At 44.4% G+C, this 288,358-nt stretch overlaps 4 protein-coding genes and 1 pseudogene across 6 annotated transcripts in view; all 5 read left to right on the top strand.

The window, feature by feature from the left end:
• Positions 1-6,882, top strand: part of LOC137535250 (oocyte zinc finger protein XlCOF6-like) — a 109,012-nt gene extending 102,130 nt beyond the window's left edge. For all 3 annotated transcript variants that reach the window (XM_068257063.1, XM_068257062.1, XM_068257064.1), the window contains one exon: positions 5,153-6,882. In XM_068257063.1, the coding sequence (XP_068113164.1) occupies positions 5,153-6,768 (1,616 nt within the window). In that variant the 3' untranslated portion in view covers positions 6,769-6,882. The remainder of the gene's footprint in view (positions 1-5,152) is intronic.
• A 26,348-nt stretch (positions 6,883-33,230) lies between these two features.
• Positions 33,231-68,738, top strand: LOC137535264 (gastrula zinc finger protein XlCGF57.1-like). The gene is made up of 2 exons (XM_068257083.1): positions 33,231-33,269; positions 65,410-68,738. The coding sequence occupies exon 2, from the start codon at positions 65,421-65,423 to the stop codon at positions 66,951-66,953; it is 1,533 nt and encodes a 510-aa protein (XP_068113184.1). The 5' UTR covers positions 33,231-33,269; positions 65,410-65,420; the 3' UTR covers positions 66,954-68,738.
• A 25,681-nt stretch (positions 68,739-94,419) lies between these two features.
• On the top strand, positions 94,420-235,715 carry LOC137535249 (zinc finger protein 432-like; annotated as a pseudogene).
• Positions 155,006-175,400, top strand: LOC137535826 (zinc finger protein 614-like). The gene is made up of 6 exons (XM_068257718.1): positions 155,006-155,095; positions 164,883-165,002; positions 165,169-165,289; positions 168,127-168,224; positions 168,351-168,471; positions 169,800-175,400. Exons 1-6 carry the CDS (start codon positions 155,006-155,008, stop codon positions 170,555-170,557), a joined length of 1,308 nt encoding a protein of 435 aa, XP_068113819.1. The 3' UTR covers positions 170,558-175,400.
• A 12,726-nt stretch (positions 235,716-248,441) lies between the features above and the next one.
• LOC137535257 (oocyte zinc finger protein XlCOF6-like) lies at positions 248,442-275,457 on the top strand. The gene is made up of 7 exons (XM_068257074.1): positions 248,442-248,483; positions 257,155-257,274; positions 257,394-257,561; positions 257,647-257,770; positions 261,535-261,632; positions 261,759-261,864; positions 271,825-275,457. The coding sequence occupies exons 2-7, from the start codon at positions 257,179-257,181 to the stop codon at positions 273,255-273,257; spliced, it is 2,025 nt and encodes a 674-aa protein (XP_068113175.1). The 5' UTR covers positions 248,442-248,483; positions 257,155-257,178; the 3' UTR covers positions 273,258-275,457.
• The last annotated feature ends 12,901 nt before the right edge of the window (positions 275,458-288,358 follow it).

Below are 288,358 nucleotides of genomic sequence, written 5' to 3'. Positions count from 1 at the left end.
AGCATGCAGCTAATCTTGTCAGTTCTGACAATAATGTCAGAACACCTGATCTGCTGCATGCTTGTTCAGGGTCTATGGCTGAAAGTATCAGAGGCAGAGGGTCAGCAGGGCTGCCCGACAACTGGTTTTCCTTAAGGGCTCGTTTCCACTATCGCGAATCCGCATGCGTCCAACGCATGCGGATTCATACATGTAATGCAAGTGGATGGGCCTGTTTCCACTGTAGCGTTGTTGAGGTGCGTTTTTTTCAGCGGTGCAAAAACGCACAAAAGAGCATGAAATCAATGGAAAAGCACACCGGCATTGCCATGGTTAAATTCGCATACATCGTCATCCATGCGAATTTTCATGCAAATTCGCACAAAAATCGCATGCACGCGCATGCGAAATTCGCATCCGCATGAGAATTTTGCCACAGCGATTTCGCCACGCAATAGTGGAAACGGGCCCTCAAAGGAAGTAAACATGGCAGCCTCCATATACCTCTCTTTTCAGCTGTCCTTTAAACAATACCAGAAGATCACTAATGAAATACTGGTTTCTGTACAATGGATAAGAGAAACGTGCAATCATACAAATACACACACCACAATACACCTGCAGTCATACAATGCATAACACAGGATGCACCACAAGTACCAGAATTCCTCTAACTAACTTTACGATGGCAAAATATACAGGAGCACCAATCACTCAATGTATGAGCAATGGGAATTTACAGGATCACAGAACACTCAGAATATATACAGGAGGGGATACATCTAATCAGCATACAGGAGGGAAATCAGACAGGCAGAGGTAAGCCAGGAAATCAGATAATACTGATAGGCAAAGAGTAGTCAGGCTAGCAAAGATCAATGGTGGGAAGTCACAGGAACAAGGAACAAGGGACGCAGAACCAATGGCCAGAGCTGCCAGCAACAAGCAGAATGATCTAGCAATGTGCTGCTGGAAGAACCAGTCTTAAAGCGCACCTGAACTCAGAACTTCCTCTCTGCTCTAAAAGATAAACAGCAGTATAATATCCTTTAAAGAAAAAACAATTCTTTGTTACAGCTGGTACCAATCCTGCAATAAATCTGCAGTGTGTCTACTTCCTGCTTTCATGTGAGCAGACATAGGGTTACCATCCTGTGTTTACAAATTAGCTGCTCTGCCAAGGACTGCCAATATTTCAGAGCTGACGCAGATGAGAGATCAAATTACACTCGTGATTAGTCACAGATGAAGGTGAATTACAAGACAAGACAAATAACATTTATATCGCGCTTTTCTCCTGGCGGACTCAAAGCGCCAATTAGTCAGGCTAAACTCTCTAAATACATACAGGATGCATTTGTCTATGTTTTCCTTCTGTCCTGCAAGAGTTCAGGTCCAGAAAGTCCTTAGAGTTCCATCTGCAGGTGAGTCTGGGAACTGCACAGCTCTGAGCAAGAGGAGAGACATCTGCTAGTAGACAGTGGAAGTCCTCACCAAAGTTCCTTAGTGCTGCCACCAGCAGGATTACACATGCACAGGTCATGACAGTTAGACTGCAGTCTATGGGTAGTCAAGCTGCAACAGGCACCCCATGCACCTAAAAAGTCTGCATCACCGTGCAGATCCCCATCATCTGATGAAGACACAGAGACATTGGCCTCAATTCACTAAGCTTATCTCCTGTCTTTAATAACGTTTCTATAGTTATTACCATGGTGATGAGGCATGTAGTATTCAGGAAACATTTTACCTCAGGCAAACCTAAAGTTAACTCTTCTGTCTTTAAGTTAACTCTTCAATCCTTAAAATAACTCCAGAATTCTAAAGTTAAAGACAGGCTGTTAATTAACTACATGTGAAAATAACCACAGAGGAGGTAACTTAACTACAGGGGAGTAACAACATTTTCAGCCTTATTTCTTCTATCCTATAAGTTCCTATACCTGTTCTAATGTGGTCTGGATTAGTGCAGCCTTTCCTAGTTGCACAGTGGCTGTATTATCTCTGTTATATGATCTAATCTTCTCTCCTCTTCTGCTTTGTCGGGCTCAGGCACTCAGGCTGGAATGTGCTGATCTGCTTGTGATAGTATAGAAGCTATACACACCCTCTCCACGCCCCCTGCAGGCTCTGTGTAACAGCCATGTCTATTGTTTGTAAACACTGCCTAAAACTGGCAATTACAAGCCAGGACTGCAGCAGGGAGTGGCAGAAACAGCACAGAGGGGCCCAGGAGAGCATAATGGGCTCAATTCTGGTAGGGGTTTACGTTAAATAGCTAACAGTCGAGAAAATACCGCATTCGTTATTTATTAATTCATTTTTAAATTGCACCACCCTCTGTTCTAACAGCAGCGGCAGGAGAGGGGAATAGAGGAAGCAGCGCCGGCTAAGGTAATAGCAGCGGGGGGGGGGAGGGCTTTGGGGGGGCACTACCTACCCATACTGGGGCGCTATACTGAGCACTTTACTAGCTAAACTGGGGCACTACCTACACATACTGGGCACTATACTAGCTATACTGGGGCACTACCTATTCATACTGGGCACTATACTAGCTATACTGGGGGTGCTGCTTACCCATACTGGGCACTATACTAGCTATACTGGGGTGCTACCTACCCATACTGGGCACTATACTAGCTATACTGGGCACTATACTAGCCATACTGGGCACTATACTAGCCATACTGGGGCACTATACTAGCTATACTGGGCACTATAATAGCTATACTGGGCACTGTACTAGCTATACTAGGGCACTATCTACCCATACTGGGCACTATACTAACTATACTGGGCACTTTACTAGCTATACTGTGGCATTATACTAGCTATACTGGGCACTATACTAGCTATACTGGGCACTTTACTAGCTATACTTGGGCACTACCTACCCATACTTTGCACTATACTAGCTATACTGGGGCACTACCTACCCATACTGGTCACTATACTAGCTATACTGGGGCACTACCTACCCATACTGGGCACTATACTAACTATACTGGGCACTATACTAGCTATACTGGGCACTATACTAGCCATATTGGGCACTATACTAGCTATACTGGGGCACTATACTAGCTATACTGGGCACTATACTAGCTATACTGGGGCACTACCTACCCATACTGGGCACTATACTAGCTATACTGGGCACTTTACTAGCTATACTGGGCACTTTACTAGCTATACTGAGGCACTACCTACCCATACTGGGCACTATACTAGCTATACTGGGACACTATACTAGCTATACTGGGCCACTATGCTAGCTATACTGAAGCACTATACTAGCTATACTGGGGCACTATACTAGCTATACTGGGGTAACTATACTAGCTACATTGGGGCAACTAAACTCCCTATACTGGGGCAACTATGCTAGCTATGCCGCCACACGCCCAGCCCTCCGCCGCCCCCCCCCCCCCCCCCCCAAAACCCGCTGCGCATGACACTGTACACTAGGATGCCATCCATTACCCCTCCCGGTTCCCGGAGAAAAATTTGGTCAGAAAGTGGTCCCCGGGCCGGAAAAGGTTTGGGACCCCTGCTGTACACCATATGAAAGGCACATCTCCATTCCTCATTATAAACATCATAGCACCAACAAATGAGGAGGAGATTCTGTACACCATATGAGATGCCATCTCTATTCCTCAGTATAACATCATAGCACCAACAAATGAGGAGGAGATGCTGTACACCATATGAAAGGCCAATCTCCATTCCTCAGTATAACATCATAGCACCAACAAATGAGGAGGAGATACTGTACACCATATGAAAGGCCCATCTCCATTCCTCAGTATAACATCATAGTACCAACAAATGAGGAGGAGATGCTGTACACCATATGAAAGGCCAATCTCCATTCCTCAGTATAACATCATAGCACCAACAAATGAGGAGGAGATGCTGTACACCATATGAAAGGCCAATCTCCATTCCTCAGTATAACATCATAGCACCAACAAATGAGGAGGAGATACTGTACACCATATGAAAGGTCCATCTCCATTCCTCAGTATAACATCATAGCACCAACAAATGAGGAGGACATACTGTACACCATATGAAAGGTCCATCTCCATTCCTCAGTATAACATCATAGCACCAACAAATGAGGAGGAGATGCTGTACACCATATGAAAGGCCAATCTCCATTCCTCAGTATAACATCATAGTACAACAAATGAGGAGGAGATACTGTACACCATATGAAAGGCCCATATCCATTCTTCGGTATAACATCATAGCACCAACAAATAAGGAGGAGATACTGTACACCATATGAAAGGTCCATCTCCATTCCACAGTATAACATCATAATACCAACAAATGAGGAGAAATGCTGTACACCATATGAAAGGCCCATCTCCATTACTCAGTATAACATAATAGTACCAACACATGAGGAGGAGATACTGTACACCATATGAAAGGCCCATCTCCATTCCTCAGTATAACATCATAGCACCAACAAATGAGGAGGAGATACTGAACATCATATGAAAGGCACATCGCCATTCCTCAGTATAACATCATAGCACCAACAAATGAGGAGGAAATACTACACACCATATGAAAGGCCCATCTCCATTCCTCAGTATAACATCATAGTACCAACAAATGGGGAGGAGATACTGTACACCATATGAAAGCTCATCTCCATTCCTCAGTATAACATCATAGTACCAACAAATGAGGAGGAGATACTGTACACCATATGAAAGGTCCATCTCCATTCCTCAGTATAACATCATAGTGCCAGCAAATGAGGAGGTGATACTGTACACCATATGATAGGTCATATCCATTCCTCAGTATAACATCATAGCACCAACCAATGGGGAGGAGATACTGTAGTGTACACCATATGAAAGGCCCATCTCCATTCCTCAGTATAACATCATAGTACCAACAAATGAGGAGATGTTGTACATCATAGGAAAAGGTCATCTTTATTACTCAGTATAAAATCATGTTCCCAACGAATTAGGAGGAGTCATATCGGTGTACATTACTCGGGACACATTACTGATGTTAGCTGTTTCCATTGCAGAATTCTGAGAAAAAACTGTTATTAGACCAACAATCAGATCTGAACTAAAAAGAAATGTCTTTTTATCAACTATCTTAAATATTCAATTTTTATCATCCCCAACAGATGGCCAGAGTATGGGGAGCCCCTCGGAGGGACATCTTATCTCCCCTCCAGAAGATGCTGCAGAAGATAATGGCGTCACACAATGTTCTCCAGGAGGAAACCACCTTACTGGGAATACACATCACAGGGATCACAGCGCGACCAGAGCAACACATCACTGTAATCCTGGGGAATCTGATAAACCAGACACTATTACTACAAGTGTAAACTCAACAACTCACACCGAGGACAAAGCAAACAGTCACAGCCCTGAGCATTGCCTTTCATTTTCAGAGTGTGGGAAAAGTTTTAGTAGCACAAAAACCCCTCTCAGTCACCAGAATACTGAAACCAGAGAGCATCCCTCTTCATATTCAGAGGGTGGGAAAGAATTAATTGACAAAGGCGTTTTTATCAGACATCAGAAAATTCACACAAGTGAGCAGCCTTTTTTATGTTCAGAGTGTGAGATAGGGTTTGCTCACAAAGTTGATCTTCTTAAGCATCAGACAACTCACACTGGTGAGAGACCATTTACCTGTTCAGAGTGTGGGAAAGGGTTTGCTCGCAAAGCTCACCTTCTACGTCATCAGAAAACTCATACTGGTGAGAGGCCATTTACATGTTCAGAGTGTGGGAAAGGGTTTGGTCAGAAAGGTGACCTTCATAGTCATAAGAAAACTCATACTGGTGAGAGGCCGTTTACATGTTCAGAGTGTGGGAAAGGATTTGCTCACAAATGTAACCTTCTTAGGCATCAGAGATCTCATACTGGTGTGAGGCCGTTTACATGTTCAGAGTGTGGGAAAGGGTTTGCTCAGAAAGGTGACCTTCATAGTCATAAGAAAACTCATACTGGTGAGAGGCCGTTTACATGTTCAGAGTGTGGGAAAGGGTTTGCTGTCAAAGGTAACCTTCTTAGTCATCAGAAAACTCATACTGGTGTGAGGCCATTTACATGTTTAGAGTGTGGGAAAGGGTTTGCTCAGGAAGGTAACCTTCTTAGGCATCAGAGATCTCATACTGGTGTGAGGCCATTTACATGTTCGGAGTGTGGGAAAGGGTTTGCTCTCAAAGGTGACCTTCTTAGGCATCAGAAAACTCATACTGGTGAGAGGTCGTTTACATGTTCAGAGTGTGGGAAAGGGTTTGCTTTCAGAGGTACCCTTCTTTGTCATCAGAAAAGTCATACTGGTGAGAGGCCATTTACCTGTTCAGAGTGTGGGAAAGGATTTGCGCACAAATGTGACCTTCTTAGTCATCAGAGAACTCATACTGGTGAGAGGCCATTTCCATGTTCAGAGTGTGGAAAAGGGTTTGCTCTGAAAGGTGCGCTTCATAGGCATCAGAAAACTCATACTGGTGAGAGGTCATTTACATGTTCAGAGTGTGGGAAAGGGTTTGCTCTCAGAGGTAACCTTCTTAGTCATCAGAGAACTCATACTGGTGATAGGCCCTTTATGTGTTCAGAGTGTGGGAAAGGGTTTTCTCAGAAAGGTGCGCTTCATAGGCATCAGAAAACTCATACTTGTGAGAGGCCATTTACATGTTCAGAGTGTGGGAAAGGATTTGCGCACAAAGGTAACCTTCTTAGTCATCACAAAACTCATACTTGTGTGCAGCCCTTTTCATGTTGACAATATAAAAATCTTTAAAACATAAGCAAAGCCTTCAGCAATGTCACACCGGTGAATGGACATTGTCAGACAGACAAGTACAGACTGCTCGAAATCTTTTAAACCTTCAGCTGCTGCAGTTATCTCACAATGCTGAGCGTCTTTTTTCATGTTCAGAGTGTGGGAAATCTTTTAGACAGAAGTGATGCCGTCACATACATCAGAGATGTAACACTGGTGAGCAGACTTTTCATGTTCAGAGTGTGGGAAATCTTTTTAAACAAAGTGGAAACCTTCAGCTACATCAGAAATGTCTCCCCTGGTGAGCAGCTTTTTTCTTGTTCAGAGTGTGGGAAATATTTTAAACATAAGCACAACCGTCATCTACATCAGCTGTGGTTAAAGAATTTACATAAACTTTCTTACCTTGTGAAGAAGTGTTTATAATTAAATATTCCACTTTGCAGCTGTTGATTCCTAAATAAAATGACATCTTGAATATGGTCTTGGAGAGAGAGTGGTTCCTGCCTCCTTTATGGAAGCTCTAGTTATCTTTTTTTTCAAACTCAGTAAACACGCACAGATTGATGAGTTCTCACCTAGTGATGTCACAGCATTAATCTTGCCGCACTCCTGAGTTGTGTCGTGTTGTCATCATGGTTTGAGGTAATCAAGCTAGTTTTATTTGATAAGTTTGGGGGTTTCCTATTATTATCTTTTCTTCTCCATAAAGAATATATTTCTAAGGGAAAATACTATAGAGCAGAATCCCTACATAGCAGACCCCAAATGTCCAATAAAGATAGTTTACCTCATCCCAACTCCACCACGAAACAATCAGCCACAAATTATACATCCACGCAGGCATATTCCCCGGAACCCACATTCTGTGGCCACCCCATGAAGGGCCAATACATCAAAGTACACACCGACGTGACTCCTACCGCAATAGGAAAAGGAAAACTACCCTAAAAAAAGAGAAAAAAGAACAGAAGAAAAATAGAAAGCAGCCAACACAGAAACACAGCACAGAGGAGCACAGCAGGGGGAATCGCATGTACTAACATCACTGTTTTCTTCCACCGTGATGTTTAGATTCTACCAGTGTGAATATTCATCTTATTAGGCTCCTACAGGTCAGAGTAATAATTTGCATTATCAATAGTGTTATTATGGTAATACCTCATGAATCCTCCACATTCATCTCCACAATTTCTTTTTTTTTTGTTATCACAAAATCTTTTCACTGTGGGACAAGACCACCACATGTGCAGCACATTCCCACCCTCCTGTCGACACCTCCAATACCTGACACTCCGGAAAATTTCTGAATAGGAACAAGCATATTATACCATCTGGCAACTGTTTTGAACAGTATCAATTGTTACCTTGTATCATGAACTTTCCAAATGTTGGACCATATTTGCGGCCATCTCTCTTTAAGGTTTGACTCCAGATCCAGATCTTTTCCCCATTTTTCACAGTAAGGTTGAAGACTAGTAACATTTTCATCCTTAGAAGTTTATACATCATAGAGAATGGTTTATCTCATTTTTTATTTAAGAAAACGTGTTTTTCAAGAATGTTTAAATCCCCTCGTATGTCCTTATTTCTAGGGTCAATTTTTTGTAAAAAAAAAACAACAAAAAAAAACTTCTTAGTTGAATAAGGCCCTATAGTTCATCGTGTTTAGGGTTCTTTAAAATACTGGGAATGCCTAAAGTAGGATCGCCCTTGATGCTGGGTCTTGATATTTAGATTGTTCTTATCAAACCAAGATACAGTCATACCGGGGGGAAGGTAGGGACAGGCCAATTTCTCGGTGCCATTTTGTAACCACCCAGAGCAGGGTTTTTAATGTTGGCCTGACTAGAGGATGGGTGGATGAAGAATAGAGTCTGTAGATATTATTTGGAATCCAGGAGAACACAGAGTTGAAGCTACATACCTCCTCCAGCTATGGCCATATTTTGTTGGGTTGCTTGAAGGAGGTTTCGACCTTCCAGTCCAAAACTCTAGTCAGATGTGAAATCATATAGTAGTTAAAAACGTTTGGTGCAGCCAATCCACCCGCCTCTCTCCTTCCTGAAGCAAGCTTGTAGCTGAGTCTATGTTTAGTTTTGCTCCATATGAAATTTTGAAACTTTTTGTGCCAATTATGGAACCACATGCTGGGGAGGGGGGTCACCGCAAGACTTTGCAGCAGAAAAACAAGCTTTGACAGAATCAACATTTTAAAACTGCTGATTCTGCCAATCACATTAAAGCAAAAGCGGTCCCATGACTGAAATTTATTTTTACAATCCTTCACAACTTTTAGGAAATTCATTTCAAATAGATTTTAAGGGTCACAAGTTGATGCCTAAGTGTTTAATTGTGTGATTAATTCCATTTGTAATTGTTGTTTTGTTTAATTTCGTCTTCTGTCGTAGGGGAGCATCCTAGATTATGTATTACTATTTTTCCACGATTAGGCTTAAAGTTTGAATATCTAGAGAAGGTATCAAATTGTTCCTGGCCTTTTGTAACGGATTTAATCGGCTTGTTTGAGGTAGAAGCGGGTCATCTGCAAATGCAAGGATTTTTGTCTCTGCCTTTTTTGTTTTTACCCCTTTACTATCACTGTCCTGTGGAACGGATTGAATTATTGCTTCAATACTGAGGTTAGAAATTTATAGACAGTACTTGGATAATTATCCACTAGGATAGTGGACAATCCTGTCTAACTCCATTTGTAATTGTGAAAGTACTGTCTATAAATGTTTTACCTTCACACCTGCGCTTTGTTTGTTATATAGTTTCTTAATGTTTTCGATAAACACAGATCCTAGACTAAATTTATCTAAGGTAGCAAAAATGAATTCTCTAGAAAGATGCTTAAAGGCTTTTTCTGCATCCACCACAACCAGTACTGCCTCCTCTCCTCTTGTTTTGCATCTATGTATGAAATGTATTGCTGTATAGATGTTATCTTTACTATTTTTATTTTTAATGAATCCTATTTGTTGTTTTCCAAGGATGTTTTGAATTACTCTTTAGCCTGCTTGATAGAATTTTTGTGGTGTTTTTTTATGTGTGTATATTTTAACATTACGGTATGTAAGAGAGATTGGCCTGAAGTGTGCCCACCCCTGATTAGATTTCCCGTCCTTCAGGATTAGTATGATTGTTGCAGGATTGGATTCATCTGAGAAGGTAACTCGGCCTTCCTCGATGTTGGTGAGGTTACAGAAGAGAGGAGCCAGAATTGGTGCAAAGTGTTGATAAAACTCCATACTTAAACCATCAGGACCTGGGCTTTTCTTTTTAGGGAGTTTTGCAGAACTCTGAATTTCACAATGGGGAGTCTAGCTCCTCTCTCTCTGCTTTACTTAACCACTTAAACAGACACTGAAGCAAAAAATAAATAAATTATGATATAATGATTTGTATGTGTAGTACAGCTAAGAAATAAAACATTAGGAGCAGACACATATATTCTAATATTGTTTCCAGTACAGAAAGAATTAAGAAACTACAGTTGTTATCTATGCAAAAGAGCCATTCAGCTCCACGACTTTCAAAGTCGCAGAGAGCTCTGTCTTCTGAAGCTTATTATCTCAAGTGTCTGTCACTGTATTGTTTTTTTCTCTGCAGAGAACAGTTCAAATGTTCACTAGGCTGCTCTGTGAAATCATTTAGCATGCTGAGTAGTGTGTAAACTATAAGAGAATGATGCAATGTTATAAAAAAAACTATATATATATATAACGAAAAATAAAAATACGAGAATATTTTCTCTGCTACAAATGTTCTAGTAATTATCTGTACTACACATACAATTCATTATATCATACATTTTTTTTTTGCTTCAATGTCTCTTTAACAACTTCTGCCATGCTTTTTTGCTTCCTTGTTTATAAACACCTGTAAGCACACACATGTAAACCATTGGTTCTGTTTTCTATTTTTAGAGAACGGAGTTAATATAGCACCATCTTGTGCCCAAAAAGTAAAATTACTTACAAATATACCATAATACACTTACCATGGAAAAATAAAATACATTTTCATTATTTTCTAACTCCTTCACCCCTAACCCAAAATAATATATTATCGCCATACATTGTACTAGGGACACAATTTAAACATTGTCATAACTGGGACAAATAAAATGTCTGTTTTATCTACAATAGCACATTTTATTTTAAACTGCAATGGCTGAAAGCTCAGAAATGGTGATTTTTTTTCATTTTTGTCTTCTTCTACCCCATCAAATGCATATCAAATAATATAATTCTTATTATAAAGTACTGCATAAAAAAGCCTAGTTTGTCCCACAAGAGATAATATATACATAATTTCAGTGTGATAATTAGCGATAAAGTTATTACCGCAGGAATGGGAAGAGCTTTTGAAGGGGAAAAAAACCTGTGGTAGAGAAGTGGTCAATCACTTTGGTCAGTCTGAGTGTTAAAATTTAGGCCGGAATTATAATATCTGATGGAAGGAGGAAGATTGGTCTGTACGATTCAGCCAAAATGGGATCTTCCCCAGGTTTAGGTATTAAGATAACTAGAGCTTCTAACTGACCTCCTGTGTCTGAAGACTTTCTGGACAATATAGGTCTTCCCTCTTAGAAAAGTGTGGCAGAAGTTGTTAAGTGGTTAATAAATTGGTTCAGCCTGATCAAAACAGGTTTATTCCATTGAAATCGACAGTGATAAATATTAAAAGAGCATATCTGATTATCCCAGCCCCTCCCTCCGACCCAGGTAATAGAGCCATTTTGTTAATAGATATAGCTGACAGCATTGAGTGGTGTTATTTGTTCGTGGTACTAGAGAAAATGTGTTTTGGACTTAAGTTCATCAAATGGTTTAACTACTTACTGCGCCAGGTGCAGTATAATCACGCCCTGGGAAACTTTATTTGAAGTCTCAGGGCCGCAAAAATGAGTCTATGGGAGCGGCGGCCGCACACACTAACGTTACCGCCGGTTAGTGGGGAGATGAATGAATGGGAACGCAGTTCCCATTCATTAATCTAAGTCGCCGAGTCAATGAATGCTGACATCTATTAGATGCCTACGTCATTGTATCTTCCGGGTGTAACACTGTCACGAATTATTTCCGATTCACGTCCTCACGTACGTGAATTAGAAATAATGACTGAGGACATCTTGTGGCCAAATAGTAAAACTACATTACAACACATTTTGTTTATTAAAAATACTTATACTTACATCTAAAATTAACTATTTCCCTCCCACACTCCCCCATAGAACCCAAACATTTTTTTATATGTATAAAAAAAAAAGTACATAAAGAAATAAATACATAAATAGTTGCCTTAAGGACTGAACTTTTTTAATAGGTATGTCAAGGGGGTATATTACTGTAATTTTTAGTTTGTGGGCTTATGAATATTGATGGACGCAAAACTGAAAAAATGCACCTTTATTTCCAAATAAAATATTGGAGCCATACATTGTACTAGGGAAAATTTTTAAACGTTGCAATGACCGGGACAAATAAGCAAATAAAATGTGCGCGTTTTATCCACAGTAGAGTGTTTTATTTGAACTCTATAATGGCAGAAAACTAGAAATAATTAATTTTTTCCATTTTTTTCTTATTATTCCATTTACAATGTGTTTAGAATAAAATAATTCTTAGCATAATGTACCTCCCAAAGAAAGCCTAAATGGGGACAAAAAAAACAGGATATAGAACATGTTGTTGTGATTAGTTGTGAATAAGTTATTGGTGAAAGAAAGGGAGGAGTGCTGACAGGTGAAAATTGCTCTGGTCCTAAAGGGGGAAAACCCCTCAGTGGTCATGTGGTTAATATCCTCCATGGAGACTCTGGGCCAGATCCAATCCACTTTTTCTCCTAAGTTTTCTCTTAGGAGATAATTTTTCATCTTCTATTTAAAATAACTTTTCAGTACTCTGATATTGAAAAAAACAAAAAGTAAGTGAAAAGGTACTGTCAAAATTATCCTGCGTATTTCCTTACTTGCTGTTTGCTTAAAGGGATCACTTAAGCCAGGAATAAAAAAATCAGTTTTACTTTCCTGGGGCTGCTACCAGCCCCCTATAGCCATTTTGTGCCCTCGCAGTCACTCGCGGAGCCTCCGTTCCCCCGCTACCAGCTAGTTTCGGTTTTCGTTGACAGACCCGACAGGCTTGGCCATGCGTATTTTTCTTCACGTTCCCATCCGCAATAGCGTCCTGCGCCTGTGCAGGACGCTATTGAGGATGGGAACAGGAAGATGGATACGCGTGGCCAAGCCTGCACAGGTTCAGAAAGCCCACCGTTTCCCTGTCATCGAAAGCTAAACTAGCTGGCGGAGGGGAACCAGAGGATCCGTGAGTCGCTGCGAGGGCTCGGGACAGCTGGAGGGGGCTGGGTGCAGCCCCAGGCAAGTAAAACTGATTTTTTTTCCTGACTTAAGTATCCTTTTAAAAGGCATTTTATTGATAAGAAAATATCACCTAGGAGAAAAATTAGGAGAGAGTGAATTGCCTCGTATGCTCTATAGCCTGTCTGGAAGTTATTGGGCAAATCTTGGAAACTATAACATTATAACATATAAGGGGCACCAGACAGGGAAGCCCGCTATCACCCTTGTTGTGCACCCTGGCTATAGAGCCACTGGCTGAAATGGTGCGGTGATCCAGGGAGATAAAGGATCCAATTTGGGCATTTTATTTGCAGATGACTCCCTCTTGTTTTCGAGGGATACTTATGTTATGACAGACCTTTACCACCATAAATACATTTGGATTTTACTTGGCTCTCCTTGTTAACCACTTTGTGACCACCTAACTCAGGATGGCGGCCGCAGAGTGGCTCTCTTGTTCCTCAGTCACGCCATATGGCGTCATGTCGCGGGGAGCGAGATTAGACGGGAGCCCGCACAAGCGTGAGCACCTGTTAGTAAACAGAGACGCCTGCAGTGATCATAATAAGTGAATAATAATAATAAAAATGTACTGTATATAAAGTGCTGTGATCTTGTGCAGCGCTGTACAGAGGCCTTGTAACTTAATGGGAACCAGAGATGAAAAAGTAAAATGATTTTATACATACCTGGGGCTTCCTCTAGCCCTATCCGCCTGGATCGCTCCCACGCTGCCGTCCTCCGCTGTTGTCGGGCGTTTTGTCAATGTTTGTATAAATCGTTAAAAAAATCTAAAATCAAGAAAATGTAAAGCTCCTGGAAAAAAATGGGAGGAGCTAAACATACAAACATACGCCTAACGGTTTGAGTTCGTTTTTCGAGGGTTTCTCACAGTACTGGTTTAAACATGTAAACGTAGACCAATTTGTAAAAATATCAATTTAATATCAAATAAATATTACAATATTTCAAAACAATATAAAATTGCACTTTTGATTTAAAACGAAACTCGTAAGGTTATTCTTATAATGAGCAATGAGCTGGATAATACAACTTCAGTGATACAATCAAAATGTTATCATACGCATTTACCAATAACAAAAGGCTTAAACCATTTAGCAGTCAATTCAAATACAGTGCAGAGCTATGACTCATCACATATGGCCACCGGCCGTGTCACTCAATTTACCACAGGATTCCTGGAGACAAGATGGCTGAATCAAAATCAAAATGGCTGCTATTAAAATCAAAATGGCCGCTATTAAAATCAAAATGGCGCTATCAAAAATCAAAATTGCGCAGTCAAAATCAAAAGTGCGCTATCCAAAATAAAATGGCTGATGTCAGCTATACCATTCACTATGACAAATTTAGGATGACTCAGTGGATATAACGACTGGGCGTTGCCCCACAATTGATATGCAATCAACTATAAAATTACAGGAATTTTACTTCTGTCTACACTTTAACCTCCGCTGGCCTGTGTTACTACACAGAGCAAGCGGGTAACATATGTATAATATTTTGGAATGAAATATCTTATTGAGTCATCCTAAACTTTGCTAGGTGTGGCCTGCACATGCTGCGGCAAAATACCAAAATATAAATGCTTAGAGGAGGTAGCTTGAAATCTAGCTTTTATCCAAAACAAGTTATGGAATTCACAGCCAGCGATCCTTGAACTATTGATTGTGTTTATCTAAATAAAAATGTACCCACTGAATGGGTTTTATCAAAGATACGGAGTGAGCGATTCCTGTGCACTGGAAGACCCCACTCCCTTTGGCTATAAATGACTATAAAATAAGGAAAATAATTGTCAATAAATCAAAAGTTCAGATATCTGTGCTGTGATAAGCCATATAACTAAAAACAAAAATTGGTTATTAATAGTTACCAATATGGAGTCTAGGGCGTGTTCCTTTAGGCGTGATCATTCAGGTGCATGGATTCCCCTGTGAGCCCTCTTCTGCTGGTGATCTGATGATCATCTTTTTGAATGAACTCCCTCTTCTTAAACTCCTCACTACCTATGGTCCTGCCCAGGAGATTAAATCTTCCAACCTATCACAAGGCAGTGGGAATGATCAAAGGGAGTTTCCTGTAACTAATTTTTAACCCAAGTGCAATACTGGATTTCACCCTCTGGAGGTGCTGTTGGCTAGCTAATCGCATTCTTAAAGAGACTCTGTAACAATTTTTTCAGCCTTAGTTCTTCTATCCTATAAGTTCCTATGCCTGTTCTAATGTGCTGGGGCTTACTGCAGCCTTTCCTAATTACACTGTCTCTGTAATAAATCAATGTATCTTTCCCCTGTCGTGTCTGTCGGGCTAAGGCTTTGAATGTGTGGAATGTGCAGGGCTGCTTGTCATTGGATAGAAGCGATACACACCCTCTGCAGGCCCCCTGCCGGCTCTGAATGACTCACACACTCTGTATATGTGATCCTATTACAAGCTGGTTAGTTTGTTTGTAAACACTGCCTAAAACTGTTAATTACAAGCCAGGATTGCAGCACAGAGTGGCAGAAACAGCACAGAGGGGCTTAGGAGAAAATAAGGAATAGAATGGTATGCTTTTTAGTGTAAGAATATTAGAGTACAGATTCTCTTTAATGGGATATTTGGAAAATTGGAAACATTTTGATTATGTTCTATTTAATTTTAGCCCACAGTGGAATCAATCAATCAATGCTATAAATTCATATCTATGGATAGCTGATCTGGATTGGATCACTGGTTATTATTCAGTATACAGTGACCTTTTCTACCATATTCAAGTTAGATTGGATTTGATCCAAAAATCATAGTGACATATTTAAAATCACCATGGATCTCTCCTTTTTATAACACATCGTGCATGTTAGCAGGGTTTTATATTTCTAACCATTAACATTATTGTCTAACATGCAACACGGGTAAACATATAGCATTTCCATACCTTTTTAGATATATCCATTCAAAGAATGTTGATATTAATACATATACAACGTCATAACATTTTATATATTCATTCTTAATTGTTATGCAATAATACATACATGTGCTGTCTGTATTCTGAACCTAGATGGGGAATTGTAATATAACCTTATACCTTTTTAATATGAACAATTGCTGACAGCAAACTCAATATATTTCCTAAGTCTTGTTTTTGTATTAAGACTTCAGTAACCTTTGAATCACAAACATTGTGATAAACCCCCATGCAAGGTTTCTGTGCATTCAATATAGCCAGGTTTGAGCAATTGTATACAGATGCTAGTCCATTCTTAAACAAAACCAGTTAAGACTTGTCTCTTTCTCATTGTTCTCAGACTCCTCTTGTTTGGCAGGGCAAGGTAACTGTGTTAACTATTAGTCAGATTGTGGTCTCCTTTCTATTCAAAAACACTCCTGAATGGCTAACTACTTGCTAACTAACATCTGATCTTCCTTGAGACACACAGACTGGACAATTCACATCGCTATATTAAAATAGGCTATACATTTCTTAATAATCAATGCACCTATATTAACCACTTCAGCCCGAGAGCAATTTTCACATATAGACGCTGCTCCCATTCATTTGCCAATAACTTTATTACTCCTTATCACAACTAAATGATCTATATATTGTTTTTTTCAGGACAAATTCGGCTTTTAGTGTGTGTTCATTTTGTTTAGTAATCACCTTATTTTCTATGCATTTTAAAGGGAAAATAAGGGAAAAAGATGAAAAAAACAATCTATTCCTCCATTTACATCCATTATAGCTTTAAATTAAACAGTGCTGACTATAAGTTAAACCCACTAATTTTATTTGCTCATCCATTCTGGTTATTGCAACATTTAGATTATGTTCCTAGCACAATGTATGGAGAGAATATTGTATTTGGAAATAAAGGTGTCTTTTTTCTGTTTTGTGTTTTTTGCTTTCTCATTGTACACTGTCAATGATTACAAGGCCTTATTTTGAAAAATAATAGTAATATACCCTTATGGCATACATATTTAAAAAGCCTGGTTCCTAAGGTAACAATATATGTTGTTTCTTTCATATTCTGTCACTTTGTTTTCATTTTACAAGTCTTTTATTTTGGTACAGAATATGCAAAAATGTAATTTCTTTTGATTCAGTTTGTGACTAAAAAAAATACAGGAGACATGCGCCTCAACCCTAAAACTCTTTAAACTCTATTCTACTACTTATCACGGTTAAAATGATACCACATATGTCTCTTGTAGTGTTGCTAAAACTTTCCCAAGTTTGATCATAATTCTGAAAATGACTTTTTATATTTGATTGAGTTTGTCCCTACCTATTTTTCATGTGACGTGGTTCACAGGTTTTAGACACACCAAAATGGATTCCACAACTCGTCATGGTTAAAATGATACCACATGTGCCTCATTTAGTAGCAAACTGGTGGTGCACTCTCCACAACAACACTGGACAAATATATTTGTCCAGTTGGGCTTAAGTGGTTAACCTATAATCACCATATATTAAAAAGTCTTTGTATTCTGTACCTTAAGGGAAGGAAATATTAGATTTATTTTTATTTGATCAGATACAGTTCAATTTATCGGAAAAACGATATTCCGCCATATGGAAATCTCGACACTGTCCGCAGCTACGAGAACCGGGTCCCATCACGGACGACATCGGAGCCAGCCTAAGCAGGAGAAGAACGCCCAAGATATGCAAACAGTGCACTTCTCTTACGCTAGACTCGGTCTGACTGACGGAAGTGCGGGGACCCGGTTCACGTAGCTGCAGGCAGTGGAGGACGGCGGCGTAGGAGCGATCCAGGCGGATAGGGCTGGAGGAAGCTGAAAGGTATGTATAAAATCTTTTTACTTTTTCATCTCTGGTTCACTTTAACTATGTGGGCATGACCACACGGGCCTTTAAGACACGTTTGCTTGAGCATCTTGGTAACATTGCAAGTGGTGAAAAGAAGTCACCAATTGCGGAACATTTTCAGGAGGAACATAATGGTTCAATTGTGGGCTTATGAGCAATGTGTATCGATAGTGTGGAAGTGCCCACGCGCTCGTGTAGAACAGAGGAGATGCTACTCCGTCGAGAGGCCATGTGGATTTACCGACTTAGGTCGAGGCATCCACATGGCCTAAATGTGGATTTCTCCCTGAAGAGTTTCCTTTGAGTCCATAATAACGTTGGTCCAGATTAGTTAGAACACCTTTAGATGCATGATGGGTATGAATGGTGGAGGATGAGTAAAGTAAACTTTTTTGATTAATAGTTACCATATGTATGAGTATTTTCCTATATAACCTGTTCTAGACTATCTCCAAAGTATTTAAAATATTTGAAATATCCATTATGTTCGGAGCCTATGTGGAATATAGTATCAATATATGATTATGATAGCATACCATGAGAAGCTCCTGCATTTGTGAAGTGAGGGTAGTTTGGAGTCAGGCCACTAGGGGGAGAACTTGTCGGAATGTCTATTGAAGACAATCATACTATCACCATCCAATCAGCTTGCAGTAGGAGAAGCCAAGAGAGTCCTGTTAAGGATTGGCCCACCGTGTACAAGCCACGCCCTGATGAAGACCGGAAGTGACGATCGAAACTAGTCGGCCAATACTGTTGCGCACCGCCGACCTGGGTGTCCCAGCCAGTTCACCCGTGAATTGCACTGCCTAGCCGATATCCAGTTGAAGTGACGTGTCCCAGGGAGGAGAGCGGCCAAGTACTGGGACTGGTTGTGCTTTGTTAATGGCGGAGGTTCGCCCGCCCAACGCTATCAGCGGAGGAGAAGTTAGCTGACTCACAGTGTGTAAGACGCGAGCAGCAGGCCACGAAATTAGCGTGTGGAGTTACAATATGTCAAGCGCACCTGTCCTGGCGGGACTTCAAGTCACGCATTGGAATCAGGAAACTGGAACAGTAAGCTGTTCGCAGGAACTATGCGGGGGACCCCCAGATGGAACCATCCTCGGTCTGAGCAAATATATCCGGGTGGCGTTAGTTTACAAGCCTGCCAAATACTTCAAATAACACAGTAACATATGCTTTGCTGGACTAACTCTGCTTTGCTGTGTGGAAAACCTTTGTTGGTTTGGTGATAGTTTGATGGACTCTAGCCACAGAGGATTGGGTCTCTGACCTGTAAAATGGACAAACATTGTTGGGCCCTTATGCATGTGTGAGGCTGTGGTTGCCCGGGTGCGGTGAGGTGTGCGACGGTGTGTGCAACAGCGCTGTTGATTTTAATAGATGTGTCCTAGCACACACTTTTATGCTTTGCTGATCACCAGAAGTAAACAATAAATTAATCCCTTTTTTCACAGTTGACCTGTCACAAGTTTAATTGTTTATAACAATAGTCTTTGGTCAAGGTAATATTAACTAAGTGTTATAGGGATTTAATGGTTAGTTCGGTCCCCATCCCCTTCCCCAATTCCTTGGGATTATGATATACTGAGAAATCTCAGAATTTGGACCTAATTGGGATTGTGCAATGCATTTTGTGTGTGCTTGAGATCCATCTTGGGTGAGTGTGTGGTAGCTACTGACTAGTCTCCCCCCCCCACCCACACACACCTCTTATCATCTTGAGGTATTGAAGTTTGTAGGCTTAACGTGGCCTTCAAATTAAGTGAAGAGATGCAGTTTGAGATCCAGGAGGCTTTCATGAGTGCTGGAGCTGAGGATGAACAACTCGCTGGTCACTCCCCCAGGCAGCCCATAACAAGTAATAACGAGTTGAAAGTTATGTTTAGGTCTTATAGGAATGTAATGAACAAATATCTATGGAGAAAATGGAATGTATCTTCTCTTGAGGGTTATATAAGGGCAATGATTGTGCCCCCGGGCCTTCGGGAGAAGACCGTTCCTGCACCCCATTTACAAAATGATAGATTCATTCCTATCTGGGAAGAAGAATGTATCAAGCGAGGCATTACGGTAATGCAAATGATAGTTGATGAAGAAAAAATCCAATTGGATGAACTAAATCAGGATATTGAAAAGAGGAGACAGGCCTTAGACCAGGCACGGGCAAACTTGGCCCTCCAGCTGTTGAGGAACTACAAGTCCCACAATGCATTGCAGGAGTCCGACAGCCACAGTAATGACTCATAAAGACAAATGCATTGTGGGATTTGTATTTCGTTAACAGCTGGAGGGCCAAGTTTGCCCATGCCTGCCTTAGACCAAGAGAAGGAGGATTACTTGTTTGAAAAATATAATGATCAAGTGAAAAAAGTAGAAAAATATAATGGTTATTTAAAGAGAACCAAGCAAAAAAAGTTTAAACAAGATAAAATAGATTGGTTTAGTAAGACAAGATTCCCACTAAATTCCAAATCAAATCGTAAGCAACGTCGTAGAGGTAAAAATCCACCACACCGTCCAGGTGAGACCTCAGTATCAGATGGGGATTTCTCAGAGGGGGAGGAGCTCCATGGTAAATTAGTCTCTTTTTTTTAGAGACTCCCAAGGTGCCCAAAAGTATCCTGAAAGGGACAGGACGAGCGGTGGGTGGAGACAGGATCGAGGAGACAGGCAGTGGTTCAGATGAGCAGGTGGTAGGAGGAGAGTTGGGAGGAGAAGAAATGAAGAGGGGGGGGGGGGGGCAAAAACAAGTGGAGCCCCAGCCCAGGATGGAATTGAGGAGCAAAAAATCTTGATGAGTGGAAGGGTCTTGGGATCTCAAACGGTGATCAATCTGTCCGATGTTGAGTTGACTGGTGACCACTTTGAGAGGGGATTGTCTTTTTTGCCTATAGGGGGAGCTGATGAGTTTGCTCTTTATAATGATGTTACGATGTTCCTCAGGAGAGTTCTTTAGAGGTTGGTATTTGACGGTTCTGATGTTATACAGAATAATGATGCTATACTAATGGATGCTGATGAATCAGAGACAGGGGATGACTGACTATCGACAGTTCCCTGAACATGTTAATCTGCAACCCAGATCCAAGTATATGCCTACATTGAGTTAAAACCGTCATTTGGGTACCTTTTTGGAGCTCTTTGAGAGGGAGATTGGTAAGCATTGTTGGGAAGCCCCGGGCGATTTGGACAACCTGACCCCTGGTGAGAGGTGGGCGTTAGATGACCTGAAAAAAAGAACTCATTTGATAACAAAACCCAGTGATAAGGGTGGGAATATTGTCTTACTGGACAGAAAGATGTACACTGATGAGATCCTCAGGCAGTTGAGTGATAACTAGAGATGGCCCAAACCTTGAATTTTAGGTCCGCGAAGTTCCGCAAAAGGTTTGGTTCGCGCAAACGTTTGCGAACCGCAATAGACTTCAATGGGCATGCGAACTTTGAAAACTAGAAACATTTATGCTGGCCACAAAAGTGATGGAAAGAATGTTTCAAGGGGTCTAACACCTGGAGGGGGGCATGGATGAGTGAGATAGATGCCAAAAGTCCTGGGGAAAAATCTGGATTTGACGCAAAGCAGCGTTTTAAGGGCAGAAGTCACATTGAATGCAGAATTGCAGGAATAAAGTGTTTTCAAACATCTTGCATGTGTATACATCAATCAGGGAATGTAATTAGAGTACTGCTTTACACTGACACACCAAACTCACTGTGTAACGCACCGCAAACAGCTGTTTCTGTAGTGATGGCCGTGCTGGACTGGTGCGCACCATGGCCAGAGTGCAGGTCGTGGTGGTGTTCAAGCCCATATGGTCGCCGGGCTGTGGTAGCTCAATGATAGAACAACAGTGACTGTCCAGCTGATCAAATTTGGTCTGTCCACAATGAAGCAACAACCTTATTATCTTTGGTGTGCCACCCCCCCGAGACACTCATATAGCCGGTGGTCATTGCTTCATTGTGATACGCAAGCCCCTTCACCGCGGCAAGGTAATGATCATGAAGGGGAATGGGCACATGTATATGCCTTTTGTTTTGTTGTTGCAGCTGCACTGCAGCTGAAAAATTAGGCAGGCATGTACACGCACCAGAAAAATTTGTATAGCGGCCGCTGCTAGCAGCGGCCTTAAAAATTCAGGAATCCGCCTGGAGTCCTGGACCCTGTTAGTGGTGGTGGAGAAGGCAAGCGGCCTGCAGGCAGAGATGCTGTGTGTGGGGACTGACTTAGTCTTCGGGCGGGCAGTAGCCCTCCGGGATCCATGCCTCATTCATTTTGATACAGGTGAGGTACTGAACACTTTTGTGACTTAGGCGACTTCTCTTCTCAGTGACAATGCCTCCAGCTGCGCTGAAGGTCCTTTCTGACAGGACGCTAGAGGCAGGGCAAGACAGAAGTTGGATGGCAAATTGGGACAGCTCTGGCCACAGGTCAAGCCTGCGCACCCAGTAGTCCAAGGGTTCATCGCTGCTCACAGTGTCTTCATCCACACTTAAGGCCAGTTAGTCGGCTACCTGCCAGTGTTGGTGGAGGGTGGATCCGGAAGCGCTAAGGCGAGGCATTGGACTAAAGAATGTCCGCATGTCCAACATCACCATGAGATCGCTGGAGCGTCCTGTCCTTGCCTGTGTGGACATGGGAGAAGTATTACTGGCAGTGGCACCTTTATGGCGTTGTACTGTGACATCACCCTTATACGCATTGTAAAGCATACTTGCCAGCTTGTTCTACATGTGCTGCATCCTTTCTGCCTTCAGGTGACTTGGTAACATGTCCGCCACTTTGTGCCTATACCGAGGGTCTAGTAGCGTGGCCTCCCAGTTCAGCTCATTCCCCTTGAGTTTTTTTATACGGGGGCCCCTCAACAGGCTGGACAGAATGAAAGACGCCATCTGCACAAAGTTGGATCCAAACGTACTCTCCATCTCCTCTTGCTCTTCCTCAGTGACGTCAGGTAAGTCCTCCTCCTCCTCCCCCCAGCCACGAACAATACCACGGGGACGTTGAGCAGCACAAGCACCCTGCGACGCCTGCTGCGGTTGTTCTTCTGCCACTGCCTCCTCCACAGAAACACATAGCTTATCATCCGAGTCTGACTCCTCTTCCCCACACGACTCTTCGTCCTCCTCCCCCCTCTGTGCTGCTGCAGGTGTTGAGGAAACATCTGGTTCTGATGTAAATTGCTACCACAACTGTTCCTGCCGTAACTGTTCCTCTTCACGCTCCTCCACAGCTTGATCCACCACTCTACGCACGGCACGCTCCAGGAAGTAAGCCTACGGTGCCTTCACTGTGACTCACCAGGTTGGTCACCTCCTCAAACGGCCGCATGAGCCTGCATGCATTTCGCATCAGTGCCCAGTTGTTGGGCCACAACATCCCCATCTCCCCAGATTGTGTCCTTCTTCTGAAATTGTAGAGGTACTGGGTGACGGCTTTCTCCTGTTCTAGCAGGCGAGAGAACATGAGCAGGGCCGAACTCCAGCGAGTCGGGCTTTCACATATCACCGGCATGTCTCACTGGCAAGTTGTTTCTCCGCTGAATGTCCGCAAAGTGTGCCATGGCTACGTAAGACCACTAGAAATGCCCACACATTTTCCTGGCCTGCTTCAGGACGTCCTCTAAGCCTGGGTACTGTGACACAAATCTTTGAATGACTAGATTCAGCACATGTGCCATGCTGGGTACATGTGTCAGCTTTCCCAAATTCAAAGCGGAAAAGAGATTGCTGCCTGTGTCACACACCACGTTGCCGATAGAGATGGCCCGAATGGTTCCAGGCAAACTTTCGGTGGTTCGCTTTCGCCACCGAACGCGAACTTTTGCGGAAGTTCAATTTGCCCCCATAGTGCGCCATTAGGGTAAACTTTGACCCTCTACATCACAGTCAGCAGGCACATTGTAGCCAATTAGGCTACACTCTCTCCTGGAGCCACTCCCTCCCCCTTATAAAAGGCAGGCAGCCCCGGGCTTTACACTCACTCGTGTGCCTGCATTACTTAGTGCAGGGACAGCTGCTGGCAGACTCTCATAGGGAAGGATTAGTTAGGCTCTTGTAGGCTTGTTAGCTTGCTCCTGGCTGATTGTTATTGCTAAAATAGCACTCCTCAACAGCTCTTTTGAGAGCTAATCCTGTTCTTGTGATTTATTTATTTTTTTCTGTGTGTCACTCACTGACACTTGTGTTGCATAGACAGCCTTGCTAATTCATACTGTGTGTGTGCCACTGCCAGCCAGGCCCAGCACATTCAGTGACTACCTGTGTGACAGGTGCACATTGTAATACCCAGTACTGCATATACATAGTACCTGTTGTGTTTAGTGAACCCACCTCATCACTGCATATACCTACCTTTTGTGTTGAGTGAACCCACCTCATCATTGCATATACCTACCTTTTGTGTTCAGTGAACCCACCTCATTACTGCATATACCTACCTTTTGTGTTCAGTGAACCCACCTCATTACTGCATATACCTACCTTTTGTGTTGAGTGAACCCACCTCATCACTGCATATACCTACCTTTTGTGTTGAGTGAATTTTGTGTTGAGTGAACCCACCTCATCACTGCATATACCTACCTGTTGTGTTCAGTGCACCCACCTATCTACGTGAGTGCACGCAGTGTGATATACCACTCCGTGCATACCTGTTAACTGCACCTGTGTGACTGCACATTGTATTAGTCAAGTCAGTGCATACCTTTCACTTCATCCCCAGCCCCCCCCCCCCCACCGATATGGACAAAACAGACAAAACGGGTAGAGGAAGGGGTAGAGGCAGACCCAGAGGAAGGCCACCTGGCACCGGCAGGTCTGTGCGAGGTTGTGTTGATGTAATTTCATGTGGCCCTGGACCAAAGTACAGTGCTCAGAAGAAGGCACGTACCATCAACTCCCAAGATTGTCAGGACGTGGTTGACTATTTAACACAGAACACCTTATCTCCCGCAGCCACCAGCGCTACTACAAGCACCACATCCACTGCATTTGACACTTCGCAGGAGTTATTTGGTGGTGAAGTCACTGATTCCCAGCCACTAGTGCAACAACAAGATGAAGGCGCTAAGCAAGTTACACCACCTCATATGTGTGAGTTAGGCGACACTATGGACGTAACGTGTGAGGAGGAGGATGATTAAGTACCTGCTGTTGGTGCAGTTTTGAAGGTGTCTGAGGCAAGCGAAGCTGGGCAGGATGATTATGATGATACTGATCCCACATGGGTTCCTAAGAGACAAGATGACCAAGGGGACAGTTCAGAGGGTGAGTCAGAGAGGAGTAGGAGGAGACGAGTTGCTTAAACCACCAACAGGGTCCAGGACTCCAGGCGGATTCCTGAATTTTTAAGGTCGCTGCTAGCAGCGGCCGCTATACTAATTTTTCTGGTGCGTGTACATGCCTGCCTAATTTTTCAGCTGCAGTGCAGCTGCAACAACAAAACAAAAGGCATATACATGTGCCCATTCCCCTTCATGATCATTACCTTGCCACGGTGAAGGGGCTTGCGTATCACAATGAAGCAATGAACGCCGGCTATATGAGTGTCTCGGGGGGGAGGCACACCAAAGATAATAAGGTCGTTGCTTCATTGTGGACAGACCAAATTTGATCAGCTGGACAGTCACTGTTGTTCTATCATTGAGCTACCACAGCCCGGCGACCATATGGGCTTGAACACCACCACGGCCTGCACTCTCGTCATGGTGCGCACCAGTCCAGCACGGCCGTCACTACGCAAAAAGCTGTTTGCGGTGCGTTACACAGTGAGTTTGGTGTGCCAGTGGGAAGCAGTACTCTAATTACACTCCCTGATTGATGTATACACATCACAAACACTGGTTCGCACGACAGCCGGGGGCCCCAGGTCTCTCTCACTAGCTGGGGCCCCCAAACCACCATGCGATACCTAGAGGCAAATGCGGGCAAGCCCTGGTACTCTCACTTAAAGGGACTTCACCCCCACTGCCTCTAAACTGAATGCTAACTGCAACACACACATTTGCTCACTACCAGTTCAAGCAATTTCCTACCTCTATCTGGCCAGCAGGCGCCAATCAGCCAATCAGGTGTAAGGTCATACACCCTTTGCCTGCCATACCAAATCTAGCAGGAATTGCATAAATTAGCATTCAGGTGGGAGGCTCGGTTGGACGTAATCATTGGCTTTTGACATACTACAAATCCTTAAGCAAGCTCATTTTTCTCTTGGATATATCATAATGGTACATGCTAGGCTGGCTTCAGCATGTAGCATTGTAGTGTATAGTGTTGGTGGTATAATGGTTAGGATAGCAGCCTACAGAGCGGTAGGCCTGGGTTCTATTCCTGGCCAATGTGAGTTGGCTTTTGACATACTACAAATCCTTAAAGAAAACCTGAACTGAAAATTAAAAGTCAAACTAAACATACACAAGTCATACTTACCTCCTGTGTAGTCTACTCCTCAATCTATTTTTCCTCTCCTGAGTCCTGTTTGTCCACCGTGATCAATGGAATTCTCCGTCCTCCATTTTGAAAATGGCCATTACCCCATAACAGCTTCCTGGTCTGCACACTGTTAAACTGTAACATCGCCCACTTGAGCCATAGGGAAACATGGACACATCAGTTCTCCTCTCAGCTGTAACTGACAGCAACTGATATATAACTGACAGCAACTGATATATTTCAGTTCTGACAAAATGTCAGAACTGGAAGGGATCGTTGTCAGAAGAAAATGGTGCGCTTCTGAGAGGAACTGATGGCAAGGTAACTATGTAATGTTCATTTGAAGTTACTTCATGTGTTTATTTTAAATAATTTTAATCAGTACAGGTTCTCTTTAAGCAAGCTCATTTTTCTCTTGGATATATCATAATGGTACATGCTAGGCTGGCTTCAGCATGTAGTGTTGGTGGTGGTATAGTGGTTAAGAGAGCTACCTACCAAGCCCTCAGACCTGGGTTCAATTCCCGGCCAAGACCTGGGTTCAATTCCCAGCCAAGGTATGTAAGCTGGCTTTTGAAATTCTACAATTCTCTGGAAGATGAGACCCTCAGGGAGGAAGGAGGAGGAGGGGGGAATACACTGCCCGATGTTGTAAAGCAGTGTAGGCCTGTAATTGAACATTCAATGAGATTTCTGACCTTAAAATAGTGGTTTGTGTCAAATTCAGATTTTTTTTCTGGGACTTTTGATGTGTATTTCACTCAACCATGTCTTCCTCCAGGTATTAGACCCCTTGAAACATGTTTTCTATCATTTTTCTAGGCAGCAGAAATTTTTCTAAATTTTTACGTTCGCCTCCCATTGTCTATTGCGGTTCGCGAAAGTTCGCGCAAACCAAACCTTCCGCGAAAGTTCGCGAACCTAAAATCGGAGGTTCGCGACATCTCTAATGGGGGCGCAGGGTGAAACTGAAAACCTTCCCCTGCAACAGTCCTGGCAGTGTTAATTACTATTCACCCTCCAGGCCGCCATGGACTCAGGGAAGATGCAATTGTGCTGCCAGCTGGTGACTGAATTGCTCTGTTTTTTTCCGTAATTTATGCTCCGTGTTTTGCCAGCACCCAAATTACCCTCTGAGTGCCACTATAGCTGTGATGCACATTACAGCCTATGGTGGCGACTAGACAAGACAAGACAAATAACATTTATATTGCGCTTTTCCCCTGGCGGACCCAAAGCACCAGAGCTGCAGCCACTAGGACGCGCTCTATAGGCAGTAGCTGTGTTAGGGAGATTTGCCTAAGGTCTCCTACTGAATAGGTGCTGGCTTACTGAACAGGCAGAGCTGAGATTCGAACCCTGGTCTCCTTTGCCAGAGGCAGAGAGCCCTTAACCATTACACCATCCAGCTAGTGGCACCCAAATGTCCAGCGCCCCTTTTGCATGCCCCCATACTAAGTATGAGGGAGGACTAACAGTAATAAACCCCTGGGTTTATTTTATGGCTGCACAACTGCAACATCTACCGGGTTTTGATGCCCCTGACTTAAAGCGGTATTGTCACCATAAAAATCCAATTTCAACAGCAACTGGTCTGAGTGTATTAATGTGAAGGATAGCGGAATAGTCGCCGCATGCTCTGACGGCGTGGTGGCTGTTTCCGCGTCTAGTCCGGCGGTTTACGCGCGGTGACATGTGTCTGATCTAGTGCAGCCTTCCTGTGCACATAGGCTGAGGAATACACACGCGCGCGCAGAGAGGCAGAAGCTTTATGGGAAACAGAGAGGGATCAGCTGACTCCCTTGGTCAGCTGATCCTAGGATGTATGCGGATTGGCTGGAAGGGACTGGGCGGCGCTGATCAGCGCTGCACTATATAACCACTCGTCCCTCAGTCTCATGTTGTCTGCCATTGCAAATGCTTTACGTGTTAGCACACAGACCTCAGTCAGATCCTACAGTGTGTTGGAACCAGGACGGACCTGGGAAATCACACTGAGCTTGATTTCTCTCGCTTGTCATGCTATGTTATGCTATAGACTAGTTCCAGGGTGTTGTGACTACGGACCTCACACCCAAGCTTAGGAAACTGTCTCAATGCTATGTTATGCTATAGACTAGTTCCAGGGTGTTGTGACTACAGACCTCCCACCCAAGCTTAGGAAACTGTCTCAATGCTGTGTTGTGCTATAGACTAGTTCCAGGGTGTTGTGACTACGGACCTCACACCCAAGCTTAGGAAACTGTCTCTGTTATGTCATGTATGCTAGTTCTAGGGTGCTGTAACTACTTTCCTCACACCCAAGACTAGCACTGTGTATCTTCATTACTTTAGCCCGCCACTAGGGTGTAGAGAGCCAGGATCTCTCATCCAGTAGGGCAAGTTGGTTCATTTAGAAGCAGGGCTTCCTGCAACCTAGCCCAGGCCCCTCTCCTAGGGAGCCATTGGGCTTATAGGGATTCACCCACAGTCCGGGGTGAATTCCCTTCATCTTCCTACCTCCAGTTCCTCTGGTGGTTCTCACTCAAAATGTTACTGTTACACCAAACGCTCACATTTCATAGGTGTCCAGAGGTTAGCAATATATCTGATTATCGGTGATACTGCAGATCATCAATAATCGGGTATATATCTGCATTCTTGGTGATACTGCAGAGCACCAATGATCAGATTCTCTCTGCGTGCCGACACCGTTCATTACAATTAAGTGATAAAGATGCTAATCCTGCATTCAAAACTTTTTTCTGCTGTTATGGTTTGGAGTTATTACATACTTTAGGAGCACTGGCCCTAGTGCCAAACAGTGCCAAAAAGTTGAATGCTGGGAGTTCTTTTGAATGCTGGGAATTCTATTTATCTATAATATATTCCTCCTCTTCCATTTATTTCCCTGCCTAGCTGATCACTTGTGTTTACAAGCAAGGCTGAGGTGACTCAGTGATTGGATGTGTAAATAAAAAAAAAGACTCTGGGAGGAGGGCAGCTAATGAATACACAATGAGCAAGAGAAGGGAGGGGGGAAACAAGTCAGGTAGGATATAATGTCAGCATTAGCTTTGCAAGATGGCCACTGCCTATAAAAGGATTTTCTGCTTTTCCTTTGTAAAAGTCACAGAAATCATTACGTGGATAGCACAATATATCTGTTATGTATGTTAGTAGAGGGAACACCGCTCTACCCCACCAGTGGATGGTTGTGCTGGACCAGGTTAGCAGGACCTCAGAGACACTCCAACAGAAGTAAGGTCCGCACCAATTTGCCACTAATCCTCTTTATTATTAGGACATATCCAGTATTAAAACATCAAATCTCAAGCTGACATGTTTCGGACCTACTGGTCCTTAATCACATCTGTTATGTAAGTAGAGGTAGTATTTATCTACTTATATATGTGGTTTTTATCTCTAGGTTAGCATGGGTGTCGCTTGTTCTTTAAAAGCTTACAGTACAAGACCAACTTGCTGCAGTTCCACACTGCCCTTGCTCATGCGAAGCAGGAATACTTTACCAAGCTCATCGGAGCACAAGCTTCCAACCCCCGGCGTCTTTTTGCCACTTTCAACTCCCTGCTTAAACTCCCCCCCCCCCCCCCCCTCCGTTTCCTTTCTTTTTGCCACAGATTTAGCGACCCACTTCACCAACAAAATTGTCTCCAACCACCAGGAAATATCTCATCTCAAATCTTCACCTCCCTCCCCCTCCTAACCAGCTCCTCCTCCACCCTATCCTCCCCTCACATCCTTCACTCCTACTACCACCGAGGAAGTCATCCACCTACTGCAGACTTCCCATACCACTACTTCCCCCCCTTGACCCCATCCCTTCTGATTTACTCCAGCCTCACTTCACGGAATTGGCCCCAGTCCTCACTACCCTGTTCAACCTCTCCCTATCCACAGGCACCTTCCCCTCAGACTTCAAGCAGGCCACTGTACTACCTCTGCTCAAGAAACCCTCCCTCGACCCCTCGCTACCCTCCAACTACCGTCCTATCTCCCTCCTCCCCTTTGCCTCAAAACTCCTTGAGCGTCTGGTTCACAAACGCCTGACCCAGTTCCTCAATGCCAACTCACTGCGAGACCCACTGCAATCTGGATTTCGGCCTGCCCACTCAACCGAAACTGCTCTCACCAAAGTGGTCAACGACCTTGTCTTAGCTAAAGCTGAAGGTAAATACTCCATTCTCCTCCTCCTTGACCTTTCAGCAGCTTTTGACACAGTAGATCATCCCCTACTCCTCCAGTCCATGGGCATTCACGATCTTGCCCTGTCCTGGCTTTCATCCTACCTCTCCAACCGCTCCTTCACGACCGCCTTTAATGAGTCCTCCTCCACCCCCAACCACCTCTCGGTGGGAGTCCCCCAAGGTTCAGTCCTTGGCCCCCTACTGTTCACCCTATACACATCCTCCATTGGCAAGGGTTTTAACTATCATCTGTATGCAGATGACACCCAGATCTACCTCCACACCCCTGACATATCCACCACTACCATGGACAAGGTCTCCTCCTGTCTATCAGCCATCTCCTCCTGGATGTCCGCTAGGTTCCTGAAACTAAACCTAGACAAAACGGAATTTATGATCTTCCCACCCCGGACATCCATAAACCTCCCAGATGTGCATGTCACTGTTAACCACACTACCATTCTCCCTACCTCTCAAGCCCGCTGTCTGGGTGTCACCCTGGACTCCGCACTCTCCTTCACTCCCCACATCCAAAACTTCACAAAGTCCTGCAACTTCCACCTTCGTAACATCTGTAAGATTCGCCCTTTCCTGACCTGTGCCACCACCAAACTCCTCATCCATGCCCTCATAATTTCCCGCATTGACTACTGCAATGCGCTGCTGTCTGGTTTCCCTATGACCCAAACAGCCCCACTGCAGTCCATCATGAATGCGGCAACCCAGAATTATCCACTGCTCCCATCGTCCCATCGCTCCACCACGGCGGATCCCCTCCTTGAATCCTTCCACTGGCGTCCTATCCAATCCAGAATCAGATTCAAGATACTGTGTCTGACCTACAAATATGTCCACAAAACCTGTCCAACCTACATTTCCGATCTTACTCAGAGGTACACACCTAGCCGCTCACTCCGCTTTTCCAATAAACTTTGCCTAACCGCCCCCCGCATCACCCAGTCCCATGCACGCCTCCAGGACTTCTCAAGAGCTGCTCCAACACTATGGAACTCCCTACCTCCACCCATTAGGGCAGCCCCCTCCTTCAACATCTTCAAGAAAGCCCTCAAAACTCACCTTTTCACTCTGGCCTACTACCCCTCACAAGTGCTCTAAACCCACAGCTGAACTCTGGTCCCCTACCTTCCGTGTCCTTACCTCTCCCTCTAGATTGTAAGCCTTTGGGCAGGGTCCTCCTCCTTTTGTGTCCTACCTGATCATGCACCTCCATTACTGTGAACCCATGCTATGCATCTGAGTGAACCTAACTTGCCTAATCTCCATGCTCCCCTCCAGTGACTAAGCATTACCTTGTACTCATACTGTGCTGCATGATCTGGTCTTTCTTGTATTCAGGTATTGTCATTTTGCTATATGTCACCCCTAAATATTGTATGTATCCCTATTTATTGTCCAGCGCTGTGTAATATGTTGGCGCTTTATAAATACAATTAATAATAATAAAAGACTTCTCTAGAGACTTGGTGAACTGTATTTTGAGGTCCCACTCTGTGTATCAAGCTCTGTATCATCCCATCACTTTTCTTAACTCTCTACAGTTGATGCTGAGGGTCTGGCTTAGAGCAAGATCTAGGCAGGACGTTGTGGGTTATTCCTGCCAATATTGGGGAAATTTGTCTCTTCCCGAGTTTGATATTTTGACATGTAAAATGTGCTGGTCAGGTAGCGGCCTGCATCTTCTTACACAGGCGCTAAAGAGGAACTTTATCCCAGGATTGAACTTCATTCCAATCAGTAGCTGATATCCCCATTCCCACAAGAAATCTTTGCCTTTTCTCGAATAGATCATCGGGGGCAGAGGAGGGTTTGTATGGCCAGGCAGATATTGCGGTGAAGCCCCTCCCACAGTGTGATGTCATGACCATGGTTTTCTGTCTGTGAACCTCATTGCATTGTGGGAAATAATTACTTTTTCCAACTGCCAAGCAAGCAGTAGCTCCCTCTGCAAATCTGGTAATAAACTAACTAAGTGTATATTGTTAATAACGAGCCTTTGGGCTTTGGGTAGCAGAGTTGTTATACCGGCTGTACTCAGCAATGGGCACTGATGTGCTGTGTGTGGCTCTCAGGGACTCCTCTGGTGACATCTCTCCGCTCCTGCCTCAGTCTCTGGTGACATTTGTGTGACAGCCTCTTGTCAGGCCACCGCTGGCGTAGCAATAGGGGATGCAGAGGCTGCATGAGCAAACCACATAGATTCCTAATGCAAGCCACAGAGGCCTCTCCACTGTCACTGCTTTACCTTCATAGTAACGTTTGTCAGTCAGCGACATATCAGTGTAGGAGATGTGAGTAAAGTTTAGTCTCACAAACACATTTTTGTATAGAAATACCTGTATACATACATGTAGATCTGTTCTGTACATGAGTTGTGAAAGAGGGAAAATGAAGAAGATAGAGGGATTCGTTTTCCATACATGCTCTCTCTCTTCCATAGTGTTCTAAGGGTAGTTCCAGGTGTAATGTGGATATGGAATAACTGGTAAATTGTATTACAAAAGGAGGGGAGTGCATCACATTGAAGGCTGCAGTTTGCATATTCTCCACAAGATGGCGGTGTCACACGCCGGAATATCCGGGTTAGAGGAGGAAGTCAGAGGAAGCACAAAGGGAGGAAATATTGCTGCTGCTGGAAGACGAGGTAATATTTATTCTATATTGTTTATTCTGCGGCACCTATTGGAGTGCAATGAGCAATTCCCCTTAGTGGGGCTCACAATGTAATGTGCCCACCACAGTCATAGTCTGATGTTCTGCTACAAGAGGAGGTCAGGGAACCAAGTAACATAGCTTCCAACTGTCCCTCTTTTTTTTTCTTCATTTTTCCCTCTTTCTTCAGGACTGATGTTCAGGTCTATGTAAATATATGTATTTTTCTACTGAAAATGTGTTTACCTGACTCTAAACTTTATTCTCATCATTTAAATTCATATATTTCTGATTGTCAAATGTTAATATAAAATGTGTGTGGCTGGATAGTGTAAGTGTGTGGCTGGATAGTGTAAGTGTGTGGCTGGATAGTGTAATGGTTAAAGGACTTACGAGGCCAAGAGGAGTAAAAAAAAGTTAATTACTTGCATGGTCGTTTCAGGCACGGAGGACGCCGTCTGCGCCCTCCGTGCCGCTCCGCCGGGTCCCCCCGCTCATTATCCCCCCGGGTCGGCTCCCCTGCCTCTCCAAAGATGGCCGCTTCCTCTGGTCGTTTCATGGTCGTTTCTGGTCGTTGCATGGTCGTTTCAGGCACGGAGGATGCCGTCCGCCCCCTCCGTGACGCTCCGCCGGGTCCCCCCGCTCATTATCCCCCCGGGTCGGCTCCCGACCCCACAGCCTGGGTCGGGTTCTCCTGCCTCTCCAAAGATGGCCGCTTCCTCTGGCCGCGAGTGCGGCTGCGCAGCCCTAGCGCCAACCCCTCCGATCCACGCTACGTAGCGTGGATCGGGGGGGGGGGGGGTTGGCCCTAGAGCTGCGCAGCCGCACTCGCGGCCAGGCGGACTGCGCAGCCGCGGCCAGAGGAAGCGGCCATCTTTGGAGAGGCAGGAGAACCCGACCCAGGCCGTGGGGTCGGGAGCCGACCCGGGGGGATAATGAGCGGGGGGACCCGGCGGAGCGGCACGGAGGGGGCGGACAGCGTCCTCCGTGCCTGAAACGACCATGCAAGTAATTAACTTTTTTTTACTCCTCTTGGCCTCGTAAGTCCTTTAAGGGCTCTGCCTCTGACACAGGAGACCTGGGTTCGAATCTCGGCTCTGCCTGTTCGGTAAGCCAGCACCTATTCAGTAGGAGACCTTGGGCAAGACTCCCTAACACTGCTACTGCCTATAGAGCGCATCCTAGTGGTTGCAGCTCTGGTGCTTTGAGTCCGCCAGGAAAACAGCGCGATATAAATGTTCTGTTTGTTTATTTGTTTGTTGTTTGTAAATAAACTAATGATAGAAAGGACCTGTGTGGTTTGAATTATAAAACAATATCTTTTGCTTTTGAATTATCTGTGATATGCCTGACTAGGGCTTTTGCGGAGGGGGGTTAGATGTTTGACAGGGGTCTTGCTTAAAGTTGAGTCATGTGACACTGGGGGATATCAAATTACTGACTTGTGGGCCGGGCTTGTTCTTTTCACTTTCTAGGGGAACCTATCAAGAGCCATTCCCCCATCCACTCAATGGTGATGGCCCAAACTGTTCACTGGTGGACAGTTCCTGGCGAACATCGGCTATTTGCCGATTCGCCCACCGAACACATGAGTATGATCCGCCCCTCATACATATTCAAGGAGCCAAAAATTGACCCCTCATCCCAGAATCAGCAGACACATGGCAGCCAATCAGCTATCCCTATCTCCAGGACTCCAGCTTCGTTCCCAGCAGTAGAATGGGCACAATTGCATAGTCACCCATTACAAACTTCGTTGTTGCAAGGACGGGACAAGTCGTAAGCAACTCTGGTCCCTCATGTCCCTACCAGAGATGGTGAGAGTCTAACATGGTGGACGGAGTCAGAGAACCTGGTTCAGGGAAGCGTGTGGTGTCAGGAAGAACCAGTAAAATGTACACAGATGCCACAGTACTTCACATACTAGACCCTTGAAGTTTCTGAGTTTTGTTTTAGCGGTTTTCCTGGACAGGCTAGAAAAAGTCTCTTGTTAAGTACTCTGAAAGTACAGTGCTCAGCCCTCTCAATTTTGCTGGAAAGACTTTTAGGAAAGGAGGGTTTGATTTAAAGTGGTTAGCAGGATTACACCACTTGAACAGAAAATATTCCCTTAGTGGGATTTATCGTTGATTTAAATGCATTATCAAGAGAACCTTTTGAACCGATTTCAGACATAGAGATGAAAAGATTGACTCTTACGCTGGTATTGCTGGTTTCGGTTACATCAGCTAGAAGGTTGGGTTATCTTCAGGCTCTGTCAGTCAAAGGTCTTTTTCTTCCAGTCTTTCCTAACAATTGTTTTCAGGTTGGATCCAAACTATCTTTCGAAGGTGATTTCGGATTTCCATAGGTATATACAGAATATTATCCTAACATCATTCTGGGCGAATCCTTCTTTCAAGAAAGAAGAAGAGTGTCACTGTTTAGATGTCAGAACTGCAACGGTTACTTATCTTGAGAAAGTTTATAGAGTTCAGGAAAACAAGTCAGCTGTTTGTTCTGTTTTCTGGATAGTGTACTGGTTAAGGGCTCTGCCTTTGACGTGGCAGATCAGGGTTCAAATCCTGGCTAGGGTCAGTACCTATTCAGTAAGAAGTCCTTGGGCAAGACTTCCTAACACTGCAGGTTGGCCCCTTGAGCGGGCCCTTAGTGGCTGCAGCTCTTGAGCTCTTTGAGTCCAACAGAAGAAAAGCTATACAAATGTTAGTATTATCTTTAGGATTATTTATGGAAAGAACAGAAGGGGCAGCCTCAAAACAGATAGTCTATAATCCACAAAGGATCGGCACCACACGATATGTGTATTAAATAGCTCTTAAACTTTTATTGCATAGTAAAAAGTTTGACAGGCAGCGACAGCCCGCTGTTTCGGCCTGAAAGGCCTTTATCAAGTTGCCAGAAATGTCAAATGCATGTATATATCACACAACATCACTTATATATCACTAACTCCGCCCAAAGGCGGACCACCCTAGTGCGTACAGATGGGGAGACAAACCTATATGCGGACCTGATGGGAGACTGAATAGTCACAAATATAGCCACCTAAAAAGAGTGCACAAAGTTTAAATATTTAAACTCACCAATCAGGGATCAGTTCCGCTGCAGAAACCGCCAGCATTATCCACCCAAATCGGCTCATATGAGCGCATCACGGACAGCGCGCCGCCGCCATGCAATCAGCGGCAGCGCCCGCTGTAAGCATTGCCGGTCATGTGACTGAACACATGATCGGCTGCCACCAATCACCTGCGCCCAAGTCTTAGCCAATGGGGAATAGCCGGCCTCGGTCCAATGAAGGCGGGGGGCGTGTCAATACAACGGAGACACGGCTAGCACAACACAGTAGTAGCCGTGCTGTCTCCTAGCAACATGTAAATATAAACATATCACTCACCCAACCAGCCACACCGAATAAAAGGTATTCTGCAGAGGAATATGATCTTTTAATGTATGAATCCCCAAATGTACCTAAAAATAAACATAAAAACACATATCAAGAAAAGATAGAAGCTCAAATACACATATGAATCCATATTAGCAAACGGTTGCCTAACAGTATATACCATAATAGCTACAATAAATATTAGATACAAAAGCTTAAATCACACTCCCTATTAAGTCCAGCTGGACCCATAGCTCCCAATCTTCTAATCCAGCCCGCCTCTCTCCTCAATAATTCCTTTTGTCGGTTACCCCCCCGCCAATCCTGGGGGACCCCTGTCAATGGCCATGACCCTTAACTGTGAGACATTATGTCTACATTTTGTAAAATGTTCAGCAACCGACTGCTCAATGCTTTTACCCCTGATGGCCGTTTTATGTGATGAAATGCGGTCTTTGAGGCGCTGAGTTGTCATCCCTACATAAATAAAGCCACAGGGACACTTTAAAAGGTACACAACATATCGGGAATCGCATGTATAGCGTCTCCTGATCTCATATTTGTTTCCTGTGGTGGGATGACAAAAATCTTTGCCCCTAATGACACTACTACACATGTGGCATGTGAGACATGGATACATGCCCCTATTAACTGGAAGGTCACCAGACACATCCTTCTTTTTGACACGCAACTTGTCACGCAGGGTAGGTGCCCTGCGGAACGACATAAGGGGTCGGTATCTGAACTCTGGTACTCTGGGGAAACCATCCCTCAGGATATACCAGTGCCGACGTATAATACGACTCACATTATCACTACATGTATTATAAGTGGATATAAACGGCAATCTGGGTACAGTATTTCTCCTATGGGTACGACGCTGTCTGCATTCCTGGAAATCAGAATAACCCCTTGCCCTAAATTTATCACTCAACTCACGTTTGCGTAAGGTGGATGTGTCTGGATCACTCACAATTCTATCCACCCTCGAGAATTGACTCTGTGGTATACTCCTTTTAGTATTCAAAGGGTGAAAGCTTTGGAAGTGTAATACTGAATTACGATCCGTTGGTTTGGTGTATAGGTCGGTAACAAATCCCGCCCCCTCCCGGATCACCCTGACATCTAAAAACGGAACGCTACATGGATCTATATGAGCAGTAAGACTTATATAAGGGCATTGTTCATGGACATTAGTTATATAAACATCTAGGCTCTCACGTGGCCCCCTCCAAACGCAAAATACATCGTCTATAAAACGCCACCAGCACAAAGAGTGCTGGCGAAATATGGGATTTAGATATACAAAAGTTTCCTCAAATAGACCCATAAATAAATTTGCGTAGGAGGGGGCCACGTTCGAGCCCATAGCTGTGCCCTGTCGCTGTCCATAAAATCTGTTCTTAAAAGAGAAGTAATTAAATTTCAAGACAATTTCCAAAAGTTTCACCAGAAACCTTCGTTGGTCAATCGAGCAGTCGGTTTGCATCATCAAGTACCAATCAACTGCCTCTACACCTCCATCATGAGGGATGGAGGTGTAGAGGCTCTCCACATCCAAAGTGACTAAGAGGACATCATCATCCACAGGTGGCATGGACCTAAGTTTACACAAAAAGGCATTAGTATCTTTAATATACGAATCCAAAGATTGTACTATAGGTTGTAAGATTTTATCAATAAAGATTGCAATTGGAACGAAGACAGACCTCACTCCTGCCACAATTGGACGCCCAGGGGGGCGTACAAGAGTTTTGTGTATCTTTGGCAATATATACAAATGTGGAGTAGTGGGGTTGTCCTGTTGCAAAAACTTAAACAGATCTTCATCAATCAAGCCCTTAACCAACGCATTCTGCAATACATTTAAAATTAATCGCTGTATCTCAGGTAGAGGGTCACTATCTAGAGGGACATACACATTGGTATCAGATAATTGGCGATCAACCTCCTGATCATAATCGCATCTATCAACTATCACCACGGCTCCTCCCTTATCCGCCGGACATATTACTATGTCGGCATTGTCCTGCAAGGACTTTAGAGCTGTGTTCTCTGCACGAGTGAGATTATGTGCTATTCTAAAATGTCCCTTCCTAAAATCATCCTCCATTTTCTTAATGTCCTCTGAAATCTTCGATGTGTAGGTGTCAATAAGGGCATGGCTAGAAGGTAAAAAATTGATCCCTAGAGGTAAAAGAGCACATGTAGCACCTCTGTTGTTCCCTAACAATACTGCTTTTTGTGCGGTATGGGAGAAAATATGGAACAAAGCATCTTTTGATGCAATGCTGCACACCATCGTTCGCATTCAAGAGGAGCTCCCAGCACTTGATGCAAAAATGAATCCGCTGGTAGAGCAGATGAAAGAGCTATTACCTGCTGCAGAGTTCAAGTCGTATATGGAGAGTTTGGATAAAAAGATGGATGATTTTGTGAAAACTCTGGAAGAGAGGAAAAGAGTAAAGTTTAATCGTGATAAAGCGGATTATACAACTGGATATGTTTATTCCTGGCAAAAACCTGTATCTCAGCCGCAACCACAAGGTAAACCACCACGTAGACCAAAGAAGGGACCCCGTGGGAGACCTCGAGGAGGTAGTCCGTCTGGAGCTTGCTCTTCATCATCTGATGTCGTCCCAACTTCAAGGGAGGGTTCCCCAAACCATCACCCCCAAGGAGGCGGAAGCGGAGAGGGGGTTGGAGGTTCAGGCGGAGGTGCATACGGAAAACCCCCACGCAACACGATGAACCTGAGACCGAGGAAACGGACTTGATACACCCATCATTAGTGGTAAATATCTCTTCATACTCATTAACCAGTATTGAGGAAAGGGTATTGAACTATGGGTTATCGTTTAGTCCTACACATCTACCAGACTTTTTCAGTCTTGAACAAGACTTATTTCGGTTTTTCCGATCTATTAAACTAAAAGTCTTCTTTAATAACCTACCAGCTAGTATAACTACTGATACTGTGCGAACTGGGAATGAAGACTGCTTCTGTCTCAGAGACTCTGGCCTACGCAACAAGAGCAATTTTTTACCTTCTAGCCATGCCCTTATTGACACCTACACATCGAAGATTTCAGAGGACATTAAGAAAATGGAGGATGATTTTAGGAAGGGACATTTTAGAATAGCACATAATCTCACTCGTGCAGAGAACACAGCTCTAAAGTCCTTGCAGGACAATGCCGACATAGTAATATGTCCGGCGGATAAGGGAGGAGCCGTGGTGATAGTTGATAGATGCGATTATGATCAGGAGGTTGATCGCCAATTATCTGATACCAATGTGTATGTCCCTCTAGATAGTGACCCTCTACCTGAGATACAGCGATTAATTTTAAATGTATTGCAGAATGCGTTGGTTAAGGGCTTGATTGATGAAGATCTGTTTAAGTTTTTGCAACAGGACAACCCCACTACTCCACATTTGTATATATTGCCAAAGATACACAAAACTCTTGTACGCCCCCCTGGGCGTCCAATTGTGGCAGGAGTGGGGTCTGTCTTCGTTCCAATTGCAATCTTTATTGATAAAATCTTACAACCTATAGTACAATCTTTGGATTCGTATATTAAAGATACTAATGCCTTTTTGTGTAAACTTAGGTCCATGCCACCTGTGGATGATGATGTCCTCTTAGTCACTTTGGATGTGGAGAGCCTCTACACCTCCATCCCTCATGATGGAGGTGTAGAGGCAGTTGATTGGTACTTGATGATGCAAACCGACTGCTCGATTGACCAACGAAGGTTTCTGGTGAAACTTTTGGAAATTGTCTTGAAATTTAATTACTTCTCTTTTAAGAACAGATTTTATGGACAGCGACAGGGCACAGCTATGGGCTCGAACGTGGCCCCCTCCTACGCAAATTTATTTATGGGTCTATTTGAGGAAACTTTTGTATATCTAAATCCCATATTTCGCCAGCACTCTTTGTGCTGGTGGCGCTTTATAGACGATGTATTTTGCGTTTGGAGGGGGCCACGTGAGAGCCTAGATGCTTTTATAACTAATGTCCATGAACAATGCCCTTATATACGTCTTACTGCTCATATAGATCCATGTAGCGTTCCGTTTTTAGATGTCAGGGTGATCCGGGAGGGGGCGGGATTTGTTACCGACCTATACACCAAACCAACGGATCGTAATTCAGTATTACACTTCCAAAGCTTTCACCCTTTGAATACTAAAAGGAGTATACCACAGAGTCAATTCTCGAGGGTGGATAGAATTGTGAGTGATCCAGACACATCCACCTTACGCAAACGTGAGTTGAGTGATAAATTTAGGGCAAGGGGTTATTCTGATTTCCAGGAATGCAGACAGCGTCGTACCCATAGGAGAAATACTGTACCCAGATTGCCATTTATATACACTTATAATACATGTAGTGATAATGTGAGTCGTATTATACGTCGGCATTGGTATATCCTGAGGGATGGTTTCCCCAGAGTACCAGAGTTCAGATACCCACCCCTTATGTCGTTCCGCAGGGCACCTACCCTGCGTGACAAGTTGCGTGTCAAAAAGAAGGATGTGTCTGGTGACCTTCCAGTTAATAGGGGCATGTATCCATGTCTCACATGCCACATGTGTAGTAGTGTCATTAGGGGCAAAGATTTTTGTCATCCCACCACAGGAAACAAATATGAGATCAGGAGACGCTATACATGCGATTCCCGATATGTTGTGTACCTTTTAAAGTGTCCCTGTGGCTTTATTTATGTAGGGATGACAACTCAGCGCCTCAAAGACCGCATTTCATCACATAAAACGGCCATCAGGGGTAAAAGCATTGAGCAGTCGGTTGCTGAACATTTTACAAAATGTAGACATAATGTCTCACAGTTAAGGGTCATGGCCATTGACGGGGTCCCCCAGGATTGGCGGGGGGGTAACCGACAAAAGGAATTATTGAGGAGAGAGGCGGGCTGGATTAGAAGATTGGGAGCTATGGGTCCAGCTGGACTTAATAGGGAGTGTGATTTAAGCTTTTGTATCTAATATTTATTGTAGCTATTATGGTATATACTGTTAGGCAACCGTTTGCTAATATGGATTCATATGTGTATTTGAGCTTCTATCTTTTATTGATATGTGTTTTTATGTTTATTTTTAGGTACATTTGGGGATTCATACATTAAAAGATCATATTCCTCTGCAGAATACCTTTTATTCGGTGTGGCTGGTTGGGTGAGTGATATGTTTATATTTACATGTTGCTAGGAGACAGCACGGCTGCTACTGTGTTGTGCTAGCCGTGTCTCCGTTGTATTGACACGCCCCCCGCCTTCATTGGACCGAGGCCGGCTATTCCCCATTGGCTAAGACTTGGGCGCAGGTGATTGGTGGCAGCCGATCATGTGTTCAGTCACATGACCGGCAATGCTTACAGCGGGCGCTGCCGCTGATTGCATGGCGGCGGCGCGCTGTCCGTGATGCGCTCATATGAGCCGATTTGGGTGGATAATGCTGGCGGTTTCTGCAGCGGAACTGATCCCTGATTGGTGAGTTTAAATATTTAAACTTTGAGCACTCTTTTTAGGTGGCTATATTTGTGACTATTCAGTCTCCCATCAGGTCCGCATATAGGTTTGTCTCCCCATCTGTACGCACTAGGGTGGTCCGCCTTTGGGCGGAGTTAGTGATATATAAGTGATGTTGTGTGATATATACATGCATTTGACATTTCTGGCAACTTGATAAAGGCCTTTCAGGCCGAAACAGCGGGCTGTCGCTGCCTGTCAAACTTTTTACTATGCAATAAAAGTTTAAGAGCTATTTAATACACATATCGTGTGGTGCCGATCCTTTGTGGATTATAGACTGTATTGACCCTTTGGTACAGGGGTGAGGATCTTGGCACACTTCCTTTTACCTTTGAGCATTAAGTGGGTGCTCCTGGATACATGCTTTCAAAACAGATAGTAGCCAAATGGATATACCAGGCGTTAGCGTTAGCATAAGACGGTTACTCCCTCTTTTTGATTAAGAGCTCATTCCACACGCTCCTTAGCTACCTCTTGGGCTGAAAGGGCCGGGGACATTGTACAGCAAATCGGCCAGGCAGCAACATGGACAAGTCCATCTACATTTGTGAAACAATATCCTGTCTGTAACGATTGGTGAAGCACAGAGACGATCTGATTACCGGTGATCTGCAGTATCACTGGGAATACAGATGTATACCAGATTATAAGTGATCTGCAGTATCACCGATAATCCGATATACCAGCTAACCTCTGTTCACCTGAGTAGAGTGTAGTGTTCGGTGTAACAGTAACACTTAAGAGGACTAGGCCTCAGAGCAGTGAGGAGTACTGCACAGATTCCTCCCGCAAACCTGAACTCTCTAAGGCGGGAGGAGTCAGGCTGAGAGTAGGAAGGATATCTGAGAGTGACACACTGGAGGTAGTGTCACTGACAAGACAGGGAACTGCCTCTAATAGTAAGGTCGGTTCTCGAGGTCGGACAGGCCTGGTCGTAAACACACTGACAGATAAAGTACAGATTCAGAAGGCGGAGGCGGAGTCAAGGTACAGGCAGGTTTCAGCAACAGGGTATCAGATATTTCAAGGTACAAAATCAGGAGGCAGAAGCAGAGTCTAAGGACGAGCCGGGGTCCGGCAACAGAGTATCAGAAAGGCAAGGTACAAGATCAGAGTTCAAGAGGATAGTCAGACAGGCAAAGGGTCATAACAGATAATCACAATCAAACTAGTACTTTAAGCTATCAACAGAATCTAGCTTAGTGTAGGATTACAGCTCCAGCTGGTCCCGGCACACTAACGGATCTGACTAAGGGTCTGAGTGCACCCACGTATGTGTTCGCAACGCCAGACAACCAGCAACTGAACAGCTGGCAGTATATATACACATACATATCTCCAGCACCTCCCTAAGTGCTGGACCAATGGGGAGTGGAGCCTGAGTCAGCTGACCAGCCTGGTCAGCTGACTCACTTCTGTCTGTCATAAAGTCCCTGCCTCCGTGCGCGCGCACGCGTCATTCTACCAGAGGGACTACGTGTCCCAGCCACACCAGCACCGCTCTGCGGTGCCTCCGCAAAGGGGCCATGCGCGCTAACTGCCGCGTCCAACGCGGCAGTTATTCCGCGCTCCACCATGCCCTGCACGGGGACAGCCGCCTCAGGCTGAGTGGAGGCGGCTGCCTCCCCGTGCTCTGCCGCACTGTGCGCAGAAAGAGCCGCCTGCCGCTGACACATGGCGGCGGCTCTTCCGCGATTCTTGACACTGTCTCAACAAGACCTATCATATTGTAGAAAAGTGTTTCAGGCTGTGGTCCCTCCCTAGATTGTGTAAGTATTACAGTGGGATGAGAAAATTTGGGCAACCTTGTTAATCGTCATGATTATCCTGTATAAATCGTTGGTTGTAACAATAAAAAATATGTAATGCCTGGGGGGGCATACTGTCTGACCACCCAGCACAACAAGGCTAAGAGCTGGATAATGGAAGAGGCTACACAGGCTGCCCAGAGCAACTGCAGCTCTGGGCTTCTGATAAGCCGCAATGGCAGAGCAGTGCGATGTTGCGCTGCTCTTGCGATAGCAAACATTCAGACAGATACAAGACAGACTGGAATGAGGTAGCCAATAGCAACCACAGCAATGGCTACCTGCAAGGACAGGACTAGGAAGACAGAGGCTGACAGAATGAATGCTTGCTAATCTATCCACGTGCCTCAGTGACAGCAAGCATTCACAAAGACAAGAGTGAGGTAGCCAATAGCAACCACAGCAATGGGTACCTCGCAAGGACAGGACAGAATAGTCAGAAAATGGCAGAATCAAAAGGCAGGAAAATGTAATACATAGACAAATATACAATAGATATGATTTCCTAGCGTATTACAATTTACAGCTATCAATGAAACTACAAACGACTGACTAACATATGTCTATATCGGTGATGAACCGATATATAACATAAGCAAGGAACACTGGCTAGGATCAGGAGCAATACAGCGAAGAAGACTAGGCAATACAGAATCTCTATACTAGGAGTACGTATATAAGTCCCCGTGGGAAATATATAACGTAGCTCCACAGGATAACTGAACTAAGACAAGGAATATATTTTACGATATCAAGGGACCCAGTAACAGCCTAGACAGAGTAAGACTGAAACTATGATGGGCGGAGTCTGAAAGGAGAGGGAGACTTTTATGCCGGCATCAGCCAATGGATGCAAGCATGCAAACTTCCACACAGCTGAATGGCAATCACTCAATCCTGAGCAGTCCAGAGCTGCAGAGCGATTGCAGATGGAATAAACACTCAGTGTGAGTGCAAGCAGAACTATGCAAGCAAATGCATGTAAAGGAATCAGAACTGCTTGGCTGCAGTACCTCTGCAGTCAGCAGTACATGCTGCAGAAACGATCATGACAAAATATTAGTTAAATATATCATATAGGAGACACATGCAGTGATATTTGAGAAGTGAAATGAAGTTTATTGGATTTACAGAAAGTGCACAATAATTGTTTAAATAAAATTAGGCAGGTGCATAAATTTGGGCACTGTTGTTATTTTATTGATTCCAAAACCTTTAGAACTAATTATTGGAACTCAAATTGGCCTGGTAAGCTCAGTGACCCCCTGACCTACACACACAGGTGAATCCATTTATGAGAAAGAGTATTTAAGGGTGTCAATTGTAAGTGTCCCTCCTCTTTTAATTTTCTCTGAAGAATAGACACATGGGTGTCTCAAAACAACTCTCAAATGACGTGAAGACAAAGATTGTTCACCATCATGGTTTAGGGGAAGGATGCAGAAAGCTGTCTCAGAGATTTCAGCTGTGTGTTTCCACAGTTAGGTACATATTGAGGAAATGGAAGACCACAGGCTCCGTTCAAGTTAAGGCTTGAAGTGGCAGACCAAGAAAAATCTCGGATAGACAGAAGAGACAAATGGTGAAAACAGTGAGAGTCAACCCACAGACCAGCACCAAAGACCTAGAACATTTTATTGCTGCGGATGGAGTCATTTTGTATCGTTCAACCATTCAGCACACTTTACACAAGGAGATTCTGTATGTGAGGGTGATGCAGAGGAAGCCTTTTCTCCACCCACAGCACAATGTCCCATATGCTGGCAAGAAACAGTGTGTCCGGTAAGTCTAGCATGTGCTTTTTTGATCAAGAAAAACTATGAAAACTGTGAAACAGGTGGTTTTGGTGCACGATGCTCACCGCCGCGCGGTGAAACTAGGCCTCCCATAGCAGCAATGTAATGCAGCGGGGGACGTGTAAAAGTAATTCAGAGCTCTGGCAGTTGCCACACCTCAAACTACATCTCCCTTCAGGTTTGCGACAACTCGAAGGAGGAATAGTATTTAACATCGCCGGGGAGTTTAGCGGCAGCAGGGAGAGAACATCATACGGCTCGCCCTGCGCCCAACTCACCGGCGATGCTTACTTATGCACTGGGGTGGTGTTTTTTAAAATGCACAGCCATCTGTGTTGCAGAACAAGGCCATATGGTTAGGCCCTTATTATTGTGTTATAAATGTTTAAATTGTGTGTCATGTATGAAATGTTATCTGTACAAAAAAAAAAAAAAGACTGAGCAGCATGTTCACATGTAAGTAATGTATGTAAGTTAGTGTCTGTTGTAAATAAAGTAAATTTTATTAGGTGGGTGAATAGTGGGGGTGGTCTAACTTTCTAGGGGTGTGGACTGTGGGGAAGGTGTGACATCATAAGCAGTCGTCCTCCAGGCCCACAGTGTGGAATGAGCTTTAATAAATGAGTATGTACAAATCTTGTATTACCCTCACTAAGGGTAGCCGTTCTTATTCTCATATCGAGACCAGCATTGGGGTGTTACATCGCACCTATTACACCCCGATGCACTTGCAGAGAATCTACCCTGTGAAACGCAATGTACTGCATGCTTTAGAAACTGCAATAGAGCAGGGTCTATGGCACATATATGGTGGTATTGCCCAGTAGTAAGGGACTTCTGGGTTGAGGGTGTCTCAGCTTTGCCCTTGAACGGACCATCTCAACAGAACCCTTGTTGTTAATACTGGGGGATTAGCCCCCTGGTTGGAAGATTCCCCCACACAGATTAGCTCAGCATATAGCAGGCTACATATACATAAGGCAGCCAGGCTACATATCGCAAAGCAGCAGCAGCAGCAGCAGCCTACTCTATTGATGGAAGCAGCTGAAGGCATAGTAACTGACATCCTTATTTCTGTTAATTGTCAGTGAGATGCTCAAGGTGTTCACAGAGACATGGCAACCCTGGGCTGCATATATGGCAATGCAGAGCTCCAGTCATTAGCTCCTGCTCCTGAACAGTGCCTAGTGTACTTACAATGTGTTCCTAATTACCTGTGGGGGTCTTGGACCCTATACTCTGCAATATACACTATAATACACTATGTGTGTACCCTTTGATCCTGATTCTGTGCTCCCAAGTTTATTTTATACTGTTTTGATGTAAACTTACCTTTCAATTTATGTAATGTATTCTGATGGGTTTAATTGCACAGGCCTTATATTGTGGGGTGTCTGATACGCTTGTTGTTAAGAATTAACTCTTTAATAAAACTCTTTGAAATTAATTAACAAGTATGTATATGTTTGGGGATATATAGTCTGGACTCCCACAGTGCTGATAATCCTCTGTGTAATATCCCTCTACAGATACCAGCTTCCTGTGTAGATCACATGACCACTTTGCTGAACATGGATGAGAACCAAAGTTACATGACTGAGAGGATATTAGACCTCACCCTGGAGATCATCTACCTGCTGACTGGACAGGTGAGGAGGATTCTGGGAGGTCACATGCCATTATTGTTGTCTCTGTTAGTCTCTGTTAGTAGAACACACAGCTGTGAGGTGAGGACTCCGGAAATGAACCTGGTATTGCTATTGTTTATGCTTTAACAGAATCATAAGATAGTGAAAGAGAGATCTGGAGAGCTAATGATGCCCAGAAGTCATCTCCATGGCCCCTCCCCCATCACAGAGTCCCCACCTCGCTCCCTGACACCGGAGAGGATCAAGAAGGCGATTCTAGAGGTCATCCACAAGATGATGGAGCTGCTGACAGGAGAGGTGAGCAGTGCTGGAAATTATGGGAGATTATTCAGTAACAGCAAGGAGTGTGTCTGTGTGATGATTATATTATTGTGTGTGTCAGATTCCTATAAGGTGTCAGGATGTCACTATCTATTTCTCCATGGAGGAGTGGCAGTATATAGAAGGACACAAGGACCTCTACAAGGACACCATGATGGAGAATCAGCCTCCCCTCACATCACCGGGTAAGAGGAGACTTTCATTTCTTGTAAAGCAGAGAGCAGTATGGAGGGTCCATCTAGAGAATTGGTTCTCAAACTTTTTCAGCAGAGGGCACCCCTTGACAAAATTAACAACTGAAATTCAATGTGGTTTAATAATTTGAATAGCAAACAACATAATAAACATCACATGAAGCAACAATAATATGTCCCCTTTAGTTACACAGCAGTTAGGCACCTAAAATGCATGTGAAACAACATACACTCAGCAACATTTACCTAAAACAACACACACGCCACGCCCCCAAGTAACAATTACTCTGATCCATGCTCCCTTAAAATGTTCACCATGCACCCCTAATAACTTGCACCTTGCACTCCTAATAACTTGCACCTTGCATCCTTAATAGCTTGCACTCTGCACCTTGTACCCCTAATAGCTTGCACTCTGCACCTTGTACCCCTAATAGCTTGCACTCTGCACCCCTAATAGCTTTCACTCTGCACCTTGTACCACTAATAGCTTGCACTCTGCACATTGCACCTCTAATAGCTTGCACTCTGCACCCCTAATAGCTTGCACTCTGCACCTTGCACCCTTAATAGCTTGCACTCTGCACCTTGCACCCCTTATATCTTGCACTGTGCATCTTTTACCCCTCTGCACCTTGTACCCCTAATAGCTTGCACTCTTCGCCTTGCACCCCTAATAGCTTGCACTCTGCACCCTGTACCCCTAATAGCTTGCCCTCTGCACCTTGTACCCCTAATAGCTTGCACTCTGCACCCCTAATAGCTTTCACTCTGCACCTTGTACCACTAATAGCTTGCACTCTGCACATTGCACCTCTAATAGCTTGCACTCTGCACCCCTAATAGCTTGCACTCTGCACCTTGCACCCTTAATAGCTTGCACTCTGCACCTTGCACCCCTTATATCTTGCACTGTGCATCTTTTACCCCTCTGCACCTTGTACCCCTAATAGCTTGCACTCTTCGCCTTGCACCCCTAATAGCTTGCACTCTGCACCCTGTACCCCTAATAGCTTGCACTCTGCACCTTGCACCCCTAATATCTTGCACTCTGCACCTTGCACTCCTAATATCTTGCACTCTGCACCTTGTACCCCTAATAGCTTGCACATTGTACCCCTAATAGCTTGCACTCTACACCTTGCACCCCTAATATCTTTCACTCTGCACTTTGTACACCTAATATCTTGCACTCTGCACCTTGTACCCCTAATAGCTTGCACTCTGCACCTTGCAACCCTAATAGCTTGCACTCTGCACCTTGCAACCCTAATAGCTTACAGTCTGCACCCTGTATCCCTAATAGCTTGCCGTCTGCACCTTGCATCCCTAATAGCTTGCACTCTGCACCTTGTACCCCTAATAGCTTGCACTCTGCACCTTGCACCCCTAATAGCTTGCACTCTGCACCTTGTACCCCTAATAGCTTGCACTCTGCACCTTGTACCCCTAATAGCTTGCACTCTGCACCTTGCACCCCTAATAGCTTGCACTCTGCACCTTGCACCCCTAATAGCTTGCACTCTGCACCTTGCAACCCTAATAGCTTACAGTCTGCACCCTGTATCCCTAATAGCTTGCCGTCTGCACCTTGCATCCCTAATAGCTTGCACTCTGCACCTTGTACCCCTAATAGCTTGCACTCTGCACCTTGCACCCCTAATAGCTTGCACTCTGCACGTTGCACCTCTAATAGCTTGCACTCTGCACCTTGCTCCTCTAACAGAGCACTGCACTCTGCACCTTGCACCCCTAATAGCTTGCACTCTGCACCTTGCACCCCTAATAGCTTGCACTCTGCACCTTGCACCCCTAATAGCTTGCACTCTGCACCTTGCACCCCTAATAGCTTGCACTCTGCACCTTGCACCTCTAACAGAGCACTGCACATAATTCCAAATGCTACTATAGTAACCCTCCTCAGTCCCACACCAACCATGTAACACAGCTTGAAGAGGGGGACGCTGCACATGAGGGGGAGTAATTGGAAAGGTGGATCTTCCGGGGCAGCCAGCATCAGTGAATAAAAAAACAAAAATGGCCGCTCACAATACAGGATGGGGAGGGAAAGCTGAATATTTCCAAAGTTACTTTTATATAAATGACCCTTTATATGTCGGCTTTCTCTCCTATTCTAACACTAACTTTCCCCCATTTAACACCTAACACTATCCTCCAACTCCAATCCTAACATTTCCATTCACTCTTATTGCTGCTAAACGAGTTTGGCTACATTAGTATGTATATGTAGCTGAACTCCATACCTAATGGAGCACAGTCCTGGCCACTTCTCTCACCGCTCCAACCACTTGGACACCAAATTTAAGATCTGCCATATGACTGTTGAGAGATAGATGAGTACTGCTTTCCTGCACCAAAATCCAGGTCCACCGTAATGTTAGTGTAATATTTGGTCATGCAGATCTTGGTTGTAACTAGAACCAGACCAGCCCATCAACAATCTGTGCATGCCAATCACTTTCGAGGTTTAAAGGACAACTGAAGTGAGCAGACTATGGAGGCTGCCATGTTTATTTCCTTTTAAACAATACCAGTTGCCTGGCAGCCCTGCTGCTCTGTATGGTTACAGAAGTGTCTGAATAACACCAGAAACATGCAGGCAGCTAATCTGTCAGATCTGACAATAATCAGAACACAAACTTTCAGGAGGAGCACCACTAATCAGATGAACTTGGAGTGTGCCACGGTCAAGGCCTCTGTGCCATTAGAGACCTACAACAGTCCATTCACAAGTAAGACCGGCACCACTGAAGATGAATAGTATTTATAAGCTCTTTAATCACACAAACATGGCTTCAGCAAGACAGACGCTGTTTCGGGCATAGCCCTTTCTCAAATTGCAACAGCCTAAGTATAACACCACAACATGTGTCCTTAAATATCCCTCCCCCACTAAAAACACCAATCGGTGTCCTGCTGGGCGAGGTGTGACTCGGCGGACCTGATGGGGAACAGACATCCTAATATGTAAATCACACGGGGGAGACATCAACTCCATTTACCTGTCACCTGTAGGTCTCAGAAATGCAGCGAACGGCGAGCAATACATGCGCAATGGGAGCCGGCATCTTCTTCCGACTACGTCATCCTCTCCCCTCCCTGTGCGCCGCACTTATCTAACAGCGGCAGCACGCAGGAGGCAGGCACCGTACGTATCCATGGAGCGCAATACTGCGTTCCATCAGAAGCCCAAACTTCCGGTTAAGCCGGAAGTGACATCCACATCGCTCACTGAGTCCGATGGTCACCAGGCAACCAGCCTGCGTGTACACAATCGGGCTCAGCAGTATCATACAGCATGTCCGCCCGATCGAGAGCCCTGGAAACGCCCACTAATGCCAGAAAAATGCAGAAAAAATGTCCGGCCACTAGTTTAATACTGCGGACTCAGGACATATCTACCATATGGGTATACTAGAGGCGTTAATCTCCCGACTCTGGACAGGGAGAACATGCAAAATACAAAAATAAAAAATAAAACAGCAAAAATGCAAAAATACAAAAAAATACAAAACAAAAATTTAAACATTAACAGGCAAATGGATCAATGTCACACCCCGTGCCAGGATGGCCATACATACCACCAAGAAAAACCCTCAATCAGGACGGCCATACACACCACCCAGGGGAACCTAAAAACACATAAAAGAGCAATTAATATATGAAAATTACAGCAATAACAGGATACATAATATGGTGGAGAAAAAGGTCAGGTAATAAAAATATCACCCAGCTGACACTAAGTTAACGGATATGGACACAAAAACCCAGGTCATACTCCCGATTCATTCCCTTAGGTTCTAATGTTTCTAGCTTTCTGATCCAGGCTGCCTCTTTTTTCAGTAGCGCCGTTTCTCTATTCCCTCCCCGCCAATTAACGGGGACCGAGTCAATAACTGTCACCCTCAATTGTGACACAGTATGTCCCTTTAAAGTAAAATGTTCAGAGACAGATTGACCCCGCACTTTATTACGAATCGCCGATTTGTGAGATGAAATGCGCTCTTTCAGCCGCTGGGTGGTCATACCCACATATCCAAGGCCACAAGGGCACTTGATTAAGTAGACCACAAAACTGGAATCACACGTATACCGTCGATTAAGAAAAAAAGTTGTGCCTTGGGATGGATGTGTGAATCTGTTGCCTTTCAGCACCATTCCACACATGTGGCATCCCAGGCATGGGAACATGCCTGCACTTTTGCTGCTGGCCTGTATATGTTTTTGAGTCAATTTGTCTCGAATCGTCGGTGCTCTTTTAAACGACATAATTGGAGGAAACGAAACTCCGGAACAAATGGAAATCCATCAGTGAGGATCCTCCAGTGCCTGCGGATCACTCGCGATACTGCGTCACTGCAGGCACTGAAGGTCGACACGAATGGAATACGTGGGCCAATCTGTCTCCGTTTCTCACCAGTACGAGGCACAAACATAGACGGGAGATAACCCCTCCTACGGAACTTCAATGTCATTTGCTCCCTCCGAATACAACATTTAGACTCGTCACTGACTATCCTATCCACCCTACCTAACTGGCTGAGTGGGATACTGTTCTTAGTTCCTGTCTGGTGAAAACTTCTATAATGAAGAAGTGAGTTGCGGTCAGTGTCCTTGATATAAAGGTCAGTAGAAAGTCGGTCACCCTCTCTAACCACCAATGTATCTAAAAACGAAATAGATATTAAATGATGGTGGGACGTCAGCCGTATAAAGGGACACGAGTCATGTAACTGAGTCAAAAAATCCATAAGGGTCGAATGGGGCCCCCTCCAAATGCAAAAAATATCGTCAATAAAACGCCACCAGCATAATGAATGCTGGTGGAACAAAGAATTACCATAAACAAAGGCCTCCTCATAGAGACCCATGTATAAATTTGCATAGGAGGGGGCCACATTCGACCCCATGGCGGTCCCTCGTAGCTGTAAATAAAACTGTCCCTCAAATTCAAAATAGTTACATTGGAGTACAAGCTGCAGCAAACTAGTGCAAAACATCCTCTGCTGGACAGTCAGATCTGTACGAGTCATAAGGAACCAGTCTACGGCCTCTACACCCCCATCATGTGGGATGGAGGTGTAGAGGCTCTCGACATCAAAGGTCACCAGGAGAACATCCTCCCCAGGGAGTCTGACCTCACTCAATTTCTCCAAAAACATGGAGGTATCTCTCAGGTATGAAGGGGTAGCCTGGACCAATGGCTACAAAAATCGAGCCGACACCAGCCACGATGGGTCGGCCTGGGGGATTCATCTTCAGTGGTGCCGGTCTTACTTGTGGAAAGATCTGACAATAATGTCAGAAACACCTGATCTGCTGCATGCTTGTTCAGGGTCTATGGCTGAAAGTATCAGGACAGAGGGTCAGCAGGGCTGCCAGGCAACTGGTATTGCTTAAAAGCAAATAAACCTGGCAGCCTCCATATACCTCTCTCTTCAGTTGTCCTTTTAACAATACCAGAAGATCACTAATGAAATACTGGTGTCTGTACAATGGATAAGAGAAATGAAATTGTTTATTTTTACAAACGTGCAATCATACAAATACACACGCCACAATGCACCTGCAGTCATACAATGCATAACACAGGGTGCACCACATGTACCAGAACTCCTCTAACTAACTTTACAATGGCAAAATATACAGGAGAACCAATCACTCAATATATGAGCAATAGGAATATACAGGATCACAGAACACTCAGAATATATACAGGAGGGGATAAATCTAATCAGCATACAGGAGGGAAATCAGACAGGCAGAGGTAAACCAGGACATCAGATAATACTGATAGGCAAAGAGTAGTCAGGCTAGCAAAGATCAATGCCGGGAAGTCACAGGAACAGGAACAAGGAGCAAGGGACACAGAACCAATGGCCAGAGCTGCCAGCAACAAGCAGAATGATCTCGCAATGTGCTGCTGGAAGAACCAGTCTTAAAGCGGACCTGAACTCAGAACTTCCTCTCTGCTCTAAAAGATAAAAAACAGTATAATATCCTTTAAAGAAAAAAAACATTTCTTTCTTACAGCTGATACCAATCGTGCAATAAATCTGCAGTGTGTCTACTCCCTGTTTTCATTCAAGCAGACATAGAATCCTGTGCTTACAAATTAATTAATTAATCACCAAAGTTCCTTAGTGCTGCCACCAGCAGGATTACACATGCGCAGGTCATGACAGTTAGACTGCAGTCTATGGGTAGTCAAGCTGCAACAGGCACCCCATGCACCAAAATAGCCTGCAGATCCCCATTATCTGATAAACACACAGAGACAATGTAATCAGCCCGTGTGTGTGTTTCCTACAGATGGATCCAGAAGCAGAAACCCACCAGAGAGATATACAGGTCCTCTTTATTCACGGGACTGTCCACGGGGAGATCCCACCATCCTCCACCATTATCAGGTATGTGGGGCTGAGGATCTACAACTCAAAAGTGACTTCAATTCTACAAGATGATATTTTTCTATGCAGTTAGATTATTAATGCTCTGCTTTTCAGGATGTCAATTTATATATTTTTATGTTTTAGGACAAACAACAGATTGTTATAAATGTTGAACAAGAGATACATATGACAAGTGATCAGCAGTCGATGGAGAAGGACAATTTAATTGGGACAAAACAGGAGGAAACTTGTAAGCCTCTCAGTCAAGGTTTTTGTGAATGTTTTTAAAAACTCTAAATTATAATTTCATACTATCACAGCTTATCATACAGTCATTTGGTTTTGCCCCCTAATTCTGACCAGATGACCTTCATCAACATATCTCCCCCAACTCGTAATATGTCTAGCAAATAAGGAGGAGATACTGTACATCATATGAAAGGTCCATCTCCATTTCTCAGTATAACATCCTAATATTACTATACTATTAATGAGGCGGATATATTGTACTCCATATGAAAGGCCCATCTCCATTCCTCAGTATAACATCACAGTACCAACAAATGAGGAGGAGATACTATACACCATATGAAAGGTCCATCTCCATTCCTCAGTATAACATCATAGCACCAACACATGAGGAGGAGATACTGTACACCATATGAAGGGCCCATCTCCATTCCTCAGTATAACCTCATAGTACCAACAAATGAGGGGGAGATACTGTACACCATATGAAAGGTCCATCTCCATTCCTCAGTATAACATCATAGCACCAACACATGAGGAGGAGATACTGTACAGCATATGACAGGACCATCTCCATTCCTCAGTATAACATCACAGTACCAACAAATGAGGAGGAGATACTATACACCATATGAAAGGCCCATCTCCATTCCTCAGTATAACATCATAGTACCAACAAATGAGGGGGAGATACTGTACACCATATGAAAGGTCCATCTCCATTCCTCAGTATAACATCATAGCACCAACACATGAGGAGGAGATACTGTACAGCATATGACAGGACCATCTCCATTCCTCAGTATAACATCATAGCTCCAACAAAGGAGGAGGAGATACTGTACACCATATGAAAGGCCCATCTCCATTCCTCAGTATAACATCACAGTACCAACAAATGAGGAGGAGATACTGTACACCATATGAAAGGTCCATCTCCATTCCTCAGTATAACATCATAGCACCAACACATGAGGAGGAGATACTGTACAGCATATGACAGGACCATCTCCATTCCTCAGTATAACATCATAGTACCAACAAATGAGGAGGAGATACTGTACACCATATGAAAGGTCCATCTCCATTCCTCAGTATAACATCATAGCACCAACAAATGAGGAGCAGATACTGTACACCATATGAAAGGCCCATCTCCATTCCTCAGTTTCGGAGCTTGTTCATAGGTATAAACAAGGTCGCCCCTCCAGTCCTCCAACAACCTTTACCTCACCGCTCCATGCATTTCCCACTCCCATGCGTGCCTGCAGGATTTCTCAAGAGCCGTACCCACCCGCTGGAACTCCCTTCCACTGCCCATCAGACTTTCTCCCTCCTTCAACACATTCAAGCAAGCCCTCAAAACCCACATCTTTAAGATGGGCTACCCACCCCCTACCACACAGTAATTCTCTACTAAATATTTATTCCACAGCCCTACCTAGTGTGGCCATCCCCCTCCCCTTAGTTTGTAAGCCTCTGGCAGGGTCCTCCCTTCCCCATTGTAATCTACAGGATTTAGTGCTCCTGTCCTATAGCAGCCTGTACTTGTATTACTGGGCCTACCTAACCAGCCCATAATCGTGTGATCATGTATCTTGTACCGTTTGACTTGTATAACTTTGTTCTATGTTGTATAACCTTGTTACTTCTGTCATTCTTGTATCATTGTATATATTTATTGTCCAGCACTGCGTAATATGTTGGTGCTTTATAAATACAATATATAATAATAATAGCAAACGAGGAGGAGATACTGTACAACATATGGAAAACTCATCTCCATTCTATGTTGGTACTATGACATTATAGTACCAACAAATGAGGTCATCTAAAAGGCCCATCTCCATTCCTCAGTATAACGTCATAGTACCAACAAATGAGGAGATATTGTGCACCATATAAAAGCTTCATCTCTATTCCTCAGTATAACATCATAGTACCAACAAATGAGGAGGAGATACTGTACACCATATAAAAGGTCCATCTCCATTCCTCAGTATAACGTCATAGTACCAACAAATGAGGAGGAGATACTGTACACCATATGAAAGGCCCATCTTCATTCCTCAGTATAACATCATAGTACCAACAAATGAGGAGGAGATACTGTACACCATATGAAAGGCCCATCTCCATTCCTCAGTATAACATCATAGCACCAACAAATGAGGAGGAGACACTGTACACCATATGAAAGGCCCATCTCCATTCCTCAGTATAACATCATAGTACCAACAAATGAGGAGATACTGTACACCATATGAAAGGCCCATCTCCATTTCTCAGTATAACATCATAGCACCAACAAATGAGGAGGAGATACTGTACACCATATGAAAGGCCCATCTCCATTCCTCAGTATAACATCATAGCACCAACAAATGAGGAGGAGATACTGTACACCATATGAAAGGCCCATCTCCATTCCTCAGTATAACATCATAGCACCAACAAATGAGGAGGAGATACTGTACACCATATGAAAGGCCCATCTCCATTCCTCAGTATAACATCATAGCACCAACAAATGAGGAGGGGATACTGTACACCATATGAAAGGCCCATCTCCATTCCTCAGTATAATATCATAGCACCAACAAATGAGGAGGAGATACTGTACACCATATGAAAGGCCCATCTCCATTCCTCAGTATAACATCATAGCACCAACAAATGAGGAGGAGACACTGTACACCATATGAAAGCTCCATCTCCATTCCTCAGTATAGCATCATAGTACCAACAAATGAGGAGGAAATACTGTACACCATATGAAAGGCCCCTCTCCATTCCTCAGTATAATATCATAGCATCAACAAATGAGGAGGAGATACTATACATCATATGGAAAACTCCTCTCCATTCTATGTTGGTACTATGACATTTTAGTACCAACAAATGAGGTTATACTGTACATTAGGCCTGAACGATTTATCGTTTTTTGATCGAAATCGCGATCACGGAAATGACGATTCCGTGATCGCGAAGGTGACGATTTCTCACGATTTCACTGTCTACAGTGTATTAGTTCTGCCCGGCAGTCCATCTCCCGCTTACCGCTCTGTATCGGCGGCTTAGTAGCTCTCACCAGCTCCTTCCTAGTGTCCGCCTCTATCCCTTACGTCATCAGTGTCTTTCTCCCTCCACCTTGCATAGTGGGCGGGCGGCTTGCACAGCGGGCGCATCTGTGGGCGGGCGGCTGCGGCAGGCACTCATTCTCGCTCCGCCCAGCCATCATTAGCTGGACGGGTGGTGGACTCCACCCACAGGTACCCGTTCTCTCCCACTGCGCATTGCCTGTGCTACTAATAAAAACCTTTGTTAAACACAAAGATTTTTTCGTCACTGAGGTAAGCTACCTCAAATTTATTTCCCGTTTTTAAACTGCTTTTAGATGCTTTTATTACACCAGGGCGCCTCTTATACCCTTATTGTGCATGTCATTCGGAAATCAAGGTGCCAGAGTCTGGAGGAAGACTGGGGAGAGGGAAATGCCAAAATGCCTGAAGTCCAGTGTCAAGTACCCACAGTCAGTGATGGTCTGGGGGGCCATGTCAGCTGCTGGTGTTGGTCCACTGTGTTTTATCAAGGGCAGGGTCAATGCAGCTAGCTATCAGGAGATTTTGGAGCACTTCATGCTTCCATCTGCTGAAAAGCTTTATGGAGATGAAGATTTCATTTTTCAGCACGACCTGGCACCTGCTCACAGTGCCAAAACCACTGGTAAATGGTTTACTGACCATGGTATTACTGTGCTCAATTGGCCTGCCAACTCTCCTGACCTGAATCCCATAGAGAATCTGTGGGATATTGTGAAGAGAAAGTTGAGAGACGCAAGACCCAACACTCTGGATGAGCTTAAAGTGGACCCAAATTAAAAATACAAGATTTCAGAAATAAAATCTATTTTCTAAATTATAATAATAAATAACAGCCTTTTTTCAGCTGCATGATGACAAATATAAAATATTTTACATTTATTGGAGCAACCCCTCCCTTCCTTTCAAATTGCCGGCATTTTTCCGGCAAACTGGTGGAGTAGATGGTGTCCGGCAATGGAGGAATTGCTAATGGCTGCCCCCAGTATATCCCTAGCTATGAAAAGAGAAGGGTGAAAAGCATGCACTGAAATGATCATGGGTTTGAAGGAGTTTTTATTTATCTATGTATGTGTTATAGTGGTGCAACTAAATATTTTTAATTAAAAAAATGTTTGGTTTGGGTCCGCTTTAAGGCCGCTATCAAAGCATCCTGGGCCTCCATAACACCTGAGCAGTGCCACAGGCTGATTGCCTCCATGCCACGCCGCATTGAAGCAGTTATTTCTGCAAAAGGATTCCCGACCAAGTATTGAGTGCATAACTGAACATAGTTATTTGAAGGTTGACTTTTTTTGTTTTAAAAACACTTTTCTTTTATTGGTCGGATGAAATATGCTAATTTTTTGAGATAGGAATTTTGGGTTTTCATGAGCTGTATGCCAAAATCATCAATATTAAAACAAGAAAAGGCTTGAACTACTTCAGTTGTGTTTAATGAATCTCAAATATATGAAAGTCTAATGTTTATCAGTACATTACAGAAAATATTGAACTTTATCACAATATGCAATTTTTATATATATACAGTGGGTTGCAAAAGTATTCGGCCCCCTTGAAGTTTTCCACATTTTGTCACATTACTGCCACACACATGAATCATTTTTATTGGAATTCCACATGAAAGACCAATACAAAGTGGTGTACACGTGAGAAGTGGAACGAAAATCATACATGATTCCAAACATTTTTTTACAAATAAATAACTGCAAAGTGGGGTGTGCATAATTATTCAGCCCCCCGAGTCAATACTTTGTAGAACCACCTTTTGCTGCAATTACAGCTGCCAGTCTTTTAGGGTATGTTTCTACCAGCTTTGTACATCTAGAGACTGAAATCCTTGCCCATTCTTCTTTGCAAAACAGCTCCAGCTCAGTCAGATTAGATGGACAGCGTTTGTGAACAGCAGTTTTCAGATCTTGCCACAGATTCTCGATTAGATTTAGATCTGGACTTTGACTGGGCCATTCTAACACATGGATATGTTTTGTTGTAAACCATTCCATTGTTGCCCTGGCTTTATGTTTAGGGTCGTTGTCCTGCTGGAAGGTAAACCTCTGCCCTAGTCTCAAGTCTTTTGCAGACTCCAAGAGGTTTTCTTCCAAGATTACACTGTATTTGGCTCCATTCATCTTCCCATCAACTCTGAACAGCTTCCCTGTCCCTGCTGAAGAGAGGCACCCCCAGAGCATGATGCTTGCCACAACCATATTTGACAGTGGGGATGGTGTGTTCAGAGTGACGTGCAGTGTTAGTTTTCCGCCACACATAGCGTTTTGCATTTTGGCCAAAAAGTTCCATTTTGGTCTCATCTGACCAGAGCACCTTCTTCCACATGGTTGCTGTGTCCCCCACATGGCCTGTGGCAAACTGCAAACGGGACTTCTTATGCTTTTCTGTTAACAATGGCTTTCTTCTTGCCACTCTTCCATAAAGGCCAACTTTGTGCAGTGCACGACTAATAGTTGTCCTATGGACAGAGTCTTCCACCTGAGCTGTAGATCTCTGCAGCTCGTCCAGAGTCACCATGGGCCTCTTGGCTGCATTTCTGATCAGCGCTCTCCTTGTTCGGTCTGTGAGTTTCGGTGGACGGCCTTGTCTTGGTAGGTTTACAGTTGTGCCATACTCCTTCCATTTCTGAATGATCGCTTGAACAGTGCTCTGTGGAATGTTCAAGGCTTCGGAAACCTTTTTTGTAGCCTAAGCCTGCTTCTAAATTTCGCAATAACTTTATCCCTGACCTGTCTGATGTGTTCTTTGGACTTCATGGTGTTGTTGCACCCAATATTCTCTAGGACAACCTCTGAGGCCGTCAAAGAGCTGCTGTATTTTTACTGACATTAGATTACACACAGGTGCACTCTATTTAGTCATTAGCACTCATCAGGCAATGTCTATGGGCAACTGACTGCACCCAGACCAAATGGGGCTGAATAATTATGCACACACCACTTTACAGTTATTTATTTGTAAAAAATGTTTGGAATCTTGTATGAATTTCGTTCCACTTTTCACATGTACACCACTTTGTATTGGTCTTTCATGTGGAATTCCAATAAAATTGATTTATGTTTGTGGCAGTAATATGACAAGATGTGGAAAACTTCAAGGGGAATACTTTTGCAAGCCACTACACACACACACACACACACACACACACACACACACACACACACACACACACACACACACACACACACACACACACACACACACACACACACACACACACACACACACACACACACACACACACACACACACACACACACACACACACACACACACACACACACTTTTCCTAAAATCGTTCAGGCCTACTGTACATCATATGAAAGGCCCATCTTCATTCCTCAGTATAACATCATGGCACCAACAAATGAGGAGGAGATACTGTACACCACATGAAAGGCCCATCTCCATTCCTCAGTATAACATCATAGTACCAACAAATGTGAGGAGATACTGTACACCATATGACCATACAGCTTCCTCTCCTCAAGTGTGTTGCTAAAGACCGGCGAACCCTGGGGGGGGGGGGGGCATGGCTGAGCATATGTGCATTCACAGAGCCTGGTGGGGGAGGAGATGCTCAGCATTTGCTCCTGTCCCCTGAAAGGACAACTGAAGTGTCCTTAAACAGATCTTGTCAGATCTGACAATAATGTCAGAAACACCTGACCTGCCGCATACTTGTTCAGGGTCTATGGCTAAAAGTATTACAGGCAGAGGATCAGCAGGGCTGCCAGGCAACTAGTATTGCTTAAAAATAAATAATTATGGCAGCCTCCATATCCCACTCACTTCATTTGTCCTTTAAGCAATGCCTCTCCGCTTCAGCTGCGCCTCTCCGATCAAATTTGGATAGCCACGGCTGCTAAGTAGCTAATTTTGACAGACGCGGCTACAAGGCAGTAGCAACTTTGCAAAGTGGCAAAAATTGCAAAATGTGACTGTCGCGCTCTACTCAGGAGGGGGTCACGGTCTACTAGTAGCTTGCGATCAACCTATTGGGCATCCAGCTTGTACTCCGTATGAAAGTTCCATCCCAATTCCTGAGTATAGCATCATAGTACCAACAAATGAGGAGGAGATACTGTACACCACATGAAAGGCCTATTTCCATTCCTCAGTATAACATCATAGGAGATACTGTACACCACATGAAAGGCCTATTTCCATTCCTCAGTATAACATCATAGTACCAACAAATGAGGAGGAGATGCTGTACACCATATGAAAAGTCCATCTCCGTTCCTCAGTATAACATCATAGTACCAACAAATGAGGAGGAAATACTGTACACCATATTAAAGGTCCATCTCCATTCCTCAGTATAATATCATAGCGCCAACAAATGAGGAGGAGATACTGTACACCATATGAAAGGCTAATCTCCATTCCCCAGTATAACATCATAACACCAACAAATGAGGAGGAGATAATGTACACCATATGAAAGGTACATCTCCATTCCTCAGTATAACATCATAGTACCAACAAATGAGGAGGAGATACTGTACACCATATGAAAGGCCCATCTCCATTCCTCAGTATAACATCATAGCGCCAACAAATGAGGAGGAGATGCTGTACACCATATGAAAGGCTAATCTCCATTCCTCAGTATAACATCACAGCACCAACAGATGAGGAGATACTGTACACCATATGAAAGGCCCATCTCCATTCCTCATAATAACATCATAGCACCAACACATGAGGAGGAGATACTGTACACCATATGATAGGTCATCTCCATTCCTCAGTATAGCATCATAGTACCAACAAAGGGGGAGATATGGTACATCATAGGAAAGGTTCATCTTTATTACTCAGTATAACATCATAGCACCAAGAAATGAGCAGGAGATCCTGTACACCATATGAAAGGTCCATCTCCATTCCTCAGTATAACATCATAGCACCAACAAATGAGGAGGAGATCCTGTACACCATATGAAAGGTCCATTTGCATTCCTCAGTATAACATCATAGTACCAACAAATGAGGAGGAGATACTGTACACCATATGATAGATCATCTCCATTCCTCAGTATAACATCATAGTACCAACACATGAGGAGACTATACTGTACACCATATGAAAGGCCCATCTCCATTCCTCAGTATAACATCATAGTACCAACAAATGAGGAGGAGATACTGTACACCATATGAAAGGCCCATCTCCATTCCTCAGTATAACATCATAGTGCCAACAAATGATGAGATACTGTACACTATATGAAAGGTCCATCTCCATTCCTCAGTATAACATCATAGTACTAACAAATGAGGAGGAGATGCTGTACACCATATGAAAGGCCCATCTCTATTCCTCAGTATAACATCATAGTACTAACAAATGAGGAGGAGATACTGTACACCATATGAAAGGCCCATCTCCATTCCTCAATATAACATCATAGTACCTACAAATGAGGAGGAGATACTGTACACCATATGAAAGGCCCATCTCCATTCCTCAGTATAACATCATAGCACCAATAAATGAGAAGGTGATACTGTACACCATATGAAAGGCCCATCTCCATTCCTCAGTATAACATCATAGCACCAACAAATGAGGAGGAGATACTGTACACCATATGAAAGGCTCATCTCCATTCCTCAGTATAACATCATAGTACCTACAAATGAGGAGGGGATACTGTACACCATATGAAAGGTCCATCTCCATTCCTCAGTATAACATCATAGTACCTACAAATGGGGAGGAGATACTGTACACCATATGAAAGGCCCATCTCCATTCCTCAGTATAACATCATAGTACCAACAAAGGAGGAGATACTGTACACCATATGAAAGGCCCATCTCCATTCCTCAGTATAACATCATAGCACCAACAAATGAGGGGGAGATACTGTACACCATACGAAAGGTCTATCTCCATTCCTCAGTATAACATCATAGTACTAACAAATGAGGAGGAGATACTGTACACCATATGAAAGGCCCATCTCCATTCCTCAGTATAACATCATAGTACCAACAAATGGGGAGGAGACACTGTACACCATATGAAAGGCCCATCTCCATTCCTCAGTATAACATCATAGCACCAACAAATGAGAAGGAGATACTGTACAGCATATGAAAGGCCCATCTCCATTCCTCAGTATAACATCATAGCACCAACAAATGGGGAGGAGATGCTGTACACCATATGAAAGGCCCATCTCCATTCCTCAGTATAACATCATAGTACCAACAAATGAGGAGGAGATACTGTACACCATATGAAAGGCTAATCTCCATTCCTCAGTATAATATCATAGCACCAACAAATGGGGAGGAGATACTTTACACCATATGAAAGGCCCATCTCCATTCCTCAGTATAACATCATAGCACCAACAAATGGGGAGTAGATACTGTACACCATATGAAAGGCCCATCTCCATTCCTCAGTATAACATCATAGCACCAACAAATGAGAAGGAGATACTGTACAGCATATGAAAGGCCCATCTCCATTCCTCAGTATAACATCATAGCACCAACAAATGAGAAGGAGATACTGTACAGCATATGAAAGGCCCATCTCTATTCCTCAGTATAACATCATAGCACCAACAAATGAGGAGGAGATACTGTACACCATATGAAAGGCCCATCTCCATTCCTCAGTATAACATCATAGCACCAACAAATGAGAAGGAGATACTGTACACCATATGAAAGGCCCATCTCCATTCCTCAGTATAACATCATAGTGCCAACAAATGAGGAGGAGATACTGTACAGCATATGAAAGGCCCATCTCTATTCCTCAGTATAACATCATAGTACCAACAAATGAGGAGGAGATACTGTACACCATATGAAAGGCCCATCTCCATTCCTCAGTATAACATCATAGTACCAACAAATGAGGAGGAGATACTGTACACCATATGAAAGGCTAATCTCCATTCCTCAGTATAATATAATAGCACCAACAAATGGGGAGGAGATACTGTACACCATATGAAAGGCCCATCTCCATTCCTCAGTATAACAGCATAGCACCAACAAATGGGGAGGAGATACTGTACACCATATGAAAGGCCCATCTCCATTCCTCAGTATAACATCATAGCACCAACAAATGAGAAGGAGATACTGTACAGCATATGAAAGGCCCATCTCTATTCCTCAGTATAACATCATAGCACCAACAAATGAGGAGGAGATACTGTACACCATATGAAAGGCCCATCTCCATTCCTCAGTATAACATCATAGCACCAACAAATGAGAAGGAGATACTGTACAGCATATGAAAGGCCCATCTCTATTCCTCAGTATAACATCATAGTACCAACAAATGAGGAGGAGATGCTGTACACCATATGAAAGGTCCATCTCCATTCCTCAGTATAACATCATAGCACCAACAATGGAGGAGATGTTGTACATCATAGGAAAGGTTTATCTTTATTACTGAGTATAACATCATGTTCCCAAGAATTAGGAGGAGTCATATCGGTGTACATTACACGGGACACATTATTGATGTTAGCTTTTTCCATTGCAGAATTCTGAGAATAAAACTGTTATTAGACCAACAATCAGATCTGAACTGAAAAAAATGGTGTCTTTTTATCAATTATCTTCACTTTCCCATTTTTATCATCCCCAACAGATGGGCAGAGTATGGGGAGCCCCTCGGAGGGACGTCTTATCCCCCCTCCAGAAGACGCTGCAGAAGATAATGGCGTCACACAATGTTCTCCAGGAGGAAATCACATTACTGGAAATACACATCACAGGGATCTCAGTGCGACTAGAGCAACACATCCCTGTAGCCCTGGGGAATCTTCTGATAAACCAGACACTATTACTACAAGTGTAAACTCAACAACTTGCACCGAGGACAAAGCAAACAGTCACAGCCCTGAGCATTGCCTTTCATATTCAGAGTATGGGAAAAGTTTTAGTAGCACAAAAACCCAGAATACTGAAAGCAAAGAACATTCCTCTTCATATTCAGAATTTGAGAAAGAATTAATTGACAAAGGAGTTTTTATCAGACATCAGAAAATTCACACAGGTGAGCTGCCTTTTTTATGTTCAGTGTGTGGGAAAGGGTTTGCTCACAAAGTTGATCTTCTTACGCATCAGAAAACTCACACTGGTGAGAGGCCATTTACCTGTTTAGAGTGTGGGAAAGGGTTTGCTTGCAAAGCTCACCTTCTACGTCATCAGAAAGCTCATACCGCTGAGTGGCCATTTACATGTTCAGAGTGTGGGAAAGGGTTTGCTCGCAAAGGTGACCTTCTTAGTCATAACAAAACTCACAGTGGTGAGAGGCCGTTTACATGTTCAGAGTGTGGGAAAGGCTTTTCTGTCAAATGTAACCTTCTTAGTCATCGGAAAACTCACACTGGTGAGAGGCCATTTACATGTTCAGTGTGTGGGAAACGGTTTGCTCAGAATGGTTACCTTCATATTCATCAGAGAACTCATACTGGTGAGAAGCCATTTACATGTTCAGAGTGTGGGAAAGGGTTTGCTTTCAAAGGTGACCTTCTTAGGCATCAAAAAACTCACACTGGTGTGAGGCCCTTTACATGTTCAGAGTGTGGGAAAGGGTTTGCTGTCAAATGTAACCTTCTTAGTCATCAGAAAACTCACACCGGTGTGAGGCCATTTACATGTTCAGTGTGTGGGAAAGGGTTTGCTCAGAAAAGTGACCTTCATAGGCATAAGAAAACTCACACTGGTGAAAAGCCCTTTACATGTTCAGAGTGTGGGAAAGGGTTTGCTCTCAAAGGTAACCTTCTTAGTCATCAGAAAACTCACACCGGTGTGAGGCCATTTACATGTTCAGTGTGTGGGAAAGGGTTTGCTCAGAAAAGTGACCTTCATAGGCATAAGAAAACTCACACTGGTGAGAGACCCTTTACATGTTCAGAGTGTGGGAAAGGGTTTGCTCTCAAATGTAACCTTCTTAGTCATCTGAAAATGCACATTGATGAAAGGCCCTTTACATGTTCAGAGTGTGGGAAAAGTTTTACTCACAAAATTGTCCTTGTTAGGCATCAGAAAACTACTCATACTGGTGAGAGGCCCTTTACCTGTTCAGAGTGTGGGAAAGGGTTTCCACTCAAAGCTCACCTTCTTAGTCATCAGAAAACTCACACTGGTGTGCAACCCTTTTCATGTTGGCATCATACAAATCTTTAAAACATTAGCAAAGCCTTCAGGAATGTCACACCGGTGAATGGACATTGTCAAGTACAGACTGATGGAAATCTTTTAAACCTTCAGCCATAGCAGTTATCTCACAATGGTGAGCAGCCTTTTTCATGTTCAGAGTGTGGGAAATATTTTTAAACAAAGTGGAAACCTTCAGCTACATCAGAAATGTCTCCCCTGGTGAGCAGCTTTTTTCATGTTCCGAATGTGGCCAATCTTTTCAACATAAGCACAACCTTCAGCTACATCAGCTGTTGGTTGCTTTCAGGTGAAAGAATTGCCATAAACTTTCTTACCTTGTGAAGACGTTTTTATAATTAAATATTAAACTTTGCAGCTGTTGATTCCTAAATAAAATGACCTCTTGAATATGGTCTTGGAGAGGGAGTGGTTCCTGCCTCCTCTATGGAAGCTCTAGTTATCTTGTTTTTTCACTCAGTAAACATGCAGATTGATGAGTTCTCAGCAAGTGGTGTCACAGCATTAATCTTGCCGCACCCCTGACTTTAGTCATTGTGTCATTATCACTTGCCATAATTAAGCTAGTTTTATTTGATAAGTTTTGAGTTTTCCTATTATTATCTTTTCTTCTCCATAAAGAATATATTTCTAAGGGAAAATACTATAGAGCAGAATCCCTACATAGCAGACCCCAAATGTCCAATAAAGATAGTTTACCCCATCCCAACTCCACCACTAAACAATCAGCCACAAACCATACATCCACGCAGGCATAGTCACCGGAACCCACGTTCTGTGGCCACCCCATGAAGGGCCAATACATCAAAGTACACACCGGCGTGACTCCTACAGCAATAGGAACAGGAAAACTACCCTAAAAAAAGAGAAAAGAAGAAAAAAAGAAAAAAAGAAAGCAGCCAACACAGAAACACAGCACAGAGGAGCACAGCAGGGGGAACCGCATGTACTAACATCACTGTTATCTTCCACCATGATGTTTAGATAAATTCTACCAGTGTGAATATTAATCTTATTAGGCTGCTACAGGTCAGAGTAATAATTTGCGTTATCAATAGTGTTATTATAGTAATACCTCATCAATCCTCCACATTCATCTCCACACTTCCAGATCACCAAACCTATTGCAATATCATACATCTTTTTGGTACAGCTAGTTACTTCAGCTGATCCCATCCCACACGTGTGCATAACCAGTCATAACAACAGTTATCACACAGAGGACGCACACTAGACTACCATCCTCTTACTTCCCTTACAACATCCTAACCTCCATTCATATTCCCTTCCTTGCATGTTCATCCCCTGTCTCAGTAAAGTCACCTCTTCATGCAATAAAACAAACATTGCCTTTTCTTATCCGGGAGGCTTGTCTACAATTCTTATCTAATGTTTTCTGTAAGTTGCCTCCAGATCTTATATGTTGTGTTGGAACAATCATATCCGGGATTACAGTGGACAAACGTCTCACTATCACAAAGGACATCCATACTGGTTATCTGTTCATTCAGAGCCGGAGGATTGGGGCTCTCCCAGTTATTGATTATCATATTTTTAGCAACCATCATGAAGATTTATTTAATTCGAGAACTTCTAATACTTGTGTTATTTTCAGCACAGCTAAGGATTGCATCACGTGCTGTGAGAACAAAGTCTTCCTCTAATACATTTTTGTCAAAGGTACAGTAGATATTCAGCCAATCCACCCGCCTCTCTCCTTCTTGAAGCAAGCTTGTAGCTGAGTCTATTTGTAGCTTTGCTCCATATGAAATTTGCAAACATTTTGTGCCAATTCTGGAATTGCTGGGGGGGGGGGGGGGGGACTTTGCAGCAGAAAAAAAAACTTTGACAGAATCAACATTTTAATACTGCTGATTTAGCCGATCACATTAAAGCAAAGGCGGTCCCATGACTGAAATTTCTTTATACCATCCTTCACAATTTTTAGGAAATTCATTTTAAATAGATTTTCAGGTTCACAAGTCAGATTGATGCCTAAGTATTTAATTTTGTGATTAATTCCATTTGTAATTGTTGTTTTGTTTAATTTTGACTTCTGTCAAAGGGGAGCATCCTAGATTATGTATTACCATTGTTTCCACTATTAGGCTTAAAGGATACCTGAAGCGAAAATGAACCAATGAAATAAATGATTGTATTTATCGTTTTAAGTTTTAACTGTTTTATTGTTTTTGCTCAATGACACATTCATTGACATATGCCAGAGCTAAAATCTATGAACTATTGACCCTTTTTTATCTCTTTCTTGCTCTCAGAAGCCATTTTCTGCTAGGAAAGTGTTTTATAGTTGGAATTTCTTATCAATGAGGGTCACACTGTAGTCACTTGCTGTCGGAGTCAGGACTGAGTCAGCCACTTACATTCCTGATATTTAACTCTTTCAGGCAGAGAAAGAAAAAAAGAAACAAAGCATAGTTATTAGTGTGCTAGGCACTGTACAAACACATGTCTATCTCATCATGACACGTCACTTCGGGTATCCTTTAGGCTGCGTTTCCACTTGTGCGGTGCGGAATCACTGCGGATTCCCCGCGGACGAATTCGCATGCGGGAGAGAAATTGCATGCGAATTTTATCGCAAATTCGCATACGATTTTGCATGGATGTGTGCGAATTTAACCATGGCAGTGCCTGCGTGCTTTTTCATTGATTCCATGCAAAATCGTATGCGAATTCTCAGGAAAATTCGCATAAAAAACGCCATGCGATTTTCCCATTAAATACATTGTATGCGAATCGCCTAGTGGTGTGTGGGGTGCAAATTCTGATGGCTCTGCCGTGCAGATTTTTTCTGCACAGAAAAACGCATAGTGGAAACAGTCCCATCCACTTGTATTGGCTATGCGAATTCACATGCGGCAAACGCATGCGAATTCGCGATAATGGAAACCGGCCCTTAAATTTTAAATATCTAGAGAAGGTATTAAATTGTTCCTGGCCTTTTGTAACGGATTTAATCGGGTCGGTTGAGGCAGAAGCGGGTCACCTGCATATGCAAGGATTTTAATCTCTTTCTTTTTTGTTTTTTACCCCTTTAATATCACTGTCCTGTTGAATTGATTGAATTATAGCTTCAATACTGAAGTTAAGTAGCCAGGAGGATAGTAAACAATCCTGTCTAACTCCATTTGTAATTGTGAAAGTGCAGTTTATAAAATTGTTTACTTTCACGCCTGCACTTTGGTTGTCATATTATTTTTAATTTTTTTTCAATAAACACAGATCCTAGACTTCATTTTTCTAAGGTAGCTAAAAAGAAATTCTCTAGAAAGGTGGTCAAAGGCTTTTTCTGCATCCACCACAACCAGTACTGCCTCCTCTCCTCTTGTTTTGCATCTGTGTATCAAATGTATTGCTGTATAGATGCTATCTTGAATATGTTTATTTTTAATCAATCCTATTTGTTGTTTCTCAAGGATGTTTTGAATTACTCTGTTTGGCCTGTTTGATAGCCTTTTTGTGTATATTTTAACATCACGGTATATAAGAGAGATTGGCCTAAAGTGCGCACATTCCTGATAGATTTCCCGTCCTTCGGAATTAGTGTGATTGTTACAGGATTGGATTCATCTGAGAAGGTAACTCGGCCTTCCTCGATGTTGGCGAGGTTACAGAAGAGAGGAGCCAGAATGGGTGCAAAGTGTTGATAAAACGCCATACTGAAACCATCAGGACTTACGCTTTTCTTTTTAGGGAGTTTTGCAGAACTCTGAATTACACACTGGGAAGTCTAGCTCCTCTCTCTCTGCTTTACTTAACCACTTAAACAGACACTGAAGCGAATAAAAACATATGATATAATAATTTGCATGTGTAGTACAGCTAATAAAACATTAGGAGCAGAGACATAAGTCTAATATTGTTTCCAGTACAGGAAGCGTTATGAAACTCCAGTTGTTATCTATGCAAAAGAGCCATTCAGCTCCATGACTTTCAAAGTCGCAAGGGCTCTGTCTTCTGAAGCTTATTATCTCAAGTGCCTGTCACTGTATTGTTTTTTTTTTTCTGCAGAGGACAGTTCAAAAGTTCACTAGGCTGCTCTGTAAAATCATTTAGGATGCTGAGTAGTGTGTAAACTAGAAGAAAATGATGCAATGTTATACAAAAAACTATATAACTGAAAATAAAAATATGAGAATATTTTCTTTGCGACTAATGTTCTAGTAATTATCTGTACTACACATACAATTCATTATATCATACCATTTTTTTCACTTCAATTTCTCTTTAACAACTTCTGCCACGCTTTTCTGGGTCCCTTTTTATAAACACCTGTATTCACATGTAAACACTTGGTTCTGTTTTCTATTTTTAGAAAACGGAGTTAGATAGCACCGTCTTGTGGCCAAAAAGTAAAACTACTTCCAAATACACCATTACACACTTACCATAGAAAAATAAATACATTTTCATTATTTTTTAACTCCTTCACCCCTAACCCAAAGTAAAATATTATCGCCATACATTGTACTAGAGACACAATTAGAGTATTGTAATAACTGGGACAAATAGGCAAATAAAATGTCTATTTTATCTACAATAGCACATTTTATTTTTAAACTACAATGTCTTAAAGATCAAAAATGGTGATTTTTTTTCTTCTTCCCCGTGAAATGCATATAAAAAAATATAATTCTTAGTATAAAGTACTGCCCAAAGAAAGCCTAGTTTGTCCCGCAAAAAATATATAGATCATTTCAGTGTGATAATTAGCGATAAATTCATTACCGCATGAATGGGAAGAGCTTTTGAAGGGGAAAAAGAGAAGAGAAGTGGTTAATTACTTTGGACAATCTGAATGTTAAAATTTAGGCCAGAATTATAATATCTGATGGAAGGAGGAAGATTGGTCTGTACAATTCAGCCAAAAGGGGATCTTCCCCAGGTTTAGGTATTAAAATAACTGAAGCTTCTATCTGACCTCCTGCATCTGAAGACTGTCAGGCTTGTCTGATCAGTAACCATGGTTCAGACTGTATGTCCATATGACTGACCCAGAGCCCAGCCCGTAACACCTGCGCAATCTCCTACCTAACACAATACTTACAATGCCCTGTAGGTAGATGTAGCATACAGTCTGACAGAAAGCTAATCACCAGACAGAACCTGAATACTGGCAATGCAATCTGGGCACACAAGATATACTGTATATACAGTACAGACCAAAAGTTTGGACACACCTTCTCATTCAATGAGTTTTCTTTATTTACATGACTATGAACATTGTAGATTCACACTGAAGGCATCCCAACTATGAATTAACACATGTGGAAGTATAGTACATAACCAAAACGTGTGAAACAACTGAAAATATGTCATATTCTAGGTTCTTCAAAGTAGCCACCTTTTGCTTTGATTACTGCTTTGCACACTCTTGGCATTCTCTTGATGAACTTCAAGAGGTAGTCACCTGAAATGGTTTTCCAACAGTTTTGAAGGAGTTCCCAGAGATGCTTAGCACTTGTTGGCCCTTTTGCCTTCACTCTGTGGTCCAGCTCACCCCAAACCATCTCGATTGGGTTCAGGTCTGGTAACTGTGGAGGCCAGGTCATTTGGCACAGCACCCCATCACTCTCCTTCCTGGTCAGATAGCCCTTACACTGCCTGGAGGTGTGTTTGGGGTCATTGTCCTGTTGAAAAATGATGGTCCAACTAAACGCAAACCGGATGGAATAGCATGCCGCTGCAAGATGCTGTGGTAGCCATGCTGGTTCAGTATGCCTTCAGTTTTGAATAAATCCCCAACAGTGTCACCAGCAAAGTGCCCCCACACCATCACACCTCCTCCTCCATGCTTCACGGTGGGAACCAGGCATGTAGAGACCATCCGTTCACCTTTTCTGCGTCGCACAAAGACACGGTGGTTGGAACCAAATATCTCAAATTTGGACTCATCAGACCAAAGCACAGATTTCCACTGGTCTAATGTCCATTCCTTGTGTTTTTTTAGCCCAAACAAGTCTCTTCTGCATGTTGCCTGCCCTTAGCAGTGGTTTTCTAGCAGATATTCTACCATGAAGGCCTGATTCACACAGTCTCCTCTTAACAGTTGTTCTAGAGATGTGTCTGCTGCTAGAACTCCATGTGGCATTGACCTGGTCTCTAATCTGAACTGCTGTTAACCTGCGATTTCTGAGGCTGGTGACTCGGATTAACTTAGTCTAATGATCTGGAGTTGCTTTCCACTGTCCATACACAGCAAGTGCGCTGAAGCAGATGGAAATCCCCACAGTCACAGAAGCAGAGTACCCAGTATATATTTGTAGAGGAGAATTCCAACCAGCAGATGGAGCTGTGGAGTACAGAGGAATAAGTCCTCTGTACAGCCACAGATGCCAGATGGAAATTGCACAATTAACCTCCTTGCCGGTTATCCCGAGGTAACCTCGCAGGAGGTTCTCGGGGTAACCTGCGCAGGAGGATTTCTCAGGCCCCGCTGGGCCGATTTTCACAATTTTTTTTATTGCACGCAGCTATCACTTTGCTAGCTGCATGCATATCTCGATTGCCGCCGATTTGCCACTACCCGCCACGCCGCCCCTTCCCCCCCCCCCCCCTCCAGACCCCTTGCGCAGCCCGGCCAATCAGTGCCAGGCAGCGCTGAGGGGTGGATAGGGGTTCCCTCTGACGTCGGTGACGTCATCCCGCCCTGTAGCCATGGCGACGGGGGAAGACGAGCAGGAAATCCCATTCTGAACGGGATTTCCTGCTTGCAAAGATCGCGGTGATCGAAGTAGGTAGGGGGATGCCGGTTGTCAGCGGCTATCATGTAGCTAGCGCTAGGCTAGCTACATGAATAAATTAAAAAAAGTGCGCCGCCCCCTTGCCGACATAATTGGAATGTCAAGGGGGTTAAGCAACCCTGGGAAATATAAACAAAGTAGCAACTCAGAAGAAAGCAAGAACAGAGACAGATCATATGAATGTCTACCAATCTAGTCGCCACCCAGCGACGGTAGACGTATCACAACAGAACAGACCAGAATGAGAAAGCTAATCGCAAGAGAGGCGATTGCTATCAGCAACACAAGACTGAGCAAAGACAGAGCATGAATAGAGTAAAGGAAAACACAGCAAATAACTACAATCTGAACGCAAAGGAAAATAACAAATGAATTAACTAAACGCGGTCACCGCACGTTATGCGCAACAGTGACAAGCGCGTTAATTGTACGGTCACCGCACGTTAAGCGCAACAGTGACAAAACGTACCAGCCCTAACTAACAGATGAACACGGAGAACAAAGACAAACAGATAGAACTCTTGCTAATCGGTTGCCTAACACCAGACAACAGCAAGCGTTCGTTCCAGACAAGACAGACTGAAGGAGTAACCCGTAGCAACCGCTGCCAAGGTTATACTCCAAGATACAGACAAGAGGGGAACGCTTGCTAATCGGTTGCCTAACACCAGACAACAGCAAGCATTCGTTCCAGACAAGACAGACTGAAGGAGTAACCAATAGCAACCGCTGCCTAGGTTATACTCCAAGATACAGACAAGAGGGGAACGCTTGCTAATCGGTTGCCTAACCCCAGACAACAGCAAGCGTTCGTTCCAGACAAGACAGACTGAAGGAGTAACCAATAGCAACCGCTGCCAAGGATATACTCCAAAACTCAGACAAGGGAGATCCACCGCCTCTAACACTAGGGCGAATGCGATCTAGGAACAAGACAGAACGATTTACTATCAGCCACCGCTGGAGATAGTACAATCGCAAGGACAAGACAAGACTAGGCAGCACAAATATAGGCAGTACAAATTATACACAAACCTGACTGCACTAATAGGAGTGCAAAATGCACTCCCCAAGAATTAGCTACCCTAGAATATTCACAACAAGATACAAAGAGGCTGAGGCTCTAAGGTTAGTCTCACACTGTAACGATCTGCTCAGCGGTCCGCACGGGCAGACAGCTGTTTGTCCATTCCTTAAGTCTGAGGGCTCCAGGTCTCTGGAAAAGAGACCTGCCTGTGCTTTGCAAATATCTGACCTGTTCTGCTGCTGAGCAATTTGCATACACTTGTCATGCAAACGGCCTAGCTGCCTCCTTGGAAGGCTTGCAGTATAAATACCATGTGATCCCAGAATCCTTTGCTGCTCATAAAGGTTTGTTCCTGCTGGACTCTCCTGGAGTGTCAGCCATTGCTATCTTAGTATAGTTAATTCTTGGGGAGTGCTCCTTGTATTCCTAGTTAGTGCAGTCAGTTTGTGTATAATTTGTACTGCCTATTCTGTCCTGTCTTGTCTGTCGTGATTGCGCTGTCGCCAGCGGCGGTTGATAGCGAATCGCTCTGTCTTGTTTGGATCGCACTAGCCTCTAGCGGTAGCGGCTGTGGATCCTTCTGATCTATGTTCCTGGAGTGTAAGCTGGAGCAGCGGTTGCTACTGGCTACCTCATCTGTTTATCTTGTCTGTTTGTGCTCCTTTGTGTTACTTGTGGCTAGTTAGGGTGGCGTGCTTGTCTCTGTTGCGCTTTTTGTGTGGAGACCGCGCTGTAAACGTGTTCGCTGTTGCGAATGAGTGCGGTGTTCGCGTTTAGCTAGCGTTTGTTATTTTCCTTATCTTTTATTGTTGTTTGCTGTGCCTTTGCTACTCTCATGCTCTGTCCTGCTCAGTCTGGTGTCACTATTTGGCAATCGCCATTCTTGCGATTGCGTTCCCACTTCGTTTCTGCCATTGTGTGTTTACCATCGCTGGGTGGCGACTAGTTTGGTGGACACACATTGATTCTGTCTCTATGCTCTCTCTCTTTGGGGGCTATCTTGCCTTGTGTTGCTTCTTTTCGTACAATTTCCATCTGGCATTTGTGGCAGCGCAAAGGGTTTATTCCTCTGCACTCCACAGCTCCATCTGCCGGTGGGAATTTCCCTTTACTGGTGCTTGCACCAAAAGCTGGGTTCTATTATTTTGACACGCTTGTGGAGGACTTCCGCAGTGTCAGCGCACATCTTGTGCGCTGACCACGGAGATATCCCACAATCGTTACATTATGAGCAGCCCAACCGAAATTCCCAGTGTAGAGGGAATTTCCGATTTGTACGATTTTGCTGAGTATGGTTCCTATGTCTTAAAGAGTTTTGAAAGATAAATTCCGAGACAAAAGAGGATTTTCTCTCTGAATGTGTAAAATTTTGTCTGAATCCTACCTTTCAAATTACTGATCCGTCCACGTCTGCTCTCCAATTAGCGTATGTGCTGTTGCAAGGAGAGCTCTTTTCATGGGCTTATGAGATTTTGCAAGACAATTCTTGGAATGACAATCTGTATCAGTTTCCTACATTTATTTTCTCCCACTGGTTTGAGCTGCCTTGCTTGCCACCTGCCCTGTATGAATGTGTAGTTGCTAATGAGTCAGCTGTGTTATCCCTTCCATGCAAAACCATTCCGTATGATAATCAGTTCAATATTTCTATTGCCACTTCAGGTTCTAAGCAGGTGCAAGAGGAATGGTTTGATATCTCTCTAGCATTTAAACAGCAGTCAACCAAGGTTGCTAAAAAGAAAATATCTAAAAAACGCAAACATCTGAATAAAAAACTCCCTATGGATATTGACACTGTTGTTGTTCAGTCTGTGCCTAGAAAAGTTTCCCAGCTGGAAAATCCATTGCCCATAGCAACTACAAATAAAAACATTATTTCCATAAAGTCTGAAATGTGGAACACACTTGAATGTGATGAACCCTTAGAGGCCTCTCAGTCTCAGGTTTTGTTGCCCCAAGCAAAAAGTCTCAGGTTTTGTTGCCCCAAGCAAAAGCCTATGTGGAGCCTATGATAGGCAGAATTATTTGGTATAGTAAAGGTGTAAGAAAATCTATACATATTCCTGATCCCGATCCATATGAATCCTACCTTGATACAGGCTTGTTTGAGCCTCCATTTGCCTCATGGGACATTGGGGCCTTGATGGAAGAATTTGAATTTGATTGGAAGGCTTTTTGCAATTTTTACATCGCAAAAAGCGAAGAGATTCTTGATGCTTGTCTTGATTCGATGTACGCTTTGATTGACTGATGAGTGTGACAAATGTTTTGTGGATCCGGTGATTTGTGTGTGGCAGACGATTTTGGATGAATTGCACACATACCAAACAATTGACTTCAATAAAGAGACATCGTTATCGGATGATTGTTCCTGCCTTTATGGGGTGAAGCATGTGAGTCTGGTTAGTGTGCGACCTGAAATGAATGGGTGTACCACTGTGCTTGATTCCTGTGCGAATTGTGAAAGATTCTCTCCTGATTGTGTGAAGTTTGAATCTATGCGATGTAAAGCCTGTTTCTCGGATGTTCCTGCAGATGGTGATCAACATGAATGTGTCAGTTTTGTCAATGAGATGTGGGATCCCTTGTCATGTAAAAACAGATCTTCTCCCATTACTACTTTAAGATCTACCATCTATGATCTTGCTATGGGGAAAATTCCCAAACTATGCAGTTTCAAAAGTAAGGTTAATATGATGAATAAAGTTTCTCATGGTGTTGTCACAACTTCTGCTTCCGCCTTAATAAAAGAAAAGGTGTGTGAATATGACTTTGTGAGTCCGCTGATTTGTATGTGGAAAATAATCCTGAATGAACAACGTGTACTTCACTCAGTTGGTGTTTGTAAAAGCACATTGTCAGCTGGCGTTTCTGAGATCCAGCAATCCAGCCTGGAGACCTCAGAATCCCTGTCTTCAAATTGTCCAGTTTCGCAGTCGATTGCGATCTTGGATTCGCAAATTGCGCATTCTGACTCCTCGGATTTGACATCATTAGCCGAGTCTAAGAGTGAGACAGCGCTTCGGTTTTGCGAATCTGATACTGAAGCATCTTTGCTGTGTCCAGAGAAGGTATCTCTGAGCCTGCCCTGTACCATGAATAAAAACATGAGGCCCATTTGCACATTTGTGAGTCCCTTTCTTGCTTTGAAGATAGTAGTGACTCTCCACCCTGTACTCTGGATGAGTCAATATTGCCTTGCATAAAATCTTCTGCAGTGACCCTAGAGGCTCGTCTAGGTATCGCTACTATTCTCACCTGTTTTTCTGCTATTTTTGAATTGCAGTCTAGTTCGACTGCTATGCAGAATTCTGCGTGCAGTGAGATTACAGTTAGGGAGTCAGTGTGTGTCCCAGTAGATATTCCTGTGCATCCTGTTCATGAAGATGAAACTCAGTCTCAGCGGATTGTAGAACCATCCCTGGGACATTTGCTCTGTCCGCAGAGAGTATTTGATGTTTTGCCCTGTAACATAGATAGTTCAGAATCCTTGATTTCTGTGTCAGAAAACTTGGGAAACGATGCTCCAGAGCTTTTATCTGATGTTCTGGCGGTCTCCAAGTTCCTCCCAAAGGGTGCAGAACTTTTAGGAGGTGCTTCCTGCCCTGCAGGGCTGTCTGAGGTATTGCCCACTTCAGTAGGCATCGCTGCTATACTGACCACTTTTGCAGCTCTTGCGGAGCTTCAGTCATGCGTGGTCAATGATGAGTTTTGGTTAGATACAATTATAGTCACAGACGCTTCTGAGTCTGAGTCCGAGTCTTCTTTTGAAAGTCCAGTGCTTGTGACCACTACTCGTGATGATTATTTGCCCGGTTTTGGTTTTGATCTTGTCGTGACGGACTCTGAGTTTGGCAGTTCCTCGACATGTCCTGAGGTTTCTCTTGTGCTAGTGTGCCCCGATGTGCTCTGTGACCCAGAAAGCCCAAATGTGCCTCGGTTACCAGCATGCTCAGATGCTCCCCCGGTGGAGACATGTTCTGATGTTGCCTGCCTGCCTGCATGCCCAGAAGTGGTCCCTGACAGCCCTGATCTTGATGGTTGTCCTGGTAATCCTGAATCCGGAATAATCATAGGTTCCACAGGGGTTCTTGGTAGTTCTCCATGTGAGCCTGGTGAGCATTCTGGCCTCTTGGGATCTCTGCGGAGCTTCAAAGTGTTCTGGGAGATTCTGGGAGAAATTTTTTTGGGGTGAACTGGATGGGATCAACAGTGGCTTCTCTGTTGAAAGGCACACTTTGAATAGGTATTGTGGCAGGTTTGGTATTTTTGGACGCTCCCTGGAAGGTGGTGGGTATTGCCTGGAGGGTGTTGATGGCTTGTTCTCTGGCATTCACAGTTCTGATGGGTGTTACGCTGAGACTTGTAGTACTGATGGGCATGTTTCGGTGGTTTCTGTTTCCGACGAGCTCGGTTTCGGGAGGATTGACTCTGGAATTGGGCCTTGTCGGGCTGACCTGACCTTCATGAGTCTTCAGTTAGATTTTTTTGGAAACGTCAGTTTTGAGAAACGTCTGGAATCCGTCCCTAGAGGGGGGGGGGGGGGTACTGTAACGATCTGCTCAGCGGTCTGCACGGGCAGACAGCTGTTTGTCCATTCCTTAAGTCTGAGGGCTGCAGGTCTCTGGAAAAGAGACCTGCCTGTGCTTTGCAAATATCTGACCTGTTCTGCTGCTGAGCAATTTGCATACACTTGTCATGCAAACGGCCTAGCTGCCTCCTTGGAAGGCTTGCAGTAGAAATACCATGTGATCCCAGAATCCTTAGCTGCTCATAGAGGTTTGTTCCTGCTGGACTCTCCTGGAGTGTCAGCCATTGCTATCTTAGTATAGTTAATTCTTGGGGAGTGCTCCTTGCATTCCTAGTTAGTGCAGTCAGTTTGTGTATAGTTTGTACTGCCTATTCTGTCCTGTCTTGTCTGTCGTGATTGCGGTGTCGCCAGCGGTGGTTGATAGCGAATCGCTCTGTCTTGTTTGGATCGCACTAGCCTCTAGCGGTAGCGGCTGTGGATCCTTCTGATCTATGTTCCTGGAGTGTAAGCTGGAGCAGCGGTTGCTACTGGCTACCTCATCTGTCTGTCTTGTTTGGAACGCACTAGCCTCTAGCGGTAGCGGCTGTGGATCCTTCTGATCTATGTTCCTGGAGTGTAAGCTGGAGCAGCGGTTGCTACTGGCTACCTCATCTGTTTGTCTTGTCTGTTTGTGCTCCTTTGTGTTACTTGTGGCTAGTTAGGGTGGCGTGCTTGTCTCTGTTGCGCTTTTCGTGCAGAGACCGCGCTGTAAACGCGTTCGCTGTTGCGAATGAGTGCAGTGTTTGCATTTAGCTAGCGTTTGTTATTTTCCTTATCTTTTATTGTTGTTTGCTGTGCCTTTGCTACTCTCGTGCTCTGTCCTGTCAGTCTGATGTCACTATTTGGCAATCGCCATTCTTGCGATTGCGTTCCCACTTCGTTTCTGCCGTTGTGTGTTTACCATCGCTGGGTGGTGACTAGTTTGGTGGACACACATTGATTCTGTCTCTATGCTCTCTCTCTTTGGGGGCTATCTTGCCTTGTGTTGCTTCTCTTCGTACAATTTCCATATGTCATTTGTGGCAGCGAAGAGGGTTTATTCCTCTGCACTCCACAGCTCCATCTGCCGGTGGGAATTCCCCTCTACTGGTGCTTGCACCAAAAGCTGGGTTCTATTATTTTGACACGCTTGTGGAGGACTTCCGCAGTGTCAGCGCACATCTTGTGCGCTGACCACGGAGATATCCCACAATCGTTACACACACTAAACAGAAACTATGACGAGCCAGGAATTCTGAGAGGAAGTGACATTTATACTGAAAACCTTCAAAGGAACCAGACAAGCAGATTGCAAGATAAGTGAATGCAAATCAGTCAGCCTTGCAAACTGACAAAAAGGCCTCTTTTCCCTGGACTGAACTATGCAACCTGTATAAGAAACCAACAAAATGTCCAGGGAATCAAGGCCAGCAGAGCGGATTCTGACACTTATCCTCCGCAGCAGAGGTGAATCTTGGTCTTCCTTTCCTGGGGTGGTCCGCATGTGAGCCAGTTTCTTTGTAGCGTTTGATTGTTTTTGAGACTGCACTTGGGGACACTTACAAAGTTATTTTCCTAATTTTTCAGACTGACTGACCTTTATTTCTTAAAGTGATGATGGCCACTCGTTTTTCTTTACTTAGCTGATTTCTCTTGCCATAATACAAATTCTAACAGTCTATTCAGTAGGACTATCAGCTGTGTATCCACCTGACTTCTCCACAACGCAACTGAGGGTACCAACCCCATTTATAAGGCAAGAAATCCCACTTATTAAACCTGACAGGGCACATCTGTGAAGTGAAAACCATTTCAGGTGACTACCTTTTGAAGCTCATCAAGAGAATGCCAAGAGTGTGCAAAAGCAGTACTCAAATGAAATCAATTTTTTCTATTTTTTTTTCTTATTATTCCAGTTGAAATGTGTTTAGGATAAAATAGTTCTTAGCATAATGTACCTCCCAAAGAAAGCCTAATTGGTGGAGAAAACAAGATATAGAGCATGTCGTTGTGATTAGTTGTGATTAAGTTATTGGCGAAAGAAAGGGAGGAGCGCTGACAGGTGAAAATTGCTCTGGTGCTAAAGGGGAAACCCCCCTCAGTGGTCAAGTGGTTAAAATCCTCCATGAAGACTGTGGGCGGATCCAATCCACTTTTTCTCCTAAGTTTTCTCTTAGGGGATAATTTTTCATGTTCTATTTAAAATAACTTTTCAGCATTCTGAAATTGAAAAAACAAAAAGTAAGTGAAAAGGTTCTGTCATGTCAAAATTGTCCTGCGTATTTTCTTGCTTGCTGGTTGCTTATAAGGCAATAAAGGCAGTTTATTGATAAGATGTGAAAATATCACCTAGGAGAGAACTCAGGAGAGAGTGAATTGGATTGTACCCCATGTGGCCTGTCTGGAAGTTATTGGGTGAATCTTGGAAACTATAACATTATAACATATAAGGGGCACCAGACAGGGATGCCCGGTATCTCCCTTGTTGTGCACCCGGGCTATAGAGCCACTGGCTGAAATGGTGATCCAGGGAGATAAAGGATTCTAATTTGGGCATTTTGTTTGCAGATGACTCCATCTTGTTTTTAGGGGATACTTGCATCATACTTGGCAAACAGAGCCGGCTGCAGTGATCATAATAAATGAATACAAATGTATATAAAGCACTGTGATCTTGTGCAGCGCTGTACAGAGGACCGCCTTGTAACTTAACTGTTCCTCTGATGGGCTCACAATGTAACAGATAACATGGCCATAGCCATATGTCTAGGTATGTTAGTGTAATGTATGGATCGTAGTGGATGGCCAATTGGGGGGGAGGGGGGGGAAGGGGGTGGAGAGGGGATTAAAAAAAAGCATGCTTTTTTTTTTAAATAACAGTATACAGTGGGTTGCAAAAGTATTTGTCCCCCTTGAAGTTTTCCACATTTTGTCACATTACTGCCACAAACATGAATCAATTTTATTGGAATTCCACGTGAAAGACCAACACAAAGTGGTGTACATGTGAGAAGTGGAACGAAAATCATACATGATTCCAAACATTTTTTACACATAAATAACTGCAAAGTGGTGTGTGCATAATTATTCGCCCCCCTTTGATCTGAGTGCAGTCAGTTGCCTATAGACATTGCCTGATGAGTGCTAATGACTAAATAGAGTGCACCTGTGTGTAATCTAATGTCAGTACAAATACAGCTGCTCTGTGAGGGCCTCAAAGGTAAACTAAGAGAATATTGGAAGCAACAACACCGTGAAGTCCAAAGAACACACAAGACAGGTCAGGGATCAAGTTATTGAGTAATTTAAAGCAGGCTTAGGCTACAAAAAGATTTCCAAAGCCTTGAACATCCCACGGAGTACTGTTCAAGCGATCATTCAGAAATGGAAGGAGTATGGCACAGCTGTAAACCTACCAAGACAAGGCTATCCACCTAAACTCACAGGCCAAACAGAGCGCTGATCAGAAATGCAGTCACGAGGCCCATGGTGACTCTGGATGAGCTGCAGAGATCTACAGCTCAGGTGGGAGACTCTGTCCATAGGACAACTATTAGTCATGCACTGTACAAAGTTGGCCTTTATGGAAGAGTGGCAAGAAGAAAGGCATTGTTAACAGAAAGCATAAGAAGTCCCATTTGCAGTTTGCCACAAGCCATGTGGGGGACACAGCCACCATGTGGAAGAAGGTGCTCTGGTCAGATGAGACCAAAATGGAACTTTTTGGCCAAAATGCAAAACGCTATGTGTGGCGGAAAACTAACACTGCACATCACTCTGAACACACCATCCCCACTTCCAAATATGGTAGTGGCAGCATCATGCTCGGGGGGTGCATCTCTTCAGCAGGGACAGGGAAGCTGGTCAGAGTTGATGGGAAGATAGATGGAGCCAAACACAGGGCAATCTTGGAAGAAAACCTCTTGAAGTCTGCAAAAGACTTGAGACTGGGGCAGAGGTTCACCTTCCAGCAGGACAATGACCCTAAACATAAAGCCAGGGCAACAATGGAATGGTTTAAATCAAAACATATCTATGTGTTAGAATGGCCCAGCCAAAGTACAGATCTAAATCCAATCGAGAATCTGTGGCAAGATCTTATAACTGCTGTTCACAAACGCTGTCCCTCTAATTTGACTGAGCTGGAGCTGTTTTGCAAAGAAGAATGGGCAAGGATTTCAGTCTCTAGATGTGCAAAGCTGGTAGAGACATACCCTAAAAGACTGGCAGCTGTAATTGCAGCAAAAGGTGGTTCTACAAAGTATTGACTCGGGGCCGAATAATTACGTACACCTCACTTTGCAGTTATTGATTTGTAAAAAATGTTTGGAATAATGTATGATTTTCGTTCCACTTCTCACATGTACACCACTTTGTATTGGTCTTTCACGTGTCATTCCAATAAAATTGATGCATGTTTGTGGCAGTAATGTGACAAAATGTGGAAAACTTCAAGGGAGCCGAATACTTTGGCAACCCACTACTATATATATATTTATTTATATATATATATATATATATATATATATATATATATATATATATATATATATATATATATATATATATATATATATATATATATATATATACATATACACATATACACATATACACATACATACATACATACATACATACATACATACATACATACATACATACAAATCGCAGCAGCAATCAAATACCACCAAAGGAAAGCTCTATGTAGCGATTGGTGTCAGCAACACAGATTTTTCTGATTATTGGTGATCTGCAGTATCACCAATAATACAGATGCTATACCTGATTATGTGGTGATCTGCAGAATCACCAATAATAATAGTATAGCTAGACACAGGACACCTAATGTGGTATTGTGTTTGGCGCAACAGTAATTGGAGAAGTTATCTCCCGAGGAGCGGGAGATACAGACAATACTGCAGCCAAGGATCCCCTGAGGGGCAGGGGATTCAGACTGCACTGCAGCCAGTGGACACCTGAGAAGCAGAGACCACTGACGGTGTTTGAGAGTATGATCACCTGAAGAGCAGGTGATCAAGATTAAGCTATAGCCTAGGATCCCCTGTGGAGCAGGGAATACAGACTGTACTGCAGCCAAGAATTCCCTGAGGAGCAGGGAATTCAGATTGTACTGCAGCCAGTGGACACCTGAGGATCAAGGACCACTGACTGTGCTGCAAGGGTGGTCACAGGTGGAATGAGTGATTATGACTGTACTACAGCCAAGGATTCCCTGAGGAGCAGGGAATCGGACTGTACTGCAGCCAGTGGACCCCTGAGGAGCAGGGACCACTGACTGTGCTGCAAGAGGATCTCCTGAGAAGCAGGTGATCAACAGACTCTGCTTGCAGCTAACAGGCACCTGAGGAGCAAGTGTCACAGACAGTACAGCAAGGCTGATCACCTAAGGGTTAGGTGACAGCCCTTAAGAATTCCCTCACTAGTGGCAAGACCCACTAGTGAGGGCAGAAAGGTCAGACAAGCAAGGTCAGCAACGAACGGACAGATATAGTACAGAGGCGGAAGACTGATTCGATATCAAGGTACAGGCAGTGTCTGCAACAGTTATCAGATAGGCAGAAGTACCGAATCAGTATGTAAGAGAGTAGTCAGGAAGGCGAGAGATCATAACAGATAAACAGTAGTAATATAGCAATCTCCTAGTCTAGGTGTGAAGTCCTTGGTTTCAACACCTGGGAACTAGACTAAAGAATGGTACACAAGTCTTACAATACAATATTACTTAAAGCTATCAACGGAATCTGACTAAGTGTGAATTCCCAGCTCCGGCTGGTTCTAACACACTGTAAGATCTGACTAGGGTCTGAGTGCTCACACGTAAGCATTCGCAACAGCAGACAACTCGCAACTGACAGGCAAGTCCTATAACTACCCAGAGCGCTCCACAGCGCTGCCCCAGTCACTCAGCCAATCCAGAGCATAGCTGGAGTCAGCTGACCAGCTTGATCAGCTGACTCCCCTTTTACTTGCATAAAGGTCCTGTCGCCTGGCGCACGCGCGCGTAGCTCTTAATCTGTGTGCACTAGAAGGACCAGGCGAGCCAGCAGCATGTAGCTCCATGGCAGAAGCCGCTGGCTGGAACTGAGAGATGGCCGCCATGCAGCTTGCCCATGCGGCGGCATCTCCGCTATTCTTTACACTCTATTAGTGAGTGTAACAATCGGTGTAACGCACAGAGGGTCTGATTATTGGTGATCTGCAGTATCACCAAAAATACAGATATATACCTGATTATTGATGATCTGCAGTATCACCGATAATCAGATATATTATTAACCTCTGGACACCTGAGTGATATGAGTGTTTGGTGCAACAGTAATACTTTGAGGACAATATCTGGAAGACAGGTACAAAGGCAGTAAGGAATACTGCACTACTAGAGAACGAGTACCTTCCAGCAGCCTGAGAAACTCCCACAGGGTGGAGTCAGGCTGGGAGAAGGAAGGACCAGAGTGTAAGTGACACCAATAGGAGGATGTCACTGACTGATCTGTGAACTATCTCCTAAACTGGGGGAGATAGTTCTCAAGGTCGGGCAAGCCAGGTCGGCAACACACGGACATACAAAGTACTAAGACAGGAAGCTGATTCGGTAATCCTCAGGCACGCAGGGTTTGGCAACAGAGTATCAGATATAGGGAAGTACCGAATCAGTGAACAGAAGAGTGGTAGGGAAAGCAGAAGTCATAACAAATAATAAACAATGCCTAGTCTTGGGTGTGAGCTCCGTGATCATCAACACCCTGGAACTAGTCTGACATATAACAGAATGGTAACACAAGTCCCTAATCTTGGGTGTGAGGTCCGTGATCATCAACACCCTGGAACTAGTCTGAAGTATAACAGAATGGTAACACAAGTCCCTAATCTTGGGTGTGAGGTCCGTGATCATCAACACCCTGGAACTAGTCTGAAGTATTACAGAATGGTAACACAGATACTGACAAAAAGGTCTGAGTGCTTCCACGTAGTGATCGCAACGACAGACAACCAGTGAATGACCAGCACCCGGTATATATAGCACAGCGCTCTCCAGCGCCTCCCCTAAGTGCTGGACCAATAGGAACTGGTTGAATCGTCAGCTGACCGGCTTGGTCGGCTGACTCCCTTCTGGCCGTCATAAAAGTTCTGCCTCTCAGCGCGCGCGTCCTTCTGAACCTGTGTGGACTATCAGTCCCAGCCACACCAGACATGTGTTGTGTACCACCCGCCGCGCTGGACGCGGAACCAGCCGCACCGCTATCAGGGCATGCGGCAGTTTCTCCGCGTTCAGCCATACTAGCAGATGTAGGCCTACGCGTGCAAACCGCCGCGTCAGATGCGGAATCAGCCGCCTTGTTCTGAGCACACGCGGCGGCTTTTCCGCGTTTTCTCAGAGTACCCCCCCCCCTTGAGGAGTGGACTCCGGACAGCTCCTACCCGGTTTCTCAGGATGTAGGGCGTGGAACTGCCTCCTTAATTCATCCGCATGCATGCGGCAATCAGGTACCCATGTTCTTTCCTCAATGCCATAACCCTTCCAGTGAACCAAATACTGTACTGAGTTCTGTACCATACGTGAGTCTAAAATCTTTTCCACTTCATACTCAGGTTGGTCATCCACCATCACAGGGGGAGGAGGAGTGGAATCTACATGCACTGCTGGCTTAAGCAGGGATACATGGAACGATCTCACACCACACATGCTGGCAGGAAGATCAATGGCATAAGTAACATTGTTGATTTTCCTGGTTACTGGGAAAGGACCCACAAATCTGGGTCCTAGTTTGGGTGAAGGCTGTTTTAGAGCCAAATGACGAGTGGACACCCAGACCAAGTCTCCTGGCCGGAACTTCCACTCTATGGAACGTTTCTTGTCAGCTTGTCCTTTCTGACTCTGAAAAGCCTTCTCTAGATTCTTTGTCACAATTCCCCAAATGTTTTTAAATGACTTTTGCCAAGCCTCCACAGCTGGAAACGGAGTAGAAGCTACTGGCAATGGGGAGAACCTAGGCAACCTTCCTGTTACCACCTGGAATGGAGAGAATCCAGAAGAAGAGCTTTTCAAATTATTGTGTGCAAATTCTGCAAATGGCAAGAACTTGACCCAATCAGTCTGTGCATCCGCAACATAACACCTTAGAAACTGTTCCAGAGATTGATTAATTCTCTCGGTCTGACCATTGGTCTGTGGGTGGTAGCCCGACGAAAACGACAGTTCCATGCCCAACTGATGACAGAATGCCCTCCAAAATTTAGAAACAAATTGGACTCCCCGATCTGACACTATATTTTCCGGAATGCCATGTAGCCGGAAGATATGCAGGATGAAAAGATCGGCCAACTCCTGGGCCGAAGGGAGTCCTTTCAGAGGCACGAAATGGGCCATTTTACTAAATCTGTCGACTACCACCCAAATGACCGACATGCCCTCAGACTTCGGGAGTTCGCCCACAAAATCCATGGACAAATGGGTCCATGGTTCACTCAGGGTGGGTAAAGGCTGCAATGTTCCCACAGGTGCCTGACGGGAGGATTTACTTCTTGCACACACTGCACATTCTCTCACATACTCCTTGCAGTCAGTTGCCAAGGAAGGCCACCATGCACACCTAGCAACAAGGTCCTGTGTTCTGGTGGCACCAGGATGTCCAGCATTCTTGTGGGAGTGGAACATCTGCAATATCTGGAGGCAAAATGGCAACGGTACGAACATGACCCCTTCAGGCTTTCCTTCAGGGACATCCTGCTGGAAGGGACTTAAAGTTTCAGTCCAGTTCCTCCAGGTCTCTGTGGCTGCCAGCACCACTTTCTGTGGAAGAATAGTCTCTGGGTCTGAGGGCTGTGCTGTCTCTGGCTCAAAACATCTGGATAAAGCATCTGCTTTAATGTTTTTACTACCCGGGGTATACGTAATTATAAATTTGAATCTCGAGAAAAATAGTGACCACCGAGCCTGTCGTGGACTCAATCTCTTAGCCCCCTCGATGTACTCCAAATTTTTGTGATCAGTGTAAACTGTAATCATATGTTCTGCTCCTTCTAGCCAATGACGCCATTCTTCAAAGGCCAATTTAATGGCTAGGAGCTCCCTGTTGCCTATATCGTAGTTTTTCTCTGCGGGTGAAAATCTACGAGAGAAATAGGCACACGGGTGTAACCTTCCCTGCAACCCAGAACGCTGAGACAGCACAGCCCCTACCCCAACCTCTGAGGCATCCACCTCCACAATAAAGGGATAGGAGATGTCGATGTATCTCAAAATGGGTGCAGTACAAAACAATTCCTTCAGGGTGGAGAAAGCAGCAAGAGCTTCAGAGGACCAGTGGTTAGTATCTGCCCCTTTCTTTGTGAGGCTGGTGAGGGGTGCGATGACTGTGGAGTACCCCTTTATGAGCCTTCTATAGTAGTTAGCGAACCCTAAGAATCTCTGAAGAGCCTTCAGTCCCACCGGCTGAGGCCACTCCAGAACAGCCGAGACCTTGGCAGGGTCCATAGAAAGGCCCGAGGTAGAAATTATGTACCCCAGAAAGGTGACAGATGTTACCTCAAAAATGCATTTCTCCAACTTGGCATATAACATGTTTTGTCTTAGCTTGCGCAACACAAACCTGACATGATCCCTATGCTCTGAGAGGTTGGCTGAGAAGATTAGTATATCATCCAAATATACCTGGACAAATTTGCCTAATACCTCCCTGAACACCTCATTAATGAGCTCCTGAAAGACGGCCGGGGCGTTACACAACCCGAAGGGCATCACCAGGTACTCGTAATGCCCATCGGGTGTGTTAAAAGCCGTCTTCCATTCATCGCCCTCTCTGATCCGTACCAGGTTGTATGCACCCCGCAAATCCAACTTTGAGAAAATCTTAGCATTGGTGACCTGAGTAAACAAATCGTCTATCAAAGGCAATGGATAGCGATATTTTACTGTGATTTTATTCAGGCCCCGATAGTCAATGCACGGCCGAAGGCCTCCGTCTTTTTTTTTTACAAAAAAGAAACCTGCTCCAGCAGGCGACTGGGAAGGGCGAATGAACCCTTTAGCTAAATTTTCACGGATATATTCCTGCATGGCCAATTTTTCGAGGCCAGATAAATTGTAGAGATTACCTCTAGGGGGCATACAACCAGACCGGAGATCAATAGGACAATCGAAAGGGGCGATGTGGAGGAAGTTTATCGGCCGACTTAGGACAAAATACGTCTGCAAACTCAGAATACTGATCTAGCAATCCTTCCACGTGAATCTTGGTCTCACCCAAGGTTACCTTCGCTAAACAATGATGAAAACAATGGGAAGACCAGCACGTTAGCTGACCAGTGGCCCAATTAATCTGAGGTGAGTGAAGTTGTAACCAAGGCATGCCAAGAATGATCATGGAGGTTGTCATTCGTAACACACAAAAAAATAAATTCTCTCTATGCAACACCTCGATAGTGACTCCCACTTCTGGCGTCTGTGACAGAGGACTGTCTCCCTGCAGAGGGGAATCATCCACTGCAGTAACCTGAATCTGTGGTTTTACCGGGGTGATCAGAATACCCAATTTTTCTGCAAATTCGTAATCCATAAAATTAGCCGCTGAGCCCGAGTCAATGAAGGCTTCAGTGACTTCAGACCTATCTTCCCACGAAACAGTACAGGGAAGAAGCAAACGTTTATCATCTAGGGGTAAAAATTGCATGCCTAGGGTATTACCCCCCACTACACCTAGGCAGTAGCGTTTTCCGACTTCTTAGGGAAATTCTGCACTCTATGACCCCCCTCTGCACAATAAAGACAAAGCTGCTCTGATATTCTGCGTTTCCGCTCCACTTGAGACAACTTTGACCGACCAATCTGCATTGGCTCCGGTGGAGATGAAGCGGGTGGAGGTGGAGTCACTGGGGGGGCAGCGTGGGACACCATTCTCACACGGTTTTTACCCCGGGTCTGTCTCTGATACCGCAGCCGGCGATCTATCCTGATGGTCGATGAAATGGCCTCATCGATGGACTTAGGTTCAGGCTGACTTAACATAAGATCGGAGACCTCGTCTGACAACCCTGATAAAAAACAATCTAAAAGGGCAAATGTGTCCCACCTGGCCGATGCTGACCATCTCCTAAATTCAGCAGCATAATCTTCAACCGGACTCTTGCCTTGACGTAAAAGTTTGAGCTTCCGCTCAGAAGTCGAGGCAAGGTCCGGGTCGTCGTAAATTATAGCCATAGCTTTAAAAAATTCCTCTACAGTGGTCAGGGCCTGGTGACTGAGGGGGAGGCTATACGCCCAGGTCTGAGAATCGCCTGATAGCAAGGTTTTAATAAAGATAACCCATTGGGCCATAGTTCCTGAAGAATTAGGTCTTAACTCAAAGTAAGATAACACTCTACTCCTAAAATTTCGGAAGTCAGATCTGTGACCAGAAAATCTTTCAGGTACAGGCATACGTATGTCTGTGCTAAGAGGAGATTGCACTTCTTTCACAGCCGTCTAGAGAGTTTGTATAGATCCAGACAAAGCGTCAATTAACGTCTGGTGGCTGCCCAGCACTTGATTGATGTTTTCCACCGAAGTGGTAAGTGTGCCCAGACGGCTGGTGAGTGCGTCCATTTGCATTTTGGTCTGTCGTTCTGTAACGATCCATGTAACGCAGAGAAAGTCTGATTATTGGTGATCTGCAGTATCACCAAAAATACAGATATATACCTGATTATTGATGATCTGCAGTATCACCGATAATCAGATATATTACTAACCTCTGGACACCTGAGTGATATAAGTGTTTGGTGCAACAGTGATACTTTGAGGACAATATCTGGAAGACAGGTACAAAGGCAGTAAGGAATACTGCACTAGAGAACGAGTACCTTCCAGCAGCCTGAGAAACTCCCGCAGGGCGGAGTCAGGCTGGGAGAAGGAAGGACCAGAGCGTAAGTGACACCAATAGGAGGATGTCACTGACTGATCTGTGAACTCTCTCCTAAACTGGGGGAGATAGTTCTCAAGGTCGGGCAAGCCAGGTCGGCAACACACGGACACACAAAGTACAAAGACAGGAAGCTGATTCGGTAATCCTCAGGCACGCAGGGTTTGGCAACAGAGTATCAGATATAGGGAAGTACCGAATCAGTGAACAGAAGAGTGGTCAGGAAAGCAGAAGTCATAACTCATAATAAACAATGCCTAGTCTTGGGTGTGAGCTCCGTGATCATCAACACCCTGGAACTAGTCTGACATATAACAGAATGGTAACACAAGTCCCTAATCTTGGGTGTGTGGTCCGTGATCATCAACACCCTGGAACTAGTCTGAAGTATAACAGAATGGTAACACAAGTCCCTAATCTTGGGTGTGAGGTCCGTGATCATCAACACCCTGGAACTAGTCTGAAGTATAACAGAATGGTAACACAAGTCCTTAATCTTGGGTGTGAGGTCCGTGATCATCAACACCCTGGAACTAGTCTGAAGTATAACAGCATGGTAACACAGATACTGACAAAAAGGTCTGAGTGCTTCCACGTAGTGATCGCAACGACAGACAACCAGTGAATGACCAGCACCCAGTATATATAGCACAGTGCTCTCCAGCGCCTCCCCTAAGTGCTGGACCAATAGGAACTGGTTGAATCGTCAGCTGACCGGCTTGGTCAGCTGACTCCCTTCTGGCTGTCATAAAAGTTCTGCCTCTCAGCGCGCGCGCGCGCGCGCGTCCTTCTGAACCTGTGTGGACTATCAGTCCCAGCCACACCAGACATGTGTTGTGTACCACCCGCCGTGCTGGACGCGGAACCAGCCGCACCGCTATCAGGCCATGCGGCGGTTTCTCCGCGTTCAGCCATACTAGCAGATGTAGGCCTACGCATGCAAACCGCCGCGTTAGATGCGGAATCAGCCGCCTTGTTCTGAGCACACGCGGCAGCTTTTTCGCATTTTCTCACAGTGAGAAGGAAAGGGGGTACAATTTATTTTTGTGCTCAGTTGTATGACTGAGCAATAAACGGTTAAAGTTGAGAAGTGCTGCATTGTACAGAATCGCCTGTTCACTAGGCGGTATAAACCTCTGGTCCTCAAGTGCATAATTGGACAAGTCATATTTAATGCCCCTGGATCTTTTTCTTCATCCTACATTCCTTGAGGCCGTGTTAGGTAGACTTGCCAAAGGTCTCCTACTGAATAGGTGCTGGCTTACTGAATAGGCAGAGCTGAGATTCAAACCCTGGTCTCCTGTGCCAGAAGCAGAGCCCTTAACCATTACACCATCCAGCTAGTGGCACCCAAATGTCCAGCGCCCCTTTTGCATGCCCCTATACTAAGTATGAGGGGGGACTAACAGTAATAAACCCCTGGGTTTATTTTATGGCAGCACAACTGCAACTTCTAGTGGGTTGGGATGCCCCTGACTTAAAGAGGAACTCCAGTGAAAATAATGTAATAAAAAAAAGTGCTTCATTTTTACAATAATTATGTATACATGATTTAGTCAGTGTTTGCTCATTGTAAAATCTTTCCTCTCCCAGATTCACATTCTGACATGTTTTACATGGTGACATTGTTACTGTGGGCAGATTATGTAGCTGGTCTGGCTTTAACAGACAGCTGTAAGCAGCTATTTCCTGTCTGAACATTGTTACATTGTGGCAGTTTGCCCAGAGTACCGTACGGTACCAGAGCCTCTTGTGGGAGGGGTTTCAGCACAAAATCAGTCATACAGCGCCCCCTGATGGTCTGTTTGTGAAAATCATTATTTTTCTCATGTAAAAGTGGGTATCAGCTACTGATTGGGATAAAGTTCAATTCTTGGTCGGAGTTTCTCTTTAAAAGACCTCTCTAGAGACTTGGTGAACTGGCTTCTGAGGTCCCACTCTGTGTATCAAGCTCTGTATCATCCCATCACTTTTCTTAACTCTCTACAGTTAATGCTGAGGGTCTAGCTTAGAGCAAGATCTAGGCAGGACGTTGTGGGTTATTCCTGCCAATATTGGGGAAATATGTCTCTTCCCGAGTTTGATATATTGACATGTAAAATGTGCTGGTCAGGTAGCGGCCTGCATCTTCTTACACAGGCGCTAAAGAGGAACTTTAACCCAGGATTGAACTTCATTCCAATCAGTAGCTGATATCCCCATTCCCACGAGTAATCTTTGTCTTGTCTCAAATAGATCATCGGGGGCTGAGGGGGGTTTGTATGGCCAGGCAGATACTATGGTGAAACCCCTCCCACAGTGTGATGTCATGACCATGGTTTTCTGTCTGTGAACCTCATTGCATTGTGGGAAATAAATACTTGTTCCAACTGCCAAGCAAGCAGTAGCTCCCTCTGCAAATCTGGTAATAAAGTAACTAAGTGTATATTGTTAATAACGAGACTTTGGGCTTTGGGTAGCAGAGTTGTTATACTGGCTGATCTGTACTCAGCAATGGGCACTGATGTGCTGTGTGTGGCTCTCAGGGACTCCTCTGGTGACGTCTCTCCGCTCCTGCCTCAGTCTCTGGTGACCGGAGCAGTGCTTTTCAGCGCTGCTAGATTTGGGCGCAGCCGGCGCCTCCATAGACTTCAATAGGAATCATTCCTATTGAAGCGCTCAGTGAGTAACGTCGGCTCCGTCAGAAGACAGAGCCGAAGTTGCTTAAAAACATAATCGCTGCAATCGCTGGAAGCCGAATTATTTCATTCCCCCACTATCCATGTCGGCCTGGAGGGGGAATAGTAATTAAATCGGCCCGGACTTGTGCAGAAGCAGGATCAGTCATATACCGCTGTATCCTGCGCCCAAGTCTACCGGCGCCGATTTCAAATGTACGCCTGGTGACGTCTCTCCGCCCCTGCCTCAGTCTCTGGTGACATTTGTGTGACAGCATCTTGTCAGGTCACCGCTGGCGTAGCAATAGGGGATGCAGAGGCTGCATGAGATTCCTAATGCAAGCCACAGAGGCCTCTCCACTGTCACCGCTTTACCTTCATAGTAACATTTGTCAGTCAGCAGCATATCAGTGTAGGAGATGTGAGTAAAGTTTAGTCTCACAAACACATTTTGTATAGAAATACCTGTATACATACATGTAGATCTGTTCTGTACATGCGTTTTCCATACATGTTCTGTCTCTTCCATAGTGTTCTGAGGATAGTTCCAGGCATAATGTGGATATGGAATAACTGGTAAATTGTATGACAAGGAGGGGAATGCATCACATTGAAGGCTGCAGTTTGCATACACTCCACAAGATGGCGGTGTCACATTCGGGAATATCCGGATTAGAGGAGGAAGTCAGAGGAAGCACAGAGGAGACATTGCTGCTGCTGCTGCTGCTGCTGGAAGACGAGGTAATATTTATTCTATATTGTTTATTCTGCAGCACCTATTGGAGTGCAGTGAGCAATTCCCCTTAGTGGGGCTCACAATGTAATGTGCCCACCACAGTCATAGTCTGATGTTCTGCCACAACAAGAGGTCAGCTTCTAAAGGGAACCAAGTAACACATCTCTTCTTTCTTCAGGACTGATGTTCAGGTCTATGTAAATATATGTATTTTTCTACTGAAAATGTGTTTACCTGACTCTAAACTTTATTCTCATCATTTAAATTCATATATTTCTGATTGTCAAATGTTAATATATTGTAAATAAACTAATGATAGAAAGGACCAGTGTGGTCTGAATTATAAAACAATATCTTGTGCTTTGGAATTATCTGTGATATGCCTGACTAGGGCTTTTGGGGAGGGGGGGGGGGGGGGGGTTAGAAGTGTGACAGGGGTCTTGCTTAAAGTGGAGTAATGTGACACTGGGGGATATCAAATTACTGACTTGTGGGCCGGGCTTGTTCTTTTCACTTTGTAACGGAACCTGTCAAGAGCCATTCCCCCATCCACTCAATGGTGATGGCCCAAACTGTTCACTGGTGGACAGTTCCTGGCGAACATCGGCTATTTGCCGATTCGCCCACCGAACACATGAGTATGATCCGCCCCTCATACGTATTCAAGGAGCCAAAAATTGACCCCTCATCCTAGAATCAGCAGACACATGGCAGCCAATCAGCTATCCCTATCTCCAGGACTCCAGCTTCGTTCCCAGCAGTAGAATGGGCACAATTGCACGGCCACCCATTACAAACTTGGTTGTTGCAAGTATGGGACAAGTCCTAAGCAACTCTGGTCCCTCATGTCCCTACCAGAGATGGTGAGAGTCTAACATGGTGGACGGAGTCAGACAACCTGGTTCAGGGAAGCGTGTGGTGTCAGGAAGAAGCAGTAAAATGTACACAGATGCCACAGTACTTCACATACTAGACCTTTGAAGTTTCTGAGTTTTGTTTTAGCGTTTTTCCTGGACAGGCTAGAAAAAGTCTCTTGTTAAGTACTCTAAAAGTAGAGTGCTCAGCCCTCTCGATTTTGCTGGAAAGACTTTTAGGAAAGGAGGGTTTGATTTAAAGTGGTTAGCAGGATTACACCACTTGAACAGAAAATATTCCCTTAGTGGGACTTATCGTTGGTTTAGATGAAGAGAACCTTTTGAACCGATTTCAGACATAGAGATGAAAAGATTGACTTTGAAGTTGGTATTGCTGGTTGCGGTTACGTCAGCTAGAAGGTTGGGTTATCTTCAGGCTCTGTCAGTCAAAGGTCTTTTTCTTCCGGTCTTTCCTAACATAATTGTTTTCAGGTTGGATCCAAACTATCTTCCGAAGGTGATTTCGGATTTCCACAGGTATATACAGAATATTATCCTAACATCATTCTGGGCGAATCCTTCTTTCAAGAAAGAAGAAGAGTGTCACTGTTTAGATGTCAGAACTGCAATGGTTACTTATCTTGAGAAAGTTTATAGAGTTAAGGAAAACAAGTCCGCTGTTTGTTCTGTTTTCTGGATAGTGTACTAGTTAAGGGCTCTGCCTTTGACGTGGGAGATCAGGGTTCAAATCCTGGCTAGGGTCAGTACCTATTCAGTAAGAAGTCCTTGGGCAAGACTTCCTAACACTGCAGGTTGGCCCCTTGAGCGGGCCCTTAGTGGCTGCAGCTCTTGAGCTCTTTGAGTCCAATAGAAGAAAAGCTATACAAATGTTAGTATTATCTTTAGGATTATTTATGGAAAGAACAGAAGGGGCAGCCTCAAAACAGATAGTAGCCAAATGGATATACCAGGCGTTAGCGTTAGCATAAGGAGGTTACTCCTCTTGTTCAGGTAAGAGCTCATTCCACATGCTCCTTAGCTACCTCTTGGGCTGAAAGGGCCGGGGACATTGTACAGCAAATCGGCCAGGGAGCAACATGGACAAGTCATCTAGATTTGTGAAACAATATCCTGTCTCAACAAGACCCATCATATGGTAGAAAAGTGTTTCAGGCTGTGGTCCCTCCCTAGATTGTGTAAGTATTACAGTGGGATGCGAAAGTTTGGGCAACCTTGTTAATCGTCATGATTATCCTGTATAAATCATTGGTTCACAAACACTGGTCCACGTGACAGCCCAGGGGCCCCAGGTCTCTCTCACTCACTGGGGCCCCCAAACCACCATGCGACACCTAGAGGGAAGTGTGGGCAAGCCCTGGACCTCTCACCTCCAGGGAACTCACCCCACCACCTCTAAACTGAATGCCAACTGCAACAAACACAATTGCTAACTTCCAGCCAGAGCAATATCCTGCCTCTATCTGGCCAGCAGACGCCAGTCAGCCAATCAGGTGCACTGTCATACACCCTTTGCCTGCTGTACCATACCTAGCAGGAATTACATAGATTAGCATTCAGGTGGGAGGCTTCGGTTGGACGCAATCGTGAATTGCGTCGTTTACAGGGACGCCCCGTGTAGGCACATCTCCCACACGGCCCCCTCCCTAACCACTCACCTGTCAACCGCATCCTAGAGGCTGCAAAAATAAATTTAAAATCACAAACACTGGTCCACATGACAGCCCAGGGGCCCCAGGTCTCTCTCACTCACTGGGGCCCCCAAACCACCATGCGACACCTAGAGGTAATCTATGTAATTCCTGCTAGATTTGGTACAGCAGGCAAAGGGTGTATGACAGTGCACCTGATTGGCTGACTAGCGTCTGCTGGCCAGATAGAGGCAGGATATTGCTCTGACTGGAAGTTAGCAATTGTGTTTGTTGCAGTTGGCATTCAGTTTAGAGGTGGTGGGGTGAGTTCCCTGGAGGTGAGAGGTCCAGGGCTTGCCCGCACTTCCCTCTAGGTGTTGCATGGTGGTTTGGGGGCCCCAGTGAGTGAGAGAGACCTGGGGCCCCTGGGCTGTCATGTGGACCAGTGTTTGTGATTTTAAATTTATTTTTTGCAGCCTCTAGGATGCGGTTGACAGGTGAGTGGTTAGGGAGGGGACCGTGTGGGAGATGTGCCTACACGGGGCATCCCTGTAAACGACGCAATTCACGATTGCGTCCAACCGAAGCCTCCCACCTGAATGCTAATCTATGTAATTCCTGCTAGGTATGGTACAGCAGGCAAAGGGTGTATGACAGTGCACCTGATTGGCTGACTAGCGTCTGCTGGCCAGATAGAGGCAGGATATTGCTCTGACTGAATAAATCATTGGTTGTAACAATAAAAAATATGTAATGCCTGGGGGGGCATACTGTCTGACCACCCAGCACAACATGGGTAAGAGCTGGATAATGGAAGAGGCTACACAGGCTGCCCAGAGCAACTGCAGCTCTGGGCTTCTGATAAGCCGCAATGGATGAGCAGTGCGATGTTGCGCTGCTCTTGCGATAGCAAACATTCAGACAGATACAAGACAGACTGGAATGAGGTAGCCAATAGCAACCACAGCAATGGCTACCTGCAAGGACAGGACTAGGAAGACAGAGGCTGACAGAATGAATGCTTGCTAATCTAGTCACTATCTCAGTGACAGCAAGCATTCACAAAGACAAGAGTGAGGTAGCCAATAGCAACCACAGCAATGGGTACCTCGCAAGGACAGGACAGAATAGTCAGAAAATAGCAGAATCAAAAGGCAGGAAAATGTAATACATAGACAAATATACAATAGATATGATTTCCTAGCGTATTACAATTTACAGCTATCAATGAAACTACAAACGACTGACTAACATATGTCTATATCGGCGATGAACTGATATATAACATAAGCAAGGAACACTGGCTAGGATCAGGAGCAATACAGCGAACAAGACTAGGCAATACAGAATCTCTATACTAGAAGGAGTACGTATATAAGTCCCCGTGGGAAATATATAACGTAGCTCCACAGGATAACTAAACTAAGACAAGGTATATATTTTACGATATCAAGGGACCCAGTAACAGCCTAGACAGAAACTATGACGGGCGGAGTCTGAAAGGAGAGGGAGACTTTTATGCCGGCATCAGCCAATGGATGCAAGCATGCAAACTTCCACACAGCTGAATGGCAATCACTCAATCCTGAGCAGTCCAGAGCTGCAGAGCGATTGCAGATGGAATAAACACTCAGTGTGAGTGCAAGCAGAACTATGCAAGCAAATGCATGTAAAGGAATCAGAACTGCTTGGCTGCAGTACCTCTGCAGCCAGCAGTACATGCTGCAGAAGCGATCATGACAAAATCAGTTAAATATATCATATAGGAGACACATGCAGTGATATTTGAGAAGTGAAATGAAGTTTATTGGATTTACAGAAAGTGCACAATAATTGTTTAAATAAAATTAGGCAGGTGCATACATTTGGGCACTGTTGTTATTTTATTGATTCCAAAACCTTTAGAACTAATTATTGGAAATCAAATTGGCCTGGTAAGCTCAGTGACCCCCTGACCTACACCCACAGGTGAATCCAATTATGAGAAAGAGTATTTAAGGGGGTCAATTGTAAGTTTCCCTCCTCTTTTAATTTTCTCTGAAGAATAGACACATGGGGCCATATGCAATTCACTTTTTCACCTGTGTTTTCTCCTTGGTGATATTTTTAAACTTGTCAATAAAATGCCTTTTAAGCTCCCAGAAGGCAAGAAAATGATTAAAATAAGTTTGATAGTAGTTTTTCACCAACTTTTTGGTACATTTTTAGTTGAAAAGTACTGGAAAGTTATTTAAAATCAAAGATGAAAAATTATCTCCTAGGTGAAAACTCAAGTGAAAAAGAGAATTGCATATGGCCCATGGGAGTCTCAAAACTACTCTCAAATGACGTGAAGACAAATATTGTTCACCACCATGGTTTAGGGGAAGGATGCAGAAAGCTGTCTCAGAGATTTCAGCTGTTTGTTTCCACAGTTAGGAACATATTGAGGAAATGGAAGACCACAGGCTCAGTTCAAGTTAACGCTTGAAGTGACAGACCAAGAAAAATCTCGGATAGACAGAAGAGACAAATGGTGAAAACAGTGAGAGTCAACCCACAGACCAGCACCAAAAACCTAGAACATTTTATTGCTGCGGATGGAGTCATTGTGTATCGTTCAACCATCCAGCACACTTTACACAAGGAGATTCTGTATGTGAGGGTGATGCAGAGGAAGCCTTTTCTCCGCCCACAGCACAAACAGAGCCACTTGAGGCATATGGGGCACCGCCTATAACCCTTCCCTATCTTGCTCACTTTTCTGGAATGTATTGTATGTTGTAGATGGAGGATGTCTTTCAGATCACTGTTTCAGGTGTTGTGGTGTTGGTCGCCCTCTTGTCTCAGGTTTCACTCTTTGCTTATTTTTTCGATGAACTGAGGAGGAGGGGGCGTGGCACCTTTTATTATTATTATTATTATTATTATTTATTGTATTTATAAAGCGCCAACATATTACGCAGCGCTATATAATGTCCCTGTGTTAGTGCTTCCACAAAAGGAGGTGGGACACACCTCCCCTAATGGTGTCCCATATGCTGGCAAGAAACAGCGTGTCCGGTAAGTCTAGCAGGTGCTTTTTTGATCAAGAAAAACTATGAAAACTGTGAAGCAGGTGGTTTTGGTGCTCATGCTCACCGCCGCGGTGAAACTAGGCCCCCCATAGCAGCAATGTAATGCAGCGGGGGACATGTAAAAGTAATTCGGAGCTCTGGCCGTTGCCAAACCCCAAACTACATCTCCCTCCAGGTTTGCGACAACTCAAAGTATTTAACGCCGCCGGGGAGTTTAGCGGCAGCAGGGAGAGAATGTCATACAGCTCGCCCTGCGCCCAACTCACCGGCGATGCTTACGTATGTACTGGGGTGGTGTTTTTTAAAACGCACAGCTGTCTGTGTTGCAGAACAAGCCCTTGTTATTGTGTAATAAATGTATAAATTGTGTGTCATGTATGAAATATTATCTGTACAAACAAAAACTGAGCAGCATGTTCACATGTCTCTGTATGTAAGTTAGTGTCTGTTGTAAATAAAGTTAATTTTAGTAGGTGGGTGAATAGTGGGGGTGGTCTAACTTTCTAGGGGTGTGGACTGTGGGGAAGGTGTGACATCATAAGCAGTCGTCCTCCAGGACCACAGTGTGGAATGAGCTTTAATAAATGAGTATGCACAAATCTTGTATTACCCTCACTAAGGGCAGCCGTTCTTATTCTCCTATCGAGACCGGCATTGGGGTGTTACATCGCACCTATTACACCCCAATGCACTTGCAGAGAATCTACCCTGTGAAACGCAATGTACTGCATGCTTTAGAAACTGCAATAGAGCAGAGTCTATGGCACATATATGGTGGTATTGCCCGGTAGTAAGGGACTTCTGGGTTGAGGTTGTCTCTGCTTTACCCTTGAACGGACCATCTCAACAGAACCCTTGATGTTAATACTGGGGGATTAGCCCCCTGGTTTGAAGTTTCCCACACAGATTAGCTCAGCATATAGCAAAGGCAGCCAGGCTACATATCGCAAAGCAGCAGCAGCCGCCTACTCTATTGGTGGAAGCAGCTGAAGGCATAGTAACTGACATCCTTATTTCTGTTAATTGTCAGTGACATGTTCAAGGTGTTCACAGAGACCTGGCAACCCTGGGCTGCATATATGGCAATGCAGAGCTCCAATCATTAGCTCTTGCTCCTGAACAGTGCCTAGTGTACTTACAATGTGTTCCTCATTACCTGTGGGGGTCTTGGACCCTATACTCTGCAATATGCACTATGATCCCGATTCTGTGCTCCCGAGTTTATTTTATACTGTTTTGATGTAACCTTACCTTTCAATTTATATAATGTATTCTGATGTGTTTAATTGCACAGGCCTTATATTGTGGGGTGTCTGATACGCTTGTTGTTAAGAATTATTAACTCTTTAATAAAACTCTGTGAAATTAATAAACAAGTATGTATATGTTTGGGGATACATAGTCTGGACTCCCACAGTGCTGATAATCCTCTGTGTAATATCCCTCTACAGATACCAGCTTCCTGTGTAGATCACATGACCACCTTACTGAACATGGATGAGAAGCGAAGTTACATGGCTGAGAGGATATTAGACTTCACCCTGGAGATCATCTACCTGCTGACTGGAGAGGTGAGGATGATTCCTGGGAGGTCACGTGACATTATTGTTGTCTCCGTTAGTAGAACACACAGCTGTGAGAGGAGGACTCTGGTAATGAACCTGGTATTACTATTGTTTATGCTTTAACAGAATCATAAGATAGTGAAAGAGAGATCTGGAGAGCTAATGATGCCCAGAAGTCATCTGCGTGGCCCCTCCCCCATCACAGAGCCCCCACCTCACTCCCTGACACCAGAGAGGAACAAGAAGGCAATTCTAGAGGTCATCCACAAGATGATGGAACTGCTGACAGGAGAGGTGAGCAGTGCTGGGAATTATGGGAGATTATTCAGTAACAGCAGGGGGTGTGTGTCACAGAACAGCCGTGAGAAACGCAGGCGAATCGGGGGGATTCGCGCAGTCCATTTTCTGATCGCTTCCTGGTTAGATTTGCACAGTCATTGCAGCGAACAGAATGACATTCCTTCTTTTAAAAGACGGGTTTTTTTTTACCAAAGGGCAGGAAGCCTTCAGCAGAGTGTCCCAGGCACCCAGCTGTGCTAAGGGCCCATCCATCAGATGAAGTCAGATAAGTAGCCTGACAGAACCAATTTAATGGAGAGAAAGTGAGACTCCTCGGCCCCGATCTCAGCAGGGAAGCTGACACGTAGCCTGCTGTCCTAGCTTCAAAGAGCCCTTCACCTAGAACTGACCTGCTGTAATTCCTAGATGTCTATAATAATCCATAAACTGCTATATTTGTCATATTTCCTGTGTTACAAGGCTGGCAGGCCCTCCAAACTCACAGTGCATGCTGGGCTTTGCCTGGTGCTGGTACTGATAAAGTTTCAGAACAATCTGAGGTAAGGGGCTGTCAGGCAGTTTGAAAGTGCCCTGGTGATACCACAGAGGTCCTACCCTTCATGTTTGGTATCAGGGTGCTGGGTAAATCAAGACAGATCTGAAAATGTTAGTAAATCTGCCCTGACCTGTATGGTTCTGTGAGATAGAGCCCATATATGGTTAGATATGATTTTTGGTCCCCAGCAGAAGGGGAGGACTCATGTCATGTTCTAAGGGGGTGTGTGATTCCCGCCCTCACTCCCTCCTACTGGATCAGGGGTATAAGAATGGCAGAGGACCCAAAATCAATGTCCTCCACTTTGAAATATCATCCTGATTACATCCTTGCCAGCTTGAGGACATGCTGGCATTTGGCTTGTTTGGACTTTGACACAGAGTCCTCCACTCTGAAACCATGGACTTAGCATTTCTTTCCCAGAAAGGACATATTTCCACGAACCTAAGTATTTTCTCCTTCCTTTTATTTTCATACTGGCTATTACTGTTTCTATAATTGTTGATTTTAATGATTTCTGTATATATTAATGATTTATATTGCGTTTTTAATAAATGACGCTAACATCCTTTATTTGTTCAGCTACCCTGTTATTCAGCCGCACAAACTGAACCCGGGCTTCTGAAGAGTCGCTACTATTGTTGCTAGCTAGACAGAATAGAGTGTGTTTAACCGTTTTATTTGCAGCTCTAGAATCAGCCAGTCAGTGGGCTCCTCTGTCCCATGGTAACAGAGGTGGTGGCAGTTATACCCTGAAATAGTGTGTAAATTGTATTACCATAACTCACAGGCTCCCTTCTAGTCGGTCTGCTGCCAAAATTCCAGCGTTTTCTGCGCACCGATTGCGACCACAGCTTGCATAGTCTGTGTGCTGAAACCGTTTGGAAGGCATTTTGCGGTCCGGCCACTAGGGGCCCTGTGACAATGTTTCTAGATGGTGACTATATCATTGTGTGTGTCAGGTTCCTATAAGGTGTCAGGATGTCACCATCTATTTCTCTATGGAGGAGTGGCTGTATATAGAAGGACACAAGGACCTTTACAAGGACACCATGATGGAGAATCAGCCGCCCTTCACATCACCGGGTAAGAGGAGACTTTCATTTCTTGTAAAGAAAAGAGAAGTATGAAGGGTCCATCTAGAGAATTGGTTCTCAAACTTTTTCAGCAGAGGGCACCCCTTGACAAAATGAACAACTAAAATTCAATGTGGTTTAATAATTTGAATAGCAAACAACATAATAAACATCACATGAAGCAACAATAATATGTCCCCTTTAGTTACACAGCAGTTAGGCACCTAAAATGCACCTGAAACAACATACACTCAGCAACATGCACCTAAAACAACACACACGCCACGCCCCCAAGTAATAGTTACTCTGATCCATGCACCCTTAAAATGTTCACCATGCACCACTAATAACTTGCACCTTGCACTCCTAAAAACTTGCACCCCTAATAGCTTGCACTCTGCACATTGCACCCCTAATATCTTGCACTCTGCACCTTGCACCCCTAATATCTTGCACTCTGTAGCTTGCACCCTAATAGCTTGCACTCTGCACCTTGCACCATTAATAGCTTGCACTCTGCCCCTTGCACCGCTAATAGTTTGCACTCTGCACCTTGTACCCCTAATAGCTTGCACTCTGCACCTTGCACCCCTAATAGCTTGCACACTGCACCTTGTACCCCTAATAGCTTGCACTCTGCACCTTGTACCCCTAATAGCTTGCACTCTGCACCTTGCAACCCTAATAGCTTGCACTCTGTAGCTTGCACCCCTAATAGCTTGCACTCTTCACCTTGCACCGCTAATAGCTTGCACTCTGCCCCTTGCACCGCTAATAGCTTGCACTCTGCCCCTTGCACCGCTAATAGCTTGCACTCTGCCCCTTGCACCGCTAATAGTTTGCACTTTGCACCTTGTACCCCTAATAGCTTGCACTCTGCACCTTGCACCCCTAATAGCTTGCACTCTGCACCTTCACCCCTAATATCTTGCACTCTGTAGCTTGCACCCTAATAGCTTGCAGTCTGCACCTTGCACCACTAATAGCTTGCACTCTGCCCCTTGCACCGCTAATAGTTTGCACTCTGCACCTTGTACCCCTAATAGCTTGCACTCTGCACCTTGCACCCCTAATAGCTTGCACTCTGCACCTTGCACCCCTAATAGCTTGCACTCTGCACCTTGTACCCCTAATAGCTTGCACTCTGCACCTTGTACCCCTAATAGCGTGCACTCTGCACCTTGCACCCTTAATATCTTGCACTCTGTAGCTTGCACCCCTAATAGCTTGCACTCTTCACCTTGCACCGCTAATAGCTTGCACTCTGCCCCTTTCACCGCTAATAGTTTGCACTCTGCACCTTGTACCCCTAATAGCTTTCACTCTGCACCTTGCACCCCTAATAGCTTTCACTCTGCACCTTGTACCCCTAATAGCTTGCACTCTGCACCTTGCACCCCTAATAGCGTGCACTCTGCACCTTGCACCCCTAATATCTTGCACTTTGCACCTTGCACCCCAATAGTTTGCACTTTGCACCTTGTACCCCTAATAGCTTGCACTCTGCACCTTGCACCCCTAATAGCTTGCACTCTGCACCTTCACCCCTAATATCTTGCACTCTGTAGCTTGCACCCTAATAGCTTGCACTCTGCACCTTGCACCACTAATAGCTTGCACTCTGCCCCTTGCACCGCTAATAGTTTGCACTCTGCACCTTGTACCCCTAATAGCTTGCACTCTGCACCTTGCACACCTAATAGCTTGCACTCTGCACCTTGTACCCCTAATAGCTTGCACTCTGCACCTTGTACCCCTAATAGCATGCACTCTGCACCTTGCACCCCTAATATCTTGCACTCTGTAGCTTGCACCCCTAATAGCTTGCACTCTTCACCTTGCACCGCTAATAGCTTGCACTCTGCCCCTTTCACCGCTAATAGTTTGCACTCTGCACCTTGTACCCCTAATAGCTTTCACTCTGCACCTTGCACCTCTAATAGCTTGCACTCTGCACCTTGCACCCCTAATAGCGTGCACTTTGCACCTTGCACACCTAATAGCTTGCACTCTTCACCTTGCACCCCAATAGCTTGCACTCTTCACCTTGCACCCCTAATAGCTTGCACTCTTCACCTTGCACCCCTAATAGCTTGCACACTTCACCTTGCACCCCTAATAGCTTGCACTCTGCACCTTGCACCCCTAATAGCTTGCACTCTGCCCCTTGCACCGCTAATAGCTTGCACTCTGCCCCTTGCACCGCTAATAGCTTGCACTCTGCACCTTGCACCCCTAATAGCTTGCACTCTGCACCTTGTATCCCTAATAGCTTGCACTCTGCACCTTGCACCCCTAAAAGCTTGCAGTCTGCACCTTGCACCCCTAATAGCTTGCACTTTGCACCCCTAATAGCTTGCAGTCTGCACCTTGCACCCCTAATAGCTTGCACTTTGCACCCCTAATAGCTTGCACTCTTCACCTTGCACCCGTAATAGCTTGCACTCTGCACCTTGCACCCCTAATAGCTTGTACTTTGCACCTTGCACCGCTAATAGCTTGCACTCTGCACCTTGCACCCCTAATATCTTGCACTCTGCACCCCTAATAGCTTGCACTCTGAAACTTGCACCCCTAATAGCTTGCACTCTGCACCTTGCACCCCTAATAGCTTGCACTCTGCACTCTGCACCCTGTACCCCTAATAGCTTGCACTCTGAAACTTGCACCCCTAATAGCTTGCACTCTTCACCTTGCACCCCTAATAGCTTGCACTCTGCACCTTGCACCCCTAATAGCTTGTACTTTGCACCTTGCACCGCTAATAGCTTGCACTCTGCACCTTGCACCCCTAATATCTTGCACTCTGCACCCCTAATAGCTTGCACTCTGAAACTTGCACCCCTAATAGCTTGCACTCTGCACCTTGCACCCCTAATAGCTTGCACTCTGCACCTTGCACCCCTAATAGCTTGCACTCTGCACCTTGCACCCCTAATAGCTTGCACTCTGCACCTTCTACCCCTAATAGCTTGCACTCTGCACCTTGCACCCCTAATAGCTTGCACTTTGCACCTCTAACAGAGCGCTGCACATAATTCCAAATGCCACTATAGTAACCCTCCTCAGTTCCACACCAACCATGTAACAAAGCTTGAGGAGGGGGACGCTGCACATGAGGGGGAGTAATTGGAAAGGTGGATCTTCCGGGGCAGCCAGCCTCAGTGAAAAAAAAAAATGTCCGCTCACAATACAGGATGGGAAGGGAAAGCTGAATATTTCCAAAGTTACTTTTATGGAAATGACCCTTCATATGTCGGCTTTCTCTCCTATTCTAACACTAACTTTCCCCCATTTTACACCTAACACTAACCTTCAATTCCAATCCTAACATTCCCATTCACTCTTATTGCTGCTAAACGAGTTTGGCTACATTAGTATGTATATGTAGCTGAACTCCATACCAAATGGAGCACTGTCCTTGCCACTTCCCTCACCGCTACAACCACTCGGACACCAAATTTAAGATCTGCCATATGATTGTTGAGAGATAGATGAGTGCTGCTTTCCTGCACCAAAATCCAGGTCCACCGTCATGTTAGTGTAATTATTGGTCATGCAGATCTTGGTTGTAACTATGACCAGACCAGCAGATCAACAATCTGTGCATGCCAATCGGTTTCAGGGTTTAAAGGAAAGCTGAAGTGAGAAGACTATGGAGGCTGCCATGTTTATTTCCTTTTAAACAATATAGTTGCCTGGCAGCCCTGCTGGTCTGTATGGTTACAGAAGTGTCTGAAACAAGCATGTAGCTAATCTTGTCAGATCTGACAATGTCAGAAACACCTGATCTGCTGCATGCTTGTTCAGGGTCTATGGCTGAAAGTATTAGAGGTAGAGGGTCAGCAGGGCTGCCAGGCAACTGGTTTTTCTTAAAAGGAAATAAACATGGCAGCCTCCATGTACCTCTTACTTCAGTTGTCCTTTAAACAATACCAGAAGATCACTAATGAAATACTGGTGTCTGTACAATGGATAAGAAAAATGAAACTGTTTATTTTTACAAACGTGCAATCATACAAATACACACACCACATTACACCTGCAATCATACAATGCATAACACAGGGTGCACCACAAGTACCAGAACTCCTCTAACTTTACGATGGCAAAATATACAGGAGCACTAATCACTCAATAAATGAGCGATGGGAATATACAGGATCACAGAACACTCAGAATATATACAGGAGGGGATAAATCTAATCAGCATACAGGAGGGAAATCAGACAGGCAGAGGTAAGCCAGGACATCAGATAATACTGATAGGCAAAGAGTAGTCAGGCTAGCAAAGATCAATGCCGGGAAGTCACAGGAACAGGAACAAGGAGCAAGGGACACAGAACCAATGGCCAGAGCTGCCAGCAACAAGCAGAATGATCTAGCACCTTGGTTCTCAGCATGTGGTACGTGTTCCCCAGGGGGTACTTCTGATGGTTCCAGGGGGTACTCAGGCTTTATATACTTAACCAAGAAGAACACATTTAGAGTTGTAGAAAATGATATATCTTATTTAAACAACACCAAATTAGTGTTTTAGCTAATTATAAGTAATAGTAAATGTTTGGAAATAGTTTAGAATCAATTATCATGTACTATGATTAAATGTACAGTATATTTGTCAAGGGGTACTTGTGATAATGTTTACCATGCTAGGGGGTACTTGGTGAGTACAGGGTTTTAAAAGGGGTACATACCAATTTAGTGTTGAGAAACACTGATCTAGCAATGTGCTGCTGGAAGAACCAGTCTTAAAGCGCACCTGAACTCAGAACTTCCTCTCTGCTCTAAAAGATAAACAGCAGTATAATATCCTTTAAAGAAAAAACATTGATTTGTTACAGCTGATACCAATCCTGCAATAAATCTGCAGTGTGACTACTTCCTGCTTTCATGTGAACAGACATAGGGTTAACATCCTGTGTTTACAAATTAGCTGCTCTGCCGAGGACTGCCAATATTCCAGAGCTGACGCAGATCAGGGATCAAATTACACTTGTGGTTAGTCACAGATGAAGGTGAATTAGTCAGGCTAAACTCTCAAACACATAAGGATGCATTTCACTATGTTTTTCTTCTGTCCTGCAAGAGTTCAGGTCCAGAATGTCCTTAGAGTTCAACCTACAGGTGAGTCTGGGAACTGCACAGCTCCGAGCAAGAGGAGAGACATCTGCTAGTAGACAGTGGAAGTTCTCACCAAAGTTCCTTAGTGCTGCCACCAACAGGATTACACATGCACAGCCCATGACAGTTAGACTGCAGTCTATGGGTAGTCAAGCTGCAACAGGCACCCCATGCACAAAAAAGCCTGCATCCCCGTGCAGATCCCCATCATCTGATAAACACACAGAGACATGGCCTCAATTCACTAAGCTTATCTCCTGTCTTTAATAACGTTTCTATAGTTATCACCATGGTGATGAGGCATGTAGTATTCAGGAAACATTTTACCTCAGGCAAACCTAAAGTTAACTGTTCTGTCTTTGTTAACTCTTCAATCCTTAAAATAACTCCAGAATTTAAAGACAGGCTGTTAATTGCGCTATTGGCTGGACACTTGCCTTCCTCCTTCCCCCCGTGTGATTGGCCAGCTTGAGATGACAACAGCTTCCTCCCCCTGCAGTCACACTGCAATATGATTGTTGTGAGTGCAGGATCTAAGCGCTGTGAGCGAGAGAGTAGGCCACGCCCTGACGAAGCCGGCGAAACTGTGGTAGGGAACCACTCTCCCCTATGGGCCGCCACACCGCCACTTAGCAGCGCAACACCCAGCGACGGTTGTGACATCTGCCACCCGTTCGGTGGCCCGTCTGGACAGGCTCACCAACTGGCCGGTCCCAGCACCCTCAGGTACCCTGAGTTTATGCATCTGCACACAGTGAGAGACTATTTGATGTCATGTGACAGCGGACTCTGCCCCTCTGCCTGACACAGGGACACTGTGAACATACAGACTGCTCAACCAGGAATGGGTGAGATGCCGCTGTGCACAATCTACTAATTGCTTGCTACGTGCTCTGAGCAAGGCTGAACTAACATGCGAGATGTGATGTACAGGGAGATCTTGTTTGCTACCTGTTGTTTGGAAGCTGCTTTGCTTGGATTAAGGTGGTAATTTGGCTTGTGCTTGCTGTGAACTGTCACTGCTGCTTACCTGCTCAGAAGCTTCTGCTGTTGCAATTGCTGCATCCAATCAAATGTGGACTAATGGTTTCTAACCCAGAGTGTTATGACAACTGTTGAAAATGTCTACATGTAAAAGAGGACCGAGGAGTAGAATACTCACTAAACAACTACAGTATTTGTCCCAATCCGGACAGCATTTGATTCCCTAATATCTCATGTATGTTTGTATGGTGCACCGGTGAGTGGGGTGTGCTCTGTATGTGTGGCGGGGTGGCCATCCCATGCGCTTTTAATTTGCAAGAAGTCCGAGAAATTTTTGCAACATTAATAAAGGAATAGCTTTGTATTTTTCTAAGTCTGCTGTGGGTATTATTTTTTGTTTTATGACACGCATGTCAGCCCTACTAAACCACTTCAAACTTTGAGTAAATACAGGCTGGTAATTAACTGCATGTGAAAATAACTGCAGAGGAGGTAACTTAACTACAGGAGAGTTAACTTAATTACAGAGGAGGTAACTTAAGAAATGAAGAGATAAGATAACTCTCTGTGTGGAGGTACATTTTCTCTTGCTTTATTATCTCCAGCATGATCTTAGTGAATTGAGGCCAATGGCCTCAATTCACTAAGCTTATCTCCTGTCTTTAATAACGTTTCTATAGTTATTACCATGGTGATGAGGCATGTAGTATTCAGGAAACATTTTACCTCAGGCAAACCTAAAGTTAACTCTTCTGTCTTTAAGTTAACTCTTCAATCCTTAAAATAACTCCAGAATTCTAAAGTTAAAGACAGGCTGTTAATTAACTACATGTGAAAATAACTACAAAGGAGGTAACTTAAGGACTGAAGAGATAAGATAACTCTCTCACTGTGGAAACTTATCTCTACACCTTAATAAGGCAAGATCGATGTGTGGAAGCAAGTTTTCTCTTGCCTTATTATCTCCAGCATGATCTTAGTGAATTGAGGCCAATGTTTTTAATCAGTGTGTGTGTTTCCTACAGATGGATCCAGTAACAGAAACCCACCAGAGAGATATACAGGTCCTCTTTATTCCCGGGACTGTCCACAGGGAGATCCCACCATCCTCCACCATTATCAGGTATGTGGGGCTGAGGATCTACAACTCAAAAGTGACTTCAATTCTACAAGATGATATTTTTCTATGCAGTTAGATTATTAATGCTCTACTTTTCAGGATGTCAATTTATATATTTTTATGTTTTAGGACAAACAACAGATTGTTATAAAAGTTGAACAAGAGACACATATGACAAGTGATCAGCAGTTGATGGAGGAAGCATGCAGCGGGGGGCGTGTAAAGGTAATTCGGAGCTCTGGCAGTTGCCGGACCCCAAATTACATAATAGTATTTCACGCCGCTGGGTAGTTTAGTGGCAGCAGGGAGAGAACATCATACGGCTCGCCCTGCGCCCAACTCACCGGCAGTTGTTACACCCCGAATTACATCTCCCTCCAAGTTGCGACAACTCGAAGAATAGTATTTAACGCCGCCAGGGAGATTAGCGGCAGCAGGGAGAGAACATCATGCGGCTTGCCCTGCGCCCAACTCTCTGGTGATGCTTGCGTATGTACTGGGTGGTGGTTTGAAAAACGCACAGCTGTCTGTGTTGCAGAACAAGGCCATATGGTTAGGCCCTTATTATTGTGTGATAAATGTATAAATTGTGTGTCATGTATGAAATATTATCTGTAAAAAACAAAAACTGAGCAGCATGTTCACATGTCTCTGTATGTAAGTTAGTGTCTGTTGTAAATAAAGTTAATTCAAGTAGGTGGGTGAGTAGTGGGGGTGGTCTAACTTTCTAGGGGTGTGGACTGTGGGGAAGTTGTGACATCATAAGCAGTCGTCCTCCAGGCCCACAGTGTGGAATGAGCTTTAATAAATGAGTATGTACAAATCTTGTATTACCCTCACTAAGGGCAGCCGTTCTTATTCTCATATCGAGACCGGCATTGGGATGTTACATCGCACCTATTACACCCCGATGCACTTGCAGAGAATCTACCCTGTGAAACGCAATGTACTGCCAGCTTTAGAAACTGCAATAGAGCAGGGTCTATGGCACATATATGGTGGTATTGCCCGGTAGTAAGGGACTTCTGGGTTGAGGTTGTCTCAGCTTTGTCCTTGAACGGACCATCTCAACAGAACCCTTGATGTTAATACTGGGGGATTAGCCCCCTGGTTTGAAGATTCCCACACAGATTAGCTCAGCATATAGCAAAGGCAGCCAGGCTACATATCGCAAAGCAGCAGCAGCCTACTCTATTGGTGGAAGCAGCTGAAGGCATAGTAACTGACATCCTTATTTCTGTTAATTGTCAGTGACATGTTCAAGGTGTTCACAGAGACCTGGCAACCCTGGGCTGCATATATGGCAATGCAGAGCTCCAATCATTAGCTCCTGCTCCTGAACAGTGCCTAGTGTACTTACAATGTGTTCCTCATTACCTGTGGGGGTCTTGGACCCTATACTCTGCAGTATGCACTATAATACACTGTGTGTACCCTTTGAGCCTGATTCTGTGCTCCCGAGTTTATTTTATACTGTTTTGATGTAACCTTACCTTTCAATTTATATAATGTATTCTGATGGGTTTAATTGCACAGGCCTTATATTGTGGGGTGTCTGATACGCTTGTTGTTAAGAATTATTAACTCTTTAATAAAACTCTTTGAAATTAATAAACAAGTATGTATATGTATGGGGATATATAGTCGGGACTCCCACAGTGCTGATAATCCTCTGTGTAATATCCCTCTACAGATATCAGCTTCCTATATAGATCACATGACCACCTTACTGAACATGGATGAGAAGCGAACTTATATGACAGAGAGGATATTAGACCTCACCCTGGAGATCATCTACCTGCTGACTGGACAGGTGAGGAGGATTCTGGGAGGTCACATGACATTATTGTTGTCTCTGTTAGTAGAACACACAGCTGTGAGGTGAGGACTCTGATGATTCTATGATTCTGTTATGCTTTAACAGAATCATAAAATATTGAAGGAGAGATCTGGTGAGATACTGATGCCAAGAAATCATCTCCATGGACCTTCCCCCATCACAGAGCCCTCGCCTCACTCCCTGACACCAGAGAGAAACAAGAAGGAGATTCTAGAGGTCATCCACAAGATGATGGAGCTGCTGGCAGGAGAGGTGAGCAGTGCTGGGAATTATGGGAGATTATTCAGTAACAGCAAGGTGTGTGTCTGTGTGATGACTGTATTATTGTGTGTGTCAGATTCCTATAAGGTGTCAGGATGTCACCATCTATTTCTCCATGGAGGAGTGGCAGTATATAGAAGGACACAAGTACCTCTACAAGGACACCATGATGGAGAATCAGCCGCCCTTCACATCACCGGGTAAGAGGAGACTTTCATTTCTTGTAACGAAAAGAGAAGTATGGAGGGTCCATCTAGAGAATTGGTTCTCAAACATTTTCAGCAGAGGGCACCCCTTGACAAAATTAACAACTGAAATTCAATGTGGTTTAATAATTTCAAAAGCAAACAGCATGATAAACATCACATGAAGCAACAATAATATGTCCCCTTTAGTTACACAGCAGTTAGGCACCTAAAATGCATCTGAAACAGCACACACGCCACGCCCCCAAGTAACAATTACTCTGATCCATGCACCCTTAAAATGTTCACCATGCACCCCTAATAACGTGCACCTTGCACCCCTAATAGCTTGCACTATGCACATTGCACCCCTAATACCTTGCACCCCTAATAGCTTGCACTATGCACATTGCACCCCTAATACCTTGTACCCCTAATAGCTTGCACTCTGCACATTGCACCCCTAATATCTTGCACTTTGCAAAAACAACTACACATAAATGTACACGCTAATATGTGCAACCCAGGTAGGTACAAGCACTGGTCTAATGAACATAGCAAAACAAACAACCCACTACCAGTATATGCTGTTAAACCACCTGTTATTTATTGAAATTGCAAAAGATTATTTCACAAGGTACATCCCAATAGGACCTGTTATATAGCTATAAAGGTTACACATAGTTGTATGCACAGAATTTCATTATACAGGGAATTCCCCAAACTTGTCTCACCAAGATTGTCTCAGGCGACTGCGCACAATACAGGACCAAAGTTGCAACAAAATTAACCATATCAAACCTGCACATGGGGAGAAGCAGGCACGGACCCATTTACTGCCAATTATTAAAGCACCTAGTATGCCAATTGCTAATCCCATTGCCTGCCTCACCCCATGCACAAGTGATAACGGTGGTCAACAACAATTAAAAAATGCACCTCCCCGCCCCCCTATGCCCCCCCCCCCCCCCACAATCACAGCACCATGCCCTGCATACAAAGATCTTATTGTTATTCTAAATTACAGGGGTTGTCACCCCAATGTGTAAAAGATGGCACAAAAAAATGAAAAAGGTTATAATGATATGCGCAAAAATTCCACAAAAGTTCCTCTGTCCAGGGTTAACTGAATGGAAACAAAGTTCGGTATCAAAACATCATAAATGATCGTAGGAGAATACTATCCTTTGGAGATTCTCTCAACAGTAAAAGGCTGGTGCACCTGGCCAACTTGCTGTAACGTAAATTGCTGGCCTATGTTTGCAAGACAATTCAATGTTCCAACCACGCTATGTGTCTCGCAAGCAAAGTTTCAATGCGTACAATGTTCCATAGTAAACGATTGTAATTGCAACCCTTGTAGATGCTGGTAAAGCATAAACCATTTCTCATATATAGTTACCACCTCCTCCGCCAATGCGAAATGCAATGTCCTCGTAGGCTGCCGACCCGGCCCAGCTAACCGCAGCATCCATGATGGGTATCTGCGGGAGTATCCAATTGTGTACATACACAGAACTCAGGGCCTTAGGTTTGCATCATAGCGGGAGTCCAATTTTAGTAATATGCGCCATAGCTCCGGGCATCGTGCTCCGATCCGGCTGGAGGGCAGAGGGGGGCGGAGAGGCACACCACAGCGCGTGACGCAGGCCTACGTCAACGCGTTTCGCCCCGCCCAGGGACTTCCTCAGGACGTACTGCACTTTTTTAATGGTTGTTGACCACCGTTATCACTTGTGCATGGGGTGAGGCAGGCAATGGGATTAGCAATTGACATACTAGGTGCTTTAATAATTGGCAGTAAATGGGTCCGTGCCTGCTTCTCCCCATGTGCAGGTTTGATATGGTTAATTTTGTTGCAACTTTGGTCCTGTATTGTGCGCAGTCGCCTGAGACAATCTTGGTGAGAGAAGTTTTGGGAATTCCCTGTATAATGAAATTCTGTGCATACAACTATGTGTAACCTTTATAGCTATATAACAGGTCCTATTGGGATGTACCTTGTAAAATAATCTTTTGCAATTTCAATAAATAACAGGTGGTTAAACAGCATATACTGGTAGTGGGTTGTTTGATTTGCTATCTTGCACTCTGAACCTTGCACCCCTAATAGCTTGCACTCTGCACCTTGTACCCCTAATAGCTTGCACTCTGCACCTTGTACCCCTAGTAGCTTGCACTCTGCACCTTGCACCCCTAATATCTTGCACTCTGCACCTTGTACCCCTAGTAGCTTGCACTCTGCACCTTGCACCCCTAATATCTTGCACTCTGCACCTTGTACCCCTAATAACTTGCACTCTGCACCTTGTACCTCTAGTAGCTTGCACTCTGCACCTTGCACCCCTAATATCTTGCACTCTGCACCTTGTACCCTTAATAGCTTGCACTCTGCACCTTCCCCTAATAGCTTGCACTCTGCATCTTGCACCCCTAATAGCTTGCACTCTGCAACTTGTACCCCTAATAACTTGCACTCTGCACCTTTTACCCCTAATAGCTTGCACTCTACGCCTTGTACCCCTAATATCTTGCACTCTGCACCTTGTACCCCTAATAGCTTGCACTCTGCACCTTGTACCTCTAATAGCTTGCACTCTGCACCTTGTACCCCTAATAGCTTGCACTCTGCACCTTCCCCTAATAGCTTGCACTCTGCACCTTTTACCCCTAATAGCTTGCACTCTGCACCTTGCACCCCTAATAGCTTGCACTCTGCACCTTGCACCCCTAATAGCTTGCACTCTACACCTTGCACCCCTAATAGCTTGCACTCTGCACCCATAATAGCTTGCACTCTGCACCCTGTACCCCTAATAGCTTGCACTCTGCACCCCTAATAGCTTGCACTCTGCACCCTGTACCCCTAATAGCTTGCACTCTGCACCTTGTACCCCTAATAGCTTGCAATCTGCACATTGCACCCCTAATAGCTTGCACTCTGCACCTTGCACCCCTCATAGCTTGCACTCTGCACCTTGCACCCCTAATAGCTTGCACTCTGCACCTTGCACCCCTAATAGCTTGCACTCTACGCCTTGTACCCCTAATAGCTTGCACTCTGCGTCCACTACCCCTAATAGCGTGCACTCTGCACCTTGTACACCTAATATCTTGCACTCTACACCTTGTACACCTAATATCTTGCACTCTGCACCTTGCACCCCTAATAGCTTGCATTCTGCACCTTGCACCCCTCATAGCTTGCACTATGCACCTTGCACCCCTAATAGTTGTACTCTGCCCCTTGCACCCCTAATAGCTTGCACTCTGCACCTTGCACCCCTAATAGCTTGCACTCTGCACCTTGCACCCCTAATAGCTTGCACTCTGCACCTTGCACCCCTCATAGCTTGCACTCTGCACCTTGCACCTCTAACAGAGCACTGCACTTAATTCCAAATGCCACTATAGTATCCCTCCTCAGTTCCACACCAACCATGTAACATAGCTTGAGGAGGGGGTCTCTGCACATGAGGGGGAGTAATTGGAAAGGTGGATCTTCCGGGGCAGCCAGCATCAGTGAGAAAAAAAACAATAATGGCCTCTCACAATACAGGATCGGGAGGGAAGGCTCGATATTTCCAAAGTTACTTTTATATAAATGACCCTTTATATGTCGGCTTTCTCTCCTATTCTAACACTAACTTTCCCCCATTTAACACCTAACACTAGCCTCCAACTCCAATTCTAACATTCCCATTCACTCTTAGTGCTGCTAAACGAGTTTGGCTACAATAGTATGTATATGTAGCTGAAGTCCATTCCAAATGGAGCACAGTCCTTGCCACTTCCTCCAACCACTAGGACAGCCATATGACTGCTGAGAGATAGATGAGTGCTGCTTTCCTGCACCAAAATCCAGGTCCACCATCATGTTAGTGTAATTATTGGTCATGCAGATCTTGGTTGTAACTAGGACCAGACCAGAAGATCAACAATCTGTGCATGCCAATCGCTTTCGAGGTTTAAAGGACAACTGAGTGAGAAGACTATGGAGGCTGCCATGTTTATTTCCTTTTAAACAATACCAGTTGCCTGGCAGCCCTGCTGGTCTGTATGGTTACAGAAGTGTCTGAATAACACCAGAAACAAGCATGCAGCTAATCTTGTCAGTTCTGACAATAATGTCAGAAACACCTGATCTGCTGCATGCTTGTTCAGGGTCTATGGCTGAAAGTATCAGAGACAGAGGGTCAGCAGGGCTGCTAGGCAACTGGTTTTGCTTAAAAGGAAATAAACATGGCAGCCTCCATATACCTCTCTCTTCAGTTGTCCTTTAACCACTTTACCCCCCCAGTGCTAAATTTCTCCGTCCCTCTGCGCACTGCTTCACCCCCAGGGACGGAGAAAGGCGCACTTGTTTGTTTACTGGCTGGGAGTGGGCGGGGACCTCGTGCGCACACTCCAGCCAGCCAGCACAGCAGGTGACTAATTGGATGTTAGGAACAAGCGTTCCTAAATCCAATTAGACGCGCCGATTGCGGACACAATGGAGACTGCTTCAAACAGAAGCAGTCTCCATTGATAACAACGAAATGTAAACAAATGTGCAGCGCGCGATCGCGCGCCCCCGCGACCCGCGTGCGCGCACACACCCCCGCTCTGCAGTGCAATGATTGGTTATGGGGACCCCAGTCCCCAATAACCAATCATATCACAGAAAAAAAATCAATGGAAGCAGCGCTGCAAAGTACAAATCGCGCTGGTGCTTCAGGGGTAAAACCCCTCCATTGTGAAGTGGTTAAACAATACCAGAAGATCACTAATGAAATACTGGTGTCTGTACAATGGATAAGAGATATGAAATTGTTTATTTTTACAAGTGTGCAATCATACAAATACACACGCCACAATGCACCTGCAATCATACAATGCATAACACAGGGTGCACCACAAGTACCAAAACTCCTCTAACTAGCTTTACGATGGCAAAATATACAGGAGCACCAATCACTCAATATATGAGCAATGGGAATATACAGGATCACAGAACACTCAGAATATATACAGGAGAGGATAAATCTAATCAGCATACAGGAGGGAAATCAGACAGGCAGAGGTAAGCCAGGAAATCAGATAATACTGATAGGCAAAGAGTAGTCAGGCTAGCAAAGATCAATGCCGGGAAGTCACAGGAACAGGAACAAGGAGCAAGGGACACAGAACCAATGGCCAGAGCTGCCAGCAACAAGCAGAATGATCTAGCAATGTGCTGCTGGAAGAACCAGTCTTAAAGCGCACCTGAACTTAGAACTTCCTCTCTGCTCTAAAAGATAAACAGTATAATATCCTATAAAGAAAAAACAATTCTTTGTTACAGCTGGTACCAATCCTGCAATAAATCTGCAGTGTGTCTACTTCCTGCTTTCATGTGAGCAGACATAGGGTTAACATCCTGTGTTTACAAATTAGCTGCTCTGCCAAGGACTGCCAATATTCCAGAGCTGACGCAGATGAGAGATCAAATTACACTCGTGATTAGTCACAGATGAAGGTGAATTACAAGACAAGACAAATAACATTTATATTGCGCTTTTCTCCTGGCGGACTCAAAGCGCCAATTAGTCAGGCTAAACTCTCTAAATACATACAGGATGCATTTGTCTATGGTTCCCTTCTGTCCTGCAAGAGTTCAGGTCCAGAAAGTCCTTAGAGTTCCATCTGCAGGTGAGTCTGGGAACTGCACAGCTCAGAGCAAGAGGAGAGACATCTGCTAGTAGACAGTGGAAGTCCTCACCAAAGTTCCTTAGTGCTGCCACCAGCAGGATTACACATGCACAGGTCATGACAGACTGCAGTCTATGGGTAGTCAAGCTGCAACAGGCACCCCATGCACCTAAAAAGTCTGCATCACCGTGCAGATCCCCATCATCTGATAAACACACAGAGACATTGGCCTCAATTCACTAAGCTTATCTCCTGTCTTTAATAACGTTTCTATAGTTATCACCATGGTGATGAGGCATGTAGTATTCAGGAAACATTTTACCTCAGGCAAACCTAAAGTTAACTCTTCTGTCTTTAAGTTAACTCTTCAATCCTTAAAATAACTCCAGAATTCTAAAGTTAAAGACAGGCTGTTAATTAACTACATGTGAAAATAACCACAGAGGAGGTAACGTAACTACAGGGGAGTAACGACATTTTCAACCTTATTTCTTCTATCCTATAAGTTCCTATACCTGTTCTAATGTGGTCTGGCTTACTGCAGCCTTTCCTAGTTGCACAGTGGCTGTATTATCTCTGTTATATGATCTAATCTTCTCTCCTCTGTCGTCTTTGTCGGGCTCAGGCACTCAGGCTGGAATGTGCTGATCTGCTTGTGATAGTATAGAAGCTATACACACCCTCTCCACGCCCCCTGCAGGCTTTGTGTAACAGCCATGTCTATTGTTTGTAAACACTGCCTAAAACTGGCAATTACAAGCCAGGATTGCAGCAGGGAGTGGCAGAAACAGCACAGAGGGGCCCAGGAGAGCATAATGGGCTCAATTCTGGTAGGGGTTTACGTTAAATAGCTAACAGTCGGGAAAATACTGCATTCGTTATTTATTAATTTATTTTTAAATTGCACCACCCTCTGTTCTCACAGCAGCGGCGCGGGGCGCGCTGCTGTGAATTAGTTACGAGCAGGAGAGGGGAATAGAGGATGCAGCGCCGGCCAAGGTAATAGCAGCGGGGGGGCACTACCTACCCATACTGGGGCGCTATACTGGGCACTATACTAGCTATACTGGGGCACTACCTATTCATACTAGGCACTATACTAGCTATACTGGGGGTGCTACCTACCCAGACTGGGCACTATACTAGCTATACTGGGGTGCTACCTACCCATACTGGGCACTATACTAGCTATACTGGGGCACTACCTATTCATACTGGGCACTATACTAGCTATACTGGGGGTGTTACCTACCCATACTGGGCACTTTACTAGCTATACTGGGGTGCTACCTACCCATACTGGGCACTATACTAGCTATACTGGGGCACTACCTATTTATACTGGGCACTATACTAGCTATACTGGGCGTGCTACCTACCCATACTGGGCACTATACTAGCTATACTGGGCACTATACTAGCCATACTGGACACTATACTAGCCATACTGGGCACTATACTAGCTATACTGGGGCACTATACTAGCTATACTGGGCACTATACTAGCTATACTGGGCACTGTACTAGCTATACTAGGGCACTACCTACCCATACTGGGCACTATACTAGCTATACTGGGCACTATACTAGCTACACTGGGCACTATACTAGCTATACTGGGCACTGTACTAGCTATACTGGGCACTTTACTAGCTATACTGTGGCATTATACTAGCTATACTGGGCACTATACTAGCTATACTAGGCACTTTACTAGCTATACTTGGGCACTACCTACCCATACTTTGCACTATACTAGCTATACTGGGGCACTACCTACCCATACTGGTCACTATACTAGCTATACTGGGGCACTACCTACCCATACTGGGCACTATACTAGCTATACTGGGCACTATACTAGCCATATTGGGCACTATACTAGCTATACTGGGGCACTATACTAGCTATACTGGGGCACTATACTAGCTATACTGCACACTATACTAGCTATACTAGGGCACTACCTACCCATACTGGGCACTATACTAGCTATACTGGGCACTTTACTAGCTATACTGGGCACTTAACTAGCTATACTGAGGCACTACCTACCCATACTGGGCACTATACTAGCTATACTGGGACACTATACTAGCTACACTGGGCCACTATGCTAGCTATACTGGGGCACTATACTAGGTATACTGGGGCACTATACTAGCTATACTGGGGTAACTATACTAGCTACACTGGGGCAACTAAACTCTCTATACTGGGGCAACTATGCTAGCTATGCCGCCACACCCCAGCCCTCCGCCCCCCCCCCCCCCCAAAAAAAAAAACCCCGCTGCGCATGACACTGTACACTAGGATGCCACCAATCCCCCCTCCCGGTTCCCGGAGAAAAATTTGGTCAGAAAGTGGTCCCCGGGCCGGAAAAGGTTGGGGACCCCTGCTGTACACCATATGAAAGGCACATCTCCATTCCTCAGTATAACATCATAGCACCAACAAATGAGGAGGAGATTCTGTACACCATATGAGATGCCATCTCTATTCCTCAGTATAATATCATAGTACCAACAAATGAGGAGGAGATTCTGTACACCATATGAAAGGCCGATCTTCATCCCTCAGTATAACATCATAGTACCAACAAATTAAGAGGAGATACTGTACACCATATGAAAGTTCCATCTCCATTCCTCAGTATAACATCACAGCACCAACAAATGAGGAGAAATGCTGTACACCATATGAAAAGCCCATCTCCATTACTCAGTATAACATCATAGCACCAACAAACGAGGAGGAGATACTGTACACCATATGAGAGGTCCATCTCCATTCCTCAGTATAACATCATAGCACCAACAAATGAGGAGGAGATACTGTACACCATATGAAAGGCCCATCTCCATTCCTCAGTATAACATCATAGTACCAACAAATGAGGAGGAGATACTGTACACCATATGAAAGGCCCATCTCCATTACTCAGTATAACATCATAGTACCAACAAATGAGGAGGAGATACTGTAAACCATATGAAAGGTCCATCTCCATTCCTCAGTATAACATCATAGCACCAACAAATGAGGGGGAGATACTGTACACCATATGAAAGGCCCATCTCCATTCCTCAGTATAACATCATAGTATTAACAAATGAGGAGGAGATACTGTACACCATATGAAAGGCCCATCTCCATTACTCAGTATAACATCATAGTACCAACAAATGAGGAGGAGATACTGTAAACCATATGAAAGGTCCATCTCCATTCCTCAGTATAACATCATAGTACCAACAAATGAGGAGGAGATACTGTAAACCATATGAAAGGTCCATCTCCATTACTCAGTATAACATCATAGTACCAACAAATGAGGAGGAGATACTGTAAACCATATGAAAGGCCCATCTTCATTCCTCAGCATAACACATAACACCTACAAATGAGGAGGAGATACTGTACACCATATTAAAGGCCCATCTCCATTCCTCAGTATAACATCATAGTACCAACAAAGGAGAAGATATTGTACATCATATGAAAGGTAGAGATGGGCCGAACCTCCGATTTTAGGTTCGCGAACCGGGTTCGCGAACTTTCGCGTAACGTTCGGTTCGCGTTAAAGTTCGCGAACCGCAATAGACTTCAATGGGGATGCGAACTTTGAAAAAAAAAATTATGCTGGCCACAAAACTGATGGAAAATATGTTTCAAGGGGTCTAACACCTGGAGGGGGGCATGGCGGAGTGGGATACATGCCAAAAGTCCCGGGAAAAAATCTGGATTTGACGCAAAGCAGCGTTTTAAGGGCAGAAATCACATTGAATGCTAAATGACAGGCCTAAAGTGCTTTAAAACATCTTGCATGTGTATACATCAATCAGGTAGTGTAATTAAGGTACTGCTTCACACTGACACACCAAACTCACCGTGTAACGCACCGCAAAAAGCTGTTTGTGTAGTGATGGCCGTGCTGGACTGGTGCGCACCATGGCGAGAGTGCAGGTTTTGGTGGCTTTACAGCCCATATGGTCGCCTGGCTGATGTAGCTGAATGACAGAACAGTGACTGTCCAGCTGATCAAATTTGGTCTGACCACAATGAAGCAACGACCTTATTATTTTTTGTGTGCCCCCCGAGACACTCATCTAGGCGCCGGTCATTGCTTCATTGTGATACGCAAGCCCCTTCACCACGGCAAGGTAATGATCACGAAGGGGAATGGGCGCATGTACATGCCTTTTCTTTTGTTGTTGCAGCTGCCCGCAGTGCAGCCAGAAAAATTAGGCAGTCATGTACACGCACCAGAAAAATTATTACAGCGGCCGCTGCTAGCAGCAGCCTAAAAAATTCAGCAATCCGCCTGGAGTCCTGGACCCTGTTGGTGGTGGCGGAGAAGGTAGTCAAGCGGCCTGCAGGCAGACATGCTGTGTGGAGGGACTGGGAGCGACTTAGTCTTCTTGGGGCAGCCCAGGCAGCCAGTCACACGGCGTGCAGGCAGAGATGCTGTGTGTGCGGGGACTGACTTAGTCTTGGGGCGGGCAGCAGCCCTCCGGGATCCATGCCTCCTTCATTTTGATAAAGGTGAGGTACTTAACACTTTTGTGATTTAGGCGACTTCTCTTCTCTGTGACAATGCCTCCAGCTGCGCTGAAGGTCCTTTCTGACAGGACGCTTGCGGCAGGGCAGGAGAGAAGTTGGATGGCAAATTGGGACAGCTCTGGCCACAGGTCAAGCCTGCGCACCCAGTAGTTCAAGGGTTCCTCATCGCTGTTCACAGCAGTGTCTACATCCACACTTAAGGCCAGGTAGTCGGCTACCTGCCGTTCCAGGCGTTGGTGGAGGGTGGATCCGGAAGGGCTACGGCGAGGCGTTGGACTAAAGAACGTCCGCATGTCCGACATCACCATGAGATCGCGGGAGCGTCCTGTCTTTGACTGCGTGGACACAGGAGGAGGATTAGTGGCAGTGGTACCTTGCTGGCGTTGTGCTGTCACATCACCCTTAAAGGCATTGTAAAGCATAGTTGACAGCTGGTTCTGCATGTGCTGCATCCTTTCCACCTTCCGGTGAGTTGGTAACAGGTCCGCCACTTTGTGCCTGTACCGAGGGTCTAGTAGTGTTCACTGAACAGAACAGGTATACAGTGGCGGGTTCACAGAACAGGTATGCAGTGGCAGGTTCACTGAACACAACAGGTATGCAGTGGTGGGTTCACTGAACAGGTATACAGTGGCGGGTCCACTGAACAGAACAGGTATGCAGTGGCGGGTTCACTGAACACAACAGGTATGCAGTGGCAGGTTCACTGAACACAACAGGTATGCAGTGGCGGGTTCACTGAACAGTACAGGTATACAGTGGCAGGTTCACTGAACACAACAGGTATGCAGTGGCGGGTTCACTGAACACAACAGGTATGCAGTGGCGGGTTCACTGAACAGGTATGCAGTGGCGGGTTCACTGAACAGTACAGGTATACAGTGGCGGGTTCACTGAACACAACAGGTATGCAGTGGCGGGTTCACTGAACACAACAGGTATGCAGTGGCGGGTTCACTGAACACAACAGGTATGCAGTGGCGGGTTCACTGAACAGGTATGCAGTGGCGGGTTCACTGAACAGTACAGGTATACAGTGGCGGGTTCACTGAACACAACAGGTATGCAGTGGCGGGTTCACTGAACACAACAAGTATGCAGTGGCGGGTTCACTGAACAGTACAGATATACAGTGGCAGGTTCACTGAACACAACAGGTATGCAGTGGCGGGTTCACTGAACACAACAGGTATGCAGTGGCGGGTTCACTGAACACAACAGGTATGCAGTGGCGGGTTCACTGAACAGGTATGCAGTGGCGGGTTCACTGAACAGTACAGGTATACAGTGGCGGGTTCACTGAACACAACAGGTATGCAGTGGCGGGTTCACTGAACAGGTATACAGTGGCGGGTTCACTGAACAGAACAGGTATACAGTGGCGGGTTCACAGAACAGGTATGCAGTGGCAGGTTCACTGAACACAACAGGTATGCAGTGGCGGGTTCACTAAACAGGTATATAGTGGCGGGTCCACTGAACAGAACAGGTATGCAGTGGCGGGTTCACTGAACACAACAGGTATGCAGTGGTGGGTTCACTGAACAGGTATGCAGTGGTGGGTTCACTGAACAGGTATGCAGTGGTGGGTTCACAGAACAGGTATGCAGTGGTGGGTTCACAGAACAGGTATGCAGTGGTGGGTTCACAGAACAGGTATGCAGTGGTGGGTTCACAGCACAGGTATGCAGTGGTGGGTTCACAGAACAGGTATGCAGTGGTGGGTTCACAGAACAGGTATGCAGTGGCAGGTTCACTGAACACAACAGGTATGCAGTGGTGGGTTCACTGAACAGGTATACAGTGGCGGGTCCACTGAACAGAACAGGTATGCAGTGGCGGGTTCACTGAACACAACAGGTATGCAGTGGTGGGTTCACTGAACAGGTATGCAGTGGTGGGTTCACTGAACAGGTATGCAGTGGTGGGTTCACAGAAAAGGTATGCAGTGGTGGGTTCACAGAACAGGTATGCAGTGGTGGGTTCACAGCACAGGTATGCAGTGGTGGGTTCACAGAACAGGTATACAGTGGCGGGTTCACAGAACAGGTATGCAGTGGCAGGTTCACTGAACACAACAGGTATGCAGTGGTGGGTTCACTGAACAGGTATACAGTGGCGGGTCCACTGAACAGAACAGGTATGCAGTGGCGGGTTCACTGAACACAACAGGTATGCAGTGGCGGGTTCACTGAACACAACAGGTATGCAGTGGCGGGTTCACTGAACAGTACAGGTATACAGTGGCGGGTTCACTGAACACAACAGGTATGCAGTGGCGGGTTCACTGAACACAACAGGTATGCAGTGGCGGGTTCACTGAACAGGTATGCAGTGGCGGGTTCACTGAACAGTACAGGTATACAGTGGCGGGTTCACTGAACACAACAGGTATGCAGTGGCGGGTTCACTGAACACAACAGGTATGCAGTGGCGGGTTCACTGAACAGTACAGGTATACAGTGGCGGGTTCACTGAACACAACAGGTATGCAGTGGCAGGTTCACTGAACACAACAGGTATGCAGTGGCGGGTTCACTGAACAGGTATGCAGTGGCGGGTTCACTGAACAGTACAGGTAAACAGTGGCGGGTTCACTGAACACAACAGGTATGCAGTGGCGGGTTCACTGAACACAACAGGTATGCAGTGGCGGGTTCACTGAACACAACAGGTATGCAGTGGCGGGTTCACTGAACAGGTATGCAGTGGCGGGTTCACTGAACAGTACAAGTATACAGTGGCGGGTTCACTGAACACAACAGGTATGCAGTGGCGGGTTCACTGAACACAACAAGTATGCAGTGGCGGGTTCACTGAACAGTACAGGTATACAGTGGCAGGTTCACTGAACACAACAGGTATGCAGTGGCGGGTTCACTGAACACAACAGGTATGCAGTGGCGGGTTCACTGAACAGGTATGCAGTGGCGGGTTCACTGAACAGTACAGGTATCCAGTGGCAGGTTCACTGAACACAACAGGTATGCAGTGGCGGGTTCACTGAACAGGTATACAGTGGCGGGTTCACTGAACAGAACAGGTATACAGTGGCGGGTTCACAGAACAGGTATGCAGTGGCGGGTTCACTAAACAGGTATACAGTGGCGGGTCCACTGAACAGAACAGGTATGCAGTGGCGGGTTCACTGAACACAACAGGTATGCAGTGGTGGGTTCACTGAACAGGTATGCAGTGGTGGGTTCACTGAACAGGTATGCAGTGGTGGGTTCACAGAACAGGTGTGCAGTGGTGGGTTCACAGAACAGGTATGCAGTGGTGGGTTCACAGCACAGGTATGCAGTGGTGGGTTCACAGAACAGGTATGCAGTGGTGGGTTCACAGCACAGGTATGCAGTGGCAGGTTCACTGAACAGGTATGCAGTGATGGGTTCACAGCACAGGTATGCAGTGGCAGGTTCACTGAACAGGTATGCAGTGATGGGTTCACAGCACAGGTATGCAGTGGTGGGTTCACAGAACAGGTATGCAGTGATGGGTTCACAGAACAGGTATGCAGTGGCAGGTTCACTGAACAGGTATGCAGTGGTGGGTTCACAGTACAGGTATGCAGTGGTGGGTTCACAGAACAGGTATGCAGCCAGCCAGGAACAAGTTAAGCCTAACTAATCTTTCCCTGAGAGACAGTCTGCAGCAGCTCGCCCTACTCTCACTAACGCAGGCAGCACACGAGTGACCGTAATGGCCGCCGCTGCCTGCCTTATATAAGGGGGGGTGGGGCTCCAGGGGCTAGTGTAGCCTAATTGGCTACACTGGGCCTGCTGACTGTGATGTAGAGGGTCAAAGTTGACCCTCAAGGTGCATTATGGGGCGAACCGAACTTCCGCAAAGGTTCGCCAGCGGGACGCGAACGCGAACCACCGAAGTTCGTGTGGAACCGTTCGCCGGCGAACCGTTCGGCCCATCTCTAATGAAAGGTCCATCTTCATTCCTCAGTATAACATCATAGCACCAACAAATGAGGAGGAGATACTGTAAACCATATGAAAGGTCCATCTCCATTCCTCAGTATAACATCATAGCACCAACAAATGAGGGGGAGATACTGTACACCATATGAAAGGCCCATCTCCATTCCTCAGTATAACATCATAGCACCAACAAATGAGGAGGAGATACTACAGACCATATCAAAGGCCCATCTCCATTCCTCAGTATAACATCATAGTACCAACAAATGGGGAGGAGATACTGTACACCATATAAAAGGCCCATCTCCATTACTCAGTATAACATCATAGCACCAACAAATGAGGAGGAGATACTGTACACCATATGAAAGGCCCATCTCCATTCCTCAGTATAACATCATAGTACCAACAAATGAGGAGGAGATACTGTACACCATATGAAAGGCCCATCTCCATTACTTAGTATAACATCATAGCACCAACAAATGAGGGGGAGATACTGTACACCATATGAAAGGCCCATCTCCATTCCTCAGTATAACATCATAGCACCAACAAATTAGGAGGAGATACTGTACACCATATGGAAAGATCATCTCCATTCCTCAGCATAACACATAACACCTACAAATGAGGAGGAGATACTGTACACCATATTAAAGGCCCATCTCCATTCCTCAGTATAACATCATAGTACCAACAAAGGAGAAGATATTGTACATCATATGAAAGGTCCATCTTCATTGCTCAGTATAACATCATAGTACCAACAAATGGGGAGGAGATACTGTACACCATATGAAAGGCCCATCTCCATTACTCAGTATAACATCATAGTACCAACAAATGAGGAGGAGATACTGTACACCATATGAAAGGTCCATCTCTATTCCTCAGTATAACATCATAGCACCAACAAATAAGGAGGAGATACTGTACACCATATGGAAAGCTCATCTCCATTCCTCAGCATAACACATAACACCTACAAATGAGGAGGAGATACTGTACATCATATGAAAGGCACATCGCCATTCCTCAGTATAACATCATAGCACCAACAAATGAGGAGAAGATACTGTACACCATATGAAAGGCCCATCTCCATTCCTCAGTATAACATCATAGTACCAACAAATGAGGAGGAGATACTGTACACCATATGAAAGGCCCATCTCCATAACTCAGTATAACATCATAGTACCAACAAATGAGGAGGAGATACTGTACACCATATGAAAGGCCCATCTCCATTCCTCAGTATAATATCATAGTACCAACAAATGAGGAGGAGATACTGTACACCATATGAAAGGCCCATATCCATTCCTCAGTATAACATCATAGCACCAACAAACGAGGAGGAGATACTGTACACCATATAAAAGGCCGATCTCCATAACTCAGTATAACATCATAGTACCAACAAATGAGGAGGAGATACTGTACACCATATGAAAGGCCCATCTCCATTCCTCAGTATAACATCATAGTACCAACAAATGAGGAGATACTGTACACCATATGAAAGGCCCATCTCCATTCCTCAGTATAACATCATAGCACCAACAAATGAGGAGGAGACACTGTACACCATATGAAAGCTCATCTCCATTCCTCAGTATAACATCATAGTACCAACAAATGAGAAGGAAATACTGTACAGCATATGAAAGGTCCATCTCCATTCCTCAGTATAACATCATAGTGCCAGCAAATGAGGAGGTGATACTGTACACCATATGATAGGTCATCTCCATTCCTCAGTATAACATCATAGTACCAACAAATGGGGAGGAGATACTGTACACCATATGAAAGGTCCATCTCCATTCCTCAGTATAACATCATAGTACCAACAAATGAGGAGGAGATACTGTACACCATATGAAAGGTCCATCTCCATTCCTCAGTATAACATCATCGCACCAACAAATGAGGAGGAGATACTGTACACCATATGAAAGGCCCATCTCCATTCCTCAGTATAACATCATAGCACCAACAAATGAGGAGGAGATACTGTACACCATATGAAAGGCCCATCTCCATTCCTCAGTATAACATCATAGTACCAACAAATGGGAGGAGATACTGTACACCATATAAAAAGGCCCATCTCCATTACTCAGTATAACATCATAGTACCAACAAATGAGGAGGAGATACTGTACACCATATGAAAGCCTCTTCTCCATTACTCAGTATAACATCATAGTACCAACAAATGAGGAGGAGATACTGTACACCATATGAAAGGTCCATCTCTATTCCTCAGTATAACATCATAGCACCAACAAATAAGGAGGAGATACTGTACACCATATGGAAAGCTCATCTCCATTCCTCAGCATAACACATAACACCTACAAATGAGGAGGAGATACTGTACATCATATGAAAGGCACATCGCCATTCCTCAGTATAACATCATAGTACCAACAAATGAGGAGGAGATACTGTACACCATATGAAAGCCTCTTCTCCATTACTCAGTATAACATCATAGTACCAACAAATGAGGAGGAGATACTGTACACCATATGAAAGGTCCATCTCTATTCCTCAGTATAACATCATAGTACCAACAAATGAGGAGGAGATACTGTACACCATATGAAAGCCTCTTCTCCATTACTCAGTATAACATCATAGTACCAACAAATGAGGAGGAGATACTGTACACCATATGAAAGGTCCATCTCTATTCCTCAGTATAACATCATAGCACCAACAAATGAGGAGGAGATACTGTACACCATATGAAAGCCTCTTCTCCATTACTCAGTATAACATCATAGTACCAACAAATGAGGAGGAGATACTGTACACCATATGAAAGGTCCATCTCTATTCCTCAGTATAACATCATAGCACCAACAAATAAGGAGGAGATACTGTACACCATATGGAAAGCTCATCTCCATTCCTCAGCATAACACATAACACCTACAAATGAGGAGGAGATACTGTACATCATATGAAAGGCACATCGCCATTCCTCAGTATAACATCATAGCACCAACAAATGAGGAGAAGATACTGTACACCATATGAAAGGCCCATCTCCATTCCTCAGTATAACATCATAGTACCAACAAATGAGGAGGAGATACTGTACACCATATGAAAGGCCCATCTCCATAACTCAGTATAACATCATAGTACCAACAAATGAGGAGGAGATACTGTACACCATATGAAAGGCCCATCTCCATTCCTCAGTATAACATCATAGTACCAACAAATGAGGAGGAGATACTGTACACCATATGAAAGGCCCATATCCATTCCTCAGTATAACATCATAGCACCAACAAATGAGGAGGAGATACTGTACATCATATGAAAGGCACATCGCCATTCCTCAGTATAACATCATAGCACCAACAAATGAGGAGAAGATACTGTACACCATATGAAAGGCCCATCTCCATTCCTCAGTATAACATCATAGTACCAACAAATGAGGAGGAGATACTGTACACCATATGAAAGGCCCATCTCCATTCCTCAGTATAACATCATAGTACCAAAAAATGAGGAGGAGATACTGTACACCATATGAAAGGCCCATATCCATTCCTCAGTATAACATCATAGCACCAACAAACGAGGAGGAGATACTGTACACCATATAAAAGGCCGATCTCCATAACTCAGTATAACATCATAGTACCAACAAATGAGGAGGAGATACTGTACACCATATGAAAGGCCCATCTCCATTCCTCAGTATAACATCATAGTACCAACAAATGAGGAGATACTGTACACCATATGAAAGGCCCATCTCTATTCCTCAGTATAACATCATAGCACCAACAAATGAGGAGGAGACACTGTACACCATATGAAAGCTCATCTCCATTCCTCAGTATAACATCATAGTACCAACAAATGAGAAGGAAATACTGTACAGCATATGAAAGGTCCATCTCCATTCCTCAGTATAACATCATAGTGCCAGCAAATGAGGAGGTGATACTGTACACCATATGATAGGTCATCTCCATTCCTCAGTATAACATCATAGCACCAACAAATGAGGAGGAGATACTGTACACCATATAAAAGGTCCATCTCCATTCCTCAGTATAACATCATAGTACCAACAAATGAGGAGGAGATACTGTACACCATATAAAAGGTCCATCTCCATTCCTCAGTATAACATCATAGTACCAACAAATGAGGAGGAGATACTGTACACCATATGAAAGGCCATCTCCATTCCTCAGTATAACATCATAGTACCAACAAATGAGGGGGAGATACTGTACACCATATAAAAGGTCAATCTCCATTCTTCAGTATAACATCATAGTACCAACAAATGAGGAGGAGATACTGTACACCATATGAAAGGCCCATCTCCATTCCTCAGTATAATATAGTACCAACAAATGAGGAGGAGATACTGTACACCATATGAAAGGTCCATCTCCATTCCTCAGTATAACATCATAGCACCAACAAATGAGGAGGAGATACTGTACACCATATGAGAGACCCATCTCCATTCCTCAGTATAACATCATAGTACCAACAAATGAGGGGGAGATACTGTACACCATATAAAAGGTCCATTTCCATTCCTCAATATAGCATCATAGTACCAACAAATGAGGAGGAGATACTGTTTACCATATGAAAGGTCCATCTCTATTCCTCAGTATAACATCATAGTACCAACAAAGGGGGAGACATTGTACATCATAGGAAAGGCCCATCTCCATTCCTCAGTATAACATCATAGCACCAACAAATGAGGAGGAGACACTGTACACCATATGAAAGGCCCATCTCCATTCCTCAGTATAACATCATAGTACCAACAAATGAGAAGGAAATACTGTACAGCATATGAAAGGTCCATCTCCATTCCTCAGTATAACATCATAGTGCCAGCAAATGAGGAGGTGATACTGTACACCATATGATAGGTCATCTCCATTCCTCAGTATAACATCATAGTACCAACAAATGGGGAGGAGATACTGTACACCATATGAAAGGTCCATCTCCATTCCTCAGTATAACATCATAGTACCAACAAATGAGGAGGAGATACTGTACACCATATGAAAGGTCCATCTCCATTCCTCAGTATAACATCATCGCACCAACAAATGAGGAGGAGATACTGTACACCATATGAAAGGCCCATCTCCATTCCTCAGTATAACATCATAGCACCAACAAATGAGGAGGAGATACTGTACACCATATAAAAGGTCCATCTCCATTCCTCAGTATAACATCATAGTACCAAAAAATGAGGGGGAGATACTGTACACCATATAAAAGGCCCATCTCCATTCCTCAGTATAATATAGTACCAACACATGAGGTTGAGATACTGTACACCATATGAAAGGTCCATCTCCATTCCTCAGTATAACATCATAGTACCAACAAATGAGGAGGAGATACTGTACACCATATGAAAGGTCCATCTCCATTCCTCAGTATAACATCATAGCACCAACACATGAGGAGCAGATACTGTACACCATATGAAATGCCTATCTCCATTCCTCAGTATAACATCATAGTACCAACAAAGGAGGAGACATTGTACATCATAGGAAAGGTTCATCTTTCTTACGCAATATAACATTATGTTCTCAAGAATTAGGAGGAGTCATTACTCGGGACACATTACTGATGTTAGCTGTTTCCATTGCAGAATTCTGAGAAAAAACTGTAATTAGACCAACAATCAGATCTGAACTAAAAAGAAATGTGTCTTTTTATCAACTATCTTAAATATTCAATTTTTATCATCCCCAACAGATGGCCAGAGTATGGGGAGCCCCTCAGAGGGACGTCTTATCTCCCCTCCAGATGATGCTGCAGAAGATAATGGCGTCACACAATGTTCTCCAGGAGGAATCCCCATTACTGGGAATACACATCACAAGGATCACAGCGCGACCAGAGCAACACATCACTGTAATCCTGGGGAATCTGATAAACCAGACACTATTACTACAAGTGTAAACTCAACAACTCACACCGAGTACAAAGCAAACAGTCACAGCCCTGAGCATTGCCTTTCATCTTCAGAGTGTGGGAAAAGTTTTAGTAGCACAAAATCCCTTCTCAGTCACCAGAATAATGAAACCAGAGAGCTTCCCTCTTCATATTCAGAGTGTGGGAAAGAATTAATTGACAAAGGAGTTTTTATCAGACATCAGAAAATTCACACTGGTGAGCTGCCTTTTTTATGTTCAGAGTGTGGGAAAGGGTTTGCTCACAAAGGTGACCTTCTTAAGCATCAGAAAACTCATACTGGTGAGAGGCCATTTACATGTTCAGAGTGTGGGAAAGGGTTTGCTCGGGAAGATGAGCTTCTTAGGCATAAGAAAAATCATACTGGTGTGAGGCCCTTTATGTGTTCAGAGTGTGGGAAAGGGTTTGCTCTCAAATTTACCCTTCTTAGGCATCAGAAAACTCACACTGGTGAGAGGCCATTTACATGTTCAGAGTGTGGGAAAGTGTTTTCTCGGGAAGATGAGCTTCTTAGGCATAAGAAAAATCATACTGGTGTGAGGCCCTTTATGTGTTCAGAGTGTGGGAAAGGGTTTGCTCTCAAATTTACCCTTCTTAGGCATCAGAAAACTCACACTGGTGAGAGGCCATTTACATGTTCAGAGTGTGGGAAAGGGTTTGCTCGGAAAGGTGACCTTCATAGTCATAAGAAAACTCACAGTGCTGAGAGGCCGTTTACATGTTCAGAGTGTGGGAAAGGATTTGCTCACAAAGGTAGCCTTCTTAGGCATCAGAGATCTCATACTGGTGAGAGGCCGTTTACATGTTCAGAGTGTGGAAAAGGGTTTGCTGTCAAAGGTGACCTTCTTAGGCATCAGAAAACTCATACTGGTGAGAGGCCATTTACATGTTCAGAGTGTGGGAAAGGGTTTGCTCGGGAAGGTAACCTTCTTAGACATCAGAGATCTCATACTGGTGTGAGGCCGTTTACATGTTCAGAGTGTGGGAAAGGGTTTGCTCTCAAAGGTGACCTTCTTAGGCATCAGAAAACTCATACTGGTGAGAGGCCGTTTACATGTTCAGAGTGTGGGAAAGGGTTTGCTGTCAGAGGTACGCTTTTTTGTCATCAGAAATCTCATACTGACGAGAGGCCATTTCCATGTTCAGAGTGTGGAAAAGGGTTTGCTCTCAAAGGTGACCTTCTTAGGCATCAGAGATCTCATACTGGTGAGAATCCATTTACATGTTCAGAGTGTGGGAAAGGGTTTGCTCACAAAGGTAAGCTTCTTAGGCATCAGAAAACTCATACTGGTGAGAGGCCCTTTATGTGTTCAGAGTGTGGGAAAGGGTTTGCTCAGAAAGGTGAGCTTCCTAGGCATCAGAAAACTCATACTGGTGAGCGGCCATTTATTTGTTCAGAGTGTGGGAAAGGGTTTGCTCTCAGAGGTAACCTTCTTAGTCATCAGAGAACTCATACTGGTGAGAGGCCCTTTATGTGTTCAGAGTGTGGGAAAAGGTTTTCTCAGAAAGGTGAGATTCATAGGCATCAGAAAACTCATACTGGCGAGAGGCCATTTACATGTTCAGAGTGTGGGAAAGGATTTGCACACAAAAATGACCTTCTTAGGCATCAGAAAACTCATACTGGTAAGAGGCCATTTACATGTTCAGAGTGTGGGAAAGGGTTTGCACTCAAAGCCAACCTTCTTAGTCATCAGAGAATTCATACTGGTGTGCAACCCTTTTCTTGTTGACAATATAAAAATCTTTAGCAAAGCCTTCAGGAATGTCACACTGGTGAATGGACATTGTCAGACAGACAAGTACAGACTGCTCGAAATCTTTTAAACCTTCAGCTACAGCAGTTATCTCACAATGCTGAGCGGCTTTTTTCATGTTCAGAGTGTGGGAAATCTTTAAGACAGAAGTGATGCCTTAACATACATCAGAGATGTAACACTGGTGAGCAGCCTTTCTCATCTTCAGAGTGTGGGAAATCTTTTTAAACAAAGTGGAAACCTTCAGCTACATCAGAAATGTCTCCCCTGGTGAGCAGCTTTTTTCATGTTCAGAATGTGGGAAATATTTTAAACATGAGCACAACCGTCAGCTACATCAGCTGTGGTTAAAGAATTTACATAAACTTTCTTAGCTTGTGAAGAAGTTTTTATAATTAAATATTACACTTTGCAGCTGTTGATTCCTAAATAAAATGACCTCTTGAATATGGTCTTGGAGAGAGAGTGGTTCCTGCCTCCTTTATGGAAGCTCTAGTTATCTTTTTTTTCCACTCAGTAAACACGCACAGATTGATGAGTTCTCACCTAGTGGTGTCACAGCATTAATCTTGCCGCACTCCTGAGTTGTGTCGTGTTGTCATCATGGTTTGAGGTAATTAAGCTAGTTTTTATTTGATAAGTTTTGGGTTTTCCTATTATTATCTTTTCTTCTCCATAAAGAATATATTTCTAAGGGAAAATACTATAGAGCAGAATCCCTACATAGCAGACCCCAAATGTCCAATAAAGATAGTTTACCTCATCCCAACTCCACCATGAAACAATCAGCCACAAACCATACATCCACGCAGGCATAGTCACCGGAACCCACGTTCTGTGGCCACCCCATGAAGGGCCAATACATCAAAGTACACATCAACGTGACTCCTACAGCAATAGGAAAAGGAAGACTAACCTAAAAAAAAGAGAAAAAAGAACAGAAGAAATAAAGAAAGCAGCCAACACAGAAACACAGCACAGAGGAGCACAGCAGGGGGAATCACATATACTAACATCACCGTTATCTTCCACCATGATGTTTAGATAAATTCTACCAGTGTGAATATTGAGGTCAGAATACTAATTTGCGTTATCAATAGTGTTATTAAAGTCATACATCATCAATCCTCCACATTCATCTCCACACTTCCAGATCACCAAACCAATTACAATATCATACATCTTTTTGGTACAGCTAGTTATTTCAGCTGATCCCATCCCACACGTGTGCATAACCAGTCATAAAACCAGTTATCACACAGAGGACGCACACTAGACTACCATCCTCTTACTTCCCTTACAACATCCTAACCTCCATTCATATTCCCTTCCTTGCATGTTCATCCCCTGTCTCAGTAAAGTCACCTCTTCATGCAATAAAACAAACATTGCCTTTTCTTATCCGGGAGGCCTGTCTACAATTCTCATCTAATGTTTTCTGTAAGTTGCCTCCAGATCTTATATGTTGTGTTGGAACAATCATATCCGGAATTACAGTGGACAAACGTCTCACTATCACAAAGGACATCCATACTGGTGATCCATTCATTCAGAGCCGGAGGATTGGAGCTCTCCCAGTTATTGATTATCATATTGTTAGCAACCATCATGCTGAATTCTTTAATTAGAGAATTTCTAATACTTTCTGTAATGATTGTGGAATTCTCTCTGTGGTCAGCGCACAGGATGCGCGCTGTCAATGCTGAAATCCTCCACAAGCGTATAATCTGAGAGAACCCAGCAAGAGGTGCAATGCACCTGTAGAGGGGGATTCCTGCCAGCAGATGGAGCCGTGGAGTGCAGAGGAACAGATCCTCTGCACAGCCACAGATGCCAGATAGGAATTGTACGAGAAAAAACAAATGAGAACGCAATCGCAAGAGCTGCGATTGCCAATGAGAATGAGCACAGGGACAGAATGTATGTGTGTGCACCAATCCAGTCGCCAACCCGCGACGGTGAACACACAACAGCAGAAACAAAGTAGGAACACAATCGGGAGAGAAGCGATTGCCAGAAGTGACACAAGACTGAGCAAGACAGAGCACGAGAGTAGCAAAGACACAGCAAACAATGAGAAGACACGGAAAATAACAAACGCTAGCACTCATTCGCAACAGCGAACGCGTTTACGGCGCGGTCTCTGCACGATAAGCGCAACAGAGACAAGCACGCCACTCTAACTAACCAACGCCACACAAACACGAAACAAGGAACGCGAACGCTTGCTTAACGGTTACCCCACCGAGCCTACAGCAAGCGTTCGTATCAGACAAGACAGAGAGAAGGGGCAGCCAGCAACAACCGCAACTCTGGCCTACACTCCCAGACAGAGTACAAAAGGAACCTCCACTGCTACCGCTAGAGCGAGTGCGATCCAGACAGACAAATGAACAGAAACAGGAATAGGTCAAATAAGATCCACTGCTCTTCCGCCGGAGCGAGTGCGATCTAGGTTCAGAGACAGGACAGGAAGTATCCACTGCTCTTTTCGCCAGAGCGAGTGTGAACCAAGTAGGGAAGCAGAGTTAGCGAGATCCACTGCCCTTTCCCGCCAGAGCAAGTGTGATCCAAGTACAGAAACAGAGCTTAGCACGATCCACTGCTCTTTCCGCCAGAGCAAGTGTGATCCAAGTACAGAAACAGCTTAGCAGGATCCACTGCTCTTTCCACCAGAGCAAGTGTGATCCAAGTTCTGGAACAAACGATTCACCATCGCCTACCGCTGGCGACAGTGCAATTGCAAGGACAAACAGAAGACAGAACAGGCAATACAAATAATACAACCTGACTGTACTAGAGGGATGCCTAATGCAGTCCCCAGGAATACTCTAAGATAATCTTTAGCAAACAATAGCAAGGCTGACACTCCAGGAGTGTTTCAACAGTAACAAACCATGATGACCAGCAAAGGATTGTGGGATCACATGGTATTTATGCTGCAAGCCTTCAAAGGAGGCGGCTAGGTAATTTGCATGACAAATGTATGCAAATTCCTCAGCAGCAGAACAGGTCTGAAACTTGCAAAGTGAAGACAGGTCTCTCTTCCAGAGACCTGCAGCCCACAGACCCGAGGAATGGTCAAACAGCTGTCTGCCTGTGCAGCCAGCTGAGCGGATCATTACACTTTCGTTATTTTCAGCACAGCTAAGGATCGCATCACGTGCTGTGAGAACAAAGTCTTCCTTTAATACATTTTTGTCAAAGGTAGATATGTTATCCCCAAATCTTTTAACTGTGGGACAAGACCACCACATGTGCAGCACATTCCCACCCTCCTGTCCACACCTCCAATACCTGGCACGCTGGAAAATTTCTGAATCATAAAAGGCATATTATACCACCTGGCAACTGTTTTGAACTCTTATCAATTGTAACCTTGTATCATGAACTTTCCAAATGTTGGACCATATTTGCGGCCATCTCTCTTTAAAGTTTGACTCTATTGCTTCTATACTGCGGTTAAATAGCCACGAGGATAGTGGACAATCCTGTCTAACTCCATTTGTAATTGTGAAAATACTGTCTCTATAATTTTTTACCTTCACGCCTGTACTTTGGTTGTTATAGTTTCTTAATTTTTTCGATGAACACAGATCCTAGACTACATTTTTCTAAGGTAGCAAAAATAAATTATCTAGAAAGGTGGTTAAAGGCTTTTTCTGCATCCACCACAACCAGTACTGCCTCCTCTCCTCTTGTTTTGCATCTATGTATTAAATTTATTGCTGTATAGATGTTATCTTCTTCTTATCAAGTTCCCAAAGTACAATTTTTTTGCTTTGAGAGCGGCCATTGCATTTTATTCTTAATTGGTTTATTCATATTATATTGTACCCAGAAATGCTTTCTGAGTATTTGTCTGTGTTCTGGAGTTTCTGCACAGTCAGAGAAGTCACTCGATTAATTTCGACTTCTGTCGTAGTGGAGCATCCTAGATTATGTATTACCATTTTTTCCACTGATAGGCTTAAAGTTTGAATATCTAGAGAAGGTATCAAATTCTTCCTGGCATTTTGTAATGGATTTAATCGGGTCAGTTAGGGTTAGAAACGGGTCATCTGCATATGCAAGGATTTTAATATTTTCCTTTTTTTTGTTTTTACCCCTGTCCTGTTAAATTGATTGAATTATTGCTTCAATACTGAGGTTAATTATCCACAAGGATAGTGGACAATCCTGTCTAACTCCATTTGTTTTGTGAAAATACTGTCTATACATTTTTTTACCTTCACACCTGCGCTTTGTTTGTTATATAGTTTCTTAATTTTTTTGATAAACACAGATCCTAGACTAAATTTATCTAAGGTAGCAAAAATGAATTCTCTAGAAAGATGCTTAAAGGCTTTTTCTGCATCCACCACAACCAGTACTGCCTCCTCTCCTCTTGTTTTGCATCTGTGTATCAAATTTATTGCTGTATAGATGTTATCTTTAATATGTTTATTTTTAAAGAATCCTATTTGTTGTTCCCCGAGGATGTTTTGAATTACTCTGTAGCCTGCTTGATAGAATTTTTGCGGTGTTTTTTTATGTGTGTATATTTTAATATCACAGTTTATAAGAGAGAGTGGCCTGAAGTGCGCACATTCCTGATTAGATTTCCCCTCCTTCGAAATTAGTGTGATTGTTACAGGATTGGATTCATCTGAGACGGTAACTCGGCCTTCCTCGATGTTGGTGAGGTTACAGAAGAGAGGAGCCAGAATTGGTGCAAAGTGTTGATAAAACTCTGTACTGAAACCATCAGGACCTGGGCTTTTCTTTTTAGGGAGTTTTGCAGAACTCTGAATTGCACACTGGGGAGTCTAGCTCCTCTCTCTCTGCTTTACTTAACCACTTAAACAGACACTGAAGCGAAAAAAAAATTATGATGATTTTTATGTGTAGTACAGCTAAGAAATAAAACATTAGGAGCAGAGACATAATTCTAATATTGTTTCCAGTACAGGAAGAGTTTAAGAAACGACAGTTGTTATCTATGCAAAAGAGCCATTCAGCTCCACGACTTTAACCACTTGAGGACCTAGGGCTTTCTACCCCTTAAGGACCGGCCACTTTTTTTCCATTCAGACCACTGCAGCTTTCACGGTTTATTGCTCGCTCATACAACCTACCACCTAAATGAATTTTGGCTCCTTTTCTTGTCACTAATAAAGCTTTCTTTTGGTGCTATTTGATTGCTCCTGCGATTTTTACTTTTTATTATATTCATCAAAAAAGACATGAGTTTTGGCAAAAAAATGATTTTTTTAACTCTCTGTGCTGACATTTTTCAAATAAAGTAAAATTTCTGTATACATGCAGCGCGAAAAATGTGGACAAACATGTTTTGGATAAAAAAAACCCCATTCAGTGTATATTTATTGGTTTGGGTAAAAGTTATAGCGTTTACCAACTATGGTGCAAAAAGTGAATTTTCCCATTTTCAAGCATCTCTGACTTTTCTGACCCCCTGTCATGTTTCATGAGGGGCTAGAATTCCAGGATAGTATAAATACCCCCCAAATGAACCCATTTTGGAAAGAAGACATCCCAAAGTATTCACTGAGAGTTCATAGAAGATATTATTTTTTGTCACAAGTAAGCGGAAAATGACACTTTGTGACAAAAAAAAAAAAAAAAAAGTTTCCATTTCTTCTAACTTGCGACAAAAAAAAATGAAATCTACCACGGACTCACCATGCCCCTCTCTGAATACCTTGAAGGGTCTACTTTCCAAAATGGGGTCATTTGTGGGGTGTGTTTACTGTCCTGACATTGTGGGGGGTGCTAAATTGTAAGCACCCCTGTAAAGCCTAAAGGTGCTCATTGGACTTTGGACCCCTTAGCGCAGTTAGGCTGCAAAAAAGTGCCACACATGTGGTATTGCCGTACTCAGGAGAAGTAGTATAATGTGTTTTGGGGTGTATTTTTACACATACCCATGCTGGGTGGGAGAAATATCTCTGTAAATGACAATTTGTTAATTTTTTTTACACACAATTGTCCATTTACAGAGAGATTTCTCCCACTCAGCATGGGTATGTGTAAAAATACACCCCAAAACACATTATACTACTTCTCCTGAGTACGGCGATACCACATGTGTGGCACTTTTTTGCACCCTAACCGCGCTAAGGGGCCCAAAGTCCAATGAGTACTTTTAGGATTTCACAGGTCATTTTGCGACATTTGCTTTCAAGACGACTCCTCACGGTTTAGGGCCCCTAAAATGCCAGGGCAGTATAGGAACCCCACAAATGACCCCATTTTAGAAAGAAGACACCCCAAGGTATTCCGTTAGGAGTATGGTGAGTTCATAGAAGATTTTATTTTTTTGTCACAAGTTAGCGGAAATTGATTTGTATTGTTTTTTTTCACAAAGTGTCATTTTCCGCTAACTTGTGACAAAAAATAAAATCTTCTATGAACTCACCATAGTCCTAACAGAATACCTTGGGGTGTCTTCTTTCTAAAATGGGGTCATTTGTGGGGTTCCTATACTGCCCTGGCATTTTAGGGGCCCTAAACCGTGAGGAGTAGTCTTGAAAGCAAATGTCGCAAAATGACCTGTGAAATCCTAAAGGTACTCATTGGACTTTGGGCCCCTTAGCGCACTTAGGGTGTAAAAAAGTGCCACACATGTGGTACCGCCGTACTCAGGAGAAGTAGTATAATGTGTTTTGGGGTGTATTTTTACACATACCCATGCTGGGTGGAAGAAATATCTCTGTAAATGACAATCTTTTGATTTTTTTTACACACAATTGTCCATTTACAGAGAGATTTCTCCCACCCAGCATGGGTATGTGTAAAAATACACCCCAAAACACATTATACTACTTCTCCTGAGTACGGCGATACCGCATGTGTGAGACTTTTTTGCAGCCTAGGTGCGCTAAGGGGCCCAACGTCCTATTCACAGGTCATTTTGAGGCATTTGTTTTCTAGACTACTCCTCGCGGTTTAGGGCCCCTAAAATGCAAGGGCAGTATAGGAACCCCACAAGTGACCCCATTTTAGAAAGAAGACACCCCAAGGTATTCTGTTAGGTGTATGACGAGTTCATAGAAGATTTTATTTTTTGTCAAAAGTTAGCGGAAAGTGACACTTTGTGGAAAAAAACCAATAAAAATCAATTTCCGCTAACTTTTGACAAAAGATAAAATCTTCTATGAACTCGTCATACACCTAACAGAATACCTTGGGGTGCCCTGGCATTTTACGGGCCCAAAACCGTGAGTAGTCTGGAAACCAAATCTCTCAAAATGACTGTTCAGGGGTATAAGCATCTGCAAATTTTGATGACAGGTGGTCTATGAGGGGGCGAATTTTGTGGAACCGGTCATAAGCAGGGTGGCCTTTTAGATGACAGGTTGTATTGGGCCTGATCTGATGGATAGGAGTGCTAGGGGGGTGACAGGAGGTGATTGATGGGTGTCTCAGGGGGTGGTTAGAGGGGAAAATAGATGCAATCAATGCACTGGGGAGGTGATCGGAAGGGGGTCTGAGGGGGATCTGAGGGTTTGGCCGAGTGATCAGGAGCCCACACGGGGCAAATTAGGGCCTGATCTGATGGGTAGGTGTGCTAGGGGGTGACAGGAGGTGATTGATGGGTGTCTCAAGGTGTGATTAGAGGGGGGAATAGATGCAAGCAATGCACTGGCGAGGTGATCAGGGCTGGGGTCTGAGGGTGTGGGCGGGTGATTGAGTGCCCTAGGGGCAGATAGGGGTCTAATCTGATAGGTAGCAGTGACAGGGGGTGATTGATGGGTAATTAGTGGGTGTTTAGGGTAGAGAACAGATGTAAACACTGCACTTGGGAGGTGATCGGACGTCGGATCTGCGGGCGATCTATTGGTGTGGGTGGGTGATCAGATTGCCCGCAAGGGGCAGGTTAGGGGCTGATTGATGGGTGGCAGTGACAGCGGGTGATTGATGGGTGGCAGTGACAGGGGGTGATTGATGGGTGATTGATAGGTGATTGACAGGTAATCAGTGGGTTATTACAGGGGAGAACAGATGTAAATATTGCACTGGCGAATTGATAAGGGGGGGTCTGAGGGCAATCTGAGCGTGTAGGCGGGTGATTGAGTGCCCGCAAGGGGCAGATTAGGGTCTGATCTGATGGGTAACAGTGACAGGTGGTGATAGGGGGTGATTGATGGGTGATTGATGGGTAATTAGTGGGTGTTTAGAGGAGAGAATAGATGTAAACGCTGCGCTTGGGTGGTGATCTGATGTCGGATCTGCGGGCGATCTATTGGTGTGGGTGGGTAATCAGATTGCCCGCAAGGGGCAGGTTAGGGGCTGATTGTTGGGTGGCAGTGAGAGGGGGTGACAGGGGGTGATTGATGGGTGATAGGTGATTGGCAGGTGATTGACAGGTGATCAGTGGGTTATTACAGGGAAGGATAGATGTAAATAATGCCCTGGCGAATTGATAAGGGGGGGTCTGAGGGTAATCTGAGCGTGTAGGCGGGTGATTGGGTGCCCGCAAGGGGCAGATTAGGGTCTGATCTGATAGGTAACAGTGATAGGGGGTGATTGATGGGTAATTAGTGGGTGTTTAGAGAAGATAACAGATGTAAACAATACATTTGGGAGGTAATCTGACGGCGGGTTTGCGGGCGATCTAATGGTGTGGGTGGGTGATCAGATTGCCCGCAAGGGGCAGGTTAGGGGCTGATTGATGGGTGGCAGTGACAGGGGGTGACAGGGGGTGATTGATGGGTGATAGGTGATTGGCAGGTGATTGACAGGTGATCAGTGGGTTATTACAGGGAAGAACAGATGTAATGAATGCACTGGTGAATTGATAAGGGGGGGGTCTGAGGGCAATCTGAGCGTGTGGGCGGGTGATTGGGTGCCCGCAAGGGGCAGATTAGGGTCTGATCTGATAGGTAAAAGTGACAGGTGGTGATAGGGGGTGATTGATGGGTGATTGATGGGTAATTAGTGGGTGTTTAGAGGAGAGAATAGATGTAAACAATGGATTTGGGAGGTGATCTGATGTCGGATCTGCGGGCGATCTATTGGTGTGGGGGGGTGATCAGATTGCCCGCAAGGGGCAGGTTAGGGGCTGATTGATGGGTGGCAGTGACAGGGGGTGATTGATGGGTGATTGACAGGTGATTAACAGGTGATCAGGGGGGATAGATGCATACAGTACATGGGGGGGGGGTCTGGGGAGAATCTGAGGGGTGGGGGGTGATCAGGAGGGAGCAGGGGGCAGGGGGGGGGGTATAAAAAAAAATAGCGTTGACAGATAGTGACAGGGAGTGATTGATGGGTGATTAGGGGGGTGATTGGGTGCAAACAGGGGTCTGGGGGGTGGGCAGGGGGGGGTCTGATGGGTGCTGTGGGCGATCTGGGGCGGGGGGGGGAGAAAATCAGTGTGCTTGGTGCAGACTAGGGTGGCTGCAGCCTGCCCTGGTGGTCCCTCGGACACTGGGACCACCAGGGCAGGAGGCAGCCTGTATAATACACTTTGTAAACATTACAAAGTGTATTATACACTTTGTATGCGGCGATCGTCGGGTTAACATCCCGCCGGCGCTTCCGTATGGCCGGCGGGATGTTGCGGCGAGTGAGCGGCGACAGGCGGAGGCGGAGGATCGTGTCACGGATGACGCGATCGCTCCGCCCATGCCCAAACAAGGACCGCCGCATTTTGTCAATATGGCGGTCCTTGCGGCGTCTACTTCCCGGCCGCCATTTGTCTATACGGCGGTCGGGAAGTAGTTAAAAGTCGCAGAGAGCTCTTTCTTCTGAAGCTTATTATCTCAAGTGTCTGTCACTGTATTGTTTTTTTCTCTGCAGAGGACAGTTCAAAAGTTCACGAGGGTGCTCTGTAAAATCATTTAGGATGCTGAGTAGTGTGTAAACTATAAGAGAATGATGCAATGTTATAAAAAAAAACTATATAACTGAAAATAAAAATATGAGAATATTTTCTTTGCTACAAATGTTCTAGTAATTAAGCGTACCACACATACAATTCAATATATCATTTTTTTTTGCTTCATGTTTTTATTTCTCTTTAACAATTTCTGCCACACTTTTTTGCATCCCTGTTTATAAACACCTGTAAGCACATGTAAACCATTGGTTCTGTTTTCTATTTTTAGAAAACTGAGTTAGTATAGCACCATCTTGTGGCCAAAAAACTCATTCACCCCTAACCCAAAATAAAATATTATCGCCATACATTGTACTAGGGACACAATTTAAACATTGTAATAACTGAGACAAATAAAATGTGTCTGTTTTATCTACAATAGAAATTGAATAGCTGCAATGTGGGGAGCACCATCCCCTAGAAAATCAATATACCACCCCAAGATATGAGTGGGGGTGTATTAAATACAGCTGTAGTGTGCAGAACGGTCAAAAAATCAAAATCGTAAACCAGAACCTCAAGCAATGACCTCAAAATAACCGCACCAGAACAGTATAATCAAATTATAATAATATAACATCCTTTATTAGAAATTACAAACATTAAAAAATCTTTAAAACATGATGGGGAAACAAATAAGCCCACAGTATCGGAGAACTGGCGGAATAATAAAGTGCTAGTGACAATAATGCAACCTTTCAATCATCAATACTATAACACTGACCGTGCATGACCTTATAGTGTTCCACATAGTGGCATGTTGACAAAGAAACATATATAATATGTACAATGATAATCCAAATTCAATGTAGGAAACAGATGAACAAGTGGAAAAAGAGTGAACAACATGAAAGAAGGGGGGTAGAGGATTACCCCTGAAGTGAAAAACCAGATAGATTGCAGTGACTGGAGACAACCGATAGTGTGCACATAGGTATAGTGCATAAAGAATAGGATGAGTAGATTTTGGCCACTCCCGGCCACCGTAGTTACAGAAGCCGACAAAGTGATTACGTTGCTAAGCAACGTGGCGCAATGGAGGCGGTAGCGTGGCCACGCTACGTCTGGGCGTTTCCCCCTTTAGGACCTATAAAATGAGCAGCAATTTGTGATTCCAGTAGCTTCGAAAAAGCCACACTATAGGTGGCGAATCGCGATAGCGGCGGTGGGGACCCGTGGAGGAACTATACTGGTAGGAACCTATTCATCACTTTGGGATTCTTGGACTTGCTCTTACCTTCCACCATCTTGATCTACTCATTCTATTCTTTTATGCACTATACCTATGTGCACACTATCGGTTGTCTCCAGTCACTGCAATCTATCTGGTTTTTCACTTCAGGGGTAATCCTCTACCCCCCTTCTTTCATGTTGTTCACTCTTTTTCCACTTGTTCATCTGTTTCCTACATTGAATTTGGATTATCATTGTACATATTATATATGTTTCTTTGTCAACATGCCACTATGTGGAACACTATAAGGTCATGCACGGTCAGTGTTATAGTATTGATGATTGAAAGGTTGCATTATTGTCACTAGCACTTTATTATTCCGCCAGTTCTCCGATACTGTGGGCTTATTTGTTTCCCCATCATGTTTTAAAGATTTTTTAATGTTTGTAATTTCTAATAAAGGATGTTATATTATTATAATTTGATTATACTGTTCTGGTGCGGTTATTTTGAGGTCATTGCTTGAGGTTCTGGTTTATGTTTTATCTACAATAGCACATTTTATTTTTAAACTACAATGGCTGAAAGTTCAGAAATGTTTTTTTTTTTTTCATTTTTTTCTTCTTCTTCCCCATTAAATGCATATCAAATAATATAATTCTTATTATAAAGTTCTGCCCAAAGAAAGCTTAGTTTGTCCCACAAAAGATAATATATACAGTGGCTTGCAAAAGTATTCGGCCCCCTTGAAGTTTTCCACATTTTGTCATATTACTGCCACAAACATGAATTAATTTTATTGGAAATCCACGTGAAAGACCAATACAAAGTGGTGTACACATGAGAAGTGAAACGAAAATCATACATGATTCCAAACATTTTTTACATATAAATAACTGCAAAGGGGGGTGGTGCGAAATTATTCAGCCTGCTTTTGGTCTGAGTGCAGTCAGTTGCCCATAGACATTGCCTGATGAGTGCTAATGAGTAAATAGAGTGCACCTGTGTATAATCTAATGTCAGTACAAATACAGCTGCTCTGTGAGGGCCTCAGAGGTTGTCTAAGAGAATATTGGGAGCAACAACACCATGAAGTCCAAAGAACACACAAGACAGGTCAGGGATAAAGTTATTGAGAAATTTAAAGCCGGCTTAGGCTAGAAAAAGATTTCCAAAGCCTTGAACATCCGACGGAGCACTGTTCAAGTGATCATTCAGAAATGGAAGGAGTATGGCACAACTGTAAACCTACCAAGACAAGGCCGTCCACCTAAACTCGCAGGCCGAACAAGGAGAGCGCTGTTCAGAAATGCAGTCAAGAGGCCCATGTTGACTCTGGACAAGCTGCAGAGATCTACAGCTCAGGTGGGAAACTCTGTCCATAGGACAACCATTAGTCATGCACTGTACAAAGTTGGCCTTTATGGAAGAGTGGCAAGAAGAAATCCATTGTTAACAGAAAAGCATAAGACGTCCCGTTTACAGTTTGCCACAAGCCATGTGGGGGACACAGCAAACGTGGAAGAAGGTGCTCTGGTCAGATGAGACCAAAAAGGAACCTTTTGGCCAAAATGCAAAACGCTATGTGTGCCAGAAAACTAACACTGCACATCACTCTGAACACACCATCTCCACTGTCAAATGTGGTGGCAGCATCATGCTCGGGGGGGGGGGGGGGGGGTGCATCTCTTCAGCAGGGAAGAGTTGATGGGAGGATGGATGGAGCCAGAAGCAGGGCAATCTTGGAAGAAAACCTCTTGGAGTCTGCAAAAGACTTGAGACTGGGCGGAGGTTCACCTTCCAGCAGGACAACAACCCTAAACATAAAGCCAGGGCAACAATGGAATGGTTTAAAACGAAACATATCCATGTGTTAGAATGGCCCATCCAAAGTCCAGATCTAAATCCAATCGAAAATCTGTGGCAAGATCTGAAAACTGCTGTTCACAAACGCTGTCCATCTAATCTGACTGAGCTGAAGCTGTTTTGCAAAGCAGAATGGGCATGGATTTCAGTCTCTAGATGTGCAAAGCTGGTAGAGACATACCCTAAAAGACTGGCAGCTGTAATTGCAGCAAAAGGTGGTTCTACAAAGTATTGACTCAGGGGGCTGAATAATTACGCACACCCCACTTTGCAGTTATTTATTTGTAAAAAATGTTTGGAATCATGTATGATTTTTGTCCACTTCTCACGTGTACACCGCTTTGTATCAGTCTTTCACGTGGAATTCCAATAAAATTGATTCATGTTTGTGGCAGTAATGTGACAACATGTGGAAAACTTCAAGGGGGCCGAATACTTTTGCAAGCCACTGTAGATCATTTCAGTGTGATAATTAGCGATAAAGTTATTACCGCAGGAATGGGAAGAGCTTTTGAAGGGGAAAAAAACCTGTGGTAGAGGAGTGGTCAATCACTGTGGTCAGTCTGAGTGTTAATATTTAGGCCAGCATTATAATAGCTGATGAAAGGAGGAAGATTTGTCTGTACGATTTAGCCAAAAAGGGATCTTCCCCAGGTTTAGGTATTAAAATAACTAGAGCTTCTATCTGACCTCCTGCGTATGAAGACTTTCTGGACAATATAGGTCTTCCCACTTAGAAAAGTGTGGCAGAAGTTGTTAAGTGGTTAATAAATTAGTTCAGCCTGATCAAAACCGGTTTATTCCATTGAAATCAACAGTGATAAATATTAAAAGAGCATATCTGATTATCCCAGCCCCTCCCTCCTACCCAGGTAATAGAGCCATTTTGTTAATAGAGATAGCTGGGGCGCCTGACAGGATTGAGTGGTGTTATTTGTTCGTGGTACTAGAGAAAATGTGTTTTGGACTTAAGTTCATCAAATGGTTTAACTACTTACTGCAGTAGAAAAAGAAGATTCAGAGCTCAACTGTGTAGAAATGCTTCAGCACCAGGGAGTCAACCAGTCAGCACCTGGATCCAGCAAGGTGCAAAGTAGTCAAGCCAATGGAGAAAGGACGACTGGGTCTCTACCTGGATTTAGGCCTTTGTCAAGGCCTTGTGCCGAAACGTTGTGTTTTCTGCTGCTATATTACAACAAAAGTTTTAGCTACAATTGCATAAATCCAGGTAGAGACCCAGTTGTCCTTTCTCCCTTGGCTTGACTACTTACTGCACCAGGTGCAGTATAATCACGACCTGGGAAACTTCATTTAAAGCGGTTTAAAATTCTGACATAATATTCAATAAAAACATGTTTACCTACTTTTTATATGCCATACGGTTATCATATTTGCATTTGTTCATAAGTATTATTATTCATTTAGAAGTTATAGGTTCCCAAAAGTACATTTTTTTGCTTTGTGAGCTGACTTTGCATTTTATTGATAACTGGTTTTATTCATTGCTGTATTGCAGGCAGACATGCTTTCAGTGTCTCTCTGTCTCCAGCAGCTTCTCAGCAGTCAGAGAATGTGTCGCATTCCTCAATTGATACATTAAAGTAAACACAATATAACATCTGAAGTTCGGATGCGCAGCATTTCACTGCACTCAACTTTCAAGCTCTGTGTGTAACCCTTCCAATGCTGGTCTAGTAAAAAAAAAATGGTGGTTGCATATAATATGCTGTAAATAATGTTTTAGTGCAAAGATGAAATGCAGGGTTACATTCCACTTTAAAGTCTCAGGGCCGCGAAAATTAGTCTATGGGAGGGGGCAGCCGCACACGCTAACGTTACCGCCGGTTAGTGGGGAGATGAATGAATGGGAACGCAGTTCCCATTCATTAATCTAAGTCGCCGAGTCAATGAATGCTGACATCTATTAGATGCCTACGTCATTGTATCTTCCGGGTGTAACACTGTCACGCATTGCGTACGTGAATCGGAAATAAAGACTGAGGACATCTTATGGCCAAATAGTAAATAGGTGGAGGAGGAGTTGGTTGTGAGGGGGTGGGAGGTGAAGATTGGAGATTGGATATTTCCTGACGGATGGAGACTATTTTGTTGGTGAAGTGGGTGGCTAAATCTGTGGCAGAGAGGCAGGAAACGGAAGGTGGGGGGTGGGTTTAAGCAGGGTTTATGCAGGGAGTTGAAGGTGCCAAAAAGACGCCGGGGATTGCAAGCTTGTGCTCCCATAAGCTTGGTAAAGTATTCCTGCTTCGCATGAGCAAGGGCAGTGTGGAACTGCAGCAGGTTAGTCTTATACTGTATGGAAATCCTGGTTAAGTCGAGTTTTCCTCCATCATCTTTCAGTGGCACGTGTTTCCCTCTGGAGGTTGCGAGTATGGGTAGTGCGCCAGGGCTGGGGGTTAGGGGGCGGTTGCGGCGGAATATTGGTGGAGCAGCTTTCTCTAGGGCTGATGAGAGAGTTTGGCGATACTGAGCTGCAGCAAGATTAGGACAGGTTAGGGTGGGGAGAGTGGAGGAGAGGGCATGGAGGGGATCAGCAAGGATGCTAGGGTTGAGCTTGCGTAGGTCTCGCTGCCATCGACCAGGTGGGTGGAAGGGTAGTTTGGAAGTGCCTTCCGTGAGGAGGTTGAAGGTGAAAAGGTGATGGTCTGAGGGTGGAAATGGTACGGTGTCCAGGTCCGCAATGGTGGTGGATTTAGTGAATATAAGGTCGAGAGTGTGACCTTTAGTGTGAGTTGGTGTGTTGTACTAGGCCACGTGAGTTGGCTATGGTGAGTAGCCGGGTCACAACAGAGTTCTGGGGATTATCGATGGGAATCTTGAAATCCCTGAGGATGATGGTGGGGAGGTCAGAGGAGAGGATGTGTGGGAGCCAGGAGGAAAGGTTGTCGAGAAATTGTCGTGTGGAGCCCGGAGGGTGGTATAAGACTGCAACAATGGCTGGGAGGGGATTGTAGAGACGGATAGTGTGGGCCCCAAATGATGTGAATTATAGGGGGTAAGGTGGAGTGAGGACACAGAATGTGCAGGATGGGGAGAGGAGCAGACCCACCCCTCCCCCTGGCCTGTTGACTGGTCTGGGGGTGTGACTGAGGTAGGAGAGGGCAGCCTCTGCGGCAGAGTCAGAGGGGGTGAGCCATGTCTCAGTGAATGCGAGGATGGTGAAGGATTTGGAGAGGAAGAGGTCGTGGACCGCTGTAAGTTTATTGCGGACGGATCTGGCATTCCAGAGACCGCAGGGTAGGGGGAGCATGTGTTTGTGGGTGGGATGGATGGAAATAAGGTTGGGGCGAGGATGGATGTTGAGGTTATTTGTGGACAGAGGGCTGTAAAGTGTGTGAAGCAGTCAAGCTGGGGATGCTTGTCTGGCAGCAAGCTGAGACCCAGGTTATGTGATATATCACCAGCTGCAAGTAAGAGTAGGTGGGAGAGAGTAAGCAAACGTGAATGGGATTTAAATGTTTGTGAGGTTTTTGAGCTGCTGGGGAAGGAGAGAGATTTCAGGAGATCTAATAGTTCATGAGAAGCAGAAAAAGGTGAGGAAAGCAGAGCAGGTGAAATGAATATGGAGTTAACCACTCTGTAACTGCCTAACACAGGATGCCACAGAGTGGCTCTCTCATTCCTCAGTCACGCCATATGGCGTCATGTCGCAAAGAGGGAGAATAGACGGGAGCTTGCACAAGCGTGAGCACCTGTCAATCTGTCAAACAGAGCCGGCTGCAGTGATCATAATAAATGAATAAAATGTATATAAAGCACTGTGATTTTGTGCAGCGCTGTACAGAGGAGAGTCTTGTAACTTAATGGGGACCAGAGAGCAAAAAGTAAAAAGATTTTAAACATACCTGGGGCTTCCTCTAGCCCTATCCGCCTGGATCGCTTCCACGCCGCCGTCCTCAGCTGCCCGCAGATACGAGAACCGGGTCCCGTCACTGACGTCATCGGAGCCAGCCAAAGCAGCAGAAGTGCGCCCTCTATGTATCTCTCCAGCGGCTGCTGGAGAGATATGCAAACAGTGCACTTCTCCTACGCTAGACTTGGTCCGACTGATAAACCTCTGGTCCTCAAGTGGTTAATTGAGACAAGTCATGTTTAATGCCCCTGCATCTTTTTTCATCCCACATTCCTTGAGGATATTACGTCAGAGTGTGTCACATCAGATATTTAGGCATTGTCCTGTCCCCTGACCCTGTACAGTCTGAGAGGTGAAATATGGCTTCTTTAATTGATCACTGTAGTGGTAAGATTGTGGCATGTTCTAAACTTCCCCTATCAGCAGTGGCTAGAGCTATCCTGGCCAAAATGGTGATGGTGCCAAAACTCTTATATATTATGCATAATTCGGTTGTCTGGCTCTCCAGATAAATAAATGAATATGTGAGTTAATATCAAATAAAAAAAAAATCTCCTCAAATTAGGCTATAATATCTGCAGTATCCTAAGGGCATACATGCAAAAATGGCACCAGGAAATTTGGGCGCAGGGTGAAACTGAAAACCTGTCCTGCAAAAGTCCCGGCAGTGTTATTCCCCCTCCAGGCCGCCATGGACTCAGGGAAGATGCAATTGGGCTGCCAGCTGGTGGCTGAATTGCACTGAGTTATTATTCGTATTTTATGCTCTGTGTTTTGTCAGCGCCCAAATTACCCTCTGAGTGTCGCTATAGCTATAATTCACATTACAGCCTATGGCGGGGACTAGCAGCACCCAAATGTCCAGCGCCCCTTTTACATGCCCCTATCCTAAGGATGGGGGGACTAACAGTACTATTTTATGGCTGCACAACTGCAACATCTAGCGGGTTGGGATGCCCCTGACTTAGAAGACCCTTCTAGAGACTTGGTGAGCTGGCTTCTGAGGTCTCACTCTGTGTATCAAGCTCTGTATCATCCCATCACTTTTCTAAACTCTCTACAGTTAATGCTGAGGGTCTGGCTTAGAGCAAGATCTAGGCAGGACGTTGTGGGTTATTCCTGCCAATATTGGGGAAATTTGTCTCTTCCCGAGTTTGATATATTGACATGTAAAATGTGCTGGTCAGGTAGCGGCCTGCATCTTCTTACATAGGCACTAAAGAGGAACTTTATCCCAGGAATGAACTTCATTCCAATCAGTAGCTGATACTCCCATTCCCACGAGAAATCTTTGCCTTACCTATACTGGGGGCAACTATACTGGCTACCTATACTGTGCCTACAGTATAGGTAGCCAGTATAGTTGCCCCCAGTATAGGTTAGATAGGCAGGCGTCCCTGGTATAAATTAGATAGGTAGTAGGTGCCCCCAGTACAGGTTAGCTAGGTGGGTGCCTCTAATATAGGTAGCCAGAATAGTTGCCCCCAGCATAGGTTAGATAGGTAGACGCCCCCAGTATAGGTTAGTTAGGTAGGTGCCTCCAATATAGGTAGCCAGGATAGTTGTCACCTGTATAGGCTAGCTAGGTAGGTAGGTGCCCCCAATACAGGTTAGATAAGTTAATGCTCCCACTATAGGTTAGATAGGTAGCTGCCCCCCAGTATAGGTTAGATAGGTAGGTGCCCCCTTGTATAGGTTAGATTAGGTAGCTGCCCCCCAGGTTAGATAGGTAGCTGTCCCCAGTATAGGTTAGATAGGTAGGTGCCCCCCAGTATAGGTTAGATAGGTAGCTGCCCCCAGTATAGGTTAGATAGGTAGGTGCCCCCCTGTATAGGTTAGATTAGGTAGCTGCCCCCTCAGTATAGGTTAGATTAGGTAGCTGCCCCCCAGGTTAGATAGGTAGCTGCCCCCCAGTATAGGTTAGATAGGTAGGTGCCCCCCAGTATAGGTTAGATAGGTAGCTGCCCCCAGTATAGGTAAGATAGGTAGCTGCCCCCAGTATAGGTTAGATAGCTGCCCCCCAGTATAGGTTAGATTAGGTAGCTGCCCCCTAGTATAGGTTAGATTAGGTAGGTGCCCCCCAGTATAAGTTAGATTAGGTAGGTGCCCCACAGTATAGGTTAGATTAGGTAGGTGCCCCCCAGTATAGGTTAGATTAGGTAGGTGCCCCCCAGTATAGGTTAGATAGGTAGCTGCCCCTCAGGATAGGTTAGATAGGTAGGTGCCCCCCCCCCCAGGATAGGTTAGATAGGTAGCTGCCCCAGTATAGGTTAGATTAGGTAGGTTCCACCCAGTATAGGTTAGATTAGGTAGGTGCCCCCCAGGATGTTAGATAGGTAGGTGCCCCCAGGATAGGTTAGATAGGTAGGTGCCCCCCAGGGTAGGTTAGATAGGTAGCTGCCCTAGTATAGGTTAGATTAGGTAGCTGCCACCCAGTATAGGTTAGATTAGGTAGGTGCCCCCAGTATAGGTTACATTAGGTATGTGCCCCCCAGGATAGGTTAGAAAGGTATGTGCCCCCCAGGATAGGTTAGATAGGTAGGTGCCCCTCAGGATAGGTTAGATAGGTAGCTGCCCCCCATGATGGAGGGGGGAGCCGCAGCCGCGGGGAGGGCAGCCCGTCCTCTCCCTCTCCTCCACTCCCCGGGCCGCCCTCTGTGCGATCTCCCCTCGGACTGCTAAGTAATGCAGCAGGGAAGCGCTATAGAAAACTACTCACCTCCCTGGTTCCGATCGCTGCTTTCTCGCCGCCAGTCTCCTCTCTCTGCATAGACGCTAATACATACACACGCTGCTTCCTTTTTAGCCGGAAGCAGCGTGTGTGTGTGTATCAGCGTCTATGGAGAGATGACACTGGCGGCGAGCCAGCGATCGGAACCAGGGAGGTGAGTAGTTTTCTATAGCGCTTCCCTGCTGCATTACTCTGCAGTCCGAGGGCGGCCCGGGAAGTGGAAGGGAGGGAGAGGTCGGGCTGCCCTCCCAGCGGCTGCGGCTCCCCCCTCCATCACAGCCGTCTGAGGGTAGTTCCGACTCCGAGATAATGTGGATATGGAATAACTGGTAAATTGTATGACAAAAGGGAGTGCATCACATTGAAGGCTGCAGTTTGCATATTCTCCACAAGATGGCGGTGTCAGACGCCGGAATATCCGGGTTAGAGGAGGAAGTCAGAGGAAGCACAGAGGAGACATTGCTGCTGCTGCTGGAAGACGAGGTAATATTTATTCTATATTGTTTATTCTGCAGCACCTATTGGAGTGCAATGAGCAATTCCCCTTAGTGGGGCTCACAATGTAATGTGCCCACCACAGTCATAGTCTGATGTTCTGCCACAAGAGGTCAGCTTCTAAAGGGAACCAAGTAACATAGCTCCCAACTGTCCCTCTTTTTCATTTTCCCTCTTTCTTCAGGACTGATGTTCAAGTCTATGTAGATATATGTATTTTTCTACTGAAAAATGTGATTACCTGACTCAACTTTATTCTCATCATTTAAATTCATATATTTCTTATTTCCAAATGTTAATAAAAAGGAAATCAACTGCTGATAGAAAGGACCAGTGTGGTTTGAATGATAAAACAATATGTTTTGCTTTTTAAGTGATATGCCTGGCGAGGGGTTTGGTGGGAGGGGGGAAGGGTTGGGGAAAGGGGGGGGGGGGGGTGTTAGAGGTGTGACAGGGGTCTTGGACCTGAACTCAGAACTGCTCTCTGCTCTAAAAGATACACAACAGCATAATAACCTTTAAACAAAAACATTTCTTTGTTGCAGCTGATACAAATCCTAAAGTACATCTGCACAGTTTCTACTTCCTGATTCATGGAAGCAGACATATTGTTTACAGCTTGTACTGTCAAAGGGGCTTATCTGCCATAGGCAGTCATGTGACACGGGGGGGGGGGGGGGGGGAGATATCAAATTACTACTAGTGATTAGACACAAATGAGGGGGAATCACACAGGCTAAACTCTTAAATACATACAGAGTGCCTTTCTGTTATGGTTTCCTTGTGTCCTGTGCAAGAGTTCGGGTCCACTTTAAAGGATACCCAAAGTGACATGTGACATGGTGAGATAGACATGTGTATGTACAGTGCCCAGTGCACAAATAACTATGCAGTGTTCCTTTTTTTCTTTCTCTGCCTGAAAGAGTTAAATATCAGGTATGTAAGTGGCTGACTCAGTCCTGACTCAGACAGGAAGTGACTACAGTGTGACCCTCACTGATAAGAAATACCAACTATAAAACACTTTCCAAGCAGAAAATGGCTTCTGAGAGCAAGAAAGAGATAAAAAGGGAAATTTCTTATCAGGGAGGGTCACACTGTAGTCACTTCCTGTCTGAGTCAGGACTGAGTCGGCCACTTACATACCTGATATTTAACTCTTTCAGGCAGAGAAAGAAAGAAAAGGAACAGTCATAGTCTGATGTTCTGCCAAAACAAGAGTCCAGTTTCTAAGGGGAACCAAGACATAGCTTCCAACTGTCCCTCTTTTCTTCTTCATTTTTCCCTCTTTCTACAGGACTGAAGTTCAGGTCTATGTAAATCATAGCTCCCAACTGTCCTTTTTCGGAGGGACAGTCCCTCTTTGGGAGCCCTGTCCCTCTGTCCTTCTTTCCTCCTTTGTCCCTTTTTCAGGACTCTGTCCCTCTTTCCTCCTTATTTGTCCCTCTTTCTATGTAAATATATATTTCTCTAGTAAAAATGTTTGACTCCAAACTTTATTCCCATCCTTTAAATTAATATATTGCTAAATTTAAAATGTTAATATGAAGGAAAAATGAACCAGGATAGAAAGGACCAGTGTAGTTTGAATTATAAAACATATTTTTCTTACGAAATCTTTATAGTGTGCGTGACTAGAGGTGTGAGGGAGTGTGATCAGGGGTGTGGCATGGGCGGGGCTTTAAAGTCCCTTCTTCTCATCTCAAAAAGTTGGGAGGTACATGTAAATATATTTATTTTTCTACTGAAAAATGTGTTTACCTGACTCTAAACTTTATTCTCATCATTTAAATTGATATATTTCTTATTTCCAAATGTTAATATAAAGGAAATCAACTGATGATAGAAAGAACCAGTGTGGTTTAAATGCTAAAACAATATGTTTTGCTTTTTAACTCTTTGTGATATGCCTGATGAGGGGGTGGGGGGGGGGTGGGGGGTTAGAGGTGTGGTAGGGGTCTTGTTTAAAGTGGACCTGAACTCAGAACTCCTCTCTGCTCTAAAAGATACACAAAAGCATCATAACCTTTAAACAAAAAAAATGTCTTTGTTGCAGCTGATACAAATCCTAAAATGAATCTGCACAGTTTCTACTTCCTGATTCATGGAAGCAGACATATTGTTTGCAGCTTGTACTCTCAAAGGGGCTTATATAACTTCCATAGGCAGTCATGTGACACTGGGGGATATCAAATTACAACTAGTGATTAGACACAAATGAGGAGGAATTAAACAGGCTAAACTATTTAAATACAAACAGGTTGCATTTCTGTTATATTTTCCTTGTATCCTGTGCAAGAGTTCTGGTCCACTTTAAAGTGTCCATTTTTCTTATCTCAAAATTATGGTAGGTATTCCATTTACCACCTCACTGACCATCCATGTTGGATATGAATCTTAATTCAGGATTTTATTATCAGACATTTTTTCTCATTGTAAAGTGACATTTCTGGCAAGGACCTCCAGGGTGGTAGTATGAGAGAACACTGGCTCCTTTCCACAGGCTAGGATCAGGGCCGGTATTGTACTTTTCACTTCCTAAGGGAACCTGTCAAGAACCATTCCCCCATCCACTCAATAGTGATGGCCCAAACTGTTCGCTGGCGGACATTTCCTGGCGACATCGGATATTTGCCCATTCACCCACCGAACACATGGTGAGAATGATCCGCCCCTCATATGTGTTCAAGGAGCCAAAAGTTGACCCCTCACCCCAGAGTCAGCAGACACATGGCAGCCAATCAGCTATCCCTACCTCCAGAACCCCCCTATAAAAAGCCAGCACAGCAGCCATTTTCCATTCTGCGTTTGACTTCTGTGCTAGGCAGATTAGGTACTAGGGAGAGCTGTGCTGCTGACAGGGAGAGCATTAGTTAGGTTTCTGTGTTCTGTGGGTTATTCGCTCACCTGACTTTATCACTAAAGCTACATTTGCGTTTGTAAACTAATAATCTGATGTTTGCTACATTACTACCACTCAGCCACACTTGATTTTTACAGTGGGCTCCTGGAAATACATTCACCACTGATACACCACTATTTATGCTGTAATACAGTCAGTTCATAATATACAATTTTTGCCAAAATGAACAGCAGCTAGTTAACACAATGGGAGTGCTGTGTGTCTCATGTCCAAGAGCTAGGAAAATGCAAAGTGCAAGTTACAAAGCTAGGCTGTTAAAGTGTACACAAGGCGACATGTGACATGATGAGATAAAATGTGTATATATTGTACAAAACATATTAATAACCAAGCTGTTTTACTTGCTTTATCTTGGTGCCTAAAAGAGTTAATTTCTAGGCATGGAAGTGACAACTTCTGTCCTGTCGGTAACTTGTCGGGAATGTAGTAAACATCACTGATAAGCAGAGTACAGCCATAAAAGTTTTCCTTTTGGAATACAACTTCTGGGGGCAGGAAGAGATTTTTCTTACTCTGGAACACTTAATAGTCTGCCATTGACTAGAGACAGTAAAACATTTAACCTACTTTGTAAATGTTTAACTATAAAAAGTAAACCCTGGGATACTTAAATAGGTCATATTTCAGAGTAGGAGGATAAATATAATTGTTTATCTTAACTGTTTATTTTCACCTCGGGTTCACTTTAGAGTGTACCTGTAGTAAAGAAAGTGCCCGAAATGGGTAGTTACCTAGGTGCAGGGAAGCCTCTGGATAATCCAGAAATTTCCCATCGATCCACTCAGGCCCAGACCTTTATTTACCAATTATTTTAGTATTTTTTACTTTAATTTTTATTATTATTACTGATGTATTTTGAACCTGAAGTTGCTCAATCCATATCAGAAATATCAGAAATTCAGAGTAGAGAGTTCGGTCTCTGCTTCATGGAGAGGAACACATGGCGACCATAGACCTCAATGATGCGTAATTGTATATCCCTCAGGAGCACCAGAAGTTCCTAAGGTTAGCAGTAAAGTCGTGCACAGGGACCCAACATTACCAGTTCCAGGCCCTGCCATGCAGCATTGAAGCAGCACTCTGTATCTTTATAAAGGTCCTAGCAGAGGTGATAAAGTCACTAAAATTGCAGGGAGTTGCAGTCTCTTTACCAACGTCCTGCTAATTTATGCACAGACAGAGGAATAGTTCTGACGCACAGGGATCAGCAGAGCTCCCTAAGAATGATCCCGAAGGTCCCGAGGTTTCTCACAGCTTCGTTCCCAGCAGTAGAATGGGCACAATTGCACAGTCGACCATTACAAACTTTGTTGTTACAAGTATGGGACAAGTCCTAAGCAACTCTGGACTCTCATGTCCCTACCAGAGATGGTGAGAGTCTAAAACGGTGGACGGAGTCAGACAACCTGGTTCAGGGAAGCGTGTGGTGTCAGGAAGAACCAGTAAAAATGTACACAGATGCCACAGTACTTCACATACTAGACCCTTTAAGTTTTTGATTTCCGTTTTAGCGTTTTTACTGGACAGGCTAGTAAAGTCTCTTGTTAAGTACTCTCTAAAAGTGCAATGCTCAGCTCTCTCAATTTTGCTGGAAAGACCTATAGGAAAGGAGGGTTTGATTAAGGATTGTTTTAAAGTGGTTAGCAGGATTACACCACTTGAACAGAAAATATTCCTTAAGTGGGACTTGTCGTTGGTTCAAATGCATTATCAAGAGAACCTTTTGAACCAATTTCAGACATAGAAATGAAAAGATTGACTCTGAAGTTGGTATTGCTGGTTGCGGTTACGTCAGCTAGAAGGTTGGGTTATCTTCAGGCTCTGTCAGTCAAAGATGTTTTCCTTTCAGTCTTTCCTAACATAATTGTTTTCAGTTTGGATCCAAACTATCTTCGGAAGGTGGTATCGGATTTCCATAGGTATATACAGAATATTATCCCACCATCATTCTGGGCGAATCCTTCTTCTTTTAAAGGAGTTATCCGGCAAAATGTATGAAAATAAGCACTACTTACCGGTGGCTTCCTCCAGCCCCAAGCTCCCAGCACGTCCCTCGATGCATCTCTCACCACAGCCGTTCGCCGCAGCTCCGTCCCGGTCCCCGGCGATGACGTCAGGGTGACCTCCGGGTCGGCCTGTACTGCGCCTGCGCGAGCGGTGCTGTCGATCACCGCCACGTGGGTCGGAGCAGACTGCGCAGGCGCAGAACTACTATGCCTGCGCAGTCTGCTCCGGCCCACGTGGCAGTGATTGACAGCGCCGCTCGCGCAGGCGCACTACAGGCCGGCCTGGAGGTCGCCCTGAGGTCATCGCCGGGAACCAGGACGGAGCTGCGGCGAACGGCTGCGGTGAGAGATGTGGCGAGGGACGTGCTGGGAGCTTGGGGCTGGAGGAAGCCCCCGGTAAGTAGTGATTATTTTCATACATTTTGCCGGATAACTCCTTTAAGAAAGAAGAAGAGTGTCACTGTTTAGATGTCAGAATTGCAATGGTTACTTATCTATTAAATGAATTAGAGAGTTCAGGAAAACAAGTCAGCTGTTTGTACTGTTTTCTGGATAGTGTTCTGGTTAAGGGCTCTGCCTTTGACGTGGGAGACCATGGTTCAAATCCTGGCTGGGGTCAGTACCTATTCAGTAAGAAGTCCTTGGGCAAGACTTCCTAACACTGCAGGTTGGCCCCTTGAGCGAGCCCTTAGTGGCTGCAGCTCTTGAGCGCTTTGAGTCCAACAGAAGAAAAGCTATACAAATGTTAGTATTATCATTAGGATTATTTATGGAAAGAACAGAAGGGGCAGCCTCAGAACTGATGGATATACCAGGCGATAGCGTTAGCATAAGAAGGTTACTCCCCCCTGTTCAGATAAGGGCTCCTTAGCTACCTCTTGGGCTGAAAGGGCCGGGGACACCGTACAGTAAATCTGCCAGGCAGCGACATGGACAAGTCCATCTACATTTGTGAAACATCACAGAGTGAATATCCTTTCTCAACAAGACCTATCATTTGGCAGAAAAGTGTTTCAGGCTGTGGTCCCTCTCTAGATGGTGTAAGTATTACTTGCTTGTCTTTCCAATGGTGTCCCATATGATGGCTGGAGAAAAGCGCCTGTTAGACCTTCCGGTGACTGTGTTTCTGCCAGCATATGGGGCACCTCCTATAACCCCTCCCTATCTTGCTCACTTTTCTGGAATGTATGTTGTAGATGGAGGATGTCTTTCAGATCACAGTTTCAGGTGTCTTGGTGTTGGTCGCCCTCTTGTCTCAGGTTTCACTCTTTGGTTACTTTTCCTATGAACTGAGGAGGAGGGGGCGTGGTGCCTTTTATAATGCCCTTGTGTTAGTGTTTCTTCAAAAGAAGGTGGGGCACACCTCTCCTAATGGTGTCCCATATGCTGGCAAGAAACAGCGTGTCCGATGAGTCTAACTGGTGCTTTTTTTGATCAAGGAGAACTATGACATTTCCTGAATTGTTTGATCTGTCTGCCATAGTGAAAAATGCAGGGCTGACTCCGACTCTGACTCCAACTCCTCAGTTTATAATACCACTAACTCCGACTCCAGGTACCCAAAATTGCTCTGACTCCTTAGTCTATTTTTTACAAAGGCTATGGATTTGGTTCAAAAATCATGTGACTCTGATTCCTCAGTTTATTGGAATCTGTAAAAAGAAATAATTACCATAATGAGACGTTCTCCAATATTTGCCAATGAAAGTAAAATCTTTATTTACTCAGCTGAGGACTTTTTTCATGTGCCAGCATACAGAAACCGCAGCTAACTACAGCTTCGCTTAGCAGGAAAAAAGTCCTGTTTCTTTGTCCATTTAGTCTTTTTATACCCCAGGTAATATGCTAACATATTCCTCCCTCCAGGAAGTCTTTTTTCCCTCTGAGTCCAATCAGCAGTACAAAAAGAAGACTTGGACTTCCTTGTTGGGTGGGGTCACCTGTGTCCTTCAAGAAACTTAGTTTCACTTCAGGCTGTGTTTCATTTCTCTGAAAATGAAACAGTAGTTCTGGTAGATGTTTCGACCTCTAGTCAGTGACCAGAAAGGATAAATCCGCCTCTGGAAATCTGGTTTAAACCGCCTTTTTAGATTCCTCTCTTGTCCTCTGAATTCCACTGAAAGGCATAACAAGTTGTGCACAGTAAATAGCTCAAAAAGATACATTTATTCAGTAATATTGTGATACCTCTTAACCACTTGCCGACCGCACACTCATAACGTGCGTCGGCAAAGTGGCAGCTGCAGGACCAGCGACGCAGTACTGCGTCGCCAGCTGCAGCCTAATTAATCAGGAAGCAGCCGCTCGTACGAGCGGCTGCTTCCTGTCAATTCACGGCGGGGGGCTCCGTGAATAGCCTGCGGGCCGCCGATGGCGGCTCGCAGGCTAGATGTAAACACAAGCGGAAATAATCCGCTTTGTTTACATTTGTACGGCGCTGCTGCGCAGCAGCGCCGTAAGGCAGATCGGCGATCCCCGGCCAATCAGCGGCCGGGGATCGCCTCCATGTGACAGGGGACGTCCTGTCACTGGCTGCACAGGACGGATAGCGTCCTGTGCAGCCCAGATCTCCCGGGGGAGCAGGTAGGAGAGGGAGGGGGAGGATTTCGCCGCGGAGGGGGGCTTTGAGGTGCCCCCCCCGCAAAATGCCAGCCAGGAGGAGCGATCAGACCCCCCCTGCACATCATCCCCCTAGTGGGGAAAAAAGGGGGGCGATCTGATCGCTCTGTGTGCCCTTTGATCTGTGCTGGGGGCTGCACAGCCCACCCAGCACAGATCACCTAAAACAGCGCTGGTCCTTAAGGGGGGGTAAAGGGTGGGTCCTCAAGTGGTTAAGGCAATATTTATAATCATATTATTTAAAGTGTCACTCTAGCACACTGGTCTGATTACATTAATGTGGTTCTTATAGCCACGTGGGGAATATAAATAATACACACAATTGATTATAAAATCTTCATTAATTCTTTCCACAAATCACAACTCCAACTCCAGGTACACAAAATTACTCTGACTCCTCGACTCCAAATCCACAGCCCTGGAAAAATGATTATGTATTTTTAGACACAAATTAATAGTTTGATTTTTCAAACTATATGATCAATCTAGAAAATGAATTGAGCTTAAAAGAACTAAAGAAAAAGATTGTATGGTGTATGGCCACCTTTAGTTTAGAGGGTGTAAACTGTGAAGCAGGTGGTTTTGGTGCACGATGCTCACCACCGCACGGTGAAACTAGGCGCCCCACAGCAGCAATGTAATGCAGCGGGGGGGGGGGGGGGCATGTAAGGGTAATTCGGAGCTCTGGCAGTTGCTGGACCCTGAATTACATCTTCCTCCAAGTTGCGACAACTCGAAGGAGTAATAGTATTTAATTCCGCCGGGGAGATTAGCGGCAGCAGGGAGAGAACAGCATATGGCTCGCCCTGCGCCCAACTCAACGGCGATGCTTACGTATGTACTGGGGTGGTGTTTTCTAAAATGCACAGCCGTCTGTGTTGCAGAACAAGGCCCTTGTTATTGTGTAATAAATGTATAAATTGTGTCATGTATAAAATATCTGTAAAACAAAACAAAACTGAGCAGTATGTTCACATGTAAGTAATGTATGTAAGTTAGTGTTAAAGTTAATTTTAGTAGGTGGGGGTGGTCTAACTTTCTAGGGGTGGGGAAGGTGTGACTCTGTGACATCATAAGCAGTCGTCCTCCAGGCCCACAGTGTGGAATGAGCTTTAATAAATGAGTATGTACAAATCTTGTATTATCCTCACTAAGGGTAGCCGTTCTTATTCTCATATCGAGACCGGCATTGGGGTGTTACATCACACCTATTACACCCCGATGCACTTGCAGAGAATCTACCCTGCGAAACGCAATGTACTGCAAGCTTTAGAAACTGCAATAGAGCAGGGTCTATGGCACATATATGGTGGTATTGCCCAGTAGTAAGGGACTTCTGGGGTGAGGTTGCCTCAGCTTTGCCCTTGAATGGATCATCTCAACAGAACCCTTGATGTTAATACTGGGGGATTAGCCCCCTGGTTGGAAGATTCCCACACAGATTAGCTCAGCATATAGCAAAGGCAGCCAGGCTACATATCGCAAAGCAGCAGCAGCAGCCTACTCTATTGATGGAAGCAGCTGAAGGCATAGTAACTGACATCCTTATTTCTGTCAATTGTCAGTGACATGTTCAAGGTGTTCACAGAGACCTGGCAACCCTGGGCTGCATATATGGCAATGCAGAGCTCCAGTCATTAGCTCTTGCTCCTGAACAGTGCCTAGTGTACTTACAATGTGTTCCTCATTACCTGTGGGGGTCTTGGACCCTATACTCTGCAATATGCACTATGATACACTGTGTGTACCCTTTGATCCTGATTCTGTGCTCCCGAGTTTATTTTATACTGTTTTGATGTAAACTTACCTTTCAATTTCTGTAATTTACTCTGATGGGTTTAATTGCACAGGCCTTATATTGTGGGGTGTCTGATATGCTTGTTGATAAGAATTGTTAACTCCTTAATAAAACTCTTTGAAATAAATAAACAAGTATGTATATGTATATGGGGATATATAGTCTGGACTCCCACAGTGCTGATAATCATCGATGAAACAAAGAAAATACCGCTCCACTCAGAAGGGAGACAGTGGGACAGACAGGGAACAGGGGCTGCTCAGCCCAGAACACAATGTCAAGTAAGCGGAATCCGCACAATGTCTCCACAACCCAAAATGTATTCAGGACGTATCCCAATCAGATATGAATACATTTTGGGTTGTGGAGACATTGTGCGGATTCCGCTTACATGACGCTGATAATCATCAGTGTATTATCCCACTACAGATACCAGCTTCCTGTGTAGATCACATGACCACCTTACTGAACATGGATGAGAAGCGAAGTTACATGACTGAGAGGATATTAGACCTAACCCTGGAGATCATCTACCTGCTGACTGGAGAGGTGAGGAGAATTCTGGGAGGTCACATGACATTATTGTTGTCTCTGTTAGTAGAGCACACAGCTGTGAGGTGAGGACTCTGGAAATGAACATGGTATTGCTATTGTTTATGCTTTAACAGAATCATTAGATAGCGAAAGAGAGATCTGGTGAGCTACTGATGCCCAGGAGTCATCTCCATGGCCCCTCCCCCATCACAGAGCCTCCACCTCACTCCCTGACACTAGAGAGGAACAAGAAGGCGATTCTAGAGATAATCCGCAAGATGATGGAGCTGCTGACAGGAGAGGTGAGCAGTGCTGGGAATTATGGGAGATTATTCAGTAACAGCAAGTGTGTCTAGATGGCGACTATATCATTGTGTGTGTCAGATTCCTATAAGGTGTCAGGATGTCACCATCTATTTCTCTATGGAGGAGTGGCAGTATATAGAAGGACACAAGGACCTCTACAAGGACACCATGATGGAGAATCAGCCTCCCCTCACATCACCGGGTGAGAGGAGACTTTCATTTCTTGTAAAGAAAAGAGACGTATGGAGGGTCCATCTAGAGAATTGGTTCTCCCCCTTGACAAAATGAACAACTGAAATTCAATGTGGTTTAATAAATTGAATAGCAAACAACATAATAAACATCACATGAAGCAACAATAATATGTCCTCTTTAGTTACACAGCAGTTAGGCACCTAAAATGCACCTGAAACAACATACACTCAGCAACATGCACCTAAAACACACACGCCAGACCCCCAAGTAATAATTACTCTGATCCATGCACCCTTAAAATGTTCACCATGCATCCCTAATAACTTGCACCTTGCACTCCTAATAACTTGCACCTTGCATCCCTAATAGCTTGCACTCTGCGCCTTGTATCCCTAATAGCTTGCACTCTGCACCCTGTACCCCTAATAGCTTGCACTCTGCACCTTGCACTCCTAATAGCTTGCACTCTGCACCTTGCACCCCTAGTAGCTTGCACTCTGCACCTTGCACCCCTAATAGCTTGCACTCTGCACCTTGCACCCCTAATAGCTTGCACTCTGCACCTTGCACCCCTAATAGCTTGCACTCTGCACCTTGCACTCCTAATAGCTTGCACTCTGCACCTTGTACCCCTAATAGCTTGCACTCTGCACCTTGTACCCCTAATAGCTTGCACTCTGCACCTTGTACCCCTAATAGCTTGCACTCTGCACCCTGTACCCCTAATAGCTTGCACTCTGCACCTTGTACCCCTAATAGCTTGCACTCTGCACCTTATACCCCTAATAGCTTGCACTCTGCACGTTTTACCCTTGATAGCTTGCACTCTAAACCTTGCACCCCTAATAGCTTGCACTCTGCACCTTGTACCCCTAATAGCTTGCACTCTGTACATTGTACCCCTAATAGCTTGCACTCTGCACCTTGTACCCCTTTAAAGGTTTAAAGGACAACTGAAGTGAGAAGACTATGGAGGCTGCCGTGTTTATTTCCTTTTAAACCATACCAATTGCCTGGCAGCCCTGATGGTCTGTATGGTTACAGTAGTGTCTGAATAACACCAGAAACAAGCATGCAGCTGATCTGTCGGATCTGACAATAATGTCAGAAACATATGATCTGCTGCATGCTTCTTCAGGGTCTATGGCTGAAAGTATCAGAGGCAGAGGGTCAGCAGGGCTGCCAGGCAACTGGTTTTGCTTAAAAGGAAATAAACATGGCAGCCTCCATATACCTCTCTCTTCAGTTGTCCTTTAAACGATACCAGAAGATCACTAATGAAATACTGGTGTCTGTACAATGGATAAGAGAAATGAAACTGTTTATTTTTACAAGTGTGCAATCATACAAATACACACACCACAATACACCTGCAATCATACAATGCATAACACAGGGTGCACCACAAGTACCAGAACTCCTCTAACTAACTTTACGATGGCAAAATATACAGGAGCACCAATCACTCAATATATGAGCAATGGGAATATACAGGATCACAGAACACTCAGAATATATACAGGAGGGGATAAATCTAATCAGCATAAAGGAGGGAAATCAGACAGGCAGAGGTAAGCCAGGAAATCAGATAATACTGATAGGCAAAGAGTAGTCAGGCTAGCAAAGATCAATGCTGGGAAGTCACAGGAACAGGAACAAGGAGCAAGGGACACAGAACCAATGGCCAGAGCTGCCAGCAACAAGCAGAATGATCTAGCAATGTGCTGCTGGAAGAACCAGTCTTAAAACGCACCTGAACTCAGAACTTCCTCTCTGCTCTAAAAGAGAAACAGTCTAATATCCTTTAAAGAAAAAACATTGATTTGTTACAGCTGATACCAATCCTACAATAAATCTGCAGTGTGTCTACTTCCTGCTTTCATGTGAGCAGACATAGGGTTAACATCCTGTGTTTACAAATTAGCTGCTCTGCCGAGGACTGCCAATATTGCAGAGCTGACGCAGATTAGAGATCAAATTACACTTGTGGTTAGTCACAGATGAAGGTGAATTAGTCAGGCTAAACTCTGTAAATACATACGGATGCATTTCTCTATGTTTTCTTTCTGTCCTGCAAGAGTTCAGGTCCAGAATGTCCTTAGAGTTCCACCTGCAGGTGTGTCTGGGAACTGCACAGCTCTGAGCAAGAGGAGAGACATCTGCTAGTAGACAGTGGAAGTTCTCACCAAAGTTCCTTAGTGCTGCCACCAGCAGGATTACACATGCACAGGTCATGACAGTTATGCTGGGCATACACGGGTAGATTATGCCCCGGATTCGAGCCAGCGGCTCGATGCCGGCGCGTCCCTGCTCGTCCCCGTGGCCTCCCGGATTGATTCTTGCTCGGCGCTTCTTATCTTCCGCTTGCTTTCCGCTATTGTCCTGCCCGCGGGTATCGAGCACGGAATCGATCCAGTGGCCAATCGGACATGTCGGTAATTATCAATCGAGCCATCAGCGGCTCGATTGATAAAAAAAAAAACGACCCGTGTATGCCCAACATAAGACTGCAGTCTATGTGTAGCCAAGCTGCAACAGGCACCCCATGCACCAAAAAAGCCTGCATCGCCGTGTAGATCCCTATTACCTGATAACACACAGAAACAATGTAATGAGCCAGTGTGTGTGTTTCCTACAGATGGATCCAGAAACAGAAACCCACCAGAGACATATACAGGACCTTTTTATTCCCGGGACTGTCCACATGGAGATCCCACCATCCTCCACCATTATCAGGTATGTGGGACTGAGGATCTACAACTCAAAAGTGACTTCAATTCTACAAGATTATATTTTTCTATGCAGTTAGATTATTAATGCTCTACTTTTCAGGATGTCAATTTATATATTTTTATGCTTTAGGACAAACAACAGATTGTTATAAAAGTTGAACAAGAGATACATATGACAAGTGATCAGCAGTCGATGGAGAAGGACAATTTAATTGGAACAAAACAGGAGGAAACTCTCAGTCAAGGTTTATGTAAATAGTTTTTAAGAAGCTCTAAATTATAATTTTTTACTATCACAGCTTATCATACAGTCATTTGGTTTTGCCCCTTATTCTGACCAGATGACCTTCATCAACATATCTCTCCCAACTCGTAATATGTCTAGTAAATGAGGAGGAGATACTGTACATCATATGAGAGGCCCACCTCCATTTCTCAGTATAACATCATAGTACCAACAAATGAGGAGGAGATACTGTACATCATATGAGAGGCCCACCTCCATTTCTCAGTATAACATCATAGTACCAACAATTGAGGAGGAGATACTGTACACCATATGAAAGGCCCGTCTCCATTCCTCAGTATAACATCATAGCACCAACAAATGAGGAGGAGATACTGTACACCATATGAAAGGCCCATCTCCATTCCTCAGTATAACATCATAGCACCAACACATGAGGGGAGATACTGTACACCATATGAAAGGCCATCTCCATTTCTCAGTATAACATCATAGTACCAACAATTGAGGAGGAGATACTGTACACCATATGAAAGGCCCATCTCCATTCCTCAGTATAACATCATAGCACCAACAAATGAGGAGGAGATACTGTACACCATATGAAAGTTCCATCTCCATTCCTCAGTATAACATCATAGTACCAACAAAGGAGGAGGAGATACTGTACACCAAATGAAAGGTCCATCTCCATTTCTCAGTATAACATCATAGTACCAACAGATGAGGAGGAGATACTGTACACCATATGAAAGGCCCATCTCCATTCCTCAGTATAACATCATAGTACCAACAAAGGAGGAGGAGATACTGTACACCAAATGAAAGGTCCATCTCCATTTCTCAGTATAACATCATAGTACCAACAAATGAGGAGGAGATACTGTACACCATATGAAAGGTCCATCACCTTTCCTCAGTATAACATCATAGTACCAACAAATGAGGAGGAGATACTGTACACCATATGAAAGGTCCATCTCCATTCCTCAGTATAACATCATAGTACCAACAAATGAGGAGGAGATACTGTACACCATATGAAAGGTCCATCTCCATTCCTCAGTATAACATCATAGTACCAACAAAGGAGGAGATATTGTACATCATAGAAAAGGTCATCTTTATTACTCAGTATAACATCATGTTCTCAAGAATTAGGAGGAGTCATATCGGTATACATTACATGGGACACATTACTGATGTTAGCTGTTTCCATTGCAGAAGTCTGAGAAAAAACCTGTTATTAGACCAACAATCCGATCTGAACTGAAAAAAATGGTGTCTTTTTATCAATTATCTTAACTTTCCCATTTTTATCATCCCCAACAGATGGCCAGAATATGGGGAGCCCCTCGGAGGGACATCTTATCCCCCCTCCAGATGATGCTGCAGAAGATAATGGCGTCACACAATGTTCTACAGGAGGAAACCACATTACTGGAAATACACATCACAAAGGTCACAGTGCGACTAGAGCAACACATCCCTGTAGCCCTGGGAAATCTTCTGATAAACCAGACACTATTACTACAAGTGTAAACTCAGCAACTCACACCGAGTACAAAGCAAACAGTCACAGCCCTGAGCATTGCCTTTCATTTTCAGAGTGTGGGAAAAGTTTTAGTAGCACAAAATCCCTTCTCAGTCACCAGAATACTGAAACCAGAAAGCATCCCTCTTCATATTCAGAGTGGGGGAAAGACATCAGACATCAGAAAATTCACACTGCTAAGCGGCTTTTTTTATGTTCAGAGTGTGGGAAAGGGTTTGCTTGCAATGGTGACCTTCTTAGGCATCAGAAAACTCACACTGGTGAGAGGCCGTTTACATGTTCAGAGTGTGGGAAAGGGTTTGCACAAAAAGTTGACTTTCTTAGGCATCAGAAAACTCACAGTGGTGAGAGGCCATTTACATATTCTGAGTGTGGGAAAGGGTTTGCTGAAAAAGGTTACCTTCATAGTCATCTGAAAACTCATACTGGTGAGAGGCCCTTTATGTGTTCAGAGTGTGGGAAAGGGTTTGCTCTCAAAGGTAACCTTCTTAGTCATCAGAAAACTCACACTGGTGAGAGGCCATTAACTGTTTAGAGTGTGGGAAAGCATTTGCTCGCAAAGCTCACCTTCTACGTCATCAGAAAGCTCATACTGGTGAGTGGCCATTTACATGTTCAGAGTGTGGGAAAGGGTTTGCAGAAAAAGGTGACTTTCTTAGGCATCGGAAAACTCACCGTGGTGAGAGGGCCTTTATGTGTGCAGAGTGTGGGAAAGGGTTTGTTCTGAAAGCTCACCTTCTTAGTCATCAGACAGCTCATACTGGTGAGTGGCCATTTACATGTTCAGAGTGTGGGAAAGGGTTTGCACACAAAGGTGACTTTCTTAGGCATCAAAAAATTCACACTGGTGAGAGGCCGTTTATATGTTCAGAGTGTGGGAAAGGGTTTGCACAAAAGGTGACTTTCTTAGGCATCAGAAAAGTCACAGTGGTGAGAGGGCCTTTATGCGTGCAGAGTGTGGGAAAGGGTTTGTTCAGAAAGCTCATCTTCTTACTCATCAGAAAGCTCATACTGGTGAGTGGCCATTTACATGTTCAGAGTGTGGGAAAGGGTTTGCACAAAAAGGTGACTTTCTTAGGCATCAAAAAACTCACACTGGTGAGAGACACTTTATGTGTTCAGAGTGTGGGAAAGGGTTTGCTCTCAAAGGTAACCTTCATAGGCATCAGAGATCTCATACTGGTTAGAGGCCGTTTACATGTTCAACGTGTGGGAAAGAGTTTGCTGTCAAAGGGAACCTTCTTAGTCATCAGAAAACTCACACTGGTGAGAGGCCATTTACATGTTTAGACTGTGGTAATGGATTTGCTCACAAAGGTGACCTTCTTAGACATCAGAGATCTCATACTGGTGAACGGCCCTTTACCTGTTCAGAGTGTGGGAAAGGGTTTGCACTCAAAGCCAACCTTCTTAGTCCTCAGAAAACTCATACTGGTGTGCAACCCTTTTTAACCACTTGAGGACCGCATTGTTAAACCCCCCTAAAGACCAGGCAGTTTTTCAATAAATTGGCCACTGCAGCTTTAAGGCCAAGCTGCAGGGCCACACGACACAGCACACAAGTGATCCCCCCCCCCCTTTTCTTCCCACCAATAGAGCTCTCTGTTGGTGGGGTCTGATCGCCTCCCAGATGTTTGTTTGTTTTTGTTTATACATGTTTTTTTAATAAAAAAGTATTTTTTTTCATGTTGTTGTATACCCACCTTCCTCCCTTCCCCCGCCAGCCAATCCCCGTGATCAGCTGTCATAGGCTTCAACCTATGACAGCCGATCACCTCTGTGGCTCAGGAGGTGACAGCCGTGTCACACGGCTGTCCCCAGTACAGCGCTGCTATAGATCGCATCGCTGTACCAGTAATTAGACGGTGATTACGCTTTCCAACAGTCTCCTGAGTGGCAATAGCTCCACCCACCAAGCAGGAGATGCGCACAGCCTGCGCACGATTTCCTGCAAAACAGAGCCCCAGGACTTTACGCCGATTGGCGTTAGGCGGTCCTTGGGCTGCCGCCGCGGCCACACCCATTGACATGACGCAGTCAGCTAGAAGTCAAAACACAAGCAAAACTTTCAGCAATGACACACTGGTGAATGGACATTGCTAAGTACAGACTGATATAAATCAGCTACAGCAGTTATCTCACAATGGTGAGCGGCTTTTTTCATGTTCAGAGTGTACAAAATCTTTTAGACAGAAGTGATGCCTTCACATACATCAGAGATGTAACACTGGTGAGCAGCCTTTTCTTGTTCAGAGTGTGGGAAATCTTTTTAAACAAAGTGAGAACCTTCAGCTACATCAGAAATGTCTCCCCTGGTGAGCAGCTTTTTTCATGTTCAGAATGTGGCCAATCTTTTCAACATAAGCACAACCTTCAGCTACATCAGCTGTGTTTAAAGAATTGCCATACACTTTCTTACCTTGTGAAGAAGTTTTTATAATTAAATATCAAACTTTGCAGCTGTTTATTCCTAAATAAAATGACCTCTTGAATATGGTCTTGGAGAGGGAGTGGTTCCTGCCTCCTTTATGGAAGCTCTAGTTATCTTTTTTTTTTTCCAAACTCAGTAAACATGCACAGATTGATGAGTTCTCACCTAGTGGTGTCACAGCATTAATCTTGTCGCACTCCTGAGTTGTGTTGTGTTGTCATCATGGTTTGAGGTAATTAAGCTCGTTTTATTTGATAAGTTTTGGATTTTCCTATTATTATCTTTCCTTCTCCATAAAGAATATATTTCTAAGGGAAAATACTATAGAGCAGAATCCCTACATAGCAGACCCCAAATGTCCAATAAAGATAGTTTACCTCATCCCAACTCCACCACGAAACAATCAGCCACAAACCATACATCCACGCAGGCATAGTCACCGGAACCCACGTTCTGTGGCCACCCCATGAAGGGCCAATACATCAAAGTACACACCGACGTGACTCCTACCGCAATAGGAAAAGGAAAACTAACCTAAAAAAAAGAGAAAAAAGAACAGAAGAAAAAAAGAAAGCAGCCAACACAGAAACACAGCACAGAGGAGCACAGCAGGGGGAATCGCATGTACTAACATCACTGTTCTCTTCCACCATGATGTTTAGATAAATTCTACCAGTGGGAATATTCAACTTATTAGGCTGCTACAGGTCAGAATAATAATTTGCATTATCAATAGTGTTATTAAAGTCATACCTCATTAATCCTCCACATTCATCGCCACACTTCCAGATCACCAATCCTATTGCAATATCATACATCTTTTTGGTACAGCTAGTTACTTCAGCTGATCCCATCCCACACGTGTGCATAACCAGCCATAACAACAGTTACCACACAGAGGACACACACTAGACTACCATCCTCTTACTTCCCTTACAACATCCTAACCTCCATTCATATTCCCTTCCTTGCATGTTCATCCCCTGTCTCAGTAAAGTCACCTCTTCATGCAATAAAGTAAACATTGCCTTTTCTTATCCGGGAGGGCTGTCTACAATTCTTATCTAATGTTCTCTGTAAGTTGCCTCCAGATCTTATATGCTGTGTTGGAACAATCATATCCGGGATTACAGTGGAAAAACGTCTCACTATCACAAAGGTCATCCATACTGGTGATCTGTTCATTCAGAGCCGGAGGATTGGAGCTCTCCCAGTTATCATATTTTTAGCACTATCATGCTGATTTCTTTAATTAGAGAACTTCTAATATTTTTATTATTTTCTGCACAGCTAAGGATCGCATCACGTGCTGTGAGAACAAAGTCTTCCTTTAATACATTTTTATCAAAGGTAGATACTGTATGTTATCCCCAAATCTTTTAACTGTGGGACAAGACCACCACATGTGCAGCACATTCCCCCCCTCCTGTCCACACCTCCAACACCTGGCACTCTGGAAAATTTCTGAATATGAACAAGCATATTATACCATCTGGCAATTGTTTTGAACTCTATCAATTGTAACCTTGTATTATATAGGTAGAAAAAAAACAACGTTTTGTAAGAAATAATACCTTTTAATGGCTAACTAATAGAGTTAAATGATGCAAGCTTTCTGGGATCTAGTCCCCTTCTTCAGGCATATTTCCAGATGTAAGCTGAAGTAAAACACTGATGCAGATAAATTTTAAACACGAAGATGACAGTTGTGTTGGTTACTGTTTATCCGTTAGGTGTCAGGTGATCAGCAGGCTGGAGCCAGTGAGTTAGTGCAACCATACATGAAATCCAGCAGGTTTCTGAAGATCATGAAGCCAAATCAATCATGTTACATAAGGTGTCATGAATCCTGTTCCACAATTTAAACCTTCTGTTAATGTCTTGAACATTTTCATAAATTTGTACTCAGAAACTTTTCTTGATTGATCATTTTTGAAGTTACCCTTAAGAACAAGTACTTTTAGATCTTGCATGCTGTGTCCTGGTTCACAGAAGTGTTGGCCCACTGGTGAGTCCATTTTACTCTCATTCATTTTAAAGCGGTGATGGTTCATTCTTGTGCGCAGTTTTTGTCCTGTTTCTCCTATATAGATTCCTCTTGAGAGGCATTTCATGCAGCGTATCATGTATACAACATTGGATGACTCGCAGGAAAATTGGTCTTGTATTTGATGATATTTCTGTGAGTTTGGTATTTGTATTTGGCTTGTGCTCAAGATATAAGGGCAGGTCTTACACCTTGTGTTATTGCAGGGTAATGTGCCTGGAGTATCTGGTGTAGATAATGCACTTCTGATAATCATTTGTCTCAAATTGGGAGGTTGTCTGAAAGCAAGCAGTGGTAAATCAGGAAAAACATCCTTCAGGCGTTTGTCTTTATGGAGTATTGGTTGTAGGGCTTTTGATATCTTCCTCAGTGTCTTTAATTTTGGGTTGTAGGTTACCACAATTGGGATTCTGTTGTTTTCAGTCTTTGGGGTGTACTTCAACAGTTCCTGTCTTGATTTTAAAGTTGCTCTGTGTATTTGATCATCAACGATTTGTGGATGATATCCCTGATCTATGAATATTTTACGTAGTGACATAAGTTGTCTGTCTCTGTCTTCTGAATTAGAACATATTCGGTTATACCTCAGAGCCTGGCTGTAAACAATAAAAAGGTATTATTTCTTACAAAACGTTGTTTTTTTTCTACCTATATAATTTGTTTGGCTAACACGGTACAGACACTTTTTTGCTACTAACCTTGTATTATGAACTCTCCAAATGTTGGACCATATTAGTGGCCATCTCTCTTTAAGGTTTGACTCCAGATCTTTCTCCCATTTTTCACAGTAAGGTGGAAGACTAGTAACATTTTCTGTATACCTTAGAAGTTCATATATTCTAGAGAATGGTTTATATAATTTTTTTATGTAATAAAATATGTTTTTCAAGAATGTTTAAATCCTTTTGTATGTCCTTATTTCTAGGGTCAATTTTTTTGTAAAAAACGTCTTACTTGAATAAAGCCCCATACTTCATCCTTTTTAGGGTTCCTCAAAATACTGGGGATGCCTAAAGTAGGATCGCCCTTGATGCTGACAATGTGGGTCTTGATATTTAGATTGCTCTTATCAAACCAAGATACAGTCATACCGGGGGGAAGGCAGGGAGAGGCTAGTTTCTCAGTGCCATTTTGTAACCACCCAGAGCAGGATTTTTATTGTTGGCCTGACTAGAGGATGGGTGGATGAAGAATAAAGTCTGTAGATATTATTTGGAATCCAGAAGAACACAAAGTTAAAGTTACATACCTCCTCCTCCAGCCATAGCCATATTTGGTTGAGCTGCTTGGCGGAGGTCTCAACCTTCCAGTCCAAAACTCTAGTCAGATGCGAACTCATTTAGCAGTTAAAAACGTTTGGTGCAGCCAATCCACCCGCCTCTCTCCTTCCTGAAGCAAGCTTGTAGCTGAATCTATGTTTAGCTTTGCTCAATATGAAATTTTGAAACATTTTGTGCCAATTCTGGAACCACATGCTGGGGAGGGGGGGTCACCGGAAGACTTTGCAGCAGAAAAATAAGCTTTGACAGAATCAACATTTTAATAATGCTGATTCTGCCAATCAATGTAAAGCAAATGTGGTCCCATGACTAAATTTCCTTTTTACCATCCTTCACAATTTTTAGGACATTCATTTCAAATAGATTTTAAGGGTCACAAGTTGATGCCTAAGTATTTAATTTTGTGATTAATTCCATTTGTAATTGTTGTTTTGTTTAATTTCGACTTCTGTCGTAGAGGAGCATCCTAGATTATGTATTACCATTTTTTTACACTGTTAAGCTTAAAGTTTGAATATCTAGAGAAGGTATCAAATTGTTCCTGGCCTTTTGTAATGGATTTAATCGGGTCGGTTGAGGAAGAAGCAGGTCATCTGCATATGCAAGGATTATAATCTCTTCCTTTTTTCTTTTTTTTACCCCTTTAATATTACGGTCCTGTTGAACTCATTGAATTATAGCTTCAATACTGAAGTTAAATAGCCACGAGGATAGTGGACAATCCTGCCTAACTCCATTTGTAATTGTGAAAATACTGTCAATATAATTGTTTACCTCCACGCATGTGCTTTGGTTGTTATATAGTTTCTTAATTTTTCGATAAACACAAATCCTAGACTTAATTTTTCTAAGGTAGCAAAAATCAATTCTCTAGAGAGGTGGTCAAAGGTTTTTTCTGCATCTACGACAACCAGTACTACCTCTTTTTCTTTTGTGTTGCATCTATGTATCAAATGTATTGCTGTATAGATGTTATCTTTAATATGATTTTTTTTAATGAATGCCGTTTGTTGTTTCCCAAGGATGTTTTGAATTACGCTGTTTAGCCTGTTTGATAGACTTTTTGTGTTTTCTTTTCTTTCTTTTTTTCTTTTGTTTCTTTACATTTTAACATCACAGTTTATAAGAGAGAGTGGCCAGAAGTGCGCCCATTCCTGATAGATTTCCCGTCCTTCGGGATTAGTATGATTGCTGCAGGATTGGATTCATCTGAGAAGGTAACTCGGCCTTCCTCGATGTTGGCGAGGTTACAGAAGAGAGGAGCCAGAATGGGTGCAAAGTGTTGATAAAACTCTGTACTGAAAGCATCAGGACCTGGGCTTTTCTTTTTAGTTTGCAGAACTCTGACTTGCACACTGGGGAGTCTAGCTCCTCTCTCTCTGCTTTATTTAATGTGGGAAGACCTATATTGTCCAGAAAGTCTTCAGGATGCAGGAGGTCAGATAGAAGCTCTAGTTATCTTAATACCTAAACCTGGGGAAGATCCCCTTTGGGCTGAATCGTACAGAACAATCTCCCTCCTTCCATCAGATATTATAATTCTGTCCTAAATTTTAACACTCAGACTGTCCAAAGTGATTAATAAACTGGTTCAGCCTGATTAACACAGATTTATTCCATTGAAATCGACAGTGATAAATATTAAGAGAGCATATCTGAATATTAAGCCCCTCCCTCCAACCCAGGTAATAGAGCCAGTTTGTTAGTAGAGATATGCTTAAACACAGCTGCGCCTCTTGTATAGTATCCTGGTTCACACTACTGCTCTTCCATATGCCTAGAGTAGAGAGAGCAGGTACATAGCGAGCGACTTCCAGTACAGTACTCCCATTGTGTAAATACACACACTGTGCAGAATTACTAACACCACATACAAGAAGGGGGCATTCACTCCCCCTTTAGTTCACTGCTCACCCTGTTAATAGAGATAGCTGAGGCTTCTGACAGCGTTGAGTGGTGTTATTTGTTTGTGGTACTAGAGACAATGTGTTTTGGACTTAAATTCATCAAATGGTTTAAAATCCTCCATGAAGACTTTGGGCCTGATCCATTCCACTTTTTCTCCTAAGTTTTCTTTTAGGAAATAATTTTTCATCTTCTATTATAACTTTTCAGCATTCTGAAAGTGAAAAAAACAAAAAGTAGAGGAAAAGGTTCTGTCAAAATTATCCTGCATGTTTTCCTGCTTGCTGGTTGCTTAACCTTTTGGGTACCGCTGCTATTAGCTCCCACTCTGCACTTGTGGCTGTTCTAGCCTGATGCGGCATAGGATCTACGCCGCCCGCCATTTCCGCTCCCGACGGGATCATGCACACCCGAGAGGGGAGATTAAGCTGTCATATGACAGCTGGCATCTCCCCTCAGTGATCAGCGGCCATTGTGTATGGCTGCTGATCACGTGATCGTAGTGATCAATTTGACAGCTGCGGCGGTAGGAGGGATCGGTGCTCCCCACCGCTCTTGCTGACATCTCTGCTTCTTCTGACATCAGCGCCGGGTCCCGGCATGATGATGTCATCAAGCCACAACCTGGAACTGGGCAGGGGTAGGAGCAGAGATGCCGGCCGGAGCAGAAGGGTCCACTCATCGCTGGAGCCTGGAAGGTAAGTGATTGCTGCTGATTAAAGGGGGGACACTATGCCCAGCAAGACCCTGCAGGGATCCGGCTGCCTGACCCCCCAAATGTGCCCCCCCCTTTCAGCAAAAACGCCGGGTCCTTAAGGGGGGTTAGGCGGCCAGTCTCAAAAGGGTTAAAAGGCATTTTTTTGATAGGAGAGAGAGTGAATTGGATCGTACCCCCTGTAGCCTGTCTGGAAGTTATTGGGTGAATCTTGGAAACTATAACCTATAAGGGGCACCAGACAGGGATGCCCGGTATCTCCCTTGTTGTGCATCCGGGCTATAGAGCCACTGGCTGAAATGGTGCGGTGATCCAGGGAGATAAAGGGATTCTAATTTGGACATTTTGTTTGCAGATGACTCCCTCTTGTTTTCCAGGGGATACTTATGGTTCGTTATGACAGACTTTTACCACCATAAATACATTTGGATTTTACTTGGGTCTCCTTGTTAACCACTCTCTCTGTGACCACCTAACACAGGATGGCGGCCGCAGAGTGGCTCTCTTGTTCCTCAGTCACGCCATATGACGTCATCTCACGAGGAACGAGATTAGACGGGAGCTCGCACAAGCGTGAGCACCTGTCAGTAAACAGAGCCGGCTGCAGTGATCATAATAAATGAATACAAATGTATATAAAGCACTGTGATCTTGTGCAGCACTGTACAGAGGACCGCCTTGTAACTTAACTGTTCCTCTGATGGGCTCACAATGTAACTGATAATATGGCCACAGCCATATGTCTAGGTATGTTAGTGTAGTGTATGGATCGTAGTCTAGGGCCAATTGGGGGGATGGGGGGTGGAAGAAAGCTCTATTAGTGAGAAGAAAAGTGGTTAAAATTCATTTGTGTGCTAAGTTGTGTGTGTGAGCAATAAACGGTTAAAGTTGAGAAGTGCTGCATTGTACAGAATCGCCTGGTCACTAGGGGGGTATAAACCTCTGGTCCTCAAGTGGATAATTGAGACAAATCATATTTAATGCCCCTGGATCCTTTTGTTCAAATTACTTGAGGATAATACATCAGAGTGTGTCACATCAGATATTTACAATACATTGTCCTGTCCCCTGACCCTGTACAGCCTGAGAGGTGAAATAGGGCTTCTTTAATTGATCACTATAGTGGTAAGATTGTGGCATGTCCTAAACTTCCCCTATCGGCAGTGGCTAGAGCTAACCTGGCCAAAATGGTGATGGTGCCAAAACTCTTATATATTATGCATAATTCGCTTGTCTGGCTCTCCTTGGGGATTTTTAAAATATTAAATAAATGAATATGTGAGTTATTATCGAATAAAAAAAACTCCTGGAATCAGGCTGGAATATCTGCAGTATCCTAAGGGCATACATGCAAAAATGGCACCAGGAGATTTGGGCGCAGGGTGAAACTGAAAACCTGCTCCAGTAACAGTCCCGGCAGTGCTAATTACTATTCCCCCTCCAGGCTGCCATGGACAGGGAAGATGCAATTGGGCTGCCAGCTAGTGACTGAAATGCACTGTTTTTTCATAATTTATGCTCCGTGTTTTGCCAGCGCCCAAATTACCCTCTGATTGCCACTATAGCTGTGATGCACATTACTGCCTATGGTGGCGACTAGACAAATAACATTTATATTGCGCTTTTCTCCTGGCGAACTCAAAGCGCCAGAGCTGCAGAAACTAGGACGCGCTCTATAGGCAGTAGCCGTGTTAGGGAGACTTGCCTAAGGTCTCCTACTGAATAGGTGCTGTCTTACTGAACAGGCAGAGCTGAGATTTGAACCCTGGTCTCCTGTGCCAGATGCAGAGCCCTTAACCATTACACCTTCCAGCTAGTGGCACCCAAATATGCAGCGCCCCTTTTGCATTCCCCTATACTAAGTATGAGGGGGGACTAACAGTAATAAACCCCATGGGTTTATTTTATGGCTGCACAACTGCAACATCTAGTGGGTTGGGATGCCTCTGACTTAAAAGACTTCTCTAGAGACTTGGTGAACTGGCTTCTGAGGTCTCACTCTGTGTATCAAGCTCTGTATCATCCCATCACTTTTCTAAACTCTCTACAGTTAATGCTGAGGGTCTGGCTTAGAGCAAGATCTAGGCAGGACGTTGTGGGTTATTCCTGCCAATATTGGGGAAATATGTCTCTTCCCGAGTTTGATATATTGACATGTAAAATGTGCTGGTCAGGTAGCGGCCTGCATCTTCTTACACAGGCGCTAAAGAGGAACTTTATCCCAGGAGTGAACTTCATTCCAATCAGTAGCTGATACTCCCATTCCCACGAGAAATCTTTGCCTTTTCTCAAATAGATCATCTGGGCAGAGGGGGGTTTGTATGGCCAGACAGATATTGTGGTGAAGCCCCTCCCACAGTGTGATGTCATGACCATGGTTTTCTGTCTGTGAACCTCGTTGCATTGTGGGAAATAATTACTTTTTCCAACTGCCAAGCAAGCAGTATCTCCCTCTGCAAATCTGGTAATAAAGTAACTAAGTGTATATTGTTAATAACGAGCCTTTGGGTTTTGGGCAGCAGAATTGTCATACCGGCTGATCTGTACTCAGCAATGGGCACTGATGTGTTGTGTGTGGCTCTCAGGGACTCCTCTGGTGACATCTCTCCGCTCCTGCCGCAGTCTCTGGTGACATTTGTGTGACAGCCTCTTGTCAGGCCACCACTGGCGTAGCAATAGGGGATGCAGAGGCTGCATGAGCAAAACACATAGATTCCTAATGCAAGCCACAGAGGCCTCTCCACTGTCACTGCTTTACCTTCATAGTAACGTTTGTCAGTCAGCAGCATATCAGTGTAGGAGATGTGAGTAAGGTTTAGTCTCACAAACACATTTTGTATAGAAATCCCTGTATACATACATGTAGATCTGTTCTGTACATGAATTGTGAAAGAGGGAAAATGAAGAAGATAGAGGCATTAGTTTTCCATACATGTTCTGTCTCTTCCATGGTGTTCTGAGGGTAGTTCCAGGCGTAATGTGGATATGGAATAACTGGTAAATTGTATGACAAAAGGAGTGGAGTGCATCACATTGAAGGCTGCAGTTTGCATATTCTCCACAAGATGGCGTTGTCACACGCCGGAATATCCGGGTTTAGAGGAGGAAGTCAGAGGAAGCACAGAGGAGACATTGCTGCTGCTGCTGGAAGACGAGGTAATATTTATTCTATATTGTTTATTCTGCAGCACCTATTGGAGTGCAATGAGCAATTCCCCTTAGTGGGGCTCACAATGTAATGTGCCCACCGCAGTCATAGTCTGATGTTCTGCCACAAGAAGAGGTCAGCTTCTAAAGGGAACCAAGTAGCTCCCAACTGTCCCTCTTTTGAGGGGACAGTCCCTCTGTCTCTCTTTGTTTCTTCATTTTCCCTCTTTCTTCAGGACTGATGTTCAGGTCTATGTAAATATATGTATTTTTCTACTGAAAATGTGTTTACCTGACTCTAAACTTTATTCTCATCATTTAACTTCATATATTTCTGATTGTCAAATGTTCATATAAAGTAAATCAACTAATGATAGAAAGGACCAGTGTGGTCTGAATTATAAAACAATATCTTGTGCTTTGGAATTATCTGTGATATGCCTGACGAGGGCTTTTGGGGAGGGGGGGGGGGGGGGGTTAGAGGTGTGACAGGGGTCTTGCTTAAAGTGGAGTAATGTGACACTGGGGGATATCAAATTACTGACTTGAGGGCCAGTCTTGTTCTTTTCACTTTGTAAGGGAACCTTTTTAAGATCCATTCCCCCCATCCACTCAATGGTGATGGCCCAAACTGTTCACTGGCGGGCAGTTCCTGGCGAACATCGGCTGCCGCCGCCCATTCGCCCACCAAACACATGAGTATGATCCGCCCCTCATACATATTCAAGGAGCCAAAAATTGACCCCTCATCCCAGAATCAGCAGACACATGGCAGCCAATCAGCTATCCCTACCTCCAGGACTCCAGCTTCGTTCCCAACAGTAGAATGGGCACAATTGCACAGTCACCCATTACAAACTTGATTGTTGCAAGTATGGGACAAGTCCTAAGCAACTCTGGTCCCTCATGCAGAGCCGGCGCTACCATTCAGGCAGATTAGGCATTTGCCCAAAGCCCCAGACCACTTCAAGGGCCCCCTGCGGACAGAGTTGTTTTCCCCACTGCTGTTTATTTGTTTTTACTAAAGAGACTTGAAAGTTCAAGCCAAGTGTTTGCAGGCTGCCCCTCCTACCAGCACACTTCAGGAAGTTCCGCTGCCCACCCCCAGGCATTCAGGGGCTGCTGATCTGTGAGGTATAGTGATAGTGTCTGTGTGTACAAGCAGGGGGCAGACTGTGAAGCAGAAGCAGCTCAGAGCATGGACGCATCTCAGTGAGTCTGTGTTACTCACTGTGCATTGCATCTTATCTTTCAGCCAGCATCAGCCTGCAGATGTCCCCTGATCTCCTGGGAGAGGGGGCTGAGGGATAGAGACATGGTGTGACTGTGTGCAAGAAAAGGTGAATGTGTTGGAGACATCACTGGCTAGCTGGATGTCTGGAATACCTCCTGCACCTTTAAAAAAAATTCCCTGAAATCGCTAAAGCAGCTGACAAGCTAGTAACTTTACATAGGCTTGCCTCCTGCAGGGTCTGTGGGAAAAACTCAGCTCAGTAAAGACTGATGTGGACAGCTACATAAGGTATTTCACAGGTTGAAAAGTTTTTGACAGTCCCTAAACTCCAGGAGGACTGCTTTCTGACTTGTGTGAGAGGCTGGCAGGGACAGGAGACACATTACAGGCAAGTAGCCTCTGTGTGATGTGGGACTGCTATACAGATAAGCTTTCTGCTCTATGGCCCAGACAATGCACACCAAAAACCTCTAGCAGATCTGCAAAATGCTAGAGGTTTTTGAACCAGATTTTAGAGCGATTCTAGGCATGTTTAGAGAGGTTTTCTAAGCATGCCTAGAGTTTTTTTGGAGCGTATTTGTGTAGCAGCTTACAAATATTGTTACAGTAAAGCTGTTACTGAACAGCTTGTGTAACAAAAACACCTGGAAAACCGCTCTGATTTTTTTTTTTCAGAGCGGTTTTCCACTTTCCTATACTTTATATTGAGGCAGAAATGCCTCAGAAATCTCAAAAATGCTGCAGCCCCCGAGTTTGCGTTTGTGGAAAAAATGAGCCGCTCTGGTGTGCACCATCCCATTCACTTTCATTAGCCAAGCGGTTTTCCCCCTGCAAGTGTTTTAAAAAATGCTCCAGAACCGCTCTGGTGTGCACCAGCCCTATCTCAAGCTCTCCACTCCTCATCTCTCCCTCATTCACCCTTGCTTTCCCCCTTTCTCTAGTGCTGGGGGAAGGGGGGCAATCTCCCCCTAGGCTGCCTTTTATTCCGTGATTTAGGGCCAGTGCAGTGTCTGGTGTATTCAGGTTTGTTGTTGTAAGGCAATGTGAAACACTTGGCTAGCGATAAAAGTGCAATTCCAGGGCAGGCAGGCTGGTAAATATACACAGCATGATGCAGAGCTTGCCTGGAGGGTCTGTGGGAAAATATCTGTCTGGTCTCTCCCCATTGCTATAATGACTGCATGTGTAGATAAGGTGTTAAACAAGTTGAAAAGTTTTTGACAGTCCCTAGACTCCAGGAGGGCTGCTTTCTGACTTGTGTGAGAGACTGGCAGGGACAGGAGTCCTATTACAGGCAAATAGCCTCTGTGTGATGTGGGACTGCAATACAGATAAGCTCTCTCCTCCATCTCAGGCTATTCTCAATTTCTCTCCACTCCTTCTCTCTCTGGGCTAGTGCACGCCAAAATCACAATAGCAATCGCTAGCAATTTGTGAGTGCGATTTTGTGAAGCGATTTTTTTTTTTTCTTTTTTTTTTTTTTTTCAGAGCGATTTTTGAATGAATTGCTCAAAAACATACTATATGCTGTGTGTTTGTGATTTGGAAAAAAATCACAATGCTGCTGCCTGCTGTGAGAACACAGTCATAGGGTAACATTAGCCAAGCGCTTTTCAAATCACTGTCGATTTGAAAAACACTCAGAAGCACTCTTGGTGTGCACCAGCCCTCCCTCATTCACCTTTGTTTCCCTCTTCCCCTAGTGCTGGGTGTCTTCTTGTCATACAGGAAAGCTAAATAAAAGTGCAATCCTGGTGAGGCAAATTATTATTATTATTGATCAGGAGGAAACTGTGGGGGGAAGGAGGGCCCCACAGATTAAGTTTGCCCTGGGGCCCCAGGGCCCCTTAAACCGGCCCTGCCCTCATGTCCCTACCAGAGATGGTGAGAGTGTAAAATCTTGGACGGAGTCAGACAACCTGGTTCAGGGAAGCGTGTGGTGTCAGGAAGAACCAGTAAAAATGTACACAGATGCCACAGTACTTCACATACTACACCCTTGAAGTTTCTGAGTTTTGTTTTAGCGTTTTCCTGGACAGGCTAGAAAAAGTCTCTTGTTAAGTACTCTGAAAGTACAGTGCTCAGCCCTCTCGATTTTGCTGGAAAGACTTTTAGGAAAGGAGGGTTTGATTTAAAGTGGTTAGCAGGATTACACCACTTGAACAGAAAAGATTCCCTTAGTGGGACTTATCGTTGATTTAGATGCATTATCCAGAGAACCTTTTGAACTGATTTCAGACATAGAAATGAAAAGATTGACTTTGAAGCTGGTATTGCTGGTTGCGGTTACATCAGCTAGAAGGTTGGGTTATCTTCAGGCTCTGTCAGTCAAAGATCTTTTCCTTCCAGTCTTTCCTAACATAATTGTTTTCAGGTTGGATCCAAACTATCTTCCGAAGGTGATTTCGGATTTCCACAGGTATATACAGAATATTATCCCAACATCATTCTGGGCGAATCCTTCTTTCAAGAAAGAAGAAGAGTGTCACTGTTTAGATGTCAGAACTGCAATGGTTACTTATCTTGACAAAGTTTTTAGAGTTCAGGAAAACAAGTCAGCTGTTTGTTCTGTTTTCTGGATAGTGTACTGGTTAAGGGCTCTGCCTTTGACGTGGGAGATCAGGGTTCAAATCCTGGCTGAGGTCAGTATCTATTCAGTAAGAAGTCCTTGGGCAAGACTTCCTAACACAGCAGGTTGGCCCCTTGAGCCGGCCCTTAGTGGCTGCAGCTCTTGAGTTCTTTGAGTCCAACAGAAGAAAAGCTATACAAATGTTAGTATTATCTTTAGGATTATTTATGGAAAGAACAGAAGGGGCAGCCTCAAAACAGATAGTAGCCAAATGGATATACCAGGCGTTAGCGTTAGCATTAGAAAGTTATTCCCCCTGTTTCGGTAAGAGCTCATTCCACACGCTTCTTAGCTACCTCTTGGGCTGAAAGGGCCAGGGACACCGTACAGCAAATCTGCCAGGCAGCGACATGGACAAGTCCATCTACGTTTGTGAAACAATATCCTGTCTCAACAAGACCCATCATATGGTAGAAAAGTGTTTCAGGCTGTGGTCCCTCCCTAGATTGTGTAAGTATTACAGTGGAATGCGAAAGTTTAGGCAACCTTGTTAATCGTTATGATTTTCCGGTATAAATCGTTGGTTGTTACAATAAAAAATATCAGTTACATATATCATATAGGAGACACATGCAGTGATATTTGAGAAGTGAAATGAAGTTTATTGGATTTACAGAAAGTGCGCAATAATTGTTTAAATACAATCAGGCAGGTGCATAAATTTGGGCACTGTTATTATTTTATTTATTCCAAAATCTTTAGAACTAAATATTTGAACTCAAATTGGCCTGGTAAGCTCAGTGACCCCCTGACCTACACACACAGGTGAATCCAATTATGAGAAAGAGTATTTAAGGGGTTCAATTGTAAGTTTATCTCCTCTTTTAATTTTCTCTGGAGAGTAGACACATGGGGGTCTCAAAACAACTCTCAAATGACGTGAAGACAAAGATTGTTCACCATCATGGTTTAGGGGAAGGATGCAGAAAGCTGTCTCAGAGATTTCAGCTGTCTGTTTCCACAGTTAGAAACATATTGAGGAAATGGAAGACCACAGGCTCAGTTCCAGTTAAGGCTTGAAGTGGCAGACCAAGAAAAATCTCCAGAGACAAATGGTGAAAACAGTGAGAGTCAACCCACAGACCAGCACCAAAAACCTAGAACATTTTATTGCTGCGGATGGAGTCATTGTGTATCGTTCAACCATTCAGCACACTTTACAGAGGGAGATTCTGTATGTGAGGGTGATGCAGAGGAAGCCTTTTCTCCACCCACAGCACAAACAGAGCCACTTGAGGCATATGGGGCACCGCCTATAACCCTTCCCTATCTTGCTCACTTTTCTGGAATGTACTGAATGTTGTAGATAGAGGATGTCTTTCAGATCACTATTTCAGGTGTCTTGGTGTTGGTTGCCCTCTTGTCTCAGGTTTCACTCTTTGGTTACTTTTTCGATGAACTGAGGAAGGGGTGGCACCTTTTATAATGTCCTTGTGTTAGTGTTTCCACAAAAGGAGGTGGGACACACCTCTCCTAATGGTGTCCCATATGCTGGCAAGAAACAGCGTGTCCGGTGAGTCTAACAGGTGCTTTTTTGATCAAGAAAAACTATGAAAATGTGAAGCAGGTGGTTTTGGTGCACGATGCTCACCGCCGCGGTGAAACTAGCCCCCCATAGCAGCATTGTAATGCAGCGGGGGACGTGTAAAAGTAATTCGGAGCTCTGGCAGTTGCCAAACCCCAAACTACATCTCCCTCCAGGTTTGCGACAACTCGAAGGTTTTAACGCAGCCGATAGTATTTAACGCCGCCGGGGAGTTTAGCGGCAGCAGGGAGAGAACATCATACGGCTCACCCTGCGCCCAACTCACCGGCGATGCTTACGTATGTACTGGGGTGGTGTTTTGTAAAATGCACAGCCGTCTGTGTTGCAGAACAAGGCCATATGGTTAGGCCCTTATTATTGTGTGATAAATGTATAAATTGTGTGTCATGTATGAAATATTATCTGTACAAAAAAAGACTGAGCAGCATGTTCACATGTCTCTGTATGTATGTTAGTGTCTGTTGTAAATAAAGTTAATTTTAGTAGGTGGGTGAATAGTGGGTGTGGTCTAACTTTCTAGGGGTGTGGACTGTGGGGATAGTGTGACATCATAAGCAGTCATCCTCCAGGTCCACAGTGTGGAATGAGCTTTAATAAATGAGTATGTACAAATCTTGTATTACCCTCACTAAGGGCAGCCGTTCTTATTCTCATATCGAGACCGGCATTGGGATGTTACATCGCACCTATTACACCCCGATGTATTTGCAGAGAATCTACCCTGTGAAACACAATGTACTGCAAGCTTTAGAAACTGCAATAGAGCAGGGTCTATGGCACATATATGGTGGTATTGCCCGGTATTAAGGGACTTCTGGGTTGAGTTTGTCTCAGCTTTGCCCTTGAACGGACCATCTCAACTGAACCCTTGATGTTAATACTGGGGGATTAGCCCCCTGGTTGGAAGATTCCCCTGCACAGATTAGCTCAGCATATAGCAAAGGCAGCCAGGCTACATATCGCAAAGCAGCAGCAGCCGCCTACTCTATTGGTGGAAGCAGCTGAAGGCATAGTAACTGACATCCTTATTTCTGTTAATTGCCAGTGACTTGTTCAAGGTGTTTACAGAGACCTGGCAACCCTGGCCTGCATATATGGCAATGCAGAGCTCCAGTCATTAGCTCCTGAACAGTGCCTAGTGTACTTACAATGTGTTCCTCATTACCTGTGGGGGTGTTGGACCCTATACTCTGCAATATGCACTATGATACAATATGTGAACCCTTTGATCCTGATTCTGTGCTCCCGAGTTTATTTTATACTTTTTTTATGTAAACTTACCTTTCAATTCATGTAATGTATTCTGATGGGTTTAATTGCACAGGCCTTATATTGTGGGGTGTCTCTTTAATAAAACTCTTTGAAATTAATAAACCAGTATGTATATGTATGAGGGTATATAGTCTGGACTTCCACAGTGCTGATAATCCTCTGTGTATTATTCTCTACAGATACCAGCTTCCTATATAGATCACATGACTATCTTACTGAACATGGATGAGAACCAAAGTTACATGAGTGAGACAATATTAGACCTCACCCTGGAGATCATCTACCTGCTGACTGGAGAGGTGAGGAGGATTCTGGGAGGTCACATGACAATATTGTTGTCTCTGTTAGTAGAGCACACAGCTGTGAGGTGAGGAATGAACATGGTATTGCTATTGTTTATGCTTTAACAGAATCATAAGATAGTGAAAGAGAGATCTGGAGAGCTAATGATGCCCAGGAGTCATCTCCATGGCCCCTCCCCCATCACAGAGCCCCTACCTCACTCCCTGACACCGGAGAGGATCAAGAAGGCGATTCTGGAGGTCATCCACAAGATGATGGAGCTGCTGACAGGAGAGGTGAGCAGTGCTGGGAATTATGGGAGATTATTCAGTAACAGCAAGGGGTGTGTCTAGATGGTGACTATATCATTGTGTGTGTCAGATTCCTATAAGGTGTCAGGATGTCACCATCTATTTCTCTATGGAGGAGTGGCAGTATATAGAAGAACACAAGGACCTCTACAAGGACACCATGATGGAGAATCAGCCTCCCCTCACATCACCAGGTAAGAGGAGACTATCATTTCTTGTAAAGAAAAGAGAAGTATGGAGGGTCCATCTAGAGAATTGGTTCTCAAACTTTTTCAGCAGAGGGCACCTCTTGACAAAATTAACAACTGAAATTCAATGTGGTTTAATAATTTGAATAGCAAACAACATAATAAACATCACATGAAGCAACAATAATATGTCCCCTTTAGTTACACAGCAGTTAGGCACCTAAAATGCACCTGAAACAACATACACTCAGCAATATGCACCTAAAACAACACACACGCCACGCCCCCAAGTAACAATTACTCGGATCCATGCACCCTTAAAATGTTCACCATGCACCACTAATAACTTGCACTTTGCACTCCTAATAGCTTGCACTCTGCACATTGCACCCCTAATAGATTGAACTTCTAAAAACTTGCACCCCTAGTAGCTGGCACTTTGCACATTGTACCCCTAATAGCTTGCACTCTGCACATTGCACCCCTAATAGCTTGCACTCTGCACCTTGCACCCCTAATAGCTTGCACTCTGCACTTTGCACCCCTTATATATTGCACTCTGCATCTTTTACCCCTAATAGCTTTAACTCTGCACCTTGTACCCCTAATAGCTTGCACTCTTTGCCTTGCACCCCTAATAGCTTGCACTCTGCACCCTGTACCCCTAATAGTTTGCACTCTACACCTTGCACCCCTAATAGCTTGCACTCTGCACCTTGCATCCCTAATAGCTTGCACTCTGCACCTTGCATCCCTAATAGCTTGCACTCTGCACCTTGCATCCCTAATAGCTTGCACTCTGCACCTTACATCCCTAATAGCTTGCACTCTGCACCTTGCACTTCTAATAGCTTGCACTCTGCAACTTGTACCCCTAATAGCTTGCACTCTGCACCTTGCACCTCTCATAGCTTGCACTCTGCACTCTTGCACTCTGCAACTTCTACCCCTAATAGCTTGCACTCTGCACGTTGTACCCCTAATATCTTGCACTCTGCACCTTGCACCCCTAATAGCTTGCACTCTGCACCTTGCACCCCTAATAGCTTGCACTCTGCACCTTGTACCCTAATAGCTTGCACTCTTTGCCTTGCACCCCTAATAGCTTGCACTCTGTGCCCTGTACCCCTAATAGCTTTCACTCTACACCTTGCACCCCTAATAGCTTGCACCTTGCACCTTTCATAGCTTGCACTCTGCACCCTGTACCCCTAATAGCTTGCACTCTGCACCTTGCTTCCCTAATAGCTTGCACTCTGCACCTTGCAACCCTAATAGCTTGCACTCTGCACCTTGCAACCTTAATAGCTTGCACTCTGCACTTTGCACTTCTAATAGCTTGCACTCTGCAACTTGTACCCCTAATAGCTTGCACTCTGCATCTGTACCCCTAATAGCTTGCACTCTACACCTTGCACCCCTAATAGCTTGCACCTTGCACCTCTCATAGCTTGCACTCTGCACCCTGTACCCCTAATAGCTTGCACTCTGCACCTTGCATCCCTAATAGCTTGCACTCTGCACCTTGCATCCCTAATAGCTTGCACTCTGCACCTTGTACCCCTAATATCTTGCACTCTGCACCTTGCACCCCTGATAGCTTGCACTCTGCACCTTGTACCCCTAATAGCTTGCACTCTGCACCTTGCGCCCCTAATAGCTTGCACTCTGCACCTTGTACCCCTAATATCTTGCACTCTGCACCTTGCAACTCTAATAGCTTGCACTCTGCACCCCTAATATCTTGCACTCTGCACCTTGCACCCCTAATATCTTGCACTCTGCACCTTGCACCCCTAATAGCTTGCACTCTGCACCTTGCACCCCTAATAGCTTGCATTCTGCACCTTGTACCCCTAATAGCTTGCACTCTGCACCTTGCACCTCTGCACGTAATTCCAAATGCCACTATAATAACCCTCCTCAGTTCCACACCAACCATGTAACATAGCTTGAGGAGGGGGACGCTGCACATGAGGGGGAGTAATTAGGAAGGTGGATCTTCCGGGGCAGCCAGCATCAGTGAGAAAAAAACAAAAATGGCCGCTCACAATACAGGATGGGGAGGGAAAGCTGGATATTTCCAAAGTTACTTTTATGGAAATTACCCTTTATATGTCGGCTTTCTCTCCTATTCTAACACTAACTTTCCCCCATTTAACACCTAACACTATCCTCCAACTCCAATCCTTACATTTCCATTCACTTTTATAGCTGCTAAACGAGTTTGGCTACATTAGTATGTATATGTAGCTGAACTCCATACCTAATGGAGCACTGTCCTTGCCACTTCCCTTACCGCTCCAACCACTCGGACACCAAATTTAAGATCTGCCATATGACTGTTGAGAGATAGATAAGTGCTGCTTTCCTGCACCAAAATCCAGGTCCACTGTAATGTTAGTGTAATTATTAGTCATGCAGATCTTGGTTGTAACTAGGACCAGACTAGCCCTTCAACAATCTGTGCATGCCAATTACTTTCGAGGTTTAAAGGACAACTGGAGTGAGAAGACTATGGAGGCTGCCATGTTTGTTTCCTTGTAAACAATACCAGTTGCCTGGCAGCCCTGCTGGTCTGTATGGTTACAGAAGTGTCTGAACAACAACAGAGACAAGCATGTAGCTGATCTGTCAGACCTGACAATGTCAGAAACACCTGAACTGCTGCATGCTTGTTCAGGGTCTATGGCTGAAAGTATCAGAGGCAGAGGGTCAGCAGGGCTGCCAGGCCACTGGTTTTCCTTAAAAGGAAATAAACATGGCAGCCTCCATATACCTCTCTCTTCATTTGTCCTTTAAACAATACCAGCAGATCACTAATGAAATACTGGTGTCTGTACAATGGATAAGAGAAATGAAATTGTTTATTTTTACAAACGTGCAATCATACAAATACACACACCACAATACACCTGCAGTCATACAATGCATAACACAGGGTGCACCACAAGTACCAGAACTCCTCTAACTAACTTTACGATGGCAAAATATACAGGAGCACCAATCACTCAATATATGAACAATGGGAATATACAGGATCACAGAACACTCAGAATATATACAGGAGGGGATAGATCTAATCAGCATACAGGAGGGAAATCAGACAGGCAGAGGTGAGCCAGGAAATCAGATAATACTGATAGGCAAAGAGTAGTCAGGCTAGCAAAGATCAATGCTGGGAAGTCACAGGAACAGGAACAAGGAGCAAGGGACACAGAACCAATGGCCAGAGCTGCCAGCAACAAGCAGAATGATCCAGCAATGTGCTGCTGGAAGAACCAGTCTTAAAGCGGACCTGAACTCAGAACTTCCTCTCTGCTCTAAAAGATAAACAACAGTATAATATCCTTTAAAGCGGTATTGTCACCATAAAAATCAAATTTCAACAGCAACTGGTCTGAGTGTATTAGGTGATAAAGATGCTAATCCTGCATTCAAAACTTTTTCTGCTGTTGTGGTTTGGAGTTATCACATACTTTAGGAGTAGTGGCCCTAGTGCCAAACAGTGCCAAAGAGTTGAATGCTGGGAGTTCTTTTGAATGCTGGGAGTTCTTTTTATCTATAATATATTCCTCCTCTTCCATTTATTTCCCTGCCTAGCTGATCACTTGTGTTTACAAGCAAGGCTGAGGTGACTCAGTGATTGGATGTGTAAATAAAAAAAAGACTCTGGGAGGAGGGCAGCTAATGAAGACAAGACAAGACAAATAACATTTATATTGCGCTTTTCTCCTTGCGGACTCAAAGCGCCAGAGCAGAGCAGCAGCCACTAGGGCGCGCTCTATTGGCAGTAGCAGTGTAAGGGAGACTTGGCAAAGGTCTCCTACTGAATTAGTGCTGGCTTACTGAACAGGCAGAGCCGAGATTCGAACCCAGGTCTCCTGTGTCAGAGGCAGAGCCCTTAACCATTACACCATCAGCCAACTGTAATGAATACACAATGAGCAAGAGAAGCGAGGGGGGGGGGGGGGGGGGGGGGGAACGAGTCAGGGAGGATATGATGTCAGCATTAGCTTGGCAAGATGGCCACTGCCTAGAATAGGATTTTCTGCTTTTCCTTTGTAAAATTCACAGGAATCATTATGTGGATAGCACAATACGTCTGTTATGTAAGTAGAAGTAGTATTTATCTACTTATATATGTGTTTTTTATTTCTAGGTTAGCATGGGTGTCGCTTGTTCTTTAAAGAAAAAGAAACATTTCTTTCTTACAGCTGATAGCAATCCTGCAATAAATCTGCAGTGTGTCTACTTCCTGCTTTCATTCAAGCAGACATAGCATCCTGTGCTTACAAATTAATTAATTAATCACCAAAGTTCCTTAGTGCTGCCACCAGCAGGATTACACATGCGCAGGTCATGACAGTTAGACTGCAGTCTATGGGTAGTCAAGCTGCAACAGGCACCCCATGCACCAAAATAGCCTGCAGATCCCCATTATCTGATAAACACACAGAGACAATGTAATCAGCCAGTGTGTGTGTTTCCTACAGATGGATCCAGTAGCAGAAACCCACCAGAGAGATATACAGGTCCTCTTTATTCCCGGGACAGTCCACAGGGAGATCCCACCATCCTCCACCATTATCAGGTATGTGGGGCTGAGAATCTACAACTCAAAAGTGACTTCAATTCTACAAGATGATATTTTTCTATGCAGTTAGATTATTAATACTCTACTTTTCAGGATGTCAATTTATATATTTTTATGTTTTAGGACAAACAACAGATTGTTATAAAAGTTGAACAAGAGATACATATGACAAGTGATCAGCAGTCGATGGAGAAGGACAATTTAATTGGGACAAAACAGGAAGAAACTTGTAAGCCTCTCAGTCAAGGTTTATGTGAATAGTTTTTAAGAAGGTCTAAAATGACAATTTCTTACTATCACAGCTTATTATACAGTTATTTGGTTTTGCCCCCTAATTCTGACCAGATGACCTTCATCAACATATCTCTCCCAACTCGTAATATGTCTAGCAAATAAGGAGGAGATACTATACATCATATGAAAGGTCCATCTCCATTCCGCAGTATAACATTATAGTACCAACAAATGAGGAGGAGATACTGTACACCATATGAAAGGCCCATCTCCATTCCTCAGTATAACATAATAGCACCAACAAATGAGGAGGAGATACTGTACACCATATGAAAGGCCCATCTCCATTCCTCAGTATAACATCCATAGTACCAACAAATGAGGAGGAGATACTGTACACCATATGAAAGGCCCATCTCCATTCCTCAGTATAACATCATAGCACCAACAAATAAGGAGGAGATACTGTACACCATATGAAAGTCCCATCTCCATTCCTCAGTATAACATCATAGCACCAACAAATGAGGAGATACTGTACACCATATGAAAGTCCCATCTCCATTCCTCAGTATAACATCATAGTACCAACAAATGAGGAGGAGATACTGTACACCATATGAAAGGTCCATCTCCATTCCTCAGTATAGCATCATAGCACCAACAAATGAGGAGATACTGTACACCATATGAAAGTCCCATCTCCATTCCTCAGTATAACATCATAGTACCAACAAATGGGGAGGAGATACTGTACACCATATGAAAGTCCCATCTCCATTCCTCAGTATAACATCATAGTACCAACAAATGAGGAGGAGATACTGTACACCATATGAAAGGTCCATCTCCATTCCTCAGTATAACATCATAGCACCAACAAATGAGGAGATACTGTACACCATATGAAAGTCCCATCTCCATTCCTCAGTATAACATCATAGCACCAACAAATGAGGAGGAGACACTGTACACCTTATGAAAGGCCCATCTCCATTCCTCAGTATAACATCATAGCACCAACAAATGAGGAGGAGATACTGTACACCATATGCAAGGTCCATCTCCATTCCTCAGTATAACATCACAGTACCAACAAATGAGGAGGAGATACTGTACACCATATGAAAGGTCCATCTCCATTCCTCAGTATAACATCATAGTACCAACAAAGGAGAAGATATGGTACATCATAGGAAAGGTTCATCTTTATTACTCAGTATAACATCATGTTGTCAAGGAATTGGGAGGAGTCATATCGGTTTACATTATTCGGGACACATTATTGTTAGACCAACAATCAGATCTGAACTGAAAAAAAATTGTCTTTTTATCAACTATCTTCACTTTCCCATTGTTATCATCCCCAACAGATGGCCAGAGTATGGGGAGCCCCTCGGAGGGACGTCTTATCACCCCTCCAGAAGATGTTGCAGAAGATAATGGCGTCACACAATGTTCTCCAGGAGGAAACCCCATTACTAGGAATACACATCACAGGGATCTCAGTGCGACTAGAGCAACACATCCCTGTAGCCCTGGGAAGTCTTCTGATAAACCAGACACTATTACTACAAGTGTAAACTCAACAACTCACACCGAGTACAAAGCAAACAGTCACAGCCCTGAGCATTGCCTTTCATTTTCACAGTGTGGGAAAAGTTTTAGTAGCACAAAAACCCTTCTCAGTCACCAGAATACTGAAACCAGAGAGCATCCCTCTTCATATTCAGAGTGTGGGAAAGAATTAATTGACAAAGAAGTTTTTATCAGACATCAGAAAATTCACACTGGTGAGCTGCCTTTTTTATGTTCAGAATGTGGGAAAGGGTTTGCTCGCAAAGTTGATCTTCTTAAGCATCAGAAAACTCACACTGGTGCGAGGCCATTTACTTGTTTAGAGTGTGGGAAAGGGTTTGCTCAGAAAGGTGACTTTCTTAGGCATCAGAAAACTCATACTGGTGACAGGCCTTTTACATGTTCAGAGTGCGGGAAAGGGTTTGCTCTCAAAGGTAACCTTTTCAGTCATCGGAAAACTCATACTGGTGAGACACCGTTTACATGTTCAAAGTGTGGGAAAGGGTTTGCTTTCAAATGTAACCTTCTTACTCATCAGAAAACTCACACTGGTGAGATTCCATTTACATGTTCAGAGTGTGGGAAAGGGTTTTCTCTGAAAGGTAACCTTCTCAGGCATCACAAAAATCACACTGGTTTGAGGCTCTTTACATGTTCGGCGTGTGGGAAACGGTTTGCTCAGAAAAGTGACCTTCATAGGCATAAGAAAACTCATACTGGTGAGAAGCCATTTACATGTTCAGAGTGTGGGAAAGGGTTTGCTCGCAAAGGTAACCTTCTTAGTCATCAGAAAACTCACACTGGTGAGAGGCCATTTACATGTTCAGAGTGTGGGAAAGGGTTTGCTCTCAAATGTAACCTTTTTACTCATCAGAATACTCACAGTGGTGAGAGGCCATTTACATGTTCAGAGTGTGGGAAACGGTTTGCCCAGAAAGGTGAGCTTCTTAGGCATCAGAAAACTCACACTGGTGAGAGGCCATTTACATGTTCAGAGTGTGGGAAAAGGTTTGCTCTCAAAGGTAACCTTCTTAGTCATCAGAAAACTCACACTGGTGAGAGGCAATTTACATGTTCAGAGTGTGGGAAACGGTTTGCCCAGAAAGGTGAGCTTCTTAGGCATCAGAAAACTCACACTGGTGAGAGGCCATTTACATGTTCAGAGTGTGGGAAAAGGTTTGCTCTCAAAGGTAACCTTCTTAGTCATCAGAAAACTCACACTGGTGAGAGGCCATTTACATGTTCAGAGTGTGGGAAAGGGTTTGCTCTCAAAGGTGACCTTCTTAGGCATCAGAAAACTCACACTGGTGAGAGGCCATTTACATGTTCAGAGTGTGGGAAAGGGTTTGCTCTCAAAGGTGACCTTCTTAGGCATCAGAAAACTCACACTGGTGAGAGGCCATTTACATGTTCAGAGTGTGGGAAAGGGTTTGCACTCAAAGGTAACCTTCTTAGTCATCAGAAAACTCACAATGGTGAGAGGCCATTTACATGTTCAGAGTGTGGGAAAGGGTTTGCTCTCAAAGTCAACCTTCTAAGTCATCAGAATACTCCTACTGGTGAGAGGCCATTTACATGTTCAGAGTGTGGGAAAGGGTTTGCTGTGTAATATAACCTCCTTAGTCATCTGAAAACAAACATTGGTTAAAGGCCCTTTACATGTTAAGAGTGTGGTAAAAGGTTTTCTCCCAAATTTGTCCTTGTTAGGCATCAGAAAACTACTCATACTGGTGAGAGGCCCTTTACCTGTTTAGAATGTGAGAAAAGGGTTTGCTCTCAAAGGTGACCTTCTAAGGCATCAGAACACTCACACTGGTGAGAGGCTTTTTACATGTTCAGAGTGTGGGAAAAGGTTTGCACTCAAAGCCAACCTTCTTAGTCATCACTCATGCTGACAATATAAAAATCTTAAAAACCTAAGCAAAGCCTTCAGCAATGTCACACTGGTGAATGGACATTGTCATGTACAGACTGCTGGAAATCTTTTGAGCCTTCAGCTACAGCAGTTTTTTCACAATGGTGAGCGGCTTTTTTCATGCTCAGAGTGTACAAAATCACAGAAGTGATGCCTTCACATACATCAGAGATGTAACACTGGTGAGCAGCCTTTTTCATGTTCAGAGTGTGGGAAATCTTTCAAAACAAAGTCAAAACCTGCAGCTACATCAGAAATGTCACACTGGTGAGCAGCTTTTTTTATGTTCAGTATGTGGCCAATCTTTTAAACATAAACACAACCATCAGCTACATCAGCTGTTGGTTGCTTTTAGGTGAAAGAATTGCCGTAAACTTTCTTACCTTGTGAAGAAGTTTTTTTACAATTAAATATTAAATCTTTCAGCCATTGATTCCTAAATAAAGTGCCATTTTGAGTATTGTCTTGGAGAGGGAGTGGTTACTGCCTCCTTTATGGAAGCTCTAGTTATTGTTGTTGTTTTTTACTCAGTAAACATGCACAGATTGATGAGTTCTCAACTAGTGGTGTAACAGCATAATTAAAAACTATATAGCAGAATCCCTACATAGCAGACCCCAAATGTCCAATAAAGATAGTTTACCTCATCCCAACTCCACCACGAAACAATCAGCCACAAACCATACATCCACGCAGGCATAGTCACCGGAACCCACGTTCTGTGGCCACCCCATGAAGGGCCAATACATCAAATTACACACCGGCGTGACTCCTACAGCAATAGGAAAAGGAAAACTACCCTAAAAAAAAGAGAAGGAAAAAAAAAAGAACATAAGCAGACAACAAAACTCCCAGCACAGAGGAGCACAGCAGGGGGAATCGCACGTACTAACATCACTGTTATCTTCCACCATGATGTGTAGATAAATTCTACCAGTGGGAATATTCATGTTATTAGGCTGCTACAGGTCAGAGTAATAATTTGCGTTATCAATAGTGTTATTAAAGTCATACCTCATTAATCCTCCACATTCATATCCACATTTCCAGATCACCAAACCTAATGCAATATCATACATCTTTTTGGTACAGCTAGTTACTTCAGCTGATCCCATCCCACACGTGTGCATAACCAGTCATAACAACAGTTATCACACAGAGGACACACACTAGACTACCATCCTCTTACTTCCCTTACAACATCCTAACCTCCATTCATATTCCCTTCCTTGCATGTTCATCCCCTGTCTCAGTAAAGTCACCTCTTCATGCAATAAATAAAAATAGCCTTTTCTTATCCGGGAGGCCTGTCTACAATTCTTATATAATGTTTTCTGTAAGTTGCCTCCAGATCTTATATGCTGTGTTGGAACAATCATATCCGGAATTACAGTGGACAAACGTCTCACTATCACAAAGGACATCCATACTGGTGATCTGTTCATTCAGAGCCGGAGGATTGGAGCTCTCCCAGTTATTGATTATCATATTTTTAGCAACAATCGTTCTGATTTCTTTAATTAGAGAACTTCTAATATTTTTGTTATTTTCAGCACAGCTATGGATTGCATCACGTGCTGTGAGAACAAAGTCTTCCTTTAATACATTTTTATCAAAGGTAGATACTGTATGTTATCCCCAAATCTTTTAACTGTGGGACAAGACCACCACATGTGCAGCACATTCCCCCCTCCTGTCCACACCTCCAATACCGGGCGCTCTGGAAAATTTCTGAATATGAACAAGCATATTATACCATCTGGCAATTGTTTTGAACGCTATGAATTGTAACCTTGTATTATGAACTCTCCAAATGTTGGACCATATTTGCGGCCAAAGGTTTGACTCTAGATCTTTTTCCCATTTTTCACAGTAAGGTGGAAGACTAGTAACGTTTTCAGTATACCTTAGAAGTTCATATATTCTAGAGAATGGTTTGTCTAATTTTCTTATTTAATAAAATATGTTTTTCACAAATGTTTAAATCCTCTTGTATGTCCTTATTTCTAGGGTCTTTTTTTTTTTTTTTAAAGTCTTACTTGAATAAAGCCCCATACTTCATCCTGTTTAGGGTTCTTTAAGATACTGGGGAGGCCTAAAGTAGGATCCCCCTTGATGCTGACAATGTGGGTCTTGATATTTAGATTGCTCTTATCAAACCAAGATACAGTCATACCGGGGGGAAGGCAGGGAGAGGCCAGTTTCTTGGTGCCATTTTTTAACCACCCAGAGCAGGATTTTTAATGTTGGCCTGACTAGAGGATGGGTGGATGAAGAATAGAGTCTGTAGATATTATTTGGAATCCTGGAGAACACAGATTTGAAGGTACATACATCCTCCTTCAGCCATGGCCATATTTGGTTGGGCTGCTTGGAGGAGATCTCGACCTTCCAGTCCAAAACTCTAGTCAGATGCGAACTCATATAGTAGTTAAAAACATTTGGTGCAGCTAAGCCACCCTCCTCTCTCTTGATGCAAGCTTGTAGCTGAATCTATGTTTAACTTTGCTTCATATGAAATTTGGAAACATTTTGTGCCAATTCTGGAACCACATGCTGGGGAGGGGGGTCACCGGAAGACTTTGCAGCAGAAAAATAAGCTTTGACAGAATCAACATTTTAATACTGCTGATTCTGCCGATCACAGTAAAGCAAAGGTGGTCCCTTGACTGAAATTTATTTTTACCATCCTTCACAACTTTTAGGAAATTCATTTCAAATAGATTTTAAGGGTCACAAGTTGATGCCTAAGTATTTAATTTTGTGATTAATTCCATTTGTAATTGTTGTTTTGTTTAATTTCGACTTCTGTCATAGGGGAGCATCCTAGATTAGGTATTACCATTGTTTCCACTATTAGGCTTAAAGTTTGAATATCTAGAGAAGGTATCAAATGGTTCCTGGCCTTTTGTAATGGATTTAATCGGCTTGGTTGAGGCAGAACTGGGTCATCTGCATATGGAAGGATTTTAATCTCTTCCTTTTTTGTTTTACTCCTTTAATATCACTGTCCTGTTGAATTGATTAATTTATTGCTTCAATACTGAGGTTAATTATCCACTAGGATAGTGGACAATCCTGTCTAACTCCATTTGTAATTCTGAAAATACTGTCAATATAATTGTTTTCCTCCACGCCTGTGCTTTGGTTGTCATATTATTGTTTAATTTTTTCGATAAACACAGATCCTAGACTTACAGTAATTTTTCTAAGGTAGCAAAAATGAATTATCTAGAAAGGTGGTTAAAGGCTTTTTCTGCATCCACCACAACCAGTACTGCCTCCTCTCCTCTTGTTTTGCATCTGTGTATCAAATGTATTGCTGTATAGATGTTTGATATGTTTTTTTTTTTTCCATGAATCCCGTTTGTTGTTTCCCAAGGATGTTTTGAATTACCCTGTTTAGCCTGTTTGATAGATTTTTTTGTGTATTTTTTTCTCTTTCTTTTGTTTGTGTATATTTTAACATAACAGATTATAAGAGAGATTGGCCTAAAGTACACACATTCCTGATTAGATTTCCCCTCCTTCGGAATTAGTGTGATTGTTACAGGATTGGATTCATCTGAGACGGTAACTCGGCCTTCCTCGATGTTGCCGAGGTTACAGAAGAGAGGAGCCAGAATTGGTGCAAAGTGTTGATAAAACTCCATGCTGAAACCATCAGGACCTGGGCTTTTCTTTTTAGGGAGTTTTGCAGAACTCTGACTTTCACACTGGGGAGTCTAGCTCCACTCTCTCTGCTTTACTTAATGTGGGAAGACCTATATTGTCCAGAAAGTCTTCAGGACGCAGGAGGTCAGATAGAAGCTCTAGTTATCTAAATACCTAAACCTGGGGAAGATCCCCTTTTGGCTTAAGCATACAGAACAATCTCCCTCCTTCCATCAGATATTATAATTCTGGCCTAAATTTTAACACTCAGACCATCTAAAGTGATTAATAAACTGGTTCAGCCTGATCAAAACAGGTTTATTCCATTGAAATCAACAGTGATAAGAGCATATCTGATTATACAAGCCTCTCCCACCAACCCAGGTAATAGAGCCAGCTTGTTAGTAGAGATAGCTGAGGCTTCTGACAGTGTTGAGTGGTGTTATTTGTTCATGATACTAGAGACAATGTGTTTTGGACTTAAGTTCATCAAATGGTTTAAAATCCTCCATGAAGACTCTGGGCCTGATCCGATTCACTTCTTCTCCTAAGTTTTCTCTTAGGAGATAATTTTTCATGTTCTATTTAAAATAACTTTTCAGCACAAAAAACAAACGTAGGTGAAAAGGTTCTGTCAAAATTATCCTGCGTGTTTTCTTGCTTGCTGGTGGCTTAAAAGGCATTTTATTGATAAGATGTGAAAATATCACCTAGGAGAGAACTCAGGAGAGAGGGAATTGGATTGTACCCCATGTGGCCTGTCTGGAAGTTATTGGGTGAGTCTTGGAAACTATAACATTATAACATATAAGGGGCACCAGACAGGGATGCCCGGTATCTCCCTTGTTGTGCACCCGGGCTATAGAGCCACTGGCTGAAATGGTGATCCAGGGAGATAAAGGATTCTAATTTGGGTATATTGTTTGCAGATGACTCCATCTTGTTTTCGGGGGATACTTGTGGTTCGTTATGACAGACTTTTACCACCATAAATACATTTGTATTCTACTTGGGTCTCCTTGTTAACCATTCAGTGACCACCTAACACAGGATGGCAGCCGCAGAGTGGCTCTCTTGTTCCTCAGTCACGCCATATGACGTCATCCCGCGAGGAGCGTGGAGCGAGATTAGACGGGAGCTCGCACAAGCGTGAGCACCTGTCAGTAAACAGAGCCGACTGCAGTGATCAGCCTGCCAGCCTACGATTGCAGCTGGCAGGCTGTTTTTTCATAATAAATGAATAAAAATGTATGTATAGCGCTGCAATATTGCGCAGCCCTGTACAGAGGGCAGCCTTGTAACTTAACTGTCCCTCTGATGGGCTCACAATCTAATCCCTGCCTGCAGGGCCAATGGGGGAATGGAGGGGGATAAAAAAAAAATATAAAATTTAAAAAAAGAATAACAGGGTGTATATATATATATATATATATATATATATATATATATATATATATATATATATATATATATATATATATATATATATATATATATATATATATATATATACAAATTGCAGCAGCAATCAAATACCAATAAAGGAAAGCTCTATAAGTGAGAAGAAAATGGGGTCCAGTTAATTTGTGTGCTAAGTTGTATTATCGAGCAATAAACAATTCAAGTTGAGAAGTGCTGCATTGTACAGAATCGCCTGGTCACTAGGGGGGTATAAACCTCTGGTCCTCCAGTGGATAATTGAGACAAGTCATGTTTAATGCCCCTGGATCTTTTTCTTCATCCCACATTCCTTGAGGATATTACGTCAGAGTGTGTCACATCAGATATTTACAATACATTGTCCTGTCCCCTGACCCTGTACAGTCTGAGAGGTGAAATAGGGGTTCTTTAATTGATCACTGTAGGGGTAAGATTGTGGCATGTCCTAAACTTCCCCTATCAGCAGTGGCTAGAGATATCCTGGCCAAAATGGTGATGATGCCAAAACTCTTATATATTATGCATAATTCGCTTGTCTGGCTCCCCTTGGGGATTTTTTTAAATATTAAACGAATATGTGAGTCATTATCGAATTAAAAAAAAAAAGCTCCTGGTATCAGGCTGGAATATCTGCAGTATCCTAAGGGCATACATGCAAAAATGGCACTGGGAAATTTGGGCGCTGGGTGAAACTGAAAACCTGTCCTGCAAAAGTCCCGGCAGTGTTATTCCCCCTCCAGGACGCCATGGACTCAGGGAAGATGCAATTCGGCTGCCAGCTGGTGGCTGAATTGCACTGGGTTTTTATTCGTAATTTATGCTCCGTGTTTTGCCAGCGCCCAAATTACCCTCTGAGTGTCGCTATAGCTGTAATTCACATTACAGCCTATGGGGGGGACTAGCGGCACCCAAATGTCCAGCGCCCCTTTTGCATGCCCCTATCCTAAGGATGGGGGGACTAACAGTACTATTTTATGGCAGCACAACTGCAACATCTAGCGGGTTGGGATGCCCCTGACTTAGAAGACCTCTCTAGAGACTTGGTGAACTGGCTTCTGAGGTCCCACTCTGTGTATCACGCTCTGGAGGCATCTGTATCATCCCATCACTTTTCTTAACTCTCTACAGTTGATGCTGAGGGTCTGGCTTAGAGCAAGATCTAGGCAGGACGTTGTGGGTTATTCCTGCCAATATTGGGGAAAAATGTCTCTTCCCGAGTTTGATAAATTGACATGTAAAATGTGCTGGTCAGGTAGCGGCCTGCATCTTCTTACACAGGCGCTAAAGAGGAACTTTATCCCAGGATTGAACTTCATTCCAATCAGTAGCTGATATCCCCATTCCCACAAGAAATCTTTTCTCGAATAGATCATCGGGGCAGAGGGGGGTTGGTATGGCCAGGCAGGTATTGTGGTGAAACCCCTCCCACAGTGTGATGTCATGACCATGGTTTTCTGTCTGTGAACCTCGTTGCATTGGGCTCTATTCTCAATGATTATCTGCATGCGGAAATGCACTTGCGGTAAATTCCCGACAGAAAAAAAACCATCTTGACATTCACAAATGTTTACGCATGAAATTTACCGCATGCGTAAAATTGTACGCATTACTTACCCGCATGCGTTAAAAATGCGGTAAAAGTCCGCAAAAGTCGGTAGTTTCCACAAAAAAAATTCAAAATTCACAAAAAAAAGCGGCGCCTTATTTCTGACTTAACTACCGAATTTTTATCACCTATTATTACTTGGTGATATATTTCGCTTCCCATTGACTTAAATGGAGTCTGGAGCCTTGAGTGCTGTGTTTGCTGAACTTTAATTTATTTTATTTTTTTTTGGACAAGTTTCTTTATGCAACTTTTTTTCCGCATGGTTTCCGCATGTTTACTATGTAATTACGCATGTTTCCCAAATTTTTTTACGAATTGTTCCCGCATGCGGGAAACATGCGGAACATTTTTAGTGGATGTGGAAAAAATGCGGAATTTATCACATGCGGTAATATAGCGGTAAAAAATCTCTTACCGCATGTGTGATTGAGAATAGAGCCCATTGTTGGAAATAATGGCCTCAATTCACGGAGCATTATCAAACGTTTGTCAAACACTTTATCAAACGTTTGATAATTTACCTCATGGGTAAAATCTCATTTTAAATTCACTAAGGTGTTATATATTTATCGAATGTTTTACCGATAAAGCGTTCAACAAATATATAACACCTTAGTGAATTCAAAATGAGATTTTACCCATGAGGTAAATTATCAAACGTTTGATAAAGTGTTTGATAAACGTTTGATAATGCTCCATGAATTGAGGCCAATGACTTTTTCCAACTGCCAAGCAAGCAGTATCTCCCTCCGCAGACCTGATAATAAAGTAAATAAGGGTATATTGTTAATAATACAGAGATTGCCATTCCTCAGATGGAACACTTGCTATGTCTTCTGTGTAATGAATGGAATACAGAGATGACATGATTGTCAGCCCATCACATGCTGTTGTCACTTCCATGATACACAAGGTGTCACTGCTTTGGGTAGCACAGTTGTTATACCGGCTGATCTGTACTCAGCAATGGGCACTGATGTGCTGTGTGTGGCTCTCAGGGACTCCTCTGGTGACATCTCTCCCCTCCTGCCTCAGTCTCTGGTGACATTTGTGTGACAGCCTCTTGTCAGGCCACCACTGGCGTAGCAATAGGGGATACAGAGGCAGCATGAGTAAACCACATAGATTCCTAATGCAAGCCACAGAAGGCCTCTCCACTGTCACTGCTTTACCTCCATAGTAACGTTTGTCAGTCAGCAGCATATCAGTGTAGGAGATGTGAGTACAGTTTAGTCTCACAAACACGTTTTTGTATAGAAATACCTGTATACATACATGTAGATCTGGTCTGTACATGAATTGTGAAAGAGGGAAAATTAAGAAGATAGAGGCATTAGTTTTCCATACATGTTCGGTCTCTTCCATAGTGTTCTGAGGGTAGTTCCAGGCATAATGTGGATCCTACTAATATAATAAATGGGAAAGTTCGGATGTTTGGATGTTTGTTACTCGATCATGCAAAAACGGCTGAACGGATTTGAATGAAATTTGGCACACACATAGTACATTACCTGGAATAAAGTATAGGATACTTTTTATTCCCATAACCAAAAAGAGACAAATACAAATTTCACTGGAAAATGTAAACTGCAGGCATACACTGTTACACTGGAGGTGTGTTTAGCTTCTAAGGGTAGAATGGTTAATTTGCATATATTCAGCAGTGATGCTCTGGGAGACATCTCAAGCTCACTCCAACCTGAATTATCGCAAATTCTTTCTGTTTTAAGATGGCAAACGTTTGTTTTTCTTAACATCTTAGTAAGGGGGCTTTTAGGACCATTGTAGTCCCTTACACACTCCAATGAGTTCTGGGTCACCATGAGATAGCTGGGTAGCATGTCCCTCTCGGTGTTACAAGCCCTACTGCATAGAGCCAAATTAATCTATGCCATGCACTGATAAGGATCAAACAATCCAAAACAGCCTGTATGCATGTTGGATTATTATGGCTCTGTACAATTTAACAAGCTGACACATTCCAGCGGTTCTGGAGGTGTGTTTAGCTTCTAAGGGTAACATGGGTTAATTAGCATAGTTTCAGCAGTGATGCACTGGGAGACATCTCAAGCTCACTCCAACCTGAATTATCGCAAATTCTTTCTGTTTTAAGAAAGCAAACTTTTGTTTTTCTTACACTGTTACTGGTAGGGTTCTCAAACTTTGCACAGTTGGTCGTTGGGTGACTAGGGTTATTATTCAGAAAAGTGGTTGGAGCCTATAAAAGCCAATCAAAATTCACCTAATGATTTTCAAGGGGAATATTTACATTTCTGCCATTCGTGCACTGTTAATGGCACAAGCCTCAAACCTGGTATAGTTGATCATTGGGTGACTGGGGTTCAATGTCAGAAAGGGGGGTGGAGCCACAAATAGCCAATCAGATTTGTTTCATTCCAATGCAAATTATTGTTGCCACACACCGCAAAGCTCACAAACTTGGTAATTGAGTAATTGATTAATTGTGTGTTAGGGTTAGGAAAGTGGGCACAGCCAACACCAGCCAAATACATAAGCGGGCAACGCCGGGTCATAAGTGGGCGGAGACAAATACAAATTTTACTGGGAAAATGTAAACAGCAGCCATTCTTACACTGTTAATGGTAGGGTTCTCAAACTTTGCACAGTTGATTACTGGGTGACTGGGGTTAATATTCAGAAAAGTGGGTGGAGCCTACAAAAAACAATCAAAAATTACCTATTGATTTTTTAGGGGAATATTTCATTGCTGCCACTCTTGCACTGTTAATGGCACAAGCCTCAAACCTGGTACAGTTGATCATTGGGTGACTGGGGTTAAATATTTAGAAAAGGGGTGGGGCTACAAACAGCGAATCAGATGTGTTTCATTTCAATGAAAATTACTCATGCCAAAGACCACAAATCTCACAAACTTGGTCATTGACTATTGACAATTGTGTGTTAGGGTTAGAAAAAGTGGCCACAGCCAACAGCAGCCAAATACATACCCGGGAAACATCAGGACATCAGTGGGTGGAGAAAAATAAAAATTTAACTGCCAGAATGTAAACTGCAGCCATTCTTACACTGTCTGTCAATGGCAGGGTTCTTAAACTTTGCACAGTGGGTGACTGGGATTAATATTCAGAAAAGTAGATGGAGCCTACAAAAGCTAATCAAAATTCACCTATTGATTTTCAAAGTAGTGGAGCCACAGCCAATTATTGATGCCAAAGACCGCAAAGCTCACAAACTAGGTAATTGTGTGTTAGGATTAGAAAAAGTGGACAGAGCTAACACTAGTCAATTACATACCCGGGCAACGCCGGGCGACCAGCTAGTGTGGAATAACTAGTAAATTGTATGACAAAAGAAGGGGAGTGCATCACATTGAAGGCTGCAGTTTGCATATTCTCCACAAGATGGCGGTGTCGCACACAGGAATATCCGGGGTAGAGGAGGAAGTCAGAGGAAGCACAGAGGAGACATTGCTGCAGCTGGAAGACGAGGTAATATATATTATATATTGATTATTCTGCAGCACGTATTGGAGTGCAATGTACAATTCCCCTTAGTGGGGCTCACTATGTAATGTGCCCACCGCAGTCATAGTCTGATGTTCTGCCACAAGAGGTCAGCTTCTAAAGGGAACCAAGTAACATAGCTTCCAACTGTCCCTCTTCTTCATTTTCCCTCTTTCTTCAGGACTGAGTGGTGTTCAGGTTTATGTAAATTTATGTATTTTTCTACTGAAAAATGTTATTACCTGACTCAACTTTATTATCATCATTTAAATTGATATATTTCTTATTTCCAAATGTTAATATAAAGTAGAGTGACCAGATTTTTGTGAGTCCAACCTGGGACGGGGAGGGGGGCGTGGGGGGGCGAAAAGTGGGGAGGACTGAGGAGCGCGCAGCGATGAAGACTGGGGGGGGCTGCGGCGAACATAGCGCGCCACGGCGAAAAATGGGCGTGGCCATGCCATTGTATGGGCGGAGCTAACGTAATGATGTAACAGCGAGGCATAAGAAAGCAGTGTTTACGCCATGATGTGGACAAACGAGACTTTGCATCATGGGTGTGCAGAAACTGTGTGATGCTAATAGTATACCGTAACCACAAAGCAGCAAACATAGCCATCTATGACCATTAAATAATAAATGCAGTAACAGTTACCCCGGACACCAGAAAATAAACGCAATGGGCAACATGTCAGCACAAAATAAATGCAATGCGGGCAACATGTCAGTATAAAATAAATGCAATGCGGGCAACATGTCAGTACAAAATTAACGCAATGCGGGCAAACATTTCACCAGAAAAGAAACGCAATGCGGGCAAACATTTCACCAGAAAAGAAACGCAATGCGGGCAAACATTTCACCAGAAGAGAAACGCGATGTGGGCAAACATTTCACCTGGAAAAAAAACGCCATGCGGGCAAACATTTCACCTGGAAAAAGAAACGCAATGCGGGCAAACATTTTACCTGGAAAAGAAAGCATTTACTCACCTGGCAGAAGTCTCCGGCCTCTGGCGCGCTGCTCCCGGGACCACATTCCTCCTGCTCGTCTCCCGTGCTGACAGGGCTACGGCAAGATGGCGCCCGAAGCCCTGTACCAGAGACACAAATAGTCTCCAGTACAGGGCTTCGGCAGCCATCTTGCCGTAGCCCTGCTCGCCTGCCGGTGTCGGAACAGACACCAAAGAGCAGGGGCGCCTCTAGCCATTTTGTCACTCCAGGCGAGAAAACCTGCGGCGCCCCCCCCCCCAGCACAACAGTATAGTGCTGCAGAAGATGTCAGTGCTATATAAATACATAATAATAATATGGTAGGACATTAGACTATGACTATGGCAGGGATTAGATTGTGAGCTCCTCTGAGGATAGTTAGTGACATGACTATGTACTCTGTAATGTGCTGCAGGAGATGTCAGTGCTATATAAATACATAATAATAATAATAAGGTAGGACATTCGACTATGACTATGGCAGGGATTAGATTGTGAGCCCCTCTGAGGACAGTCAGTGACATGACTATGTACTCTGTAATGTGCTGCAGGATATGTCAGTGCTATATAAATACATAATAATAATATGATAGGACATTAGACTATGACTATGGCAGGATTAAAGTGTGAGCTCCTCTGAGGACAGTCAGTGACAGGACTATGTACTCTGTAATGTGCTGCAGAAGATGTCAGTGCTATATAAATACATAGTAATAATATGATAGGACATTAGACTATGACTATGGCAGGATTAGAGTGTGAGCTCCTCTGAGGACAGTCAGTGACATGGCTATGTACTCTGTAATGTGCTGCAGGAGATGTCAGTGCTATATACATACATGATAATAATATGGTAGGACATTAGACTATGACTATGGTAGGATTAGATTGTGAGCCCCTCTGAGGACAGTCAGTGACATGGCTATGTACTCTGTAATGTGCTGCAGAATATGTCAGTGCTATATAAATACATAATAATAATATGGCAGGACATTACACTATGACTATGGTAGGATTAGATTGTGAGCCCCTCTGAGGACAGTCAGTGACATGGCTATGTACTCTGTAATGTGCTGCAGAAGATGTCAGTGCTATATAAATACATAATAATAATATGGCAGGACATTATACTATGACTATGGTAGGATTAGATTGTGAGCTCCTCTGAGGACAGTCAGTGATATGACTATGTACTCTGTAAAGTGCTGCTGAAGGTGTTCAGTGCATTACATATTAATAATAATAATAATAAGCAAGAACATCACACCACCATAGCAATTGGTAGGGATTTGATTGTGAGCTCCTCTGAGGACTAGACTAAGTATTTCATAAAAGCTGAACTGAAGAGAACCCGTGTTCCCATCCCCCCACTGCTGTCCAAAAGTCTGCCCGTGACACAGGAAGATGCAGGGATACATAACCATCTTATTGATACAGGGTCAATAATTTTAACTAATTTCATTAGATAGAAGAAAGTGAGAGAGGGGAGAAAATAGGTAGAGAGAGATGAGAGGAGAGAGAGAGAGAGAGATACAGGAAAGTGGAAGTCACAGGAGGGAGAATTAATGGGAGAAATGTCTCACCATGGGGGTCCTTTTTGGCAGAGGTACACTGGGAAAGGGAATAGCAGGAAGAGAGGAGGGAGGGGGATGGAGCACATGGTAAGAAGACTAAAACACAACAATCAGGAGGGCAGCCAGAGAAACAGGAACTTTCCATTACAAGTCAGTTAATCATGTATCTAGTGCTGTACAGTGCTTCCCTGCCTCTGCATGTCCCATCATTATCCCATCCTGGACAGTATGACAACTGGCTGTTCTGCTGAATAATCAGCATATACTGTAAGTCACATCATATATGCTGATAATCAGATTGATTGCCATTAATGCTGGGCAGCCAGGGTTTCCACTGTCCAGGATGCAGATAGTGATAGCACAGGAGCAGAGGTGCCAACATCCAGATCCACTCACAGGAAATAGAGCAGACTGCAGACATCAGGTCACAGTTCATCTCTCCACCTCCCACCTCCTGGTATGTGCAGCAGTGTCACTCTGTCCCTCGTGGCTGCTGTGTGTGTGTGAAAGCTTCCTGCTGCCTCACACACAACTCTAATGTCCATCCATCCATCCATCCACTGCAGTGCAGCTCCAGCCCCTCTGGGGGATGCAGGGGGTATGTAAAAGGTCAGGCAGGCAGGGTAAATAGCCAGCGTGTTGTCCTCCTGGCTTGGCTGACAAGGGGGCGGGATTAGAGGGGGCGGGCCGCAGCTCAGTGAACACCGGCTACTGATGTGAAGAGGGGAAGGTGTGGAGCAGAGCTCTGTTTCTCAATCTATTGGCTGGGAGTGGAGGGGGCGTGTACAGAGGCGGCGGCGATCTTCCTCATGCCTTGAGACCACTGCTCTGCACGCAATTAATAAAATCAGGAAAATATGTTTACATAGCGGCGGCCAGTGGCCGCAGCTGCGCCTAGTGACATGTCCAACGCCCCAGGCCACCGTCTTTAGTGTCTGTTGGCAGGGGCGCCCCTGCCAAAGAGGAGACTGGAGCGGGGCTGCGGGAAACGAACTGGCACGGCGTCTATAGACGCTGCTGCCAGTTCATGAGTATAGAGTGGCCAGAGTCCCGAGGCCGGGATGTCCCGCTGCTGAAAGCGGGACGTTTCCCGGGACCTCATGCTGCCTGGGACAGCGGACCCCGAACCTGGGATGCGTCCCGGGCAATCCGGGATGTCTGGTCACTCTATATAAAGGAAATCAACTGATGATAGAAAGGACCAGTGTGGTTTGAATGATAAAACAATATGTTTTGCTTTTTAACTCTTTGTGATATGCCTGATGAGGGGTTTGGTGGGAGGGGGGAGGGTTGGGGAAAGGGGGGGAGGGGCTTAGAGGTGTGGCAGGGGTCTTGCTTAAAGTGGACCTGAACTCAGAACTCCTCTCTGCTCTAAAACATACACAACAGCATAATAACCTTTAAACAAAAAAACATGTCTTTGTTGCAGCTGATACAAATCCTAAAATACATCTGCACAGTTTCTACTTCCTGATTTATGAGACCAGAACTGCTAGCCTTGAATGCTTCCCAAAAGCCTTCAAAAGCTAGCTTTTAAACTCTGGCATTTAAACGCTGGCGTTTGAACGCAATGCCAAGCAAAAGCTCAGCAGACGCCCGTGTGAACCAGCCCTTAGTTAGGTTTCTGTGTTCTGTGGGTTTAGTGCAGTTTCTTGCTGCTACAGTACTAGTCAGGGCCGGATTACCGACCAGGCAACAAAAGCAGTCGCTTGGGGCCCCATTCAGAGTCAAAGGGGCCCCATCAGCACATAAACCAGCCCTCGCCATCCTGTCAGCGGTGGCTGGATGGTATAATGGTTAAAGGGACTCTGAGCAGTGCAGTAACTATGGAAAGTTGCATATCATTTTAAAGCTCTCTTTCTCCTCTTTCCAATGATATATAAACGGCCACCCTATGCCTTTTAGTTTTCGCTATATTCGCGATCGAAATCGCGACCACAGGACGACTTTTCTCCAAAGTCGGCAGCTCGATTCAGCACAATGCAATGAAATATAAGGAACCCAGGGGGATATAATTACACACATCATGCTGGTAGGTGTGAGGATGTAATTAATTAGTTGTGGGTATGCTTAAAGGCATACCCACAGGCACTGCTCGGAGTCCCTTTAAGGGCTCTGCGTCTGACACAGGAGACCAGGGTTCGAATCTCGGCTCTGCCTGTTCAGTAAGCCAGCACCTATTCAGTAGGAGACCTTAGGCAAGTCTCTCTAACACTGCTAGTGCCTATAGGGCGCGTCCTAGTGGCTGCGGCTCTGGCGCTTTGAGTCCGCCAGGAGAAAAGCGTGATATAAATGTTATTTGTCTTGTCTTGTCAAATGATGCCGTGCGCTGCTGATTGTCTTCAGAGCCAGGCTCTCCTCCTAGGTCCCCCTCCTGCTACTGTGCGCTCTGCCGCTGCCCACTCCGCCCTCCCTTCCCACATAGAACCACACCTGCAGCAAGAATGATAGCAGCAGATGGCAAAAGCTCACTCACCTATCCATGATCCAAGCGATAGAGATCCCGTCATCTGAAACCCATCTGTCTCTTCTACAGTGCAGCCGCTCGCTCTGAACTTCCTGATTCTCAGATCAGACAGGAAGTAGGAAGTAGTAATAGTAGTAGTAACAAAGCGGCAGCACTCTAGAGGATACAGATGGGCTCCGGATGATGGGACCTCTATTGCTTGGATCGCAATAGGTGAATGTGAGTCATCTGGTGCTGTCATTCTCCCCCCCTGCGGCTGCCTTCTCTGCTGGACTATCGTATTCACTGGGATGGAGGCTGCATGGTGGCTGTCTAGTTTGGGAGGAAATTGGTTGTTCGGTGGCGGGGGTGGTTATGTAATTCTGTCTGGGGAACGGCTTCCGGTTTGGCGGTGTCCAGAGCTTTCTGCTATTTCCAGGCTGGAGATGCAGGGGGAAAGTGCTGCTGCTGTGATATCTGGCGCCCTCTTCACAGGGGTGCCCCAGCCCCTGAGTGCAAATGTCCCAGCCATTCATCTCTCGTTCTGCATTTTGCCGCTGCTATTCCCTGCATTGTGCACCCACAGAGGAAGCGGGCTGTTGCCCATAGCAACCAATAGCTCGGCTGCCCCGGTGTGTGCGGCATGTTGCTGTGCAGCTGCATCTTCTGATTCTATTACGACATGATGGGGGGCCCAAATCAGTTACTTTGCTTAGGGCCCCATGAAGCCTTAATCCGGCTCTGGTACTAGTTCACCATCTAGATAGCCCTATAGCCCTTGTAAGGGCTGTATTTTTTTCTTGTGATATTGCTGGTCAGTGTGTCAACAGTGCACTTTAGCTGTTGGAGACAGGTGCAGTGCTGCTAGTGCTACAGCAGTTCACCCAATTGCCCTTGTAAGGGCTGTTTTGCTTGTTATTGTTATATTGCTGTTCTGTGTGTGCAGTGCACACGTTAGCTGTTGCAGACAGGTCTGCTGGTCCTAATTGTGCACCAAATAGATAACCCAGTAATCCTTCACCACGACTACTGTGTCATCTAGTATTAACTACTGCCCTGTATAAGGTCTCACTGGCAGGGCCTACAGTTTGAGGTGATTGTTGCACATGCTGTAAAGCTATCTCTGTCACTTGACCTCAGCCTGACCATAGGTGCTGGAAAACCACAATCGCGTGCACTCCTATGAATGTGCGCACAAGCAGGGTGACCACTGCGCACCATTACACAAAGATTGCGGCCCCAGAGGACTAACATTTACGTCCTGGAGGTGTCAGCTAGTAAAAACAATGATTTGCTCACCTGAATGTATCACTAAAGCTAAATTTTCATTTGCAAACTAAAAATCTGATGTTCGCTACGTTACTACCACTCAGCCACACTTGATCTAGATTTTTACAGTGGGCTCCTGGCAATACATTCACCACTGATTCACCACTATTTATACTGTAATACAATCTGTTCATAATATACATCTGATTGTGCCAAATGCCTCTTATCTGTAAAAACAGCTTTCAATGCCGTTTGTGTACCACAAAAAATTCCAGGTGCGATGTTTGTCACACTTGCCGAATAAACTGATTCTGATTCTGATATACAATTCTTGCCAAAATGAACAGCAGCAAGTTAACACAATGGGAGTGCTGTGTGTCTCATGTCCGAGAGCTAGAAAAATGCAAAGCGCAAGTTACAAAGCTAGGCTGTTAAAGTGTACACAAGGCTACATGTGACATGATGAAATAAAATGTGTATATATCGTACAAAACATATTAATAACCAGGCTGTTTTACTTACTTTATTTTGTTGCCTAAAAGAGTTAATTTCTAGGCATTGAAGTGACAGCTTCTGTCCTGTCGGTAACTTGTCAGGAATGTAGTAAACCTCACTGATAAGCAGATTACAGCCATAAAAGTTTTCCTTTCAGAATACAGCTTCTGAGGGCAGGAAGAGATAAAATACATGAACTATTGACCTTTTTCTAACTCTGGGACACTTAAAGGATACACGAGGTGACATGTGAGATGATGAGATAGACATGGTTATGTACAGTGCCTACCACACAAATAACTATGCTGTGTTCCTTTTTATCTTTCTCTGCCTGGAAGAGTTAAATATTAGGTATGTAAGTGGATGACTCAGTCCTGACTCAGACAAGAAGTGACTACAGTGTGACCCTCACTGATAAGAAATTTTAAATATAAAACACTTTCCTAGCAGAAAATGGTTTCTTAGGGCAGGAAGGAGATGAAAAGCATCAATCGATCATAGATTTTAGCTCTGGCATACTTCAATGAATGTGTCATTGAGCAAAAACAATAAAACAGTAAAAACGTAAAAGGTAGATTTAAACATAAAATAAAACTGTGGAATATCTCAAATAGTCATGTTTAGGAGAAATAAGATATATACAATAATTTATTTCATTCGTTTATTTTCGCCTCGGGTGTCCTTTAATAGGCTGCCCTGACTAGAGACAGTAAAATATTCAGCCTACTTTGTAAATGTTTAAATATAAAAGAAAACCATGGGATACTTAACCATTTCTGCCGCTCGGACGTAAAGCTCACGTCCGGGGCGGCTGCTCTGCTGCGCTCACGCGCGCGATCGCGGGCATGCCCCCCGTGTCCCCCGGTAGCCCTGGGATCAGTGAACGGGAACATGGTTCCCGATCACCGATCCCTGTCCCCCGCAGAAAAACCAAAGCACTCACACATGAGGCTTCAGTTCTTCCGCCCGGAAAAATTTCCGCATCCCCTTTGTACTTCCGCTTAACGAGAAATACAAGGAGGGAAAACAAAAATGAAGGTGGCCGTCTTGTGGCCAAATAGTAAAACTACATCTACACATTTTTTACATTACAATGTACACATTTAACTACATTAAAAATGAACAGTTTACGTCCCACACCAAAATATTACCTAAATACATTTTTTAATGGAAAAAAAAATACAATAATAAAAAAAAAGACATAAATAGTTACCTAAGGGTGTGAAGAGACGCGGAAAAGCCGCCGTCTCTCAAGGTGAGGCGGCTGTCTCCGCGTCCAGCATGGCGTCACAACGCGGAAAAACTGCCGCATAGGCAGAGCGGCGGAATCCGCATTGGGAACAGCGGAATCCGCATTGGAAACGGCGGAATCCACATTGGGAGCGGCGGAATCCGCATTGGAACTGGATACATTGCAAGACAGTTCTAGTGTGGCTGGGACTGATAGTCCACCAGGATTCAGAGTGACACGCGCGCGCGCACAGAGACAGAGCTTATATAACAGCCAGAAGTGAGTCAGCTGACCAGGCTGGTCAGCTGACATTTTCTACAACTCTCATTGGTCCAGCAATTAGGGAGGTCCTGGAAAGGTCCTTGTGTATATATACTGCTGGCTGTTCACTTGTTCTTTGTCTGGCGTTGCGATCACATACGTGGGAGCACCCAGATCCGTAGTCAGATCCGCAAGTGTGCCGGGACCAGCTGGAGCTGTAATCCTACACTTAGCTAGATTCTGTTGATAGCTAAAGTACTAGTTTGATTGTGATTATCTGTTATGACTCTTTGCCTGCCTGACTATCCTCCTGAACTCTGATCTTGCACCTCGATATTTCTGATACTCTGTTGCCGAACCCCGGCTCGTTCCTAGACTCTGCTTCTGCCTCCTGATTTTGTACCTCGATATTTCTGATACCCCGTTGCCGAACCCTGCCTGTACTTAGACTCCGCCTTTGCCTCCTGATCTTGTACTTTATCTGTCCGTGTGTGTACGACCTGGCTTGTCCGACCTCGAGAACCGACCTTTAGGGCTGAGCTCTCGGATTCCGAATTTCGAGTTTGCCATCGGAATTTGGCAGTTCCGAGTAAGCACTCGAAACTCGAAAATTCTGCAATTCCGAGTACCGAATTCGTGTTTACATTGAAGTCATTTGTGCTAAATTCCGTGGTGAATTGTGAAGCCCCCTTACATGCTATCATCACCAAATTTGGCATGCATATTAAGCAGATGAGTAGGAACATGGTAAAAAAAATTTTTTGTGAAAAGACCTTATAGTTTTTGAAATAAACGATTTTAAAGTTTCATAGGAAAAATTATTTTTAAACTGTGTAAAATGACACTGCTGCAGTACAGGTTACTGCATTCCGAGTTCTGTATACATATTGTATACATTTCATGAAAACAGACAGCGTGGGGTCCCCCCTCCCAAGCCTCCTTAACCCCTTGTCCCCCATGCAGGCTGGGATAGCCAGAATGCGGAGTCCCGGCCACGTGGGGCTTCGCACCCTGAGCTATACCAGCCCGCATGGTCCATGGTATGGGGTGGCTCTGGAGGAGAGGGGCGGCAAACCTCCCCCTCTCCCCCAGAGCCCTTGTCCAATCCATGGACAAGGGGCTCTTCCCCACCTCCGGTGCCCCAGGAGGAGGTGGGGGCCCGCCGACGTCCTGGGGGGTTCATGGTGCCATCCGGGGTTCCCCTTTAACAAGCGGACCCCGGAAGCCGCCCCCTCCCCAGGAGAAATGAGTATAGGGGTACACGGTACCCCTTACCCATTTCAGCAGAGTTAAAAAAAGAAATAAAAACATGACAACGAAAAAAGTCCTTTATTGTTCTAAATTAACCAGGGATACTTACCTTGGGATAATCTCACGCCAGTAACCTCAGGAGTGGTCCCACGCCAGTATCCTCTTAGGACATCTCACCACCCTCCCACACTGACGAACTCCCACCACTGAATGGTCACAGTCAGCCTCTGCATCTGTATAGCAGAGGCTGAGAACACGAAAATTTTGCCTTTAAAACAAGAAATTTCGGCAAACAGTGATGCAATCAAAATGGCCACTGGGAAATCCCTGATCGCTGGAGGCCACACTAGAGTGGCGAAACCAGTGATTTTTCACATAGATGGTGGGTCCAGGTGACCAGAGCAGGAGGTGCCCTAATCCCCTGGACCCACCCATTCATGTGAAATAACGCGTATTCTGACACTCTGAGGTGGCCTCCGGGGAACGGGGATTTCCCAGCAGCCATTTTCTTTATGACACTGTTTGCCGAAAATTCTTGTTTTAGCAAACAATTTTCGTGTTTCTAGTTTATGCAATACAGATTGCAGAGGCTGTCTACAGCCATTCATCCCCAGGAGTTCTGCAGGATCGGCAGGTGCGCGGGACCTCCTAAGAGCATAGAGGGGGGCACAGCGCAGGAAGGTGAGAAAGTGGGCACAGAGCGGCGGGGAGGGGGGGAAGCCACCCCTCCCTCACCTAGGGCCCCCCCTTGTGCACTCCCCCCCACCTCCAGAATTCCAGCCAGCCAGCGGAACGGCTTACCGAGAGCGATAGCTCTGTGTGCCGCTGGTCTGGTATTCTGCACTGACACTGTCCAATCACGCTTGCGCAGTACTTCCTGTGAGAGCATAATTGGACAATGCAATGCAGGAGACCAGACCAGCAGCGGCACACAGAGCTCTTCTCTCGGTAAGTGATTCCCGCTCGCTGCCGCTGCTGGCTGCAATTTTGGAGGGGGAGCACGGAAGGGGGACCCTAGGTGAGGGAGGGGAGGCTTCCCCCCCTCCCCGCCGCTCTGTGCCCACTTTCCCACCTTCCTGCACTGTGCGGTGCCCCCCTCTATCCTCTTAGGAGATCCCGCGCACCTGCCGATCCTGCAGAACTCCTGGGGATGAATGGCTTTAGACAGCCTCTGCAATCTGTATTGCATCAGCTAGAAACATGAAAATTGTTTGCTAAAACAAGAATTTTCGGCAAACAGTGTCATAAACAAAATGGCTGCTGGGGAATCCCCGTTCCCCGGAGGCCACCTCAGAGTGTCAGAATACGCGTTATTTCACATGAATGGGTGGGTCCAGGGGATTAGGGCACCTCCTGCTCTGGTCACCTGGACCCACCATCTATGTGAAAAATCACTGGTTTCGCCACTTTAGTGTGGCCTCCAGCGATCGGGGATTTCCCAGTGGCCATTTTGATTGCATCACTGTTTGCCGAAATTTCTTGTTTTAAAGACAACATTTTCGTGTTCTCAGCCTCTGCTATACAGATGCAGAGGCTGACTGTGACCATTCAGTGGTGGGAGTTCGTCAGTGTGGGAGGGAGGTGGGATGTCATAAGAGGATACTGGCGTGGGACCACTCCTGAGGTTACTGGCGTGAGATTATCCCAAGGTAAGTATCCCTGGTTAATTTAGAACAATAAAGGACTTTTTTCATTGTCGTGTTTTTATTTCTTTTTTTAACTCTGCTGAAATGGGTAAGGGGTACCGTGTACCCCTATACTCATTTCTCCTGGGGAGGGGGCGGCTTCCGGGGTCCGCTTGTTAAAGGGGAACCCCGGATGGCACCATGAACCCCCCAGGACGTCGGCGGCCCCCACCTCCTCCAGGGGCACCGGAGGTGGGGAAGAGCCCCTTGTCCATGGATTGGACAAGGGCTCTGGGGGAGAGGGGGAGGTTTGCCGCCCCTCTCCTCCCGAGTCCCCCCATACCATGGACCATGCGGGCTGGTATAGCTCAGGGTGCGAAGCCCCACGTGGCCGGGACTCCGCATTCTGGCTATCCCAGCCTGCATGGGGGACAAGGGGTTAAGGAGGCTTGGGAGGGGGGACCCCACGCTGTCTGTTTTCATGAAATGTATACAATATGTATACAGAACTCGGAATGCAGTAACCTGTTCTGCAGCAGTGTCATTTTACACAGTTTAAAAAAACATTTTTCTTATGAAACTTTGAAATCGATTTGCTCAAAAACTATAAGCTCTTTTCACAAAAAAATTTTTTACCATGTTCCCACTCATCTGCTTAACATACATGCCAAATTTGGTGAACATAGCATGTAAGGGGGCTTTACAATTAACCGCAGAAGTTAACACTATTTAATTCAATAGAAATGCACTCGGAACACGAAAATTCGGAACACGAAACTCGGTTTTCGCATGCGGTACACGAAATTTCGACGAAATCGGAATTCAGCTGTTCCGATCAGCCCTACCGACCTTACTGTTAGATGCGGTTCCTCGGTCTGTTAGTGACCCTTCCTCCTGAGGGTTACTTTCAGACAATCCTTCCTGCTGTCAGCCCGACTCCTCCCGTCTTGGAGAGTCCGGGTCTGCGGAAGGAATCCGTGCAGTACTCCTGACTGCACTGAGGCCTTGTCCTCAAAGTGTTACTGTTACACCAAACACTACACTCTACTCAGGTAAACAGAGGTTAGCTGGTATATCGGATTATCAGGTGATACTGCAGATCACTTATAATCTGGTATACATCTGCATTCCCAGTGATACTGCAGATCACCGGTAATCAGATCCTCTCTGTGCTTCACCGATCGTTACAAAGGGTCTGAACTTTTTAAATATGCATTTGAAGGGGGTATTCTACAAACATTTTTTAAATTATAGCTTGTAAATAGTGATGGACGCAGAACGGAAACAATGCACCTTTATTTCCAAATAAAATATTGGCGCCATACATTGTGATAGGGACAAAATTTAAATGGTAAAATAACCGAGACATATGGGCAAATAAAATACATAGGTTTTAAATATGGTAGCGTGGATTATTTTAAAGCTATAATGGCTGAGAACTGAGAAATAATGAATTTTTCCCATTTTTTTCTTATTAATCCTGTTAAAATGCATTTATAAATAAATAAGTCTAAGCAAACTGTACCACCCAAAGAAAGCCTAATTAGTGGCGGAAAAAACAAGATATAGATCAATAAATTGTGATAAGTAGTGATAAAGTTATTAGCAAATGAATGGGAGGTGAAAATTGCTCTGTTGCATAAGGTGAAAAATCCCAGCGGGCTGAAATGGTTAAAAAGGTCATATTTAGGAGTAGGAGGATAATTATAATTGTTTATCTCATCAGTTTATTTTCACCTCAGGTTCACTTTAGAGTGTATCTGTAGTGAAAAAGTGACCCAAAGTGCTCCAAAATCCAGAGGAAATTCCCCATTGATCTGATGGGAAGATTGTATGGTGTGTAGCAGGGCCGTATTTCTGGAAAGGCCACACAGGCCTGGACTTTTACTGATTATTGTAGTATTTTTTATTGTAATTTTTATTATTATAACCGATATATTTTGAACCTGAAGTTGCTCAACCCATATCAGAAATATCAGAGTGGAGAGTTCAGTCTCTGCTTTATGGAGAGGAACACTTGGCGACCATAGACCTCATTGATGCGTAATTGTATATCCCTCAGGAGCACCAGAAGTTCCTAAGGTTAGCAGTAAAGTTGTGCACCGGGACCCAACATTACATGTTCCAGGCCCTGCCATGCAGCATTGCAGCAGCACTCTGCATCTTTACGAAGGTCCTAGCAGAGGTGATAAAGTCAGTAAAATTGCAGGGAGTTGGAATCTTTCCCTACTTAGACTTCCTGCTAATTTATGCACAGGAATTAGTTCAGACGCAGAGGGATCTGTATTGTTGCAGGTGCGTTGGTAAACCATCCAAAGTCAACATTGTCTCCAACTCAGGGATCAACTTCTTAGTGATTGTTCTGACAGAAAACAAAATCCAAAAGTTGCAGGATGGTATCCGTCAGCTGTGCAAAGCTCTGCAGAGCTCACTAAGAATGATCCTGAAGGTCCCGAGGTTTCTCACAGCTTCATTCCCAACAGTAGAATGGGCACAATTGCACAGTCAAACATTACAAACTTGGTTGTTGCAAGTATGGGACAAGTCCTAAGCAACTCCGGACTCTCATGTCCCTACCAGAGATGGTGAGAGTCTAAAATGGTGGACGGAGTCAGACAACCTGGTTCAGGGAAGCGTGTGGTGTCAGGAAGAACCAGTAAACATTTACACAGATGCCACTGTAATTCACATACTAGACCCTTGAAGTTTGTAAGTTCATTTTTAGCGTTTTTCCTGGACAGGCTAGAAAAAGTCCTCTTGTTAAGTACTCTAAAAGTACAGTGCTCAGCCCTCTCGATTTTTCTGGAAAGACCTTTAGGAAAGGAGGGTTTGATTAAGGATTTTCTTTTAAGTGGTTAGCAGGATTACACCACTTGAACAGAAAATATTCCCTTAGTGGGACTTACTGGTTCAGATGCATTATCAAGAGAACCTTTTGAGCCGATTTCAGACATAGAGATGAAAATATTGACTCTTAACCTGGTATTGCTGGTTGCGGTTACGTCAGCTAGAAGGTTAAGTATCTTCAGGCTCCATTAGTCAAAGATCTTTTCCTTCCAGTCTTTCCCAACATAATTGTTTTCAGGTTGGATTCAAACTATCTTCGGAAGGTGGTATCGGATTTCCACAGGTATATACAGAATATTATCCTCCCATCATTCTGGGCGAATCCTTCTTTCAAAAAAGAAGAGTGTCACTGTTTAGATGTCAGAACTGAATGGTTACTTATCTTGGCAGAATTTAGAGAGTTCAGGAAAACAAGTCAGCTGTTTGTACTGTTTTCTGGATAGTGTACTGGTTAAAGAGAACCAGAGGTGGGTTTGAAAAATCCTATAAGAACACAGAGGCAAGTGCGGTATACAATGAGCAGCCTCTGTGTTCTTACAGACTGTCTCCAGGCTGCCCCTGGGCTCTGCTGTCCTCCATAAAAAACCGCCAGGCTAGCTACACACAGATTGTCGCTAGCCGGCAGCTTACCTAAGGCTGTCAGTCACCGCTGCGCGTACATTAAAAAAGGGCGCATGGTTTTAAACGATAAGCATGAATAACATTTAAAAAATAATTGTGCTATATTTCGTTTAAAAATAATGTTTTATAACGTTATAAATCATTAAATAATGTGTATGAAATCGGCAATTGTAAAAACGTTCCCTGTTTAAAAAGTGAAATGAAAAATAACGTTTTATAAAAGATTAATACAAATTTTACTAAAACTATACCTAACCCTACTCTCACACAGAACTCTCCCTGTACCTACCCCTAACCCCTAGATCCCCCTGGTGGTGCCTAAACCTTAGACCCCCCCTGGTGGTGCCTAAACCTAAGACCCCCTTGGTGGTGCCTAACCCTAAGACCCCCCTGGTGGTGCCTAAACCTAAGACCCCCCTGGTGGTGCCTAACCCTTAGACCCCCCCTGGTCGTGCCTAAACCTAAGACCCCCTGGTGTTGCCTAAACCTAAGGCCCCCCTGGTGCTGCCTAACCCTAAGACTCCCCTGGTGGTGCCAAACCCTAACCACCCCCCTGGTGGTGCCTAACCCTAACCACCCCCCTGGTGCTGCCTAACCCTAAGACTCCCCTGGTGGTGCCAAACCCTAACCACCCCCCTGGTGGTGCCAAACCCTAACCACCCCCCTGGTGGTGCCTAACCCTAACCACCCCCTGGTGGTGCCTAAACCTAAGACCCCCCTGGTGGTGCCTAAACCTAAGACCCCCCTGGTAGTGCCTAAACCTAAGACCCCCCTGTGATAAGCATTAATAATGTCTTAAAAAAAAATATTGTGCTGTTTTTGTTTAAAAATAATGTTTTAAAAAATATTGTACTGTTTTTCGTTTAAAAATGTTTAAAAAATTATAAATCATTAAATAATGTGTAATCATGAGAAGCAGTTATAAAGCATTAAAAGTCTCCGAGCGCCGCTTGTAAAACGTTATTTTTCTCCGGCGTCCTTTTTTCCTGTTGGGCGCCCATTAAACGATACTTATTATGGGAGTGAATGGCGGCACCCATTTTGTCCACCTGCCTCATGCGCCCAAATTTCCTGCCTCCCACCACTGCTCCCCGGCCTCCTCTATAGCGCGGCTCCGGAGGCAGGGAGGGAAGGGACACAGGTGGGGAGCCGCGCTATAGTGGAGGCCGGGGAGCGGCGGTGACTGACAGCCTTAGGTAAACTGCCGGCTAGCGACAATCTGTGTGTCGCTAGCCTGGCGGTTTTTTATGGAGGACAGCAGAGCCCAGGGGCAGCCTGGAGACTCTGTAAGGACACAGAGGCTGCTCATTTTATACCACACTTGCCTCTGTGTCCTAATAGGATTTTTCAAACCCATCACAGGTTCTCCTTAAGGGCTCTGCCTTTGACGTGGGAGACCAGGGTTCAAATCCTGGCTGGGGTCAGTACCTATTTAGTAAGAAGTCCTTGGGCAAGACTTCCTAACACTGCAAGTTGGCCCCTTGAGCGAGCCCTTAGTGGCTGCAGCTCTTGGGCATTTTGAGTCCAACAGAAGAAAAGCTATATAAATGTTAGTATTATTATTAGTATTATTTATGGAAAGAACAGAAGGGGCAGCCTCAGAACTGATGGATATACCAGGCGATAGCATTAGCATAAGGAGGTTACTCCTGTTCAGGTAAGAGCTCATTCCACACGCATCTTAGCTACCTCTTGGGCTGAAAGGGCCGGGGACACCGTACAGCAAATCTGCCAGGCAGCAACATGGACAAGTCCATCTACATTTGTGAAACATCTAAGAGTGGATATCCTGTCTCAACAAGACCTATCATTTGGCAGAAAAGTGTTTCAGGCTGTGGTCCCCCCCTAGATGTTGTAAGTATTCACAGTTTCAGATGTCTTGGTGTTGGTCGCCCTCTTGTCTCAGGTTTCACGCTTTGGTTACTTTTTCGATGAACTGAGGAGGAGGGGGTGTGGCACCTTTTATAATGCCCTTGTGTTAGTGTTTCCACAAAAGTATTACTTGCTTGTCTTTCCTATGGTGTCCCATATGATGGGTGGAATAAAGCACCTGTTAGACTTACCGGTGACTGTGTTTCTGCCAGCATATGGGGCACCGCCTATAACCCCTCCCTATCTTGCTCACTTCTGGAAGTATGTTGTACATGGATGGTCTTTCAGATCACTGTTTCAGGTGTCTTGGAGTTGGTCGCCCTCTTGTCTCAGGTTTCACGCTTTGGTTACTTTTCCAATGAACTGAGGAGGAGGGGGTGGCGCCTTTTATAATGCCCTTGTGTTAGTGCTTCCACAAAAGGAGGTGGGACACACCTCTCCTAATGGTGTCCCATATGCTGGCAAGAAACAGCGTGACCGGTGAGTCTAACAGGTGCTTTTTTGATCAAGAAAAACTATGAAATTTCCTGAATTTTTTCATCTGTTGGCCATAGTGAAAAATGAAGGGCTGGGGAGTCGGTACAAAAATCATCCGACTCTGACTCCTCAGTTTATTGGAATCACCGACTCCAGGTACACAAAATTGCTCCAACTTCTCGGCTCCAAATCCACAGCCCTAGAAAAATTATTATATATTTTTAGAAACAAATCAATAGTGAATGATGAATGGTTTGATTTTTCAAATTATATGGTCAGGAAATGAATTGAGCTTAAAAGATCTAAAGAAAAAGATTGTATGGTGTATGGCCACCTTTAGAGGGTGTAAACTGTGAAGCAGGTGGTTTTGGTGCACGACGCTCACCGCCGCGTGGCGCCCCATAGCAGCAATGTAATGCAGCGGGGGGAGTGTAAGGGAATTTGGAGCTCTGGCAGTTGCCGGACCCTGAATTACATCTTCCTCCAAGTTGCGACAACTCGAAGGAGGAATAGTATTTAACACCGCCGAGGAATAGTTTAGCGGCAGCAGGGAGAGAACATCATATGGCTCGCCCTGCGCCCAACTCACCGGCGATGCTTACGTATGTACTGGGTGGTGTTTTTTAAAACGCACAGCCATCTGTGTTGCAGAACAAGGCCATATGGTTAGGCCCTTATTATTGTGTGATAAATGTATAAATTGTGTGTGTTATGTATGAAATATTATCTGTTAAAAAACAAAAACTGAGCAGCATGTTCACATGTCTCTGTATGTAAGTTAGTGTCTGTTGTAAATAAAGTTCATTTAAGTAGGTGGGTGAGTAGTGGGGGTGGTCTAACTTTCTAGGGGTGTGGACTGTGGGGAAGGTGTGACATCATAAGCAGTTGTCCTCCAGGCCCACAGTGTGTAATGAGCTTTAATAAATAAGTATGTACAAATCTTGTATTACCCTCACTAAGGGCAGCTGTTCTTATTCTCATATCGAGACCAGCATTGGGGTGTTACATCGCACCTATTACACCCCGATGCACTTGCAGAGAATCTACCCTGTGAAACGCAATGTACTGCATGCTTTAGAAACTGCAATAGAGCAGGGTCTATGGCACATATATGGTGGTATTGCCCGGTAGTAAGGGACTTCTGGGATGAGGTTGTCTCAGCTTTGCCCTTGAACGGACCATCTCAACAGAACCCTTGATGTTAATACTGGGGGATTAGCCCCCTGGTTGGAAGATTCCCCCACACAGATTAGCTCAGCATATAGCAAAGGCAGCCAGGCTACATATCACAAAGCAGCAGCAGCAGCAGCAACCTACTCTATTGGTGGAAGCAGCTGAAGGCATAGTAACTGACATCCTTATTTCTGTTAATTGTCAGTGACATGTTCAAGGTGTTCACAGAGACCTGGCAACCCTGGGCTGCATATATGGCAATGCAGAACTCCAATCATTAGCTCTTGCTCCTGAACAGTGCCTAGTGTTCTTACAATGTGTTCCTCATTACCTGTGGGGGCCTTGGACCCTATACTCTGCAATATGCACTATGATCCCGATTCTGTGCTCCCGAGTTTATTTTATACTGTTTTGATGTAAACTTACCTTTCAATTTATGTAATGTATTCTGATGGGTTTAATTGCACAGGCCTTATATTGTGGGGTGTCTGATACGCTTGTTGTTAAGAATTGTTAACTCTTTAATAAAACTCGTTGAAATTAATAAACAAGTATGTATATGTATATGGGGATATATTCTGGACTCCCACAGTGCTGATCATCCTCTGTGAAATATCCCTCTACAGATACCAGCTTCCTGTGTAGATCACATGACCACCTTACTAAACATGGATGAGAACCAAAGTTACATGACTGAGAGGATATTAGACCTCACCCTGGAGGTCATCTACCTACTGACTGGAGAGGTGAGGAGGATTCTGTGAGGTCACATGACATTATTGTTGTCTCTGTTAGAACACACAGCTGTGAGGTGAGGACTCTGGAAATTAACATGGTATTGCAATTGTTTATGCTTTAACAGAATCATAAAATAGTGAAAGAGAGATCTGGAGAGCTAATGATGCCCAGAAGTAATCTGTGTGGCCCTTCCCCCATCACAGAGCCCCCACCTCACTCCCTGAAACCAGAGAGGAACAAGGAGGAGATTCTAGAGGTCATCCACAAGATGATGGAGCTGCTGACAGGAGAGGTGAGCAGTGCTGGGAATTATGGGAGATTATTTAGTAACAGCAAGGGGTGTGTCTAGATGGTGACTATATCATTGTGTGTGTCAGGTTCCTATAAGATTTCAGGATTTCACCATTTATTTCTCTATGGAGGAGTGGCAGTATATAGAAGGACACAGGGACCTCTACAAGGACACCATGATGGAGAATCAGCCTCCCCTCACATCACCCGGTAAGAGGAGACTTTCATTTCTTGTAAAGAAAAGAGAAGTATGGAGGGTCCATCTAGAGAATTGGTTCTCAAACTTTTTCAGCAGAGGGCACCCCTTGACAAAATTAACAACTGAAATTCAATGTGGTTTAACCTCCTTGGCAGTAATCCCGAGCTGAGCCCGGGCTATGCCGCCACGAAGGATTTCTCAGGCCCTGGTGGGCCGATTTACGCGCCGCCCCCCCAGACCCTTTGCACAGCCTGGCCAATCAGTGCCAGGCAGTGCTGAGGGATGGATCGGGACTCCGTCTGACGTCATGACGTCGATGACATCATTGCGATTGTTGCCATGGCGACAGGGGAAGCAAAACAGGAAATCCCGTTCTGAATGGGATTTACTGTTTGCTCTGATTGCCGTAGGTGATCGGAAGGGGTTGGGGGATGCCGCTGCACAGCGGCTATCATGTAGCTAGCGCTAGGCTAGCTACATGATTTTTTTTTTTTTTTTTTTAAATTTAAAGTGCTGCACCGCCCCCCTGGCGAATTTATTGTAATGCCAGGGGGGTTAATAAAATTGAATAGCAAACAATATAATAAACATCACATGAAGCTACTATAATATGTCCCCTTTCGTTACACAGCAGTTAGGCACCTAAAGTGCACCTGAAACAACATATACTCAGCAACATTCACCTAAAACAACACATGTGCCACACCCCCAAGTAATAATTACTCTGATCCATGCACCCTTAAAATGTTCACCATGCACCCCTAATAATTTGCACTCTGCACCTTGCTCCCCTAATAGCTTGCACTCTGCACCTTGCATCCCTAATAGCTTGCACTCTGCACATTGTACACCTAATAGCTTGCACTCTGCACCCTGTATCCCTAATAGCTTGCACTCTGCACCTTGTACCCCTAATAGCTTGCACTCTGCACCCCTAATAGCTTGCACTCTGCACCCCTAATAATTTGCACTCTGCACCTTGCACCCCTAATAGCTTGCACTCTGCACCTTGCATCCCTAATAGCTTGCACTCTGCACATTGTACACCTAATAGCTTGCACTCTGCACCCTGTATCCCTAATAGCTTGCACTCTGCACCTTGTACCCCTAATAGCTTGCACTCTGCACCCCTAATAGCTTGCACTCTGCACCTTGCACCCCTAATAGCTTGCACTCTGCACCCTGTACCCCTAATAGCCTGCAATCTGCACCTTGTATCCCTAATAGCTTGCACTCTGCACCCTGTACCCCTAATAGCTTGCACTCTGCACCCTGTACCCCTAATAGCTTGCACTCTGCACCTTGTACCCCTAATAGCTTGCACTCTGCACCCTGTATCCCTAATAATTTGCACTCTGCACCCTGTACCCCTAATAGCTTGCACTCTGCACCCTGTACCCCTAATAGCTTGCACTCTGCACCTTGTACCCCTAATAGCTTGCACTCTGCACCTTGTACCCCTAATAGCTTGCACTCTGCACCTTGTACCCCTAATAGCTTGCACTCTGCACCTTGCACCCCTAATAGCTTGCACTCTGCACCTTGCACCCCTAATAGCTTGCAATCTGCACCTTGCACCCCTAATAACTTGCACTCTGCACCTTGCACCCCTAATAGCTTGCACTCTGCACCCTGTATCCCTAATAGCTTGCACTCTGCACCTTGTACCCCTAATAGCCTGCACTCTGCACCCTGTACCCCTAATAGCTTGCACTCTGCACCTTGCACCCCTAATAGCTTGCACTATGCACCTTGCATCCCTAATAGCTTGCACTCTGCACATTGTACACCTAATAGCTTGCAATCTGCACCTTGTATCGCTAAAAGCTTGGACTCTGCACCCTGTACCCCTAATAGCTTGCACTCTGCACCTTGTACCCCTAATAGCTTGCACTCTGCACCTTGCACCCCTAATAGCTTGCACTCTGCACCTTGCACCCCTAATAGCTTTCACTCTGCACCTTGCACCCCTAATAGCTTGCACTCTGCACCTTGCACTCCTAATAGCTTGCACTCTGCACCTTGCACCCCTAATATCTTGCACTCTGCACATTGCTCCTCTAACAGAGCGCTGCACATAATTCCAAATGCCACTATAGTATCCCTTCTCAGTCCCACACCAACCATGTAACATAGCTTAAAGAGGGGGACGCTGCACATGAGGGGGAGTAATTGGAAAGGTGGATCTTCCGGGGCAGCCAGCATCAGTGAAAACAAAACAAACATGGCCGCTCACAATACAGGATGGGAAGGGAAAGCTCGATATTTCCAAAGTTACTTTTATATAAATGATCCTTTATATGTCGGCTTTCTCTCCTATTCTCACACTAACTTTTCCCCATTTAACACCTAACACTAACCTCCAACTCCAATCCTAACATTCCCATTCACTCTTATTGCTGCTAAACGAGTTTGGCTACAATAGTATGTATATGTAGCTGAACCCCATACCTAATGGAGCACTGTCCTTGCCACTTCCCTCACCGCTACAACCACTCGGACACCAAATTTAAGATCAGCCATATGACTGTTGAGAGATAGATGAGTGCTGCTTTCCTGCACCAAAATCCAGGTCCACTGTAATTTTAGGGTTATTATTGGTCATGCAGATATTGGTTGTAACTAGGACCAGACCAGAAGATCAACAATCTGTGCATGCCAATTGCTTTCGGGGTTTAAAGGACAACTGAAGTGAGAAGACTATGGAGGCTGCCATGTTTATTTCCTTTTAAACAATACCAGTTGCCTGGCAGCCCTGCTGGTCTGTATGGTTACAGAAGTGTCTGAATAACACTGGAAACAAGCATGCAGCTAATCTTGTCAGTTCTGACAATAATGTCAGAAACACCTGATCTGCTGCATGCTTGTTCAGGGTCTATGGCTGAAAGTATCAGAGGCAGAGGTTCAGCAGGGCTGCCCGACAACTGGTTTTCCTTAAAAGGAAGTAAACATGGCAGCCTCCATATACCTCTCTCTTCAGTTGTCCTTTAAACAATACCAGAAGATCACTAATTAAATACTGGTGTCTGTACAATGGATAGGAGAAATTAAACTGTTTATTTTTACAAGTGTGCAATCATACAAATACACACACCACAATACACCTGCAATCATACAATGCATAACACAGGGTGCACCACAAGTACCAGAACTCCTCTAACTAACTTTACGATGGCAAAATATACAGGAGCACCAATCACTCAATATATGAGCAATGGGAATATACAGGATCACAGAACACTCAGAATATATAGAGGAGGGGATAAATCTAATCAGCATACAGGAGGAAAATCAGACAGGCAGAGGTAAGCCAGGAAATCAGATAATACTGATAGGCAAAGAGTAGTCAGGCTAGCAAAGATCAATGGTGGGAAGTCACAGGAACAGGAACAAGGAGCAAGGGACACAGAACCAATGGCCAGAGCTGCCAGCAACAAGCAGAATGATCTAGCACCTTGGTTCTCAGCATGTGGTACGTGTACCCCAGGGGGTACTTCTGATGGTTCCAGGGGGTACTCAGGCTTTATATACTTAACCAAGAAGAACACATTTAGAGTTGTAGAAAATGATATATCTTATTTAAACAACACCAAATTAGTGTTTTAGCTAATTAAAAGTAATAGTAAATGCTTGGAAATTGTTTAGAACCAATTATCGTGTACTATGATTAAATGTACAGTATATTTGTCAAGGGGTACTTGTGATAATGTTTACTATGCTAGGGGGTACTTGGTGAGTACAGGGTTTTAAAAGGGGGACATACCAATTTAATGTTGAGAAACACTGATATTCTAGCAATGTGCTGCTGGAAGAACCAGTCTTAAAGCGGACCTGAACTCAGAACTTCCTCTCTGCTCTAAAAGATAAAAAACAGTATAATATCCTTTAAAGAAAAAAACATTTCTTTGTTACAGCTGATACCAATCCTGCAATAAATCTGCAGTGTGACTACTTCCTGCTTTCATGTGAGCAGACATAGGGTTAACATCCTGTGTTTACAAATTAGCTGCTCTGCCGAGGACTGCCAATATTCCAGAGCTGACGCAGATGAGAGATCAAATTACACTTGTGGTTAGTCAGAGATGAAGGTGAATTAGTCAGGCTAAACTCTGTAAATACACACAGGATGCATTTCACTATGTTTTCCTTCTGTCCTGCAAGAGTTCAGGTCCAGAAAGTCCTCAGAGTTCCACCTGCGGGTGAGTCTGGGAACTGCACAGCTCAGAGCAAGAGGAGAGACTGCTAGTAGACAGTGGAAGTGCTCACCAAAGTTCCTTAGTGCTGCCACCAGCAGGATTACACATGCACAGGCCATGACAGTTATGCTGGGCATACACGGGTAGATTATGCACTGGTCCCCGCGGCCGCCCGGATCAATTCCCGCTCATCCCCACGGGCGCCTCTTATGTTCCGCTCTTTTTCCGCTATTGTCCTGCCCGCGGGTATCGAGCACGGAATCGATCCAGCGGGCAATCGGACATGTTGGAAATTATCAATCGAGCCATCAGCGGCTCGATTGATACAAAAAAAATGACCCGTGTATGCCCAACATAAGACTGCAGTCTATGGGTAGCTAAGCTGCAATAGGCACCCCATGCACCAAAAAAGCCTTCATCGCCGTGCAGATCTCTATCATCTGATAACACACAGAAACAATGTAATGAGCCAGTGTGTGTGTTTCCTACAGATGGATCCAGTAACAGAAACCCACCAGAGAGATATACAGGTCCTCTTTATTCCTGGTACTATCCACAGGAAGATCCCACCATCCTCCACCATTATCAGGTATGTGGGGCTGAGGATCTACAAATGACTTCAATTCTACAAGATGACATTTTTCTATGCAGTTAGGTTATTAATGCTCTACTTTTCAGGATGTCAAATTATGTATTTTTATGTTTTAGGACAAACAACAGATTGTTATAAAAGTTGAACAACAGACGCACATGACAAGTGATCAGCAGTCCATGGAGAAGGACAATGTAATTGGGACAAAACAGGAGGAAACTCTTAGTCAAGGTTTATGTGAATAGTTTTTAAGAAGCTTTACTTTATAATTTCTTACTATCACAGCTTATCATACAGTCATTTGGTTTTGCCCCTTATTCTGACCAGATGACCTTCATCAACATATCTCTCCCAACTCGTAATATGTCTAGTAAATGAGGAGGAGATACTGTACATCATATGAAAGGCCCACCTCTATTCCTCAGTATAACATCATAGTACCAACAAATGAGGAGGAGATACTGTACACCATGTGAAAGGCCCATCTCCATACCTCAGTATAACATCATAGTGCCAACAAATGAGGAGGAGATACTGTACACCATATGAAAGGCCCATCTCCATTCCTCAGTATAACATCATAGTACCAACAAATGAGGAGGAGATACTGTACACCATATAAAAGGCCCATCTCCATTCCTCAGTATAACATCATAGTACCAACAAATGAGGAGGAGATACTGTACACCATATGACAGGTCCATCTCCATTCCTCAGTATAACATCATAGTACCAACAAATGAGGTGGAGATACTGTACACCACATGAAAGGTCCATCTCCATTCCTCAGTATAACATCATAGTACCAACAAATGAGGAGGAGATACTGTACATCATATGAAAGGCCCATCTCCATTCCTCAGTATAACATCATAGTACCAACAAATGAGGAGGAGATACCGTACACCATATGAAAGGCCCATCTCAATTCATCAGTATAACATCATAGCACCAACAAATGAGGAGGAGATACTGTACACCATATGAAAGGCCCATCTCCATTCCTCAGTATAACATCATAGCACCAACAAATGAGGAGGGGATACTGTACACCATATGAAAGGTCCATCTCCATTCCTCAGTATAACATCATAGCACCAACAAATGAAGAGGAGATACTGTACACCATATGAAAGGCCCGTCTCCACTCCTCAGTATCTCAGTATAACATCATAGTGCCAACAAATGGGGAGGAGATACTGTACACCATATGAAAGGCCCATCTCCATTCCTCAGTATAATATCATAGGAGATACTGTACACCATATGAAAAGTCCATCTCCATTCCTCTGTATAACATCATAGTACCAACAAATGAGGAGGAGATACTGTACACCATATGAAAGGACCATCTCCATTCCTCAGTATAACATCAGAGCACCAACAAAGGAGGGGGAGATACTGTATACCATATGAAAGGCCCATCTCCATTCCTCAGTATAACATCATAGCACCAACAAATGAGGAGATACTGTACACCATATGAAAGGTCCATCTCCATTCCTCAGTATAACATCATAGTACCAACAAAGGAGGAGACATTGTACATCATAGGAAAGGTTCATCTTTCTTACGCAATATAACATTATGTTCTCAAGAATTAGGAGGAGTCATTACACGGGACACATTATTGATGTTAGCTGTTTCCATTGCAGAATTCTGAGAAAAAAAGCTGTTATTAGACCAACAATCAGATCTGAACTGAAAAAAATGGTGTCTTTTTATCAATTATCTTCACTTTACCATTGTTATCATCCCCAACAGATGGACAGAATATGTGGAGCCCCTCGAAGGGACGTCTTATCTCCCCTCTAGATGATGTTGCAGAAGATAATGGCATCACACAATGTTCTCCAGGAGGAAACCCCATTACTGGGAATACACATCACAGGGATCACAGTGCGACTAGAGCAACACATCCCTGTAATCCTGGGGAATCTTCTGATAAACCAGACACTATTACTACAAGTGTAACCTCAACAACTCACACCGAGGACAAAGCAAACAGTCACAGCCCTGAGCATTGCCTTTCATATTCAGAGTGTGGGAAACATTTTAGTGGCACAAAATCCCTTCTCAGTCACCAGAATACTGAAACCAGAGAGCATCCCTCTTCATATTCAGAGTGTGGGAAAGAATTAATTGACAAAGGAGTTTTTATCAGACATCAGAAAATTCACACTGGTGAGCGGCCTTTTTTATGTTCAGAGTGTGGGAAAGGGTTTGCTCGCAAAGGTGATTTTCTTAGGCATCAGAAAACTCACACTGGTGAAAGGCCATTTAGCTGTTTCGAGTGTGGGAAAGCATTTGCTCGCAAAGCTCACCTTCTACGTCATCAGAAAGCTCATACTGATGAGTGGCCATTTACATGTTCAGAGTGTGGGAAAGGGTTTGCACAAAAAGGTGACTTTCTTAGTCATCAGAAAACACACAGTGGTGAGAGGGCCTTTATGTGTGCAGAGTGTGGGAAAGGGTTTGCTCGTAAAGCTCACCTTCTTAGTCATCAGAAAGCTCATACTGGTGAGAGGCCATTTACATGTTCAGAGTGTGGGAAAGGGTTTGCTCAGAAAGGTAACCTTCTTAGTCATCAGAAAACTCACACTGGTGAGAGGCCATTTACATGTTTAGAGTGTGGGAAAGGGTTTGCTCAGAAAAGTGAGCTTCAAAGGCATCAGAAAACTCATACAGGTGAGAGGCCGTTTACATGTTCAGAGTGTGGGAAAGGGTTTGCTCTCAAAGGTAACCTTCTTAGTCATCAGAAAACTCACACTGGTGAGAGGCCATTCACATGTTCAGAGTGTGGGAAAGGGTTTTCTCAAAAAGGTGCGCTTCAAAGGCATCAGAAAACTCATACTGGTGAGAGGCCATTTACATGTTCAGAGTGTGGGAAAGGGTTTGCTCTCAAAGGTAACCTTCATAGGCATCAGAGATCTCATACTGGTGAGAGGCCGTTTACATGTTCAACGTGTGGGAAAGGGTTTGCTGTCAAAGGTAACCTTCTTAGTCATCAGAAAACTCATACCGGTGAGTGACTCTTTACATGTTCAGAGTGTGGGAAAGGGTTAGTTTTTTCAAAGTTGACCTTCTTAGGCATCAGAAATCTCATACTGGTGAGACGCAGTTTACATGTTCAACGTGTGGGAAAGGGTTTGCTCTCAGAGGTAACCTTCTTCAGAAAATGTATACTGGTGAGAGGCTATTTACATGTTCAGAGTGTGGGAAAGGTTTTGCTCAGAAAGGTGAGCTTCATAGGCATTAGAAAACTCATACTGGTGAGCGGCCATTTATTGGTCCAGAGTGTGGGAAAGGGTTTGTTTTTAAAGCTAACCTTCTTAAAAAGAATCTGTATTGTTAAAATCACACAAAAGTAAACATACCAGTGCGTTAGGGGACATCTCCTATTCCCCTCTGTCACAATTTTGCTGCTCCTCGCCGCATTAAAAGTAGTCAAAAACAGTTTTAAAAAGTTTTTTTATAAACAAACAAAATGGCCACCAAAACCGGAAGTAGGTTGATGTACAGTATGTCCACACATAGAAAATACATCCATACACAAGCAGGCTCTATACAGCTTTCCTTTTGAATCTCAAGAGATCATTTGTGTGTTTACCTTCTTCTCCCTTGCAGCTCTCATCCACTGAAGAGTTACAGGCTGATTGTTTCTTCCTGCAGACAGCTCTGTGTCTGTAATTCATCAGCCCAGCTCCTTTCACAGCCTAACAGAGGACAATTTATCCAGGCAGCTCTCTTCTCTCACTGACAAGAGAGCAGAGAGGCTTTCTAAGGTAAATAACACACACAGGAGTGTGCATAGAGGGGGCCTGGAGGGGGGGGGGTGGATACAACACTGAAGAGTTGGCAGCCTTCCAGACACAGGCCGATAAATCCGACAGGGGAAAGATAAGTTGATTTATTACAGAGATGGTGATAGTAGAAAGTGTTGCAGTAAGCCAGAGCACATTAGAATAGGTTTAGGAACTCATAGGATAGTAGAAAAAAGAATACAATTTTTGTCTCTTTAAAGTGAATGGGAACCGCATTTAAAAAAAAAATGAAGCAAATACCTAAGGAGAGGGAAGGCTCTGGGTCGTATAGAGCCTTCTGTCTCCTCTCTCAGTGCTCTCTATCCTGTGCTGCTCCCCCCCCCCCCCCCACCCCGTTTCAATCCCCCACCGAAAGGGTATTTGGAAGTCTTTGGGAGCCGTGTCCTCCCGAAGACGTGCGGCTTCATACTGCACAGGCGTGAGCGTGCAAGAGAGCGTGCTTGCGCAGGCGCAGTACAGGGCCGCCCTTCTTCAGGAGCACTCGGGCTCCCTGAAGACTTCTGAAGCCTCCTTCGGCCGGGTAAAGCAGTATTTGACTAAATTAGTCAAATACTGCTACTGGGTGAGCCAGCACTGGAACGAGGTGACCAGGAGAGGAGAGGGAAGGCTCGATAGGACCTAGAGCCTTCCCTCTGCTTGGGTTAGTATCTGTCTCATTTTTTTAAATGCGGTTCCCATTCACTTTAAGCATCAGAAAACTCACACTGGTGAGAGTCCATTTACATGTTTAGACTGTGGTAATGGATTTGCTCACAAAGCTAACCTTCTTAGGCATCAGAGATCTCATACTGGTGAGTGGCCCTTTACATGTTCAGAGTGTGGGAAAGGATTTGCATTTAAAGCTAACCTTCTTAGTCATCAGAAAACTCACACTGGTGAGAGGCTATTTACATGTTTAGACTGTGGGAAAGGATTTGCTTACAAAGGTGACCTTCTTAGTCATCAGAGATCTCATACTGGTGAGCGGCCATTTTCCTGTTCAGAGTGTGGGAAAGGGTTTGCACTCAAAGCCAACCTTCTTAGTCATCAGAAAACTCATACTGGTGTGCAACCCTTTTCATGTTGACAATATAAAAATCTTTAACCACTTGAGGACCGCAGTGTTAAACCCCCTAAAGACCAGGCAGTTTTTCATTAAATTGGCCACTGCAGTTTTAAGGCCAAGCTGCAGGGCCACACGACACAGCACACAAGTGATTCCCCCCCCCCCCCCTTTTTCTCCCCAAACAACAGAGCTTTCTGTTGGTGGGGTCTGATCGCCCCCCAGATGTTTGTTTGTTTTTGTTTATATATGTTTTTTTAATAAAAAAGTGTTTTTTTTTCATGTTGTTGTATACCCCCCTCCCTCCCTTCCCCCACCAGCCAATCCCCGCGATCAGCTGTCATAGGCTTCAGCCTATGACATCCGATCACCCCTGTGGCTCAGGAGGTGACAGCCGTGTCACACGGCTGTCCCCAGTACAGCGCTGCTATAGATCGCATCGCTGTACCAGTAATTAGACGGTGATTACGCTGTCTAACAGTCTCCCGAACAGTAATAGCTCCGCCCACCAAGCAGGAGATGCGCACAGCCTGCATGCGATTTCCTGCAAAACAGAGCCCCAGGATTTTATGCCGATTGGTGTTAGGCATCCTGGGGCTGCCACCGCGGCCACGCCCATCAGCATGACACGGTCAGCTAGAATTTAAAACACCAGCAAAGCTTTCAGCAATGTCACACTGGTGAATGGACATTGTTGTGTACAGACTGATATAAATCTTTTAAACCTTCAGCTACAGCAGTTATCTCACAATGGTGAGCGGCTTTTTTCATGTTCAGAGTGTACGAAATATTTTAGACAGACGTGATGCCTTCACATACATCAGAGATGTAACACTGGTGAGCAGCCTTTTCTTGTTCAGAGTGTGGGAAATATTTTTAAACAAAGTCAGAACCTGCAGCTACATTAGAAATGTCTCCCCTGGTGAGCAGCTTTTTTCATGTTCAGAATGTGGCCAATCTTTTCAACATAAGCACAACCTTCAGCTACATCAGCTGTGGTTAAAGAATTGCCATACACTTTCTTACCGTGTGAAAAAGTTTTTATAATTAAATATTACATTTTGCAGCTGTTGATTCCTAAATAAAATGACATCTTGAATATGGTCTTGGAGAGAGAGTGGTTCCTGCCTCCTTTATGGAAGCTCTAGTTATCTTTTTTTCCAAACTCAGTAAACACGCACAGATTGATGAGTTCTCACCTAGTGGTGTCACAGCATTAATCTTGCCGCACTCCTGAGTTGTGTCGTGTTGTCATCATGGTTTGAGGTAATTAAGCGCGTTTTATTTGATAAGTTTTGGGTTTTCCTATTATTATCTTTTCTTCTCCATAAAGAATATATTTCTAAGGGAAAATACTATATAGCAGAATCCCTACATAGCGGACCCCAAATGTCCAATAAGGATAGTTTACCTCATCCCAACTCCACCACAAAACAATCAGCCACAAACCATACATCCACGCAGGCATAGTCACCGGAACCCACGTTCTGTGGCCACCACATGAAGGGCCAATACATCAAAGTACACACCGGCGTGACTCCTACCTCTATAGGAAAAGGAAGACTAACCTAAAAAAAAGAGAAAAAAGAAAAGAAGAAAAAAAGAAAGCAGCCAACACAGAAACGCAGCACAGAGGAGCACAGCAGGGGGAATCGCACGTACTAACATCACTGTTTTCTTACACCGTCCGTGATGTTTAGATAAGTTCTACCAGTGGGAATATTACTCTTAATAGGCTGCTACAGGTCAGAATAATAATTTGCGTTATCAATAGTGTTATTAAAGTCATACCTCATCAATCCTCCACATTCATCTCCACACTTCCAGATCACCAATCCTATTGCAATATCATACATCTTTTTGGTACAGCTAGTTACTTCAGCTGATGCCATCCCACACGTGTGCATACCCAGTCATAACAACAGTTATCACACAGAGGACACACACTAGACTACCATCCTCTTACTTCCCTTACAACATCCTAACCTCCATTCATATTCCCTTCCTTGCATGTTCAGCCCCTGTCTCAGTAAAGTCACCTCTTCATGCAATAAAACAAACATTGCCTTTTCTTATCCGGGAGGCCTGTCTACAATTCTTATCTAATGTTTTCTGTAAGTTGCCTCCAGATCTTTTATGCTGTGTTGGAACAATCATATCCGGGATTACAGCGGACAAACGTCTCATTATCACCAAGGACATCCATACTGGTGATCCGTTCATTCAGAGCCGGAGGATTGGAGCTCTCCCATTTATTGATTATCATATTTTTAGCAACCATTGTGCTGATTTCTTTAATTAGAGAATTTCTAATACTTTCGTTATTTTCAGCACAGCTAAGGATCGCATCACGTGCTGTGAGAACAAAGTCTTCCTTTATACATTTTTAGCAAAGGTAGATACTGTATGTTATCCCCAAATCTTTTAACTGTGACACAAGACCACCACATATGCAGCACATTCCCACCCTCCTGTCCACACCTCCAATACCTGGCTGTAACGATTGTGGAATCGTCTCCGTGGTCAGCGCACCAGACGTGCGCTGACGCGGCAGATTTCCTCCACAAGCGTATTATTGAGGACACCCAGGCTAGGTGCTATGCACCTGCAGAGGGAAATTCCTGTCGGCAGGTGGAGCTGTGGAGTGCAGAGGAACAGCTCCTCTGCCCTACCACACACGCCAGACAGGAATTGTATGAAGGGAAGAAACGCAATCGCAAGAGAAGCGATTGAGAGTGAGCACAGAGACAGATTGTGTGTGTGTGCATAAAATTAGTCGCCAACCCGCGACTGTGCACACACCACAGCAGATAAGAAGCAGGAACGCGATCGCGAGAGGTGCGATCGCCAGACGTGACACAAGGTTACAGCAAGGCGGAGCACGAGAGTAGCAAAGGCACAGCAAATAATACAATAAGGAGATACGGAAAATAACAAATGCTAGCTAACCGCGAACACCGCACTCATTCGCAACAGTGCACGCGGTTATGCGCGGTCTCCACGTGATAAGCACAATAGAGACAAGCACGCCTAACTAACCATTAACAGACAAACATGAAACAGAGGACGCGAGCGCTTGCTTAACGGTTACCTCACCGAGCCTCCAGCAAGCGCAGCAGACAAGACAAACACACGAAAACAGGGACAAGCGACAGAAGGATCCCCAGCGCTAGCTAAAAGTGGCTAGCGCGATCCCAGAAGACAGAACAGAAGGATCCCCAGCGCTAGCGAAAAGTAGCTAGCGCGATCCCAGGAGACAGTAGCAGAACAGAAGGATCCCCAGCGCTAGCGCTTGGGTGAGTGCGATCCAAACACACGCAGACAGAACAGATGAGGTAGGCAGAAACAACCGCTGTTCCAACCTACACTCCAGACTCAATCAGAAGGATCCACAGCCGCTAACGCTAGGGCTTGTGCGATCCAAACACAAGACAGACGGAACAGGCAAAACAGATAATACAACCTGACTGGGCTAGAAGGGGAGCCTAAAGCAACCCCCAGGAATTAACTATACTAGATAGCAATGGCTGACACTCCAGCAGTGTCCATCAGGAACAGACTATGGAAGGGAAATGTCCAGCAAAGCATTCTGGGAGCAGAATGCTTTTATAGTGCCAGTCATCAAAAGAAGGCAGGTAACGGATTTGCATGACTAATGTATGCAAATCCCTCAGCAACACAAGCTGCACAACTGACAGAAGGTCTCCTTTCCTGAGTCATGCAGCAAGCAAACCTAAACCATGGTCAAAAGGCTGCCTGCCTGTGCAGGCAGCTGAGCGGATTCTCACACTGGCACTCTGGAAAATTTCTGAATCATAATAGGCATATTATACCATCTGGCAATTGTTTTGAACTCTATCAATTGTAACCTTGTATTATGAACTCTCCAAATGTTGGACCATATTAGTGTCCATCTCTCTTTAAGGTTTGACTCTAGATCTTTCTCCCATTTTTCACAGTAAGGTGGAAGACTAGTAACATTTTCTGTATACCTTAGAAGTTCATATATTCTAGAGAATGGTTTATCTAATTTTTTTATGTAATAAAATATGTTTTTCAAGAATGTTTAAATCCTTTTGTATGTCCTTATTTCTGGGGTCATTTTTTTGTAAAAACGTCTTACTTGAATAAAGCCCCATACTTCATCCTTTGTAGGATTCCTTAAAAATACTGGGGATGCCTAAAGTATGATAGATCTTGATGCTGACAGTGCGGGTCTTGATATTTAGATTGTTCTTATCAAACCAAGATACAGTCATACCGGGGGGAAGGCAGGGAGAGGCCATTTTCTCTGTGCCATTTTGTAACCACCCAGAGCAGGATTTTTATTGTTGGCCTGACTAGAGGATGGGTGGATGCAGGGCCGGCCCGCCCATGAGGCGGGGTGAAACTTTTGCCTCAGGCGGCACTTCTGGGGGGGCAGCACCCGCCCGTCCGTGTGTGTGGGGGGCCGCCCGAGCTGGAGGGGACAGCGGGCAGGAAGGGGGTATTGGGCCTAGCGGCGGGGAGGGGGGTCGGACCCCCCCTCCCTCGCCTGGGTCCCCCGTCCTCCGCTCCCCTCCAGCTTTAACAAGGTCCGTGCTGGCTGCAGCTATTTGTAAGAGGCAACGGGCGGGGATTACTCACCTCTTCCTCGTTCCAGGTCAGCGTGCGCTCCACTGACGTCACTTCCTGCTACGCCGCAGGAAGTGACCTCAGTGGAGCGCACGCTGGCCTGGAACGAGGAAGAGGTGAGTAATCCCCGCCCGTTGCCTCTTACAAATAGCTGCAGCCAGCACGGACCTTGTTAAAGCTGGAGGGGAGCGGAGGACGGGGGACCCAGGCAAGGGAGGGGGGGTCCGACCCCCCTCCCCGCCGCTAGGCCCAATACCCCCTTCCTGCCCGCTGTCCCCTCCAGCTCGGGCGGCCCCCCACACACGCGGCTTGGGGGGGGGGGGGCGGCGGCGATTTCTTTGAAAATTGCCTCAGGCGTCAAAAAGTCTAGGGCCGGGCCTGGGTGGATGAAGAATAAAGTCTGTAGATATTATTTGGAATTCAGAAGAACACATAGTTGAAGCTACATACCTCCTCCTCCTCCAGCCATGGCCATATTTGGTTGAGCTGCTTGGCTGAGGTCTCGACCTTCCAGTCCAAAACTCTAGTCAGATGCGAACTCATTTAGCAGTTAAAAACGTTTGGTGCAGCCAATCCACCCGCCTCTCTCCTTCCTGAAGCAAGCTTGTAGCTGAATCTATGTTTAGCTTTGCTCAATATGAAATTTTGAAACATTTTGTGCCAATTCTGGATTCTGGAACCACATGCTGGGGAGGGGGGTCACCGGAAGACTTTGCAGCAGAAAAATAAGCTTTGACAGAATCAACATTTTAATAATGATGATTCTGCCAATCAATGTAAAGCAAATGTGGTCCCATGACTAAATTTCCTTTTTACCATCCTTCACAATTTTTAGGACATTCATTTCAAATAGATTTGAAGGGTCACAAGTTGATGCCTAAGTATTTAATTTTGTGATTAATTCCATTTGTAATTGTTGTTTTGTTTAATTTCGACTTCTGTCGTAGGGGAGCATCCTAGATTATGTATTACCATTTTTTTACACTGTTAAGCTTAAAGTTTGAATATCTAGAGAAGGTATCAAACTGTTCCTGGCCTTTTGTAATGGATTTAATCTGGTCGGTTGAGGAAGAAGCGGGTCATCTGCATATGCAAGGATTTTTGTCTCTGCCTTTTTTTTTACCCCTTTAATATTACGGTCCTGTTGAACTGATTGAATTATAGCTTCAATACTGAGGTTAAATAGCCACGAGGATAGTGGACAATCCTGCCTAACTCCATTTGTAATTGTGAAAATACTGTCAATATAATTGTTTACCTCCACGCATGTGCTTTGGTTGTTATATAGTTTCTTAATTTTTTGATAAACACAGATCCTAGACTTAATTTTTCTAAGGTGGCAAAAATCAATTCTCTAGAAGGGCATCAAAGGCTTTTTCTGCATCTACCAGGGCCGGGCCGAGGCAGAGGCGAGAGAGGCTCCAGCCTCAGGGCGCAGTGTAGAAGGGGGCGCACATCTCACTTAGTTATCATTCCCCTATTGTGTTCAAAGCAGAGAGAAGTAAGAAAAGGGGATACGTGGCAGTGTGTGCAAGCCAGATAACTAGATATTAAGGTGTTGGGGAGGTTGGGGGCCCTGGGGCGCCTCTTAGTCTAATAGCAATCAGTGTGTGACGGCTGGAGAGGGAGGGATGTTGTTGTTATAATTTAAGTAGGCCTCAGTTATTGGGACTGAGTTAGTCAAAAAGGCTTGGAGTGCAGATCGGCCCTTTAAGGGGATTTTCTCTTACAGAGAAAATCTGCAGTTCTGTCAGCAGAACTAGAACATACCAAGAAGCTGTTCTCTGAACAAGGCCGCAGGTCTCCCTGACCTGGGCATGGAACAATAAACATCAGCCATGTTTTGTAAACATCCACATTCCTGCAAATAGGTCAAATGCCTCATTGATTATTAATCAAGTAGGTGTGTATGATGACACCACGAGTGGGTCCACCAATAGTCTGATCTAGGGGGTGGCGAAGATGATGTCATATTTAACTCTTTCCTAGTCGGTATTAAACCCGGAGTGAGCGATGGAGAGGGCATTCTGCTTCTTACTTTCGCCCTAGCTCGCAAGGCTGACTGGGACCTCTAAGCATGTTCTTCCTTTCTGTAATCTGATATAATGTATGCTGTACATAGGTAGTGTAGTGGAACGTAGGTTAGCAAGAAGTGCCTGATTGACTTCTGCAGGAAGTCTAATCAAGAGCTTGTAACGCAACATGAAGATTGGCATGGCTAGGATATGATGAATGTATCTATCTGTATTTCTGTTTCTTGAATAAACTACGTAAACATTGAAGAAGCCTGAGAAAAGTCTATCTCCTGCTTGCTGTGTGGAGAGTCAAGTGATCTCACAGTCTGTGAGACACAACTGTAAGAAGTTACTGGTGTCGAAGCAAGGTGATATAGAACAGTTTATAACAGGGGGCACACTTTGCTGTCTCATCCTTGGATGCTGGAGGACCTTGTCCCGCCTCTGGCATCTACCACAGATGAATCCCGTTTGTTGTTTCCCAAGGATGTTTTGAAATACTCTGTTTAGCCTGTTTGATAGACTTTTTGTGTTTTCTTTTCTTTCTTTTTTTCTTTTGTTTGTTTATTTACATTTTAACATCACAGTTTATAAGAGAGATTGGCCTGAAGTGCGCACATTCCTGATTAGATTTCCCCTCCTTCAGGATTAGTGTGATTGTTGCAGGATTGGATTTATCTGAGAAGGTAACTCGGCCTTCCTCGATGTTGGTGAGGTTACAGAAGAGAGGAGCCAGAATGGGTGCAAAATGTTGATAAAACTCCCTACTGAAACCATCAGGACCTGGGCTTTTCTTTTTAGGGAGTTTTGCAGAACTCTGACTTGCACACTGGGGAGTCTAGCTCCTCTCTCTCTCTCTGCTTTACTTAACACGGGAAGACCTATATTGTCCACAAAGTCTTCAGGACGCAGGAGGTCAGATAGAAGCTCTAGTTATCTTAATACCTAAACCTGGGGAAGATCCCCTTTGGGCTGAATCGTACAGAACAATCTCCCTACTTCCATCAGATATTATAATTCTGGCCTAAATTTTAACACTCAGACAGTCCAAAGTGATTAATAAACTGGTTCAGCCTGATTAACACAGATTTATTCCATTGAAATCGACAGTGATAAATATTAAAGAGAGCATATCTGAATATTAAGCCCCTCCCTCCAACCCAGGTAATAGAGCCAGTTTGTTAGTAGAGATATGCTTAAACACAGCTGCGCCTCTGGTATAGTATCCTGGTTCACACTAATGCTCTTCCATATGCCTAGAGTAGAGAGAGCAGGTACATAGCGAGCGAGCGACTTCCAGTACAGTACACCCATTGTGTAAATACACACACTGTGCAGAATTAATAACACCACATACAAGAAGGGGGCATTCACTCCCCCTTTAGTTCCCTGCTCACCCTGTTCCCTGTTAGTAGAGATAGCTGAGGCTTCTGACAGCGTTCAGTGTTGTTATTTATTCGTGGTACTAGAGACAATGTGTTTTGGACTTAAGTTCATCAAATGGTTTAAAATCCTCCATGAAGACTCTGGGCCTGATCCATTCCACTTTTTCTCCTAAGTTTTCTTTTAGGAGATAATTTTTCATGTATTTAAAATAACTTTTCAGCAATCTGAAATTGAAAAAACAAAAAGTAGGGGAAAAGGTTCTGTCAAAATTATCCTGCATGTCTTCTTGCTTGCTGGTTGCTTAACCTTTTGGGGACCGCCGCTATTAGATCCTACTCCGCACTTGTGGCTGTTCTTGCCTGATGCGGCATAGGATCTACGCCGCCCGCCATTTCCGCTCCCGACGGGATCGTGCACACCCGAGAGGGGAGATTAAGCTGTCATATGACAGCTGGCATCTCCCCTCAGTGATCAGCAGGCATCGCGTATGGCTTCTGATCACGTGATCGTAGTGATCAATTTGACAGCTGCGGCGGTAGGGGGGAAAGAAGAGGATCTACTCACCTCCCTGGCCTTCCCACAACGATCAGTGCTCCGCACCGCTCTTGCTGGCATCTCTGCTTTTTCTGACATCACCTCCGGGTCCTGGCTTGATGATGTCATCAAGCCACGACCTGGAACTGAGCAGCAGTAGGAGCAGAGATGCCGGCCGGAGCAGAGGGGTCCACTGTGGCTCATTGCTGGAGCCTGGAAGGTGAGTGATGGCTGCTGACTAAAGGGGGGACACAATGCCCAGCAAGACCCTGCAGGGATCCGGCTGCCTGACCCCCCAAACATGCCCCCCTTTCAGCAAAAACGCCTGGTCCTTAAGGGGGGTTAGGCGGCCGGTCCAGGAAGGGTTAAAAAGCATTTTATTGTTAGGAGAGAGAGTGAATTGGATCGTACCCCATGTGGCCTGTCTGGAAGTTATTGGGTGAATCTTGGAAACTATAACATTATAACATATAAGGGGCACCAGACAGGGATGCCCGGTATCTCCCTTGTTGTGCACCCGGGCTATAGAGCCACTGGCTGAAATACTGCATTATCCAGATAAATAAAGGGATTCCAATTTGGACATTATGATTGCAGATGACTCCCTCTTGTTTTCGAGGGATACTTATGGTTCAGTATGACAGACTTTTACCACCATAAATACATTTGGATTTTAATTGGGTCTCCTTGTTAATCTGTGACTGCCTAACACAAGATAGCGGCCGCAGAGTGGCTCTCTCGTTCCTCAGTCACGCCATATGACGTCATCTCACGAGGAGCGAGATTAGACGGGAGCTCGCACAAGCGTGCGCACCTGTCAGTAAACAGAGCCGGCCACAGTGATTATAATAAAAGAATATAAATGTATATAGAGCACTGTGATCTTGTGCAGCGCTGTACAGAGGACAGCCTTGTAACTTAACTGTTCCTCTGATGGGCTCACAATCTGATAATATGGCCACAGCCATATGTCTAGGTATGTCAGTGTAGTGTATGGATCGTAGTGGAGGGTCAATTGGGGACAGGTGGGGGGGGGGTGTGGAAGAAAGCTCTATTAGTGAGAAGAAAAGTGGTTAAAATTAATTTGTGTGCTAAGTTGTGTGTGCGAGCAATAAACGGATAAAGTTGAGAAGTGCTGCATTGTACAGAATCGCCTGGTCAGTAGGGGGTATACACCTCTGGTCGTCAAGTGGATAATTGAGACAAGTCATTTTTAATGCCCCTGGATCTTTTTCTTCATCCTAAATTCCTTGAGGATATTACGTCAGAGTGTGTCACATCAGATATTTAGGCATTGTCCTGTCACCTGACCCTGTACAGTCTGAGAGGTGAAATATGGCTTCTTTAATTGATCACTGTAGGGGTAAGATTGTATGTTCTAAACTTCCCCTATCAGCAGTGGCTAGAGCTATCCTGGCCAAAATGGTGATAATGCCAAAACTCTTATATATTATGCATAATTCACTTGTCTGGCTCCCCTTGGGGTTTTTTAAAATATTAAATAAATGAATATGTGAGTTAATATCGAATAAAAAAAAAAACTCCATGAATCAGGCTGGAATATCTGCAGTATCCTAAGGGCATACATGCAAAAATGGCACCAGGAAATTTGGACGCAGGGTGAAACTGAAAACCTGTCCTGCAACAGTCCTGGCAGTGTTAAGTACTATTCCCCCTCCAGGCCTCAGGGAAGATGCAATCGGGCTGCCAGCTGGTGACTGAATTGCATTTTTTCACAATTTATGCTCCGTGTTTTTCCAGCACCCAAATTACCCTCTGAGTGCCACTATAGCTGTGATGCACATTACAGCCTATGGTGGCGACTAGACAAATAACATTTATATTGCGCTTTTCTCCTGGCGGACTCAAAGCGCCAGAGCTGCAGAAACTAGGACGCGCTCTATAGGCAGTAGCCGTGTTAGGGAGACTTGCCTAAGGTCCCCTACTGAATAGGTGCTGGCTTACTGAACAGGCAGAGCTGAGATTCGAACTGTGGTCTCCTGTGCCAGAGGCAGAGCCCTTAACCATTACACCATCCAGCTAGTGGCACCCAAATATTCAGCGCCCCTTTTGCATGCCCCTATACTAAGTATGAGGGGGGACTAACAGTAATAAACCCCATGGGTTTATTTTATGGCTGCATGACTGCAACATCTAGTGGGTTTTGATGCCCCTGACTTAAAAGGCCTCTCTAGAGACTTGGTGAACTGGCTTCTGGGGTCCCGCTCTGTGTATCAAGCTCTGTATCATCCCATCACTTTTCTAAACTCTCTACAGTTGATGCTGAGGGTCTGGCTTAGAGCAAGATCTAGGCAGGACGTTGTGGGTTATTCCTGCCAATATTGGGGAAATTTGTCTCTTCCCGAGTTTGATATATTGACATGTAAAATGTGCTGGTCAGGTAGCGGCTTGCATCTTCTTACACAGGCGCTAAAGGGGAACTTTATCCCAGGAATGAACTTCATTCCAATCAGTAGCTGATACTCCCATTCCCACGAGAAATCTTTGCCTTTTCTCGAATAGATCATCGGGGCAGAGGGGGGTTGGCCAGGCAGATACTATGGTGAAACCCCTCCCACAGTGTGATGTCATGACCATGGTTTTCTGTCTGTGAACCTCATTGCATTGTGGGAAATAATTACTTTTTCCAACTGCCAAGCAAGCAGTATCTCCCTCTGCAAATCTGGTAATAAAGTAACTAAGTGTATATTGTTAATAACGAGCCTTTGGGCTTTGGGTAGCAGAGTTGTTATACTGGCTGATCTGTACTCAGCAATGGGCACTGATGTGCTGTGTGTGGCTCTCAGGGACTCCTCTGGTGACATCTCTCCCCTCCTGCCTCAGTCTCTGGTGACATTTGTGTGACAGCCTCTTGTCAGGCCACCGCTGCCGTAGCAATAGGGGATGTAGAGGCTGCATGAGCAAACCACATAGATTCCTAATGCAAGCCACAGAGGCCTCTCCACTGTCACTGTCACTGCTTTACCTTCATAGTAACGTTTGTCAGTCAGCAGCATATCAGTGTAGGAGATGTGAGTAAAGTTTAGTCTCACAAACACGTTTTTGTATAGAAATCCCTACACATATATGTAGATCTGTTCTGTATGTGAAAGAGGGAAAATGGAGAAGATAGAGGCATTCGTCTTCCATACATGTTCTGTCTCTCTTCCATAGTGTTTTGAGGGTAGTTCCAGGCATAATGTGGATGTGGAATAACTGGTAAATTGTATGACAAAAAGGAGGGGAGTGCATCACATTGAAGGCTTATTGCATATTCTCCACAAGATGGCGGTATCACACACAGGAATATCCGGATTAGAGGAGGAAGTCAGAGGACGCACTGAGAGAGGGAATATCCGGATTAGAGGAGGAAACGTTGCTGCTGCTGGAAGACGAGGTAATATTTATTCTATATTGTTTATTCTGCAGCACCTATTGGGGTGCAATGAGCAATTCCCCTTAGTGGGGCTCACAATGTAATGTGCCCACCACAGTCATAGTCTGATGTTCTGCCACAACAAGAGGTCAGCTTCTAAAGGGAACCAAGTAACACATCTCTTCTTTCTTCAGGACTGATGTTCAGGTCTATGTAAATATATGTATTTTTCTACTGAAAATGTGTTTACCTGACTCAACTTTATTCTCATCATTTAAATTCATATATTTCTGATTGTCAAATGTTAATATAAAGTAAATAAACTAATGATAGAAAGGACCAGTGTGGTTTGAATTATAAAACAATATCTTGTGCTTTTGAATTATCTGTGATATGCCTGACGAGGGCTTTTGGGGAGGGGGGGTTAGAGGTGTGACAGGGGTCTTGCTTAAAGTGGAGTCATGTGACACTGGGGGATATCAAATTACTGACTTGTGGGCCGGGCTTGATCTTTTCACTTTCTAGGGGGACCTGTCAGGAGCCATTCCCCCATACACTCAATAGTGATGGCCCAAACTGTTCACTGGCGGACAGTTCCTGGTGAACATCGGCTGTTCGCCCATTCGCCCACCGAATACATGACGACTATGATCCGCCCCTCATACATATTCAAGGAGCCAAAAATATACCCCTCATCCCAGAATCAGCAGACACAGGGCAGCCAATCAGCTATCCCTATCTCCAGGACTCCAGCTTCGTTCCCAGCAGTAGAATGGGCACAATTGCACAGTTGACTATTACAAACTTGGTTGTTGCAAGTATGGGACAAGTCCTAAGCAACTCTGGTCCCTCATGTCCCTACCAGAGATGGTGAGAGTCTAGAATGGTGGACGGAGTCAGACAACCTGGTTCAGGGAAGCGTGTGGTGTCAGGAAGAACCAGTAAAAATGTACACAGATGCCACAGTACTTCACATACTAGACCCCTGAAGTTTCTGAGTTTTGTTAAGTACTCTAAAAGTACAGTGCTCAGCCCTCTCGATTTTGCTGGAAAGACTTTTAGGAAAGGAGGGTTTGATTTAAAGTGGTTAGCAGGATTACACCACTTGAACAGAAAATATTCCCTTAGTGGGACTTATCGTTGATTTAGATGCATTATCAAGAGAACCTTTTGAACCTATTTCAGACATAGAGATGAAAAGATTGACTTTGAAGCTGGTATTGCTGGTTGCGGTTACATCAGCTAGAAGGTTGGGTTATCTTCAGGCTCTGTCAGTCAAAGATCTTTTTCTTCCAGTCTTTCCTAACATAATTGTTTTCAGGTTGGATCCAAACTATCTTCCGAAGGTGATTTCGGATTTTCATAGGTATATACAGAATATTATCCCAACATCATTCTGGGCGAATCCTACTTTCAAGAAAGAAGAAGAGCGTCACTGTTTAGATGTCAGAACTGCAATGGTTACTTATCTTGACAAAGTTTATAGAGTTCAGGAAAACAAGTCTGCTGTTTGTTCTGTTTTCTGGATAGTGTACTGGTTAAGGGCTCTGCCTTTGATGTGGGAGATCAGGGTTCAAATCCTGGCTAGGGTCACTACCTATTCAGTAAGAAGTCCTTGGGCAAGACTTCCTAACACAGCAGGTTGGCCCCTTGAGCGGGCCCTTAGTGGCTGCAGCTCTTGGGCGCTTTGAGTCCAACAGAAGAAAAGCTATACAAATGTTAGTATTATCTTTAGGATTATTTATGGAAAGAACAGAAGGGGCAGCCTCAGAACAGATAGTAGCCAAATGGATATACCAGGCGTTAGCGTTAGCATTAGAAAGTTATTCCCCCTGTTTCGGTAAGAGCTCATTCCACACGCTCCTTAGCTACCTCTTGGGCTGAAAGGGCCGGGGACACCGTACAGCAAATCGGCCAGGCAGCGACATGGACAAGTCCATCTACATTTGTGAAACAATATCCTGTCTCAACAAGACCCATCATATGGTAGAAAAGTGTTTCAGGCTGTGGTCCCTCCCTAGATTGTGTAAGTATTACAGTGGGATGCGAAAGTTTGGGCAACCTTGTTAATAGTCATGATTATCCTGTATAAATCGTTGGTTGTAACAATAAAAAATCTGTAATGCCTGGGGGGGCATACTGTCTGACCACCCAGCACAACAAGGCTAAGAGCTGGATAATGGAAGAGGCTCCACAGGCTGCCCAGAGCAACTGCAGCTCTCTGCTTCTGATAAGCCGCAATGGATGAGCAGTGCGATGTTGCGCTGCTCTTGCGATAGCAAACATTCAGACAGATACAAGACAGACTGGAATGAGGTAGCCAATAGCAACCACAGCAATGGCTACCTGCAAGGACAGGACTAGGAAGACAGAGGCTGACAGAATGAATGCTTGCTAATCTAGTCACTATCTCAGTGACAGCAAGCATTCACAAAGACAAGAGTGAGGTAGCCAATAGCAACCACAGCAATGGGTACCTCGCAAGGACAGGACAGAATAGTCAGAAAATAGCAGAATCAAAAAGGCAGGCAAATGTAATACATAGACAAATATACAATAGATATGATTTCCTAGCGTATTACAATTTACAGCTATCAATGAAACTACAAATGACTGACTAACATATGTCTATATCGGCGATGAACCGATATATAACATAAGCAAGGAACACTGGCTAGGATCAGGAGCAATACAGCGAACAAGACTAGGCAATACAGAATCTCTATACTAGAAGGAGTACGTATATAAGTAGAGATGAGCGTAATGACCTAATTACGATTTCGCGAAATTTCGCGTAATTAGTGTAATTACGATTATGGCCGTAAGTACATAATCGTAATGAAGAAGGATTTCGCGAAATTTCGCGTAAGCGTAATTTTCGCGTAATTTTCGCATTACAATGGTTATTTGTTCATGCCGTAATTTCGCATTAAACGCTACCGTAATTTCGCGTTAAACCGTAACGCTCCGTATAATATAAAAAAGCCGCCGACTTTAAGGGTTAATAGCAAAGCCCCCTTAAATGCTAAGAGCCTCAAATTTGGAGAATATATTAAGGAGATCAGAAGGAATAAAAGGAAAAAAAATGTTTTCAAAAAGACCTTATAGTTTTTGAGAAAATCGATGTTAAAGTTTCAAAGTAAAAATGTATACATTTAAAAACCCGCCGACTTTAACGGTTAATAGCAAAGCCTGCTTAAAGTTTAGGAACACCAAATTCCTAGGGTATATTAAGGGGATCAGTGGGAATAAGAGGAAATTTTTTTTTTTCAAAAAGACCTTATAGTTTTTGAGAAAATCGATTTTTAAGTTTCAAGGGCAAAAATGTCTTTTAAATGCGGAAAATGTCAGTTTTTTTGCACAGGTAACAATATTGTATTATTTTCATAGATTCCCCCAAGTGGGAAGAGTTTTACTTACTTCGTTCTGAGTGTGGGAAATATAAAAAAAAAAACGACGTGGGGTCCCCCCTCCCAGACCTCTTTAACCCCTTGTCCCCCATGCAGACTGGGATAGCCAGAATGCGGAGCACCGGCCGCGTGGGGCTCCGCACCCTGACTATACCAGCCCGCATGGTCCATGGATTGGGGGGTCTCGGAAGGGGAGGGGCAGCCAAGCTTTCCCCTCCCCCTCCGAGCCCTTGTCCAATCCAAGGACAAGGGGCTCTTCTCCACCTCCGATGGGCGGTGGAGGTGGAGGCCGCGATTTCCTGGGTGGGGGGTTCATGGTGGAATCTGGGAGTCCCCTTTAAAAAGGGGTCCCCCAGATGCCCACCCCCCCTCCCAGGAGAAATGAGTATAGAGGTACTTGTACCCCTTACCCATTTCCTTTAAGAGTTAAAAGTAAATAAACACACAAACACATAGAAAAAGTATTTTAATTGAACAAAAAACATAACCACGAAAAAAGTCCTTTAATATTCTTAATTAACCATTAATACTTACCTGTCCCTTTAAATAAATGATCCCACGCAATATCCTTGGAAATGTTCTATCAGTTACAATGTAACACAGTTATTACAATGTAACAACTTTGTTACATTGTAACTACGCCGCACCCGACGTCACTCGCCGCTCACCCGCCGCATACACTTACGCGTCCTTGCAGGACGCTAAGTCCCCGCAGCTCCCGCTGTCCACCCCGCCCACATCTGTCACCCACATGTCACCCACATGTGGGTGACATGTGGGTGACATGTGGGAGAGGCGGGGAGGGCAGCGGAGCCGGCGGGGACTTAGCGTCCTGCACGGACCCGACAGAGCTCTGAGCTATATAGCTCAGAGCTCTGAGAAGCATCTTTGTATTTGGGCTCCAAGGAGCCCCATTGGTCCTTAGCAGACCAATGGGGTTCCTTCTGATTTGACGGAACCCCATTGGTCTGCTAAGGACCAATGGGGCTCCTTGGAGCCCAAATACAAAGATGCTTAGAAGAGCTCTGAGCTATATAGCTCAGAGCTCTGTCGGGTCCGTGCAGCGCAGACGCGTATGCGGCGGCGGCGAGTGACGTCGGGTGCGGCGTAGTTACAATGTAACAAAGTTGTTACATTGTAATAACTTTGTTACATTGTAACTGATAGAACATTTCCGAGGCTATTGCGTGGGATCATTTATTTAAAGGGACAGGTAAGTATTAATGGTTAATTAAGAATATTAAAGGACTTTTTTCGTGGTTATGTTTTTTGTTCAATTAAAATACTTTTTCTATGTGTTTGTGTGTTTATTTACTCTTAAAGGAAATGGGTAAGGGGTACAAGTACCTCTATACTCATTTCTCCTGGGAGGGGGGGGTGGGCATCTGGGGGACCCCTTTTTAAAGGGGACTCCCAGATTCCACCATGAACCCCCCCATCCAGGAAATCGCGACCTCCACCTCCACCGCCCATCGGAGGTGGAGAAGAGCCCCTTGTCCTTGGATTGGACAAGGGCTCGGAGGGGGAGGGGAAAGCTTGGCTGCCCCTCCCCTTCCGAGACCCCCCAATCCATGGACCATGCGGGCTGGTATAGTCAGGGTGCGGAGCCCCACGTGGCCGGTGCTCCGCATTCTGGCTATCCCAGCCTGCATGGGGGACAAGGGGTTAAAGAGGTCTGGGAGGGGGGACCCCACGTCGTTTTTTTTTTTTTATATTTCCCACACTCAGAACGAAGTAAGTAAAACTCTTCCCACTTGGGGGAATCTATGAAAATAATACACTATTGTTACCTGTGCAAAAAAAACTGACATTTTCCGCATTTAAAAGACATTTTTGCCCTTGAAACTTAAAAATCGATTTTCTCAAAAACTATAAGGTCTTTTTGAAAAAAAATGTTTTCCTCTTATTCCCACTGATCCCCTTAATATACCCTAGGAATTTGGTGTTCCTAAACTTTAAGCAGGCTTTGCTATTAACCGTTAAAGTCGGTGGGTTTTTAAATGGATACATTTTTACTTTGAAACTTTAACATCGATTTTCTCAAAAACTATAAGGTCTTTTTGAAAAAAAAATTTTTCCTCTTATTCCTCCTGATCTCCTTAATATATTCTCCAAATTTGAGGCTCTTAGCATTTAAGGGGGCTTTGCTATTAACCCTTAAAGTCGGCGGCTTTTTTATATTATACGGAGCGTTACGGTTTAACGCGAAATTACGGTAGCGTTTAATGCGAAATTACGGCATGAACGAAACGCGAAATTTCGCGTTGAAAATTACGCTTACGGTATTTTCAATTACGATTTTAATGGCAATTTCGCTACGCTAATTTCGCATCGTAATCGCAAATTTCGCATACGTAATTATAGTAATGCGAAATTACGAAAATTTCAGCTCAACTCTATATATAAGTCCCCGTGGGAAATATATAACGTAGCTCCACAGGATAACTGAACTAAGACAAGGAATATATTTTACAATATCAAGGGACCCAGTAACAGCCTAGACAGAGTAAGACTGAAACTATGACGGGCGGAGTCTGAAAGGAGAGGGAGACTTTTATGCCGGCATCAGCCAATGGATGCAAGCATGCAAACTCCCACACAGCTGAATGGCAATCACTCAATCCTGAGCAGTCCAGAGCTGCAGAGCGATTGCAGATGGAATAAACACTCAGTGTGAGTGCAAGCAGAACTATGCAAGCAAATGCATGTTAAGGAATCAGAACTGCTTGGCTGCAGTACCTCTGCAGCCAGCAGTACATGCTGCAGAAGCGATCATGACAAAATATCAGTTAAATACATCATATAGGAGACACATGCAGTGATATTTGAGAAGTGAAATGAAGTTTATTGGATTTACAGAAAGTGCAGAATAATTGTTTAAATAAAATTAGGCAGGTGCATAAATTTGGGCACTGTTGTTATTTTATTGATTCCAAAACCTTTAGAACTAATTATTGGAACTCAAATTGGCCTGGTAAGCTCAGTGACCCCCTGACCTACACACACAGGTGAATCCAATTATGAGAAAGAGTATTTAAGGGGGTCAATTGTAAGTTTCCCTCCTCTTTTAATTCCCTCTGAAGAATAGACACATGGGAGTCTCAAAACAACTCTCAAATGACGTGAAGACAAAGATTGTTCACCATCATGGTTTAGGGGAAGGATGCAGAAAGCTGTCTCAGAGATTTCAGCTGTCTGTTTCCACAGTTAGGAACATATTGAGGAAATGGAAGACCACAGGCTCAGTTCAAGTTAAGGCTTGAATCGGCAGACCAAGAAAAATCTCGGATAGACAGAAGAGACAAATGGTGAAAACAGTGAGAGTCAGCCCACAGACCAGCACCAAAAACCTAGAACATTTTATTGCTAGGGATGGAGTCATTGTGTATCGTTCAACCATTCAGCACACTTTACACAAGGAGATTCTGTATGTGAGGGCGAGAAGCCTTTTCTCAACCCACAGCACAAACAGAGCCACTTGAGGCATATGGGGCACCGCCTATAACCCTTCCCTATCTTACTCACTTTTCTGGAATGTACTGTATGTTGTAGATAGAGGATGTCTTTCAGATCACTATTTCAGGTGTCTTGGTGTTGGTCACCCTCTTGTCTCAGGTTTCACTCTTTGGTTACTTTTTCGATGACCTGAGGAGGAAGGGGCGTGGCACCTTTTATAATGTCCTTGTGTTAGTGTTTCCACAAAAGGAGGTGGAACACACCTCTTCTAATGGTGTCCCATATGCTGGCAAGAAACAGCGTGTCCGGTGAGTCCAACAGGTGCTTTTTTTGATCAAGAAAAACTATGAAAACTGTGAAGCAGGTGGTTTTGGTGCACGATGCTCACCGCCGCGGTGAAACTAGCCCCCCCCCCCCCCCATAGCAGCAATGTAATGCAGCGGGGGACATGTAAAAGTAATTCGGAGCTCTGGCAGTTGCCACACCTCAAACTACATCTCCCTCCAGGTTTGCGACAACTCAAAGGATTTAACACCGCCGGGGAGTTTAGCGGCAGCAGGGAGAGAACATCATACGGCTCGCCCTGCGCCCAACTCACCGGCCATGCTTACGTATGTACTGGGGTGTATTTTTTTAAAATGCACAGCCATCTGTGTTGCAGAACAAGGCCATATGGTTAGGCCCTTGTTATTGTGTAATAAATGTGTAAATTGTGTGTCATGTATGAAATATTATCTGTACAAAAAAAAGAGACTGAGCAGCATGTTCACATGTAAGTAATGTATGTAAGTTAGTGTCTGTTGTAAATAAAGTTAATTTTAGTAGGTGGGTGAATAGTGGGGGTGGTCTAACTTTCTAGGGGTGTGGACTGTGGGGAAGGTGTGACATCATAAGCAGTCGTCCTCCAGGTCTACAGTGTGGAATGAGCTTTAATAAATGAGTATGTACAAATCTTGTATTACCCTCACTAAGGGTAGCAGTTCTTGTTCTCATATCGAGACCAGCATTGGGGTGTTACATCGCACCTATTACACCCCGATGCACTTGCAGAAAATCTACCCTGCGAAACGCAATGTACTGCAAGCTTTAGAAACTGCAATAGAGCAGGGTCTATGGCACATATATGTTGGTATTGCCCGGTAGTAAGGGACTTCTGGGTTGAAGTTGCCTCAGCTTTGCCCTTGAATGGACCATCTTAACAGAACCCTTGATGTTAATACTGGGGGATTAGCCACCTGGTTGGAAGATTCCCCCACACAGATTAGCTCAGCATATAGCAAAGGCAGCCAGGCTACATATCGCAAAGCAGCAGCAGCCGCCTACTCTATTGGTGGAAGCAGCTGAAGGCATAGTAACTGACATCCTTATTTCTGTTAATTGTCAGTGACACGTTCAAGGAGTTCACAGAGACCTGGCAACCCTGGGCTGCATATATGGCAATGCAGAGCTCCAGTCATTAGCTCCTGCTCCTGAACAGTGCCTAGTGTACTTACAATGTGTTCCTCATTGCCTGTAGGGGTCTTGGACCCTATACTCTGCAATACACACTATAATACACTGTGTGTACCCTCTGATCCTGATTCTGTGCTCCTGAGTTTATTTTATACTGTTTTGATGTAAACTTACCTTTCAATTAACGTAATGTATTCTGATGGGTTTAATTGCACAGGCCTTATATTGTGGGGTGTCTGATATGCTTGTTGTTAAGAATTGTTAACTCTTTAATAAAACTCTTTGAAATTAATAAACAAGTATGTATATGTATGGGGATATATAGTCTGGACTCCCACAGTGCTGATAATCCTCTGTGTAATATCCCTCTACAGATACCAGCTTCCTGTGTAGATCACATGACCACCTTACTGAACATGGATGAGAACCAAAGTTACATGACTGAGAGGATATTAGACCTCACCCTGGAGATCATCTACCTGCTGACTGGAGAGGTGAGGATGATTCTGGGAGGTTACATGCCATTATTGTTGTCTCTGTTAGTAGAACACACAGCTGTGAGGTGAGGACTCTGGTAATGAACCTGGTATTGCTATTGTTTATGCTTTAACAGAATCATAAGATAGTGAAAGAGAGATCTGGAGAGCTAATGATGCCCAGAAGTCATCTCCATGGCCCCTCCCCCATCACAGAGTCCCCACCTCACTCCCTGACACCGGAGAGGAACAAGAAGGAGATTCTAGAGGTCATCCACAAGATGATGGAGCTGCTGACAGGAGAGGTGAGCAGTGCTGGGAATTATGGGAGATTATTCAGTAACAGCAAGGTGTGTGTCTGTGTGATGACTGTATTATTGTGTGTGTCAGGTTCTTGTAAGGTGTCAGGATGTCACCATCTATTTCTCTATGGAGGAGTGGCAGTATATAGAAGGACACAGGGACCTCTACAAGGACACCATGATGGAGAATCAGCCACCCCTTACATCACCGGGTAAGAGGAGACTTTCATTTCTTGTAACGAAAAGAGAAGTATGGAGGGTCCATCTAGAGAATTGGTTCTCAAACTTTTTCAGCAGAGGGCACCTCTTGACAAAATTAACAACTGAAATTCAATGTGGTTTAATAATTTGAATAGCAAACAACATAATAAACATCACATGAAGCAACAATAATATGTCCCCTTTAGTTACACAGCAGTTAGGCACCTAAAATGCATGTGAAACAACATACACTCAGCAATATGCACCTAAAACAACACACACGCCACACCCCCAAGTAATAGTTACTCTGATCCATGCACCCTTAAAATGTTCACCATGCACCCCTAATAACTTGCACCTTGCACTCCTAATAACTTGCACCTTGCATCCCTAATAGCTTGCACTCTGCACCTTGTACCCCTCATAGCTTGCACTCTGCACCTTGTACCCCTCATAGCTTGCACTCTGCACCTTGTACCCCTCATAGCTTGCACTCTGTACCTTGTGGCCCTAATAGCTTGCACTCTGCACCTTGTGGCCCTAATAGCTTGCACTCTGCACCTTGTACCCCTAATAGCTTGCACTCTGCACCTTGTACCCCTAATAGCTTGCACTCTGCACCTTGTACCCCTAATAGCTTGCACTCTGCACCTTGCACCCCTAATAGCTTGCACTCTGCACCTTGTACCCCTAATAGCTTGCACTCTGCACATTGCACCTCTAATAGCTTGCACTCTGCATCCCTAATAGCTTGCACTCTGCACCTTGCACCCCTTATATCTTGCACTGTGCATCTTTTACCCCTAATAGCTTTAACTCTGCACCTTGTACCCCTAATAGCTTGCACTCTTTGCCTTGCACCCTAATAGCTTGCACTCTTTGCCTTGCACCCTAATAGCTTGCACTCTGCACCCTGTACCCCTAATAGCTTACACTCTACACCTTGCACCCCTAATATCTTGCACTCTGCACTTTGTACACCTAATATCTTGCACTCTGCACCTTGTACCCCTAATAGCTTGCACATTGCACCCCTAATAGCTTGCACTCTACACCTTGCACCCCTAATATCTTGCACTCTGCACTTTGTACACCTAATATCTTGCACTCTGCACCTTGTACCCCTAATAGCTTGCACTCTGCACCTTGCAACCTTAATAGCTTGCAGTCTGCACCTTGCAACCTTAATAGCTTGCAGTCTGCACCTTGCAACCTTAATAGCTTGCACTCTGCACCTTGCACCCCTAATAGCTTGCACTCTGCACCTTGCACCCCTAATAGCTTGCCCCTTGCACCCCTAATAGCTTGCACTCTGCCCCTTGCACCCCTAATAGCTTGCACCTTGCACCCCTAATAGCTTGCACTCTGCACCTCTAACAGAGCTCTGCACCTAATTCCAAATGCCACTATAGTATCCCTCCTCAGTTCCACACCAACCATGTAACATAGCTTGAGGAGGGGGACGCTGCACATGAGGGGGAGTAATTAAGAAGGTGGATCTTCCGGGGCCGCCAGCATCAGTGAATAAAAAACAAAAATGGCCGCTCACAACTCAGGATGGGAAGGGAAAGCTGAATATTTCCAAAGTTACTTTTATGGAAATGACCCTTTATATGTCGGTTTTCTCTCCTATTCTAACGCTAACTTTCCCCCATTTAACACCTAACACTAACCCCCAACTCCAATCCTAACATTCCCATTCACTATTATTGCTGCTAAACGAGTATGGCTACATTAGTATGTATATGTAGCTGAAGTCCATACCTAATGGAGCACTGTCCTTGCCACTTCCCTCACCGCTACAACCACTCGGACACCAAATTTAAGATCAGCCATATGACTGTTGAGAGTTAGATGAGTGCTGCTTTCCTGCACCAAAATCCAGGTCCACCATCATGTTAGTGTAATTATTGGTCATGCAGATCTTGGTTGTAACTAGGACCAGACCAGCTCATCAACAATCTGTGCATGCCAATCGCTTTCGGGGTTTAAAGGACAACTGAAGTGAGCAGACTATGGAGGCTGCCATGTTTGGTTCTTTATAAACAATACCAGTTGCCTGGCAGCCCTGCTGGTCTGTATGGTTACAGAAGTGTCTGAATAACACCAAAAACAAACATGCAGCTGATCTGCCAGATCTGACAATAATGTCAGAAACACCTGATCTGCTGCATGCTTGTTCAGGGTCTATGGCTGAAAGTATCAGGACAGAGGGCCAGCAGGGCTGCCAGGCAACTGGTATTGCTTAAAAGGAAATAAACATGGCAGCCTCCATATACCTCTCTCTTCAGTTGTCCTTTTAACAATACCAGAAGATCACTAATGAAATACTGGTGTCTGTACAATGGATAAGAGAAATGAAATTGTTTATTTTTACAAACGTGCAATCATACAAATACACACGCAACAATACACCTGCAATCATACAATGCATAACACAGGGTGCACCACAAGTACCAGAACTCCTCTAACTAACTTTACAATGGCAAAATATGAGCAATGGGAATATACAGGATCACAGAACACTCAGAATATATACAGGAGGGGATACATCTAATCAGCATACAGGAGGGAAATCAGACAGAGAGAGGTAAGCCAGGAAATCAGATAATACTGATAGGCAAAGAGTAGTCAGGCTAGCAAAGATCAATGCCGGGAAGTCACAGGAACAGGAACATGGAGCAAGGGACACAGAACCAATGGCCAGAGCTGCCAGCAACAAGCAGAATGATCTAGCAATGTGCTGCTGGAAGAACCAGTCTTAAAGCGGACCTGAACTCAGAACTTCCTCTCTGCTCTAAAAGATAAAAAACAATATAGTATCCTTTTAAAGAAAAAAAAAATTCTTTCTTACAGCTGATACCAGTCGTGCAATAAATCTGCAGTGTGTCTACTCCCTACTTTCATTCAAGCAGACATAGCATCCTGTGCTTACAAATTAATTAATTAATCACCAAAGTTCCTTAGTGCTGCCACCAGCAGGATTACACATGCACAGGTCATGACAGTTAAGGTAGCCATACACTGGTCGATTTGCCATCAGATTCGACCAACAGATAGATCTCTCTCTGATCAAAGCTGATCCTGGCTACCTTTACAGCAAACAGATTGTGAACCAATTTCAGCCTGAAACCGTTCACAATCTGTGGTGGTGGTGCCGCCGCCGCTCCATTCCCCCCCCCCCCCCGCATACATTACCTGCTCCGCCGGCACGACTGCCCCCGGTCACCGCTGCTCCGTCTCCACTCTGGTCTCCGGCCCCAGCATGCTTCACTTCTTCCTGCCCGGCAGGAAGTTTAAACAGTAGAGCGCCCTCTACTGTTTAAACTTCCTGCCGGGCAGGAAGAGGTGAAGACCCGGAGACCAGCGCGGAGACGGAGCAGCGGTGACCGGGGTGAGTCGCGCCGGCGAAGCAGGTAATGTATTTCCGCTCTATTGCGTCGGTCGTCGGGCACTCGAACGCCGCTAGCGACGCACTCCCTACCCGCGGGCGATCGACGGTAATTTTCCGCACGGAGCGATCGACGGGATCGGGCGAAATAGATCGAAATTCGTAATTTGTAGCGGGAACGATGTGACAGCAGATTCGATCCCAGTGATCGAATCTGCTGTCGATCTGGCGGGAATCGGCCTAGTGTATAGCCAGCTTTAGACTGCAGTCTATGGGTAGTCAAGCTGCAACAGGCACCCCATGCACCAAAATAGCCTGCAAATCCCCATTATCTGATAAACACACAGAGACAATGTAATCAGCCAGTGTGTGTGTTTCCTTCAGATGGATCCAGTAGCAGAAACCCACCAGAGAGATATACAGGTCTTCTTTATTCCCGGGACTGTCCACAGGGAGATCCCACCATCCTCCACCATTATCAGGTATGTGGGGCTGAGGATCTACAACTCAAAAGTGACTTCAATTCTACAAGATGATATTTTTCTATGCAGTTAGATTATTAATACTCTACTTTTCAGGATGTCAATTTATATATTTGTATGTTTTAGGGCAAACAACAGATTGTTATAAATGTTGAACAAGAGATACATATGACAAGTGATAAGCAGTCGATGGAGAAGGACAATTTAATTGGGACAAAACAGGAGGAAACTTGTAAGTCTCTCAGTCAAGGTTTTTGTGAAGAGTTTTTAAGAAGCGCTAAAATGACAATTTCTTACTATCACAGCTTATCATACAGTCATTTGGTTTTGGCCCCTAATTCTGACCAGCTGACCTTCATCAACATATTTCCCCCAACTCGTAATATGTCTAGCAAATGAGGAGTAGATACTGTACACCATATGAAAGGTCCATCTCCATTCCTCAGTATAACATCATAGTGCCAACAAATGAGGAGGAGATACTGTACACCATATGAAAGGCCCATCTCCATTCCTCAGTATAACATCAGAGCACCAACAAATGAGGAGGAGATACTGTACACCATATGAAAGGTCTATCTCCATTCCTCAGTATAACATCATAGCGCCAACAAATGAGGAGGAGATACTGTACACCATATGAAAGGCCCATCTCCATTCCTCAGTATAACATCAGAGCACCAACAAATGAGGAGGAGATACTGTACACTATATAAAAGGCCCATCTCCATTCCTCAGTATAACATCATAGTACCAACAAATGAGGGAGAGACACTGTACACCATATGAAAGGCCCATCTCCATTCCTCAGTATAACATCTTAATACCAACAAATCAGGAGGAGATACTGTACACCATATGAAAGGCCAAACTCCATTCCTCAGCATCGGTACTTGTTCATAGGTATACACAAAGTCGTCCTCTCCAGTCCTCCAATGACCTTTGCCTCACTGCCCCACGCATTTCCCACTCCCATGCATGCCCGCAGGATTTCTCAAGAGCCGCCCCCACCCTCTGGAGCTCCCTTTCACCGCCCATCAGACTTGCTCCCTTCTTCAACACATTCAAGCAAGCCCTCAGAACCCACCTCTTTAAGATAGCCTACCTACCCCCTACCACACAGTAACTCTCTACTAAATATTTATTCCACAGCACTACCTAGTGTGCCCATCCCCTCTCCTTAGATTGTAAGCCTCTGGCAGGGTCCTCCCTTCCCTATTGTAATCTACAGGATTTAGTGCTCCTATCCAATAACAGCCTGTACTTGTATAACTGGGTCTACCTAACCAGCCCATATTCGCATGATCATGTATCTTGTACCGTTTGCCTTGTATAACTTTGTTCTATGTTGTATAACCTTGTTACATCTGTCATCCTTGTATCATTGTATATATTTATTGTCCAGCGCAGCGTAATATGTTGGTGCTTTATAAATACAATATATAATAATAATAACAAATGAGGAGGAGATACTGTACACCATATGAAAGGCCCATCTCCATTCCTCAGTATAACATCATAGCACCAACAAATGAGGAGGAGATACTGTACACCATATGAAAGGCCCATCTCCATTCCTCAGTATAACATCATAGTACCAACAAATGAGGAGGAGATGCTGTACACCATATGAGAGGCTCATCTCCATTCCTCAGTATAACTTCATAGCTCCAACAAATGAGGAGGAGATACTGTACACCATATGAAAGGTCCATCTCCATTCCTCAGTATAACATAGTACCAACAAATGAGGAGGAGATACTGTACACCATATGAAAGGCCCATCTGCATTCCTCAGTATAACATCATAGTACCAACAAATGAGGAGGAGATACTGTACACCACATGAAAGGCCCATCTCCATTCCTCAGTATAACATCATAGTGCCAACAAATGAGGAGGAGATACTGTACACCATATGAAAGGCCCATCTCCCTTCCTCAGTATAACATCATAGTACCAACAAATGTGGAGGAGATACTGTACACCATATGAAAGGCCCATCTGCATTCCTCAGTATAACATCATAGTACCAACAAATGAGGAGGAGATACTGTACACCATATGAAAGGCCCATCTGCATTCCTCAGTATAACATCATAGTACCAACAAATGGGGAGGAGATACTGTACACCATATGAAAGGCACATCTCCATTCCTCAGTATAACATCATAGTACCAACAAATGAGGAGGAGATACTGTACACCATATGAAAGGCCCATCTCCATTCCTCAGTATAACATCATAGTACCAACAAATGTACTATAATAGTATAACATAATAGTACCAACAAAGGAGGAGATACTGTACACCATATGAAAGGTCCATCTCCATTCCTCAATCTATATATATAAAATCGGATGTACTGTATATTCCTGCGTATAAGACTACTTTTTAGCCCTTGAAAATCTTCTGAAAAGTTGGGGGTCGTCTTATACGCCGGGTGTCATTGATGCCGGGTGATTCGCCCTATCCTGTTACCGTCTCTCAGATCTCCCTGCTGAGCGCAATCTATTCTTCCATACCGCTCTGATAAACAGGTAGACAAGGAGAGCTGACCAGTCTACTTAAGGATAGTTGCCCAATGCAACAAGTCAATTGACTATATACTGTTATATATCGGGTAACACATACAGTACAGCACCAGTATCTGTTCAAACGCAGCACCAGTACATGATTTTTTTCTTTTTCTTTTCATTTGGTGTGTGTTGGAAGAGGGGTAGTCTTATACGGTGAGTATATCCCAAACTCTATATTTTAACTGGAAAAGATGGGTGGTCGTCTTATACGCCCAGTCGTCTTATACGCCGGAATATACGTATGTATGTGTGTGTGTGTATGTGCCACGATCACTCGAAAACGGCTTGACCGATTTGAACGAAACTTGGTATACAGATCCCTTACTACCTGGGATGATATGTTCTGGGGGTCTCGCGGCCCCCCTGCACACCTGGGCAGAGCTACAAAGAACAAATCAGATTTCCCCCAGATTTTCCATTCAAGTCAATGGAAAAAATGTAAAAGGCTGCCATTCTCGCAGTAATCAAGCCACAGTCCCCACACTTGGCACAGTTGGTCACTTGGTGACAGAGGTTACAAATCCAGGAATAGTGGGCGGAGCATAAAACAGCCAATCAAATTGCAGCCATTCATTTTAAATGGGAAAATGTAAACTGCAGCCATTCTTGGACTGTTATTCGCAGGGTTCTCAAACTTGCCACGCTTGGTCACTGGGTAAATTAGATTAAGATTCAAGAAAGTGGGTGGAGCCTACAACAGCCAATCAAAATTCACCTATTGATTTTCAAGTGCAATATTTAAACTGCTGCTATTCTTACACTGTTAATGTCAGAGGCTTCAAACTTGCTACAGTTGGTCATTGGGTGACTGGGGTCCAAATTCACTAAAGGGGCGGGGCCACCTACTGCCAATCAGATTTCCTTGGTGGATAAACTGCTTCCATTCACACATTTTTGATGCCAGGAACCTGAAAGCTCACAAACTTGGTCATTGAGTGACTGTGGTTCAAGGTTACAAAAAGTGGGCAGAGCTAAAAACAAATTTCACTGGAAAATATAAACTGCAGCCATTCTTACACTGTTAATGGCAGGGCTCTCAAACTTTGCACTGTTGGTCACTGGGTAAATGAGATTAAGATTTTGGAAGGTGGGTGGAGCCTACAACAGCCAATAAAAATTCACCTTTTGATTTTCAAAGGGAATATTTAAGCTGCTATCATTCTTATACTGTTAATAGCATATGCCTCAAACCTGATACAGTCAGTCATTGGGTGATTAGGGTTCAAATTCAGAAAGGGGGCGGAGCCACAAACAGCCATATTTGTTTATTTTTCAACGGGAGTATAAAAATTATCGATACCAAGGACCCCAAAGCTGATAAACTTGATAACTGAGTGACTGTATGTCAAGGTTAGAAAAAGTGGGCGGTGCCAACAACTACATTTTTAACATGGCAGGGTTCCCAAACGTTACACAATTAGCCACTGGGTGACTGGGATGAATATTCAGAAATGTGGGTGGAGCCTACAACAGCCAATCAAAATTTACCTATTGATTTTCAAGGGGAATATTCACATTGCTACCATTCTTACACTGTTAATGGCAGAGGCCTCAAACCTGATACAGTCAGTCATTGGGTGACTGGGGTCCAAGTTGGCCACTGGGTGACTGGGACTAATATTCAAGAATGTGGGTGGAGCCTACAGCAGCCAATCAAAATTCACCTTTTGATTTTCAAGGGGAATATTTACATTGCTGCCATTCATACACTCTTAATGGCAGAGGCCTTAAATCTGGTGCAGTCAGTCACTGGGAGACGGGGGTTTAAATCCCGAAGGGAGCGGGCCAAAAACAGCCAATAAGATTTGGTTAATTTTAATGGTAAATTGCAACTTATTTATGCCAAGGACCCCAAAGCTCATAAACTTGGTCACTGAGGGACTTTATGTTAAGGTTAGAAATAGTGGGCGGAGCCAAAAACAACTAACTTTTTACATTGGAAAATATAAACTGCAGCTTTTCTTACACTGTTAATGGCAGGGTTCTCAAACTTCACATAGTTGGTTACTGGGTGACTGGGATTATTATTCGGAAAAGTAGGTGAGACAACAAGAGCCAATCAAAATTCACCTATTGACTTTCAAGGGGAGTATTGAAACTGCAGCCATTCTTACACTGTTAATGGCAGAGGCTTCAAACCTGCTACAGTCGGTCGTTAAGTGTCTTTAGTTCAAATTCAGCAAAGGGGCGGAGCCAAACAGCCAATCAGATTTCTTTGCTGGATAAACTGCTTCCATTAGCACAATTTTGATGCCAGGAACCCAAAAGCTCACAAACTTGATCATTGAGTGACTGTGTGTCAAGGTTACAAAAACTGGGTGGAGTAAAAAACAGATTTTTCTGGGAAATTGTAAACTGCAGCCTTTCTTCACTGTTAATGGCAGGGTTCTCCAACTTTGCACATCTGGTTACTGGGTGACTGGGATAAATATTCGGAAAAGTGGGTTGAGCCTAAAAATGCCAATCAAAAATCACATATCGCTTTTCAAGGAGAATATTAGAATTGCTGCCATTCTTGCACTGTTAATGGCACAAGCCTCAAACCTGGTACAGTTGGTCATTGGGTCACTGGGGTTCAAATTCAGAAAAGGGGACAGAGCCACAAACAGACAGACCTAGGTTTGTCTTTAAGAAGGCCCCTAATATTAAGAACAAGATTGCACCTACAGTGTTGCAGCATGGGTCCAAAACAAAAGGAAATGGGTCCTTTAAAAGATGTAGCTTTTGTAAACCCTGCAGAAACATTAAGCATATGGCACCGATGGAGAAGTTTAAGTCTTGTGTCACAGGAGAAGAATTCAGTATAATTGATCAAATGGACTGTAACACTACTGGTGTTATTTACATTATAGAATGCGGCTGTTATAAACAGTATGTGGGGAGGACAAAGCGGAAATTATTGGAAAGGATTGGAGAGCATGTGAACAATATCAAGAAAAAAAGCACAAAGCACCCATTGAGCAAGCACTTTATAGATTACCATGGGAGCAGTTTGCAGACATTTAGCTTTTATGCCATTCAAAGAGTGGCTAAAGATTGGAGAGGAGGAGATTTTATTAAAAAAATGTCCAGAGCTGAAACGCACTGGATATACACGCTAGATTGTTTGGCCCCACGAGGTTTGAACTCTGATGTTGAACTATTTGCTTTTGATTAAACTAACGGAGGAGGAGAGCGGAGAGGCTGGAATGTAGGAAGGAACAAAGATGGAGGGTGGAGTTAAGGCAGAAGGTTAAAAGGACGTGAGACCCAATGAAAGCCAGCTCTGAAGAAGGTGGGCGGACCCACCGAAACTAGTAAGCTGATTGGCTGCAAACTTGTGGTGACGTCACCTAAACCTCCGGCAGACCACGCCGGAGTTCCGTTATGCATTTGGGTCTATCTGGCAAACGAACCTCTTGGAGAGTCACCGGCCGGGACTCATTGCCTTACTGAAGATCACACGGACTCTTGAATACCACTGCCTACTCCCGATACCCTAAGGAGTTTTGTGAGTCACCTTTATCCCTCTATGCTAATTTTTATTGCTAATACAGGCAACCCGCTGTGGCGGATTACAAGTGTCTTTGGAAATTCGTGCAATACGGAAAGACTTAGCCGCAGGCATCGTGCTGTGGACTTTATTGTGCTTGGAAACCTGTTACTGCTGATCAAGTTGTGCTGCTCTACGGAAGACTAGGTTAACATTTTGTTACATCTTTAGAGGCGTCTAGAACGCAAGGGAAACGCTGCTGAGGTGCCTAAAATGCAATACAAACGTTTTTGGAAAAGTTGAAGTTTTGCTGCTTTACTGCTTATACGGAATTCTGTTTGATGCTGGAAGTATGGGAATGACTCAATAGTGCACTATTGACAAACAGGTGTATTGCCATCAGAGGAGACCTTTGAGGAGTGTTGGATACTGAGTGGCAGTTGAGGTCTGTATGATTGTGTGCATGAAGTGTCATATGCAGTACGTTTTATGGGCTATTTTATTGTTCTATTAAAGTACTTTATTTTAAAATATTAAGGGCGCAGGTATCTATTTTTTCTATTTACCAGAGCCACAAACAGTCAATCAGATTTGTTTCATTTCATGGGAAAGTACAAATTATCGATGCCAAGGACCCCAAAGCTCACAAAATTGGTCACTGAGTGACTGTGTGTCCAGGTTACAAAAAGTGGGCGGAACCAAAAACAAATTTCACTGGGAAGATATAAACCGCAGCCATTCTTACACTGTTAATGGCAGGGTTCTCAAACTTTGCCCAGATGATCACTTAGTGACTAAAATTAATATTCAGGGAAGTGGGTGGAGCCTATAATAGCCTATCAAAATTCACCTGTTGATTTTCAAGGAGAATATTTAAATTGCTGCCATTTTTACACTGTTAATAGCAGATGCCTCAAACCTGCTACAGTTGGTCATTGGGTGACTGGGGTTCAAATGCTGGAGAGGGGGTGAAGCCACAAACAGCCAATCTGATATGTTTAATTTCTATGAGAATATACAAATTATTGATGCCAAGGACCCCAAAGCTCACAAACTTGGTCATTGAGTGTTTGTGCGTTAGGGTTAGAAAGTGGGCGGAGCCAATACCAGTCAAATACTTACCCAGGCAACGCCAGGTCATCAGTGGGTGGAGACAAATACAAATTTCACTGGGAAAATGTAAACTGCAGCCATTCTTACACTGTTAATGGCAAGGTTCTTAAACTTTGCACAGTTGGTGACTGGGTGACTGGGATTATTATGTAGAAAAGTGGGTGGAGCCTACAAAAGTGAATCAAACTTCACCTATTGCTTTTCAAGGGGAATATTTAATTACTACCATTCTTGCACTGTTAATGGCACAAGCCTCAAATCTGGTACAGTTGGTCATTGGGTGACTGGTAGAGATGTCGCAAACCTCTGATTTTCGGTTCGCGAACACTGTTCGCGAACTTCCGCGGAAGGTTCGGTTCACGTAAAAGTTCGCGAACCACAATAGACTTCAATTGGGAGGCGAACTTTGCAAAATAGAAAAAATTATGCTGGCCACAAAAGTGATGGAAAAGATGTTTCAAGGGGTCTAACACCTGGACGGGGCATGGCGGAGTGGGATACATGCCCAAAGTCCCGGGGAAAAATCTGGATTTTTCGCAAAGCAGTGTTTTAAGGGCAGAAACAATTGAATGTTAAATTGCAGGCCTAAAGTGCTTTCAAACATCTTGCATGTGTATACATCAATCAGGGAGTGTAATTAGAGTACTGCTTCACACTGACACACCAAACTCACTGTGTAACGCACCGCAAACAGCTGCAACATGCGCAACATGGCCAGAGTGCAGGCCGTGGCAGTTTTCCATCCCATATGGTCGCCGGGCTGTGGTAGCTCAACGACAGTGACTGTCAAGCTGATCAAATTTGGTCTGTCCACAATGAAGCAACGACCTTATTATCTTCTTGTATGTACGTAGGCATAGGTAGGAGTCCCAGTATAGGTAGGTAGGCATAGCTAGGTGTCCCAGTAGTTAGCTAGGCATAGGTAGGAGACCCAGTATAGGTAGGTAGGAGTCCCAGTATAGGTAGCTAGGCATAGGTAGGAGACCCAGTATAGGTAGGTAGGCATAGGTAGGTGTCCCAGTAGTTAGCTAGGCATAGGTAGGGGACCCAGTATAGGTAGGTAAGCATAGGTAGGAGTCCCAGTATAGGTAGGTAGGCATAGGTAGGTGCCTCAGTAGTTAGCTAGGCATAGGTAGGAGACCCAGTATAGGTAGGTAGGTGCCTCAGTAGTTAGCTAGGCATAGGTAGGAGACCCAGTATAGGTAGGTAAGCATAGGTAGGAGTCCCAGTATAGGTAGGTAGGCATAGGTAGGTGCCTCAGTAGTTAGCTAGGCATAGGTAGGAGACCCAGTATAGGTAGGTAAGCATAGGTAGGAGTCCCAGTATAAGTAGGTAGGTGCCTCAGTAGTTAGCTAGGCATAGGTAGGAGACCCAGTATAGGTAGGTAAGCATAGGTAGAAGTCCCAGTATAGGTAGGTAGGCATAGGTAGGTGCCTCAGTAGTTAGCTAGGCATAGGTAGGAGACCCAGTATAGGTAGGTAAGCATAGGTAGGAGTCCCAGTATAGGTATGTAGGCATAGGTAGGAGACCCATTATAGGTAGGTAGGGGCCTCAGTAGTTAGCTAGGCATAGGTAGGAGACCCAGTATAGGTAGGTAAGCATAGGTAGGTGCCTCAGTAGTTAGCTAGGCATAGGTAGGAGACCCAGTATAGGTAGGTAAGCATAGGTAGGAGTTCCAGTATAGGTAGGTAGGCATAGGTAGGTGTCCCAGTAAAGGTAGGTAGGCATAGGTAGGTGCCTCAGTAGTTAGCTAGGCATAGGTAGGAGTCCCAGTATAGGTAGGTAGGCATAGGTAGGAGTCCCAGTATAGGTAGGTAGGCATAGGTAGGAGTCCCAGTATAGGTAGGTAGGCATAGGTAGGTGCCTCAGTAGTTAGCTAGGCATAGGTAGGAGTAAGCATAGGTAGGTGTCCTAGTAGTTAGCTAGGCATAGGTAGGAGTCCCAGTATAGGTAAGTAGGCATAGGTAGGTCCCCTAGTATAGGTAGGTAGATGTCCCCGTATAGGTAAGTAGGTGCCCCAGTAGTTAGGTAGGCATAGGTAGGTGTCCCAGTATAGATAGTTATGCAGGACCTGGCTGGCACAGTAATAACAATTACCAAGGTCCAGCTGCAACAGATAGGGCTGTATAATGTCAGTGTCAGTGAGCAACACACAAATAATAAGCACATCAGGAAAACATTAGAGCTCTCAAAAGAGCTGTTGAGGGGTGCTATTTTAGCAATAACAAACAGCCAGGAGCAAGCCAAGACCAAGAGCCTAACTAATCTTTCCCTAAGTCTGCAGCAGCTGTCCCTAGTCTGTCTCTAGCAGGCACACGAGTGAGTGTCATGGCCAGCAAGCCTGCCTTATATAAGGGGGGTGGGGCTCCAGGGCTTAGTGTAGCCTGATTGGCTACAATGTGCCTGCTGACTGTGATGCAGAGGGTCAAAGTTGACCCTCATAGTGCATTATGGGGCGAATCGAACTTCCGCAAAAGTTCGCATGGTCCAGGCAAACGCAAACCCCCAAAGTTAGCCTGGAACCGTTCGCAGGCGAACCGTTCGCGACATCTCTAGTGACTGCGGTTCAAATTCAGAAAAAGGGGTGGAGCCACAAACAGCCAATCAGATTTTTTCATTTCAATGCAAATTATTAATACCAAAGACCTCAAAGCTCACAAATGCGGTCAGTGAGTAATTGTGTGTTAGGGTTAGAAAAAGTGGGCGGAGCCAACACCAGCCAAATACATACCCAGGCAACGCCGGGCAATCAGCTAGTATAACATAATAGTACCAACAAAGGAGGAGATATTGTACATCATAGGAAAGGTTCATCTTTATTACTCAGTATAACATCATGTTCCCAAGGAATTGGGAGGAGTCATATCGGTATACATTATTCGGGACACATTATTGATGTTAGTTTTTCATTAGCAGAATTCTGAGAAAAAAAAAACTGGTTTTAGACCAACAATCAGATCTGAACTGAAAAAAAAATTGTCTTTTTATCAATTATCTTCACTTTCCCATTGTTATCATCCCCAACAGATGGACAGAATATGAGGAGCCCCTCGGAGGGACGTCTTATCCCCCCTCCAGATGATGCTGCAGAAGATAATGGCGTCACACAATGTTCTCCAGGAGGAAACCCCATTACTGGAAATACACATCACAGGGATCACAGTGCGACTAGAGCAACACATCCCTGTAGCCCTGGGAAATCTTCTGATAAACCAGACACTATTACTACAAGTGTAAACTCAGCAACTCACACCGAGGACAAAGCAAACAGTCACAGCCCTGAGCATTGCCTTTCATTTTCAGAGAGTGGGAAAAGTTTTAGTAGCACAAAAACCCCTCTCAGTCACCAGAATACTGAAACCAGAGAGCATCCCTCTTCATATTCAGAGGGTGGGAAAGAATTAAATGACAAAGGAGTTTTTATCAGACATCAGAAAATTCACACTGGTGAGCAGCCTCTTTTATGTTCAGAGTGTGGGAAAGGGTTTGCTCACAAAGGTGACTTTCTTAGGCATCAGAAAACTCACACTAGCGAGAGGCAATTTACATGTTCAGAGTGTGGGAAAGGGTTTGCCCAGAAAGGTGAGCTTCTTAGGCATCAGAAAACTCACACTGGTGAGAGGCAATTTACATGTTCAGAGTGCGGGAAAGAGTTTGCTTTCAAATGTAACCTTATTACTCATCAGAAAACTCACACTGGTGAGAGGCCGTTTACATGTTCAGAGTGTGGGAAAGAGTTTGCTTTCAAATGTAACCTTATTACTCATCAGAAAACTCACACTGGTGAGAGGCCATTTACATGTTCGGTGTGTGGGAAAGGGTTTGCTCAGAAAAGTGACCTTCATAGGCATAAGAAAACTCACACTGGTGAGCGGCCATTTACATGTTCAGAGTGTGGGAAAGGGTTTGCTTTCAAAGGTGACCTTCTCAGGCATCAGAAAACTCACACGGGTGAGAGGCCATTTATATGTTCAGAGTGTGGGAAAGGGTTTGCTCTCAAAGGTAACCTTCTTAGTCATCAGAAAACTCACAGTGGTGCGAAGCCATTTACATGTTTAGAGTGTGGAAAAGGGTTTGCTCAAAAAGGTTACCTTCGTAGGCATCAGAAAACTCATACTGCTGAGAGGCAATTTACATGTTCAGAGTGTGGGAAAGGGTTTGCTCTCAAAGGTAACCTTCTTAGTCATCAGAAAACTCACACTGGTGAGACACCGTTTACGTGTTCAGAGTGTGGGAAAGGGTTTGCTTTCAAATGTAACTTTCTTACTCATCAGAAAACTCACACTGGTGAGAGGCCATTTACATGTTCAGAGTGTGGGAAAGGGTTTGCTTTCAAATGTAACTTTCTTACTCATCAGAAAACTCACACTGGTGAGAAGCCATTTACATGTTTAGAGTGTGGGAAAGGGTTTGCTCAGAAAGTTAACCTTCTTAGTCATCTGAAAACGCACATTGGTTAAAGGCCCTTTACATGTTCAGAGTGTGGGTAAAAAGGTTTTCTCCCAAATTTGTCCTTGTTAGGCATCAGAAAACTACTCATACTGGTGAGCGGCCCTTTACCTGTTTAGAATGTGAGAAAAGGGTTTGCTCTCAAAGGTGACTTTCTAAGGCATCAGAAAACTCACACTGTTGAGAGGCTTTTTACATGTTCAGAGTGTGGGAAAAGGTTTGCACTCAAAGCCAACCTTCTTAGTTCTCACTTATGCTGACAATATAAAAATCTTAAAAACCTAAGCAAAGCCTTCAGCAATGTCACACTGGTGAATGGACATTGTCATGTACAGACTGCTGGAAATCTTATTAGCCTTCAGCTATAGCAGTTTTTTCACAATGGTGAGCGGCTTTTTTCATGCTCAGAGTGTACAAAATCACAGAAGTGATGCCTTCACATACATCAGAGATGTAACACTGGTGAGCAGCCTTTTTCATGTTCAGAGTGTGGGAAATCTTTCAAAACAAAGTCAAAACCTTCAGCTACATCAGAAATGTCACACTGGTGAGCAGCTTTTTTCGTGTTCAGAATGTGGCCAATCTTTTCAACATAAGCACAACCGTCAGCTACATCAGCTGTTAGTTGCTTTCAGGTGAAAGAATTGCCATAAACTTTCTTACCTTGTGAAGAAGTTTTTATAATTAAATATTAAATCTTGCAGCCATTGATTCCTAAATAAAGTGACATTTTGAGTATTGTCTTGGAGAGGGAGTGGTTACTGCCTCCTTTATGGAAGCTCTAGTTATTGTTGTTTTTTTTACTCAGTAAACATGCACAGATTGATGAGTTCTCAACTAGTGGTGTAACAGCATAATTAAAAACTATATAGCAGAATCCCTACATAGCAGACCCCAAATGTCCAATAAAGATAGTTTACCTCATCCCAACTCCACCACGAAACAATCAGCCACAAACCATACATCCACGCAGGCATATTCACCGGACCCCCGTTCTGTGCCCCCCCCCCCTAATGCTAATACATCAAAGTACACACCAATGTGACTCCTACCGCAATAGAAAAAGGAAAACAACCCTAAAAAAAAAAGAGAAGGAAAAAAAAGAGAACATAAGCAGACAACAAAACTCCCAGCACAGAGGAGCACAGCAGGGGGAATCGCATGTACTAACATCACTGTTATCTTCCACCATGATGTGTAGATAAATTCTACCAGTGTGAATATTCATGTTATTAGGCTGCTACAGGTCAGAGTAATAATTTGCGTTATCAATAGTGTTATTATAGTAATACCTCATCAATCCTCTACATTCATCTCCACACTTCCAGATCACCAAACCTATTGCAATATCATACATCTTTTTGGTACAGCTAGTTACTTCAGCTGATCCCATCCCACACGTGTGCATAACCAGTCATAACAACAGTTATCACACAGAGGACACACACTAGACTACCATCCTCTTACTTCCCTTACACCATCCTAACCTCCATTCATATTCCCTTCCTTGCATGTTCATCCCCTGTCTCAGTAATGTCACCTCTTCATGCAATAAAACAAACTTTGCCTTTCTTATCCGGGAGGCCTGTCTACAATTCTTATCTAATGTTTTCTGTAAGTTGCCTCCAGATCTTATATGCTGTGTTGGAACAATCATATCCGGGATTACAGTGGACAAACGTCTCACTATCACAAAGGTCATCCATACTGGTGATCCGTTCATTCAGAGCCGGAGGATTGCAGCTCTCCCAGTTATTATCATATTTTTAGCATCAATCATGCTGATTTCTTTAATTAGAGAACTTCTAATATTTTTGTTATTTTCTGCACAGCTAAGGATTGCATCACGTGCTGTGAGAACAAAGTCTTCCTTTAATACATTTTTTATCAAAGGTAGATACTGTATGTTATCCCCAAATCTTTTAACTGTGGGACAAGACCACCACATGTGCAGCACATTCCCACCCTCCTATCCACACCTCCAATACCGGGCATTCTGGAAATTTCTGAATATGAACAAGCATATTATACCATCTGGCAATTGTTTTGAACTCTATCAATTGTAACCTTGTATTGTGAACTTTCCAAATGTTGGACCATATTTGCGGCCAACTCTCTTTAAGGTTTGACTCTAGATCTTTTTCCCATTTTTCACAGTAAGGTGGAAGACTAGTAACATTTTCAGTATACCTTAGAAGTTCATATATTCTAGAGAATGGTTTATCTAATTTTCTTATTTAATATAAATATATGTTTTTCAAGAATGTTTAAATCCTCTTCTATGTCTTTATTACTAGGGTCAATTTTTTTTAAAGTCTTACTTGAATAAAGCCCTATACTTTATCCTGTTTAGGGTTCTTTAAAATACTGGGGATACCTAAAGTATGATCACCCTTGATGCTGGGTCTTGATATTTAGATTGTTCTTATCAAACCAAGATACAGTCATACCGGGGGGAAGGCAGGGAGAGGCCAGTTTCTCGGTGCCATTTTGTAACCACCCAGAGCAGGGTTTTTAATGTTGGCCTGACTAGAGGATGGTGGATGAAGAATAGAGTCTGTAGATATTATTTGGAATCCTGGAGAACACAGATTTTAAGTTACATACCTTCTCCTCCAGCCATGGCCATATTTGGTTGGGCTGCTTGGAGGAGGTCTCGACCTTCCAGTCCAAAACTCTAGTCAGATGCAAACTCATATAGTAGTTAAAAACGTTTGGTGCAGCCAATCCAAACGCCTCTCTCCTTCCTGAAGCAAGCTTGTAACTTAAGCTATTATATCTGTGTGGGTCTCGGGTGCTCCCTTCACAATGGAGAGGGCTGTCCTTGCCCTATAGAAAAGGTGAGACCGGGAGCCCTTATGGTGCAGTATTGTTAGTACAATTGGAGATGTAAATTTGTGAATAAGTTATACTCACAAAGGTAGGTTGCAATCCTGCAACCACCGTAAATGCCTGCGGAAAGATAACCGTTTCCGCTCGGTGTTCCGGACCCTCTGGATCTGGGTGCTCGCTCTCCTCCTATGGTCCTGGTCCCCAGCAGACAATGTTCCCAGGGATAGGGATGACACCTCAAAGAAGTGTTGAGTATTCGATTGAAGCACGTCGGTGGAGGCGCCCAAGGATATATTGTGGCAGCAACTAATTGGTTGTATTCATAAAAATTATGCAGAAAAAGTATACATGGTATAATAAGGAGGTCTCTTACCTCCAAAAGCAGACTCACGCAGATAGAAAAAGAAGTCTTTAATAAAATAACGGTTATCCTGTAGGCAACGCGTTTCACGGGAAGCAGCCCGCTTCCTCGGGTCAATAAAACAGATAACCTTACTAGTAGCTGTGCAGAGCTCGGGCGCATAGATCAAACATTTTTTGTTGAATTGATTAATTTATTGATTCAATACTGAGGTTAATTATCCACTAGGATAGTGGACAATCCTGTCTAACTCCATTTGTAATTCTGAAAATACTGTCAATATAATTGTTTTCCTCCACGCCTGTGCTTTGGTTGTCATATTATTTTTTAATTTTTTCGATAAACACAGATCCTAGACTTACGGTAATTTTTCTAAGGTAGCAAAAATGAATTATCTAGAAAGGTAGTTAAATGCTTTTTCTGCATCCACCACAACTCATTAACTGCAGGCCGTCATACTCGCCAAGGGAGTTTTCCTCTTATGTCCTTGTCGGAGTGTACATACCCCCTAATGCTAAGGCCAAATCCGCCCTGCGGGTCCTCAGCAAGACCATCTCACAGTGGGAAACGACCCTCCCAGACTCTCTGTTCATCGTCATGGGTGACTTTAACAGAGCCAGCCTCCGCCAGGAGATGCCACGCTACCACCAGCATGTAGTCTGCCCCACTAGAGGCCCAAACACGCTTGACCACTGCTACACGGCACTGAAAGATGCATACAAGGCAGTGTCATGGGCAGCTCTTGGCTCCTCCGACCACTGTATCATCCATCTTATCCCAACCTACAGGAGGCGCCTGGAATCCGCAAAACCAACTCTCAAGTCCACCAAAGTGTGGTCAGACGAGGCCAAGCTCCAACTTCAGGCCTGTTTCGACTGCACGGACTGGAAGTCACTGGAATTGCCGAATCTGGACGAGTGGGCAGATAACATTGCCTCATACATCAGTTTTTGTGAGGACTCTTGTGTACCATCTAAATCCTTCAAGGTCTACCCAAATAACAAACCGTGGTTCTCCAACAAACTACGGCAACTGCGGAAGCACAAAGATGCTGCACACAGGTCTGGCAACCAGGAGGACTACAGGAGGGCAAGAAATGACCTAAAGCGAGAACTGATAGCTGCCAAAAAGGGGTACGCTGAGAGGTTAAGGCATAGCCTGCGCTCAAATGACTCCCAAGCTGTATGGCGAGGGCTTAAGGCTGCCACCAACTACAAGCCTCCCCATCCAACACGCAGCACCCAGCACTGAACTAGCGGAGGACCTTAGTAAATTCTACTGCAGGTTCGAAGGCCAGGAAACACCTGGGGAGCACCTATCCACACCTACTCCTCCCCCGGGCCCCAGGAATGTTGCCACAGACCAAACCCCCTCCCCCTTGGTGGTGGGGGAGGCCGAGGTCCTGCGCCTCCTGTCGAAACTTAACGCCAGGAAAGCCCCTGGCCCAAACGGCGTGTCCCCTATCTGCCTGAAAACCTGCTTTCGGCAACTCGCCCCAGTCCTCTTCTCCATCTTTTCCAGGTCACTAAAGGAGAGAAAGGTCCCCACATGCTTCAAAGGGTCAACCATCATACCAGTCCCCAAGAAGCAGGGAGTTTCCGACCTCAATAACTTCAGGCCCGTGGCACTAACGTCCGTCGTCATGAAAACCCTGGAGCGCGTGGTCCTTTCCACCCTGAAGCTCTCCACATTGCCCCTTCTGGACACCTATCAGTTCGCCTACAGGGCAAACAGGTCCACGGATGATGCCATAAACATCTGCTTGGAGCTCATCTATGACCACCTTGTCAGACCAGACACGTACGCCAGAATACTACTCCTGGACTTTAGCTCGGCCTTTAATACCATCTGCCCACGCATTCTCCACGATAATCTAACTGCACTTGGTGTCCATCCTGGATTATGCCTGTGGATCACGGATTTTCTCACCAACAGGACACAAGTTGTCAAGCTGGGCGATATCCACTCAAATGTAAGGACAACCAACACGGGGGCACCACAGGGCTGTGTCCTGTCACCATTGTTGTTCTCTCTCTACACCAACAACTGCAGATCCGTTATGCAGGAGAACAGAGGCGCCAAAAGGATAAAAGGAAGCTAAATGAGCTTAAAAACCAAATTCTTGGTAAATAGAGGAGGTAGTGGTGGACTTACCTCCTCCAAGTAGACACACAACGACTGTAGTAAACACAGTCAATATATTTTATTTATGAACTCCAAATATGCAACGCGTTTCGCAGGTTTGATCCCGCTTCATCAGGCAATAACAACGGAGCAATATCATATGTGGTCAGTAGAAGAGCCAGGCACCTCTGTGGCAGACTCTGTTAAGGTCATCAAGTTCGCTGATGACACCACCATTGTCGGCCTAGTCACCAAGGATAATGTCCAGGAGTACTGCCAGCAGGTGGAGAGAATCTGCCAGTGGTGTAGGGAGAACGGTCTAGTGCTAAACACGGCAAAAACCGTGGAGCTGATCATAGATTTCAGGAAGGCTGCTTCCACCCCTCCTCCCATCTTCATCGACGGCATGGAGGTTGCAAGAGCACCATGCGCTCGTCTTTTGGGCACTACCATCTCCAGTGACCTCAGCTGGGGAGCCAACATTACTGCTATCCAGCGGAAAGCCCAGCAGAGACTTTACTTCCTACGCCAACTCAGGAAATTTGGCATGGCCCAGGAGATCCTAACAAACTTCTACTCAGCCACCATTGAATCGATTCTCTGCTCTTCAATCTTGGTCTGGCATGCTGGCGCCACAGACAGCGACAAGTACAAACTACTAAGGGTCATCAAGTCAGCGGAGAGGATCATTGGAAGAAACCTCCCCTCACTTGCCACACTTCACAACACAAGGCTGCGATCTAGAGCACTGAGGATTGCAAACGACCTTTCCCACCCAGGCAACTGCTACTTCAATCTGCTCCCATTGGGCCGGAGGCTTCGGGCCATCTCAACAAAGACCGCTAGACACATGAACTCATTTTTCCCCTTGGCTGTCAGGCTCCTAAACTCCCTCCAAATACTTCCATCTGCACTCCCACCTCCCTCAACGAGCCACGCTCTGAGCTGTGACTCTGCAAATCGAGTTGTCCATGCCACAGGACTGATTGACTCTATGTAAGACTGGTCCTTTAGGTATCTTGTGTGCGGACAGGAACCACAGGATGAACTGCTATGTCCCGTTATGTTATGTACGATCTATGTAGACGGTTATGCTGCTCCTCTGCTTGATGTCTTTTGCATGCTTGTGAACCTATGATCTATGTCTTCCTCTTGAGCTATGTATTGAGCCAAATCCAATTCCGGGCATAACCCTGTTATGCTTGGCGAAATAAATGATTCTGATTCTGATTCAGTACCACCTCCTCTCCTCTTGTTTTGGATCGGTGTATCAAATTTATTGCTGTATAGATGTTTATAATATGTTTTTTTTTCATGAATCCTGTTTGTTGTTTCCCAAGGATGTTTTGAATTACTCTGTTTAGCCTGTTTGATAGATTTTTTTGTGTATTTTTTTTCTTTCTTTTGTTTGTGTATATTTTAACATCACAGTATATAAGAGAGAGTGGCCTAAAGTGCGCACATTCCTGATTAGATTTCCCCTTCAGGATTAGGCCTCGATTCATAAAGCATTTCCGCATGAGGAAATGCAGAAAGCCGCTCGCTTTACCGACCACACAGCAAAATATGTATTCATAAAGGCTTTTTCCGCATGAAAAGCCGACATCCACGAGCAGAGTGATCAATCACCGCCTTGCGCGGTGATTATCACAGCAAAAGTAACAAATGTCAATTCATAAAGATTAGAGGTAGCGGTATGCGGACGGGTATTACCGCTACCTCAGATGTGGCGAGAAGCGTGCGGAATCCGTTGCAGTGAATGGGACAGACCTCCCAAGCAGCTGCAGAGAGAACACCGCACGGAGGGATTCCGCCTGCTTCTCCGGCTTCCGCATGTCTCCCGACAGCCTAACGCCTGCCTACAGCGGAGTATCTCCGCACGCCTGTCAGAACAGGCAACATTTTTATGAATTACCACCCTGAAGGCGGAAATACCGACAGCGGTGTTTCCCCGCTCCACTTTCCCCGCTCGCAGGCACTTTTATGAATCGAGGCCTTAGTGTGATTGTTACAGGATTAGATTCATCTGAGAAGGTAACTCGGCCTTCCTCGATGTTGGTGAGGTTACAGAAGAAAGGCGCCAGAATGGTTGCAAAGTGTTGATAAAACGCCGTACTGAACCCATCAGGACCTGGGCTTTTCTTTTTAGGGAATTTTGCAGAAATCTGTATTGCACACTGAGGAGTCTAGCTCCTCTCTCTCTGCTTTACTTAACGTGGGAAGACCTATATTGTCCAGAAAGTCTTCAGGACGCAGGAGGTCAGATAGAAGCTCTAGTTATCTTAATACCTAAACCTGGGGAAGATCCCCTTTTGGCTGAAACATACAAAACAATCTCCCTCCTTCCATCAGATATTATAATTCTGGCCTAAATTTTAACACTCAGACTCTCCAAAGTGATTAATACATTGGTTCAGCCTGATCAAAACAGGTATAGGGCTGGTTCAGACGGGCGTTCTTGTGGCGTTTAACGCAGCGTTTTTTGGGATCTACTGCCTTCCTATGCAAGTGAATGGGAGCGTTTAGAGCTGGCTTTTGCAGGCTTTCATGAAAGCCTGGCGGTAGATCCCGGCGTTGCGTCTAGTCTCGAAAGCAACATGCTGCTTTCAGAGGCGGTAAACGCCAGGAAACAATAGCAGAGACCAGAATTGCTAGCCTTGAACGCTTCACAAAAGCCTTCAAAAGCTAGCTTTTAAACGCTGGCATTTAAACGCTGGCGTTTGAACGCAATGCCAAGCAAAAGCTCAGCAGACGCCCGTGTGAACCAGCCCTTATTCCATTGAAATCAACAGTGATAAGAGCATATCTGATTATACAAGCCTCTCCCTCCAACCCAGGTAATAGAGCCAGTTTGTTAGTAGAGATAGCTGAGGCTTCTGACAGTGTTGAGTGGTTTTATTTGTTCTTGAAACTAGAGACAATGGGCCCGTATGCAATTCACTTTTTCACCTGAGTTTTCTCCTAGGTGATATTTTTAAACTTGTCAATAAAATGCCTTTTAAGCCACCAGAAAGCAAGAGAATACTCAAAATAATTTTAATATTACTTTTTCACCTACTTTTTGGTACTTGTTTAGTTAAAAAGTGCTGGGAAACTATTTTAAATCGAAGATGAAAAATTATCTTATAGGAGAAAACTCAGGTGAAAAAGTGAATTGCATATGGGCCCATGTGTTTTGGACTTAAGTTTATCAAATGGTTTAAAATCCTCAGTGAACAAGAAAGAATGTCCCGCTGCGCTGTTGTGGGGTAGAAGGATCTCTCCGACTTTATTTAGCACATCAGCAAAAACACAGACAGCAGCTCACGCGTATCAGAGCTCTGTATGGCTCCTTAATCATAGCTCAATCCTCCATAAAGACTCTGGGCCTGATCCAATTCACTTTTTCTCCTAAGTTTTCTCTTAGGAGATCATTTTTCATGTTCTATTTAAAATAACTTTTCAGCACAAAAAACAAACGTAGGTGAAAAGGTTTTGTCAAAATTATCCTGCGTGTTTTCTTGCTTGCTGGTTGCTTAAAAGGCATTTTATTGATAAGATGTGAGAATATCACCTAGGAGAGAACTCAGGAGCAGTGATGGGCGAACATCCAGATGTTCGGGTTCGAGAACGTTCGGCTGAACGGTGTCCCGATGTTCGGTACGTTCGTGCTGAACACCGAACATAATGGAAGTCAATGGGGACCCGAACTTTCCTGCTTTGCAAAGCCTCCTTACATGTAACATAGACCAAATTTTCAGGGTATGTGGACAGGGGGGGGGGGTGGGTATAAGAGGAAACTATTTTTTTCCAAAAGGACCTTATAGTTTTTGAGAAAAACGATTTTTAAGTTTCAAAGGGAAATTGTCTTTTAAATGCGGAAAATGTCAGTTTTTTTTTTGGCACAGGTAACAACAATCTTGTATTATTTTCAAAGCAAAGCAATGCATTTTGTCGCCATGCAGTGATTAATAAATAGAAATGGGATATTACGGAAAGTGGCAACGCTAAGCCATCACAGATGTTCATGGTCCTTGGTCGGGGTCGGACTCGGGGAGTGTTGCGTAGTCGTTTCCAATCCACGATTGATTCATTTTAATTTGTGTCAGCCGGTCTGCATTTGCTGTGGAGAGGCGGATACGCCGATCTGTAATGATGCCTCCGGCAGCACTGAAACAGCGTTCGGACATAACGCTGGCTGCAGGACAAGCCAGCACCTCCATTGCGTACATTGCCAGTTCGTGCCAGATGTGTAGCTTAGAGACCCAATAATTGAAGGGTGCAGATGGATTGTTCAACACGGCTACGCCATCTGACATGTAGTCCTTGACCATCTTCTGCAGGTGATCAGTGTTGGAGGTGGAACTGGGCGATTGCTGTTTTGTGGGCTGCTGCATGGGTGTCATAAAATTTTGCCACTCCAAGGACACTGCCGATACTATTCCCTTGCGGGCACTACCTGCAGCTTGCGTTCTTTGTTCCCCTCCTCGTCCTGGGTTAGCGGAAGTCAGTCTGTCAGCGTGGAACTGGCTAGAGGAGGAGGAGGATGTCAATCTCCTCTCTAATGTCTCCACAAGGGCCTGCTGGTATTCTTCAATTTTGACCTGTCTGACACTTTCTCCAATGAGTTTTGGAACATTGTCTTTGTACCGTGGATCCAGAAGGGTATAAACCCAGTAATCCACGTCGTCCAGAATTCGAACAACGCGCGGGTCGCGTTCAATGCAGTCTAGTATGAATTGAGCCATGTCTGCCACAGTCCTAACAGAATCCTCATCATGTTCTTCTGAGCTTGACGCACCCTCATCATCATCACCAGCATCACGCCGTCGCCCACCTTCTTCCTCGTCTTCTTCTGCTGTCCATTCCTGCTGAATCGTGGAAGTCCAACGTGCACCGCTCTGTCCCTCGGCAGTGGGGGCATCCAAGTCCTGCTCCAACTCCAGCTGTTGCTCGTCCTCTTCTTCAGCATAGCTGGGAGGACCAGCGTTTCCTGAGGCAGATTGTCTGATGTTGGTATCATCATCACGCTGATCGTTGTCCTCTTGAGATTCCCCCACTTGCATCCTGACTGCGGCTTCCTTGATCTGCAACATTGATCTCTTCAGTAAACACAGCAGTGGTATCGTAATGCTGACTGAAGAGTTGTCACCGCTCACAAGCAACGTGGATTGCTCAAAATTTTGGAGGACTTGGCAGAGGTCCAACATGGTGGCCCAATCAGATCCACAGAAGCTTAGTAGCTGCCCGGATGCACCTCGGTACTGCGCCGTCATGTACTGGACCACTGCACTCTTCTGCTCGCAAAGCGTGCTAGCATGTGCAGCGTCGAATTCCAGCGCGTGGGTACGTCACACACTAAGCGATGGTTCGGTAGATTGAACCGCTCCTGCATCTTGGTGAGTCCCTCCGAAGTGGTACTGGACTTTCGGAAATATTTGGCCACTCGTCGCACCTTCAGCAGAAAATCTGCCACGCCTGGGTATGTCCTCAGGAACCGTTGAACAACTAGGTTCATAACGTGTGCCAGGCAAGGGATGTGTCTCAGCTTAGCCAACTTTAAAGCGCGAATGAGATTGCTCCCATTGTCACACACAACCATGCCTGGTTTCAGGTCCAGCGGTGCCAGCCACAAATCGGTCTGTTCCTTGATTCCCTTCCAAATTTCTTCACCTGTGTGCTGCTTATCTCCAAGGCAGATCAGCTTCAGTAAGGCTTGCTGACGCAGGGCAACAGCTGTGCTGCACTGCTTCCACGACGACCCTATTGCTGGGTTACCGATGCCGGATGAGGTAAAGCTTTGAGAGGCGTTGGAGGAGAAGGAGTCAGAGTCGAGATTGGTGCCTCTGAGGGACGTCGGTCCAGCAGTTTGCGGCGTGGGCAACACCCGCGCCGTAGCCGGTGAGGAGGAGTCACTGCCAGGCTCCACAAGGTTCACCCAGTGCGCCGTCAGGGAGATGTATCGACCCTGTCCAAAGGCACTCGTCCAGGTGTCTGTGGTGAGGTGAACCTTGCAGGCAACGGCATTTTTCAAGCTTCTGGTTATTTTGCTAACCACGTGCTCATATAACGCTGGCACTGCAGACCGCGCAAAATAGTATCGGCTGGGAACCACGTAACGTGGGATGGCAAGCGCCATCATGTGCTTGAAGCTGTTTGTCTCCACCACGCGATATGGCAGCATTTCGCAGGCCACAAACTTGGCTATGCTGGCTGTTAGTGCCACGGCCCGGGGGTCATTTGCTGGCAATTTTCTCTTGCGCTCAAACATCTCCGGGACAGACAACTGAACCGTAGGATCGCACACTGAAGGACAGTTGGTTGTTGTTGTCGTGGTGGTTGAAGACTGGGAAACGTCAAGAGGACTGTTGCGGAAACTGACATCGTCGTCTACTACGGATGTTTGTGCACCACGTAATGGCTGGGCTGCTGCTGAGGAGGGTCTGGTAACAACAGAGGCAGTGTTGCTGGGGGCTGGAAGCGAGCCGCTACACTGGCCTTGCGTGTTTGACCACAGAGTGCTATGTTTGGCTACAATGTGGCGGCGCATGCTGGTGGTGGAGAGGTTGTTGACATTTTTCCCCCTGCTCAGTCGGGTCCTGCACACCTTGCAAATCACCATGGTAACATCCACCCTGCAGTCTACAAAGAAAGCCCAGACTTTTGAGCTCCTGCTTTGCTGGCGAGTTTGCTTCGTGCCTCTTTGGCGTCTCACTTCTACGGCTACGCCTGTTGTGTCCGAAATACCCCGCCTACTTTGTGGCACACGGCGAACTCTTGCAGCAGTGGGTTCTGCAGCAGACTCATCTGTACTGCTGCTATCCCGACGGTGAGGTTCTAATCGATAATCCGGGTCTGTGTCCACATCGTCCAAAACCTCCTCTTCCATCTCCTCATCTGTGACTGTGTCTGTGTGCAGTGGACTAGAGCTCCCCAGAACACCCTCTGCGCACCTCACTCCCATGTCTTCAAGATGTTCTTGGTGGACCTCCTGCAATTCCAATTCCTGCGCACATTGCTCAGGGATTTTGGTGTCTTCGTCCTCGCCTTGCATTTCAATGAGTGGTGCAGTTTCCTCGCACAATGGTTGTGAATCCGGGCACAACATTTCTGGCTGTTCCATTGTTTGTGGGGGTAGGAGTGGGAATAGCTCCTCCGAAGAGCCCATTGTGTCCGGAAATAATTGTTTGGACTGGTTATTTGGCCATTGTGTGCATGGTGTAGCTGCTGGTTGTGTCACCTTTGTGCCCACTGGCTTCTTGTAACTGGCAGAGGACCTCGTGCGTGACAAGGATGTGCTGGTGCTGCTGCTGCTTAACCCGCTGCTGGACGCTTGAGAGGTCAACCAATTCATTATCCGCTCCCTCTCTTGTGGATTAGTGAGGGTTGTTTGAGTGGCACACATGGGTGGTATTGAGTGGGTTTTCTTAGGTGCTCCACTGCGGCCTCTACGTGAACCGTCAGGGGAAACACCTCTTCCCTTGCCCCTCCCTCTTTCACTGGATTTCTTCATTATGGTTGTACTGATCCCAGCAATACACGCACACTGACTGGCAGTACAGTGGCAATAAGACAATGCTATATAGTATGTTATACACTGGTGACGGACGGAAGTACTACTGATCCCAGCAGTACACGCTGACTATGGCAATACAGTGGCAATAAGACAATGCTATATAGTATGCTATATACTGGTGACGGACGGAAGTACTACTGATCCCAGCAGTACACGTTGACTGTGGCAGTACAGTGGCAATAAGACAATGCTATATAGTATACTATATACTGGTGACGGACGGAAGTACTACTGATCCCAGCAGTACACGCTGACTGTGGCAATACAGTGGCAATTAGACAATGCTAGATAGTATGCTATATACTGGTGACGGACGGAAGTACTACTGATCCCAGCAGTACACGCTGACTATGGCAATACAGTGGCAATAAGACAATGCTATATAGTATGCTATATACTGGAGACAGACGGAAGTACTACTGATCCCAGCAGTACACGCTGACTGTGGCAATACAGTGGCAATAAGACAATGCTATATAGTATGCTATATACTGGTGACGGACGGAAGTACTACTGATCCCAGCAGTACACGCTGACTGTGGCAGTACAGTGGCAATAAGACAATGCTATATAGTATGCTATATACTGGTGACGGACGGAAGTACTACTGATCCCAGCAGTACACGCTGACTGTGGCAGTACAGTGGCAATAAGACAATGCTAGATAGTATGCTATATACTGGTGACGGACGGAAGTACTACTGATCCCAGCAGTACACGCTGACTGTGGCAGTACAGTGGCAATAAGACAATGCTAGATAGTATGCTATATACTGGTGACGGACGGAAGTACTACTGATCCCAGCAGTACACGCTGACTGTGGCAGTACAGTGGCAATAAGACAATGCTATATAGTATGCTATATACTGGTGACGGACGGAAGTACTACTGATCCCAGCAGTACACGCTGACTGTGGCAATACAGTGGCAATTAGACAATGCTAGATAGTATGCTATATACTGGTGACGGACGGAAGTACTACTGATCCCAGCAGTACACGCTGACTGTGGCAGTACAGTGGCAATAAGACAATGCTATATAGTATGCTATATACTGGTGACGGACGGAAGTACTACTGATCCCAGCAGTACACGCGGACTGTGGCAGTACAGTGGCAATAAGACAATGCTAGATAGTATGCTATATACTGGTGACGGACGGAAGTACTACTGATCCCAGCAGTACACGCTGACTGTGGCAGTACAGTGGCAATAAGACAATGCTATATAGTATGCTATATACTGGTGACGGACGGAAGTACTACTGATCCCAGCAGTACACGCTGACTGTGGCAATACAGTGGCAATTAGACAATGCTAGATAGTATGCTATATACTGGTGACGGACGGAAGTACTACTGATCCCAGCAGTACACGCTGACTGTGGCAGTACAGTGGCAATAAGACAATGCTATATAGTATGCTATATACTGGTGACGGACGGAAGTACTACTGATCCCAGCAGTACACGCGGACTGTGGCAGTACAGTGGCAATAAGACAATGCTATATAGTATGCTATATACTGGTGACGGACGGAAGTACTACTGATCCCAGCAGTACACGCGGACTGTGGCAGTACAGTGGCAATAAGACAATGCTAGATAGTATGCTATATACTGGTGACGGACGGAAGTACTACTGATCCCAGCAGTACACGCGGACTGTGGCAGTACAGTGGCAATAAGACAATGCTATATAGTATGCTATATACTGGTGACGGACGGAAGTACTACTGATCCCAGCAGTACACGCTGACTGTGGCAGTACAGTGGCAATAAGACAATGCTATATAGTATGCTATATACTGGTGACGGACGGAAGTACTACTGATCCCAGCAGTACACGCGGACTGTGGCAGTACAGTGGCAATAAGACAATGCTATATAGTATGCTATATACTGGTGACGGACGGAAGTACTACTGATCCCAGCAGTACACGCGGACTGTGGCAGTACAGTGGCAATAAGACAATGCTATATAGTATGCTATATACTGGTGACGGACGGAAGTACTACTGATCCCAGCAGTACACGCTGACTGTGGCAGTACAGTGGCAATAAGACAATGCTATATAGTATGCTATATACTGGTGACGGACGGAAGTACTACTGATCCCAGCAGTACACGCTGACTGTGGCAGTACAGTGGCAATAAGACAATGCTATATAGTATGCTATATACTGGTGACGGACGGAAGTACTACTGATCCCAGCAGTACACGCTGACTGTGGCAGTAC

This window comes from Hyperolius riggenbachi, chromosome 10, assembly GCF_040937935.1.
Source record: "Hyperolius riggenbachi isolate aHypRig1 chromosome 10, aHypRig1.pri, whole genome shotgun sequence".
NCBI classification, from domain to species: domain Eukaryota; kingdom Metazoa; phylum Chordata; class Amphibia; order Anura; family Hyperoliidae; genus Hyperolius; species Hyperolius riggenbachi.
The sequence above is the reverse complement of the archived record's forward strand: the minus strand, read 5'-3'. Positions and strand labels throughout refer to the sequence as shown.

Excerpts from the sequence above, each read along its gene's own strand:
- LOC137535264 (XM_068257083.1), top strand. The coding sequence starts at position 65,421 with ATGGGGAGCCCCTCGGAGGGACGTCTTATCCCCCCTCCAGAAGACGCT.
- LOC137535826 (XM_068257718.1), top strand. The coding sequence starts at position 155,006 with ATGGCGGTGTCAGACGCCGGAATATCCGGGTTAGAGGAGGAAGTCAGA. Across the intron at positions 165,003-165,168 it reads TCTACCTGCTGACTGGAGAG|GAGTCATCTCCATGGCCCCT; the intron begins GTGAGGAGAATT and ends ACTGATGCCCAG. Across the intron at positions 168,225-168,350 it reads CCATCCTCCACCATTATCAG|GACAAACAACAGATTGTTAT; the intron begins GTATGTGGGACT and ends TTTATGCTTTAG.
- LOC137535257 (XM_068257074.1), top strand. The coding sequence starts at position 257,179 with ATGACCACCTTACTGAACATGGATGAGAACCAAAGTTACATGACTGAG. Across the intron at positions 257,562-257,646 it reads TGGAGCTGCTGACAGGAGAG|GTTCTTGTAAGGTGTCAGGA; the intron begins GTGAGCAGTGCT and ends TGTGTGTGTCAG. Across the intron at positions 261,865-271,824 it reads GACAAAACAGGAGGAAACTT|ATGGACAGAATATGAGGAGC; the intron begins GTAAGTCTCTCA and ends CATCCCCAACAG.